This window comes from Monodelphis domestica, chromosome 1 (assembly GCF_027887165.1).
Source record: "Monodelphis domestica isolate mMonDom1 chromosome 1, mMonDom1.pri, whole genome shotgun sequence".
Classification (NCBI taxonomy): domain Eukaryota; kingdom Metazoa; phylum Chordata; class Mammalia; order Didelphimorphia; family Didelphidae; genus Monodelphis; species Monodelphis domestica.
Genome location: NC_077227.1, coordinates 263,303,690 through 263,536,928, shown reverse-complemented (window position 1 = coordinate 263,536,928; position 233,239 = coordinate 263,303,690). Strand labels below are relative to the sequence as shown.

The window sequence follows — 233,239 nt, the reverse complement described above, 5'->3', positions numbered from 1 at the left end:
CAAGTCAAAAGAGTAGTAAGGGCTAGGCAATGGAGGTTCAGTGACTTTCCCAGGGTCACACAGCTATAAAGTGTGTCTGAGGCCATATAGGATCTCCCATTTGTAGGTCTGGCTCTCAATCCATTGAGCCACCCAGCTGCCCCCAGGATCAGATAGTTTTGATAATTACCACTTTATAATACAGTTTAACATCTGGTGCTACTAACATTCCCTCTTTTACATATTTTTCATTAATTCCTTTGTTATTACTCTTTGTTGTTATCATTTTTCTAGTTTAATAAGATAATATATAGTAGTCTAATTGGGATGACAATGAATAAAGGATGTTTGTTGAGGTAGAATTGTCATTTTTTATTATATGGTCTCAGCCCACCAATAATGGATATTTCTCCCATTATTTAAATGACTTTAATTGCATAAAAAGTATTTTATAATTATATTCATATAGTTCCTGGGTTTGTCTTAGCAGGCCTATCCCAGATATTTTATATTTTCTATGATTATTTTAAATAAAATATCTCTTCAGGATTTAGTTGATGATATCTAGAAATACTGAAATACTAATGATTTCTGTGGGCTTATTTATATATTGCAACTTTGCTAAAATTATTGTTTCAGCTAGCTTTTTAGTTGAAGCTCTATGCTTTCCCAGATACACTATTGTATTGTCTTCAAAAAGACAGTTTTATTTCTTCATTGCCCATTCTGATTCCTTTAATTTCTTTTTCTCCTCTTACTGCTTTTGCTAGCATTTTTAGTTCAATATTGAATAACATTGGGAATAATGGGCAACTTTACTTCACTCTTGATATTATTGAAAAGGTTTCTAGCTCATCTCTGTTACAGATGTTTGTTGATTGTTCTAGATAGAAGCTTCTTATCATTTTAAAGGAATATTCATTTATACCTATACTTTCAAGTGTTTTTAGTAGGAATGAATATTGTGAGCAGCTATGTGGCACATTGTATATCATACCAGGCAGGAAATCAGAAAGACCCTGGGTTCAAATGTAGCCACAGAAACTTCCTACCTGTGTGACCTTAGATATATCACTTAATCCTGTTTGCCTAGCCCTTGCCCTTCTGTCTTAGAGTTCTTACTAAAACACAAAGGGTTAAAAAAAATGAATGAGTTGTATTTTGTCAAAAGCTATTGATATAATAATGATTTTTGTTATTTTTGTTGTTGATATAATTAATTATGCTAATAGTTTTCCTCATATTGAACTAGCCCTTCATTCCTAGAATGAATCTTACTTGGCAGCTTAAGAAATGATGAGCAGAATGAGTTCAGAAAAACTTGGGAAGACATATGCAAAGTGAAGTGAGCAGAACCAGGAAAACAATGTATATAGTACCAGAAATATTATACTGTGGTCAACTATGAAGGACTAAACTCTTATCAATCAGCAAGGCAAACTAATAAGATATCCAAAATGCTATGAAAAAATGAAAAATGCTATCCACAACCAAAGAAGGAAATGTTGGAGTCTGATTGCAGATTAAAGCATACCATCTTCTACTTTATTTACTATTGGAATTCATTAGTGTCATATAATTGGGTAAAATAGTTCCTAATGATTTTAAAATTTTTATATTCATTAGTGTTTATTTACTTCTTTCATTTTTAATATTTTTAATACTAATAATTTGGTTTTCTTCTCTCTTTTTAAAAATCATAACCAATGATTTAACTTTTTATTAGTTTTTTTTTCATAAACCCAATTCTCAGTTTAACTTATTAAAGATTGTCTTACCTTCTATTTTATTAATTTCACCTTTAATTTTTAGGATTTCCAATTGGGTGTTTAATTGGGGATTTTTAATTTTATTTTTTGTAGTAACTTTTCAGGTCAGCTTGCTATGGCCCCATGCAGCAGCACAGGGAATAGGATCCACTAGGCATAAGCAGAAAAGAGAAATGCAGAGGTGGGTAGGAGCCAGAAGCTCACTGAAGACTTAATGTTGTCCTTGCCAGTTAATATTTTCTTCATGGATTGTATTTGGACACCCTTGGTCTAGACTACTAAAATAAAAATAATAGGAAAAAAATTAAAATAGTAGGAAACACATGATAAGGAAAATACATGAAGGACTTGGACTTTTTCATTTGTTCTCTCTCTCTCTCCTCTCTCTCTCTCTCTCTCTCTCTCTCCCTCTCTCCCTCTCTTTCTCTCTCTCCATTTCTTTTTCTCTAAGTAGACCTTATATCTCTGAAATGTAATCTTCCTTCATATCATTTATTTATCTGAAGGTTTATGTAATAATGAATTGTTGTTGCAAGCTTTGTTGAGCAGGCAGGCAAAGCTGTCAGTAACTTTACTCCCCACCAAAGCATTACCACTTTTATTTTTGTGGGACAGACTATTCTTCCCTAGGGACATGACTTTCTCTCTAGCCACTCCCTTGACTCTTTCCTCTTTATGGGTGTAGTTTCCTTTTAAATAGGGTTGTGGGTAATATGAGTGTTTAATTGTATTTAGCCCCTCTCAGTTGTTCAAATATATCCTACCTATCTATCTAGGTGTCTTTGTTGTCTATGTTTACATTCCAAAGATGCTATCCTATTCTGATTTTTTGCTCTTCATGAAGTAGGCAGGCCCAGCCTCCTTCTGTCCCCTCTGTTGTCTGGATACAAATGATACTGTCCTGTTATACTCTTGGATGGGGAGGTAGGAATGGGACCCACAGTTTTCTAGAATTCCTGGCTTTTACCCCTATTTCTTTTGTGGCCCAACTAGGGTGCTGCCCTTAGCCCCATCTCTTTCCTTCTTTACCCAGTCATCAACTGAGAGTTGCATGTACTCTATTTGGCTAGGGAGTCACTATTTAAGAAAGCAAGTCAAAAGGTACAGAAGGATATCTCTGAGGTGAAAAGGCTGCTGGAGAGGAAACAGAAAAATCTAGAGAATGAATTGATCTGGGAAAGAAGTACAATGACATTCAAGCCCATGAACATCCTCCTACTTTGACTCATTGTGAGTAAAAACTCCTATAATCTCTTCTAGCTCAGAGCAAATGAGAGCTATGAACCTATGCTCATAAGATCCTTAATCAAATGTGCCATCTAGCTGTCCAATTGGTAACTGTCCTGAAAACATTTTTTAAATTTTATCTATATTTTATTCCAATAGCAAATTTACACATAAGTTTTTCAAAGTTACAGGATTTGTATTGTCTACCTTCTCTTCTTCCTCTGCCCCCCCCCCCCTGCAGTTGGCAAGAAATTCCACTGGGATGTATTATCACTCAAAACTTATTTCCATATTATTGATTTTTGTAAGAGAATAATCTTATAAAACCAAAACCCCACATCATATACCCAAATAAACAAGTGATAAATCATATTTTCTTCTGCCATTTCTACTCCAATGGCTCTTTCTCTGGAGAGGCATAGCATCCTTTTCATAAATTCCTGAGATTGTCCTGGATTGCTGTTAGTAGCAAAGTGTATCACATTTGATCATCCCACAATCCTAAAATCATTTTTGAATGCCTTGCCTTCAGACTATTTTAATGTTAAAATAGACTGGCATCAATTATATTCAGGGAAAATATATGATTCTCCTTTTCCCTTTTGTATATGTGTATGTATAAGTACATATATCTATTGGCTGTTGTTCAGTCATTTTTCAGTCATGCCCAGCTCTTTGTGCTCCCCCACTTGGAGTTTTCTTGACAGTAAAGTTCATTTCCCCAGTCACATAGCTATTAAGTGTCTGTGACAAGATTTGAATTTATGATGATGAATCTTCCTGACTCCAGGTCCAGCACTCTATCTAACCTGGCTGCCCTAGCATAAAGACATATCTCTGTAGATATATTTATATAGACATGTAGTAACATTATGTACTAAAAAGGAGGTTTTTTAATATGATATTCTAAATGGCAAAAAATATAGGCTTATAGCCAAGCATAACTGTCCCTGCAAAGCTGAGTATATTCCCATATGGGGAAAAAAATTGGTCTTTCATTGAACAGAGGACTTTAAAGTGTTTCTGAAGAAAAAAAACAGAGCAGAGTTGGAACTCTGAAATGCAAATACAAAAATTTAGGGAAATCTAGGAAAAAATTTATTCAAACAATTGGAAGACTATGGTGATGTAGTCTTAACATTCTAATGGAGGAGAAGAAATGTGTCCTTTCAAATCCTTAATGGATTTAAGAGTATTGAGGGAGTTAAATGAGAAAAAACAAACAACAGAAGACTAGGGTGGACTGCTTCTACTTTGAAGGTTTTATGAAATGAAAGAGAAGGGAGGCTAAAAGGGATACATTAGTAGAGAAAGGAAAAAGAAATGAAGGTATTATATTTTATAAGGCTTATTAATAATCACTTGAAGTAGAAAGAAAATAAACTAAAAGAAATAGAAGTACAAATCCAATTATCTAACAAAAAGTAAAACCATATGTGTAGATTCTCCTGCCTGGCATAAAGCCAGCTTTCCCAGCTATGATCAGGGGGAAGAGAGTGAGAGGGAGGAGCTACACCAAACTTATATCTTCTTCCCTACATTAGTATATAATGTAGATACATACACAACTGGAATGCTGGGAAAGAGAGTCCCTGGGGAGAGAATTCTAATTACAAATCCCCCCCCCCCCTATTATTCCACTGGGAAATGAGCATGTAGAATTCTCCTAGATTTACATGCCTAGTTTCCCCTAAAGAATCAGTATACATAACCAACTTATATCTCTGAAGATCTTTAACTAGAGCTACATACAATATTGCACTTTCTAAGGGGAAATTACAATAATTTGGGGATAAGAGGGAAATAAAAGAGAGAGAAGAAAACTAATGATTGCTAGGCACATTGACAAAAAACCAATTAAGGGGAAATCCCCTTTGGCATAAGAGTGTACATTCAAAAATAAATGTGTTCAACCCCCCCACAGTTCAATTCACTATATCCCAAAGTTCATTCTTGATCTTTTGATGCATTGTGTGGTTTTTGCAGGTATCTTCATGGCACCTTCTCCAAGCAGTTCACTTTTCTGATTTGGGGAGGTAGCAAGTTTCTTATCCTAAAATTACTCTCAAACAAGAAAAATATTTATAAATCTAGAATTCGATGACAATAATACAATTCCCCCTGAGGATGTCATCATTCCAAAATTTGGCAGGAGAAACCAGAAAAAAAAAACAAACATAAAATCCTCTGACCTGCTGATGAAAACCTTTTTGGGTCTAAAATGTCACCAAGAATCTAGATCATTCTGTTGGAAGGGTAGAGTAAGCTGAAGAGTTACAAATATAAAACTATCCAGGAGCCACTAAGCTACATGGGAAATTCTCCCTATGGGAGCCATCCAGGGGTTGCCAAAGCCACCTAGGAAAACTTTCCCACCTCCCAGATGAGATTATAACCCATCACAAGGTAACCAAGCCCCTTGGAAAACCTTTCTCCTCTGGAGACTCTAATAGCTGTAAAAAGCATGCACTTATATATCCCATCCATTGCAATGTGGAAGCAAGGACTACAATAGTGAAAATTACTTCTGATGTCTCATCCATTATATTTTTATAAATGAGGAGGTAGGGAATATAATAGTGCTATTGCACTTCACTTCAACTACTAAATAGACCCTTACCTCTTGTTACAAATAAGTCAAAGGTAGGCAAATTATCAGGCAGAGGTAGTGGTACTACTAGATATCTGAAAATCACTTCTGAAGACTCATTAAAATAAATTGAGATTTTTAGCTCATCAAATTCTCCAAAGATTGTATACAGGTTGTAACCAGTTTGATGGAATCTATCCATCATCATCTATGTGACAATTAACAAAGGCAAAAAAGAACAAAAGGCCATTAAGGCAACATTTGACCTCAATAGATCTAGTGACAAACCCAGCATGCATAAGGACCTATGGGTTTGCCAAGGAAAAGGGTTTGTCCAAGTTGTTTATGGATTTTTATAATGATATTTTCTCCAATCCAGTCATAGGGGGAGGATACAAATAAACATAATGTAACAATATATAGCTAATGGCCAAAATACAGTAGCTGAATATTATATAATGTAACAGAATATTATAGATTAGATTGATATATGAACTTTAAAAAAATTAAATTTTAAAACAAACAATCGGGAAACACAATATATATGACAGGATGTGAGCAATGAATTCAAGAGTCCTTTTCTCCAATCCTGATAGCTGTGTTATAGAGACTTCTTCACTATTTGGAGGGGAACAAACTGAAACAGTTAACATCAATAAAGCAAATGGAGTCTATAAAGGCTTAAAATTCACCTCCAGATTCTTTAAGGTTCTTCCCCCTCCCAAGTATCATCATCTATCTAGATTCCTTTGATCACACTTCTGAGATTCCCCATACAGGGGTGGATTTCTGCACTGAGCACAGTGTGGATGAACCCCATATTGGATGTGGTGCAGAAACTGGGCATGCTTAGATAGTAAGGGGGGATGAATCTCCCTTCTGAATCCTGAGATTACTCAAGCTAACTTCAAGGACAAGTGCACTCAGGAACAGTAGTAAGAAAAGACATCACAAGTTGAGCTGTGCAAGCTTGGTAATGCTCTCCAGGAACAGCAGCTGTTTGAGATAGGCAGGAAAATGGGCCATACTTTTAAATCTAATTATTAAATTGGTTGAAAATCTACTTCCTGTCTGTAAGTGGCACTACCCTAGTATGTACTGGCAAGGAGTTCGCAAGAGTAACCCCTTTCCCCTCCCCCCTGGGGGTAAAAACACCAGGGAGCCACTTGCTTTAACTGCCATGTGGGCAGGGGACTGCTGCTCCCCTTGATTTCTCTCCCTTACTATGTGGGCAGGGAGTTAAGAGGGTGGAAGCTTGCCCCCCTGGTGAAAGCCCTGAAGAAGCTAATTGTTGCCTAAGAGAAATACCTGGGCTTCCAAGGCAGCAGCAAGCATTCAGAGTGTTAGCAATGTAATGGAAAAGGGGGACTTATATATCTCACCCTCCGTGGAGAAAGTGACTCGCAAGAACCTCCAGCCAGTGTGCTCCAGAAGTGGTGGCAGACTCATAGTGGCAGACTTGCAGCAGCAGGCTCAGCAAGAACCCCCAGCCAGTGTCTGATCAAATGTGGGAGAACAGCAACAGCAGCAGTGAGAAGAAGAGGAGTATCAGGGAGGGTGGCAGAGACTTTTAAAACTAATCTGTCTTTTTGTCTATTAGAAAAATTGCTCTACCAACTTAGAGAGGAGCAAGGCTTCTAAACTCCAGACTTCTGGTTGCCAACAATGTAAAATTTAAATTAATACTCAATAACTCCAAGTATTATATTTTATAAGGTTTATTAATAATCACTTGAAGGAGAAAGAAAGTAAACTAAAAGAAATATAAGTTCAAATCTAATTATCTAATAAAAAGTAAAACCCCATATGTGGATTCTCCTGCCTGGCATAAAGCCAGCTTTCCCTGCTATGATCAGGGGAAAAGAGAGTGAGAGGGAGGAGCTACACAAAACTTATATATTCTCTAGGGAAGATGAAACTTTTGTGTAGTTCCTCCCTCTCTCTCTTCTCCTCTAAACATGGCTGTGGCAGTTGGGTGAATGCCAGGCAGGAGAATTTTACTCAAGTGACTTTTCTTGAGCTTTTACTTTTGTTCTTTTATTTCTCCTTCTTCAAATGATTACTAATAAACTTTATAAAGTATAATACTTGAAGTTATTGGATATCAATTTAAATCTTATAGCTGTAAGAAATAAAGAAAGGGACAATTTCAGGAAATGTTAGAAAGTAAGAACTGATTTAGAATCAAACAAGCAAAACCAGAACAATATACGAGATGATAACATTGTTAAAAAACAAACAACTTTGAAAGATTTCAGAAATTCTGATTAATTCAATGACCAATCATGTCTACAGAGACTTATAATGTTATCCATCTGACAGAGAGGTAATAGCTACAAAGTATTGTAATGTAAGGATTAAAGAAGAACAGGGATGATGGGGGGGTAAGAGGGAAAAGTTTAAGAGGGTGAAGAGATTGTTCTTCCCCTCCCTTTCTTTTGGGGGGAGGTAACCAAGTCTTGTCTCTTTGAAAGAGGGAGTATGTTTCCTCAGAGAGTGGTTCTGGGAGATGGAGGACAAGAGCTAGAAGGGAAAGCCTTGGTAGGATGACACACTGTCCACCTTTAAACCTTCCTTCTTGGAGTATTGGCTCCAAGGCAGAAGAATGGTAAGGGCTAGGCAATGGGGGTCAAGTGACTTGCCCAGGGTCACATAGCTGGGAAATGTCTGAGGCCAGATTTGAACCTAGGACCTTCCATCTCTAGGTCTGGCTCTCAATCCACTGAGCTACCCAGCTGCCCCCGTCCCAGCTATTCTTGAGAGGCAGGATGAACTCTTCTGCCTCTGGATCCCTCAGGGACACCAACTGCCACTTCCCCTCAGGACCTTGAACTACCCCACAGCCCAGGAGAGATGGTTGCTCCTTGGGTCTGATAGTTTGGATCACTGGGATCATGGAATAAGCCCCCTTTTGGGGGAAGAGGTGTGACCCTCCCCAAATCTTTAGTCCCCTTTCCTAGTATTCGAAACTAGCCAGACCTAACTCTAAAGCAGTAATTTATTTGAGTTCAAATAGTGAAGGAGGTAAAAGTATCAGGCAGGGGAAATGGGTGGACAGGACGTTCTATTGACTTGCCCTCTCTGGCAGACTGCCCCCCCCCCAGGTCTTGGGGTTCAAGGTTTTTCAGCCTTGATCCCTCTTCTGGCCAGCTGCTGATTGGTCCCTACTCCTAAGCTAACTAGCTTGAATACTGGAGTCCAGGAACAGGTTAGGGAGAGAGATGGAGAATGAGATCTTTGCAAAGGGGATCTCTGTAGACGACTTCTTCAAGTCCCAGTCTACAATATTCACTGATGGATTTGTGCTGTTGTTGAGAGCTGAGTGAGAGGTATCAAGGGGTTCACAGGGAAACAATTGATCTCCAGAGAAACCCAAGCTTCTTCCTAGCCTGAAACACCTGCCTCTTCTCCCTGGCTCCCAGCTAGAAGTGAGGTGAAGTAAGTGATCAGTTGGAGTTCTCCCTGCTTCAGGTTCCCTCCTGGACCTTCAGTTTTTTTCTTCTTGCACCTCCCCTGCTCTCTCTCTCTGTAGCTGATTGATTACTCCTTGCACAAATTGAATTAACTCTTCTCTTACAGTATAGAGACATATATTTTGGGACATAACAATTGCATAGATTCATTTTGCTTAACTGTACTTATTTGTTCTGAGGATTTCCCCTCTTCTTTTCTCTTAATTTTCACTGGGGTCAAGATTAGATTTAGTGATACCATAAATAAGAAAGGCTATTGTAATACTTTTAAAAATTCACAGAAGGTAAAAAACAATGAGCAGGCTAATTTTTTAAAAATTTGGAAAGAATTACACTGGATAATGAACAATAAAATGAATAGAACTAAGAGAATATCATACACAGATACAGAATTAATATTAAAAGAATGAATTGTGCACATTACTTCCAGAGAGTGAACTGAAATATGGAAACATGAAAGAATTAATTTGTATGAACATGTTTGTCTTCCAGACAATATCTTCTGTGATGTGTAGTGGATGTGGAGGGGCTCAGATACTTGTGGATAAATTCTATTAATAAATAATATTTAAGTTAATTAAATAATATTAATAAAATAAAATCCACAGAAGGGAACAAAATCAGTTTAGAAGTAATTTTAAAACAATGTGTGGGATTATATATATATACATATATATATCATAGCAGCTAGGTGACTCAGTGAATGGAGAGCCAGGCCCAGAGTTCCCAGGTCCTGTTTTCAAATGTGCACTCACACACTTCCTAACTGTGTGACCTAGAGCAAGTTATTTAGTCCTCATTGCTTAGCCCTTACCACTCCTCTGCCTTGGAACCAATACATGATATTGATTCTAAGAAGATCAGGGTTTTAAAAATAAACATATGTATATCATATATGTATATATATATATTAAAGTTCTAGCCCTATGAAATACAGATTCATGGTTTCATATATAATCCTCTTTTTATATTCTGCTCGGCATGAGGGAATGCTCTATTTTTTTGGTGTTTAGAATTTTTAAAAGTAAAGACTCTCAAATCCCCATAGATGGTTTTAGAATAAAAAAAAAACAAAATAAATGATTTTGGAAAAAGTAGAAGTAAGGCTGAAAGAAAAAAAAGGACCTATGCACTAGTGCTAATAAAATTTCACAATGGCCTTAGATGGGAGTGAAGAAATTTAGAAGGATCAGGCTCTATGCAACAGGAAAAGGAAAATATAATATAAAGCTTATTCTAATGTCATTTAAAATTAGTCCTTTTATAACTAAGTAGGTGGTTAGAATACTAAAAATATTTCTCAGGTCCTAATTATACATAGCACCACTTCTAAGGTCAAAGAAGCCTTCATTTCTCCTTTGGATACACTGGAGTCAATAGGTTCCTCTATGAAGCTAGTTGTCTCACTGGATAGAGTACTGGACTTGGAGTCAGGAAGATCTGAGTTAAAATCAAGGCTCATACATTCACTATCTACTTGACTTTGGGCAAGTCATTTAACCTCTGTATGTTTTAATACATTGGAGAAGGAAATGGCAAACCACTCTAGTATCTTTGCCAAGAAAACCCTATGTGTAGTCATTAAGAGACAGATATTATTGAATGATTGAACAATGACAACAAGGTTTTATCCATGGATTGATAACTAATCCCTAAAAATCTTGAAATGATATGATAACCCCAAACTTTGTGACCTTGGATTCCATTTTGAGAGATATAACTTCTAGGAATAAGATGGCAAGAGTCCCATTGAACTTTTGCCTTGATCGGACCATATCATACTCAGTTAAGGATACCAGAGTTTAGGGAAGACATTGATAAGATGGAATATGTCCAGGAGAGCTATTCATATGGTAAAAGATTTTGATGATATGCATCATAGTACATAATATAAATCAGTTGATATAACTGGAGACAGTTAGCTTGAAGAAAAGCTAACTTGTGGGCTCCTGCTATTTAAATATTTGAAGAAAGACATTCCCCAGTAGATAAGTGGTAAAAAGATGTGGGCAAATAGATCTCAAAATAAGAATTACAAATTTAGAATACAAAAATAAAAGAATAGCCCAAATTATTAATAAGAAAAATGTAAATTGAAACAACTTTTAAAGTATTACTTATTTGCTGGCTTTATTTTTGGCTGTAACCTAGTTCCTCTTGCCTCTCAGAATATTATACTCCAAGCCCTCTGATTCTTTAACATGGAAGATCCTAACTTTGTTTCCACATATTTGAATTGTTTCTTTCTGGTTGTTTGAAGTACTTTCTCTTAGCTCTGGGAACCCTGGAGTTTGATTATAATATACCTGAATGTTTTGATTTTGAATTTCTCAAGTGGTGATTGGGTGAATTCTTTCAATTTCTATTTTACTCCCTGGATCCAAGATATTGTAGCAGTTTTCCTCGATAATTTTTGAAATATGATGTCTAGGATCTTTCTTTGATGATAGTTTTCAGGCAGTCCAATAATTCTTAAATTATCTCTTCTCAATTAATTTCCCAGATCAATTGTTTTTCCATTAAATATTTAATTTTTTCCATTTTCTCATTCATTTGATTTGATATTACAATTTCTTAATGTCTCATGAAGTCATTACCTTCTACTTTACCAATTCTAATTTATAAAGAATTGTCTTCTTCAAAACAACTGCTTGATTACATGGGTGGAGAGGATATGATTGGGGATGTAGACTCTAAATGAACATCCTAATGCAAACACCAACAACATGAAAATAGGTTTTGATCAAGGACACATGTAATACCCAGTGGAATTGCATGTCAGCTATGGGAAGAGTGGGAGGAAAGAAGAGAGGGAAAGAATATGATTCTTGTAACCAAGAAATAATGTTCTAAATTGACTAAATAAATAACTTACAATGAAAAAAAAAAGAATTATCTTTTTCAGTGAGATATTGTATCTCTTTTTCCCATTTGGCCAATTCTGTTTTTTAAATAGTTCTTCATTTCAGAAGATTTTTATGATTCCTTTATTTTTTCAAATTATTAAAATTATTTTTAGAGACATTTTCTTTAGCATTTTTTTGTGCCTCTTACCAAGCTGTTGGCTCTTTTTAGAATTTTCTTTTCATTCTCATTACTTTCCCCAATTTTTCTTCTATCACTTATCTCTTATCTTATTCCTTTCTCTTATCTCTTTCTTTAACTCTTACAGGAATTCTTATTGGATTTAGGTGCAATTAGCATTTTTCTTTGAGGTTTTGGCTGTAACTGTTTTCATATTGTTGTCTCCTGAATTTGTGTCTCAGTCTCTTCTGCCACTGCAGTAGCTTTTTATGGTCAAATTCTTTTTTTGTTATTGTTTGTTCATTTCTCTAGCCTATTTCTTCACTTTGAACTTCATCTTAAAGTTGGACTCTGCTCACTTTGGTTTGGTCTCAAGCTTCATACTTTTTTGTACTGCTTATTTCAGAGCTATTTGGGGGGCGGGGCGGATCTACAAATAGTTGGTGCTTCTAAAGTGATGTGATTCTGGGAGAGGTATAGTCACTTCTCTCCTGGTCTGTGCTCTAGTCTTTATCCAGTAAACCTCAAGCAGGAGAACTCCTCTTTTCCTTGGAACCATAAGGTCCCCTGCTCCCTTGTAACTAATCACTAGTGCTCCTCTCTGCCAGGCAAATGCAACCCTGAACTGCATTTGGGCAATAGAGTTGCTAATCAGCGCCAGCTGTGTCCAGTGCTATCAAAGGATCCTTTGTAATTTCTTTCTGATCAGCTGCACAAACTTCTTTTTGTCCCTAGGCTGAAAGCTCACAAGCTGCTGCTGCTCTGACTGTTATTGCTGCCACTGCATGTGTGGACTTCAGACAGATTTCTACTCTGATGTCATAAACTTCTTACACTGACCACCTAAAAGTTTTCTTAGGCTCAAAAAATGTCTCATCCCAACCTTTTGTTGAGAATGCCTCTCCAGAATTGGATTTGATGTATTTTAAAGTTGCTTAGAGGGTAATAGAGCATTTGACTGGGTTACTGCCTCTGCTCTAGGCTCTGTCCCCTCACAATTAATTTTATTTTTTAAAATTTGTGTTAAAAGAACCCCATATATTCTGTCTTATAAACAATACCATGTGTTGGTTCCAAGACAGAAGAGTGATAAGGGCTAGGCAACTGGGGTTAAGCCCAGGGTTACACAGCTAGGAAGTGTCTGAGGTCAAATTTGAACCCAAGGCCCGGCTCTTTATCCACTAGCCACCTAGCTGATCCACAATTTACTTTTTTTAAAAAATTTTATTTAGTCAATTCACAATTGACTTTTAACAAAGGTGTTTACTGATGCATGGTAAAAAATAGTAGCTATAAAACATTTTCCTCATAAACCTTGAATGCATTCAACTATAATGTATATAGCATCTTTGAAAACAGAGGACTCAAATTTAGGTTACGTTTGTGGACATACATACATATAAGATACAAATGTGTCAAAGGTACATGTGTTATCTCATACTGCAGGACTTTTAAGTCCTTTCTCTATTTTTAGATTTCTCATATAGCTACTTTCAGGAATAGAATCTCAGTTGAGCACATTACTCAACTGAGTTCTCAGGTTTTCCTTTTCTCTACAGATAGCTCTTTTCATTGTCATTCTTGCTCCCTCTATGAGTAGATCAATTAGTCATTCAACTAAAAAATTAGAAAAAAAATAATTTGAAAATCCCCAATTAAACACAAAATTGAAAATACTGAAGATCAGTGGAGAGAGCAATACAATATAAAAAAAATCTTTGAACTAATACAAGAGTAGGAACTCATTTTATGAAAAAAAACCCAATAAAATAAATAACTGATTAATTTGGAAGAAGAAATTCAAATTGCCAATATAAAAAATGAAAAGGATGAATTCACAATAATGAAGTGGAATTAAAGCAGTTATTAGGAGCTTTTTACCCAGTTCTATGCCAAAAAGTCTAGCAATCCAAGTGAAATGGATGAATATTTGCAAAAATATAAATTGCCCAGATTAAGAGAAGAGGAAATAGAATACTTAAATAATCCTATCATAAAAAGAAAATTGAGCAAGCCATTAATGAGCTCCATAAGAAACTATCATAAAGCAGTAATTATTAAAACAATCTGGTACTGGCTAAGAAATAGAGGTATGGATCAATGGCATAAATTAGATATACAGTATACAGTACTATGACCATAGTGATCTAGCATTTGATAAAGACTCACTATTTTACAAAAATTGCTGCAAAAACTGGAAAGCAGTTTGGCAGAAAATATGTACAGACCAACAACCATCTAACAAGATATGGTCAAAACAGATATATGAATTTCGATATAAAAGGTACAAGCAAATTAGGGAAGCATGGAAAATTTTACTCATCAGATTTACAGATAAGGAAAGAATTTATGACCAAACAAAAGATAGCATTATAGAATTTAAAAAGGATAATTTTGATTATGTTAAATTACAAAGTTTTTATAGGATCAAAACCAATATAAACAAGATTAGAAGGAAATTCAGAAGCTAAGGGGAGATTTTTATATCAAGTTTCTCGAAAAGAGACCTCATTTCTCAAATATATAGAAAACTGAGTCAAATATATAAGAATTAAAGTAGTTCTTTAATTGGTAATTGATCAAAATATATCAATAGGCAGTTTTCAGAAGAAACTGAAATGATCTATAGTCATGAAAAATTTACATCACTATTGATTAGAAAAATGCAAATTAAAACAACTCTGAGGTACCACCTCACACCTCGTATATTGACTAAAAAGTAATAAATGTTGGAGGGAATGTGGCAAAATTGAGACATTAATGCATTGCTGTTGGAGTTGTGAATTGTTCCATACATTTTGCTGGGCAATTTGGAACTATGCCCAAAGGGCTTTAAAAGAATGCCTTCACTTTGACCCAGCCATACCACTGATGGATTTATACCCCAAAGAGATAATAAGGAAAAAGACTTATACTTATAGCCACGCTCTTTGTGGTAGCAAAAAATTGGGAAATGAGGGGATGCCCTTTGATTGGGGAATGGCTGAACAAATTGTGGTATATGCTGGTGATGAAATACTCATTGTGCTCAAAGGAATGATGAACTGGAGGAATTCCATGTGAACTGGAATGACCTCCAGAAATTGATGCAGAGTGAAATGAGCAGAATCAGGAGAACATTATATGCAGAGATTGATACACTGTAACACAATTGAAGGTAATGGACTTCTCTACTAGCAGCAATGCTGTGATCAAGGACAATTATGAGAGACTTATGAGAAAGAACACTATCCACATCCAGAGGAAGAACTGTGGGAGTAGAAACACAGAAGAAAAACAACTGCTTGATCACATGGGTTGATGGGGATATGATTGGGGATGTACACTCTAAATGATCACTCTAGTACAAATATTAATAATATGAAAATAAGTCTTGATTAATGACACATGTAAAACCCAGTGGAATTGCTCATTGGCTATAGGGAGTAGTGGGAGGAGGGGAGGGAAAGAACATGAATCATGTTAACCATGGAAAAATATTCTAAATTAATTAATTTAATAAAAATCTTCAATTGGAAAAAGAAATCCAACGGCTCTGAGATACCACCTTGCATCTATCAGACTGGCTAAATGTTGGAGGGGATGTGGAAAAATTTAGGACATTAATGTACTGGTGGTAGAGTCATGAACTGATCCAGCCATTCTGGACAGCAATTTGGAACTTTGTCCAAAGGGTTATTAAATTGTGCATATCCTTTGACCCAGCAATACTACTATGAGGTTTGTATCCCAAAGAGATTTTTTTTAAAAAAAGGATCTGAATGTACAAAAATATTTATAGCAACCTTTTTTTGTAGTGTCAAAGTATTAAAAATATCAATGGTTTATCCATCACTTGGATTATAGCTGAACAGTGTATTTTGGGCTATAAGAAGCAAAAAGCAGGATGCTTTCAGAAGAAAAAAAAAAGGAAGCCTTATGTGAATTAAATCAAAGTGAAGTGAGCAGAACCAGGAGAATACTGTACATAGTAACGACAATATTATAAGATGATCCACTATGAATGAATTAGCTACACACAGTAATACAATGATCCAAAGCAATTCTGAAGGACTTATGATGAAAATGCTACCCTTTAGAGAAATGACTAATGGAGTCTGAATGCATATGGAAGCATTCTTTTTTACCTTATTTTCTTATTTTTTTCAATCTGTGCTTTCTTTTGCAACATGATTAATATGGAAATGTGTTTTGCATTACTGCACATGTATGATCTACATCAAACTGCTTGCCTTCTCAAGGAAGGGGGAGGGAAGAAGGGAGAGAATTTGGAACTGAAAATTTTTTTAAATGAAAGTTAATTTTTTTTTACAATTGAGAAAAAGAGAAAAGAGAAAAATCAAGTTAGCTAACTATTTTATTAGGTTTTTTTCCTCCTAGTTTTGTTGTTGATGATCCTTTGTTTTCAAAAAGGACCAATGACATTATGAAGTGATATGTTGACTTGAGTGTGAATCAAATTTAAGTGAGGTAGAGTTCTACAAAGTCATCACCCTCACTCTCCCTTCCAGGGTCATCCAAATTTAGTGGCAAGACAAAAGTCAGGACAATTGGTGATGGTCTGAGATGCAGTGGATGATTTTAGCATCTTTGATGTCTGACCAAACTCTAAGTAGTCCATAGTGCCTGATTCAGTTGCCTTCAAATTGTTTTTCATTTACCTCTTCTTCCAGGGAAATCTTCATATGCTTGGGGTAGACATCCCTTTAACTCACCAATAATTGTGAGGTCTTTCAGTTACCCTCAACCTGATTTAGCCTTTCTGTTGAGATGGTTTTACCAGGAAGTGACTCCTTGAAGGCACAGGTGAGGTGCAAGGTGGATGCCAAAGGTGAAAAAGGGCTCAGTAAGTTCTCACACCAAAGGTACTTTGAATACTCCATATATCCTTTCCTCCTAGGTTATTTATCAATTAAATTTTTTTACATATCTCATTATCGATCTTGTTTAATTTTTAGAACTTTTACTTCATCATTTAGTTATTTCTTTTAAATTGTATATTCAATTCATTGATTCCTTTCTTTTGTTGACAAAAACATATGTATATATGTGTTTGTATAAGTTTTCTCCTGAAAACCACTTAAACTACAACTCAGAACCCCCTTTATCCTTAAGTTGTCTCTTAATTGTAATTTTCCTTGGTAAAACAATTCTATTGATTCTATACTTTGTTCTTTAGAATTGTTTTTTTTATTTCCAATTATTTTTTTCTTCGTTAAGATCCTTTTTCCAAGTTCTGACTGAGTTGATCTCATGCATTTATGATTGTTAGTTGGGTCTTTCTCTACATGTCTTCTTGTACTTTTTCTTCTCTTTCACAAAATGGTAGAAAGCAGCTGGGTGGCTCAGTAGATTAAGAGCCAAACTGAGAGACAGGAGGTCCTTGAGAGACAGGAGGTCCTTGGTTCAAAGCTGATCTCAGATATTTCCTAACTGTGTGATCCTGGGAAAGTCACTTAATTCCCATTTTCTGGCCTTTACTATTTTTCTGCCTTGAAGTCAATACACAGTATTTATTCTAAGGTGGAAGATAAGTGTTTTTTTAAAAAATGGCAGAGGAAATGGTGTTTGTTAGATGTTTCTTATAAGTGAAATAGCTTATTTTTTCTCTGCTGCAGTTTTTCTCTTATTCCACCCTTGATTCCAGGTTTTTATTTCCTTCCTTTCCTTTTAAATCTCCCCTCTCATTTACACCTCCAATATATAAATTACCTTACTGTACCTATCCTGTCCTTCCTCTTATATATCTATCCTCCCATACCCTGATCATCTCCTATTTCTTTCTGAGTTTAATGTATTTCTATAAAGGCAACTCTATGCCTATATATAATTGTACTAAATCTTCCCTTATGTAGTTCATTTTTTTACTTCTATTCCCTTAAAATTTTTTTTCACATTATTTTATTTTTCCATGGTTACATGACTCATGTTCTCTTCCTCCTCTATTCCTTCTCCCCTCCTGGATCTGACAAGCAATTCCACTGGTTTATATATGTCTTATTACTCAAAACCTATTTCCATATTATTTGTATTTATAACAATCTTTTTTTTTAGTCAATTTAAAATATTTTTCCTTGGTTACAAGAGTCATGTTCTTTCCCTTCCCTCCTCCCAACCCCTTCCATAGCCAAGGAGCAATTCCACTGGGTTTCACATGTGTCATTGATCAAGACCTATTTCCCTATTATTAATATTTGCACTGATCATTTAGAGTCTACATCCCCAATCATATCCCCATCAACCCATGTGATCAAGCAGTTGTTTTTCTTCTGTCAAGTATATTGTTTCTGTATATTGTCTGTATATTGTTTCTACTCCCACAGTTCTTTCTCTGGATGTGGATAGTGTTCTTTCTCATAAGTCTCTCATAATTGTCCTGGATCATTGCATTGCTGCTAGTAGAGAAGTTATAGGTACTTTTATATACTTCTCTTTGCTCCTGAATTTCCATTTCCAAATACCTGCACAGTTCTGGTATTTTCTTCAAGAATGCTTGAAAATCCCCTCTTCTGAGCAGCTAGGTGGCTCAGTGGATTAAGAGCCAGACCTAAAAATGGAAAGTCTTGGGTACAATTCTGACCTCAGACACTTCCTAGTGGTGTGACTCTGGGTAAGTTATTTAACTAAAATTGCCTAGCCCGTACCACCTTAGAACCAATAAACAGTACTGGGAAGATAAGGGTTAAAAAAATCCTCTATTCCATTAAAGATTCCTTTTCTTCCTAATAGGATTGTGCTTATTTTTGTTGTTTAGGTTATCTTTGGTGGCAAAACATTCTCTCTTGCCTTTTGGAAAAGCATATACTAAGCTCACTTCTCCTATAGAAGCAGCTGCTATGTGTTATCCTAATTGTAGTTGCTTAATATTTGAACTTCTTTCTCACTGTATAAGAGTATTTTTTTTAATCTGAAGCTCTGGATTTGGGCTATGATGTTCCTTGGAATTTTCATTTTAGTTTATTTTTTTCTTCTGGAGGTAATCAGTAGATTCTTTCCATCTTTACTTTGTGCAATGGTTCTAAGCGTCCTGAATAGTTTTTATTTATAAATTCTAGAAATATGGTATCCAGATTTTCTTTTCTTATCATAATTTTCAGTCTGAAAACTCTTAAGATTGTCTTTTTTGTCTTGTTTTACATGTAACTTTTTAATATATTTCTTTTATTTTCTTCATTTTTATGATTACCATATTCCTGAATGATTCTCTTTCTGGTCCATTTTAATTTTCAGGGCTTCCAGTTCTTGAGTGAAGTTTTCTATCACCTGTCTATTATAAAATGTTACATTTTATTACCATTCTTATTCTCCCTAGTTTTCCATTCTGTGTATCCTCTCATTTCCTCCAAATACTCCTGTATTTTATATGGCATTTTTTTCTCAGAAATTTCACTTGAAGTTGTAGTGAGGTCACTATCTTCCTTGAAATTACTTTCTGGGCAAATCTCAGTCCAAGATATAGAGTGATGGTGAGCATGGAGGCATCAGAAAGCATATAAAGCCTTAAAGGATATTTCCCCATCTAGGCCCTATACTGGGGGGAGAGGAAGAGTGAATGGAAAATAAGGAAGAGGGCCTTGCAGCCTTCAGAGCAGTCATCTGGTCTCCTGGTTAAATTTAACTTTTTTTTTAAAATTTAAAAAACCCTTACCTTCCCTTGGAGTCAATACTGTGTATTGGCTTCAAGGCAGAAGAGTGGTAAGGGCTAGGCAATGGGGGTCAAGTGACTTGCCCAGGGTCAAGCTGGGAAGTGTCTGAGGCCAGATTTGAACCTAGGACCTCCCATCTCTAGGGCTGGCTCTCAATCCACTGAGCTACCCAGCTGCCCCCTAAATTTAACATTTTTAATGACAAAAAATAAACTTTGTAAGTGGACAGAAAAAAAGGCCTTCAGATATAAAGGAAAGAAAATTCAAATAATCTGAGAGTATTCTACATTCATTAGAAATCACAAAAGTGGGGACAGCTAGGTGGCCCAATAGTTTGAGAGCCAAGGCTAGATATTTCCTAGCTAGCCTCAGATATTTCCTAGCTGTGTGACCTAGGCAAGTCACTTAAACTCCATTGCCTAGCATTTATCACTCTTCTGCCTTGGAATCAATATACAGTATTGATTCTAAGATGGTAGGTAAGGTTTAAAAAAAAAAGAAAAAAATCACAAGAAGAAATGGAATTATATATTCTGAAAAGCAAAAGAGATTAAGTTGTAATTCTAAATGGCATAACCTGGAACCTGCTTAATGTTTTCTATATTTGAAGAATTAGTTTGAGAAGGTAGCCCAGTGCATTAGAAAAAATATTGGATTAGGATTCAGGGGACTTGGGTTTAAGTACATGTTCGGTCACTTACTACCTTTGTGACATTGGGCTGTTCTTAACCTTTATGGCTTTCATTTTCTTCATCTGAAAAATGGAGTTGGATGTAATGGCTACTAAGGATGCTTCCATTTTTAAATCAATTATCCTTTGATCCTCTATATCATGGCTCTGTATCTTGTTGCTTCTCAGTTCTGCATTCTACTTGCCCTCAGAATTTGGAGTTATTCTGCGACTGATCCAAGAATTACTTTGGTCAAAAAACAATGCTGCTTAGTCTTCAACTGGATCCAGTTCCCCAATTTTCATGGTTTCCTATAGGGAATTCATGATTCCAAAAATATTCCAAAGCACTAGGTCTCTGTGAAGATGCAGGCCTTTCCTCTTCGGTTCTATGTCCTTAATTCTCTAGCTTCTTACCACTTGAATTTAGCTGTATAGTATGTTTTTAAAGATCAAGCCTGTGGGTATTATAGAATATGTGTATGAACTAGCTGATAGTCAATTAACTTTCAATAGTATTGTTGCATGCCAACAATACTATTGGTAGGAATAGCAATAAACTCCTAGGGATGAGGTAAATTCATAATTTCCCAAAGGGTTAACATAAAAAAATTGTTAAGAAGATATTAGAGGGACTTCCTCATTCTTCTTGGGCTAAACCCTCACAACTAATGTAGGTAAGAATTTGGTGCATTAAGCAAGTTTCTGGTGGTGCACTGGATTAAAGTGGGTAACATAAATAACAGAAGTTAGCACAAATAACATTGATATATATATATATATATATATCTTTATATCATACCTGCTTCTGGATCACTACCTTCTTGTGGCAGAGGGGCTTGTGTAGCTCGTTGAAACTATGAGTCATGCCTTATAGGGTTACCCAAGATATCCAGGTCATATTACAGAATTCTAACAAAAGGTGATCCTTAAGAAGGAAATGGCAAGACTTCCGGTTAAGATGGCGGCTTAGAGAAAGCTAAAGCTCAGATCTCCGGAAAACCCTTCCCAACCGATCTCAAACCAAAAGCTCCTAAGGCGCCGAAATTCAAAACGATCAACAGCACAGACCCTGGGAAGCCTCCTCCTGGACCTGGACCCGGTTCAAAAGGTACGGCTCCCCTAAAAAGCCAGAACCCGAGATCACTCGGACCTCAGGGGTAGGAGCGCAGAGTCCAAGGCTCCCGGAAGCCGCAGCCCAGCCGGGCTCAGAGAGCAGAGTCCTCCGAACCACAACCCTCAGGGCGTTCTACCCGAGTCCCGGTGAAAGTTACTGCCTGGGGCTTCCGCTGCAGAGAGCTGGTCGAAACAACAGCAACCCTCAGGGCGGGCAAAACAGCCTCACGGGCTGGATCCTGCTATCCAAGTCTCAGTGAAAGTCCTTGCCCTCAGAGCTTGGGTTAGCTGCAGCCCATCCCCCCGCAGGCCGACGAAACAGCCTCACGGCCAGCGATTCTGAAGGCAACTTCCGGAGAGCCAGCCGGGGGGAGAGTGTGGCCTCGTGGTCCGACCCTTCCATTCCAGTTCCAGTGAGGCATATTCAGTTTAACCCAGGGAAAGCTCATAGAAGGGACAATCTGCCCCGGACTAAAGCCTCTGATCACCAGACAGAGATAAGAAAAGCTAATCCTCCACATTCAGAGATGGCAGCAAACTCCACAGAAGCACAGAAGCCCCAAAATACCAAGAAAAATAAGAAGAAAGGGGCGACTTTGGACACATTCTATGGAGCCAAAATACAACATACAGAGCAGATAGAAGATATACAAGAAAATTCTCCAAAATCTTCCAAAGGAAATAGAAACTCTCCACAAACCCATGAAGAATTTGAATCAGAAATGACCAAAAAGATGGAAGCCCTCTGGGAGGAAAAGTGGGAAATAATGCAAAAGAAATTCACGCATCTACAAAACCAGTTTGACCAAACTGTAAAAGAAAACCAGGCTTTAAAGCAAGAACTAATAAAGCAAAGCCAAAACACCAAGAAATTAGAAGAGAACATAAAATATCTCACCGACAAGGTGATAGATCTGGAAAATAGAGGGAGAAGAGAAAATTTAAGAATAATTGGACTCCCAGAAAAGCCAGAAATAAACACCAAACTGGACATGGTGATACAAGATATAATCAAAGAAAATTGCCCAGAGATTCTAGAACAAGGGGGCAATACAGCCACTGACAGAGCTCACAGAACACCTTCTACACTAAACCCCCAAAAGACAACTCCCAGGAATGTAATTGCCAAATTCCAAAGCTATCAAACAAAAGAAAAAATCCTACAGGAAGCCAGAAAAAGATAATTTAAATACAAAGGAATACCAATCAGGGTCACACAAGACCTTGCAAGTTCTACTCTGAATGATCGTAAGGCATGGAACATGATCTTCAGAAAGGCAAGAGAGCTGGGTCTCCAACCAAGAATCAGCTACCTAGCAAAACTGACTATATACTTCCAAGGGAAAGTATGGGCATTCAACAAAATAGAAGACTTCCAACTTTTTGCAAAGAAAAGACCAGAGCTCTGTGGAAAGTTTGATACCGAAAATCAAAGAGCAAGGAATACCTGAAAAGGTAAATATTAAGGAAAGGGGAAAAATGTTATCTTCTTCTTTTACTCAAACTCTCTTCTATAAGGACTACATTTATATCAATCTATGTATACTAACATGTGGGGAAAATGTAATGTATAAATAGGGGGTAAAGAAAGACAAAATAGAATAATGGTTCTCACACAAAGATTCACATGGGAAGGGGAGGGGAAGAAAACTCCTATAAGAAGGAGAGGAAGAGAAGGGGGGGGGGGTTACTTAAACCTCAATCTCAGGGAAATCAACTCTGAGAGGGAAAAACATCCAGATCCATTGGGATCTTGCATTCTATCTTACCCAACAAGGGTAAGGAGAAGGGAAAACCGAGGGGGGGAGGGGGAGAGGGAGAACAAAAAGGGAGGGAAAGAGAGGGGGGAGGGGGAGAGGGAGAACAAAAAGGGAGGGAAAGAGAGGGGGGAGGGGGAGGGAAGAAAAAGGGAGGGACTAAAAAGGGGAACATCAAGGGAGGGGACAAGGGGACTGATTCAAAGTAAATCACTGGACTAAAAGGTAGAGCCAAAGAAGAAAAGGTTAGAATTAGGGAAGGCAATCAAAATGCCAGGGAGTCCACAAATGACAATCATAACTTTGAACGTGAATGGGATGAACTCACCCATAAAACGTAGACGAATAGCAGAATGGATTAGAATCCAAAACCCTACCATATGTTGTCTTCAAGAAACACACATGAGGCGGGTTGACACCCACAAGGTCAGAATTAAAGGATGGAGTAAGACCTTCTGGGCCTCAACTGATAGAAAGAAGGCAGGAGTGGTAATCATGATATCTGATAAAGCCAATGCAAAAATAGACCTGATCAAAAGGGATAGGGAAGGTAATTATATTTTGTTAAAAGGGACTCTAGACAATGAGGAAATATCATTAATCAACATGTATGCACCAAATAATATAGCACCCAAATTTCTAATGGAGAAACTAGGAGAATTGAAGGAAGAAATAGACAATAAAACCATACTAGTGGGAGACTTAAACCAACCATTATCAAATTTAGATAAATCAAATCAAAAAATAAATAAGAAAGAGGTAAAAGAAGTGAATGAAATCTTAGAAAAATTAGAATTAATAGACATATGGAGAAAAATAAATAGGGATAAAAAGGAATACACCTTCTTCTCAGCACCACATGGCACATTCACAAAAATTGACCATACATTAGGTCACAGAAACATAGCACACAAATGCAAAAAAGCAGAAATAATGAATGCAGCCTTCTCAGATCACAAGGCAATAAAAATAATGATTAGTAATGGTACATGGAAAACCAAATCTAAAACCAATTGGAAATTAAACAATATGATACTCCAAAATCATAGAAACAATTAATAATTTCATCGAGGAAAATGACAATGGCGAAACATCCTTTCAAACCTTTTGGGATGCAGCCAAAGCGGTAATCAGAGGCAAATTCATATCCCTGAAAGCTTATATTAACAAACAAGGGAGAGCAGAGATCAATCAATTGGAAATGCAATTGAAAAAACTCGAAAGCGATCAAATTAAAAACCCCCAGCAGAAAACCAAATTAGAAATCCTAAAAATTAAGGGAGAAATTAATAAAATCGAAAGTGATAGAACTATTGATTTAATAAATAAGACAAGAAGCTGGTACTTTGAAAAAACAAACAAAATAGACATAGTACTGGTCAATCTAATTAAAAAAAGGAAGGAAGAAAAGCAAATTCACAGCATTAAAGATGAAAAGGGGGACAGCACCTCCAATGAGGAGGAAATTAAGGCAATCATTAGAAATTACTTTGCCCAATTATATGGCAATAAATACACCAATTTAGGAGAAATGGATGAATATATACAAAAATACAAACTGCCTAGACTAACAGAAGAGGAAATAGAATTCTTAAATAATCCCATATCAGAAATTGAAATCCATCAAGCCATCAAAGAACTTCCTAAGAAAAAATCCCCAGGGCCTGATGGATTCACCTGTGAATTCTATCAAACATTCAGAGAACAGTTAATCCCAATACTATACAAACTATTTGACATAATAAGCAAAGAGGGAGTTCTACCAAACTCCTTTTACGACACAAACATGGTACTGATTCCAAAACCAGGCAGGTCAAAAACAGAGAAAGAAAACTATAGGCCAATCTCCCTAATGAATATAGATGCAAAAATCTTCAATAGGATACTAGCAAAAAGACTCCAGCAAGTGATCAGAAGGATCATTCACCATGATCAAGTAGGATTCATACTAGGGATGCAGGGCTGGTTCAACATTAGGAAAACCATCCACATAATTGACCACATCAACAAGCAAACTAGCAAGAACCACATGATTATCTCAATAGATGCAGAAAAAGCCTTTGATAAAATACAACACCCATTCCTATTAAAAACACTAGAAAGCATAGGAATAGAAGGGTCATTCCTAAAAATAATAAACAGTATATATCTAAAACCAACAGCTAATATATTCTGCAATGGGGATAAACTAGATGCATTCCCAATAAGATCAGGAGTGAAACAAGGATGCCCATTATCACCTCTACTATTTGACATTGTACTAGAAACACTAGCAGTAGCAATTAGAGAAGATAAAGGAATTGAAGGCATCGAAATAGGCAAGGAGGAGACTAAGTTATCACTCTTTGTGGATGACATGATGGTCTACTTAAAGAATCCTAGAGATTCAACCAAAAAGCTAATTGAAATAATCAACAACTTTAGCAAAGTTGCAGGATACAAAATAAACCCACATAAATCATCAGCTTTTCTATATATCTCCAACACAGCTCAGCAGCAAGAACTAGAAAGAGAAATCCCATTCAAAATCACCTTAGACAAAATAAAATACCTAGGAATCTATCTCCCAAGACAAACACAGGAACTATATGAACACAACTACAAAACACTCGCCACACAACTAAAACTAGACTTGAACAAATGGAAAAACATTAACTGCTCATGGATAGGACGAGCCAATATAATAAAAATGACCATCCTACCCAAACTTATTTATCTATTTAGTGCCATACCCATTGAACTACCAAAATACTTCTTCACTGATTTAGAAAAAACCATAACAAAGTTCATTTGGAAGAACAAAAGATCAAGGATATCCAGGGAAATAATGAAAAAAAAAACACATATGATGGGGGCCTTGCAGTCCCTGACCTAAAACTATATTACAAAGCAGCAGTCATCAAAACAATTTGGTACTGGCTAAGAAACAGAAAGGAAGATCAGTGGAATAGACTGGGGGAAAGCGACCTCAGCAAGACAGTATACGATAAACCCAAAGATCCCAGGTCTTGGGACAAAAATCCACTATTCGATAAAAACTGCTGGGAAAATTGGAAGACAGTGTGGGAGAGACTAGGAATAGATCAACACCTCACACCCTACACCAAGATAAATTCAAAATGGGTGAGTGACTTAAACATAAAGAAGGAAACCATAAGTAAATTGGGTAAACACAGAATAGTATACATGTCAGACCTTTGGGAGGGGAAAGGCTTTAAAACCAAGCAAGATATAGAAAGAATCACAAAATGTAAAATAAATAATTTTGACTACATCAAACTAAAAAGCTTTTGTACAAACAAAACCAATATAACTAAAATCAGAAGGGAAACAACAAATTGGGAAAAAATCTTCATAGAAACCTCTGACAAAGGTTTAATTACTCATATTTATAATGAGCTAAATCAATTGTACAAAAAATCAAGCCATTCTCCAATTGATAAATGGGCAAGGGACATGGATAGGCAGTTCTCAGATAAAGAAATCAAAACTATCAACAAGCACATGAAGAAGTGTTCTACATCTCTTATAATCAGAGAGATGCAAATCAAAACAACTCTGAGGTATCACCTCACACCTAGCAGATTGGCTAACATAACAGCAAAGGAAAGTAATGAATGCTGGAGGGGATGTGGCAATGTAGGGACATTAATTCATTGCTGGTGGAGTTGTGAATTGATCCAACCATTCTGGAGGGCAATTTGGAACTATGCCCAAAGGGCGACAAAAGAATATCTACCCTTTGACCCAGCCATAGCACTGCTGGGTCTGTACCCCAAAGAGATAATGGACACAAAGACTTGTACAAAAATATTCATAGCTGCGCTCTTTGTGGTGGCCCAAAACTGGAAAACGAGGGGATGCCCATCAATTGGGGAATGGCTGAACAAACTGTGGTATATGTTGGTGATGGAATACTATTGTGCTCAAAGGAATAATAAAGTGGAGAAGTTCCATGGAGACTGGAACAACCTCCAGGAAGTGATGCAGAGCGAGAGGAGCAGAACCAGGAGAACATTGTACACAGAGACTAATACACTGTGGTATAATCGAACGTAATGGACTTCTCCATTAGTGGCGGTGTAATGTCCCTGAACAACTTGCAGGGATCCAGGAGAAAAAAACACCATTCATAAGCAAAGGATAAACTATGGGAGTGGAAACACCGAGAAAAAGCAACTGCCTGAATACAGAGGTTGAGGGGACATGACAGAGGATAGACTCTAAATGAACACTCTAATGCAAATACTATCAACAAAGCAATGGGTTCAAATCAAGAAAACATCTAATGCCCAGTGGACTTACGCGTCGGCTATGGGGGGTGGGGGGGAGGAAAAGAAAATGATCTATGTCTTTAACGAATAATGCTTGGAAATGATCAAATAAAATATATTAAAAAAAAAAGAAAAGAAAAAAAGAAGGAAATGGCAAACCATACCAATGATATTTGCCAAGAAAATCCCACGGCATTCCTAAATGATAAAAACTAAGACATCAGAAGCTGAGCCCCTCATGTCAGATGGGTCCAAAATGCTATTGGAGAACAATAAGTGATAACCAGAAGTAGCTCCAGTAGTAATGAAGGGCCTGGGGCCAGAGCCAAAAGGAAACTCAGCTGTGGATGCAACTGGTGATGAAAGTAAAATCCAGTGGTTTAAAGATCAATATTGCATAGGAACCTGAAATGTAAGATCTATGAACCAAGTAAGCTGGATGTGGTCAAATCAGAGATGGAAACTGTAAACATCAATATTCCGAATGTCAGCAAACTTGAATGAGACTGGCCTAATTGAATTCAGATGATCACTACATATATTACTGTGGCCAAGAATCCCTTAGAAGAAATGGAATAGCCTTGAAAGTCAATAAAAGGGTAAGAAGAGCATTACTGGAGTATAATCTCAAAAATCACAAAATGATATCTGAATCCAAGAAAAACATTTATCATAAGAACACGTCTATGCTCAAACCCCTGATGCTGAACAGTCCAAGATGATCAGTTTTATGTGACCTAAAATATCTTCTTGAAATAACACCCCAAAAAGATGTCATATTCATCAGAGGGGGTTGGAATACTAAAGTTGGAAATCAAAAGATAAATGGTATAACAGGAAAGTTTGGTCTTGGAGTATAAAATGAAGTAAAGTAGAAACATAGTTTTGTCAAGAACCAAAAGGCAACTCTACATATGTATATCACCAGATGGTCAATATAGAAATCAGATTGCTTATATACTTTGCAGCCAAAGGTGGAGAAGCTCTATACAGTTAGTTAAAATAAGACCTAGAGGTGACTAACTCATATCATGAACTTTTTATTGCAAAATTTAGACTAAAATTGAAGAAAGTAAGGAAAACTGGGGGTAGCTGGGTGGCTCAGTGGATTGAGATCCAGGTCTAGAGATGGGAAGTTCTAGGTTCAAATCTGGCCTCAGACACTTCCTAGCTGTATGACCCTGGGCAAGTCACTTAACCCCTATTGTCTAGCCTTTACCGCTCTTTTACCTTGGAACCAATACACGGTATTGATTCTAAGATGGAAGGTAAGGGCTTTAAAAATAAATAAATAAACATCATTTATTATTTAGATAAATATTTTAATATAACTAGTTTCCTTTTTATTTTTTTTTACAATTTTAATTTTAATTTTATTTTGTCAATTGAGAATATTATTCTTTGGTTACAAGAATCATAATCTTTCCTTCCCTCCCCTCTCCCCACCCTTCCATAGCCGACACACAATTTCACTGGGTATTACATGTGTCCTTGATCAAAACTTGTTTCGACGTTGTTGGTGTTCGCATTAGGATGTCCATTTAGAGTCTAAATCCCCAATCATATCCCCATCAAACCATGTGATCAAGCAGTTGTTTTTCTTCTGTGTTCCTACTTCCACAGTTCTTTCTCTGGATGTGAATAATATTCTTTCTCATAAGTTCCTCAGAATTGTCCTGGATCATTGTATTGCTGCTAGTAGAGAAGTCCATTACATTCGATTGTGCCACAGTCTCTGTGTACAATGTTCTCCTGATTCTGCTCCTTTCACTCTGCATCACTTCCTGGAGGTTGTTCCAGTTCACATAGAATTCCTCCAGTTTGTTATTCCTTTCAGCACAATAGTATTCCATCACCAACAGATACCACAATTTGTTCAGCCATTCCTCAATCAAAGGGCATCCCCTCATTTTCCAATTTTTTGCCACCACAAAGAGTGTGGCTATAAATATTTTTGTACAAGTCTTTTTCCTTATTATCTCTTTGGGGTACAAACCCAGCAGTGGTACGGTTGGATCAAAGGGCAGACAGTCTTTTAAAGCCCTTTGGACATAGTTCCAAATTGCCTTCCAGAATGTATGGATCAATTCACAACTCCACCAGCAATGCATTAATGCCCCAATTTTGCCACATCCCCTCCAGCATTCATTACTTTCCTTTGCTGTCATGTTAGCCAATCTACTAGGTGTTTTGATTTGCATTTCCCTAATTATAAGAGATTTAGAACACTTTTTCATGTGCTTGTTGATAGTTTTGGTTTCTTTATCTGAAAATTGCCTATTCATGTCCCTTGCCCATTTATCAATTGGGGAATGGCTTGCTTAAAATTTTTTTTCAAAGAAAAAGAAAAGAAAAAAAAGCAAAATGTCTGTCTAATGAGACTTTCTTTATAAATAGCTAAAGAAAGTAGGAAAGGGAAAGGAGAAAGGAAAGATATACCCAACTGAATGTAGAATTATAGAGAATAGCAAATAGAGATAAAGTTTTCTTTAATGAGTAACATAAAGAAATAGTTTTTCTTAAATAGTCAATACAAATAAATAAAATAAAACAATAGAATGGGAAAGACAAGAGATATCTTCAAGAAAATCAGAGATACCAAGAGAAAGTTTCATTCAAAAATGGGTATGATAAAAGACAAAAAATGTTAGCAATTTAACACAAGTAAAAGAGAGTAAGATGGCAAGAATATTCAGAGGAACTATACAGGAAAGATTTTACTATCACTAATAACTATGATGGCAACTGATTTAGAGGCAGACATCTTAGAGAATAAAGTCAAATGGGCCTTAGAAAGCATTGCTAATAATAAGGCTAGTAGAGGTGATGGGCTTCCAACTGAGGTAGTTAAAATCCTAAAAGATGATGCTACACAAATAAAGTCAGATCTAAATAAATGAAAAGACATTAATTGCTCATGGATAGGCCAAGATAATATAGTAAAAATGACAATTCTACCTAAATTATTTACTTCTTCAGTGCTGTACCAATCAAACTACTCAACAATTATTTCATAGATAAGCAAAACCAGGAGAACATTATACACAGTAACTGAGTCATTGTGGAATGATCAAATATAATTGACCCTGCTACTAAAAGCAATGCAAGGATCCAGGAAAATTCTGAGGGACTTATGAGAAAGAATGCTATCCACATCTACAGAAAGAACTGTGGTAGTAGTAGTAGTAGTAGTAGTAGAAACCCAAAAACATATGATTTATCACTTGTTTACATGAGTGTATGATTTGGGGTTTTGGTTTTAAAAGATTACTCTATTACAAAAATGAATAATATGGAAATAAATTTTGACTGATAATATATGTATAACCCAGTAGAATTGCTTGTCAACTCCAGGAGGAGGGAGGGAAAAGGGAAGGGAGATAACAAGAATCATATAACCATGGAAAATTTTTAAAAATTAAATTAAATTTAAAAAATATTAAGCTCAAAATTATTTCAAAGAACTATAAAAAATAATAAGATTCCTACAGAAGAACAAAAGGCCAAGAATATCAAGGGAATTAATGGGGAAAAAAGGAAGGTGGTTTAACTGCACTAGATTTCAAATTGTATTATAAAATAGCAAACATCAAAAAAAATATGGTATTGACTAAAAATATAGTATTGGATCAATGGAATATATTACGTACTCAACATACATAGTAAATAACCATAAAAGCATAGTATATGACAAACCCAGAGATATAAGCTTTTGGAAGAAAAATCCATGATTCAAAGATTGCTGGGAATATTGGAAAACAAATGTCACAGAAACTAGGGACAGATCAACACCCCATGTCATATACTAAGTTAGAGTCAATACGGATACATGATTTAGAAATAAAGGGTGATACCATAAATTGGAGGAGCACAGAATAACCTGTCAGATCTATGGAAAAGGGAAGAATTTATATCCAAACAAGACTCAGAGAATATTATGGGATGTAAAATAGATAACTGGCTACATTAAATTAGAAATGTTTTGCATGAACAAAATCAATGCAACAGAGATTAGAAGGGAAACAAGAAATTTTTGGGGAAAATTTATAGCAAACATCTGACAAAGGCCCTATTTCTCAAATATATAGAGAACTGAGACAAATTTATATGACTACAAAGCATTCTCCAGTTGACAAATAGTCAAAGAGTATGAACAGGTAATTCTCAGATGAAATTAAAACTATCTTTAGTCATAAGAAAAATACTCCAAATCACTATTATTTAGAGAAATAGAAATTAAAATAATTCTAAGGTATCACCAACACCTATCAGATTGGCTAATATGACAAAAAAAAGGATAAAAATAAATGTTGGAGGGGATATGGAATAACTGGGACACTAAAATCCTGTTGGTAGAGCTGTGAACTGATCCAGTCATTCTGGAGAGCAATTTGGAACTGTGTCCAAAGGGCCACAAACTGTGCAAACCCAGCAATACTACTACCAGGTCTATCTCCCAAAGAGATAAAAAAAATAGGAGGAAAGGATGTACTTACAAAAAATATTTAAAGCAGTTCTTTTTGAGGTAGTAAAACATTGGAAACATTTTCTGCATGAAATTTTTTTCTAGTGTAAGTGATATGTCTTCTTTCACAATATGTTCAACATGGAAATATGCATTATGTATGTCAGAGAACATGAATTGCAAAATGTCACAAAAAATATAAAAAATTGTATCAACATGTAATCTGGAAAAAAATTTTTTCAGATGATGCTGGTAAATGTCTGCTCTTAACATACTGACAAATTTGGAATACCAGTAGCTGCCACTGTTTACATTTCAATTCTAAAGAAGAACAGTGCTAAAGAATGTTCTAATTACCAAACAAATGCACTCACTTCAAGTGCCAGCAAGGTTATGTTTAAGATTCTACAAGATAGGCTTCAGCAATAAGTGAACCTAGAATTACTTGAAGAATAGGCTGGTTTTAGAAGAAGCAGAAGAATTGGAGATGGACTTGCCAACATTTGCTGAATTATGGAAAAAGCAAAGGAGTTCCAGAAAAACATTTGTTTCAGCTTCATTGAATATACTCATGCCTTTGACTTGAATCACAGCAAAAATGTAAAAAGTTCTCAAAAAGATGAAAGCACCAGATCATCTTGTCTCCCCAGGGAACCTATATGCAGGCCAAGAAGCAACAGTTCAAGATTGGAAAAGGAGTAAGTCAAAGCTATATAATGTCACCTTATTTATTTAACTTATATGCAGAGTACCTTATGTGAAACGTCAGGTTGGATGAATCAAAAGTTGAAATTAAGATTGCCAGTAGTATCAACAATCTTGGATGTGCAGATAATATGCTACCCTGATGTCAGAAAGTGATGAGAGCAAAAGAACAGAGAATAAAAGCTGGCTTGAAGCTTGTCATTAAAAAAAAAATCTTGGCAACTGGTCCCATCACTTCTTGGCAAGGAGAAGGAGAAAAAAATGGAAGCAATGTCAGATTTTATCTCTTAGCCTCAAAGATCACTGCAAACAGTGACTGCAGTCATGAAATTAAAAGACTCTTGCTCTTCGAAAAAAAAGCTATGGCAAATCTGGATAGCATACTAAAAAGTAGAGCTGTTACCTTGCCAACAAAGATCCATATAGTCAAAGCTATAGATTTTCCAGTAGCGACATTTGGCTGAGAGAATTGGACCATAAGGAAAGCTGGACACTGCAAAACCAATGCTTTAGAATTGTGGTGCTAGAGAAGACTTCTGAGAATACCTTAGACAGCAAAGAGATCACATCAACCAATACTTTGAGAAATTAATTTCGATATTTACTTGAAGGCCAAAGCTGAAGCTTAAATACTTTGGCCACATAATGAAAAGACAAAACTCATTTGAAAAGATCCCGATGTTGGGAAAGATAGAAAGCAAAAGGAGAAGGGGATACCAGAGGATGAGATGGAACGATAGCATCATGGAAACACTGACCATGAATTTGAACAGACTTAAAGAGAGTGGAAGATAGAAGAGACTGGTATCCTATGGTCCTTGGGGTTACAAAGCATCAGAGTCCTACTGGACTGAACAACAAAATGACAACTGGCTCAACAACACAACTTTTAACATAAAAAATAATTTTAAAATATCTTGATTAAAATTATATAGAGCCTAAACCACACCTTCACTATTATCAGAGGTTAAAATTTTACTTAGGGTCACATATCTAGTAAATGTCTGAGACTAGATTTGAACTTGTCTTCCTGATTCTGTGCCACTAGCTGCCAGGATATACATCACTTTAGGAAGCCTGCAATGGATGGCCAAGGAATCTGGAAAAACCCAGGAACCTGGATTCCTGTGCCTTAACCTATGTGTAGCAGGGACCATTCCAATTCCTCTGCGTGGTAAGGTGGCGCCTCTGGGGGGGGTTATCGTTAAGACTCCCAGGGAATCAACCTAATTGATAGAACGGGGAAGAGAACCCTGACTAGCGACCTAGAGGGATTTAATGTCTTCAAAGACTAGAGGTGATCCTCTAGACTCCACCCTCTGCTTAAGACCCCGCCCCATTCTCCGGAGGACCCACCCACTCCAGAACGTTTTGTCATTCTGTCTCTATAGCCCCGCCCCTTCGCGTCCCCAGGACAAATCCCGAAAAGTCTTTCCGCCCAGCCCCGGCCCAGTCGGGGCTGCGCGGTTACGTCATCTAGGCGCTTGCGCAACAGCCCCGCCCTGGGGGCGGAGGGCGGGGGAGGGGGAGAGCTCAGGCCGAATTCCCCTCCGTAATAACAAGCGACGCGGTCCGCGGCCGTGGCTCAGTGGCTCCTCCGGCTAGTGCTGGCGGAGCCGAGGCTGCAGGAGCGGCCGCCGCGGAGGCTGCCATGGAGGTCGTAGCGGCGCCAAGCGCTCAGCAGCAGGGAGGCCGCGGTAGCCGGCGGTGTTAGTCGATGAGGAGCCGGCGGAGGCGGCGGGGGCGGCGGCGGCCAGGGCTCTCCATGCGCAAGCGGCGGCGGCGGCGGGGGCGGCACTGGCAGTTTCTGCTCCCCGAGGAGGTAGGCAGAGGCATCCTGGGGTAGGGGGAAGACCCCTCCCGCCCGCCAGCTCCCTCTTCGTACTGAACGGCCCTCCCCTATTATTTTCCACTTTTCTTGTGGGGCTGGAGTCACCTTCCGCGGCTGCCTAGGGCAGAGAGACTTAGCCTCTGCCCCGGTCACCCCTTCTTTCCACGTCCCCTCCCCCATCCTAAGGTGCTTCCTCCTATCTCTACTCGTCCCGTCCTGTGGAGCCGGGCTGCTACAGAGGCGTGGGGTTGGGGGTGGGGTGGGGACGATGATTCCGAGCCCCGGATGGACTGAAGTGGAGTGAGAGGGTGGACGTCGGTGGGGGTGGGGTGGGGCGGGGAGGAGATAGATGGTATCCTCCCCGCTGCCCTGCAATAACCCCCAAAGCCAGAAGCCATTTCTGGGGGAAGACACGCCCTGTTGTGGGGTGCGGCTCAGCTCCAAGGACAGGGACCTAGGGTTTGAGAATTGGGAGCAACAGGAGGCCTTCTGGAGTCCTCTGTTCTTCTGGCACCTAATGCATTGGGGTAGGAACGGGCTCTCTTTGGGGGTGACTGACCATGAGAGAATCGAGATTTACCCTAGTCGGGAGTAGAATGAGAAAGGACTATCTAGGGAGGTTAACTACCGAGTGGCCAGCTGGCCATATGTCATTTCATATACTTCAACCAAAATGCCACTATCCCAATAGCATTCCTAATGGTGTGGCGAAAGTACCATTTTTGCATCCGACTTATCTAGTTTTTACCGGCTTTGTTGTACTTTTTTGGTAAATAGTTACAGTGGAGCTTAAATGCTAAAATTAGATTAACACCCGGACTTGATAGCATCCCTTTAAATTATTCTTCCTTCAAAGACAAACTAAAAAAGTTTTTGCCTTCATATACAACGCTGATATATTTAACTTGACAAGAACACAAGTCTTGCTTTAGCATTCTGTTGTTTTGTTCATGGGATGGGATTGTGATTGGACGATGCTATTCAGAAGGGTAACAAAAAAAATGAGTGTCAGGGGTTAAGCTACTTTCCTAATATAGTATTAAGGAATCTGAGACTGGTCTACGCTCTAAATCCTTTAATACTGTAGCACAAATAAAAAGCTTTAAAATAAAAGTTGCTCTCAATCTTAAAATATATATGGACACTTGATTTTTTAAAAAGTTGTTGCTAAGTAATAGACTAAGTTTGAGTCATAGCAGGCACTAGATTTGCCACACCCACTTATCCTTAAGTGGTTGGATGCTGTTTGACAAAAAACTAATTAATATTAAAGCTCAAAATGTTGACTGATTGAAAGAAGCATATTCTTTGCAATTCAAATATATGGTTTTGAATAAGTATATGGTCTTGAATACTTAAAAGTTCCAAAGTGTCATGCTCCATGTCAAATATTGTACTGAACCATCATGCTTAGTCAAAGTTGTTAAACCTATTCATTTTACTGAAATGCAAAAAATACATCTGCATAATACCTATTATAACAGGTTTTAACAGTACTGGGGGTTTTCAGTTTGTAAACTGAGTATATGCTAACAAACTACATGATTATTTTGACGAAATTCTCATTTGTCATTTATACAAATGCATTTGGAGGAACTAAGATGGTGTGCTATTTTAAAATAACACATTATTTTAGCTGGATGGAAGGACCAATCCAATCACAGAATTCGAAATGGAAAAAATATTAGTTGCTAACTAGTCCTACCCAAGCTTGAAAAAAAGAATCTTCTCTATTATATTCTGACAAGTGACTGTCTTGTATAAAGATCTACAAGGAAAAAGAATCCATTATCTGCCACAGCAGCCTTTTGTCTTTTGATACAGCTCCATCTGTCAGGAAGTTTTTGCCTTTCATCTAGCCAATATTTGTCTTTTTGCACCATCCACCCATTGCTCCTACTTTATATGTTCAAGTAAAACAAATATGGAACCTCCCCCATCTGACAGCCCTTAAATTGTCCCTCCCTATCTTTGCTATACTGTAATCAGCTTTACTTTAGAGAGCCCATTGATAAATTTTCAGTGTGATCTTTTAAACCCTAGAAATGGGCAAACTACAAATCAAGACTTGATTTTACTATTTTGTTGATTAGCTAGACTTAAGAATGTGATAGAAAAAATGATAAAAATGCATATTAAATTTAAGTTTCCAGAAAGCTGGTTGTTAATTTCCTCACTCTATTATATTTTCCAAATTAAACATTCCTAGTTCTTTCAAGTAATCCTCCTTCCATAAACTCAGAGCCCTTCACCTTTTTTGTTTCTCTTTACCCCTTCACTCCCTAGTCTTTTCAACAGTCAATATTCTACAGAAACTGTGATACCCAGAGCTAAGTAAATATGGCATGGTAGGATCTGGGTTCAAGTCAAACTCAAATAGAATTCCTAGGGGCTACATATTGATTTAGAAAACCACATATTAACATTATACTGTTTTTTTATTTTGTTAAACATTTCCCAATCTGAGTAATATGAGTTCTGTGTATTGGATTTGGAGAGTTTTGGCCCCACCCACCCCCAGTTTGACACTTTTGATGGTATTCTGATCTAGTAGTTTAGTAATTAACCCTTTTGAGTACAGCCTGGCAGAAAGAATAGGGGCCTGGATCTGTGACCTTATTATTGCTTAGGGCACTCCCCGGGAGGAACTTCATTTGGCAGGTCCCTCTCACCTCAACCACTACCAGTGTAGAGTTCTCTGGAGCACGGAAAGATTAATGATCTACTCAGGTTCAAACAGCTTTATGTGTGTCAGAGGTGGAAATTTGAACCCAAGTCCTTCCTGGCTCTGAGACTAACTCCACTGGGCCATAGCATTACCTTTAAAAAGTATATTTTATTGATTTTTGTCACAATCTTTTCTTTATAGAGAAAACATCAACTTTCCCTCTCTTTTATACTGGACTCTGCCTTGTAACAGAAAAACAATGAGCAAAAAGACCCACTAGAGTAATTGACAATGTATATAACATATGTTCCCTTAGTAGATTGCTACCTCTCTGCTATGATTTTTCTTCTCTGGTATTATCACTTGTTTTTCTTTAGTAATCTAATGTGCTAGTCACTGTGTAGTTCTTTTGGATCTTCTTATTTTACTCTGCATTAGTTTATACAGATCCTTCTAGCTTTCTCTGAATTTCTGATTTGTCAATTTCTTACTACACAATAATAGTCTATTATTCATGTACTCTAGTTTTTTTCAGCCATTCGTGATGCTTAGACACATATTGGTTCAATTTCCTTGCTATCACAAAAAAGTACTTGTGAATATTTTTATTTCTACTGGACCTTTGTTTTTATTTTTCACTTCCTCAGGGTATATTTATTCCCAATTATGGGATCACCTGTTCAAAGAGTATGGATAATTTTTGAATAATTTCAAATCAATGTCCTGAAAGGTTGAACTAATTCACTACTTTATCAACTGGGTATTTTAGTGAGTTTATCTTATTTGTCAACATAGACAAGTATTGTTTTTTGTCAGTTTGACTGATTTTATAGAGTATGTGGTGGAACCTCAGAATTGTTTTAAGCTGAATTTCTCTTAACTGTTAATGATTTGGAGCATATGTTCAAACATTTTGATAATTATTTTTTTTCTATACCCTTTGAATACTTCTCTATTCAGGAATGGCTCTTGGTGTTAAATATTCATGTCTGGAGGCCTCAGTAGCCAAGTAGAATGGCTAATCATTTCTTAAAAAGACAAAACAAATATAGCTAATAGGGAATGGACTTGAGAGAGATAGTGAGGGAATATTCCTTCCTGGCCTTGATAAATACAGGCCACCTTGTCCACCTGTCTCCATTACATACATACACAGAGATATATGTATATGTATCACCAAATATTTATGTTTCTTAGATATCTTTGATATGAGGTTTTTATCAATGTTATTTGGTATGCATCTACTCCACCTTAAACCTCTAGTTTTATTTGTGTAAAATTAAAAAAAAAATTTATGCAGTTAAAATTGTTTGCTTTGTCTTTCATATTCTCCTCTAGCCTTTTTTTGATTAAGAATTCTTTCTTTTAGGTTCAATGGATAGAGAACCAGTTCTGGAGAGGGGGGTCCTCAGTTCACATCTGGCCATAGATATTTCCTAGCTGAGTGACCCTGGGCAAGTTACTTAACTCCAATTGCCTAGCCCTTACTGCTCTTATGCCTTGGAAGATAGGGGTTTAAAAAAAATAATTCTCTTTACCCAAAATAGTGAGAAGTATTTTATTATATTCTTATGTCAATTCATTTGTTTTTATTATTTTTTTAAGTTTACTTATTTCTAAGATATTTTTCCATCGTTACATGATTCATGTTCTCTCCCACCCCTTTACTCTCATCCCTCCCGGAGCTGAAAAGCAATTTCACTGGGTTATATATGTATTATCACAACCTATTTCCATATTGTTCATTTTTGTAATTGAGTAATTTTTTAAAAACCTAAATTCCAAATCATATCCCCACATATACAAATGATAAATCATATTTTTTTTCCTGCATTTCTATTCCAACAGTTCTTTCTCTTTGCATATGCTTTTTGAGCATTTTGTGTTGTTTGGTATAAAATTTTGTTTTGAAGCTAATTTCTGTCAGACTGCTTTAAATTTCTAAGCATTTTCTAAGACATGGCTTGTTCTTGATGAAGCCATGCTGGCCATTTGTGAACACCATTTGCTTTTCTAGATGTTCTCTAGTCATCCTATTCTAGATTTTTTTCCAGAAACTAAAGTCAAGCTCACTAACCTAGTTTGCAGACCTCATTCTCTGTCCTTTTTTGAAAATGGAGACATTTTTGTAATTTTTCAGTCCTGCAGTATCTCTTCTACCTCTACACACCATTTCGGTTTTGAAGCAACTGCTTTGATATTGACATTTTGTAGATGATGTATGATTATCCATTATTGTATATTGTCCATATTAGTGTGTGTGTATACAATTTTTTTTCTCTTTTTGAGAAAAAAAAATTTGGGTCAACTAGGTACATTGGAGTTGGAGGGGGACCTGGATTCAGTTCTGGACTTAGATATTTCTGAATTGTGTGACCCTGGGCAAATCACTTAACCCTAATTGACTAGCTCTTGCAGCTCTTCTCTCTTAGAATTGTCAGAACTAAGTCAGAAGGTAAGAGTTTTAGAGAAGAAAAGAAAAGATTAGCTTTTCTTCTTGGGTGCAGGGGCTTCCAGGAGAATTTCAGAAAATTGAAGTACCTAATTTGTTTCTGGAGCTTATTATATATTTTCTCATTCTGTTCATACTGCTAACCATATGCCAGGGATACAAATACAAAAAAAAAAAAAGACAATCCCTGCCCTCAAAGAAGGGGAAGACACTAGTGAGTCCCAAAGCTGATGAGATTTTACAAGATATGGAAGCATGTGACGTTTTCGTGGAATGGAAAGATGAGAACAGCTTGTTCCAACAGCCATGAAGGCAGCTGAAGAAGGCTCTGTGGGTTGTTTAGAGCTTGGTCAGACATTGAAGATGCCATGGTCATCCACTGCATTCTAACCCATCGTCACTTGTCCTGACTTTTGTCTTGCCACTGGACTTGGATGTCTCTGGAAGAGAGTGAGGCTGATGACTTTGAGCAACTCTGCTTCACTTAAATTCAATTCTGGAACAAGTTTAGATATCACCCAATGATGTCATTGGTCCTCTTTGAAATAAAGAATGAACATGTTCGTCCCTTTGTACTTAAAGAGGAATAATGACATCTTGTTATTGGGATCGAGGCACAGTGTGTCCAAGACACTGACTATCAGTCCAGTATGAGCTTAGAAAAACTATAGGGCACAAATAGTCAGTTTAAACATTTGGGATAGAGGTATCTCTAGATTTGTAAGTCTCATGTTTCTTTTGTGCTACTTTGATTCTGCTTTGCTCCTGGAGCACAGCTTCTTCTTTGATTTGGGCATGCCATACATTCTCTGCAGAAGAGTTTGAATTCTTGGCAGTTCTGCTCCAGAGAAGAACTCATCTTGCCTGGTAATTTTCAGAATCTTTCTAAGTCAATTGGAGAAGTCCCTGAGTAGTGAGTAGTAAGGGGATGTCTGAGCTGAGTTCTCTCCCTAAATGGTGGTTTGGAGTTCATAGCCCCACCCTCCAATCTGAGAATCAGATGGTAGTGATGGAGGCAGAAGTAGCAGAGAAGTGATGAGATCTTAGAGGATTATATATTCTGATGGTGATCATTTTTGTCTGATAGTCCATTGATATGTGACCAAAATACTCTCCACCATTCTTACCCACTGTGGTTCTTGGATTTCCTCACATGAGTATATCTTTTTTAATATATAATAAAATGGAAAGATAGAAAGATGTGTTTAAAGAAAGCTCAGTAAGAGTGCAAATATAAGGAAAGTATCCTGAAGGCACATGAGAATGAAAATTAAGGATAAATGAAAGGGGGGGAAAAAAACTAAAAATTTTTTATAGCATACTCTATCAACAATTACAGAAGATCCACCACATTTGAACTCTTTAACATCACTTTCCTTGCTATGCTATGGCTAATACCTAGTAAGCACTTTATTTCAATAAAACAACATTAGGTGCTTTAAATTAAATGCATAGTAATTGTTTTTATTGAAATAAAGTTGCTGAGAGTAGTTCTACTAGACCATCGCTATACATAAAGGAATCTGTTCTGGAGATGACAGTTTTGAAGCCATTAAGGGATTATCAAAATATCCCCAAAAAAGGATATCAGAGACTTGGGGAACAAATCTCACATCTTATTATTACCCCTCAATCTCCAACAAAACTTTTCTAAGACTAATCTGTATTCATGTCCTTGAAGGTTTAAGGGATTTGCAAATGTGATCTTCCATAGAATAATAATGATAGGACACCTTATACTTATTACATTAAAGTTTGCAGAGCATTTTATATTGTCATGGAGGCAGTTTAGAAGCCCATTGGATAGAGCACTTGGACCTGGATTAGGGGCAACTTTGTGGTGGAATGGATTAGGTGCTGGGCTGAAGTCATGAAAAGTCATCTTCTTGAGTTCAAATCTAGTCTCAAACACTTCCTAGCTATGTGACCCTGGGCAAGTCACTTGATCTTGTTTGCCTCCATCTGAAAAATGAGCTGGAGAAGGAAATGGCAAACCATTGCAGTTTCTTTGCCAAGAAAACCCTAACTGGGGTCACAGAGAGCCAAACATGATTGAATTTACTTCACCACCACCACCACTACTCCTTTAGAGCCTTCATACTTTTTCTCAGTAGAGATGAAGTCATTGGCTTCTTTACTTTAGAGGTAAGGACTGGACCTTTGATGTCTTTCATAGAGAGAACTCTTAAGGATAAGAAACTATCAGATTAGGTCTGTAGAGCTGCCTAGAGCACTTAGAGGGTAGCAGCTTGACTAGGATTATACAAGCCAGCAAGGGTTAAAGCAGAACAGGAAACCAGGCCCTATCAGTTCAGAAGGCAGCTCTCTCTCATCCTGCGGTCATAGTCTCTTCTGATTCATCTTCCTCATTAGCCATACTTCATAAATTGGCATATAAAGATTTTACTTCATAGGTTTTTTGTTTGTTTTACTGTTTCCTTCCTTGAATTTCATCTCCTGTGAACTGCTAGGGACCTCAACATCTTCTCCCTAGATTATAACTTGTAAGCAGTGGACTTGGAATCAGAGGACCTAGATTTAAAATCAATCAGAGAAGGTATATGACTTTGGAGAAGTCACTTAATCGTTCTGTGTCTCACTTTTCTCATCTGTAAAATGAGAGTGGAGTATTTCTGAACCAGAAGACTTTGGAAGGCCCTTTCCAGCTTCTAAATCTGATGATGGCACTAAGTAGTGTGTTAATTGCTATGATAATATTAAGAGCTACTTTTTTTGCTAACCAATTTCCTTTTTTATTTTTGACTCTAGGCAAATTCCTTCTCATCAGTGCTGGATAGGGGCACTTCACTTATGGCAAGGAATTTTTTTATTTCTGTCTTAAACTATGGCCCAGAAATCCAAATCTTGTTCTTCGACACCATCTCTTAATTAGCTCTTCACCTGAGCCCTGCTTCCTAATATAGTCTCAAGAGGGCCTCATTTAAACAAATTTTCCTTTTTTCATTTCTGTTTTTGTCACCTGCTTTGTGCCATTTAGATTCTTTGTTTGACAGACCGTGTGTTCGTTAAAGGCCCTATGTAACTATATTTCAGTCAAATTACATGGTTACCATAGCTCTCAGGAAGGATTTATACCAGAGGGAAGCTGGTCAGTCAGTTTTCTTTTTAAAAGTCTTTAAAAGTTTAGGGGGCAAATTGAGAGCCAGGCCTAGAGATGGGAGGTCCTAGGTTCAAATCTGGCCTCAGACACTTCCCAGCTGTGTGACCCTGGGCAAGTCACTTAACCAACCCCCATTGCTTAGCCCTTACCACTCTTCTGCCTTGAAGCCAATACACAGTATTGACTCCAAGGGAAGGTAAGGGTTTAAAAAAAAAAGTTTAATGTGTTTTTGCTTTCACTTATCAATTGGCAGGTAAATATTTATTAAGCATCTGTTATGTGCCAGGTGCTCTGGTAGGTGCTAGGGATCCAAAAACAAAGAAACAGTTCCTTCCCTTGAGGAACTTCTATTTTATAGGGGGAAACATGTAAACATATGGAATAAATATAAGGTTACTATCAATGGAAAGACAGTGTCTTGGGAGATGAGGAAGGGATTCATGCAGGAGGAAGTTTTTTGTTTTTTTTTTAGCATTGAACTGGCCTAGAACATTGTTCTTGTTGTTTATTTGAAAATTTTTATTTAGTTAATTAGAATATTTTTCCATGGTTACATGATTCATGTTCTTTCCCTTCCCTCCTCCCAACCCCTCCCATACCCAACCAGCAGGTCAGAAGGTAGTTTTATATTTGTTCCTTGAAAGAACCTAGGGATTTTAAAAGGCAGAGATGAGAAGGTAATACACTTCAGACTTGGCAGACAGCCAGTGCAAAGGCATATGGGTGGTGGGAAGATGGAGTGTGACATGACAATGAGAAAGTGTGGTTTGGCTGAATAGTTTATGAAGGAGTTGTTTAATAAGATTGGAGCCAGTTTGTGAAGGACTAGAAATGCTAAACAGAGGAGTTTGCATTTGATCTTAAAGGCAATGGAAATTTATTGACGGGAATGACATGGTTAGATTTGTACTTTAGGAAAATCACTTTAGTAGTTTATTCAAGGAGAGGGGAAGAGATTTGAAGCCATGAAAGCCCAGAGGAAGCTTTTGGCAGTAGTCCAAGTGAGTTGTTGAGGTCCTGAACTAGGACTGGTAAACTAGTCACTTCTTGCTTTCCTCCATTGCCATCATAGAAGTTTTCCCTTGTAACAAAAAAGTATATACTCCAAGCAATACAAACCAATATATTAACCATCTCAGAAGGTATATCTCATTCTACATCTCGTCTCCCACTTTTCTACTGAGAGATGGTGCCATCAGTTCTTATCAGCCTCTTCTGATCAAGGCATTGATTAGACAGATCTACAGTCTTTGAATGTTTTTTCCTTACATAACCTTATTACTTCCTTAGTAATTATTAAAATTTTCTCTTTGTTCTGTTTATTTCACTGTGAATTAGTTCATTACAAATCTTAAGTTTCTCTAAATTCTTTTTTTTTTTAAACCCTTAACCTTCCATCTTAGAATCAATTGATTCCAAGGCAGGAGAGTGGTAAGGCCTAGACAGTGGAGATTAAGTGACTTGTCCAGAGTCATACAGCTGGGAAGTGTCTGAGGCCAGATTTGCTAAATTCTTAATATTTGTCATTTCTTGTTGTGACAACAATATTCCATTATATTCACATAGCAGTTCGTTCACCCTGTTCCTGGTTGATGTGCAATCATTGTTTTTTAGTTCTTTGTGTCCACAAAAAGTACTCGTATGAATACATTTGTGTGTATGGGGCTTTTCCTTTTGCCTGAAAATAGGCTTCATTTCTCATTACATGCTAGAAGAGAGTAGGCTTGTAAAACTGGACAGTCACCCAGAGTTTTCTGAATCAGATTTCTATAGACATGGCATTACTGTTTTCAGAAATAAAGATTCTTGGATCATCTAGCATAACTAAAAGTTCTCCAAGGACTAAGCACTTTCCAGAGCTTCATGGAAATTATTTTTGAATTATTCTCTTCTATTAATTACCATGATTGAGTGATTACTCACATATTCCTCACCTTGTTTTCTAAAACTGAATGGATATAAATTTTAATTACAGTGGAATCCTATTATATAATAAGATACATTATTACATATTTTTAATATAATGCAGGTAAAACATTCTTCAAAACACTACATATATTAAGAGGCTACCATCAGAGTTGCTGCTTTAAATATTTTTATAGATTTAGTAGAGTCCACAAAATAGATTCTATACTTTATTATCCAGATTTCAATATGTCAATTCTTTAAAACAAATTAACTAGATAATACCAGGAACGAGTCATTTAACTTGCTTTATATTTTAAAAATCTCGCTGACATCCTTAGATATTTTTCATTTAGAATCACAAGAGTAGTTCTAACTCAATTTTATTACTTTTATATTATGAATTTTGTTTTTTAATTTTAGGATGAAGACATTGTTTGAAGAGATCAAAGCATCAATTAAAAATAACTATAACCAAGACCGTTCATTTTGGAGGCCTGTCCTTCCCTGGGGAGGGGTTTTTACCATCAAAGCTGGCCGCAAAGCAGTGTCCTGTACACCACTCTATGTTGAAATAAACTTGAAAAATACCTGCACTATAGATGGATTCTTGATGTTACTATATGTCATTCTTCATGAAAATGAAAATTTTCCCAGAGAACTCTCTCTTCACTTAGGCAGAGAGTTTGTAGACTGTTTTCTTTACTTAATGGACTCATACAGTTTTACAACTGTGAAACTACTCTGGATTTGGGACAAGATGGAAAAACAGCAATACAAATCTGAAGTTCATAAAGCTTCATTAATTATTGATTTGTTTGGAAATGAACATGATAATTTTACAAAGAATCTGGAAAACCTTATGTCCACCATTCAAGAGAGTTATTGTTCAAACTGGAGATGTCCAACCCGAGTGCAGGAAGATCAGCAGCGAACAATTAACATAAAGTAAGTAGCTGAAAATAATGTTAGAGGAGGTGCCAGAATCCAGCTGAATATGTAGGAGAAAGGGCCCATCTATGGGATAGTAAGGGAAAGAAGGGAACAAGCCTCAAGAGGAAGAGGGCTGGACCAGGAAAAGAAAATCATGGCTATAAGGAAAGGAACAAGGATACACTATGTATGTGTGCATGTACACCAGCACTTGGCATAGTGCCTAGGACATAGTAGGCACCTAAATGTTTCTTGGCTGACACCAGAAAGGGAACTTGGATCTCATTTCAAAAAAACAGCAAAATACTTCCATTTGGAGAAATAAGTCATAATCCATGATTTTGTCAGACTTGAGTTCACATTTCTTATATGTAGTTGTTTTGTGCTCATGAAGAATTAGCATTTATTTGATAGTACTTGTTAGATTTGGATCTGATACTTTCACTTATTGTTTTTTCCTTCTGTAACTGTGTGTGGGTACCTTCCTCAAGACAGTTAGTTGGCACAGTGAATGGCATGCTGGGCCTGAAGTCAGGAAGACCTGTGTTCAAATCCAGCCTTAGACACTGTGTGATCCTGGGCAAATCACTTAACCTGTTTACCTCAATTTCCTCAACTGTAGAAAAAGAGACAACTGGAGAAGGAAATGGCAAGCCACTCCAGTATCTTTGCCAAGAAAATCTCACAGGGGTCACAAAGGGTTGGACCTGACTAAATGACTCTACAACAAACCTTTCCCCTTCTCTTCCAGGTTCTTTACTTATCCATAATTTATTTATTGCTTCCTTGAGCTCTCAGTAAATATGCATAATTTGAGAAGTTTTATTATAGGTGCATTCACTATCTTTTGGGGCAGTACTGTTTTTAAGGTATTCAGTTTGTTTTTATAAACAAAACATAAAATATAAATGACCCCAGAAGTAGGCATACTTTGACTAAGACTTCTTTATTCATTGGGAATAAAATATCTTTCTTTACTCATCTACATACATTGTTTTGGTTTATATAAAAAAAGATGGTCAGCTGATTTTATCATCCCCATCTGAGGCTTCTAAAAAACTGAGATGACATTTCTTTGTCCAAAAAGTTAAATGTAACCTTTCTCTAGAATATTTTTCACTGAACTGTTAAATGTTTTCTTCTTTTGTAAGCCAGCCCTTATACAGTTTATTATTGCCTATTAAAGTTTGTATTTTAAAAATATAATGAAATATTATCCATTGTTGTATATGGCCATGACTATTTTATTGTATAAGACATTTGATTTAGATATGTACTAGAAAATGCTAATATTTAGGTTTCATGGTGCTTTTTATTTCCAAAGCATGTACCCTTATTGTCTGCATAACTCCTAAAGGTATTAATGTACTAATTTATGTAGTCCATTTTTACAGAAAAAGAAAATTCAGGCATAGACAAGTTAAGTGACTTGCCTAAGATATCATGTCTAGTTAATGGAAATCTTCTGCGTCCTAGTCACCAATTCTATAAACATTAGACTAGACCAAATTGCTTCTTTCAAACCCTTTTAAAAATTCATTTTAAAGTTCCTTTAGCAACAACATTTTAGAATCAAGAGTACCATTTTTTATAGCATTGAGTTTTCTAGAAAAGTTAAGAGAAATGTTGAGGGCATTATCCTATTTGAATATTTAAAGAATTATCCTAAAATGCAATAAGAACTGCTTTATACTTCTAAACACAAAATTATATACATTTCATAATTTTTCAGTCCTCCCCAAGAAATACCACATGGAAACTTGATTCGATTGGCTGTGGATGAATTATTTTGTTCCAAGATAGAATTATGTGAAGAGCAAGGGTGAGTATTTTTTCAACTGTTTAAAGGCAATTTATTACTATGCTATAGTATAAACTATACATATGTTAAAAATATATACTATATATGCCCTATATTATATATACTATAGAGAGACATGTGAACACATGTTTTTTTTTATGTTCTTTTAAATTACATATATTACTTTGCTAGTATTATTAGATGCCAGTGTATAGTGTAATTACAGCTAATAATGTGACCATAATACCATTTTTCTCCATTAATGAGTAGGTACCTTGGTTAAGCAAAACCCAACCAATGAGGACCCCCAATTAACTGGATGTTTTTCTGCACTCCAAATTTAGGAAAAAAGAGGTAAATGACTCAAAAAAAAAAAAGATTTGGTTAAAAAAAATTTCTGGCTATATCCTGGAACCAGTACACTCATTAATCTAGACTCCTACATTTCAGAATAATAACACTGAGATGTTCTGATTGATCTTGATGTTTAGAATGATAACCCTGAAAAAGTACAAGATCTTTAATAATCAAAGAATGGTTAGATTTATGTTTTGTATATTCTCTTTACTATGTCAAGAAAATTAGCCTTTTTTATTTTAGAAAAAAATTTGAATGATAAACTTTGAAGCAGAAAATGTTTTCTGGTTCATTTAGATTATTCATAAAATAATAAGAGCAGCATATCATGTCTAAAGCATATTAGGATTGAAATCTTACTGTGTGATTTCTTTAGAGTTTTCTAATTCAGATGCAGTAAAAATTTTATAAAGCCTAATACTGCTTAGAAAAAATAGCTTTTCATGTTAATGGATACAATACTTGCAAGATGAAGCAAGTAATAAGAAAATTTATCCATATTACTTACCTCTTTGTATACTCAAACAGATCCAGTAAGAGGAAAATGTATTTCCAAATTCTGAAGCTTTAATAATCTCCTTGAGGGCAGTATTGTTTGGCTTTTGTTTTTATCTCTTGAGCACAGTACCTGGGACATAGTTTGTACTTAATAAATGCTCTTTGGTTGATGCAAAATTAATAAAAACTTTAAAATAGTGGTATTATCTTTAACAAATGCCATTTATTTAGTGTTTTACAGTTTTGAAAGCACTGTACATTTGGTAATATTATTTGACCTTTACAACAGATAAATACTACAAGTATTATCACTCTTTTGCAGATGAGAAACTGAGGCTCGAAAGGTTAAGTGACTTGTTCATGATTACAATGCTACTAAGTATAAGAGGTAGGGTTCAAATCCAAGCCTTTCCTGACAGCAAATTCAGTATTCTTACTGCTCTGTCATGATGTCTCCTTATTAGTTACTCTAGAGACTTCAGCATTCTGTACATGAGTAGAAACTGCTGGGGGAAAAATATGAGCAAAAACATGTACTCCGTTATATGAAGTTAGGCTTTTGGAAGATTAAAGTTATAACAGAACAACTCCAGAAGTGCTGGAAAGATTGTGTGCTGAGTGAAGTAATGATTGCTTCTTTTTCATTTTAGCTGTGGTGGGCTAAGAGAATTTTCCCAGCGAGTTTTCTGCCACGGAGCACCCCCTTTTGTTGTCTTAAATATGCAGCACTGGAAATCTGAAGATCTGGCATATGTACCATATTACTTGGATTTATCTGATCACAAGTAGGTGCTGTTTTTTAAATAAAACAATTGAAAATAGGATTTCAGTTCAGTTTTACCTATTTATTCATGATTTTGAATAGGCCCAAGGAAGGGGATTGTGGTTTGAAGAGTCATTACTGAATTGCCTTTTTTTATTCAGAATGAGTTTTTAGATTACTAAAAGTAAGTGTAGCTTTATTTTTTTCACTTCAGTGATATAGTTAGGTGCTTTGATATCTTTGATATCATTATTGTGGTTACCTTACTATGCTGATCACAACTTGTATCTTGTCATTCTGTGTGGTTCTTGTACATGTTTCTGTACATTTTCCTTGAAGGAAGCTAAATACTTTTGATTTTTAGAAACATTTTGATGATTCTGAGAAAGTATATCAGACTATCATTCATTCTCTTGCTCTTAATACATCTTTTAAAATTCATTTTAGAAATTTTAAATATTTGGCCACATCTCACTACATAAACCTCATAAATTAGTCAGGTGAACATCTGTTTCAGGGAAGCAAGCAATCAAAATATAGTTTTCTGATCTGTAGGATATGAATTTAATGTTGAATTAATTTAATCTTTCTAATAAAAAGGCAGTTAAAACAATTGTAAACCTGTATTTTATAATTTATTTTCATTTTTCAGGTATTTGTTGGAAGGTGCCACATTATTTAACAAAGAGGAACATCATTATTCTGCAGCTTTCCAGATTGATGGCTATTGGATGCACTATGATGGCCTCAGAAATGTGAATTTAATTTTGTTAAATAAACCACCAGAGTTTCTCCTCTTGTCATCGTTGGTTTATATTCGAGCAACAGAAAAATAAATATAGACTGATGCTAAATTAAATTGTGTTCCCTCCTGCCCCTCCCCTCCAAATTAAGGGCTCTTATTTTCTGTATACTTGGTATCCAAGAAAATTGTTGAACTATAGTAGTTTCAGAGTTGTATTATCCAATGCTAATCCCCCAGGTAAATGTTTTATATAGAGAAAAAAACTATGCAAAATGTTTGTAATTCTTTTTATATTTCCTAATTTTATTTTTATACAAACATATTTTATGTTGAAATAAAAATATCTTGTAGACTTCAAATTTTGTATTCATATGTACATCAGATCTGTTGAAATTAATGTACCTTTATTCCCCAAAAAATTGCATTTTCAATTAGATGCTTTTTTCTTTCTTTGGAATTCAAATGAAAATCATTAAATCCTGAATCCACATTTTGAGAAAAGCCAGGTTAAAAACCTTAAATAAAAAGTTTAGAAAACCTCGATAGTATAAAATTGACCTGAGTTGGGAAAAGGGCATCTTCACATTTTTGCTTCACACCCCATTCCACCTACAACCCAGGGTACATTATGCAATCAGCTAGATTTCACTTGGATGTGTAACTTGTCAATGTCTTTTAAGTATTTTTGTTGTTTTTTTTTCCTGACCTAGGAATACCCATTTTTAAATATTTTATAAATATGTGTATCCATATCTGACTCATGCAAGGGCTTTAATTGTTTTCCCAACATTGCTGAGGGAATTTTGTACTAGCTGATCAAGTATTATAGTCCTTGCGAATTTGAAGTGTTAATTCCTAGGCAAGTGTTTCTTAATGAATATATAATCATCCTAAAGATGTCATTTCAAAATAGTAGAAATTATATTTTGCAGGAGTCACAACTGTTACTCTATTAAAGATTAAAGTAGGCAAATTTATTTCTCATGCTAGTGAGTATGTAAACAATGTGTTATTTTGTTGTAAATGACTAAAAGGAAAATTTGTCTTTGGAAATTTTTTATTTTTGACGTAAATCGAAATATTATTCATCAGAGACAAAAATATACATATACTTTGGATGTTTTATGTGTCCTTGCCCAGTGAACTAATAGCTTAACAGTTTGGTTTTTGGATGCCACTACAACATGTATTTACATTTATCAGAATGTTGTGCTCATTAAAGCCCCCAAGAACTTTCTCATCTATTCAGTTGAAGAGAAGAAAAATAAACATCTTGAGGAAGTATTGTCTCAAAAATACGTATTTATTTTATTGTCTATACTTAAGTATTCTACCTTAATGATTTTATAGGAACCATAGAGACTAAATTCATTTTAATGTTGAGACGAGCAAACTATTTTTTGAGAATTAAATTCACCCCACATGCTATACATACAGTTAGCTTCCATATATTAACATATTAAATGAAATCTCAAATTGTCATTGTGGTTCAATTGATACTTCAGAACACACCTGCCTTGAAGCAATGCCAACAGGAAAACACTTTGTTAGACAAAAAGTTATAAGTATTTGTTTAGTGTTTGCCTATGGTATTTTTTAAAGGATATGATTTATGGATGAACTTTACTGAACAAAAGCAAGGTGCACTTGGTATTTGCTCTGGGTTAAAAAAGAATAACTCACATTTATATAGTGCTATAATAAGGTAATGACAAAAGTATAGAGATAATACATAAATTGAATCTTTACTAAAATTTTGCTTAACATACAAATTTTACTCGATACCTGCACCTTATTTAAAGTAAGTACTTGATGCTAGTTGTTACAAAATGGTGACTTACCTACCTCACAGGGTTGTTGTGAGGATGAAGATAATGTCTGTAAAGATCTTGACCACCCTGAAAAGGTGCTAATAAAAAAAAAGCTGATTCCCCCCCCCCCCTTTCATCCATGAGTATGCCTTCTAATTTGTTTCCTACTTATGTATTTTTTTTTCAGATCATTTCTACAGTTTAAAGAGTAGTTGCATATCAAGGGCTGAATTAACATGATAGAAGACATTACAGTGATGAAAATTATGAAATACTTAAATTGGATAGTCAACAAACATTTATTGAGCTTCTACTATTTACTGGGCACTGGGGCTACAAAACCAAAAATGCATTGGTCTTACTCTTTGACCCCCAAAGTGGAGGAAGGATGATTAGGAAAGGACTCCTGCAGGATAGCTTTTAAGCTTAGCTCTGAAATATTCCCATAGGGATTATAAGAGGCAAAAGAAGATGGAGTGCTGTTTGTCCTTTTTCAAAGGACCAGAACAACCTGAACAAAAATACGGCGATAGGGGATGGAGTGCTATAATATTGGGAATAATTTATCAAGGCCAGTTGGCTGAACAGAAAAATGTAGACTTTGTAGAAAATGTAGAAAAATGTAAATTTGTATGAGGCTGGAAAGGTGGGTTTGAGACAGTGTGCGAAGCATTTTAAATACTAAATAAGGGTTTGGTTTTGATCCTAGTTGTAATAAGGAGTTAAGACCATTGTCTTAGGAGCATTCCTGCCTTGTAGTTTGGTTTCTGCTATTCTCGCCACTGATGTTCAGCTCTCCATGTCCCAACCTCAATGGTAATGGATGAAATCAATTCCACTTCCTCTCCTTTTACATCTCATCCCTTCATTTTCAAGCTAAGTTACTACTAAGTTACTACTGACCATTGTCAAACGTGATTATATTTTCTTAAGTCATCTTTTCTGACCTCGCTGCAACTTTTGGCACTGTTGACAAGTTTTTCCACCTGGATCCTTTTTCTGCCTTGTGTTTTTCATGACAATTCCCTCATCTGGGTATCCCTTAACCCTCTGAGAGCTCCTCAGTTCCTCTTGCTGTATTGTATCAACATCTATGTCCCACCCCTTGACCACATGTCATCCAGGACCCTTGTCCTAGACTCTTCTCTTTTTGTTCCATGTACTTTATTGGGTTAGGCTACTCTCTTTTTGCAGATGACTTACTTAAAAACATGTTGAAAATGGAACTTGCGGGTCTTCATGAACCCTCTCCATAATTTCCCTATTTCTGTTGAAGGCATGCTCAACCTTCTAGTCATCTTGGGTTCACAACTTTCAAGTAATCTTGACCTCTTCATTCTCAACATCCTGAAGCAGCAGCCAAATCCTATACATTCTACATCCACATCTCTTACATGCACACCCTTCTCTTCTTCACTCACAGATGACTGTCTTACTTTAGACCCTTATTACTTTTTGCATGAACTTTTCAGTAGTCTCCAAATTGTTCTTTAGTCTCTCACCTCTTCAACCCACCTACCACATGACTTCTGAGTTGACATTTCTAAAGCTCAAATAGATTAATCCTGCTCAAGGGGCTTCATTGGCTCCCATTTCTTCAAGGATAAAATCTAAATCTTCCATTTTTTATTTATTTACAACCTGGCTATAGCTTACCTTTCTAGGTTTAATGCACATCTCTTTCCTGTACATATGCTATATCCTAACCAAACTGGCTGATTTACCTTTTTCCATAAACATTCCAACTCATTTCTTTGTCCCCTCTATGTCTGGAGTACTCCACCTTGCCCCCATTTCTGCCTTTTAGATTCCTTAGCTCCCTTCAAAGCTCATATGGTACCTATATGAAGCCTGTCCTACCTCCCCTCCATACAGCTGCTAGCATCCTTCCTCCTAGAAATGACTTTTTACATATTTAATTTTTGCTTATTTGCATTCAAGTTATTTCCCTTTAATAAAGACAGTCAGATCTTCAAAGCCAGGAACTGCCTTTTTGTCTTCATAGCCCCATTGCCTGCCAGAATGCCTGGCACACAAATGCTCAAGTAAATTATTACACAAACAGTAAACTATGAAGAGGGAAAAATGTTTGGTGTTATAACTGACATTTTAAAACCATCTAATACTTACAAATTACATATTATTATGCTTCATGGTGATTAGACACATCTAGTGAATTTCTAATTATTTCTAATTGTCCCCAAGACCATTTCTGAAATCTGGAACACACCACCTCCCAAAGGGCAAAATTTCATCTGGTGAAACTTCCCCAACTGCAGGAATGGAACCAAAGATGTTTTTGCCATGGTTGTCCCAAGCAGAAATTTAGGATAATGGTAACCTAGAATCTTTATTTTTAAATAATTTTCTTTTCAATCAGCAACAAAATGTTTTCTCCCTCCCTCCCAAATTAAGCAAAACAAATTTCTATACTGGATGTGTTTTTTCTTTTTTTGAAGGCTCATTTAGTATTCTAAGTCTTTTATGTTGATCAGGAATTGAGTGGCATGTTTCATCATTTAGTCCTCTGGAACTGTGGTTGGTCAATGATCATAATTCCTAAGTCTTTCAAATTTGTTTTTCTTTACCACATTGTTGCCATTTTATGAATTATTCTCCTGGTTCTGTTCATTTCACTCTGTTATCAGTTAATACAAGACTACTAGATTTCTCTGAAACCATCTCATTAAAACACAATAATATTCCAATCTATTTATAAGTCATAACTTTCCCAATTTCCCATTTGGGCATTTACTCAATGTTTTCCAATTCATTGTGCCTCAAGAAACACAACACATTTTTTAGACCTTAATTTTATTTAGGACTTAGTATTTAAATGATGGAAAAACAAAAATTCTTTCCTTAATCTACTTCCTAATTCTCCCTTCTCCCCTTTCCCTATTGAGTAAAATATAATCCTGTGTCCAACTCTATGTGCATTTTTCCTGCCTTTCATCAGTTCAGATGAAAGTAATGTTCAAGTGTCAGTCACTCTCTATCGCTTCCTTCTACTTTATAAAGATGTCGATTTACACACCCTGCTTATGAGAAAAATTTCTATAAACCTCTTTTCTAAGTCATCAAGAAATAACAGAACCACCACTCCTAAGCATTCTGTCTAGACTCCCTCTATGGCCCTGATGAGGGTTCAGAAGAGACACATAATATATTATCTCCCTATATTATGTAAGCAGTTTATACTTGCTTAGGCCCTTATAATTCTTTAGTTGTTTAACTTTTAATATTTCATTTGACTCTCATGTTTGTACATCAAAGTTTCTAATGCGGCTCTGATCTTTTCTTCAAGAATACCTGGAAGCCCTCTTTCATTAAAGGTCCATTTTTGTCCAATGAACCATAATACTCAGTTTTGCTGGTGAGTTATCCTTGGTTCCAAGCCTATCCTTTGTCTTTTGGAATGTTATATTCCTGGTTCTCTGCTCCTTTACAGTGGTGCCTGAAAAAGGTGTGTGATATTAGTTGTAGTTGCTTGGATCCTCAATTCTGATTGCTTTGTGTACGTTGTCTCTCTCAGAGGTTCTTGCTTATTTCTGTATCCATAGTACTTGGCACAGTGCCTGGCACACATAACTTAAAATGTTTATCAATTGATTAATTGCAGTATTTTTTACTTTTACTTGGAAGCTCAGTTGACTGATGGATTCTTTCTACTTCTACTTGGTCCTCTGGTTTTCAGTGATCTGGGCAGTTTTAAGTTTTATTGAAATATGATGTCTAGACTTCTTTTTTGGTCATGCCTTTCACTTCAGTTGGTTTAGTGATTCTTAAATTTTCTCTTCTTGATTAGTTTTCCAAGTCAGTTGTTATTGGTATCATACCTTATATTTTCAGTCTTTGGACTTTAATATTTTTTATGTCATGGAGTTCATTCTAATTTTCCAAGTTTGTTCTAGGGCAAGATTTTATACCTCTTATGCTAAATTATAAATTCCCTTTCCACTTCTTCCATAGCTCTTATATCTTTTCCCATTTTTTCCTTCTGAAGTAACATTCAGCATCCTGAGGCTTTTATATCTCTAACAGAAAGTAGGTAGCATTAAGTCCTCTGGAATTGTCGTTGGTCATTAAACAGATTGTAGTTCCCAAGTTTTTCAAAGTTGTTTTTCTTTACCATATTGATACTTTCTAATTCTCATTTAATCCATACAATTTTTCACTCTTTTTTAACTTTTGCTTCACCCTTTCTAGGAATTCTAGTTGAATTTATAGCTAAGTTGTGCTATAGATGTTTTGGAGACATTCTTTTCTTATAGGTTTCTGTCTTGAAGGTCACCTGTTTCCATAATTTTGTGTGTGTGGTGGGATTTTTTGTTTTTTTCTCATTCTTTCAAATGACTTCCTGATGCCAGATTTTGTTAGGGCCAGGCTTTGTTGGTTTCTGGAAGATGTCCAGGCTAATTCTACTGTTTTCTTGAAGTTACTGAGTTCTATGTTATTCTTAGATATCATGGACAGCTCAGTCAAGGACTTAAAAGCTTTTAGTGTTCCAAAAGTGGTCTAATGAGAGGCAAAATATATTCCTTGTTCCCTGGCCTGAGTTGTGCAAGTTCCTGACCTGGGTTTGGGTCTTAGCAACAATAGAATGCTGCTGGACTCAGTCAGTACCTGCCACCTAGGAAATTTCATTTGCTCAGGAACAAAACTGCAAGTTGTTTTGGTCTGGGGTTCCTTTCCTCATTATTCTTCTGCATCTTTTGGCCCAGGACAGAAGCTGGAACTGAGACAGTGCTTCATTGGTGGGATCCAAAGCCATGCAGCTGCCATTTGCTTCTGAAATTGTGCCTCATTCTGGGCATGCCACCTCTAAGCTCAGGACCCTTTTGTCATTCCATCTTGGACCTATGAACCATTACTGGGTAATGAGAGACCCAGCTGTAAGTTGACACCTGTTCTTGTATCCTGAAAAAGTTTAGACCCCTTTCTATTGGATCTGGAGCTACCTCTTGTCTGGGGCATAGCCAATCCTGACTTGGAATGCTCTCTGCAGCAGCATGCTCCTGGCCAGTTCCCAGGGACCACAGACCAGCCTGTCTTTCTATGGCAATCTGGGTTGGAATTTTCAATTTTTCAAATTTCAAAAATTCAAATCAAAATTTTCAATTTGACTTCCTGATCAGGGATTCCGTCTAATGCACTTGGAGTGCGTGTACGTGTGTGTGCACATGCAGGCGTTTCCTACTCTCTTCATGTTGTTCTGCTTCCCTTATACTTAGAAATTTAGCTTATTTCCCAGGCCTCTTAGGCCTCAGAGGCCACCTAGCAACCCCTTCACTTTATTTATGAGGAAGCAGTAAGAGAAGTTAAATGACTTGCTCAAAATCTCATAAGAATAGTATCAGGTGGGATTTGAAACCAGGTCCTGCACCTCTAGAACTACTGTTCCTTTTAGTGTCCTTCCCATCTATTTAAGCATTTTAGGGGGACACTTAGAATGATAACGATAACTTAGAGCAGGAAACTGTTCTGAGGTCTCTAGGAGTTTCTTGAATTTAGTTCAAGTGAATTCAAGTCACCAGATTTCCATATTTGACTAGTAACTTTAAAGCAGGTGTTCTGGAAATCCTTAATAATTAGACAAAATCCCAGGTGCTGAAAGCACAGAGCCCAAGAAAGCTATTAATAGAATATTAATCATCCCGTATGGCCTATCCTTCATCCTTACATGCAAACTTGCCTTGCCTCTAAAGTCAGAATTCCAATGGTGACAAGGAGCATAAAAACTCAGAGCAGGATAAAAAGGAGTGAGCCCAGAACCCAGTGTTAATGACAAAACAACAATGCTATGTGCAGCATCACTCACTCACATTTGCACTTGCCCACTTCTTCATTTACAATATTCTCTATAGCTTGAATCCCCTTCCTCCTATTTGGTTAAACCCTACCCGTCCTACAGACAGGTAGCTCTGTGGATAAAGCATCAGGTTTGGAGACAGGGAAGACTTCATTTTCCTGAGTTAAAATCTGGCCTCACACTTAGCTGTGTGACTCTGGGCAAGTCACTTTAACTGCTTGTCTCAGTTTTGTAAAAGTTCTGTAAAAGATGTCAAAGAAGGAAATGGAAAACCGCTCAAGTATTTTTACCAAGATTTGAAAAAAAAATTTTGGGTTGAAAATGACATGAGAATGAAAAACAACTAAATAATATCCCATCCCTCAAAGAATAGGAATTAAAACCAAAACACAGCTTAAACCCCTTCTTATAGCTTTCCCCAATCTATCTCAGTTGGAATGACCTCTCCCCACCCTGAACTCTTTGAAATTATTGTCTATACTACTTACTGAGGCATTTTCCAACTATTTCATATGATTTATTATTGCTTAATGTATATTTTATCTCCCCAACTGGACTTTAAGCTTTTTCTTTTTATTAAACCCTTACCTTCCGTCTCAGAATCAATACTATGTATTGGTTCTAAGGCAGAAGAGTGGTAAGGGCTAGGCAATGGGGGTGAAGTGACTTTTCCAGGGTCACACAGCTGGGAAATGTCTGAGGCCAAATTTGAACTCAGGACCTTCTATCTCTGGACCTGGTTCTTAATTCACTGAGCAACCCAGTTGCCCCTGAATGTAAGCTTCTTGATGGCAGTAATTATCTTATTATTTTATAGTTCTTATATCAATGAATAGTCCTTTAAAAATATTCCCTAATTGACAATGACTATTAGATAATTTGTACTGTACAGAATCAAAGAACATAGTTAGAGCTGAAAGGAATCATTGAAGATATCTGGTCCAACTCATTCCTTTTTTTAGATAAAAACACTGAGGCTCAAAGATGGTAAAAGGAGTACGTATAGAGTAGAGACAATGTATGAAACCAGGTCTTCTAACTCTAAGCCTGAAGCTTTTCCCACTGTATCATAAGACACTCTTTAAAACTATCCATATAATCTTCAAATCTAGCTTGAAACAATGTGAGGGGTGCCAGGGTCCTTAATATTACCCAGTTGATCCTTTAATTTACAGAAGATTAAATTAACACTCAGAGGATAAATGGCTCACTACCATATCAAGGTAATGATAGAACTGGTTTCGAAACCCAAATTTACCACATGTGCTACAACACAACATCCCAATGCTGACTGTACAAAATAAGCAGTTTAAAAGCTATCTATCTGTTCATTACTTATCAATCGAAGATATGAACATGCTTTTCAGATTTATTTTAGATGTTTTACATTAAAAAGAAATACAACAGAATTATTAGATATCATTAAGACAACAGCACACGCAAAGAACTTTTAAGAACAGTGAACCAAAACCAAAAGAATGTTCATTAGTTCTTTTATAATATAAAGTCATTAGGTGCCACTTTATTATGTAAACCAAAATAAAATAAAACCCTGCTGCTAGAAAGATACACACAGACGTGAAGTACAGAACAAATACATTTAAACAACCTGATCCACAGCCACACCACTCTCCTTAGAACTTAAAGTATTAGTACTCTGCATCTACAAAGTTTCAGGATCCTGTAAAAATTAAAGTCATCTTGGGTTAAATACAGCACAATTTGTAAGGCAAAAATATAGGCATTATCATCCAGTTCTTTAATTTAACTTCACTTGGAAATTTAAGGCAAACTTGGAACTTTTTGCTTAGTGTTTTAAACAATGAATGGAGTTTACAAATGTTAAGCTGACAAAAGTTACAATTAATTACCTACAGTTAAATGTAACATGTAATAAAAAGACATGTTTAACATGATTTTTTTCTCTCTGTAGAGATGTAAACTGGATTTTAATTTGTATCTAAAATCATACCAGTCAGAAATTTGTAAACCTACTGAATCTCCCACTGATTGTAAGGGATACTACATATTAATAATAAATCAGTATGTTTTACATGAAAATCCAATGTATCTTCAGCCATAGAATAACCATACTGACTTAAAGTGCTTTTGCAAAGAAAAAAAATGGAGTGGTTAAGAATTAGAACTGGATGCTAATTTGACATTGACATCTTATTTAAATATCTTAACTTTCAGACAGAAGACAGAATAGAAGTCATAGCAAGCTTATTGAACTTATCTGGTTTTCCTAAAAATGAGCACTTGGGTGAACTAGACAACAACAGCATTTCAAACAAAATAAACATAGTATTATACATACATGTGTTATCTTTTCCCTACCCATATAATCAACATTAGCCACAACCTCATATGCCATAAAAAGTTTTATTGTTTTAATAATAATTATTTTACTTTTCTTTTAGAATTACAATCCAATTCCAAGCAATTCTGTATCCTAAAACATCCATAATTTTGTTAATGACTTTTCATACTTCTAAAATTTAGGCTATGCATTATGTTTATGTTGATACTCTTATCTAATTTGGCAATTAAGCTGCATAATCATTTTAAGATGTTGGAATAAAGAAAAGTCTTAGAATCATTTACTTACCTAAATATTTTTTTTTTTACATTTCATGCCATTTTCTATCAACTGCTAATGCCACTCATGTTATATAACAAATTACATACATTTAAAAGAACTAAGAGCAAGGACAAATTGATGTTTTACTGTCTCTATTAATCATATCTGAGAGGCATTGAACAGTGACTTCCAGGCCTGACCTATAAAACACAATTTGTATTATTCGAAACAACTTAAATCTGACTTGTTTGTTATTCCAAACTGATTTTCAAAATGGGGAAATCCTTTCCTGCTTGTTTTTCTCATTTTAGCTCAACATTTAATTTCAAAACTTTAATCTTTATTGTTTTTGCCCAAACAAGTTTAGGTAAATTGGGCCCTCACTGACTAGCTCTAACATAAGCAAAATAAGGTTTGAAGGACTAAAGATGTTAAATTCAGCCTTTATGAGAACGATATTTTAGGTACAATTCACCATAAGTATATTAAATAATAGATTCCATCTTATACATTTGCAAGCTTATCAGAACAGATCAATAATTTGGATACTCATTAACTACCTGGATTATTTAGCCAGAAGAACTTGTGGAACTATCTGTATTATGCATAGATGCCAAGGATACATAAAATGCTTACAATACTTTGGCAACTTAAAACAGATTTTTAGAGGGCTATTTTCCCATTCCGAGTCAATGCAGAAAATTCATGTGTCTTCAAAGGATATTTTCTAATTGTATTTCCAGAAGATGTTAACCAACAAGTATCTTTCATTTGCTTGCTGAATAATTTCATAAGTTCAAATCAGTTAATTCTTTTGGAAGATGGGGTAGCACATAAATAAAATTATTAAAAAAATAAAGTAGATTGTAAAGATTGGCCTGCACTGCCCAATCTTTTGAATACCCTTATTTGCTAATAAAGGTAAGAAAAAGCAATTAAAGTCATTTAAAAAATCAAGTTCTCTGTAAACATGGTATACTTGATTATTTGTTTAGAAAAGAGAAAGCAAATTGAGCTTTAAGTCAAAACGAAGCTATCTTAAATTGCTTTTTATTCAGTAAAATTTGTGCCCGTCACAATTGGAGTATTCTTCTTTAATTATCAGACAATAAAAGTAATGATAAAGTACTATTATTGCTATATATCATTAGGTCATTCAAATAAACAATGAAGAAAATATCTAGCCTGTCAATTTTATTATTTGTAGCTCCTGTTGTATTCTAACTTAGCCAAGGGAAATATCACTTGCAAGATTTTATAGTTTGTGCAAATAACTGAAACATGATGCTATGTTTTATGATATATATTCATATCCACATCTGGAAGTTTATGGAAGAACAAGGAAACTGGATTACCTAGCTGCAATTAGTTTTTCCAGGAATGCAATATATCATCATATACACACTAAAATTTCACCTATATGTAATGTAATTACAAATGGCTTAACAATTGTTTAGAACATTATGGCACTTAAGAATGTAGTATGTGATGAGTTTTTGAGGTAAAAATATACACTGGCTTCAAGAATAACAAAAAAGGAATGAGAAGATGAAGTAATTAATTTGACAAGGAGAAAGGGACTGGAGTCACTATATTACCAAACTTGGTAACGTAAGTACCAACATCATAATAAATGCAAGTTAATGTGATTCCTTGCTTAAGACCATCAAACATTTAATAAAACATACTTATATAGTACATCCAGTTGCTTATTTCAAAACCTTAAATTTTCTTCTGGCTATATCAAAACAATCTTAACTTAAGCTAAAGAAAAATCAAACTTACTGACGTAAACATATTCAAATTCCAGTTTTCTTCAATAATTTTAAATATTCAGTTTTGTAGGATATGTATGCAGTGTTATATACAAATTAATTATATATAAGCAATTGCCTGTTGCTTTTTACTTGACATAATCTATTTCCATTTTTTAAGGGCAAGGATTATCACAAGAAAAATTGGTTGAATTCAGAAACTATAAAAAACAGAACATAAAACTAAGCTGTGTAGACTTTTAAAAAATAACAAAATGTTGCATGTATTGTTACCGACATTTCTTATAGGCACAAATGAGTCAAGTAAAAAAAAAATACAATTTAATGTCATGCATTACACATACTGAACTACTGTAAGAACATTGGTAATAGCCTTGTCATAGAACCTACAGTTAGCACCATTTTTATATCTCAACACTGAAAAACCAAATATACATTCTTAAAAAATAAAATTATCACAAGTATATGAAAAAATCTATTTGGGGCTGGAGTACTTCTACCTCTTTCAAATACTTACATCAAAGCTGTCTGTGAAATCTGTGAGCTGTTAAGGAAAACCATGAAACAAATAATTTGATTCTCCATCCATGCTCTTCTTGAAGTGACAAAAACAAGATGACCTATACTTGGGTAACAAAATTAATCTAGCATTAATCTGTCCAAATAAAAATGGTATAAAAATTGAATGCAAAAAAATTTTCATGGCCCCAAAATAACATGATGAGAGGCATTTGCCTTGTAAATATATCACTGAATATTCACCAACTAATCCCAGCCCTAAACCCATTTAGCAGGTGGCATAGCCAGCCTAACTATGGTAATTATTTTACAAACCTTAAGTTACTGAAAAAAGGCAGCCCTTGAGTTACTTTGTTTAACAAAAAATGAAGCATTATGTTCCATTCTAACTTGAAGACATATATAACTATTATTAACAAATAGTACATCCCTATAATACTCAAGAACCTCCTATACCATTCCAGGAAACTGCACTGAAGAAGCGAGAAGATTAAAAAAACAAAAACAGGCTCTCCTCATATACATGCCTATTGCAAGCTACCATGTGCCAAGTCAGTCTCAGGAAAAAGTGCTCCAGTGAATTGGCAAGGGGACTTCCCCGCCCCCTTTTATTCTATCAGTTCAGTATGCAATTAAGAGTATTCAAAGCTACTTATCAATTTAAAATATCCAATAAAATTTTAAATAAATCTTCATGCCACTCTCAATAAAAAAAGAAAAGTATGCAGCTTCTGGGTCTTGGAAAACTGGGCATCTTTTCATGCAGTGCAAAATTCACCATCACATTGTGTCTGAGAGTTCACACTTCTCAAAGTGCAGTTAATCCAAAATTACACCGACAGTACATCATACCAGCAGAATCCAGCCATGTGTTTTCAATAGGGTCATATTTCTGTACAGTGTTCAAATAGGATGATCCTGAGTGACCACCAACCACATAAAGATAGTTATCAATTACTGCAGCACCAACTCCTGTGAAAAGTGGGTGAGAAATTAGGGAAATAAGAATAAAATATAAAAAACAGCTATCTTTCAGTTTATAAAAAAGATTTGTTTCCTAAAATTGCTTTAATATTTTCCCTAAAATTGATGCCATAAAAAACATTTGTGGTCAAACTTTAAACATTATATTTCAATTTCATAATTTTAATATTTTATATTACTGAAAATAAATTCTATTGAAAATTTAAAAGTTTATCCTTTATTGATGTAATATTTGGTCATAGAGACCAATTTGGTTCTTCCAAAAAACCTCTAAGTTTATTCTTTTTTTTTTTGGACCAGAACCCTATGGGAAGCAATATTTAAAGTTTACATGAGTATGATTAAAATGTTTGAAGAGGATAACTTATATAAATTACAAAATGTCAGATATGGAAGGAGCTTTAAAATATCATTTTAGTTCAATTACTTCATTCTCTTGAGTACAATGAAAAGGGAAGCCCAAAGAGGTGAAATATTGCCCAAGATCATATATAGTAAGACAAGAATTCAAAACCAGGTTTTCTGATTCCAAGACCAAGGGGCTCTTTCCAATATACCAATCTTGTATATGTGTGTATGTGTAAAATTAACACTTAAATTTCTGATTAGATATCAAAAGAAAATCTTCCATAGTGATGTGCACTGTATATATTTAGTAAACAATACTGATTATTACCTGTCCTGGGCTCCTTCATTGGTCTGCACAAAGTCCACTGATTTTGATGAGGGTCATATCTTTCAATACTTGATAAATGGGAAACACCATTATGTCCACCAACTACAAAAAGGAAGCCTAGCATAACACCAACACCAAAGTTAATTCTTTTATCTGCCATTGATGCAACCATTTCCCAGGAGTCTTTACTTGGATCATAACGTTCCACACTACAGACAAAAAAAAAAGTTTTTAGTTTCTTTATACCATTTGTATCATGCACAAGCATATTACAGGTCTAGATTTTAGAATAGTAATAATGCATAATGTATGCTATTACACGTAAAGGGAAGAAAATGACTTATATGAAATTAATCACACATTCAAAAGATTAGACAAAAACTGAAAATTGAAAAGAAATTAATATGCTGAATACTGAACTTTGACTTCTACCATTAAAACAGCAGAATGGAAACTGATCTAGGTAGTTATGGGCTAAACCTATTTGTAAAAGCAAATACTTGAGATCTAACCACATCGGAGTTCTGATAAAGGACGGAAAGGGCAATATTGTTGAACAATGCTGATGAGTAGCTTTATCCCAAATTCAATAATTAAAATTAGTTCACTCCTTTTGTTTCTAAAGCCAAGGATGACTTAAGCTTGCAATCACCTTATTAGTCTGAGTCAGAGCTAAAGGATACACTGTTTAGAATTAAGACACTAAAAAAGTCCCATTCTAAAAATTAATCTGTAAAATTCAGATGATCTTTAAGCATGTGAGGGTTAAATTGAGGCAAACATTGGGACTCACAAGTTGCTTTATAGAAATATACAAAGAGGTTCTTTTTCCCTACTTTATAAAATATACTATGTTCACTCAGGGAAATTCCTAATCAAGTTACCCAAAGTATGGTGTTGCATACTTAGGGACCAGATTTCCTGCTATTATACTGTACGTTAGATAAACAAGCAACAAAGGGTAGATGCTAAATCTAAAAAAATTCTGCTCCAATGTGGTGGTTTTGAAAATGCTTGCATTATAGATACTTCTCCAAATTCAGAGTCATCAAATAGATCACTCTTCTTTTTTATGCATTTCATAAGTAAAAACAAACTGTTGATAGTTACTGTAAATATAATCTAGAGTGAATATACTTTTTCCATATAATATAGAATCCAGATTAATTTATTATAATGAAAAACTATTCATGTGTATTTTTATTCACTATATGGTCTCTTCTAATCTATACTGTTAAACTCTTAGAGAACAAGTATTGTTTTAAATATTTTCCTTTTATCTCTAACACCTAGCAAAATGCTATTGTGAAGTCCTACTTATTTAGATTCCAGTTCATATATTCCAGCTCACAGCACATTTATAATAAATTAAATGTAAGTCTCCGGTGAACTAGTTTTCTATTACTTTAAAATATGAAAAGAAATCAAATTTTTATCATATATTCCTATAAAATCTATAATCTGAAACTACAGTTTTCTGGGTGCCCATTTTTCAGGTACCTAAATTTAAAAAGCAAATCCACATCAAATTTACTGCCATTTTTCTTCATAATCCACTGACTTTGCAAGATAGACACCCAATGTATTCAAAGAACTCCTGAGTATTGCCATCTACCCTGTAGTTGAAAACCTCTTTTTTATATACATATATAATTTCCCTCAATTACATTGTGAGTATAGACTGTCTTCTTTTTTGTTTGTATACCCAGTGTTTAACATATGAGTATTTAACAAATGCATTTATTCACTCAAAAATAATATTTAAATATCTAAAATAAATAAGTACCTGTTCATATGAGCAGGGCCATAGCCACCAAGGGCATATATCATTCCATCTAACACGGCAGCAGCAAAACAACTTCTAGTTTTAGACATTGGTGCTACAGGTTGCCATTCTTTAACTTTGGGAATATATTTCTCTACAGACTGTAAATAAGACTGCCCATCATAACCACCCAAAGCGTAAAGTTCTCCTGCTAGTACAACTACTCCAAGGGTACTTCGGCTCTCATTCATCCTCTCAAGAGATGTCCAGGTATTTGTATCAGGATCCCAGCATTCAACTGAATTTTCATGTTTTCTGAAATTGATGCCTTGCCTCATATGAGTTGCAATGCCTCCTACAACATATACTTTCTGGTCTAAAACACATATTCCAAATTCATAACGAGGAGTATTAAGGGATGCCAAACCAATCCAGGAGTCATTCTGAGGGAAGAACATCTCAACACTGAAGAAGAAAAAGAAAATATTCATTATGTAAATCAAGAATTTAAATGTTTAAAACTTAGATTCAGGATTCCATGCACGTTATTTCCTGTGTCCCACTTGAATTTATTCTCTTTTCATCCTTGCCTCTTAGAGACCCCATTTTTCTTCAAAGTTTATTTTAATTCCCATCTCCTACATTAAGTATTTCCAGATTTCCCACATAATGCTTCTCCTCACCTCTACAAAAAAATTACTTTGTAATTATTAGATACATATCTCATATATACTTTTATGAGTATGTGTTGTCTCTCCTGAAAGAATGTAAATTTCTTGAGGGCAGGAATTTTCATTTTTGTCTTTTATATTTCCAGCATCTAGCCTTGTGCCTCAAACACAATATAGCTTTGCTTTTCAGTTGATTATGTCATATTATGTGTGCATAATTCAAAGCAGAAAGATGGCAATATAGCAAAGGCTGAATGCATAATCAGTAGAATTACCACAACCAAAGTATCTGAAATTCTGTTTAAGTAAAACAATTTGCCCAAATGTTAGTTAAATGCTAATAAAGTAAAATAGCTAATAATGATACTATGTTAAGAAAGTACTCCAGAAAACAGTTTTGTTTCATGGTGTTATCTCATAATGTAGTTTGCATGTACTTATTAAAAACTGCATATAACATAAAATTCTACAAAGCAGCTTTCAGAAATCTAGAATTTCCTAATTTCTTTTTTAAAGCAAAAAAAAAAAGAAATTAAATACTTTTTGAATAGTTAGTACTTACCTGAAAAGTACCTGGTGTTTCAATTTTATATCAGTTTGAGAAAATTCAATCAATTGATCAGTCAACAAGTGTTTGTCAACTACCTAATATGTGTCAATCATTGTGCTAATGTTAGGGATACAAACTCAAAAGTTAAGTAATCTTCATCCTTAAGATCTTAATATTGTAATGGGGATACACACACACACACACACACACACACACAATGGAGTTAAAGAAGATCCAATGTGACCTAATGGGGGAAGGGGGGGGAGGCACTAGCAGCTCAGAGAGGAGAACCAGAAAAGGCTTTCTGAAGAATATGGCCCTTGAGCTGAGACTTAAAGGAAACAAAGGATTTCAAGAGGCAGGTGCAAGAAAGTACTTTCTAGACGAAAGACACAACCAATGCAAAGGCATGAAGACAATAAATGGAGTATTATGTTTAAAGAACAGCAAATAGGTCAGTATCATTCAAATGAATAGTGCATGGAGGAATAGGAATGTTTAAGAATACTAGAAACGGAGGAAGAAGCAAGGTGGCAAAGAGATCTGATTTTAGTAGTAATAGGAACCCACTGGGGCTTACTGAGTATGGAAGTACCACTGAGATTTTAAAAAAGTAATGTAAAGGCTCAGCTGGATAGCTGCCATTGCCTAGCCCTTATCACTTTTCTGCCTTGAAACCAATACACAGTATTGATTCTAATATGGAAGGTAAGGGTTGAAAAATAAAAAAAAAGTAATGTGTAGAAGATAGCAGTGAGATGGCAACAGAGGATGAATAGTAGTGTCATATGGTAATGGAAAAATAGTGTCAAAAGTGCTAAGTTTAAGAGTAAGTTGATATTAGTAAGAGACGCCAAAGACAACAAAAATGTTTTGTTGGCTTTTTTTTTTTTAAAGCTATAATGGCTGTGGTACAATCGAATGTAATGGACTTCTCCATTAATGGCAATGCAGTGATCCTGAACAACCTGGAGGGATCTATGAGAAAGAACACTATCCACACTCAGAGGAAAAACTGGGAATAGAAACACAGAAGAAAAACACCTGCTTGATCACATGAGTCAGTGGGGATATGATTGGGGATGTAGACCCTAAATGATCATCCTAGTGCAAACATCAACAACATGGAAATAAGTTTTGATCAAGGACACATGTAAAACCCAGTGGAATTGCTATGGGAAGGGATTTGGGGAGGGGAGGTGAAGAATATGATTCTTGTAATCAAGGAAAAATGTTCTAAATTGACTAATTAAATAAAATTTAAAGCTATAATGGGGTGAGGAAGATCAAAGGAGGGGGAGGACCTCTGTGATAGATAAAATAAAAATAAATACAAGAGAGGAGACAGTGCTGCTCAATTTTCATTATGCTCATATGTTTTGTTTAAAGGAGAATAACTTTTAAGTGGGTATAACAAAACAAAAATTGCTAAAAAGGAATTCATTTCCAAGATAAATAAGGAGTTAAGAGCACCTAAATTTCCTTAATACATTCATGTCACCTGGTCAGATACATGGTATTGTTGGATACCAAAACAAATGGCAGAAGTGATTACTGAGCTTCTACTGTCAGTGATATTTGACAAACTCAGGGAACAAAAATGGACAAAATAATTCACACCTCTGATGCTTCAGGGACCCAATGTCTTCTCCCTTCTTGAGGTATCCTCATACTGTTCCTCTTTGTTGGACAGGTGGCTTGGCTAGGCTCCTACTCTGTCAGGATTGGCTTTCTTCTTGACATACTCCTGAGAGCTGTCTCTTACCTCAAATTCTACCTGGATCAGGCTTCTTGCTGTGTGTGGCTCTTGTACTGAGAGCAATCCCTTCTCAAAGGTTGGGTTTTTCTTCCATAGCTATTTCTTTTCTCTCTGTTGAAAGGAGTCATAGTCCTTAGAGCTACTTCTGATCTCCACTGCCTTCTTACAGTTATGTTTTGCTTTTCAAAGGGCCAATAAGGATATGGCTAATCATTCCCAGTCAATAGTCAGTTGCCCTCTAATTTCATCAATTTTGTTTAAAAAAATTTCTTCCTGACCTCAGGTAGCAGAGTACAGACATTATCTCTGCAATTCACTTAAGAACTTAATGCCACATTGTCTGTTACCTACCCTTTATCTCCAATGATTTCATTAAGTAAGTTACACTTCCCTATTACATATAATAAAATTCAGAAGAGAAATGATTTAAAATGAGACCTGTCATGTTAAGTTCTGTTTATAATCTGAATTTATACATTTGATAAATGTTAAGTAAAGGTAGAAAGTTATTTTCCTTACTTCTAGTTATTCTCTAAAAGACAGGATAATTAATATTCATCGGCAGTCATAACTTGTAATTTGTTTGTAAAAATAGAGTAGATTCCAACTGACCTCATCATTCAACCAAAATTGCTCTTTCCCAAGTTACTAATGATTTTAACTGCCAAATCTAATGGCCATTTCTCAATCCTCTTCCTTTGTGACCTATTTGCTACCTAAAACAACATTGATCACCTCTTCTCTTTGATATTTTCTTTTCTCTAGATTCACTGCTATCTTCTGGTTTTCTTCCTACCCATTTGAGTGTTTCTTCTTCATCCTCCTATTTGAGCAACAATCCCTAAGGCTCTGATGATCCATGTTTTTTCTTCTCTATACTACTTCTCTTGGTGATTTCATCATCTTCCATGGATTCAATTATTATTTATATGTAAATGACTCTCACATCTACTTGTCCAACTTGTTATCTTCTCTCCTGACCTTCAGTCTTAGACCCCCAACTGCCCATCAGACAACTAGAACTGCATTTCCTATAGACATCTTTTTTTTTTTTAAACCCTTACCTTCCGTCTTGGAGTCAATACTGTGTATTGGCTCCAAGGCAGAAGAGTGGTAAGGGCTAGGCAATGGGGGTCAAGTGACTTGCCCAGGGTCACACAGCTGGGAAGTGGCTGAAGCCAGATTTGAACCTAGGACCTCCCGTCTCTAGGACTGGTTCTCAATCCACTGTGCTACCCAGCTGCCCCCTCCTATAGACATCTTAAACTCAATGTGTTCAAAATGAACTTGTTCTTTCCCTCCCGATCCCTCCCCTATTCCAACCTTGCCTATTGTTGAAGTACTACCATCCACTCAATCACCCAAGCTCACAGCCTAAGTACCACCTTCCATTCCTTCACCCCCATATCCAATCAGTTGCCAAGTGCTGTCAATTCTACTTTCATAACATCTCTTATATTAGCCACCTTCTCTCCTCTGATCCTGTCATCACCCTAGTCAGGTACTTATCACATCAAGCCTGCAATAGCTGCTGACTGGTCTCTTGGCCAAAATTCTTTCTCTGCCCCAATCTATCCTTCACTCAGCTATCAAATTGAAAAAAACTCCAATGGGTCCTTATTACCTCCAGGATCAAATATAAAAGCTCTGCCTTTTAAAACCCTTCATAACCTAGTCCATTACTATCTTTATAGGCTTCTGTACTAAATGACAGTGAACATTTTGCTGTTCCTCTCAGTAGGCACTCCAATTCCTGACTCTTTTCAGTAGCTGTTTCTTAAGTATGGAACTCTCTTCCTCCACTTTCTTGGCTTCTTTGAAGTCTTGGTTAAAAACCCATTTTCTAAAAGAAGCTTTTGGGAAGAGCTAGGTGGCTCAGAGGATGGAGGGCCTGGGTTCAAATCTGGCCTCAAATACTTCCTAGCAGTGTGACCCTAAGAAAGTCACTTAATCCCAATTGCCATGCTCTTATTGCTCTTCTTGGTCTCCTTTAGTGTGTAGCTTCTGAGATTATCTCCAATTTATCCTGTATATATCTTATTTTTAAGTTGTTTATGTTGTCTCACCAAACCGCTTAAAATCCTCCTGAGAAAAAGGATTGTTTTTTACCTTGTAATAAGATCTGTTACAAATATATATAATCAAGCAAAACAAATTTATACACTGCAATGTCTAACACAATACTATGTCTTGGTTTGCACTCTGAACTTTTCAACTCTCAGGAAATGGGTATCATGTTTCACCAGGAGTCTTTTGGAGTTATGGTTGGTTATTATGCTGATCAGAGTCCCTAATTCTAAATTCCTTATTTATATTATAGTGTTGTCATTGTATAAATTGTTCTTGTTATCATTTCATTCTGTTTCATATTAATTCACATAAGTCTCCCTAGATTTCTCTAAAACCATCCCCTTAATCATTTCTTACAGCAAAATAGTATTCCATCACATTTATTTAACATAACTTATTCAGTCATTACCCAATTCATGGCCACCTCATCCAATTCTTTTTCACCTCAAAATGAGTATATATTTTTATCTTTAGTTTGTTTTGGTTAGTACTAATTCCTCACTTAATCTATCTTTCCACAAATTCCCCCTTCTCCCTTTTCCCTCTGAGCGAAATGTATTTCTGTATCCAACTCTTGTGTTTAATGATCTCTCTTTTGGCTAGTTCAGATGAGAATGAGCTTCTAGTGTAGCTGCTCTTTTCTACCCCACCTCACTGTACAGATGTCTTTCTGCACACTTTGATTATGTGATATAAATCTGTCCCATCCCACCCCTGCCTCCTTAGTGTATTCTTCTTCCCTTTTTTTAAAGATTAACAAGACATAACAAAACTACTCCCAGGCCTTCTAATTAAATTCCTTTAAGATCCCTTCTAAGAAGGTTCAGAGGGGTCACATGTATTTCTTCATATTATATAAGCAGTTAATCTTTATTTAGTCCTTTATCATTGTTTATTGATATTGACTTTTTTATATTTCTCTTAAATCCTTTGAAGTGTTCAGTTTCTATGAAGCTCTGGTCTTTCCATCAGGAATGCATGAGTTTTTTGTTTCATTAGAGATTCATTTTCCCTCCATGAGATTATATTATTTTGCCAGCTAAATTATTCTTGGCCGTCTGGAATATCAAATTATAAGCTTTCTGATCTTTTATAGAATAGGCTGCTAATTCATATGTGATCCTGACTGTGGCTCCTTCATACCTCAATTTTTTCTTTCTGGATGTTCCCAGTCTTTTTTCTTTGATCTTGGAAGCTCTGGATTTTGACTATGTTCCTAAAAGTTTTCATTTTTGGATTTTTTTCAAGAAATGACTGGCACATTCTATTTCCACTTTGACCTCTCATTCTAAGAGATTTATATAGGCTTAAGATTTCTTAAAATATACTATCTAGGCTTTTTTATTTTTTGGTCATGGCATGCAAGTAGTTCAATGACTCAAATCTCTCCTCAATCTGTTTTCCAAGTCATTTGTTATTTCTATGACACATCTTATATTTTCTCCTATTTTTTAGCTTTTGACTTTGTTTTAGTATTACAATTTCATCGAATCAGTTTTTGTTTGATTCATTATAAGTTCTGGAGAATTTGTTGCTTGGAGGAAATTCTGTATCTCTTATGCCAAACTTTTTTTCTTTCTGATCTTTCTTCCATAGGTCTCATTTATAATCTTTTGATCTTTCCTTACAAGGAAGTTTATTTCATCATAATCCATACTGTATTTTAGCAATGGAACAGGATTTTATTCATCATAACATCATTTCTTTTCTAATCCCTTTCTCTATCACACTTTGGTTTATCAAGAAAAACAATTCTAACTTTTTAAAAAAACTCTTGCTTCTCTTTCAAAATTCTAATTGAATTTGTGTCTATGCTATATTTTCCTTGAAGGCTTTGCTCATAGATGTTTAGGAGTAATTCTCTTTTTCTAGCTTTGTGTCTTAAGTTCTTCCATCACCACAACAGCTTTTAATTGTGGAATTCTTTTGTGTTTGCTTGTTCTCCTGGTCCATTTACTGATTTTGGACTTTGTATGAGGAATGAGAGAATCTTATTGCTGCATTCTTAGAGTACTAGCTATTGTGTTATGCCAGGATCAAAGGAACAGCTCAGCTTGATCTGTTAGCTTTCAGTGATCCCAAAGTGCTTTACTTCAGGGCAAACAAAGTATGTTCACTGCCCGTGATCAGAGTTGTGTAAGTTACTTCCGGGTAATCATGGCTGCAATCTAGACGCTTCCTCTCCCCGGCACCGAACGAAATAGACTACATCAAAGGAGCATAAAATCACCTTTGGAGGAACAGAAGGACTCCCCAGTACCCCACAGAGGCAAAGGTACGTGGGGCATGAACATTTCCACACTAAAATAAGAAGGAAAAGCTTGCACAGAAAAGTGAACTAGAGCCGCCCTTCCCCCACCCCACCTCCCCCACTAAACCAGAGTGAGCTACCTGAGCGCTCACCGGGACAGCGAGTGAGTGGGGAACGTCTCTGTCTGGGGGGGGCACTCCAGGGTCCTTGGGATCTGGGGACTGCCAGGATAAGGCGTCTTAGGACGGTTTCACTGGAGAATTCAGCGACAGCGGAGCTGTACTTGGGGCGGGCTGCGCTGAACATCTCCGCGGAGCTGAGCACCAGGGGCGGATCGCTGATTATCTGGGTGGAGCTGAACACCTGGGCAGTGTGGCTGTGATCAGGGACCCAGCGCTCTAAGAAACCTCGGAGGCTGGGAAGAACTAGTCTGAAGCAACCTAAATTCACAGAAAAACCACCCATATAACCCAGATCCCAGACCAAAAAGGAAAGGGGAATAAAACCACCAAAGGGATGGCTCACACGGCCCAAAATCAAGCCTCCAAGAAGAAAGGGAAAAAAGTGACTATTGAAAACTTTTATGGTGGAAGTACCCAAGGAAAAGAGGAGAATGAGGAGGAAATCCAAAAAAATTCAGAACACGCCTCCCAAAATGGAAACTATCAACAAGCTCTGGAAGATCTCAAACTGGAACTTATCCAAAAGATGGAAACCTGGAAAGAAAAATGGGAGAAAGAGATCAGCTGTCTGACAGATAAGAATGCTCAATTGGAAAAAGAACTTGAAGCATCCAATAGAAGGGCAGACAAGGCTGAAAAGCAAAACCAGTCCCTAACGACCAGAATTAAGCTCCTCGAAGAAAGCGAGATGATAAAACAGCAAGAATCAATAAAGCAAACCCAAAAAATTAATGAATTAGAAGAAAACATAAAATATCTCACTGAGAAGGTCACTGACCTGGAAAACAGAGGGAGACGAGAAAATCTACGAATTATCCGTCTCCCAGAAAAACCAGAGGTAAACAACAAACTCGATATTATTCTACAGGAGATTATAAAAGAAAATTGCCCTCACGTTCTGGAGCAAGGGGGCAAAATAGAAATAGAAAGGATTCATAGAACACCTTCTATACTAAATCCCCAAAAGACAACCCCTAGGAATGTAATTGCCAAATTCAAGAGCTTCCAAGTAAAGGAGAAAATCCTACAAGAAGCCAAGAAGAAGAGCTTCAGATATAAGGGGGCTCCCATAAGGATCACACACGACTTAGCGGCTAACACACTAAGAGACCGCAAAGCATGGAACATGATATTTAGAAAGGCAAGAGAGCTGGGTCTCCAACCAAGAATCAACTACCCAGCAAAACTGACTATATACTTCCAGGGGAAAGTATGGGCATTCAACAAAATAGAAGATTTCCAAGCATTTGCTAAGAAAAGACCAGAGCTCTGTGGAAAGTTCGATATCCAAGCACAGAAAGCAAGAGAAACATGAAAAGGTAAATATTAAAGAAAGGGAAAAGGAGATAAATCTTATCTTTTTCTTTAAGTCAAACTCTCTTCTATAAGGACTACATTTACATCAAATTATATATATTAATATGTGGGGAAAATGTTTTGTGTAACTCTCATAAATTGTATCATCTTAAGAGTAGTTAGAAGAAACATGCATAGGGAAAGATTGGGGCATTAAGAAGATTTGGGGAAAGTTGGGGCAAAGAAAGGAAAAGGGAGGGGGGAACCGCGATAATACTAAGATTAACTTCAAGAAATAGGGGGGGAATCAATAGAATAATCTTTCCCATATAAAGATACACATGGGAAGGGGAGGGGAAGAACTCTCATATGAGAAGGAGAGGAAGAGAGCGTGAAGTGGAATTACTTAAACCTTACTCTCAGTGAAATCAAATCTGAGAGGGAAGAACATCTAGATCCAGTGGGATCCTGAATTCTATCTTATCCATTAGGGCAAGAAAGAAAGGAAAACCAAGGAGGGGGAGGAGGGAGGGAGTACAAAAAGGGAGGGAAGGAGAGGGGGGAGGGGAAGGGAGCATAAACAGGGAGGGGCTAGAAAGGGAAGCATCTCAAGGGAGGGGACTAGGGGGACTGACCCAAAGTAAATCACTGGTTCAAAAGGAGAAAGCTAAAGAAGAAAGGTCAGAACTAGGGGAAGATAACAAAATGCCAGCGAATCCACAAATAACAATCATAACTTTGAATGTGAATGGGATGAACTCACCCATAAAACGTAGACAAATAGCAGATTGGATTAGAAACCAAAACCCTACCATATGTTGTCTTCAAGAAACACATATGAGGCGGGTTGACACTCACAAGGTTAGAATTAAAGGTTGGAGTAAGACCTTTTGGGCCTCAACCGATAGAAAGAAGGCAGGAGTTGCAATCATGATATCTGACAAAGCCAAAGTACAAATAGACCTGATCAAAAGGGATAGGGAAGGTAAATATATTCTGCTAAAAGGGAGTATAGACAATGAGGAAATATCACTAATCAGAGTTGTGTAAGTTCCTGACCTGGTTTGGGTCTGACAGGATAGCTGCTGGATTCAATCACTATTTGCCAGCTGGTAAGTTCTGCTGGCTTGGAGTTAGGGGAACTGCTTTGGTCTGAGATTCCTTTCTCCCTGAATCTGAAATATATTGCTGTTCCAATTTCAGTACACAGCTCAGGGAACCCTATTGCTCCCTACTGAGAAACACCACCCTTGCTTGGTCCAGGGCCCCTCAACCTGCCCTGGATTGGTGACCTAGGTCTTGGTAGTGGATAACCCTGAACTATTTCTGTAAAGTGCTTTGGTATGGGTATAGAACCCCTGCTTATCCCTCTGTACTATTCTGCCTCAGGCACTGAAGTGCCCGGCTCCTAACCAGATCCCAACCCAGGATCCACAAATCTATCCGTCTTGTCACTCTATGCCAACTTGGGATGGAAAAATGACTCACTATAACTTTTTCTTGGATTTTACCATCTGGTTTTCATCTGGAGCATTTTCTATTGTTTGGAAGAGTTTTTAGAGGCAATTCACTGTCTGTATTGCTTCCTGCTATTCTACCATCTTGGTTCTAACTTCCCCTATGCTCCATCTCTTGTCCCAATTTACTTTTGAACACATAGCACCAACAATTAAATATTCCCTTCTCTCACCAAATTCCAGGTGCTTAGAGATTTAAGAGAGGAGCATAAGCAATTTGTGGGCTGATCTTTAAAACTGGCAATTCTAAAGAAATAAGAATTTATAGTGGAATAAAAAGGTCAACTAAACATCAACTGCAGTCCATGTTAGGGGAATATTTATATACCCTGCTTATCCCAGACTTGTGACTACACTTTAGCATAATCACTAGAATTACAAAATTTAAGGTAATGTCATTAACTGTCCCATCTAATTCTAAAGAAGTAATATGCCATGAGATGGCTCAGGAGAACTAGTCAAAGAAGTTGATGCAGAGAGATCATGAACTGTCAGCGGTCTCGAAGGACCTCATACTGACCAATCCCCGTGTGAGAGTGCTTGTAACTCCCTAATATTTTCTACTTCAGGGAGTTCAGAGTCCAAGATTTTGTCTTTTGTATTTGTACAGGGGTTTTTGCATGGTGGTGGTGGTAGCAGTGGAGAAGAGGGTATACAAGAAGTCTAGGGCAACTTATTCTGTTTTATCAATCAATGTAGGAACAAGCTGAGGCACAACGTGCTTCTCAGGTTAAAAAAGGAACCAGACTGTGAACTAAATTGCTTCAGGGTCTGATAACTAATGGATGACTGAATTTGCTAGGCTTCCATTTTTCTGCATTATTAGAAAAGGCAGTGTTAAGTCAGAAAGGCAAATAAGAAGAGAAAGAATATGAAAAGTAGAGAATAGAGGAAAATCTAAGAAAGGGAAAGAAAGGACGAAAATGAAAATGGAGAGGACAAAGAATAAAATTAATAAGATGTAAATTGAAAAATTATCTAACTCTAAATGAACATCCTAATGTAAACACCAACAACATGGATAGGTTTTGATAAAGGACACATGTAATACCCAGTGAAATTGCGTGTCAGCTATGGGAAGGGTGGGGGGAGGGGAGGGAGGGAAATAATATAATTCTTGTAACCAAGGAATAATGTTCTAAATTGACTAAGTAAATTAAATAAAAAAAATAAAGTTATTTCCACTTTTAAAAAAAGAAAATTTATAAAAGAATAAGGGAAAAACATAGCATTTGTGAACATAGTTCTAACATTTTAAAAAAATTCTTACCATCTGTCTTAGAATTAATACTAAGTATGGGTTCCAAGCCAAAAAAAGCATTAAGGGCTAGGTAATTGAAGTTAAATGACTTGCCCAGAGTCACTAAGCTAAGAAGTGTATGAGGTCATATTTGAACCCAAGACCTCTCATCTTCAGGTCTGGCTCTCAATCTAATGAGCTACCTAGTTGCCCCTTGTTCATTCATTGATTCTTTTTTTTTCTTCCAATTTTTAAACCTTTACTTTCTATCTTAGATTTTTTATTGTGTATTGGTTCCAAGGCAAAAAAGAGTGGTTAAGAAGTAGTCAACTGGGGTTAAGTTATTTGATTAGGGTCACACAGCTAGGAAGTCACATTTGAACCCAGGATCCTCATCTCCAGGCCTGGTTCTCTATCTAATGAGCCACCTCACTGCTCCCATTTCAACATATTTTAGACATTCTGTTTATTTTTATTTAGAAAAAAATTAGAAGGGAAAAGACCTAGATTTTAAACACTAACACCTGGAAAAAATCTTAGTTACAAAACTAAGTTGTCTTGTTTTTGTTTTAAATATATGTATAATTACACAAAAGAAAGTATAGGAAAAACCCTTATATTTTTCTTTCAGCTTACCTTTCCAAACAAGCAAATAGTCCAGCTTTCCCTCCCACTGCACAAAGCACTTTTGGGGCACAACGAGGTCGTGTCGTGAGGACAGTCTGATGGGAAAGTCTATGTTCAGGCATGAAATGGTATTTGAGAGCTTCATTCAATAAATGTTTACATGTATGATCATCACGAATAAGATGATTTGCTTCATATAACCTAGTAAGAAACTTAACGCTCAGCAATGGCAATCTAACACAATGAAGCAGCTGGGCTAGGTACTTTTGACGTTCTTGAACATCGTACTTGATCCAAGATTCTAGCGCATAAAAAACAGTCTCTTCAGTAACAACATTAAGGCAATCATTGGAAATAATTTCGTCTAGATCTGCATGTGAGAGCTCAAAAAACTCTTCAGTTTGACAAACATCTTCAAAGTTCTGGCAAATATATTTATTGGCTGCCAAATAGAGGTCATGACAGCCATATGTCTCTGCGAAACGTGAAATCCCAATGCAATTTCCAGGATCAAGTTGACTTTCAAGAAACGCACAACATTCTTTCAGCACAAGTTTTATTTGGAGTAGATTTGCTGCTGGTAAAAGTGACTCTACTGTGTCCTGGGAAATAAACACAGTTCCTGTATAGGCATACTCCACTATGGCCTGCAGGGCAGCTTCATCAATACACTGAAACTCAACTTCATTATTCTCTTTCTCAGAAAGGTTTCCAGTAAACATGGCTTTGAAATAAGGGCTGATGCTGGCAAGCACCACTTTATGAGCATGAATCTTAACATCACCAACTCGAAGAATAATGTCACAGAGCTCATGATGTTGACGAAGAAGATTCAGACCCTGCAGAAGCTGTTCAGAATGTAAGAGGGTTAAATTAGCAAGCATGTAGGTTGGGGGCGTCTGGTCCATCTGTAAAAACAGAAAATATGAACAGTTTTATTTTTCAAAAGAAATTTTGTAAATGATCCTCTTTTTAACAATATAAAGAAAATTACTATTATCTTTTTACAAACACAAGCTTTTAATTTCAAGTACTACAACAAAATATTTTATTTTAGAGTTGGAGTTTTTTTAGTTCAAGAACATCTAGTCTGGCTATCATATTTTAAAGAAAATTAAGGTCCAGGAGTTTAGGTGATTTGTCCAAGTTGTCTAGAAGAGAAACTAAGACTAGTTAGACCTTTTTCTACTGCATGGCTCTTTTGAGCCTCACTGAGTTTTCCTGAGGAGTGTCAGAAGTTAGCTTATGTTCTGTTCCTAAGTCAGCAGTCAGACAAATAAAATATCAATAGAATAAGTGTTTTCTAACCAAATCAAACAAAACAAAAAAAAATCCACTACTGAAAATTTAATCCCCATATGAAAATTACTTAAATCTAAGCCCATAGAAAGTCAAGATATAGGATAAAGAATGAATAAATACTCAATTTGGAATGTCTTTAGCTTCCCAGGGACTTATAAAGCCATTTCCAGGTCATCTGGTATTCTATTCCTCAAAAAGACTTTCCTCTCTGCTCCTTTTGTATCTTTATCTGGCATAAGGCCTTGTACATAAGGTTTCTGAATGTTCACCTAGTTCCATGTAGGAGACATTTGCATAAATAGGTCTCCCCACAAAGAACTGAATCTATATCTCTTCTTACACCCAACACTACAGCTTCTTTGGAAAATATTCTTTATAATTTTAAAGACTCATCTGGCCTAGATATATGAACATTATCAATATAGTGATAAACTCTTGATTCTCTTTGCATTTGAAACATAGCTTGTCAAAGGAACACAAAAGAAGTATGCCTAGGCATATCTCAATAATGCAAAATTAAAAAGTACTTTATGCTTGGCAACTGATTAACTAATCTGACAGAACTTTTTCAATGTTGACTTAAATACAAGTAAATATTCTAATTTTCATAACTGGGAAGAAGTTGGAGACTGCTAACTATTGGTTCATGAATTTGATTTAAACTTCTGGAAAAATTCTGGAATGTATTATTTAAGGGAAGACCAGGACTAACTTCAACCAGGAAGTATAGGTTAAGTAAGAACAGATTATTGAATTTTTTTTTAAAAAGATAACTAGATATAATAGTACTCCCTAAAATCCCATGATGATGCCTTATTGTGATGAGGAGCTGACCCTACATATATGCCCCCTTCAGAAACACCTAGAATTAAACCTTCTCTTTTAAATAAGAAAAACAGATAAGCAAAATCAAGAAATAGTGACCAAATCTGATACGCTTATGATGAAATATCTGCCCTGTAGGCTTTTCCCTCTGCCGGGAAGACTAGTTATTATTATTATATAATTATATTACATATATAATATAATTATATATTATATAAACAAGACTAGTTATTATTATTATTATTATTCAGATTTTGCCCTCCTTTTAATATTCTTTTCATTTACTTTATTATAATCATTGCATATATATTTTTGGGGAAATCTATTTAACTCTACATTGGTTATACAGATCTTTCATTTTCTCTAAATTCTTCATATTTGTCATTTCGTGGATCAGATAGGATCATGAAACTTCAATGATAGAAGAAATTTCTGGTGAAGAAACTTCTATCAAATGCAGTGATGCTCCTAATTTACAAACTATGTTTTTTCTTTTTAAAAAACCCTTACCTTCTGTCTTAATATTAGTTCTAAAACAGAAGAGTGACAGGGGGTAGGTAATTATGGTTAAGTCACTTGCCCAGGATCACAGAGCAAGGAAGTGTCTGAGGCCATATTTGAATCCAGGTCCTACTTTCTCCAGGATCCTGGCTAGATAGTGAGGCTCTTTCCACTGTGCTACCTACCCGCTTCACTAGCTATAAGTTGTTACCGAGAGAGTTATTTGGGACACTAGGAAGACCAGTGATTTGCCAAAAATCACTCAGATAGTATATGCCAATGGTTGGTCTTGAACTCTTGCTTTTCCAGATTCCAAAGACGATTTTTCTACTGCTTTTCATGTCATTTCTTAACTGTAAAATGATGTTCCATCAAATTCATATGGCAGTTTGTTAAGCCATTTCCTAATCAATAGGGAAGCACTTTGCTTAGAGTTCTTTGCTAACAGAAAAAGTGCAACTATTAATATTTCAGTATATATTGAATCTTTCTGTCTTTCATCTCTGGGGGTACAAGGCAGTAGGATCACAAAATCAAAGCGTGTGGTAAATTTAGTCACCTTTTTCATATAATTTCAAGTTGTTTTTCAGGATTCCTATCTGTCAAAAGTCTGCTAGCAAATGTCATCCCACAGATCTTTCAATATTGACTTATTTTTTACCAATTTGCTGGGTGTCAGTTCTTTTAATTTATATTTTTCTCATTATTTCTGATTTGTAGCAATCCTTCATATGGTTGCTGATAATTCTTTTGACTATTTAGCCACCAAGAATGACACTTGGTTCATAATATATTTGTATCAATTCCCCATAAATATTGATTATCACCATTTTTTTCATTGATAGTTGATTTAAGATGCTCTCCCTACATGTTTCCTTACTGTATCTGCAATGATTTTGTTAATGAAGAAGCTTTAAAATTTATGTAATTGAAATTGTCTATTTTAACTGTTATCACTGTTTATATTCTTTGTTTAGGTAGGAAGAATCCCACTGGCCATAGTTATATACTGCTATTCTTGTCTACATTTTATAAATAATGAACTTTTTATTTAAAATTTGGCATCTATATGTATTACATGCTATAAGATGCTTGGTAATTCTTTGGGGGGGGGCTTTCAATATTTTTTTTCCTGATTACATGTAAAAACAATTATTAACCTTAGTTTTCAAAAAATGAGTTCCAAATTCTTTCCCTCCCTCCCTTCTCCCTGATCCTTGAGATAATAATGATAATTTGAAATATATCACACATGTGCTATCATGCAAACTACATCTCCATATTGAGGAAGAAAGAACCTATTTTTTTTTAAAATGAAGAAAAAATAAAGGAAGAGTCAGGTGGGTTTAGTGGATTTAGAGCTAGCCTAAAGATGGGAGGACCTAGGTTCAAATCTAGCCTCAGATACTTCCTAGCTATGTGACCCTGGGCAAGTCATTTAATCCCAATTACCTAGTCCTTACTATTCTTCTGCCTTGGAACTAATACTTAGTATTGATTCTAAATTGGAAAGTAAGGATTTAAAATAAATAATAAAGTGAAAAACAATATGCTTTGATCTACATTCAGACATCAATTATTTCTCTGGAAATGGAGAACATTTTAAACCATAAGTCCTTCAAAACTGTCTTGCTGCCAAGTCATTCACAATTGATCATCCTCTAATACATGTGTATTATATATATAATATATATGGATATATATATAGAGATAGATAGAGTGAGAGTACACTGTTCTCTTGAGTCTGATAATTTCTCTTTGAATCAGTTCATCATTTAAGTCTTTTCAGGTTTTTCTAAAAGCATATTCTTATTATTTCTTATAGTGTAATAGTATTCCATTACAATAATATACTACAACTTGGTCAGCCATTCTCCAAATGATAAGACATCCCCTCATTTTCCAATTCTTTGTCACCAAAAACAAGCTGCTATAAGTATTTTTTTTCTTTCTCCCTTCTTCCATATTTCTTCACCTTGTAGTTTTATTGCTGGATCAAAGTTAGCCATGAATTTTTAAAAAATTCTTACCTTCTATCTTAGAATAAATACTAAGTATTGGTTTCAAGGCAGAAGAGCAGTAAGGGCTAAGAAATTAGGTTTTAAGTGACTTGCCCAGGACCACCCAGCCAAAAAATGTCCAAAGCCACATTTGAACCCAGGACATCCTGTTTCCAGGCCTGGCTCTTTATCCACTCAGCCATCTAGCTGTTCCCCTATGCAGTTTTAAATTAAATGTTTTCACTATTTTTCTATTAAAAAGTACTTATTTCCTCTTACTCTCCCAATTGAACAAAACTAAATAAAACCATATAAATGAACTCGTATACTGACCATGTCCAAAGACGTATATCCCATTTTGCAACCTGAATCCATTACCTCTCTAGCAAAAAGTGAGTATGCTTAACTTAGGTTCACTAGAATCTTGGTTTATCACTTCACTGATCACAGTTCTAAAATACGTTAAAACTAATGCTGTTACTGGGGGCAGCTGGGTGGCTCAGTGGATTGAGAGCCAGGCCAAGAGACGGGAGGTTCTGGGTTCAAATCTGATCTCAGACACTTCCCAGCTGTGTGACCCTGGGCAAGTCACTTGACCCCCCCCTAGAGTTTAGGGACTTGGGGGGGGGGTAGATAGTTACAAACTGCTTTCCTAAACTGTTGGACCAATTCACAATTAAAATACTGGATTGGATGTCACTCACTCCATCAACTCCCATTATTTTTTGTGTCTTCTTTGCCAATTTGATAGGTGAGAAGTGGAATTGCATTTCTCAAATTATTAGACCTGGGTGTTTTTTTACATGGTTGTTCATATTCTTTGATCATTAGCTATTGTGGAATAGCTGTTGTTATAAATTTGAATCAGTTCCTTATATACCTTTTATATAAGGTCTTTAGGAGACACCTAGCTAATTAACTGTTTTCTTTCTAATTTATAGCTGCATTAGTTTGGTTTATGTAAAAACTGTTTAGTTTTTATGTAACAAGATTTTTGTCTATTTTGCCTTCTATGATATTCTCTGGCTCTGGTTTGGTCATGAATGCTTCCCCTGTCCATAGATTAGAACTAGGTAATTTCTTTCTTATTCTTCCACTTTGTTAATGATGTGACTTTTTGTATTCAAGACATTTGTGTAGGTCTAAAGGGGTCCCCAAACTTTTTACACAGGGGACCAGTTCATTGTCCCTCAGACCATTAGAGGGCCAGACTATAAAACAAACTATGAACAAATCTGTTTACTGCTGTCTGGGCTAGCGGAGGCTGCAGCGCTGGCTGTGATGAGCCTGTCACACCTTGCATAGGCCCATCACCTCCACCACTATGCTGGGCAGCAGTATACACAGTGTGGAATCCCCTCCCCCAGATCAAGGCTTACCATGCTGACATCTTCCATTGTGCAGTCACATAATCCTTTGCATGGCGCCTCGTTCTCATTCACTTACTCTCAGAACAAGGTGTCATGCAGAGCGACGCTGCATTTTGTGGCACCTCCACATACAGTGCTCCTCTCACTGACCACCAATGAAAGAGGTGCCCCTTCTGGAAGTGCAGTGGGGGCTGGGAAAATGACCTCGGGGGCCACATTGGCCTGGTGGAGGTGAGGGTGGGGTGTAGTTTGGGGACCCCTGGTCAAAACCTAATTCTGCCAGATTGCTTTCCAGTTTCCCCAATGATTTTTGTGCAGTGTTAAGCCATACCCCAGTAGATGGGGGGGTCTTTAGGTTTACTGGACACTATTAATTTGTTTGCATGTGTATGTTGTATATTGTTTTAAGGAAGAGAGTAACCCTCTTTTTGCAACTCTGCAGGGACATGAGACTACCAGGGAGAGAATTCTAGAATGGGAAAGTAAGGGAGAGACAGTTAACTGAGGCTTAGGGGCCTTTTTCTGGTTTTGACCTGGAAAGACAGGCTGCTTTTTCTTAGTGGCTGATACTACCCTGAATTCTCTATCCTGTTTTGTTGTCTGGCTGCCTTACTGCTTTGCCACTCTGCTGCCCTGGTTTTATCTACTGCAGTTCTTGGGTGATCCTGAACCATCTGGCATCTGATTGTGAGACCAGGACTGGGTCCTTTTGGATCTAGGACCTCCCTGAGCCCTATCAGGCTTATACAGACTCTTTCCTTAAAACAAGCTAAGGGGGGGAAGGGGAGGTGTTAGTTGTAATTTAGTCAAGATTAGGCAGTTAGGGAGTATTAGAGTAGGGGAAAATCACTCTGAGGAAATCTTTGTGAAGAGATATTAGATCCTGGGTTATTAGTTAGACAAATTAGGGATAGGTAGTCCCATACCCTTTTACCTTATTCTTTTATTAAAGCTACTTCTCATTTTATTTGAGTGGTCTGTGTGTGTCATCTTGGAGACAGGCTCTACCTGGCTGGATTTGTTGGTCTTCCCAAACCTGTTAATCTTCTTATACTGGCCCAAACCTATCCATCTGGTCCCATCCCTAAATCACTCTCTTAACAATACCAGTCTAGCTAAGTACAGAGAGGCTACTCAATTTCCAACTTGGTAATAAAGGCTTTTGAACAAAGTAAGCCATGAAATAAAGAAAAATACAAACTGACCTCAGTCCAATGTAGCTCCCTTCTGGTCCTGTAGAGATGCTAGCATAACATCAGAAAAGGGAGGAGAAGGTGTTAAGAATCAGAATTTTTAGATAGTCAATAAACATTAACTTAAACTGTTGGTAATCTAAACATGAGACTCTTGACCAGTTATCAACAATTATCAATACTGGATGAATTAAAACATAACAATATTGACATTCTCACTATAAATGAAACTAGAAGATAAAGGAAGTATGATTCATAGATTTCCTAGGAGAAATAAAGAAGTTGGTTTTATTGTGCTTAGAAAGGTAACAACAAATACAGAATATTTATACATCTCACATTGAAATGAACATTGTGAAGTTAATTGTAGCTTTTGCACCAACATCTATTTTTAAAAATTAAATTTTCTACAATTACATGTAAAAACAGTTTCTAACATTTTTCTAAGAATATTGAGTGCTGAATTCCCCCTCAACCTGCCCCCTTAGATGGTAAGCAATTTTATAGATTTTACATGTGCAATCATGTAAAACATTTTCCATATTAATCTTTTTGTGGAAGGAAACTTTAATAGAAAAAAAATTAAGAAAATGAAAAGTTTGGTCTGAATTCAGATTCTATCAGTTCTTTTTCTCTGGAAGTAAAATGGCATTTTTTTTTTGTCATGAGTATTCTGGGATAGTTTTAGATCACTATATTGCTGAGAATAGTGAAGTTATTCAGTTGTTGTTGATCTTACAGTATTCCTGTCACTGAATCATTGCAATGTTCTCCTGGTTCTGATCATTCCAGTTCATGTAAATCTTTCCAGGTTTTTCTGAGCTCTTCCTGCTTGTCATTTCCTTATAGCAAAATAGTATTCTATTACAATTGTATACTATAACTTATTCAATAATTCCCCAATTGATGAGTATCCCCTCATTTTCCAATCCTTTGTTCCTAGAAAAAAAGTTACTTTAAATATTTTTGTACATATAGGTTGTTCTTTTCCTTTTTTAAATCTTTGGGATACAAACCTAGTGATAGTATTGCTGGGTCACAGGATATGTACTATTTTATAGCCCTTTGGGCTTTGGTGCAAATTGTTCCCTAGAATGATCGAATCAGTTCACAACTCTCCCAACAGTGCATTCATGTCTCAATTTTTCCACACCCTCTCAAGTTTTGTCACTTTCCTTTTCTATCATAATATAGGTATCAGGTGGTACCTCAGAGTTGTTTTAGTTTGCATTTCTCTAATAGTGATTTAGAGCATTTTTTTTGGCATGACTAAAGAAAGCTTTAATTACTTTGAGAACTGCCTGTTCACATCCTTTGCCCATTTATCAGTTGGGGAATGACTTGTATTCTTATATATTCAACTCATTTCTCTTATGTATTTGAGAAATGAGGCCTTTATTAGAGAGATTCGTACAAAAATTTTTTTGCACCCATTACAATTGCTGTGTATTACTCTCCATCTGATTTCTCCTTATTTATTTATTTTTTCTATTGGCCCCACCTCCCTTCTTTTATCCCCTTCACCTCCTATTCAGTTATCTCAATGGGATTTACCCTGAGAAGAGCTGGGACAGCCTGAAGACTGATCTCTCTTGTGTCTGCCAACCTAAAGACTACAATCTTTTCTAAAAGATAGCTTAGGAGAGCAGAAATAAGTTTCCATCATTAGATAAAGAACGGTCAGACAAACCTCAGCTTTAGCCAACGCCTGAAAGAGTTGAACTGTTTGATCAACAATTCCAGCTAGGAATCCCCATAACCCTCTCTCCCAACCTTAACCTTGTTATTCATTTATTAAATCATCATTCTTCAGAGCAAAGCAGTCAGACCTATTAAGAGGATAAAAGAGGATTAGTGGGTGAAGGGTTATTCAAAGGGAGAGTTCTCATTGGCCCAGGTCAAGCCAAATCCTGGCCTGGATATCATTGCTCTCTTTCTGGCAGGGATTTGACCAAAAGGGACACCAAGGAGGGTTAGGTAAAGCAAAATTCCCTGACCATGTCAATTCTTCACTCCTTTCCTTTCCTGGTAATTCTTCTGCATCCCTCTTGCCTCCATTCTACTCAACCAGGGACAGAGGGTAGTCATTTGCTTTCTGTATAGAAGGGAAGGATACCTCTGAGGGTCAGCTCACCAAACTGACCAGTCTGACCAGTCATTTATATCAACATCCTAGGGGTTTTCAGCCTTTTTTACATTTCTTTTCCCAATTTTTCTTATACATTTTATTTTTAAAATTCTTTTTTTAGTACTTCCATTAATTATTTGTGAGCTTGAAAGAAATACCTATTTTTCTTGGAGGCTTTGGATGTAGCAATAGTGACCTTGTCTTCTTCTGAGTTTGTGTTTTGGTCTTCCCTGTCACCAAAATATCTCTCTATATTGCTTTTTGTTTGCTAATTTTCCAGTCTTTTCTTTTTCTTTTAATTTTAAACACTGTTAAAAAATTGGATTCTATAAATGTGGTAAAGGGCACACTGTTTCAAGCTTCAGGTTCTTTGTCCCATTGCCTTCAGAGCTAACTCTAGGGATCTATCTACTTTCATTTCTTCCAAGGTGGTAAGGAGAAGTATGTTGAATACTCTCCCATCCTGTGCTCTGGTCTATAAATTACCATAAGTACTCTTTTGCCCCTTGGAACTAGGACCAGAGTCTCTTACTCCCCTAAGGCCCCAAGTATTAGTGTGTGGTAGTGCTCCACCTCATCCTGAAACCTTGCCCCAGGACTGTTACCTTGATCTGTCCTAAGGACAAATACAACAAGAGTCTTGTACCCAAACCCAACTGTAGCATTCCAAGCATATTCACATCTATGAAATATAAATGATCATACGATTACTGTATCTTCAGGCACAATGCTATACCAATGATATTCGTGGGTGGTCCCTTGAACTGGCCATGGGGCCTGTTGCCTAGGACAAACTCATTAACATGCTCGGAGTCAATTCCCCCGGGATATCAGGGTTTGAAATCCACACACCCAGAGGTGTTACCTCTACCTTACCGACCAATCTTATTTGTCAATGCTTTATGATGTGATCACTACGTGCTTGGGAGTACCACCCAGACCAGATAGGAATAAAAACAAAGGCAACCTTATGATAGACCTCTTGAACTTCCTTTCCCCTGTCGTGGAGCTGAGCTGAGCTGAGCTGAGCTCTGCTCTGCTCCTGATCCTCTTGCTCCTTCTCTCTCTATCTGAATCTCTTTCTCCCCAGAGGCTCCAGCCCTTTTTGGCCACCCTAATCTCCTTCTTCCATTGATCCTCATATTTTCCAACCAAGGAGAAAATCATAGGGGTTTGCCTGCCCTATCCAATCACTAACTTGTCTGTGTCTGTCATTCTTCACCCTGGTTCCACGATTCCCTACCTCTCCTCGGGTCCCTACCACAAAGGACAACCCCCTCTTGTAGACCCCGCTTATCAGGGCTCTACACCAACAAAGGTACCCCTCTAATAATCTTCTGAACAGTTGTCTGATCCCCCCTTAGAATCTGGCTGAGAGGTCCAAAAGCCTTTGCTATTGCTTCAGCTGCTCTCAGGGCCAGTTATTGAGGTGGGGCGGGCCTTGGTATACTACTTTGAGCTCCACCTTTGTATTTCACCTCCACTCTCATGTACTAGATCCCTCATGCTGGCCTTCTAAGTTTGTTCTGGACTGAAAAATTACTTCACTCCATCATTTTTATGGGTTATATGCCACTCTAGAACTCATTCAGAGGTATTATATCATAGTTCTTTAGAGGGTAATTTGGTGAGTACCAGATGGGTCCATATACTTTCTCCATCAGCTTGGTTTTGCTCTCCCCACCAGCAACTACTGAAGATGAGGAGGTAAAAAATCTTTATAAAGAACTCAAACTCCAAATTAAATCTTTATATACGTAAACATAGAGCAACTTCAATGCAAAAAAAATGGGATGTGGAAGATGGTAGGGAAAATATTGGAAAACAAAACTCAGGAGTAAGTCATACATTTGGGAACTACTAACAACCTCTACCTAAATCCCTTGACATTGCCCAGGTACTATTGGAACACATAGACTGTGTATTGGTTATTCTTCTCCATGCTAGTCCTACATTTCTGGTTATATAATTTAGAAAGCTCTCACTTATAGTTATACCACTATAAAAGTAACTAAAGGAGAATGCTATACATATACATTAACTAAATTTAGCAAAAGAATCTACCTTGATAAAAAAGACCGATAAGAGCTAAATGACAACATAATTAGGTAGAATCAGCTTGGAGGGTAGTCTCCTATGGTCTCCAAAATATGCCATCGATCACCTTATTGCTATTTAACATTTTTATCAAACACTTAGATGAAGCTATAGAAATCATCTTTAACAAATGTGTAGATAATAGGAAGCTGGCAAGTGTGAAGATTAAATTACAACCCTTGTCTGTTCTTAGATTTAACCCCCATAAGTGTAAACATGGTATTTAAAAGTTAAGTATGAAGTTCTGCCCATTTAGATCTAATCACCAAAGTGCAAATATCCCACTTAATCATGAAGTGGGAGGCCTGTGACCCATGTGTGCAACAGTGGGCAATGAATCAGAATTGATTAACTGCCTTCTGGGCAGTCCTAGAACAGGACTTCAACTGTGACTGGTAGACGTACAATTAGGGGAAGACACAGGAAGTGATGCAAGAGAAAATATCTTTAAAAGGAGCTGTTGTTGCCTGTGAGAATTCAAATCTTCATGCTTTCGAGTTGAGGCTGGTGAAGAGGGGCAGAAGGATCTCCTGACTGGACTGACCCATGATGAGTGAAAAGCTGACTCTTAACTGCTGAATTTTTCTGAGGAGACTTCCCCAGGTCCTGGGCTACAAGGGCCGAGGCCTATCTTGTTGAGGACTAAACTCCCCTGCCTGGTTTTTGAGCCAGGGGTCGAAGCAAATTACTTAGTGTTGTAAACCTTAAAAATTTCTCTGACTTATGAATGTTGGAAATTTCCCCATTGGGGAATCTTCTACTTAAAAAAATTCCCTAGCAGATAGTGAGAATTCTACTTGAATGTGAAAACTCCTTGCCTTGGGAATATCCCTACTCCACCCTACTTAAGACTGGTTTAGAACAGAGAACGCCTTGCTGAACAATGAGAGTGCTTTGACCCATGCTTATGGAAAGGATGGGAAGTTCTTTGAGTCATGCCTGTTTTTGGAATTGATGCAATGGGATGCTAGGTACCCATATAGGTGGGGAAACTTGTAAACTACTTAAACCTAAAAGGGTGATAACTTATTCAGAGGTTTTTTCTTAATGAAATTTGTCGACACAGCAGCATTTTTTCTGACTTACTAAAGAGATTAAAACTACTCAGCTGTGAATTCAAAATGGGCGGTCCTTTGGAAACATCTACAGTGATTGGTAGATGTAAGGACTTAGGGGAGGTGACAGAGGAAATTTTGCCATTAAAAATAAGAGCTTGGATCTCATTCAAGGAGCTCGATTTCTGACTCTCATTCTGAAGGAGAGCTCCTTGAGGAACTCCTCTGAGGGGCTCTGTCCCTCTGGGGTAGGAGCTCTGGAGGCTCTTGAGAGAGGCCCTTTGAAACAATCTCTGGCTGGAAGACTCTTTGAGGAAGGACGCTGGCCTGGTGTCACTAGTATCCTTGTTTAGTCAGACCTTGTGGTGAGTGTTAAAAAACTGACTAATTCCTCTTTTAAGACTCAAGTCTAGGCCATATTGGCTTGAGGCCCTTCATACTTATTCCTTTCTTACTCTCTCTCTCTTTCTTTGATTACTCATTGTATTGTTAATTAAAATCTCTATAAAACCCAATTGACTTGGGTATTTGAATAATTGGGAATATTTCCCTGGCGACCACCTTATATTTGATTTTAAACCCAAGACACTGTAGTGAAACATATTTCTGCGGTCAAATTTACTCACCCTCTCTTATATCTATCACAATTTATATCTTCCACTATTTTAATCACTACAGTTTAAGACCTTAACCATTTTAAATCTCATAGTGTTTAGGAGAGATATCTTACCTTATCCTCTCTCTGATTTCTTACTTCACTCTTTCTACATTCTGTAAATAAATTGTAAATAAATCTCTTTGGAATTAATTAAATTTCTGGTGAACAATCTTAAAATATAAAATTCAACCCTTTTAAAATTTAATCCCTTTCCCCCCTTACACAAGGAAATTCAGCACAATGGTTGAAGGTATAAGAATCAAAAAAGATCTCAATAAACTAGGGTACTAAGTCAAAGAAAAGATATAAGATAATGGTAGTATTCTTGTTAATCCAAGTAAAGTTCACATGATAACAGGTTAAGAATGGCCAGGGCTCTTGGTCAACTATCCATATACCCTAATTTTAAAGATCCAGTATTCACATCTAGGTCCTCTGACCCCTATTTTGCATTCTTTTCATAACCCAGTTTTACAAATAAGGTAAAAAATTATTTCACCTATACAGTTTAGGGAAGCATGGATAGACAATGGTTTGTGAAAAGGGGAATACAGCCTTTAGGGGAATACAAACCAAAATGAAGTGGTGATTTAAAAAGTTAATGCTATGCCAGGTACAAATGAATTAGTATCCAAAACGCTGCAGTTATACTATATAGTTTTCTGTACAGTTCTGGGTGCCACATTTTACAAACAGTACCGATAAACTGAAGGTACATCAAAAGATACAACACCAAGATGGTGAGGGGTCTGGAGATCATTCCATAAAGGGATGAACTGAAGGAACTGATATATTTAAGCTAAAAGGCGTGGCTGTATAATCCTAAACAAATCATTTAACCTCTCAAAGCTTTAGTTTCCTTCTCTGGAATATGGGGATGATAACAGTAGCACCTATCTCACAGGAATGTTTTAAGGATCAAATGACATATGTGAAGTGCTCTGCAAATCATTATGTGGAGAAGACTTGAGGAAACAAAAGAGCCATGTTCGAGGATTTGAATGGCTGTCAAGGCAAGTCAAGTCAAGAGGAACTAGATATGATCTTGTCTGGAAATAGAATTACAAATAATGAATGGAGCTAACAGACAAATTTAGGCTAGGAAAATCTAGGAATTAAAATTGTTCAAATGTGAAATGGGTTGCTTCAGGATGAAGGAAATTCTTATGTCTAAAGGTTTTCAAATGCTAGCTGGATGAGGAGAGACTTTCAGTAAGATATATAGACACTTCTTAGAGGCACTCTAAGTGTGAATATGTAACTTTAATCCATAAGATTGGTTAACTGTAATCATATATTACTGGGATATGAATGAATTTCGTTAAAGTACCATCCCAATACATTTTCATTGTACAGTGATGATTCTGGATTTCTTAAGCCAATACCAAAAGAGTAAACATTTAGAATATAATTTCTTCCACCTCTACATCATTTCCTTTGATGATCTCATCAGTAGTCCAATAAATAACTCATACTAGGGGGATTGTAGTTACATTCTAAGGATCATCAATCCTTATCTTATCATCTTGGTTTGAATCAATTTTTCCAATTACTAAACAATGGACTTCATGAAGGATTTACAAGAGGAGTCAAGTTTAATAAAGTTTTAAAAATTGCTAAGAAAAGTTTGAAACTTCAGCCTACCAGCTTTAATTCATTGCAGATCAGATGATGCACTTAAATTAGAAAAAATGAATTTTAGAGATCAAGGAAGAACTATTGTGTTTTTTAGCCTTAAGTATAGAATTCTCTCTTAACTATAGCATATTTTACTTTTGCAAATTCCTTCTCTTCCAACTTCATTGAGAAAAATGAGGCCATCAGGTTCCCTCAACTCCCATCCTTCAACTCTCAAAATTTATCGACCTCACCTCTCACATTCTTCTTTCCTTCTTGCTCAAGGGAAAATGTGTCTCTGGGAAATGGGAAACAATAGTAGATTTAAGAGTTGGAAGAGGAGGCTTAGAATCCTGGCTCTGCCCACCAACTACTTTGGGAAACTACAATCCCTGTGTACTTCAATTTTCTAATCTGAAAAAGAGCTGGTCTAAATGACCTCTAATATCTCTTCCAGTCCTAAATCTCTCATTCTATGAATTTAGTTGCAGGTGCTCAAGCCATTATACCAAAATATACAAACTATCACTGAAGGAAATCTTGTCCTGGTGACTTGTTCAGTGATAATTCCAAAACCAGCCCATGCTTCACCCTGGACATCTTGTCAAACAACTAATGCACTGTGTTAGGATGGAGCAAAGGAGGATTTTGGAATTCCATGGTTGATAGACAGGACTGGACTGGCAGTTGGAAGAGCAAGGGCTGGTGGGACAAGAATGGTGGGCTGGGGCATTCTGAACAGCCCCTGAGGTCTTCTGTCTCAGGACTGAGAGCTGAAAGGTCCAGTTTCTGAGTGACTGAAGGGATCCCTGAAGCTGTTTTCTCTCCAGAAAACCTACTACTGTTTCCTCCACCTACTACAAAGATCACAGACCCTGTGGGAGGTGCTGGCCAGAACTCTTTCTGTACCAGAGCCCAGCCCTCCTGATTCCTCCTTGCCACCTTGAGCTGTTTCAAGATTAGCCCTATAAGATATACTATCATTTAGATTATAAAAGGGGCAGAATTGGAAAATTGGAAATTGGTAAAATTGGTAATTGGAAAAAGGGGCAGAAATGTCCATGGACACTGACATCAGCTCCTTGAACCAACTACTGTGGGGATAACCTTGTCAGGGCTACCTCTACCCACTTCCCCTCAACCCCTTTACCTGATCCTTTTAATAAATCCTTTCGTTAACAGTCAGATCTTTGGTTAGCCTAATTCAATAACAAGAATGGTGTTTAGGTAACTCGGGACAGGCCTCAAAGCTTGAGGTCAGTCCTTCTGTGGTGAGGTCAGACTAAGTCTGCCACATATTTCTTTTGGAAAAGGTAATAAAGAAATCTTCCCCTGGAACTGCTGACAGGGGAGACTGACATCTCATCCCCTCAGCCATTGCTCCAAAAGGAACTCAAGGGATACTGTCTGCTTGATATCTCTAGAGAAGGTGAGAAAGAGAAATAGTTTTTCCCTCAGAGTTTACCTCAAATCCCAGCTCTGAGTTCACCCTAGGGAACGAGGTCCTGCCATTTGCCCTGTCTCAATAGATTTTACCTTGGCCCCTGTTCCCAATTATTTGGTCCTCTCAACTCCCCACTGGTATAACACCTCAACTAGTAAGGCAAAACTAACCATTATTATTATAAGAAAGAATCCTCCTTTTTACAACTGAAATGTACTGACAGTCTCCTCCTGCTTTCTATTTCTTGCTCTGGAAATTATAATCAAATGAAGTTTTTCACTGTTTTTGGAAAGTGTATGTTAATCCATTGCTCTTTTGCTCCACTCAACATCCTTTTGACTTCCTAAACCAAAATCTCCTTTCTGGGACATAGATCCCCTAAATGTGTTATTGCTCTCTATTAGAATGTATGCTTTTTGAGGGCAAGTACATTTTATTTTTATTTTCACGTCCCTAGTTCTTAGCATATAATAAGCATTTAATAAATGTTTTTCTTTCATTTGTTCATTCAGAAAGATCACCATGCCCTTGAAACTAAAGTTCAATGAAAATGTAAATACTGTACTATAAATTACATCAAATCAAAATCCATAAAACTAGGAACTTTCATTATCTATCCCAATAAAATTGAAAGCAACTCCACTATTTTACTGACTTATACAAAAGTGGGTTGCCTTTCAGTCAATAAATCAACAAGCATTTCTCAAGTATCTACTGTGTGCCAAGGCATTATAAAAGGCACCAGGAATACAAATACAAGAATGAAACAATTCCTATTCTAAAGAAGTGTGAATTCTAAAAGGGCAAATAAGCAATTTTAGAAGTATACATAAGGGGGCAGCCAGGCCTAGAGATGGGAGGTCTTGGATTTATTCAAATCTGACTACAAATTCCTTGCTATGTGACCTTGGGCAAAACTCTTAACCCCCACTTATCACTTATTACTCATCACTTATCAGCCCTTATCACTCTTCTGACTTGGAACCAATATACTCTATTGATTCTAAGACAGAAGGTTTAAAAAAAAGGAGAAATATCTATAGAAACAGATGAATTTACAATTGAATTCTAATAAATATCTAAAGAATAAATTAATTACAATCTATCTAAAAGTATTTGGAAAAACAGACAAAGGAGGAACCTTACCAATAAAATGGTTAAATTGGAATTTTGACTAAATAAGAGAGTTTTAAAAAGTGGTCCACAATTATTATCCCTTAAGTCAGGAAAACTATTAGCAGTTTTTAGCAATTTTAATTGGAATATTAGTAAAAAGAGGGAAATATGGAAGGGAAAGCCTAAGCCTACCCTAAATGCGAATCCAGCGATATGAAGCTTGTTTGCCGATGGAGTTCCAATCTCCACTTGGAAATCATAGTCACTCACCAGCAAGGTCCCAATGCAGAAAAACCCTTGTGAACTAAGTTCACCAAGGCAACAGTGAACCCAACAAGAAAGTCCCCAACTCCAAGAGGCTCCAAAGCTGAAAGTTGAAGACACGAAGCTGAAAATGCCAGTCAAAAGGCCCAAAGTTCCAAGTCGAAGTCAAAGTCCAAAAGCCTCAAGGAGCTGTCCTCCAAAGAAATCCAAAGGAGAAGATCCAAGGAGCAGAGACTTAGACTCCAAAGGAGAAGACTCAAAGAAGTCCCTTGGACAGGAAGTTCAAGACTTTTTAAAGTCCTTTTCCCACATCACTTCCTGTCCCTTCCCCACTTTACTAGAATCAATTTGCAGTCTTTCAATTTGCCTAGCACTGCTGGGGGGAAGAGGGAGGGAAGGGCCTCTCAAGCTGTCACCCACTCTAGCAAGTGACTTGTGAACTCTCATTCTTAGTGACTGGTAAAGTATTAAGTAGGGGTACTCAAGTTTTTGATGACTGATTAACTTAAAAGTTGCTGACTGATACACAAAAAGAGTTTGATTCACTCTTCACCCTGAATTCCTTTAATGACACAAATATGGTCATGATACCTAAACTAGGAAATGCAAAAAGAAAGAAAACTATAAACTAATTTCTCTAATTTATATTGATATAAAAATTTAAAATAAAATAGTAGCAAAGAGAGATTTATATCAGGTATAGATGGCTGGTTCAAAATTAAGAAAACTATCAGTATAATTGACCGTGTCAATAACACCCCCCCCAATCATATGATTATCTGACTAGATTCAGAAAAAGTTTTTGACAAAATACAACACTCATTCCTATTTTTAAACACACACACACACACACACACACACACACACACACACACACACACACACACACACACGCGCGCGCGCGCGCATTGGAATAAATGAACTTTCCTTAAAATAATGAGTACTAGTTATCTAAAATCACCATGAAGGATAAGCTAGAAGCCTTTCAAATACAAACAAGGGTGAAACAAATATACCCACTATCACTTCTATTATTCAATATCATACCAGAAATGCTAGCTATAACAATAAAAGAAAAAGAAACTGGAGGAATTGAATAGGCAATGAAGAAACAAAATTATCATTCTTCACATATAATGGTATACTTCATATATATATTTCATATACTTCAATCCTAGAGAATCTGCTAAAAAAGTAGCTGAACAAAGTTGGAGGATATAAGCTCTGAAAGCATCACCACTTAAACCATTCCATTAGCATTTTTATATATACCAACAAAATCCATTAGGAAGAAACAGAGAACGTCCATTTAAAATAACTGCAGGCACATATATTGGGATTTTGCCTGCCAAGAGAAACCCAGGAACTATAAGAACACAATTATAAAACATTTTTCACACAAATAAAGTCAGACAACTGGAGCCGGTAACAATAATGTAGTCACTGATCAATAGTGATAGACATGGCTACTCTAATCAATATGATGATCCAAGACAATTCCAAAGGAAAATGTTATCCACCACCAGAGTGAGAACTGATGAGCTCAGAAAGCAAATTGAAGTATAATTTTGACACTTGTTTTATTTTTCTTACTTTTTATTTTATTTATTTATTTTTAAAAGCCCTTACCTTCCGTCTTGGAGTCAATACCATGTATTGGCTCCAAGGCAGAAGAGTGGTAAGGGCTAGGCAATGGGGGTCAAGTGACTTGCCCAGGGTCACACAGCTGGGAAGTGGCTGAGGCCAGATTTGAACCTAGGACCTCCCGTCTCTAGACCTGACCCTCAATCCACTGAGCCACCCAGCTGCCTCCTCTTACTTTTTATTTTGCAAAATGGCTAACACTGAAATATGCTTTGCATGATTTCACATACATAACTCATATCATATTGCTTGCCTTCTCAGAAGGTGGGGGAAGGGGACGGTGGAACGAGAATTTGGAACTCAAAATTTAAAAAGAAAATGTTAAAAATTAAAAAATTGTTTGCTCATGGATAGGCTACATCAATATAATAAAAATGACAATTCAACCAAAATTAATTTATTTATTCAGTGTCATAGCAACCAAACTACCAAAAATTATTTTATAGAGCTAGGAAAAAACAATAACAAAGTTAATCTGAAGAACAAAAGGTCAAGAATATCAAGGAAACCAATGGGGGCGGGGGATGTGAAGGAAGGCGGTTTAGCAATCTCAAAACTATATGATAAAGTGGTAATCATCAAAACAACCTGGTAGTAGCTAAGAAACAGAGTGGTGGATCAGCTGAATACATTAGGTACATAATGCACAGTAGGTAATGACCAAAGTATACTAGTGTTTGAAAACCCCAAAGATCTAAGCTTTGGGGGCAAGAACTTGATATTTGACAAAAATTGCTGGGAAATCCTGAAAGTAGTTTGGTAGGAATTAAATATAGACTAGTATCTCATACCATATACTGTGACAAGGAAATCACTTTAAAAGACTGATATATATTAATTTAAGGTCACCAAGGAATTCAGCTATGTAATTCCTAAATGAAAACTCAAGTCAGCAGTCAACCTTTTATGGAGTTTAATTACAAACAGGATGAAGAAAGGTATTAGAGATAGAGAGAGGGAGAGAGGAAGGGGAGAGAAGGGAATAGGGCTTAAATACCCCATTCTGTTTAGGCTGGGAAAAAAGGCCCAAGTCCTTAGATAGCTGGGGCAAAGAAAGGAGATCAGTCCCTATTACTCACGTGACCAAAATGGAGAAACAGTCTCAGGGGCCTCCACCTCCAGCTTCCTTCAGAGCCAATCTCTCAAAGCACCACCTCTCCAACCAACCTCCACCCCCCCAACCCCCCCAGTCCTCAGACCCCTCTCTCTTTCAGGAAACGATCCAAGTTCCCTCCCCTCAGTTCTCACATCTACCAATCACCGTCCATGTCTTCCCTGTGCCAATGGTGGCTCTAGCTTAACCCAGGACCGCCCAGAGGTCTGTGGCTTTGCACATGTCTGTTGAAGGTCATATTCTCAAATAATTAAATCTTGATCCTTTGCTGCAGCCCTTCCTAAATTCTGTTAGGACTGAGTGGGGTGGAAATTGTATTTTCCAAGACCTGGTTCTGTCATTCCAAGTATCTCTATTGTATCAATTCTAAAATCAATCATGACTCAAAGAACTTCCTGTTCTATGCTTAAGCATAGGTCAAAGCCCTTTCCATTGTTCAGCAAAAGGTTTCTGTCCTAAAGTAATCTTAAGAAGGGAGGAGGAGGAACCTCCCATGCCAATGGGGTTCACATTCCAATAGTTCCCACTATCAATAGGAAATTTTTCAAGTATGAAATTTCCAACATTTATAAGTCTAAGAAATTTTAAGGTTTACAATCCCCCCTGATGATCATTGGGAGACTAGTCTCCCCATTGATCATTTAACATAATCATTTTGTAGTTCTAAATTCACTTCTAACTAAAGAGATACACAATATTCAATTTTCTAAGAGAAATTAGAATAGTGAGAGAGGAAATAGAAAAGAAAAGAAAGCAAAACCAATGTTTGCTAGGCGCATTGACAGAAAGCCAAATTAGGGGCAGTCCCTTTTGGCATAAATGTGTACAGTTACAATAAATGTTCAATCAAAAGTTCAGTCCAATCAATCACATCCAAAGTTCATTCTTGATCTTCTTGATGAAGTGTAGGTTTTCGGCATCTTTCTGCAACAGTTCATTCTCTGGATATAAAAGTTTCAAGCTTCTTTCTTGAAGATCTTTTCTCAAACAGAATCAAAATCTTTGAATTTTTTATAACAGTAAAATCTTAAACAAAATTCTTGGATTTTTATAAAAATACAATCTCAAACAACAAAAAATTCAAAAATAAAAAAAAATTCTTAGATTTTAAATTAAAATACAATCCCCCCTGAAGTAAGTATTTAAAAAAATATCAAGTTTAGCTCAGAATGCAATGTTCAGTTATGGGGGTGTATGTGTCAATTATCAAAAGAATAGAAAAATAATCAAAAACATAAGAAAAATTCAAAATAGGCCTTGTATAGGTCTAGTTTAAAGTAATTTCTATCCCACAAGTATGTAGGACAGGATGCAGTAATATTTCACTTAGCCATTTGTAGCCAAGACTACAGGAAGTTGCCATAATATAAGAAGAAAAGAATTAGAATTCTATTTTGATGGGGAAATGTCATTCCCTCGTCTGATTTTTTTTTTCATTCTCAGGGATATAGGGAGCCAGCATGATAGTCAAGCTTTGTACTTGTTTGAGTACTTCGTAAAGAGTGTAGATACAAGGAAGTCCTACGACTTAAACATAAGTTAAGCGTCGCAACCTCGAGTCTCACTTTAATATTTCTTGTGTGCTCTATTGGCACTATTCAGGTTTAGTCTGTGCTCCTTGTTTTTATCCCTTTTCCTGGAATCAGACACAAACATTAATCACAGTCCTATAATATTTTATCAATAAATGGCAGGTTCCCATAGTTTAAAGCTTTTAGGCATATATTGATATTATAGCAAGAGTATATATATTAACTTGTATTACTGCAGGAAAAAATAATATTAATATTAATTATGTGTACTTTCAGTACAAAAAATGAGAAAAAAATCAAATATTCTGATAAAAAAATAAAAGAAAAGAAATAATAAAAATAAGGAAAAAAATCAGTAATTCAATATATTCTTGAAAAAACAGCATCCATTTGTCTATGGATTATTATCTCCAATTCATATGATAAGATAGAGTCACAATTCATATGATAGGATACAGTCAATCAGTCTCAGCAGAAGATGCTTTCTTCACATGTGAGCAGTGAATCCAAGAGTCCCTTTCTCCAATCTTTATAGATGTTGGAGTAGTTAATAATATTTGGAATGGTCCTTCCCATGAAGGTTGAGTTGCTCCAGTTCGCTTGAAATTCTTGATATAAACTTTATCTCCTGGGTTTAGGTCATGCAGAGAAAAGTCTAATGGTCCGGCTTGTACTGCAGCTCCGGATTCATGAAATTCACGTAGTTTGTGCTGTAACTCCTGTATATAGGAAGCAATAGTAATATCTCCCCCTAATAGCGATGTATAAGCTGGGGAGAAAGGCTTAGCCTGTATAGGCGGATGTCCAAAAAGCATCTCAAATGGTGAAATATGTAAGTCTCCTCTAGGCCTGCTTCTAAGATAAAATAGGGCCAGAGGGAGAATTTCAGGCCATTTTAAGTGGGTCTCAGTGCATAATTTGCCAATCATAGTCTTAAGTTCTTTATTCATCCTCTCCACTTGGCCTGAGCTCTGGGGGTGATATGGAACATGGAATTTTGGAGTTATCCCCAAGCAAGAATATATTTGGTTTAAGACAGAATCGGTAAAATGACTCCCTCTATCGGAGTCAATACGTGCTGGTAGGCCAAAACGAGGAATAATTTCTTTTAAAAGTATCTTTGCAACAAAATCTGCTGTGGCTCGGGTTGTAGGAAATGCTTCCGGCCATCTGGTTAGTTGATCTACAATTACTAGACAAAATTTATAACGTCCAGCCTTTGGCATCGTTATGAAATCTATCTGTAGATGTTCAAAAGGTGTGTAAGCCAGAGGATGTCCCCCAAAGGCTTTTCCACGATATGCATGTTGGTTATATGCCTGGCAGACAGGGCAGGCTGAACATACTTTAGAGGCTATAGTAGTTATACCAAGGGCTATCCATACTCTCTTGACAGAGTCCACGATGCCCTGGGTGCCAAAATGACCATTTTTATGAATAGATTGGCAAATTTGGTTATAGAAACTTCTAGGGAGCAGGGGTTTTCCTTCAGATGACACCCATACTCCATTAATTTGTTTTGCTTTAAATTTTTGTTTCCATTTTTCCACTTCCTTTTCATTATAGGAAAGTGATAAATTTAAATTATCAGTGGTTGTTAATGTTAAAATTAATCCAGGTCCTTCTATGGTTGCTAGTTTTGCAGCGGCATCTGCTCGGTCATTTCCTCTAGAGACAGGGTCAGAGCCACCTGTATGGGCAGAGCAATGAACTACAGCTAGGGCTTTAGGCAGTTTGAGAGCAGAAAGAACTTCATTAATAATTTCTGCATTAGCTATAGATTTTCCAGCTGAGGTTAAAAATCCTCTCTGGAGCCATAGCATCCCAACTGAGTGACAAATGCCAAAAGCATATCTAGAATCCGTATAAATTGTTGCCTTTTTATCCTTGGCAATTATACAAGCTTGTTTTAGAGCTATGAGTTCTGCTCCTTGAGCTCTAATGTTAGAAGGTAGTGAAGCTGACCATTCAGTGGCAAATTCTGAGACTACGGCAGCTCCAGTGTAACGTATGCCATCCCTCATAAAAGAGGAACCATCGGTAAATAAAATCAGATCTGCATTGTCTAAGGGAGTGTCCAAGAGATTATCTCGAGGCTTTTCTGCCATGGACACTAATGTTTCACAGATGTGGTCAAAATGGACACATAATTTAGTCATAGAGAGTTATATCATAGGAAAGTATTATTTTATCTGTCAGATCTATGGATAAGGGAAGAATTAGTGATTAAACAAGAGATAAAGAACATTACAATATATAAAGTGGTTAATTTCACAATATTAAGCGTAAAGGTTTTGCACACAAAAAAATCAGTTTAGCAAGAAACTGGGAAAAAATTTACAGCAAGCTTCTCTATCAAAGGTCTGATTTCTCAAATATATAGAGAACTGAGTCAAATTTATAAGAATCCAAGTCATTCCCTAACTGAAAAAGGTCAAAGAATACTAACAGGAAGTTTTCAAAAGAAATCAAAGCTATCTATGGTCATATAAACAAATGTTCTAAATCACTACTGATTAGAGAAATACACATTAAAACAATTTTAAGGGACAATCTCATAGCTATCAAATTGGTTCATATGACAGAATAGGAAAATGACAAATGTCGGAGAGGATATGCAAAAATGGGGGCACGAAGCACTGTTGTTGGAACTGTGAAGTGATCCAACCATTCTGGAGAACAATTTGGAAATATGCCTAAAAAACAAAAAAAACTTGGCATACCCTTTGACCCAGCAATACCATTGCTTTGTAACCCAAAGAGATCAAAGAAAAGAGGAAAGGACCAATATGCACAAAAATATTTATAACATCTCTTTTTGTGGTGGTAAAGAATTGGAAATTGAGGAGGTGTCCACTAATTGGGGAAGAGCTTGAATAGGCCTTGGTATATAATTCTGTTGGAACTGCACTACAATAAATGACAAGCAGAATGCTTTCAGAAACACCTGGACTTACATGAACTGATGAAAAGCAAAGTGAGCAGAACCAGGAAAACACTGTACACAGTAACAGCAATACTGTAAGATGATCAACTGAATAACCTGGCTATTCTCCTCAAAACAATAATCTAAGGACTTATGATAAAAAGAGTTATCCACTTCCAGAGAAAGAACTGATGGAGCCTGAATGCAGGTCAAGGCATGCTTTTTAAAACTTTATTTTTCTTGCTTTTTTTCTCTTTTCTTTTGTAATATAGCTAAAAGGAAGATATGTTTTGCATGACCGCATATGTATAATATCAAATTGCTTGTCTTCTCAAAGGAGAATTTTGAACTCAAAATTTAACAAAATGAATGTTAAAAGTTTTTACATATAATTGAGAAAATAAACATTTTAAAAAGCATACATAAAGTAAAGAGAATAAGTACAAAGTAGTAAATTACAAAGCAATTTGAGAGAAAAAGTACTAATAGTTGGGGAAATTAGGAAAGACTTCCTCTATGGTACGTAGCTTGTAGGTGGGCTGAACTTACATGCTCAGAAGTCTGTGGGCTTCTATCCAAAGGCATTGCCCTTCATATATTTCACTCTTTTGGGAGAATTCCCTAGGTTATTAGGCAAGAGGATCTGATATTAGAGGTAGAAAGCATATCCCAGATCAGAAATTTAAATATATTTCATAGGTTCTCACATATGCTCATTCAACCATTAACTTTTTTAAAAAATTTATTCAATTAGTTAATTTAGAATATTTTTCCATGGTTCATGGTTCAAGATTCATGTTCTTTCCCTCCCCTCCCACCAATCCCCTCCTGTGGCTGATGCACAATTCCACTGGGTTTTACATTGATCAAGATCTATTTCCATATTATTGATATTTGAACTGTGCATTTGAACGGTGATGTAGATTTTTCCTTTCTTTAGCATTAACTTTTGATACACTGGGAAGGGGGGATACAATTAGAACCTTGCTCTAACATAGTATTATGGACTCAGAAGGAAATTGTCTCCCCCTAACTCTAGTTTTTCATAGAGCCGTAACAGGTTATCTTTATAAGGAAAAGTTCTATTTCCTAAAATAAAAACTATAAAATCATTAGGTCATATTTTAATTCCTTTAACTAAAATTGTTGGGAGGAATGAAGCAGAAATAGGATTTTTTTCCCTTAGCATTCAAGTTTTGTTGCACTGTAAACTAAATTAGAACAAAATAAACATCAATTAATATAAAGAAAGAAATACTACATATTTCAGATGTAAAACACAACAAAAATTCAAGAAATCTATGGGAACAGGTGACATGAATAAATGAAGTTCAGAGGATGGGGGAAAAATCATTTTATCCATTTGTTTAAATATCATTCCCATCATATCTTTTTCCAAAGTTCTAGGCAATCTACTAAGTTGATGGATTCCAAGATTAGTTTCTCTCCCTACCTGCTTTTTTGGGAGATCCTAGCAACATTCTGAGGCCCAAGAGGAGATGCAAAGAGTATAGATGATATTATGACTATTATAATTAATGATGATAATGAAAACTAATATTCACACAGTGCTTACTGTGTACCAGGCATTGTACTAAAGCACACTTTGTAATTAACTCACTTTATCCTCATAGCAACCCTGAGAGGTAGGTACTATTATTATCCTCATTTTTAATGGATAAGGAAAATGAGACAAAAAGAGGTTAAGTGATTTGATCAGGATCATATAGCTAGTGTTTGAGTTCAGATTTGTAATAGGTGCTCCTGATTCTAGTCATAGTATTCCATCTACTATGCTACCCAGCTACCCCCATGCCTAACATATGCACAGTGGTTTTAACTTTCCAAATAATTTTCACATATCTGAATTCATACTGTCCTTGTAATAACCACATATGATAAGATATTCATCATTTCAAACCTTTATGGTTTGTTGTATTTAAATAGCATATTTCTTTGGAACATGATCATGATATATCTGTAAAAGTTATACATTGTATAGAAGAAAACCTCTCTAGAACCAAGGGAGGTTTTTCAGGAGCAGATGGTTGTCACCCATAATATTAGGACTTAAAAATTAGAAGAGAAAATTGGCGAAAATAAATAAAAACAATTTATAATTAAGTTTTGGTGGAACTGCAGGGGAAAAAGGTGCACTCCACCATTGTTGAGGGCAAAGTAAGACACCTATTTGGGAATCAAAAGACCTAGTTTTAAATTCTAGCTTTGCTACCTCCTATTTGTGGGACTGAATTAACTTCTCTGACCTGTTTCCTCCGTAAAATGAAAAGCTTAAATTTCATGGTCTCTTAAGTTTCTTTCCAGTTCTAAATCTGGAATCTTATGATTACATGCCATTTCTAGAAAGAAGTCTGGTAATAACATGGTAAGAAGCAAAATTCTTTGACTCTGACATTTCACTATAGAAAATGTAACATCATCAAGAAGTAATTGAAAATAAGGTTTATAGCTGCATAAGCTCAATTCCTTATCTGAGTAACAGGGAACCTTGAATAAGATACCACTATAGCAAGTACACTTTCAAAAAACCACAAGGACATGAGGCAAACTTTTAGAATGTAAACACAGGAAGAAGGGAATGTTATAACATCCTTGAAATGTTTCCACTGTTGATGAATACTTTCCCCACTTAACAAGAAATACACGCCCCCCCCCAAGTTCCTACCTCTGCCATGTATAAGAGGAACAGAGCTCAGCAATGTTTCTCTTGATTTACCAAATAACGTCTTTTCTGGTAACATGATTGGTCTAGATCTGGTTCTGACAACACTATATAATAGTAAAAATTGAAAAGAATCTGAATGTCCAGCAGTTGAGGGAACAGATAAACAAATTGTGGCAAATGAAAAAAATGCCAAAAAACATTAGAATTACAAATATTAGGGATAACGAACTATGGAAAGAACTGAAAAAATAACTATGTTCTCATACATGTGAATCTACAATCATAGGAATTGGAGTAAGGATTTGGATAAATTAGTAATAAATGAGGTTTACAGTGTCAACATGGAATTTAGAAGTCCCCAAACTTGCAGCCTAGAAAGATTTAATGAACCCCAGTTTACTTAGATTAAAGATGAAAGCCTCAGGTTTGACCTGGTCATAGGAGTTCCTCCTAGAGGGAAAATCCCCCAATTTAACAGGTCTCAGACTAAGGTAGTTTAGGCGGGAATAGCTAATCCCATCAAAAGTTAAATTTCTCTTTAGTCTCACTGGTTTCTCCCCTTAGGCCAAAGTCCTTTACCTAAATGGCCCAGCTCAAGGCTGGGTCTTTCCCTTTTGTGTCCATTGTAAAGAATCAGTCCCTCCTGTCTGGGGCTCCTCATTTTCCCTAGTTACCATAGTAAAGTCAATCAACTATTCCCGTCCTCAGTCCCCAAGTTCCCCAGGAAAGGTATTTAAACTTGCCCACTTTAATAGCTCCTAGGAATTGTCCAATCAAGCGCAGTTGGCTTTCCCAGGGGTCAGGGACCGAGAGCATCCAGAGTTCAATCCTTGGGGCTCTGCATAGGCATGTGCTCAGTGTAGAGGCCTAACTCAGCCCGGTGCCTCTTTCCTTAATTAAACAGTGGGTTTTCTGTGTTATTTTCTCAGTTTAACAACTTGTATATTGAAGAATTTTTCTTTGTAAATGTTTGCAATTTTTTCACTGCAAATTTTATAGGAAAAAATATGTATACCCCCCAAACATCCCTAATTTATTTTAACATATTCATTCATGAATTTATCTGAATATAATTTATTCTATTTTCTCTTTGCACTATTACCTCTGTCTATGAATTAGTTACCTGCTCTATAATGTACCACCTATTTGTCTAAAAACTCTAATAATTTTTAAAAACACCTTTCAATTCTGGTATTAACTTAAACATCATATATTAAGCATTTACTATGCACATAGCACTGTGCTATGCACTGGAGGACGATAAAATTTTTTATCCCATTTGTGCCCTCCATGATTTTTCAATATTTTAATTCTATAATCTCTTCCAGAGTTGAAAAAACCCAATATGTGTTTAAAATACGCATTTTCAATGTCTAGTTACAATTGTGAGCCAAATTATTATATGAAACATCAATTTTTTTTAAATTCTGTCTTCACTTCCAAATTCTCACCCTCCAATCCATTCCTCCAGTCACCCAGTGAGAAAGTAAAGAAATATGAGAGCCATTATGTCATGCAAGCATAAATATTTTAAAAAATTAAAACTTTCTTAAAATAAAAACAAACTGTCTTTCTTCAGTTACTAACTAGAATACCATTAAGAAAGGGCAATTCCAAGAACTTCAGATATATTAATAATACTGTAGTGTTCAACAGTGCTCTAAAAAAAGGCGTTAAAAATTCATTCTGTGCTTGAAACAAAACTATTTTATGTTGTGTAGCCTAAGCGATCAATTATATTGACAGTAACAAACACCAAACCTGATTCCATGATACCATGGATAACCAAGTTATCTGAATTAAAGATTTTGAAATTTCAAATAACACTACAGAAATGCCACTTTCCCCCAAAGGATTGTCCCAAAATAGAATCTGTATTGTTTCTAAAGCAGAGAGGTATTGTTCCTTCGGAAATTCATCTCCCACATTCCTGGGGATTCTACACTCCATCCATCAATTCGGGCCCAGAGCCCTCTAATTGTGACCACTTCAAAGTCTAAGTGTGAAAACTGCCTCCTCCCCACCTCTTAAAAACAAAATAACTATTCGCGGTTCAGATCTCCCTGAAAAATACTGAAGAATGGCATCTCCCAACCTTCCTCAAATCCTCAGGGCAGAGTTCTCTCAGGGCCATAGTGCCAAGAACTTCCCCTGCTAAGTAACACATCTGCAGTCAGTCTCTTGGCGACCAAAAGAGGAGCTATGGAGATTCTGGAGGAAGAGAAGGATGAAGGGAGGGGGTCCCCCCCACATCTGGAATGAAAAAGGACTTGATCTGAGGATGAGGGAAGGTGGCAGGTGAGATGAGGGAAAAAGAACATATTTCCAGTGGAGTCATTTTCCTTTATTTTAATTAAAAATTAGCAGAGAGGAGATGGAGAAGGGAGTCAAACATTTCTTGAGCCAATCCTGGGACTTGGGAGGGAAAAACAACAACAACCCTAACCCGCTTACCCCCTGGGCCCGAGGACATAAAGGATGCTAGGGAGAAAGATATTTTTCGATAGGTTAGTTCGCTCCCAGGGCCCGTGGACCCAGTCGGAGGTTGGCAACCGATGCCCGCCCCCCTTGCTTCGGGGTCCGGTCCCCGAGCGGCCCTGCACGCCCCCCCCACCATTCCCACTTCTCTTCTGTTCCTCGCCTCCCCCCCCCCCCCCCCCTCTCCTAGGATCAAACCTCTCTGCGCGGGCACTGGCCAGAGCAAGAACGGTTTCGGGAGAGCCATCAGAAAATACCTGCGTCCCAAGGATTGTGCCGGCAGCGACTGAAGCAGGAGGGACCAGAAAAAAAGACACTGGGGCGGGAGCCTCACTGGCCTCCAGTCAAACCCCGACGAACACATACAAGTAGGGCGGAGAACTTCCGGCCGAAGCCCCGCCGCCCCGAGATCGAGCAGCATCACTTCCGCCTATGCCCTGGCCTTCATCCATTTCTCTTTCCCTCCCCTAGCAATCATTTGCGGCTGCTTTCTCCTGGCCTCTTTCAAACGATTTCAGCTGGGGTAGGTTGTTAAACGCGTCTTGAAGACTACATGCCCCAGAATTCTCACCTCCCCTTGAAAGGTTTCATTCCGGGTCAAGAGATCGCGCGCTGGCTGGTCACCATGGAAGCGGTCGGTTTGGTCACGTGGTGCCCCTGGTTACGCCCGGTGCCAGCAGCTGGGTCTGGGGCCCGCGGCGGGGGCCATTTTGTTGAGGTCGGCCTCCTGTAGTCGGGGGCGGCTTGGGAACGCTCCGTTCCTGTGGGGCCGTGGCGCCAGCGGCAGAGGAAGAGGAGGAGGAGGAGGAGGAGGAGGAAGGGGAGAAGGGGGAGAACAGGAGAAGGAGGGAATCACTCCAGGCCCCGGCTTCGGTGGCTGCTTTTCCCCTTCCACTGCTCGGGAGTCTGGAGAAGAAAAGGAAGGGAAGGGCTCTGCCGGGCCCCTAGGAGACTGCGATGGTTCCCCACTGCCGCAGCTTCTTGACGCCCCTCCATGGCGTCCGCGCCCTTCGTGCTTCTCCCGTTCCAGGCTCCGTTCCTAGCACCCAGTGCCTATGGGCCCCGGAGCAGCTGCTGCCCTTCTACTCCCGAGACTGATGAAAACCGACGTCGGCGGACGATGAGAGAGGAGAAAAGCTTCTGCTGCCGCGGTGCCGCCGGCGACCATGGCTCCTTTCCCCCGGCCCCCCTAGCCCTGTCCACTACCACGCTCTTGCTCCCCGCGGAGGAGGCCATCACGAGTGGCTGGTCCAGGGCTGGAGGAAACTTTCCAGGAGGAGAGGAAGAGGAGACCCGGCTCCTGCAGCTCCTCCGCACAGCTCCGGAGCCGTCCGAGGCCTTCCAGGCTTTGCAAGCTGCCCTGCCCCGTAGGGGCGGGCGCCTTGGTTTCCCGAGGCGGAAAGAAGCGCTCTATCGGGCCCTGGGCCGGGTGCTGGTGGAGGGGGGCCTGGAGGAGAAGCGACTTTGCTTGCAACTTCTCTCCGACGTACTGCGGGGTCAGGGGGAGGCGGGCCAGCTGGAAGAGGCCTTCAGCCTGGCTTTGTTGCCGCAGCTCGTAGTCTCCCTACGAGAAGAAAACCCGGCCTTGAGGAAGGATGCACTGCAAATCCTGCACCAGTGTTTGAGGCGAAGCCCCATGCAAGTGCTTCAGGCGCTCATACATCGAGGCTTGGAGAGCACTGATGCTCGGCTCCGGGCTTCCACTGCTCTACTACTCCCTATTTTGCTCACTCCCCAGGATCTGTTGTTCGGCTTAGATCTCACTGAGATAACTCTATCGCTGGCCCGAAAGCTTGGGGAGCAGGAGGAAGAAGAAGAGGGCGAGATAGCATTTACTGCACTGCAGCAAATAGGGGAGCGCCTGGGCCAAGATCGGTTTCAGTCTTACATCTCTCGCCTGCCCTCTGCCCTAAGGAGACACTACAATCGTCGTATAGAGTCCCAGTTTGGCAGTCAGGTCCCTCATTATTTGGAACTTGAGACCTCGGAGTTTCCTGAAGATCGCCTCCCCAGTCCAGCAACACCTTCCAGCAGCCACCTCAAGTTTGGTGTTATTCCCCAGGAACTGCATTCTAGGTTGCTAGATCAGGAGGACTATAAGAGCCGGACTCAAGCTGTGGAGGAACTCAAGCAGGTGCTGGGAAAGTTTAGCCCTGTCTCTACTCCTCACTCTAGTCTTGTAGGTTTCATTAGCTTATTGTATAACTTGTTAGATGATTCTAACTTCAAAGTGGTCCATGGCACACTTCAGGTACTGCACCTGTTGGTGACCCGCCTTGGGGAGCAGGTACAGCAATTCTTGGGACCAATCATTACCGCCACAGTCAAAGTGCTAGCAGACAACAAGTTGGTGATCAAGCAAGAATACATGAAAATTTTTCTTAAGCTGATGAAGGAAGTAGGACCTCAGCAGGTCTTGTGTTTATTGCTGGAGCATCTCAAACATAAGCATTCCAGAGTGAGAGAGGAAGTGGTGAATATCAGCATTTGCTCCTTGCTTACCTATCCAAGTGAGGATTTTGATTTGCCCAAACTGGCTTTTGGCCTTGCCCCAGCTCTAGTGGATAGTAAACGTAGGGTAAGACAAGCTGCTCTGGAGGCCTTTGCTGTATTGGCATCTTCAATGGGCTCAGGTAAAACCAGTGTCCTTTTCAGAGCTGTGGATGCTGTCGAACTTCAAGATAATGGAGATGGAGTGATGAATGCTGTGCAAGCCAGATTAGCTAGGAAAACTCTTCCAAGGCTAACAGAACAGGGATTTGTGGAATACGCAATACTCATGCCATCTTCTGCCCAGGGCAGATCAACCCACTTGCCTCATGGAGCTGATACAGACTGGCTTCTGGCAGGTAACAGAACTCAGAGTGCACACTGTCATTGTGGTGACCATTCAAGGGATAGTATGCAGATGTATGGATCTTATAGTCCATCTGCTGATCAGACTATCTGTACTCGAAGGGTATTAAGTGCAGGAAAAGGAAAAAATAAATTACCATGGGAAAATGACCAACCTGGAGGCATGGGAGAAAATCCGACGTCCTGTTCAAAGGAAATAGAGCAGGTATGCATTTTCTCTAATTAGCAATGGGTTGGGACAGTGGAGGTTTTAATTTTTTAATTAATTTTAAGGAAAGATAGGTATTTTTATATGTCAGGTAGTCCATTGGAGGTAACTTATTTCAAAAAAGATTTGTACTAATCATTTATAAGTGTCCTTTCTCGATGGAACAAATTACACAGATCTATATGATGGATTTGATTCAGAGGCCACATGATATACTGGAAGGAGCATCAGATTAAGAATCAGGACTTTCTGATTCTAGTCCTGACTCTTGGCTCTGCCCCTACATTGATTGTCTGTTAGGACTTGCTTGGGCAAGTCACTTAACCTCCCTAGGGAGGATCAAATGAGATGCTTTGTATGTAATGGCTTAGTTATTGGCAAACACTATACAAATGTGACTGACTTAAACATAAGTAATCATGAATAATTTATTAATAGCTAGCATTTACATAGCTTTTTAAGGTTTGCAAAACACTTTACAATACTATCTTATTTGATTCTCATAATTTTGATACCCATTTTACAGGGGAAGAAGACAAGTTAAATGACTTGCTTTGGGTCACAAAAAAAAACCAAACCATCAGACTAAATTTGAACTTAGGTCTTCTTTGAGTCCAGTCCTAGAATTTTATCCATTGCATCATCTAGCATTAAGCCCTTACTGTGTATCAATGTGCTAGGCTAAGTTTATTGGACATACAATAGCAAAAATGAATCAGTCTTTCCCTTAAGGATCTTACGGTGTAATGCCACATACCTGTGAGTGACTTGAGTGTGTGTCCATAGTGCAGACAAGGAAATCTTGGATTGGAAGATACTAGCAGCCATGGGAACCAGAAAATGCTTCCTCTAAGAGGTGATACTTGAGTTTTGAAGGAAACCAGGGAGCAAAGGTTAGAAAGGAGCACATTCCAGGTATGGGAGATAAACACTGCAAAAACCTGGACCTGGGAGATGAAGACAGTGCATCACATTATGCATGAGAAAAGCTGTAGGCCAATTTGGTTGTAGTATAGAGTATGGGGAGTAATGTGTAAGTCTTAAATCTAGTGAGGTGGTAGGGATAGGCTGGTAAAGAGCTTTTTATTCCAGATAGATCTTAGAAGTAAAGGAGAGGACTGTATTAAGTGATTTCTTAATTTAAATTTCAGATTTTCTGAATCCCGTTCACTGAAATGATTTGTAGTCAGTACTTTCTTAATAAGATTTTGAAGGTAAAAAAACTAAATCCAAAATGAGTTGAAATAAACTTTGTAATTGTATATCATGGGTAGGATTCCAGATATATCAAACCAGTTCATGCAGATACTTGTCACAGTGAAAATGTGTAAGAGTTGTTGGTATTTAAAGCCTTTATCTTGGTTTAATTTTATCTGTAGTAGCAATTAAACCTGCAGTCCTTCTGACATGAGGCAGCAAGGTACAGTGGAGAGGTCACTTAGTCAGGAAACCTAGACTGTGGCATCTTGAAGACTCAGACTTTCCTTCTCCCTTCATTCTCAGCATATGACTTTTTGCCTACTTACTGAAAAGATTCTCCCTAACTCCTCTTACTTCCCATTCCAGTTACATCCTTACAATCTCAAAAGGAAGAAGTGTAATTCAGCCTTAGCTAGAGCTCATTCCCTCTCCCTCTACCCTCAGACCTATCTTTACTTTTCTTCACCATGATTTTACACATCTTTCATTTATGCATCTTCAAGTATGCCTCCATTGAGTCTTTTTTCCCCCCAACTTAAAAACCTGCCCTGGGGCGACTATGTGGTTCAATGGAATGTGAGCCTGGAGATTCTAGCTTCAATTCTGGTCCAGACATTTCCTAGAGGTGTGACCCAGGGCAAGTCACTTAACCCCTATTACCTAGCCCTTACCTCTCTTCTGCCTTGAAACTAATACACAGTATTAATTCTAAGATGGAAGGTAAGGGTTTAAACATGCCAGGATCTCCACTCTCCAAAAACAATTGTCTTTTTATCATTCCATTCTCAAGCTATCATACTCTATTCTCTCCTTCACTTTCAAACTGATAGAATAGTTTTCATCAGTTATTTCTGCGGCAGACTCATTTGCTAACTTCTTTTAATTGGGTTTCCCTCCCTGCTATTCTACTAAAACAATTCCCAAATCTCTTCCCTATTATCGAATCACTCTACTTTTTTCTGTGCAAGTTTACCCCCCTTGACCTTCTGTAACCTGAAAACTGCACTAAATAAAAGTGTATTGTTTTTTCTCTTACTAATAAATTTCTAAAATTTAAAGACATAATGGTTATAAATTAACTTACATACTTTTAGTTAACCAGCATCAGAATTGACACATAGAACTTTAAAGTTTGTAAAGCACTTTTACATCAGTTCTCATTTGATCCTCAAAACTATGCCATAAGGCAGTTATGGCAAACATATGGCACACAGCACTCTCGGTGGGCACTCAGCTGCCCTCCCTCCCATCTCCCCACTCTAGAGTTCTTTACTAGAAAGGCAGAGGACTGGGGCAGAGCTACTCCCTTCTCCCTTTCCATTGTGCCTGATAACATTTTTTCACATCATCCACCCTTCCACCCAGCAGCCCAATAGAAGTACTTTCTCTCTCCCCAGTGGGGCAAAGGGGTGGAGCAGGGCATGCCACCTCTGAGGGAGGCATTTGGTCTGGGGAGTGGGATGGGCACCACCACTAAAAATGTTGCCATCAGGGCCATAAGGCAAGTGCTTCAAGTACTTAGCCATTCCTTGCATTCATTGCTGAAAACCTCTACATCATTTGATTTTTCTTTCCTACCCATTTATAGCTTGATCAGAGACATCTGCACTCAGTTTGTCTGAAAATGCATTCTTTTAAAATTTCTTTATTATCATTGCCCTTAATAAAAGTTAGCATTTTTAAAGTCATAGGTTTCAGATCTTTTCTGTATTGAAAAATTGAAAACATTTAAATGATTAAATTCCCTTCAAGTATTTGATGATAATTTACCATGATTTGAAAACTTAACTACATAGGAAACTACTATAGTATTATGCCCCAGGTCAGTGATGGGGAACCTTTTAAGATGGAGTACCGAGGCCCTGCCCCAACCCCCAGACTGAGTGACATGGCCCTCCCCCCCATCAAGTCTTGGGTACACCCTGCCCCCCACCCTAAGAGGGAGAAAGCACTCCCATTAGGCTGCTGGGCAGAGGGGTGGGTGAAGTGAAGCATGTCTTCAGTGTGTAGAGACTGGGAGGAGAGAGCCCCAGGCCCTTTGTTCCCCTCCAGCTCTGCTGCCTGTGAGCTGCCCACCTCAACCCCCCCCCCCCCCCTCCATTTGGGCTGCTGGATGGAGGGGTGGGGGATGTGAGGAATGTCAAGCACTGTAGAGAGGGGGAGGGGAGCAGCTCTGCCTTTCTAATAGTTAACTCTGTTGGGGGAGATGGTATGTGTGCCCACAGAGAGTGTTCTGCATGCCCTGATCTAAGTTAAATGATATAAAGTTCAATTTAGCTTTTGTGTGCTAAAAGGTTCCCTTTTAGCAAGATAAAGCTCAAATTAAATTCTCTCCACTTATTTCTTAAAACTGGAAAAGTAACATATGCTTTCTAATGTACCCTTAATTAGCTTAGTTAAGGTATTTTGTAATTTTTCAATCTATTTAGACATTTTAAATTTAGTACAATATCTGATTTTACAAAGTTGATACCCTGGGAGAAGATAACAATGGAATTTCAGAGATTTTGTGACTGTTTTTAGATTGTTTAGAAATTACACGACCAGTTTATTTCTCATTGTTCCTAAAATTTGAAATCTGCAAATGGAGATTGTTAGAAATTTGTGAGTCACCTGTATTATCATTATCATTGGAACAGAAATTTATTTGTTGCCTTGAGGTTTGTAAAATGCTTACTTAGGATACATTATTTCATTTGATCTTTAGGTAATCCTCTGAAAGTACTATATTGATACTTGCTTATCATCATTATCTTTTCTGTCATTTTTAATCATCCTGAGAACAACACAGATTTAAAAGTTTGTACCTTTTAGTGAGAGTAAAACAAAGTCTTTCTTTTTGAGCAAATTTGAAAAGTTATGGTTCTAAAATTGTAGTTTCTAGCATAAACTTATTAGGGTAAGCTTTATATTCCTTTCATTAAATAGCCATCTTTGTTTTAAAGATTTTAGTTGTTAGCGAATACTCGCCTTCAAAATCAAGTTTTAGATTGTGCTTTGGAATCTTTGCTATTCCCAGGAAAAAACTCAAAAAAGTAGAGGAGGTAAGAATATTAGACTTGGATTCAGAAGGCTTAGATTGAGATTCTGATTCCAGTGGTTAATGGCTCCATGATCAGTGACCAGTCATTGTTAACACTTGAACCTTTTTCTTCCATGGTAAAATGGGATAACAATATTTGTGATTCCTAGCACACAGGAGTTATTGAATCTTAAAGCACCTAGATGTAGCTTGCTTTGTATATTTTGTATATATTGTACAATCCTGTGTATTTTTTAACATATATATTGTACTATTTTGTCATTGTTTTGTGTGTGGCTTGCTGATAGAATTTAGTAGATTTTGTCCATCTCAAATACTCCATTCAGATTAGAACTGTCCTTGTAAAATTGTAAATGTAAAAAATGTAAAATTAAGTATATGTGTGTGTAGGATTAATACCTACTAAAATTGATTTCCAAGATAAATTAGTGATAAAATAAATTAGAAAAACTAAAGGATTGCATCATTCAATAAGCATTGTGTGCCTACTGTGTGCCAGGCATTGTGCTAAGCATTGGAGATAGAAAAAGATGCAAAAGACAGTCCCTTCTCTCAAGGAGCTTATAATTTAATGGGGAAAACAACAAGCAAACTAATATATACAAAGCAAGCTACATCTAGGATAAATAGGAAATAGAAGGTGGAAAGCACTGGAATTGAGCAATTGTAGAAAGCCTTCTGGAGAAGGTAGGATTTTAGTTGATATTTAAAGGTAGACAGGGAGGCCATCGAGTCATAGTGAAGGAGAGGGTTTTAGGCAGAGAGAATACCGGAAGTCAAGAGATAGAGTATTTTTTGTGGAGTGGCTCTTACTGGAGAGTAAGGTGTAAGAATACTGTAAAGATAGAATGTGGTTAGTTTATGAAGGGCTTTGAATGCTATACGGAGCATTTTGTATTTGATCCTGGAGGCAATAGGGAATCATTAGAGTTTATTATATAGTAGGGGGAAGAGGTGACATGATAGGAACTGTGCTTTAGGAAAATCATTTTATAAGCTAAATGTCCAGGTTAGAATAGAATGAGGAAGGAGGCATACTTACCAGCAGGCTATTGCAGTATTCCAGATATAAGGTGATAGGGCTTAGTACAGTGGTGGCAGTGTCAGAGGAGAGATGTTGCAAAGGTGAAATCAACAGGCTTTGGTAACAGCCTGGATATGAGAGGTGAGAGATAATAATGAGTCCATAATGATTTTAAGGTTGTGAGTCTGAGGGACTGGAAGGAGGTAAGATTTTAGGGGAAGAGAAGTTCAGTTTTGGACATAACTGAGTTTAGATGTCTACTGGACATGTAGTTCAAGATGTCTGAAAGGAGGTTGGCAGAGAGATGAGCAAGAAAGGTAGATTTGAGAATCATCAGCAGAGATAGTAATTAAATCCATGGAAGGTATTGAGATCACTAACTGAAGTAATTTAGAGAGGGAGAAGACAACCCAGGACAGAACTCTGAAGCCCACTTCCGATTAGAGAGCATAATCTGGGAAAGGATCCAGCAAAGGAGATAGAGAAGGAGTAAACAGATAGATAGATGGGACAAGAACCATGAGGGAATAGTGTCCCCAAAACCTCAAGAGAGTATTGAGGAGGAAGTGATCTACAGTGTCAAAGGCTTCAGAGAGGTCAAGGAGAATGGTCATTTGGATTTGGCAACTAAGATTAGCAATTTTGGAGAAAGCAGTTTCAATGAAATATTAATATCAGAAGCCAGATTTTAAAGGATTGGAAGAGTAGGAGAAGAGAAAGTTGAGTTTCCTGTTGTACATTGTCTTTTCAAGGAGTTTAAAAAGATCAGAAGAGATTTGGGATGATTGCAGAGATGGAAGAGACATGGGCATGTTTGTAGATAGGAGGGAATGAACCAGGAGAGAGAGAGGGAGAGGGAGAGGGAGAGGGAGGGAGGGAGAGACAGAGAGAGAGAGAGAGAGAGAGAGAGAGAGAGAGAGAGAGAGAGAGAGAGAGAGAGAGAGAGAGAGAAGAGAAAGAGAGAGAGAGAGAGAGAGAGAGAGAGAGAGAGAGAGAGAGAGAGAGAGAGAGACAGAGAGAGAGAGAGACAGAGAGTCAGAGAGTCAGAGAGAGAGATTGAGATTAAAAATAAGACAAATTGGGAGAGGTAGGCAGTTCATTGCATAGAGAGCCAGGGCTACAGATGGGAGGTCCTGGTTTCAAATCTGGCCTCAGACACTTCTTAGCTGTGTGACCCTGAGCAAGGTTTAAAAAAAGAAAAGTGAACAAGTGAGGATAGGAAGAAGGGCAGTCTGTTGGATGTGATTTGAGGTAACATGAAGTAAAAGGGTTAGCTTTGGTTAGGAATAAGGCCACTTCACGTCATGAGACAAAAATGAAGTAGGGGATAAATGGCAGAAGGCATCCGATTGATAAATGAGGGAGAGGGAACTCACAGCAAATGGCCTCGATTTTCACAGGGCGGCAAGGTTCTCTAATGAGAGTGTTGAATGAGAGGGAGCTTTGTAAGGTTGAGTGGGGGGAGATGAAAAGATTTGGAAGAATCTCTGTGGAGATAATAAGAGTTGATAAGAGACTTATCACTGCTTGATAGCAGTGTGGGTCCATCTGAGATTGTATAACAAATTTATGGGGGACCCAGTCAGAATCCTTACGTGATTTTTTTTTCATTGTTCAGCAGTAGGTGTGTAGGAGGGAGGTGGGTGTGATTCAAGGCTGAGACTTGACATGGGGTAAGTGGAAATATGATAAGGGGATTGGGGATTCAAGAAAGGAGAACTATATAGATTTGAATTGGTTCACCAAGGTCTCAAGATGGGGAAAAAAAGGAGAGAGTAACTATTTCAGGGGAGATGTCCTGGGAGAGGATTGCAGTATTAAGGGATTGGAGGGTATAGTGTGGAAGAAGGGTTTTGTATGGGAAAGCTGAGGGAGAAATGAAGATTATAGTCTAAGGGGATTTCCAAATTCTTGAACATAGGAGTGGTACATTTGTGGGCAATAACAAGACCAGCTACTTACAGATACTGGCAATTGCCCCCTAAATGAGTGATTTTTGTCATAAACTAATTCTCACACCAGAGGAAGAACAAATTAGAATACTAGCAGCTCCACAAATAGCTACCAAAAATTTCCTCTCCACAATACTACACATAATTACAGATTGGATAGTAGAACCTAGGATGTTTTTTCACAAGCTGTCTGGACAAACAGAAGTGTTATGGTTATCAATTCCAACAGCCAAGTCAACCCCTAGAGCTCTCTAGAGAGATGTCACACAAAAAGGACACTGCCCTAGTTGAAGTACTAGCATTACTAGATGCCGAACTTCCCTCAACATACGTGTTCCTCAAATTGTATAGGACCCTTAGCACCCATAGCACACCTACTTGTCAGCACCCCCTCAGAGCTGGTCATAAGCTTTCCCTAAAAATGTTTCATCGTTGATACACATTAGAAATGTTCATTTTCTGGTTTTTAGGGGTCTTAGGATAGTATTTGGTTAAATGAAGGCACCAGCATAGACTTGTTGGCTCCTTTTTACCTCTTCTTAGGACATAGAAATCAGTTTTCAGTAGAAACAGAGTGCTACAAAAAATTACTTCACTTGAACTAAGATGGGCATTAGCACAAATCTGAAAAGAGAAATCTTTCCCACAGTTGAGAAGTATAAGGCATACATGGTGAGACTGCAGTAAATTGCATAGATTAACAAAAAATGGACAGAGTATCACTAAGGAGTTTTATTTTGTCTCCAACTAGCTTTTTCCATTATCAAGGGAAACTTGCTCTTTAGAGGAAAAATAAGAGAGCCCTTTCTTTAGAGTTTAGAATATCACTTTAATATTTTTCTAGTAAGTAGCATCCATTCATTAGGATAGCATTTGTCAACTTAAAAGTCCTAACAAATAATAAACATACCCTCATATTTATTATGGAGTTCTAGAACTACTGAGACCAAACATTATGGAATGCATTGTTTCCAGAACAACAGAAGTAATGTATAATCAACTTTGGAAAGGTAAGTTGGAGGCAGATTTGGAAGAGCTATAAATACTAAATACAAATTTACATTTGATCTTAATGCAATTGTGGGCCATGGAAGCTTCTTGAGCAGAGAAATAGCATGGAGAGTATGGGAATGGAAGAGAATGAGGAGTCAAGTATGGATACAAGTACAAACCTGAGTAAAATGTGGGGAAATTCTCTTAGCACAAATGCCAGTAAGAGAAACAAAGTCTCCAAGCCAAAAAGAAATCAGTTTATTGAAAGAGGACTGGTCTCACAATTAAAGCCTGGCCAAGACCAGAGACACTTAGGAGATGGCCTTTTTTATACACAAAAATCTGATTATCCAGTGTCAGATCAAGACAGATATGGGATATAGCTAGAATCAGAATAGTATGAATATACAGCTTCTGGATGGACATGACTTAAGTGATGATGCAGATGCTATGTAAGCTGGAAAGTACAGAATTATCACTTATGGGTGGTACTCAATATCTGTTCTTAGGCCTGTCCTTTACAATTCTTGGAAAATAAGGGGATAGGGTCTGATATACAAACAGTTCTTATGGATGTTAGGAACAAGTCACCTAAGCTGGGAGCAAATCTAGGTCAGTACACCTTTAGGGCTAAATATCCCTTGTCTGACTATCTATCTATGTCATTGTACCTCCTGTGATTAATCATTCATCCCATCAGGATGTGGTGGGTTTGGTAGGAACATTTGGATTACAGGCCTAAGGTCTAAGTGCCTGCCATCAAGATTTAATACCAAGCTGTATTTTTCTTACCTTATGCTTCTAAATCATTTCAGGTTAACTATATTACTTGACTATTAATTCAAAACTAATGATTATATTATAAAAATAATCATAAAGGCTAATACTATTATAATCATAAAAGGGGGAAGAGATTTTCACATTCACAAAATGCAAGGGGCAGTGATACTCTCAATAGATACAGAAAAGTTAGGAAGAGAGATAGGCATGGAAAGAATAGTCAGTAAATTTTAAGTGCTCATAATATGCCCTGAGACTACAGTGACAAAATAGTCTCTGCTTTTAAGTAGGTTCCATTAAACTTGAAAATGGGGATGGAGGGCAAACATTTCAACATAACACAAGATTCACAAATAAGTAAATAAACTTTTGAGAAAGGTTTATAGTTACTGGGGGCATCTTGAAAGGTCTATGTAAGAGGTGACACCTGAGCTATGCATTTAAGGAAATTCTGTTTTTATAAAGAGTGCTAAAGATATTTTAGTAGGGAATTACATGGCCATATCTGTGTTTTATGAATAAGTTGGTTTGACAACTGTATGGAAGATAAATTATAGAAGGGACAGAGTGGAGGTGGGAAAAATCATAAAATTATCTAGGTGAGAGTTGAAAATAGAATTAAGGTTGTGTAAATGAAGATAAGGAGACAGATAAAAGATGTGGAGGTAAAATTGACCATACAGATTTGATAAACAGATTAAGGAAGAGGGAAGATTCAAGGATGATTAGGAACCTCTGTGATTAGAAGCATGATAGTGCCACCACAAAAATGGGGATTTGGGAAAGAAAGAAAAGTCCTGTTTCTGGATATATTGAATTTGAGATAACTGTGGGACTTAGAGGTAATATTTAGCATACATTTATTTAATAATACAGTAGTCAAGTTCAGAGAAGACATTAGGGCATATAGATTGGAGAGTTATCTGCATAAACATTATTAAACCCCAGTACCTGAACAAGAAACCTTACTAAAATGTACCCTTTCTAGTGACCTTAGTGAGAGGAAAACCTGCTCTCTCTCCCAAGGCAGACTATTTCATTTTGCTTGCTGTCTTGTGAGATCAGTAGCTTCTACTTGCCCAATTCTAGTCTTTAAAGACTGGTTTTCAGCTTATGGTCTTTTGATTTTCTTTTCGATTTGGTCTATTCTGCTTTTCATGGCTTTCAGCAGGTCAATTCTGGTCTCCAATTTGCTTATTACTTCATGTGATTTCTGGGCTTCTTTTTCCAAGTGGGAGATTCTGTCTCTTAAACTGTTAATTTCTTTTTTAATTACTTGCATTTCTATTTTCCACTTTTCTACCTATTTTTCTTCTATCTTTCTTACTTGGTTCTCCAATTCCATTTTGAGTTCCTTGAGAGTTTGTGACCAATTTCCTTTTTTATTTTTATTTTTTGGAAAAATTTGGATGTATTTGATTGTTTGTCTCTCTCTGCTGTTGCCCCTGAACTTTGCTCCTTTTTTCCATAGAAGTTACCCAGGGTCAAAGGCTTTCTCTGTTTATTTCTTTTGGTACTTGTGGATTGCTATTCCTTCACATTGGTAGCCATTGCTCCAATGCTCCAAATGTGCCTGTGCTTATTTTTCTCTCTGTATTACCTTGGGTTCTCAGCCAGAAGTCTGAGTGAGGTGGGCAGGCAGTTCTTGGTGGAGTGGGCTTTAAAGAGTCTTGCCCTGAGGCTATTTTTCCAGTCTCCTTTGATTTCTGCCACTGATAGCCTGGATCTGCCCTATTTAGGCACTCTGTGCTTCTCAGCCTCAGGTCCCAAGTCTTGCTGCCAAGGGCCTATGCTGCTCTCGGGTAAGTCTGTGGTGCCCTCAGCCAGTACCCGAGAATTTAGAGATTACCCAGGCCTTTGCTCTGACTCTGGCACAGTAGGTAGCATGGGGAAGGGTGATCAGTTCATGCTTTAATAGGTCTAGTTTTACCCCCTTATAGCATGGAAATACCCCAAAACTGCCTACCTACAAGACTGTGTCCTGTGGCTGAGCCCCCTTCACTTGTCTTATTTTGATTTTTGTCCTTTTGTGACACTTTGTATTGGTCGTTTATGAGGAGAGTTGGTCCTTCCTTCTACCCTGCCACCATCTTAGCTTGGAAGTAGACTATTTCATTTTGGATAGTTCTAGGATTATACTTAGGGAGCTGTATTCTTTGATATTTTTTCCCCAATTAGATGTAAAAACAATTTAACATTAAAAAAATATATTAGTTCCAAATATCTCCCTCTTACCCTTTTCCCATCCCTGAGACAGTATTTGATCTGATATAGATTTTACATGTGTAGTCACATACAATATTTTTCCATATTAGTCATTTTGTGAAAGAGATCTCAAACCAAAAAAATAAAATTTAGTATGTTTTGATCTATATTCAGATTCCATCTTTCAGATTTTTTTCTGTGAAGACAGATAGTATTTTTCAACATGCCTCTCTCAGATTGTCTTGGATCACTAAGTCATTGAATGATGAGGACATTCATAGCTGTTCATCAAAAAATTTTTTGCTGTCACTGTATAGTGATTGTCTCCTTCTGCTCACTTCATTTCACAGTAGCTCATGTATGACTTTACAGATTTTTTGGAAATCATCCTGCTCATCATTTTTATAGCAAGTAATATTCCATCACAATCATATACTACAACTTGTTTAGCCATTCCCCAAATGATAACCTCTCAACTTCCAAATTCTTTGTTACCACAAAAAGAGCCATAATAAATATTTTTTAACAAATAGGTCCTTTTCCTTTTTATTTTTTCTTTTTGGAATGTAATTCTAGTAACAGTATTGCAGGATCAAAGAAAGACCCTTTAGGCATAGTTTTAGAGCCCGTTAGGCATAGTTCCAAATTGGGAAGTTGTATTCTTTACCAAGTATTGGCATGAAATTGCAGATGTGAATGATAACACCATAAAAGCAAATACAAAAGTAATAAAACTTTTTATAATACTTTGCAATAGCTAGCCTATATGCTGGTCAACTAGAAGTTACTTCAGAGACCATCTATCTAATCTTGCATTTTCATGTTATAGGAGAAAATGGCAACTCCAGAGAATAGTAATAAAAATTAACAATTGAAGAACATTTTCAGATATGTCTTAAATATATTATCCAGGGTCATATGAATATTACAAACAATAAATGCTATGTGATTTCAGAGGGAGGTATAAGGCAATATGACAGAATAAATACCAGACTAATAGTGAAGATGTAGCAGTCCACGCCTAGCTATGGGCAAGGGGAACAGTGGGTATGTGCAGATTGCCTTAAAAGAGCATGCTCAGTCTTGAGCATGCTCAGTATTGCACATGGCTGGGAAGGCCTCTGACCCTTGACCCCAGCTTCTCCCAGGTTCGGCGGGAAAACAGGTTTCTTTGTTCTCACCTGGTTAAGAGAAACCACACCTATGCCTTGTCATTAACCAATGAGAATCATCCCTATGTACTGTGTATATTTGCATATCAAAAACTATATTTAGCCCAGCAGGCTCCGCCTTCTCTCTCTTCTCCTCTTTCAGGCTAGCTGATGGCTGTCCTTGCAGGAGCTTGGCCAGCTCCATCTTTAATCTTTCTCTATTCATCTCTCTGACCTGTGTGGTATTAAATATGGATCTCTGGACTGGTAAAAGCCTACGGAATGGTCCTTTGATCAGAGCTTGGCTGTGGCTCATTGATAATTAATAAAGACTCATTCTGACCACCTCATATCTCTAATTGAACTCCGTCATCCCCCTCGTGGTATCCAAAACTTCTATCCTGTCTCTATCTTCCTACCTTGTGGCTTCTCTCCCCTCTGAGAGAGCCACACAAGAGATCTGGCTTCTATTTCTACCTGCAACCAATATTCCAATATGGAACTTATGGGGCACTGGTGGCTATAGAAGAATATTTTAATCTGGTAAGGAATGGTAGTGTTGGTTTGATTAATCTTGTAGGAAGAGAATAGGGAATTGGTTGGAAAGAAATGGATGAAAAGTAGGAAAATGTCAGGAAAATAGCTGAAATGAATTTTAAGGTCCCTTCCTGCCCTCAAATTCTTTAACTCTCATCATCTAGATCTGAGGCAATTAGTAATAATCTTTTTTTTTTTAAGTGGAAAGTCTGGGGACACTTACATATATGGCAAATTCTTATCAGTTAGGAGCATAAGGTCTCAGAGCCAGAGCTGGGGTGCCAAATTTAAGGCCAGGGATGGCAGTACAGCAGAAATACAAGATGATAGTTGCAGTAATTTCCAAAGTCCTTTCTGGCCACATTCTAAGGTACTATATATACTATATATGCTTGTGGCATTTAGGGATAATCCAATAAAGGAAATTGGTTCCTGAAATCTGGACCTCAAAGGAAAGATAGAACATAAAGGCAGAGGAATGGGAAGGGCATTCCAGGGTAAGGAGAATAGTATGAACAAAGGCACAAATGTACATAACATGCCATTGTTACCCATTTTGACCAGAGAATACTTTAGAGGAATTATAGGTGAGATAGTGTTGGAAAAGTTGATAGAAACAAGATTGTAGAGCAGGGGTCCCCAAACTACAGCCCGTGGGCCACATGCGGCCCCCTGAAGCCATGTATCTGTCCCTCACCACACTTCCGGAAGGGGCACCTCTTTCATTGATGGTCAGTAAGAGGAGCACTGTATGTGGTGGCGCCACAAAGCGTGGTCTCACATATAGTACTACTTCCAATGACACAATCCTTTGTGAGGTGCCTTAGAATGAAGCACTACGTAAAGGATTATGTGGTTGCACAATGGAAGATGTTGGCATGATGAGTGGTGATCTGGGGGAGGGGATTCTGCACTGTGTATACTTCTGCCCATTTAGGATTAGGGTTTGAGTTTTCTAGTCCCGCCCTCCAATGGTCTGAGGGACAGTGAACTGGCCCCCCCTGTGTAAAAAGCTTGGGGACCCCTTTGTAGAGATAATTGCACTGTCAGGTATGGGAGCTAGAAGGCAATCACTGTAGTCAGTGAGGAACCATTAAAGATTTTTGAAGTGGGAAGAGGCCAGGATGGTGCAAACCAATGTGAAAAATAGACTCGAATACAGGACTACAATCCCCATGAGCCTTTGCTCCACTTCCCCAGAAGGCCTTGTAATCTCACCTGGGCCGAGATCGAGAAGGTATTTAAGCTCATTCAAAGGCTTTTGAGGGGCTTTTTTGGACTTCCATTTTGGAGCAGAGGCGGCTCTTCCATGATGTGAGGTTATTTTGTCTAGGCCTCTGGCCTAGGCACATGTTTCTTACTTGTATATTCTTAATCTTTAGCCTTTAATAAACCTCAAAAAAAATAATACTCCTTGCAGAGAGAAACTAATTTCTACCTGCCTCAGTCTCCCCCTCTCCCCGTATTCCTAAATTTTAATCTTTACACCAATGAATTAGCCTCTGAAACTACTGCTCCAACTTGTACTCATAAGTTGAGATTCTTAGGGGTTGGGGAATGTCTACCTCCTGGTTCAAAGTACTCAGAGTATGTGAACTTGTAAATTTTTTTGCCCTAACCAGTCTGCTTACCTTTAATTAACCAGTAGACAAAATTGTCTCAAAGCAAAGCCATTTACTAAGATGGCCTCAAAAGAGTATTAACAAAATGTTCCCCATAAATCTTTGATTCACTCTTCCACAACTTTGCAAAGTATTAGTGGGAAGAACATACACACACTATGCTAGTAGAGGGGCACAAATGTAAGTAACACAGATTGCAATAAGCAATTTGCACCTCCTGTACTATAGAGATTCAATAACATTTTTCTTCTCATGATATCCTTATCCTCTCCTCTTGGATGCACCATCTCTACTAGATGAATCTCTTAATTGTACTACTTAGGCTTTTTCCTTTCCACAACTTAACTCCCAATATGCACTGAAATTTTTTCAACATTCACGGGCATCATACTCCTTATACTCATCTCCTACTCTCATTCCCTAGCCTAGTGATGGTGAACCTTTTAGAGATTAAGTGCTGGGCCCCTTCCCCCCCCATCAAGTGCCGGGCACTCCACCCACCCCCACCCCCCGTGGGCTTCTGGACAGCTGGGTGAAGTGAGGAATGTGCTCTGCAGGTTTAGAGAGGGGGAGAGGAATGGCCTGAGTACTCTGCCTCCTGTGGGCTGCCCACCTTACCCCCATCTGCACTCCCATTGGACTGCTGGGCAGAGGGGCAGGAGATGTGAAAAAATGTTGTCAGGTACAGTGGAAAGAGAGAAGGGAGCAGCTTGCTCCTCCTGAGTCTGGTGAGGGTTGGCCATGTGCCCACAGAGAATGCTCTGCATGTCATCTTTGGAACCTGTGCCATAGGTTTGCCATCAGTGCCCTAGACCAACTCCCTGCCAGTGATGGTGGAAAGAGAGAAATCCAATTGGTCTTTGTCCTCACTTTCCCAGACAAGAAATGAGAAGTAATTAAGTACTGGGTTCTTATTCCATAGCTAGCTATCTTTACTGCTGTAGGGATTAAATTTATGATTGGACTTAATATAACAGAATGTGGTCACCAATTAAAAAATAATTAATACAGCTCAAGTCAAAATGACTCTTTAGCAGCTTTATTTACAAAAAAAAAGAGGAAGAGTGAAAGTAGAGAAATGTGAAAGAGGGTAGAGTAAAATATCTAACCTAACACACTGAATATTTGCCCTGGCTCCTGGCTCAAACCAGGCAGGGCTAATTAGCCCTCAACTAGAGGGCCTAGTGGTGAATACCCTTGCAACCTCCTCCAATATGGAGAGGCCTCTCAGGTAACTAATCTCTCTAGAAGTTAGGAAAGGAGTCAGCTTTTCACTCACCCAAGCAATGACTCCAAAAGGAAAAGATCGAAGAACAATCTTACCAGAGTCCCTGGTCTCCCATGCTCCAGATTCAGCCTGAAGACTTCCTGAAAGGAAGTGTCAGCCTCTTTCTTAAGGTCACTTCTTGTGCCTTCCTCTACTTTATGGGGACCAATTGCAGTCTTTAAATTTGCTTAGCTCTGCCCAGGGGGCAGTCAGTCCTTTAGTAAGTGGTTTGTGGGACTTCCTAAGTAAAAAGGAGAGCATTAACTCCATCTTCACTACCAAAGTTAATGTTCCTTAGAAATTATCTCTTGTCTTTAGTGCTCCTTAGAGAATATTTTCCTCTTCTAAAGGGCCACCAGGGGTATGGCTTCAACTCTACATTGTCCTCTTCTCTTGAATTCCTATATCCCTAGTTACATTACCTATCAATCCTCAGCCTTGAATCACTCCCACCATGTCACCTTTGCTCATGGGCTACTGAACAAAGATGGAGAAAATCATACAACTGATTTGAGTCTGCTACAAATTTATGTTTTATAACCTTATCTGAGGTCCCCATTCTTGCTAGGTAATCTTTCTACACCTCCCTTGATAAATCACTCTCCTATTCTCAATAGGGGCTCCTCAAAACCTTGTCATCCCTCCTCAGGTCTCTTATGGCTCCCTTGTCCCTACTTTTTCAGCTGAAAAAATACCATTACTATGTCTGTATCCCAAAGAAATTTTTTTAAAAAGCAAGAAAGGACATCTGTTTAAAAATTTTTTTGAGTTACAAATTCTCTTCCTTCCTCCTACCTTTACTTTTATCCCATTACCCCTTCCTAATGCAGTAAGCAATCTGATATAGATTTTACATGTGCAATCATGTAAAATTTTTCATATTAGTCATTTTGTGGAAAAGATCCTAAATTAAAATTAAAGAGAAAAGTGAAACACAGTATGTTTTGTTCTACATTCACATTCATGCAGTTCTTTCTCTGAAGACAGATGACATTTTTCATCATGCCTCCCTGGGATTGTCTTGGATCACTGTATTGCTGAGAATAACTAGGTCATTCACAGTTGTTCATCAAAAAATATTGCTGTTGTCTTGTACAATGTTCCTCTTGTTCTGCTCACTTCACTTTGTATCAGTTCATTTAAGTTGTTCTAGGTTTTTCTGAAATCATCCTGCTTATCATTTCTTATACTACAATAGTATTGCATCATAATCATATACTACAATTTGTTTAGCCATTCCCCAGTTAATGGACAACCCCTCAATTTCCAATTCTTTGCTTCCACAAAAAAAAAAAATCTGCAATAACTTTTTTTGTAAATAGGTCCTTTCCCTCTTTTTGGGACTCAGCAATATTGCTGAGTCAAAGGGTATGCCCAGTTTTATTGTCTTTTAGGCATAGTTTCAAATTTCCTCTCCAGCATGGTTGTCAGATCACAATTCCTCCAGCAGTTATTTCCAATTTTCCCATATCCCCTCCAACATTTATCATTTCCCTTTTCTTGTCCTGGCTATCTGTCTACTCTTCTGCTACTTTGCTGTATTGTCTTCCAGATCGCACTCTCTTAATTAGAAGTGGCCTTCAGGGTTCTGTCCTGGGTTGTCTTCTCCCTCTATCCTATTTCACTTGGTGATCTCAATACTTTCCATGTATTTAACTACCATCTCCACTGATGATTCTCAAATCTACCTTATGTTAAATTTATGGTTGTACTGAATAATATTTTAGTTGGTCACCAGGGATTTAATTACTAAATCCCAAATGAATTACTAAAGAAAGTCAGAATGGATTTTATGGTAGTTTATTTTACAATAAAGAGGGAAGATATTAAGGAAGAGAGAAAGAGAAGAAAAGGAGAGAGATAGCTGCTCTGGTCTAGTCTTGAGCCAGGCAGGAGTTCAGAGGTCCCAGCCAAGGGAAAGGAGTCTCAAGATGATGGGCCTCTCCAGAGGCTGATGCCTCCAGAAAGACCAAAGGAAAGGGAGTGCCTTTATACTCACCATGTGTCAGTTCAATCAGCAGATTCTTTATCAGGCTCTTCTTCAACCTCAACTCCAGTAGAATTACTAGTAGCCTCTAGCAGAAGTCTTAACAGAACTGCTTCTCACAGGAGGTTCTTCCAAGTGTGTGCTCCCAGAAGAATTCACAGAAGCACTCAGTTCAGGCCCTTTTTTTAAAGGGCCTCTTTAAAGGCCTTTTTTCTTATGTCACTTCCCTTAATCTTTATGTCTACTAATCACAGCCAACACTCTGCTCTAGGACCTCCCACTCAATGTGTGAAATGGATGTTTACACCTTTTGTGGTTAAATACAAAATGGGTAGATCTCCATACTCAACTTTAAGTATGGCATTTACACTTTGGGGATTAAATATAAAAATAGCCTGGGTATTACAGTTTAATCTTCATAATCAAGGAAGAGCTAAGTACCTTCATTGTTACAATCAAGGGAGAGACAAATCCAATCTTCACACTTTCCTTCACCAGTCTCTGCCAACCTCAAATCTCCCATCTCTGCAATTGCCTTTCAGACATCTTGAACTACATGTAGATACCTAAACTTAATTATATCCAAAACTGAACTTTTCTTCCCCTAAAATCTTACCCCCTCCCATGTGCCCTATTCCTCCCAGTCCCTCAGATTCACAACCTTAAAGATATAGACTTATCACTATCCTTCACCTCTCATATCCAACTTTGCAACAATATCTCTTGAATATGTCTCCTCTCCCCTGACACTGCCACTATACTATATTATAAGCCCTTATCACCTCATACCTGGATTATTGCAATAGCCTGTTGGTGGTGCTACCTGCTTCCAGTTTCTCTCCATTCTCTTCTATCCTGTATCCATCTAGTAGATTTTCCTAAAGCATAGGTCCAATTGTTACCTTCTTTCCCTACTCAATAAACTCCAGTGGTTCTTTACTGCCTCTAGGATCAAATGCAAAATGTTCTATATAGCATTCAAAGCTCCTCATAACCTTGCCCCTTTCTACATTTCTTTTCTTATATCTTACTCTCCAGTATGTACTCTTTGTCCAGTAAAACTTGCCTCCTTGGTATTCCAAGAACATGATACTCCACATTTCAACTCCTGGTTTTTCTTTGGTATTCCTCATGCTTAGAATGTTCTCCTTCCTTAGATCTTACAACTGACCTCATGGGCTTCCTTTAAGACCCAGCCAAAATCCCACCTTCTACAGGAAGCCTTCCCAAATCCCTCTTAATTTTACTGCCTCTATTACTCCCATTTATCCTGCATATAAGTTTTTTGGTATAGATTAGTAGTTTGCATGTTGTTTTCCCCAGTAGTATGTAAGCTTCTTGAGGGCAGGGTCTTTTGCCCCTTTTTTGTATCTCCAGAACTTCACATAGTACCCTGGACATCCTAAGTGTTTAATAAATGTTTATTGATTAATTTGTTGATCCCTTGACTCATTAATGGCCAACTACTCTCTAATTCCATCAGTTTTGATTTGATAACTTCACACCTCACTTAGGATAACAGTTTAGATTCATCTTTGTACATTTAAGATGTACATTTAAGACTATAACATGCTTAGGTTTTTCATCTTTAAAAATCTGGTCAAAGCATTATTTAATTGGTATTGCTGGGGGCAGCTGGGTAGCTCAGTGGATTGAGAGCCAGGCCTAGAGATGGGAGGTCCTAGGTTCAAATCTGGCCTCAGACACTTCCCAGCTGTGTGACCCTGGGCAAGTCACTTGACCCCCATTGCCTAGCCCTTACCACTCTTCTGCCTTGGAGCCAATACACAGTATTGACTCCAAGACGGAAAGTAAGGGTTTTAATTTTTTTAAAAAAATTGGTATTGCTACAGTGCTGAGAATTTCAAATAGAGGTTTATTAGAGCCAGGTCATACTTGAGGGCCAATTGATATGGTTTGTAAACAGTTATATTTCAAAAATGGACAAACACTTTAAACTGGCACTTGATTTATTGTTTTGTTGATTTTTAGACTTAAGGAAGTGACAGAAGTAAGGCTAATAATACAGATAAAACTTTAAAATGTCACTTTTTTTTCCACATTTCTTTACTAGCAAAAATCCCTTATTACAAACCACAAACTTTAGGTGCATTTTTACTTGGATGGTCTAATAATAGTTGAAAAGCCCATTTTCTTTCTTTTAAAAAAATTCTTACCTTCTGTCTTAGAAAAGCTCTAAGTCTTAGTTGCAGGGCAGAAGGAGTGGTACAGGTTAGATAATTGGTGTTAAATGATTTACCCATGGTCATACTGCCAGGAAGTGTAGGTGAGGCCAGATTTTAACTCTGTTGCTTTCAGTTCCAGGCCTGGCACTACATCCACTGAGCTACTTAGCTGCCCCAAGACTATTATATTTCTTAAAAACCTTTAGTAGAAACTACTACAGATGGTGATGAAACAATGGCTTCCTAAAAGTTGCATTAATATTTTTGCTGTTAGCAGAATTTTAATGTTTGCAAATTGTTTACACATTTTATTATATGCTTGAAGCTACAAGAACAAAAACTCACATATCATGTATGAGAAATTGAAAAATAAATTACATTGAAGTAATTCTAGAAGTATAAGCTTTTAATAAGTATGCACAGTAATTGTAAAGATTATTCTGTTCTTGACTTGCAAAGTCTTCAAGAATTTACTATAAATTATTAACCATTTAATTTTTATGTAAAGCAGGCATCTTGACTTCACCTTCTAATTATTCTTCTGTTGATCTGATCTAAAGGTCATCAATGGTTTTCTTGATGTGACTGCTTAGTGTCATCAGTCTGACCAATTATCTAGTATAGCATCATCGGAAACTTGCCTAAATCTGTTAGAGATGCATCTAACCCACATTGGATTATTAAACTACAAAAGAAGATGAATGAATGCTATGGATATAGAGTACTTATATTTTAGCAAAAAGTTTTAATAAAGTATATCATACTTTAAAAAAAAATAAACCCTTACCTTCTCTCTTGGAATTAAAACTAAGTATTGGTTCCAAGGCAGAAGAGTGGTAAGGGCTAGGTAATTGTGGTTAAGAGAATTTTTTAAAAAATGATGTAATCTTGCATTTCCATTAAGAGAGGCATAACGTCCAGGAAACCAGAGTTCCCTAGTATAGTGATGGTGAAGCTTTTAGAACCTTTTAGTAGAGACCATGTTTCATGCCCCACAGACTGCTTGCAGTGCCTTCCCTCCCCACCCACTTATCCCAGAAAGGGGAGGTAGAAGGGGGGAGGAGTGGCCTGGGTGCTGAACTCAGGGAGTAAGTGCAGAGGGACTGGGAGGCTCCATGAAGAAGGGGAAGGAAACCAGCTCTGCCTGAATCCCTCTGCTTTTCTAGTAACTAACTCTGCCTGGTACAGTGCAGGTGTTCACAGAGAGGTCTCTGTGTGCCATCTTTGGCATGTGTACTATAGGTTTGCTATCACAGCCCTAGTATATGCTTGCCTTTATCTTACCTCCTCTGCAGTACTCTGTTCTGAGCACCACAGTTTTAAGAAGGGTGTCAATAAGTCAGAAAATATCCAAAGGAGATCAAAACCAAAGTTTCATGAATCCTAAGTCATATGAAGATACTGAAAAAAAAAATCTGATTCTTATAATAACCTGGAGAGAGAAGGCCAAGTCATTATAGCTTTGTTCACATTTTCAAAAGACGTTGGAATTGGGGGCATCTAGGTAGTTCAGTGGATTGAGAGCCAGGCCTAGATACAAGAGGTCCTATATTCAAATGTGGCCTCAGACACTTCTTAGCTGTGTGACCCTGGGCAAGTTACTTAACCCCCATTGCCTTGCCTTTACTGCTCTTCTGCCTTAGAACCAATACACAGAACTGATTCTAAGATGGAAGGTAAAGGTTAAAAAAAAAAAAGGTCCTGGAATTCAGAAGACTCTAGAGGAGGGATTAGAATTGTTCTTTTTGGCCCCAGTGGGCTGAACCATACACAATAGGTAGAAGTTATAAAGAGACCAGTTTCAGCTTGAAGTTAAGAGCAAAAAATTCTAACTATTAGAGCAATTCAGAAGTAAAATGAGTTTTCCACTGGTAGTGGACTCCTTTTCCTAGAAGATCTTTAGTGGAAGATAGTTTGGATAACCATTTGTTAAGTATGTTCTAATGGGGTTTCCCTTTTCTGGATTGGTTGGGCTGGGTGGTTGATGAGTTACCTTCCTACTCTCAATTCTGTGAATCTCTGAAGCATATAGGGGGCATAAAAGAGACTACAACAAACATTGGGTGGCAAATTACATGAAAGGTGATCAAAGATGCTATTGAAGACATGTATAGCTATAAAGAATGTGTTAATAGCCCATGTGTCACATTGGTATTGTATAAGATAGCAGAGTAAGAGAAGGCAATACAGCCTGGCTCTCAACCATATTTCCTCCAGAGATTTAGAAAACTGACTCAAATGAATTCTTATCCCTAAAACTAAGAAAAGAGACATGACCCGTTTTTCCAGCCCAGGACTCAGTAGAGAGATAGAGAAATCTTCAAATGCTGGGAGTGTTTAGCCAGGAGCACACATGGCAGGGAGTATTCCATCTACAAGGACCTGAAAGAGGACCAAATTAGACAACAGGATAGAAAGATTCCAGAGGATCCTTGAACTAGCATAGGTTACAGGTATTAAACTGGAAAAAACACAGAACTTTTAAATAGTCAGAAAAACCACTCTTTATGGATAGGAGTTCAGCTCTGTGTTCCTAGGAGTACCACTATGCTAGATGACTGCTCAGAGTGAAAAAAGAATTTTGGGGACCTATATACTATTTGGGGAAATCCAGGGACTGGGAAAGATGAATGATTTACATTACCGTAGCTACAAGGAAATGGGAGTGTTCAAATTTTACTGACTGGATACTATGAAGCTTGGGAAAGGAGCCATAGCCGGAGGCTAGGGTATAAGGGAATGTGGGCTATTTAAAATGGATACTAAAATGGCTATCCCTACACAGGTGTGGGTCTTCTTGGGAAAGAATTTCTGATCCTAAGGGAGAGACTCCTGAGATAAAAGTATATTTTAGCATTTGATTAAAATCTGTTAACTCTACCTAGCTAAGTCCATTAAATATCTTAAGGTCTATTGTTGTCTGAAACTATTAGTCTGAGATTCCCTTCTGGGTGGATTCTCCAGGGAATTGGGACCAACTTGGATCTCCAGCTTACAAGCTAACCCTGAAACTTGGGGTTCATCAGATCTTACTAGGCTACAAGTTTGAGGGTTTCTAGATTCCTTGTTGACACAGGACATGCCTGGTGCCATCTGGTAGGTCTGTGGCCTACTACTCAGTTCTGGGTCACAGGTCTGGGTGGAGAGGATCACTCACAAGCATAGACCCTAAATCTTTACTGAATAAATTCTGGAAGTACACTGTAAATGTCTACTTCTGATCTCAGGAGCTGAGCAAGGTCAGAGTTCCAACCTACAGCCCAGTGTTGAAATCAGCAATGCACCAACCAAAGCACAAAGGGAAGCCTGTAGTTAATTTGCTATTAGCCTGCAGAACTTTGTACAGACCAGCGTATCTGCGAAAATGTGGGTTTAAAGACTGTGAATTGCCAAAACTGTAAAGATGATTTTTAGTGTCTTGATTTAAATCACAAATAAGTGGTCGCCATGGGAATAATTCCCAAATATGAAAATACCCAAGTCACCTGGGTTTTATGGAGATTTTAATTAATACAAATGAAGGAATTAAGGAAAGGGAGAGAGAGAGAGAGTAGAGAGTAAATGGTATGAAGGGTCTAAGCCTGAGCCTTAAGAGAGACTAGTCAGTCTTTAATCACTTACCACAAGATCTGTCCCAGAGCAAAACTCCAGTCCTTCACTGAAATCCTCAACTCCTGAACTGAGTTCAGAGACCCAGCTCTTCTAACTAACTCCACACTCCAACTACGTTCAGAGAGCCAACTCCTTTAAAGAGAAATTTCTCTTTATGCCACCTCCCCTAAATTTTCACATCTACCAATCATAGTAGATGTTTTCCCCAGGACTGACCATTCTTAGTTTACATCTTCTTTTGTTATCACCTTCTCTGATTAGATTATATCTTCTGAGTATTTCATATCTCTTTGCTAAACTTGCCCTTTGTAAGTTGCTTGACCTTTTAGTGATTAATTTAACCTTTATAGGTACTTAGCATCCTTTTGTATCTAAAAATAGACCTAGCTTAAGGTTCTAGCTTTACTATAAGGTATGAGTTAAGTACCTTCATTGTTCAATCAGTAGTTTACAACTTTATCTTTCCCTAAAGTTTACCTAAGTATGGGTGGAGTAATGTAAAGTTCCCAAGATATTCCTGATTCTTGTTAGACCAAGTATCTCCATTGTTACAATAAGGAAATAGCTTAACCAAATCTTCTAAGGTATAGTCTGAGCAATTTTAAGATTCACACCAGTAATAGCTGAGTCCAGAAGTTTGCTGAAACTCCCAACTAGAGATAAAGTGAGAAACCCAGACCTGGGTCAGGAACTTGCAGGGCTCAGGCAAAGAGGTAGAAAAAAAAAGTAGGCAGACTTTGTGCCAGATCACATCACTTTGGGAGCACTAAAAGTTTACAAATTCCCAAAGTGAACTGGGAAACTGCTGGATGTAAGATAACAATAGTTCAACCCAGACATCCCTCTTTCCCCACAGGTATGCCCAGCATTAGCATTAAAAAGAGCTAAAAAATGTTAAAACAACAAACTTGAGTGCTATAGAGGACAAAAGCTAAAGAAAGATTTGAAAAGAGAATTAACAGCTTGGAAGAGGAGGGTCAAAACTTTACCGTTGAAAATAACTCCTTGAAAATTAGAATTGGATAAATTGAAACTAATGACTTCATAAGACACCCAGAAATAAAAACAAAGTCAAAACTGAAAAAAAAAAGAAATGTGAAGTATCTCATAGGGAAACTGACTTGTAAAAACAGATCAAGGAGAAATATTTTAAGAATCATTGGATTACCTTGTTAAACTGGAAAAACACAGATCTTTTAAATAGTAAGAAAGACCACTTTTAATTAAGGAGAGTTCAGCTATGACAGCTCCAAAGATCCATTAAAATTGGGAAGCTTAAATACCTTTCCAGGGGAACCTGGGGACTGAGGATGAGAGGGATAGTTGATTGGCCTTTCAAGGGTAACAAAGGAAAATGAGAAATCCCAGACAGGAACTACTGTGAGGGGCTATGGACAAAAAAGGGAAAGATCCAGCCTAGGGCAAAGGACTTTGGGCTATGGGGAGAAACCCTTTGGGATGAAAGAAATCTAGCACCTGATGGGATTAACCCGCCCCACCTAAACTACTTTAAGAACTACAAATTTGGGGGCTTCTAGATTCAACTTGACAGTTGTATAATGTCAGTAGAATAATGGGAAGGTCCACCTCTGGCATTTTGTGGTGAATTTAAGGATAGACATGTATGAAATTCACATAGGATGGGTTTATTAGAGAGCTCCAAAACAAACATTTAGGGTGCATGTCAGACTATGCCTGTTATTCTCATCAGTCACAAACTAGAAGATATTATATTTATTAGAAGGCTTTGGGCATATAGACTCTAAATGATCATCCTAGTGCAAACATCAACAACATGGAAATAGGTTCTGATCAAGGACACATGTACAACCCAGTGGAATTGTGCCAGAATATGATTCTTGTAACCAAGGAATAATGTTCTAAATTGCCTAAATAAAATTTTCCCAAAAAAAAAAAGAAGAACGCTATGGGCATTTCCATTTTAGCAATCTTGTTGAACAGATTCAGATCCAGAATACTATTCTGCACACCTCCCCCCATCCCTTCTTTTTGACTAATTTGGAATAAGATCCCCAATCTTCTGACTTTCAGACCAAGGCTCCTTCCAATATAGTACATTGCCTCGAGTTTCAAGATATTTAGTGGGGCTGAATTTAAATATTGTATGGGGGTGGGGGGAGTGAAGGGGGACTGTGGCTGTTAAGAATACCAAGAAGTATTGAGACAAATCCTATGTTGCTGGAATCTCTTCAAATATGTGTATATATGTAGACATATATGTATGCATATATAGTTTTATGTTTTTATATATATATTAAGTAATTGAATCATAGATCTAGAGCTGGAGGAGACTTCAGAGGCCATCTAGTCCAACTCTAGTCTTAACTAACCATTGTACCAAGGAAGAAACTGGGCCAAGAAGGTCTTAACTTGCTCAAGGTAATTAACACAAGCAATAAACGTCAAAGATGGAATTTGAATCTAGGTCCTCTGAATTGAACCACAGTTCTTTTTTAGTGTTGTGGTACTTAGTACACACTGTTGTCTGAGCTGGACCTACTTTAGTATTCCAACCCCTTTAGTGTCAGGATCAGTTTTCCCTTTTCTTGACATTCACATTCTCCATTGCAGCCAGGTAAGGATTTACCATCTCCCTACATGGCCTATTTACACCCTTCTGTAGGCCCTGGGCTCATCATACTCTGGATTTGACTGCTGCCTTAGGAAGAACTATGTAAGAAGCTTACTAACAAGGCAAGGAAACTTTATGTCATGCTATTTTGTGAACACTAATAAGGAATAAATGTTAATGATTTTTACTTTTTTAATTATATTTGTCTGTTTCTTTTTGTTTTATAAATACCAATTAATATTTAAATTAAAAGATATTTTGGGGGGTTCAGTGGATTGAGAGCCAGGCCTAGAGACAGACAGCATGTCCTAGATTCAAGTCTGGCCTCAGCCACTTCTAATTATGTGACCCTGGGCAAGTCACTTAACCCCCATTACCTAGCCATGACCCCTCCTTCTGCCTTGGAACCAATGCACATGGTATTGATTCTAATAAGGAAGGTAAGGGTTTAAATAATAAATAAAAATATTTGTACCTTGTAAAAAAGTAAATACTTTCAAATTTAAGTGGATCATTTTGAAACTTAACTTTGAGTAAGCTCGCTTGCACCCTGTAAAAGATGTAAGGGTTTTAGTAGTTCATTTCAATATGGAAAGTTTTAAAGAACGCTTCTGAGCAGGTGATAAGAAACCATGAACTTATCCCCCACCTCTCTTGGGCTGGTGAATGTTTTCCCAACCCATTTATTTGATTGGACCAACAGTTTAAAAACAAACCAAAAGACTATTGAACACTGAACCCCAGAACTATTTGGTAATTCTTGGGAAAATAGTCATTGGTTATGACCATTGGGGATTATTTGGGAAATGCTGGCTAATCAACACACATTGATTTATGGTTCTTTTCCTTCCAATATTCCCATCAACAGTCCCTTATTAAGAGGGTCTTGAGATTATATCAGCAAGAGTTTTTGAAAGGAAAAGGTAAGCCTAAAACGCACTTCCTTGCTGAAACAATCTTGCTTTCTAGGCCTTTTGCTTGGGAAATGGTAAGGCAGAGAACACCTTAGAGAACAGAATTGGCATATCCTTGCCAAAGATTGTAATTGCAACTGGAAGAGGGAAAGGTTCATTAAGCTAGGTAGAATTAGAGAGGCTGCAAACCATGCAGAGGAGTCTGGCTAGGGCTCTAGTGGCTGACAAGTACTAAAAGAATGTTGAGACAATTCCTGTGTTGCTGGAACCAAGTCAATAATTCTCTTTCTACTTTTTTCTCCTTTGGCTTCCACCAGGAAAAGCTCTTTTTTTTTCCCCATCAGAAAGACCCTTTCTTATTTTAAGCATTTATTGTCTTTATAAATTGTGTTAACCATAGGCATTTGATGGTTTGGGTAAATTTATTGGGAAGGTAGTGAGGGGCTGTCTTTCACTCCAAGCTAAAAAAGTTTTTTTGTTCTTTTTATTTTTCAAACAATTATGTATCCTTTTGACACATCTTTACAAAGCAGAGAGAGTTTATAAAAAAGAAAGTTATTTAAGCAAGTAGAGTGAGGAGGGCAAATAAGAATTCTTTAACAACATTTTTATTACATCATTCCACCACTGCTCCAGGAATTAATGTGGATAGCATTTTAAAATCAGAATGAACCTTAATGATAATCTAGTCCAAAATACTTCCTTTAAAGACCAGAAAACCAAGTCCCATAGATTAAAATGATTTGTACAGTCACTCAGCTAGTTAATGGTACAGCCAAGTAACACCCTTCCTGCTTCTCTTAAAGAGTGAAATATTTAAGAGGAATTAATATTTAATTTAATATAAAAATAGTTTCCAACATTTTTCAAAGACTATTGAGTTTAGAATTCTCCCTCCCCACTCCAACCGGCTGCCACTTAAGAGGATAAGCAATCTCATATCAATTTTACATGTACAATCATGTGCTGGCTCATTTTAAAGAAGCAACTTTTTCCTTCTGGTAGTACTCATGCCATAGGTTATCGCCTCAAATCTGACTTTATTAATTTTCTATACTTTCTACTTCATTCTGTTTTAATATAAGTCCATCTCTACCACCTCTATTCTTCAAAATAGCATTAATTGAAATACTGTTCCTCTTTTTCATTTTCTGATGCTAGTCTCAGAATTAGATTTTGTGACTAAGAGACAGCTGAACATATTAACTGCCATGACCATTCTTGAACCCTGACAGTCATATTTTAATTTATTTTACTTAATTGTATTTGTTGTTAAGGAGGAATGGGTACAAAATGAGAGGTGGAGTGGGGAGTGATACTTCAGGAAATAACTTGTAAAAAATGAAAGCATTAAAACAATTTGGAAAAACAACAATAAGGCAAGTTAACATTTTCAAGCTTTTTAGAATTAGATATAATCTCCGGTCAACTCATACACAAAAGGAATTCTAGTATAAAATACTCCTCAATAGTCATTCAACCTCTGCTTGAAGATCTCAAGAACAGGACAAACTATTGGCCTTGCAGGCCGAGAGCAGGCCGATTTTCTTTGGGAATGAGGTAAAGGGAGAGACATAGATTTATTCTTTATCTATATTTGGCCTTTTGAGAAAAGTAGGAACAAATAATGGGGTGAGGTGATCTCAGATTTGAGGAAATGTATGTGCCTGCTTTTTTTGTTTAAAATGCAGGCAAATTTATTAGATTATTCTTATTAATAAAGGGAAATAAGGTCTTTTCTCTCGATGACTCCATATAACCCCCACTTGAAGTTTTAAAAACTTCATTAAATTATGTTTATCTCAGTTCTTCAAATGTACAGCCAACATTTCATAACTAGAGTTGAGGAAACTACTAGATGGTTTCATAGGGTTGCCAGACTTGTGAAGCAGAGTGCTCTAGTATATATCTATACATTTGGAGATTTATAGGACTAGGAAAAAGATTAAAAGAACAATGACTATAAAGATTAACACCAGGATGAGATTCTGGATTGACTAGAATGAGTTTGTGGAATCATGAGACAGATACTTAAATAAGAGAATTATGGACATAGGGTCAAACTCATTTCTTCAGTTTCTTCATGGTATTTGGAGGGAAGAAGGCCTTGAATAGTATGGAAGTCCATCTCTGTAAGTTTGTATTGATAAATGTAGATACAACCAGAAGTAGGTTGGCAGTCTTGACCCTGAGGAGAAAGTTGAATATCTTCAGCTACTCTGTCATCAATAATGGACTCTCAGTCTCAAGTGCCTATAGAGAGTTGATAATACTATGGCAGTGATTTCCACAGATGGAACAGCCTTTTCAAACTTGGTACCAAAGTTTGATACCAGTATACCCAGAAACCAATGGAAAATGATGGAGGAATATTTATTGGTTGTGCTAATATAATAAAAATAACAATACCCAATTTAATTTACATTTTAAATGCTATACCAATCAAGTTACCAAGAGGATACATAAACAACTTGATATATTTAGGAAAAGCAAAAGATCTAGGATACCAAAAGAAATGATGAAAAGAGGTAGGGACAAAGGGATAATAGCACTTCAAGACCACAGACTATATTATGAAGCAACAGTTATCAAAATTGGTCTAGTATTGGCTAAAAAAGAGAGAAAGAATGCTGGTGGAGTTGTGAATTGATCCAACCATTCTTCTGGAGGGCAATTTGGAATTATGCCCAAAGAAATTTAAAAGAATATCTACCCTTTGACCCAGCCATACCACTGTTCGGTTTGTACCCCAAAGAGATCAAAAGGGAAAAGACTTGTATAAAAATATTTACAGCCACACTCTTTGTGGTGACAAAAAAATTGAAAAATGAAGGGGTGTCCATTGTGTTGAGCAATAGAAGTCCACTGCCCCAATATTAACAATTTGGTTAAATAAAGTCAAAAGAGCCAAATTTTTCCAAGTCGAGGCAAAAAGCTAGAATTTATTGGAAGAGGGCCAAGTCCTCCAATAAAAGCGTTCTCTTGCATGTGTTACATAGACAGACCGCAGCAAGAGAAGACAACCAGAGGAGGAGGCCTGGTTTATATACACAGATTATAGCAAATGAATAATTTCCGTACAAGGCTGACATATCACAAGATGTAGCATCACGCAAACCTTTTTTAGAAACTGTTGCCCAACTACAAAGCTGATTGGTCAATTTGTCTAGCAATGCCCACATTAATCTAAAGGTCGAGTTACAAGATAATATCATAATATTCTTATTGGGTGTGCAATGACCATTAATTCAGAATCAGATGGCTATTTCCAAATAGGGAGAGGTGCAAGATGTTTATCACAAGTTTGGTCATGAAACTTAGAATGCCAGCATCTTATGATTGAGGGGGGAAGTACAAGCTTAGGGAGGGGTTGAAAATCCCCTTAGAAGCAGTTTTTATGCTTGGGTAAGTAATCCTTATAAACTCTATATTCCTACAAACTTTTATTCTCCTAAAAGCTTATCCTATAAAATCTATTCTTAATCTGATTCTATAAAACCTATAAATCATGAACTCTACTGATTGTATCATAATGAGTGTCATACTAATCACTCTAGATTCACACTATTGATTATCTCTAACTTATCACTATCACTAAAATCCAATCAAGTATAAGGGGGTAGGGATCTATCTTCATTCAGGACAATTGATTTGGGGAATGGCTGAATAAATTGTGGTATCTGGTGGTGATGGAATATTATTGTGCTGAAAGGAATGATAAACTGGAGGAATTCCATGTGAACTGGAAAGACCTCCAGGAATTAATGCAGAGCAAAAGGAGCAGAACCAGTAGAATATTGTACACAGAGACTGGTATATTATGGCAGAATCGAATGTAATAGACTTTTCTATTAGCATCAATTCAATGATCCAGGACAATCCAAAGGAATTTAGGAGAAAGAACTGTGGGAACAAGAAACACAGAAGAAAAACATATGATTGATAGTGTAGCACAATATGGATACGATTAGGGTTTTAATGTTAAGAGACAATGATACATATATAACCCAGTGGAACTGCTTGTCAGCTGGGGGGGGGGGTGATCATGAATCATGTAACCATGGAAAAATATTCTAAATTTTAAAAAATTTAGAGAAACAAATAGACTAGACAAGAAAGGAGTAGAAATAGTGTAACTCAATAACTAAGGGAACTATGAACCAGAAAACTTAACTTACTTAGGAAAGAAAATATTTCATAAAAATTGCTTGGAAAACAGTCTAGCAGAAACTTAGCTTTCACCAATACTTCACATGATATTCTACAATGCTTTTTAAATAACTATATGACTTATATTCAAGATCATACTTTTACAAAATTAGAAGAAAAGCAGATAATATAACTTTGAACAGAAGATATATTCTTAACCACAAGAGATAGTTGCAATTATAAAAGATCAAATAGATAACTACCATTATATGAAACTGAAAAAATTTCTTCACAGATGGAATTAATGCACCTAGAATAAGAAGGAAATCATTTTGGAGAAAAACAAAACAATTTTATATCACATTTTGTTCATAAGAGTTTGGCATCTAACATTTATAAAAAATACAAACATACATTCATAATTAAATAGACTATATATAATTATAATAAACATAAATTTGTTGTTCTATCATTTTCAGTTGTGTCTGACTCTTTACAGTAGTGGTATATCATTTCCTTATCCAGCTCATTTTACAAATGAGGAAACTGAGGCAAACAGGGTTCAGTGACTTGCTTAGGGTCATATAACTAGTAAGTGGTCTGAGGTCAAATTTGAACTCAGGTCTTCCTAACTTCAGGCTCAGCACTCCATCTACTTTGCTATATAGCTGCCCTAAATACATACATACTCTATACCTCTGTGTGTGTGTGTGTGTGTAAAACCATAAGACTTTCTCTAATAGATAGGTGGTCAAAAGATATAAACAGTTCTCAAAAGAAGAATTGTAAACTATTTGCCACCATGTGAAAATATAAATGATTCATAAGAGAAATGAAAATCAAAACTCTCCTCAGAATTAACCTTACCTTGTAGATTGGCAAAGATAAAAAGTAGGAATAGTAAATATTGGCGGGATTGTGGGAAATTACATTGTTGGTGGAGCTGTAAGTCAGTTAATTCCACATTGTTGGTGAAGCTATAAATCAGTACAATCATTTGGAAAGTAGTTTTGAATTATGCAGATAAAGTGGCTAAAATGTCGTACTCTTTGAGCCAAGGCTTCTCTTACGTGGTTTATATACCAGTGAGGTTTGTTAATAAGAAATCCTCATAGACACTAAAATATTTATAACAGCACTTTTCCTGAGAGCAAAGAATTATAAATAAAGTAGATGCCCATCAATTGGAGAATGGCTAAACAAATTGTGATAGGTTTATACGTATCCTTTGTAATTAAGGACAACTGTCACAGAAACAATGAAAAATCTACTTGAACTGATGAATAGTAAAATAAACAGTCAAGAAAGCAATATGTACAATAACTACAACATTGTAAATGGAACCAGTTGCTCCCCAAAAAAAGGAATATTTGCAAAAATTACAAAGCACAAGAATGACTTGAAAAAGATGTGAGAAAATACACCCCACCTCTGAAGAGACAGATGGTCCACAGGTATTTTTCTTTGCACATTTTTTGTTTTATGCTGATTTTTTCCTCTTTTTTAAAATATCCTTTAAAATACTACTTGCTATGTTAGGTGGCCCTTTGGAAAGGGAGATACGGAGGGAAACTATGGTCATATAAGAGAACTCTTCATATTGAAAATTCAATTTTATTTTCAGTTCTAAGTTTCTCTCTCTCCCTTTCACCCACCCATTAAGAAGTCAAATTCCTGTATTAGTCTAACCACCTACAAGAAATAAAAAGTCAAGAAAATATTTTCAAATCTGTGTGCTCTTTATCAATTCTCTGTCTGGAGTGGTAGATAGCACGTTTCATCATGTGTAGTCTTTTTTTAATGTCTGATTCTTCATGACCCTTTTTGGGATTTTCTTGGCAAACATATTGGAGTGGTTTGCCATTTCCTTCTTGAGCTCTTTTCATAAGAAGAGGAAACTGAAGTGAACAAGGTTAAATGACTTTCCCAGGATCACCCACCTAATAAGTATTGGAGATTTTAACTTGGGAAGATGAGTCTTCCTGACTAGCTATTACACTATCTAGCTCTCCCTGAAAGAATAGTTGTCTTTTAAACAGAAATAGTGGAATTTGAAATGTTTGGAGAGAAAGGTAAGAGTTCACTTTTGAACATTCTGAGATATATCCAGGACTTCCACTTTGAAATATCCATAGGCAATTCCTTAATTTCTTCTCTAATATGTTTGTTATGTGAACTTACATATCCAGGCCCCATTGCCATTTGGAGTTTATTCTATTGTATGATATGAGATCTTACTCTAAAACTAATTTGTGCTAGATTGCTTTCTACTTTTCCCAGTAAATTTGGAGAGATGATGAATATTTTTACCCTAGTAGTTCATCCTTACTTTTCATCAGTACCATAATATATGTTCATTTGTTTCTCTAGTCTATGTGCTTAATCTTATTCACAGATCAACTTTTCTGTGTCTAACCAGTACTAAATAGTTTTGATGATTATTGCTTTGTGGTATGGCTTGTGATCTAGTGCTGCTAGATCACCTTCCATTATTTCCCTTGATAGACTTAATCTCTTTCTCTTTTTTTCTTGATCTACAAAGTAATCCTTGGAATTCTGTATGGAACTAAATAAGAAAATAATTTAGTTAGTGTTGTTAACATTGACACTACCATGACATTTAATATCACTCCCATTATTTAAGTTGCCTTTATCCCTCTTACACATGTTATATAAATATGTGGTTGAAATGTTGAATGTTGTTGAAAACATTGAAATTTGCAGTTTGTTTTTCTTTTTTTAGTCAGTGTAGTTAATGCTTAATCTGTTTTGTGGATTTGCTGTTGGTGGTGTTGGTTTTGTTTTTCCAAAAACCAACACTTAGTTTTATTTTTCACTTAAGTGGATTTTTTGCTTTTAATGTTGTTGATTTCTTTTTTAATTTTAGAATTTCTATTTTGTTATTTATTTAGTTTTTAAAATATTATGGTTTTTTCCTTATTTTACCTGTGAAATTTATTGATCTGTTCTTTTTCTTATTGATGAAAGTATTAAGAGGTAGACATTTTCACCAGGGGATTGCTTTGGCCAAGTCCTCAAAATTGGTAGGTTAACTCACTGACCTCTCATTGATGTCATTATTTGAAATTTTCTGTTGTTTTTATGCTTTGTTCTTTTATTCACCAATTCTTTAGAACTAAAGGGAAATACTGCATATTAAAAAATGAAAAGGGTGGAGGAGATGTTACTGGCCATTGGCATGATGAAATCCTGTAGCAGGGATGGGAAATGAACATAAAAAGTGAGAGTTTCAGAACTGATTTAATCTTGCAAATTGATGAATTTCTAGAGATCTTGAAATTCAGGAGAGTGGTTGAATGGAAAAATAATGAATTCTCTGGGTGTGTTCTTCAAACTGAGGATCTTGCCAGAGTTTCCAGATATCCATTTCTCACCCTCTCCAACCAGAGGGACAGAGCAGAGCTGTTGAGAGGGTATTCAGAGTTGGTGTCTTCTTGTAGAATGATGGATTTCAGGAGATGATGATGTCCAGGAAAGTAGCCAGAGGGAAAATAGTGAAGTTTTGGACTGAATCCTACCCCCTACTATTATAGCTGTGTGATCTTGGACAAGTACTTCTCTCTAACCCTCCGTTTCCTATAGCACTTAACTCCCAAGGTTATTTTCAGATCAATTGAGGTAATGCATCTAGTATTTATTAAACTTGAAATGCTATATAAATGCTAGCTATCATTTACCATGTTATATCATGTTATAGTTAAGCTAAAGCTACCTTTACCTAACTTATTCTTCTGTTCTTTATAGTTCTCTGCATATGATTTCATCCCAGCTCCAAAATTAAGGTCCTCTCAAGGAATACCAGTCAGTGATGATTTATGTTTTAGCAGAAAAAGAGTGTCAAGGAATTTATTTCAGAATAGCTTGGATTTTAACCCAGAGCCGACTCATGTATATTCTGGTAAGTAACAATTGCAGATAGGGAGCATGCTTAAATAAGTGAAAGACTATTTTGTATTCTGAAATTGATTAATTCAATAAACATTTCTTTATATAACCTAAATATAAAAGGTTATGTCACACAAAATTTAGAAAGCATAAGTTATCTTTCATAACTGAGATAGAAGGAAATTAAATAAAATAAATCATAAAAGACACATTTAAGTATTTTATCTACCATATTTTTCCCCCTCAAACAAGATGAGTGCAGCTAAAATAAGAACAGCTCCTATTGATATAAAAGTTCAAAATCCACACAGAAAATAGACACATACATTAAGAAAAAGAGCGATTCTCTAGCATCTAAAATTATATTAGGAAAGTCACAAAATTTGATATCTTTTGACTCAATAATCCTCATTCTGAGAATATGCTACAGGGAAGTGAAAAATGGGAAGAAAGACCCTATAAATGCAACAGAACTCATAACAATAATTGTAGCACATATCTTAAAACAAAGGGGGTGCCCATCAGTTGTGATTGGTTGAACAAACTGTGGCTTACAAATGTAATCAAATATTATTTTGTACTGAGAAATAAGTATTTAATCCAATTTTTTTTAAAAGAGTTAAGCACTTATTGAGTAGTAGAAAGTGGGCATAAAAGGATAAAATCAAATATTTTCTGACTTCGGTAAAGGCTAGGAAGTTTTAGCAATACAAGATACTTGGTAACTATTTTAAAGAAGATATTTTCAAATAGGAGGTAAGATTGAAAGCCATATTGAAATAAGTAGAGAAGTGGAAAAGAAATGGAGGAAATGAGTATAGACAGTATTATCTAGAGTTTTACTTTGGGAGTAGGGAAAGATATTGGATGATAACTTGAAGGGATGGTAGGGCCAAGTGAAGGTTTTGTCAGAGGAAATAGGAGGGAATATGGGATTCAGACTACTCAGTTAGTAAAGGGACTGATCTTAAGGAGCTGAAGAGCCACCTGTCCATCAAAAACTGAAACAATGGTGGAGAGAATGAGAAATGATATTGATGGTGTTTGAGATGTAGAACTAGAGAACAAAGGAAGTTGATAATTGTTGACTACTTTCCCCAAGAAATTATGAAGCATGGTCATCCTCTGCTGAGATTCGTAGGAGGCTTTAGAAAAGGGAAAGTTCATAACATATCCTATGGATAAGATGATGATGAATCAGTCAATGCAAAATAAAAGAATTACTCTGCAGTAGTGAAGAATCCAGTTCAGGCTGTAACAGATTTGTAGCCAATCTCATCTGCTTCTATATGTGCTTTCTTTCAAGGTTGTAGTTTTGGCAGATTATAAGCAATCAAAGGGCAAGGGGAGGAGGCAGCTGGGTACCTCAGTGGATTGAGAGTCAGGCCTAGGGATGGGAGATCCTAGGTTCAAATCTGGCCTCAGACACTTCCCAGCTGTGTGACCCTGGGCAAGTCACTTGACCCCCATTGTCTAGCCCTTACCATTCTTCTGCCTTAGAGCAATACACAGTATTGACTCCAAGATGGAAGGTAAGGGTTTTATTTAAAAAGGGGGGGGGGGCAGGGGAAGAGGATTTGATGGTGAAGAATATTGTCATTGAACTGATTAATTACGTGCTTATGATGTAGCTTTGCTGCTTACTATACATGTGTGACTGTAGGAAAGTAACAGTCTTTAAAATGAAGGGAGGGAAAATAAAATAAGACATTGGCATCAAATTGCCAAAAATTATAATTATTAGGAGTCTGTGGGGAAACAGACATACCAGGGATAGAGGATATAATGCCAGGACTAAAGTCAGGAGGATCTTGATTCAAATGTGACCTCAAACACTTTCTAGCTATATGATCCTAGACAAGTCACTTGACTCCAGTTATCTTACCCTTGCCATTCTAAGACAGAAGATAAGAGTTTTGGAGGAAAAACAAAAACAAAAAACAGACACACTAATGCACTATTGATAGAGCTGTGAATTGATCCAACAATTCCGTAAAGCATTTTGGAAATATAATGGATACAGTGATTCCTCCATAACTTCAGAGACTGAAGATGAAACATGTTATCCACTGCTACAAAGAAACAATAGATTTAGGATGCAGAATAAGACACACAAACATATATATAGTAAATGAAAAAAAATTAGTTTGCTTCACTATGCATATTTCTTTTTTTCTTTTTTCTTTTTAAATTTTAAACATTATTTTATTTAGTCATTTCCAAACATTATTCACTGGAAACAAAGATCATTTTCTTTTCCTCCCTGCCCCCCCTCCCACCACCTTTCCCTCTCCCATAGCCAATGCACGATTCCACTGGTTATCACATGTGTTCTTGACTCGAACCCATTTCCCTTTTGTTGGTATTTGCATTAGAGTGTTCATTTAGAGTCTCTCCTCAGTCATATCCCCTCAACCCCTGTAGTCAAGCAGTTGCTTTTCATCAGTGTTTTTACTCCCACAGTTTATCCTCTGCTTGGGGATAGTATTTTTTAGATCCCTGCAGATTGTTCAGGAACATTGCATTGACCCTAATGGAGAAGTCCATTACCTTCGATTGTACCACAGTGTATCAGTCTCTGTGTACAGTGTTTTCCTGGTTCTGCTCCTCTCACTCTGCATCACTTCCTGGAGGTTGTTCCAGTCTCCATGGAATTCCTCCACTTTATTATTCCTTTTAGCACAATAGTATTCCATCACCAACATATACCACAATTTGTTCAGCCATTCCCCAATTGATGGGCATCCCCTCGTTTTCCAATTTTTGGCCACCACAAAGAGTGCAGCTATGAATATTCTTGTACAAGTCTTTTTCCTTATTATCTCTTTGGGGTATGAACCCAGCAGTGCTATGGCTGGGTCAAAGGGCAGACAGTCTTTTATTGCTCTTTGGGCATAGTTCCAAATTGCCCTCCAGAATGGTTGGATCAATTCACAACTCCACCAGCAATGCATTAATGTCCTCACTTTGCCACATCCCCTCCAGCATTCATTACTTTCCATAGCTGTTATGTTAGCTAATCTGCTAGGTGTGAGGTGATACCTCAGAGTTGTTTTGATTTGCATCTGTCTGATTATAAGAGATGTAGAACACTTTTTCATGTGCTTAATAGTTTTGATTTCTTTGGCTGAAAACTGCCTGTTCATGTCCCTTGCCCATTTATCAATTGGAGAATGGCTTGATTTTTTGTGCAATTGCTTTCGCTCTTTATAAATTTGAGTAATTAGACCTTCATCAGAGGTTTTTGTTATGAAGATTGTTTCCCAATTTGTTGTTTTCCTTCTGATTTTGGTTACATTGCTTTTGTTTGTACAAAAACTTTTTAATTTGATGTATTCCAGATTATTTATTTTGCATTTTGTAACTCTTTCTAAGTCTTGCTTGGTTTTGAAGTCTTTCCCTTCCCAAAGGTCTGACATGTATGCTATTCTGTGTTCGCCTAATTTTCTTATAGTTTCTTTATGTTCAAGTCATTCACCCATTTTGTATGTATCTTGGTGTAGGGTGTGAGGTGTTGATCTAAGCCTAATCTTTCCCACACTGTCCTCCAATTTTCCCAGCAGTTTTTATGAAATAGTGGATTTTTGTCCCAAAAGCTGGGATCTTTGGGTTTGTCATATACTGTCTTGCTGAGGTCGCTTGCCCCCAGTCTATTCCACTGATCCTCCTTTCTGTCTCTTAGCCAGTACCAGATTGTTTTGGTGACCGCTGCTTTATAATATAGTCTGAGATCTGGGACTGCAAGGCCCCCTTCCTTTGTATTTTTTTCCCATTATTTCCCTGGATATCCTTGATCTTTTGTTCTTCCAAATGAACTTTGTTATGGTTTTTTCTAAATCAGTAAAAAAAAATTTTTGGAAGTTCCAATGGGTATGGCATGCCATGGGTATGGCACTAAATAGATAGATGAGTTTGGGTAGGATGGTCATTTTTATTATATTGGCTCGTCCTACCCATGAGCAGTTAATGTTTTTCCAATTGTTCAAGTCTAGTTTTAGTTGTGTGGAAAGTGTTTTGTAGTTGTGTTCATATAGTTCTTGTGTTTGTCTCGGGAGATAGATTCCCAAGTATTTTATTTTGTCTAAGGTAATTTTGAATGGGATTTCTCTTTCTAGTTCTTGCTGCTGAGCTGTGTTGGAATTATATAGAAATGCTGATGACTTATGTGGGTTTATTTTGTATCCTGCAACTTTGCTAAAGTTGTTGATTATTTCGATTAACTTTTTGGTTGAATCTCTAGGATTCTTTAAGTAGACCATCATATCATCTGCAAAGAGTGATAATTTGGTCTCCTCCTTGCCTATTTTAATGCCTTCAATTTCTTTTTCTTCTCTAATTGCTACTGCTAGTGTTTCTAATACAATGTCAAATAATAGAGGTGATAATGGGCATCCTTGTTTCACTCCTGATCTTAATGGGAATGAATTTAGTTTATCCCCATTGCAGATGATATTAGTTGATGGTTTTAGATATATACTGTTTATTATTTTTAGGAACAACCCTTCTATTCCTATGCTTTCTAGTGTTCTCAATAGGAATGGGTGTTGTATTTTATCAAAGGCTTTTTCTGCGTCTATTGAGATAATCATGTGATTCTTGTTGGTTTGTTTGTTGATGTGGTCAATTATGTGGATGGTTTTCCTAATATTGAACCAGCCCTGCATCCCTGGTATAAATCCTACTTGATCATGGTGGATGACCCTTCTGATCACTTGCTGGAGTCTTTTTGCTAGTATCCTATATAAGATTTTTGCATCTATATTCATTAGGGAGATGGGCCTATAGTTTTCTTTCTCTGTTTTTGGCCTGCCTGGCTTTGGAATTAGTACCATGTTTGTGTCATAAAAGGAGTTTGGTAGAACTCCCTCTTTGCTTATTATGTCAAATAGTTTGTATAGTATTGGAGAACAGCTGTTCTTTGAATGTTTGATAGAATTCACTGGTGAATACATCAGGCCCTGGGGATTTTTTCTTAGGAAGTTCTTTGATGGCCTGACTATGCCTATTTCTTAAAAGGAATTTATTTTTCTTTCTTAGTTTTTCTTGCTAGTACCTTCCCCTACTGATTATTTCCAGTTTATCCTGAATACATCTTGTTTGTACATAGTTGTTTACACATTGTCTATCCCATGGGAATGTGAGCCCCTTGAGAGTAGGAATTGGCTTGCCTTTGTATTCTTAGTGCATAGTACAGTGCCTGGCACATAGTAGGTGTTTAATAAATGTTTAGTAATTGACTAAATTTTCTTTCTTTTTTAGTAGGTGGGAAGGGGGAGGCAGAAAAAATCGATTTCTCTTAAATAGATTTTTTAAAAATTAAGAAATAGGAAGATGTCATATATGAGAGATCACTATTTTAGTTTTCCTTAACTGTTTTTCTTTATCACAAAGAATCTCTCACAGAGTAGAAGTAATCTCTAAATGTTTATAATGTAAAAACATAATATATCATAAAAATTTAGGAGGAAAAAGCCAAATGAGAGAGTATAAAGGGATGACTAGTGGAGAGAGCCTGTGTGTTTCATCTGTACCCATGTAACATTTAGAGGTAGGAAACAAACAACAGTAGATTAGTTATGTCTCTTGTGTAGGATTTACAGAACATTGGCAAGTATTGTATAAGAGAAGCAAATGTGAATGGGTTGTGATTTACATCCAAATGGACCTTCTCTCTGTTTCTCATACATATCTCCATTTCTTTGCTCTAACCATGTATAGAGTGTATTCTTTCCTCACTTTTGCCATATTGAATCCTTTAATTTCTTCATGATGCAGCTCAAGCACCCCCTTCTATCTATCCAAATCAGAGAAATACAATGTGATAATTAAAAATTCTGAGGCTGGGTTCCAGGTAAGAAAATCAATTTATTGATCATGCTAGCCAATAAAACCAATAAATTAATTGGTTGGTGATGTCTTTGTTATCAAAGACAAAATTAGCCTCATGTCACTAAATATAATTTTGGAAGCTCATTATTCTTTTCTGTAGAAATTCCAAAACATCTATAATTAATAAATAGCTAATGAAAAAGTAGCCCAGCATTCTCTCCACCCCTCCATAATTCCTTGATTAATGGTGAAAAAAACATATGCTGGGTCCTAGGATTCCAGTGTCAAAAGGAGTCCATACCCAGTTAAGAGTGACATTGTGAATTCATTCCAGTGTAGGACTCAAGGACTCTGTCCTGCTGCCTGCAGATACCCTTGTCCTAAACTCAATCTCACTTTTCAATCACCCTAAAATACAAGATGCTCTAGGGTAGAGGGATGTGAAAAGCATTCTTTGAGTATGTTATGAACAAGGGAATAAGGAAAGAGGTTTGAAGAATAAACCTGAGCCTTCATTGAAATAAACTTCTCACCAATAATACTTTTCCTTGTGTTTTATGTCTTATATTTTATATATACAGTCCATCTTCAGTGCTACCTTTGTCTTTGTGCCATTTTTTGGGATTCCCCATTAAGAACTTGGCTCCCCATTTCCTCAGCCTTCATGTATTCTCATGATAACACTTGCTTTTTTTCTGTTCCCAATATACCCGACCATTGGTTCTCTTTCAAGTTAATATTTTTCCCCAGAGGATAATCTTTTATTGTCCCTCCATTGTTACTCCTTTAATATCTTTCTTTTGAACAAATGTTACCAATTTTTTTTGTCAAACTCTAGTTGTGATAAACTTTCTACTAAGCCTCAGTAGAAATTTTTATATGCCTCATGTGATAAATTTATTTTAATAGCTTAGGCCAGTGGTGGTGAACCTATGACATGGGTGCCAAAAAAGGCACACAGAGCCCCCTCTGTGGGCACACCTGCAGTCACCCACCAGAGTTCATTACTAGAAAGCCAGAGGAATTTAGGGCAGAGCTATTCCCTTCCCCCTCTCCACTGGCACCTGAAGACATTCACCCCCTCACCCCCCCCTATCTCTCCAGCAGTCAGTGAGAGCATTTCCTCCCTCCCCTCTCTGGGGTAGTGTAGGGGCATGGCACTCAGTCTCTGGGCAGAGCCCAGCTCTCCTCTCTAAAGGGTTTGTATTCACTGGCTTAGGCCATATTTTTCTCTTTTTTCCTGTGGTTCCCAAGAACCTTTTCTTAATATTATATGGTCTACCTGTTCCCTTTAGTATCTAGTTTAAAGTCACTAGGCCCTTTTCTCCCTTCATCTTCCTTTTCAGTTTGAAGATTCTTCATTAAATCAGCTGGGATTTGGGCAAATGCATTCTTCTCTTTTCATTAGATATAATTCATTCCAAGCCAAAAGATGTTTTTCTTGTATGTTGAGCCATCATCCAGAAATTTAAATCACATTCTCTTATCTTCTTTAACTTATAAGAAGTTCTGCACACCCTTCTCCCCCACCCCTCCACCAATGCTCTAAAAAAAAAAAATCTAGAAAGTACAACAGACTAAATCCTGACAAGAAAATCCAAAAAAAAAAAATCACAGTAAATAATTTTTCCAGTCCAAGTCAGATAGGAGGAGATACATAGAAAGTAAGTGCAGACATTGAGGATGGGGACTAATATGAAATAGTCCATAGGCAAAGTAAACCAGGGCTCAGTTAGAGGGTATGAACCAGAACAAGAAGGGGTCCTAGACCCATATTGGGATACTCTATCCGGGTGCACTACAATGGAGAGAGGTGTGAAATGATAGTTTTATAGTAAGATCATCAATTCCAGATCATAAATCCAGAATGGACTAATGAGGGGACTGAACGCTTCTTCTACTCATTCCCACCTCTCAGCAGAGAGAGGATTAGGTTCAGAAGCAAGCAACAGTGTGCCTCAGACCTCAGGAGCAGAATACACTATCACTTCCAGCCTCCAGCTCAGTTATAAGCCTTCTGAGGAATATTGAGGGCAGAAATTCCAGACGAAAGGAGAACCTGCAATTTTAGCACTTAAGCATCAGAACTTTAAAAATAATTTTCTTTTTAAAGCAGCAGCACTTTCCAGCTGGCCGAGTCTAATAGCAGTCTACTGTTGCTCAGGCCCAAACCCAGGTCAGGAACTTGTAGAACTTAGTTGGGAGTATGAAAGTGAGAGGACAATGATCAAACTTTGCCCTAGTTCAGACCATTTTGGGAGTGCTAGAGATTTTCTAGTTTCTGAAATCCCTGATCTTGTCCCTGAGGTCCTGGAAACTAGAGCTTTCCCTGAAATGCTGGAAAAACACAATATTCATTACTTCAGGAAAGCAACAACTTCCCAGACCTTCCCTCCAGAAGTGCCAGAGCTCAACCCTAACATCAAGTCCAAAGTCAGGAAATATCTAGAAAAATAAGCAAACAAAAATCCCACCATAAAAAGCTATTATGATAATTAGGATGCTTAAAACACAAACCTAGAAGAGAATGACTCCAAAATATCTATATGCAAACCCTCACAGGAAAAACATAACTTGGGCACAAATTCAAATAGAATTCCTGAAAGAAACATGAGATGTTTTTTTGTCAATGTAATAGTGCTAGATGAAACAATTGGTAAAGAAGTAAGACCTATGGAAGAAAGAATTGAAAAGGAAATTAATAGCTTGACACAAGATGTTCAAAACCATATCCAAGCATTAAACTTTGAAAATTAGAACAAAACAAATAGAAGCCAATGACTTCATGAGATGAAAAATCTTAAAACAAAGTCTGAAAAAAAAAGAAAATGGAAAATATTTTGATGCAAAAACAACTAACCTGGAACACAGTGGGAGGTGAGAGAGAGAAGGTCAGAGACAAAGTTTTAAGAATAATTAGACTACCCAAAAGACATGACCAAAAAAAACGATGTAGACATTCCATTTCAAGAGAAACTACCTAGATCTCTTAAAACTAGAAGGCAAAATGGAAATAGAAGAAATCAACTTGTCCTCTCCTGAAAGAAAACCCAAAATGAAAGTACCCAAAAACATTACAGCCAGTATTCAGGTAAAAAAAAAAAAGTATATATTTGAATTCTATTCATTTTTCCCATCAAATTGTCTCATCTAAAGACCTAACCTTCATTTAGTAATTAGAATTTTAACATCCTCATTGTTATTCATTTTTACTGCTCTGATTGCCAGAATGTTAAAGATGCTTTGTAGGTTTCTTCTGAGAGTACCATTCATTTTCTTGTGAATCACCAGAATTGAGTAACCATTCTCAGGTTTGTTGCAAAATGTTCTCTATTACAATCTTAATGTATGCCAGTATACTTCCCAGTTGATTACTGTCAAATGACTTAAACTATACCCTTCAGCCAACTGTTGCTTGTTGTTGTTTCTTTTTTCTAGATTCAATAACTGTTGATAACTTTGGATCTCTTTATCCTTTCACAAAGTTAGGGAAGCTTTTTCTTTTTCAGAAGATCCAGGTCCAACCTTGGATATATTGCAGAGTTCCAACTACCACCCAAGTTATTTTTGTCTGTTTTTGTCAAGGTTTCTATTTTCCACTTGATCTTACTCATTTTATTGCTTTGGATTTCCCTCTATTAGTCTCTTTTTCAGAAACTTTTAGTCTTAGAGATCTCAGAAGTCATCTAGGCCATCTCCTTCTTTTGTATAAATAAGGAAATGAAGATCCAGAGAGATTAGGTCACTTGCCTAAATTCCACAGGCATAGAGCCAGAGGTACATATCCAAAACTCTTACTATATAATGCTGCCTCTTGTTCTTTACATCCAGCCAGGAAACATTTCATCCTCCTAGCTAAGATAAAGAAATGCAAAATTACCTTATTCTATATCAAAGCCACAAATTTATAATTGCCGATATATAATTATTATCTTAATCTGTGGCAGAAATAAATTTAATACAATCTCTGTAGGTCAGTGAAGCTGTTCTCTCAGCCTCTAAAACTACTGAAATTGTGGTTCCCCTGATTTCTGCTTGCCATGTCATGTATTTTTTTTTAAACCTACATCTTCCACCTTAGAATTAATGTTAAGTATTGTCTCCAAGGCAGAGAGCATAAGGGCTTACGTCCTTTGGGTTAAGTGACTTGCCCATGGCTTCACAGCTAGGAAGTATCTGAAGCCAGATTTGAACCCATGATTTCCTGGATCTCTAGCTTGGTTCTCTATTGACTGAGCCATCTAGCTATCCTACAATACCATGTACTTAATACTGAGTGTTCTTGAATTACTCTTTTTTAGAGTATTCTGTTCATTATGTCACCTTGCCTCTAATGCTTATAAGAGAAGCTTAAAAAATGCTCCAGTGATGTAGGTATTTTATGAAGCTTATATGGTGAAAGATGAAAGATAGAAGAACCTCTTGGGTTAACTGTGGACTGTAATAGTGAGAGCTGCTTGGTGAGTGGAAATTGGAAGAACCAGGAAAAGCTACGTGTACCTAGACTTTCCTTTCGTGTGTGTATGTGTCTGTGTCTGTGTCTCTGTGTCTCTGTCTCTTTGGATGCATGTTCTTATCTGGATACTGCCTCAGATGCCTCCAATAATCATACCTTTTTTCCAAATACCTTCTTCCTTTTTCATCTGCCCGAGTTATGCACATCAATTCCCCACTATATACATGACTACATACTCTAACAACTTATTTAGGAAACAAAGTATGTTTCAAAAACATAATTTACATGTTTTTTTTTCCCTTCTTCAAAAGGTACTGCTGTGTCTCATCAAACAAACATTTCAGGAAAATGTGGACAATTAGACTTTTCACAGATGAGTGTGAAAAGTGGCAGTGTGGATTCTGATTTGCAATTTTTAGGAGCAAATAATAATCGTCAAGATAAAGGTATAAATACTTATTTGTTTTATATTCTGTATTACTGGAAGTATATTCAAGGATTACTTTTAGTTTACATATGATACATAGCCACAGAATCATAATATAAATAAAAGAAGCTTATTACATCAATAGAACTCTGAATTATTTTTAGAAATATGTTTACTTTCTTTTGTACTTGGAACTAGATACTTTTCTTAGGGGCAGTGATCTAAATGTGATATTGTTTTTTGTTTGAAATAGGTTCTATTTTAAATTATATTTCATCAAACAATCACAATACTGTTCAAGAAAAAGTGTTATAGTAGTACTTTTCCCAGATAGTCTTAACTTTTTAGTTAGTCAGTGCTTCATAACCCAGAAGTTAAACCCATCCCTCAATAAACACCTCTTTCCAATTTGTGCTATTCTGTTAGGTGAAACATGATGTATAGCCAGGTACAGTGGCAAATACCTGTAATCCCTGCTTCTAGGGAGACTAAAACCAGTAAATTGTTTGAACTTGGGAGTTCTGAGCTATAATAGGGCATAAACTGATCCAGAGTAGGGTCACCACCAGCCTGCCTTAAGAAGGATAAACTGGACTAGGCTGGAAGTAGAGCAGACAACACCTTCTGAATGAATCACCAATTGTATCAGACCTTTGAGTATCTGCTACATCTCTTGAGACCGTCTCAACAACAGCAAAAGAAAAAGTAAGTTTATGGATTATTGCCATTAGTAGTTTCAGCCCAGGTTTTGCTTTATTTGCAACATCTTGAAACACTTTAATTTCATTTATATAGTAGGATTGAAATTTCATGATTTATTTTAAGTCTTGGGGGATATGATTTAAAAATTTTGCTTATAAAAAAGTAATGCTCACTTGAAATAGATTTGATATGTTTATTCTGTGGCATATTGTCATGTTAACTTTTCCTTAAAGAGACACTATAACTATAGCTTTTATCCACATTAATCATAATTAAACAGTGCCTTGGGGTCAGCTCGGTAGCTCAGTGGATTAAGAGCAAGGCCTAGAAATGGGAGGTCCTAGGTTTAAATCTGGCCTCAGACATTTCCTAGCTGTGTGACCCTAGGCAAGTCACTTGACCCCCATTGCCTAGCCCTTACCACTCTTCTGGCAGAAGAGTGGTAAGGGCTAGGCAATACACAGTATTGGTTCCAAGACAGAAGGTAAGGGTGTAAAAAAAAAAAATTAAACCATGCCATCTTACTTGTTTAACTGCCAAATCCACCAAAATTGTGCCACAAGATATCTCTGATGATCTATATCTCTAACTACTAGGAAGGGAGAAGAACAGACCTGTTCCTGCTTAAGGATATCCCAGGGAAATTGACTTTATTTGGAGATCAGCCCAGATATTTGTAATTGACCCTGAGGAGTCCCATGTAGTTATTGGTTATCTAGGTCCTGATCACAACTCTCAGTGGGGCTTTGAAACTGCCATTCTTCAAAGATACTGTTGGCAAAAACTAGCCTTCCAAAGAGAAAGAGATAAATTGGAGAAATATTGGATCTACACAACTAAAAGTTTTAAGACAGTTCCAGGGTCTCTGAAAAGGTTCTTAGGGTATGCTTAACCAAAATGATTTTAGCTGTGACAAATGTATAGTCAGTTGCCAGGCATGCTTTTGAAGTCTTTTCAGCTTGGTAAGACCTTTCAAGGCTTGCACTCTGTAAACATAATCTTAGTTTGCCCCAGGTATTCAATGAGTCATTGAAAGAAGACAAAAGTGATAATTATAGAGAGATTATTAAAAAATTATAAAGGGGGAAGAATATATGTTTGAGTTAGCTAAGTATATGTAAATAACATTTTTTTCCTCTTACACAGTGTGTGCAAGCCTAAATTTTGGCAGTAAGACTCAACAAACTTTTGGTAGTCCTACAGAACATACTTTGTCATATCCTGGTCCCAGTACAAGCCAAGGAACTCTCATCCTTCCATCCTATCCACTCTCATCACCTCGAACCAGTCCAAAGCATTCATCCCCTCTTAATGGATCTCCAAAGAAGTCTCAAGATAGTTCTGTTAACTTCTCAAATTCCTGGCCTCTTAAGAGCTTTGAAGGGCTATCAAAGCCAACTCCACAGAAAAAGTTATTCAGTCAAAAATCAGTGGATGCTTCAGGTAAAAATTATGAAAAAAAAAATAATACTCCATGTATTGTCAACTTTGAATTGTCTTAGTATTCTAGGAAAAAGAAAACCTAATCAACATATTAATACTATAATATACAACTCACACAGACTCCAATCTTAGTTGTCATCTTAAAGTATTTATACTAATTTTTTTGAGGGGACCTTTTTATTTGTTGTATAAAATTTTATTTACAATTATTTGTAGAGCATCATCTTAAATAGCATATCAGTTGAATAGTCAAAATCATGAAAGCATTTTTAATGATCATTGTCAGCTCAATTATATCATTTTTTTAATATCCCACCCAATATCTTGAACAGTTTAATTTGCCAATTAACTCAAAAGCATTCCTCTAGAATGTTTTCCAATGTTCATTTTGAACAGAAATGTATTCCCTCTCATCAAGCATACCCTGTTCATGAGTAATATTCATGTTTCTGTCAACAAGCAGAAAATTACTTTTGGTTTTAATTTTGTTAAGGAAAATACATCATTCACTTTTGTTCTTTTGATAAGAAAAAAAGTGATTTTTGTTAAACTATTATATTCCCTATTCTTGTACAATGTAATTCTCTTATGTTATTCAATAAATTGATGAAATATCTTTTACAGGAGAAATTTCACAAGAAAAACCTTCTCCAATACAACTTAAGCCTGCATTGGTGAGATCACCATCTTCCAGAAGAGGTCTAAATGGAACAAAACCAGTTCCACCAATTCCTCGGGGTATAAGCCTATTGCCTGATAAAGCAGATTTTATCATTGTGGAACATGAAAAAAAAGATAACATTTGGAGGAATGAAAAAGACAATCTTGCAATTGACCTTTCTGAATTAAATGTCAGAGATAAAGAATCAGATCAGGAAGAGGTTAGACCTAAATATCACTTTTAAAAAATCTATTCTTTTCTTTATTAATTTAGTTATTATAAATTGTTTTGGAATAATAACAATCCACTATTTTTTTTACCATAAATTGATTTATAGATAAAATAGCAAAAATTAATATAATCCTTTGACTTTGAATCAAGGTCATAGCTCCATAGATGCCACATTTATATTTAATTAATATCTCAAGTTACCTAAAAGAAAATATTTTGGCATTGATTTCTTAGCATTTTAAAATAAAAATACATTGCTATATATAATTGAGTGAAATTAATTCTACTCCATTTTATTTTATTATTATTTTTTAAACCCTTACTTTCTGCTTTAGAATCAATACTATGTATTGGTTCCAAGGCAGAAGAGTGGTAAGGGCTAGGCAGTGGGGAGTCAAGTGACTTACTTAGGGTCACACAGCTAGGAAGTGTCTGAGTGAGGTCAAATTCAAACCTAGGACCTCCCGTCTCTAGGCCTGGCTCTCAATCCACTTCTTGCTCCATTTTAAAATACAAAATTTAAAGAGTGTAGAAAGCTAATTCATAAAGCATTAGTATTAAAAATAAATAAAGCAATTAGTTCAGCATATAGATTCTTAGGAAAAACCCTTGTGCCATGTTTCCCTAATTTGGATGTGGCAAGAGGTGATAATATCTGCTGGTAACAGTCATAAAGGTAAAGAACCTTACTGTATATGATGTTTGTCCTTTTTTTTCATAAATTTTATTTCATTTGGCATGAAATTTCTAACACAGAAGCATCCTAAAAATTGAATGAAAAAAAAAGTCAAATAATGGAATCTCATAGTTTTTGAACCAATTGACTATGTTTTAGCCCTAATAAAAAACTACTCTCATTCTTTACTAGTCTTTTCATATATTTAATCATTAAGATGCATTTTATTTCCTTTGGTGCAAATGGAATTTGGAAAGAACTGTATTTTTTGACCGGGGCTATATTCATAGTTATAAAATGAAAGAACATTTAATAAAGTCACCAATTCCAATAGTACTTCTGCTTATATTGGAGCAAATTATTAGTTTTTAGTATGATCTTCCAGCTTTTTAAGTGTTTACTGAAACCAATCTCCTAGATGTAAAATGCAAAACTTTGTGAAATCCAAACAATCCAGGTCGATTCACCAAAGATTTTTAAAAAGTATTTGTTGTATGCAAGGCACTATGCTTAGTGCTAGGGATACAAGGATAATAATGACATGGTTCTTTCTAAGTATAATTCTTTAATTTGCCCAAGGTTCTGTCCTGAAATATTTATTTGCTAGGGTTTTTCAATTGTCAAATGATCAAAGTTTAGGTTAATGATAGCTTTTTCAGGTAACACGGCATATTGGATAGAAACCTTTGATACTCTGGGTGACTCTGAACAACTCACTTAGCTTCTCAGTGCTCTAAAAAACACCATAAGTTGCAAAAGAAATACCATTCTGATTTGATATATTTGTGTTATTATAGAGGTTTTTACTTTTCATTATTTCTTACAGAGGCATATTAGTACAACAACCTGATCCTATACAAATATTGGCCTCTGCTTAATTCGCTGTGAGAAATTAAAGAGTTTAACTTCCCTTTTCTTTGACTTTCTGCAAATGCCTTCAGATCTTTAATTGTAAAGCTTTCTGCAAATTGCTTTATTTTCATGTTAACTCCTACTCCTGATCTTCTTCCAGAAATACTTAGTACTTAATTGCTCAATAGAAGAGAGGCTGTAAAAATGAATCCCTATGGCTAATAATGTTGTGGTTTGGATAAGATTACCATCTCTTCCAGTAGCATCATGAAATCATATTAACAAACCTCACTGAAAAGTTATTCACCACAGTGACTCCCAAATTACTCCTCTATAATAGCCTTTATATAGTATTAACTGCTCCCTATGCTCCATCCTTTTACCTAACATAATGTTTTCATAGAACAAATTAATGACTTAGGGCATGGCTATTAGGGAAAAAAAACTTGAATCAACCTATAAATTTAATTCTTTTCAACATTTTTTAGATGCAGAGCTCTCTTAGGTCTCTTCGTAATAGTGCAGCTAAGAAAAGGGCAAAGCTGAGTGGCAGTACTTCTGACCTTGAAAGCCCTGATTCTGCAATTAAACTTGACTTAAATATGGACACCCCATCCCGATCATCATCTCCAAACATCAGCTCATACAGTGAAAGTGGAGTTTACAGCCAAGAGTCCTTGACTTCTTCTCTGTCAACTACTCCCCAGGGAAAGAGAATAATGTGTGTTTTGCACCCTTTTTTACAAGTATATGTTAATACTTATTCTATGCAATGTTGTTATTGTATCAGGCTTTAGAATTAATATTTATAAGTTTCTCTTATGTTTTTGCTTTCTTAGGCTTTATCTTCCTTTTCCTATACTACTATAAATGTATGTGCCTGTAAATTACTAATACTAATGATTCTTTTTCAGCTTGTCCAGCTTACTTACAGTCTTTTTGAGGCACAAATTCATACTTCTTAGACTGCAGCTTAGATGCCACCACTTAGTTGGGACCTCAGTCTTCCAAAATGGTTCTATAATATAGTTCTCTAAAGAATATCCGTACAGCAAGAATTAATTTAAATATAACTGAAATCACAGTCACATGGCTATCCCCACAGCCACAGACAGAATATTATTATTCATGTAGTTCATGGTGACCTTTTATTCTTCCAATATAGCTATTAAAACTGTAGCAACTCAAGTTCTAAGCTTGGTTTTTGAGCCTGACAACCAAATCCAGCATTTTTCCTACTGTTCCATGAGAGGATGTTACTCTGAAAATACATGCTACATAGATTTGGAATCTGTCATTTTGTGTAGACAATATTTTTTTATCAGATAGTAGAGAGTAGTATTTTATTGTTTCGAGAAAATTTTAAGTTCTACCTTGTTTAAAAATGTCTTTAAATTTAAGACTGCCAAAGAAATTGGGGGACTTAGTAATAGGTGTAAAAACTGAATTATTAACTATTAACCAATTGATAAATGGTAAAAGGACATGAATAAGCAATTTTCAGAGGAAGAAATCAAAGTTTACAATAGTTATATTAAAAGGTGCTCTCAATCATCACTAATAATAATTAGAGAAATGCAAATTAAAATAAATCTGAGGCGCCACTTTACACTCATCAGATTCACTAATGAAAACAAATAAAAATAATATATTGGTAGAGTTATAGGAATACAGGTTAAACTGATGGTTTATCTGTGAGCTGATCTAGCCATTCTAGAAAGCAATTTGAAATTATGTTCCAAATGTATTAAGCAAATTTACAGTTTGACCTTAAAATGTTACTACTAGGTTTGTACTCCCCAAGACATCAAAAAAAGAGGAACAGGACCCATATGTACAAAAACTTTAATAGCAACTCTTAGTGGTGGCAAAGAAAGTCATCAGTTGGTGAGTAGCTGAATAAGTTATGATATATGAGTGTCATAGAATTCAACTATGGCATAAGAAATGATGAAGGAGAAGGTTTTGGAAAAACTTAGACTCATGAATATTGGAAAGTGAAGTGAACAGAATCAGAAAAACACTATGCAGTAATAGCAATATTATGAAAATAATCAATTTTTAAGCCTTAATAATTCTGATCAATACAATTACCAAACTTAATTCCAAAGGACACATAATTAAATATTCTATCTCTCTTCAAAGAGAGTTGGTAGATTCAGAATACAGATTAAAACATATTTTTTCTCTTTAATATATCTATAATGAGGAAATTTTTCTTATATGATGTATATTTTTTTTAGTCCAAATTCTCTTCTTTCCTCCCTCCTTCACTACTTGTAATCCCTCTCCCCTCCATGAGGCGGTAAGCAATCTGATAAAAAGTTGACATGTGCAATCACACATAACTTCCATAGTAGTCATTTCGTGGAAAAGATCTCAAAGAAAGAAAAGAAGAGGAAAGAAAATGAAATATAGTTAATGTTTTAGTCTACATTCAGATTCCATCAATTCTTTTTTGTAGGACAGAACGCATTTTTCATCATGCCTCTCTGAGATTGTCCTAGATCATTGCATTCCTAAAAATAACTAGGTCATTGACAGTTGTCCATCAAAAAATGTTGCTGCCACTGTGTACAATGTTCTCATTCTGCTTACTTCACTTTGCATCAATTCATGTAAGTCTTTCCAAATTTTTCTGAAATTATCCTGCTCATCATTTCTTATAGCACAATAGTATTACATCACAATCATATGCAATAATTTGTTCAGCTATTCCCCAATTGATGGAAGATACCTCAATTTCCAATTCTTTCTAAGCAGTTTTAAAAAAGTTTTCTTATTAAGGCAATAAATACTCCAGCCCAGATGAGTTTTGTTGTTATCATTGTCCATTAAAATCTGCTTCATATCATCAACTTGTCAGATATTTGTATGAGACTAATGTGTACTGGTTAAAGGTAGTTTTCTTAAGTTCCTAATTAATACTACGTGATTTTCTTACTTGATGACAAAATACATGTCTTTCTGATGGCAGAAAAGAAAGCTTAAAAAAAAATCTAAAGTTATTCCAAGTCTTTGTCTAAGGAAGAAAGCTTGTTATATAATTCATATTCCTTGCTGATCCTTATATTTATAATGAAATTAATTCCCAATTACTCAAACTAGTGCATAGAAGAGATACAGGTAAGTACAGTAGATAATTGGCAATCTTTATTTCTGTAATGTGCTAATTTGGATCTAGTGTTAACGGCTCTTTCTGTAATAGCTATTCAGAGGGAATTAGAACCCTTTAGTAAGTCACACACAGAGTACATATATTCATATATACTTTTAAATAAATTAATTTGAATAGAATTGGTAGACTTAATAGAGAACAGACAATGTTGATACACTAAATATTTTCCACATATTTAATATTCTTATTTAATAACTTTGTATTACTTTAGGGCAGACATCTTTCCTACATTTGGATCTAAACCTATATCAACAAGACTCTCCTCTGCAAAAAATAAGAATCCTCATGTAGTGGAACAGAGCTCCACTTCAGGTATTTAGTGTCTATATTATAAACAAATAGAATAGCATGAAGCTATGAATTTTTCATTAGAGGAAAAGGTGAAATTTTGCATAGCTGGTGATACTGAGTGTATTTCATATCCAAGATTTCTTTGAGCAAGTATTTTGTCTTAGAACTCTTTACTTTAAATTAATAATTTTTTTAAAGTAAATTAATTGTAAAACACTATCCATCTCCAGATTGAAGAAAGGATGGACTCAGAGTATAGACTGAAGTGTATTTTCTTCTCCCTTCCTCTTTTCCTTTCTTCTTTCCTTCCCTTTCTCCTTCTTCATTATTTTCTTCCTACTTTCTTTCACATATTTGTAGTGGACTTTGTTTTCTTGCCCTCTACATGGTTATGGGAGGGAGAGAATTTGGAAGTGAAATTAAATAAAATTGCATTAATTTTTTAAGTTAACTAGTTTCATTTACCAAAAATAAGAAATGGAAATTTACCTTAGAAAACTGAGATAACAGAGTGTATGGACTGTGCAGTTTTCCATTTTGCTCTGTAGATATTCAGCTTTCAGAAGAAGGGATATATCATTATTCGATAATTTACTTTAGAAAAGTGAATTCCAAATTCATCATGCCCTTGTCTAATATCTTATTAATATGTTTCATATCTTGTTGAAAAAAATCAATATTTTCCGCTGAAGATTCCCTCTTCTTTCCTCCTTTTCTCCTAAAACTGGCTTCCCTCACTCTCTGACATCATCTATCAGGATTTCTTCCTTTATTCCAGTCTCCATTGAAGAAGTAAGCTTTCTCCTCATAAATCAACATTTCTGCATGCATTTGATCCCATCCTCACCTATCTTCTCCAGCAGATTGCTTCCACTGTCATCCCTACCTACTCTCTTTAGTCTTCAGTACTTCTTTTTGTTTGCTCCATCTTTGCTTGCCTACAAATACTCCCAGGGCCCCTTCATGCTCTAAAAATCCTCACTAGAATCTATCATCTCTTCTAATTAGCATTAGTTATCTCTCTTTAGTTTGGATTAAGATTCAAACATTAAAATTTCACAAATTAAAACTGTAATTTCACTATAACAAGTGACAATAATTCTTTTTATTTTATTTTCATAATAAATTTCCACATAAGTTTTCCAAAGTTATAGGATTCATGTTTTCTTCCTCCCCTTTCGTCTCTTCCTCCTCCTGGAGCTGACAAGCAATTCCACTGGGTTATACATGTATTATCACTCAAAACCTATTTCTATGTTATTCGTTTTTGTAAGAGAATAATCTTTTTTTTTTGTTACAATACTCACTTTATTTCCCTCCCTCTCCTCCACCCACCCTTCCCACAGCCAATGTGCAATTTCATTGGGTATTACTTGTGTCCTTGATCAGAACCTATTTCCATGTTGTTGTTTGCACTAGGATGTTTATTTAGAGTCTACATCCCCAACCATATCCCTTCAACCCATATATTCAAGCAGTTGTTTTTCTTTGGTGTTTTTACTCCCACAGTGCTTCCTCTGAATGTGGATAGTGGTTTTTCTCATAAATTCCTCCAAGTTGTTCAGGATCACTGCATTGCCACAAATGGAGAAGTCCATTACATTAGATTGTATCAGTCTCTGTGTACAATGTTTTCCTGGTTCTGCTCCTCTCACTCTGCACCAATTCCTGGAGGTTGTTCCAGTACCCATGGAATTCCTCCACTTTATTATTCCATTGAGCATAATAGTATTGCATCACCAACATATGCCACAATTTGTTCAGCCATTCACCAGTTGAAGGGCATCCCCTCATTTTCCAATTTTTTGCCACCACAAAGAGTGCAGCTATGAATATTCTTATACATGCCTTTTTCCTTATTATCTCTTTGGAGTACAAACCCAGTAGTGCTATGGCTGGATCAAAGGGTAGACATTCTTTTGTCGCCCTTTGGGCATAGTTCCAAATTGCCCTCCAGAATGGTTGGATCAATTCACAACCCCACCAGCAATGCATTAATGTCCCAACTTTGCCACACACCTTTCAGTATTCATTACTTTCCTTTGTGGTCATGTTAGCCAATCTCCTGGGTATGAGATGATACCTCAGAGTTGTTTTGATTTGCATTTCTCTGATTATTAGAGATTTAGAGCACTTTTTCATGTGCTTATTAATAGTTTTGATTTCTTTAACTGAAAATTGCCTATTCATGTCCCTTGCCCATTTGGAGAATGGCTTGATTTTTTTGTACAATTGATTTAGTTCTGTATAAATTTGTGTAATTAGACCTTTGTCAGATGTTTTTGTAATGGAGATTGTTTCCCAATTTGTTGCTTCCCTTCTAATTTTGGATGCATTAGTTTTGTTTGTACAAAAACTTTTTAATTTGATCTAATCAAAATTATTGATTTTACATTTTGTGATTTTTTTTCCTAGCTCTTGCTTGGTTTTAAAGTCTTTCCTTTCCTAAAGATCTGACAAGTATACTATTCTGTGTTCACCTAATCTGCTTATGGTTTCCTTCTTTATATTCAGGTCATTCACTCATTCTGAGTTTATCTTGGTGTAGAGTATGAGATGTTGATCCAAACCTAACCTCTCCCATACTGTCTTTCAATTTTCCCAGCAGTTTTTATCAAATAGTGGATTTTGGTCCCCAAAACTGGGGTCTTTGGGCTTATCATAGACTGTCTTGCTGAGGTCATTTACCCCTAGTCTATTCCACTGATCCTCCTTTCTGTCTCTTCGCCATTACCAAATTGTTTCGATGACCACTGCTTTATAGTATAGTTTGAAATCTGGGGCTGCAAGGTAATGATGAGACATCCTTTCAAAACCTATGGGATGCAGTCAAAGCAGTACTCAGGGGGAAATTTATATACTTGAGTTCATATATTAGCAAATTTGGGAGAGCTGAGGTCAATGAATTGGGCATGCAAATTAAAACACTAGAAAGTGAACAAATTAAAAATCCTCAGATGAAGACTAAATTAGAGATCCTAAAAAATCAAAGTAGAAATTAATAAAATTGAAAGTCAAAGAACTATTGATTTAATAAATAAGACTAGAGGCTGGTACTTTGAAAAAACAAATAAAATAGACAAAGTACTGGTCAATCTAATTAAAAAAGGAAAGAAGAAAACCAAATTGACAGTATCCAAGATGAAAAGGGAAACCTTACCTCTAATGAAGAGGAAATTAAGGCAATCATTAAAAACTATTATGCCCAATTATATGGCAACAAATATGACAATCTAGGTGATATGGATGATTACTTACAAAAATATAAATTTCCTAGACTAACAGAGGAAGAAAAATAGATTAAACAACCCCATAGCAGAAAAAGAAATTGAACAAGCCATCAAAGAACTTTCTAAGAAAAAATCCCCAGGTCCAGATGGATTCACAAATGAATTCTATCAAACATTCAAAAAACAACTAACCCCAATATTATACAAACTGTTTGACAGAATAAGCAAAGGAGTTCTACCAAATTCATTTTACAACACAAAGATGGTACTGATCCCAAAACCAGGCAGGTCAAAGAGAAAGAAAGCTATAGACCAATCTCCCTAATGAATATAGATGCAAAAATCTTAAATAGGATACTAGCAAAAAAACTCCAACAAGTGATCAAAAGAGTTATTCACTATGACCAGGTAGGATTCATATCAGGAATGCAAGGATGGTTCAATATTAAGAAAACTATCCACATAATTGACCATATTAACAAGCAAACTGACAAAAATCACATCATTATCTCACTAGATGCAGAAAAAGCCTTTGATAAAATACAACACCCATTCCTATTGAAAACTCTAGAAAGTATAGAAATAGAAGGGTCTTTCCTAAAAATAATAAACAGTATATATCTAAAACCATCTCATCTGCAATGGGGATAAACTAGAAGCCTTCCCAATAAGATCAGGGGTGAAACAAGGATGCCCATTTATCACCTCTATTATTTAACATTGTACTAGAATCACTAGCAGTAGCAATTAGAGAAGAAAAAGAAATTGAAGGTATTAAAATTGGCAGTGAGGTGACCAAGCTATCACTCTTTGCGGATGATATGATGATCTACTTAAAGAATCCTAGAGAATCAAAAGTCCTCAATGAACTCAAGTCAGCAGTCAACCTTTTATGGAGTTTAATTACAAACAGGAGGAAGAAAGGTATGAGAGAGCTCTCTCTCTCTCTCTCTCGCTCTCTCTCTCTCTCTCGCTCTCGCTCTCGCTCTCGCTCTCGCTCTCGCTCTCTCTCTCTCATATAGCTGAGGAAAAGAAAAGAGATCAATCCCTATCACTCACGTGACCAAAATGGAGAAACAGTCTCAGGGACCTCCACCTCCAGCTTCCTTCAGAGCAAGCTTCTCAGAGCAAAACCTCTCCAACCTCCTCCCTAGTCCTCAGACCCCACTATCTTTAAGGAAACCATTCAAGTTCCCTCCCCTCAGTTCTCACATCTACCAATCACTGTCCATGTCTTCCCTGTGCCAATGGTGGCTCTAGCTTAACCCAGGACCGCCCAGAGGTCTGTGGTTTTGCACATGTCTGTTGAAGGTCATATTCTCAAATAATTAAATCTTGATCCTTTGCTGCAGCCCTTCCTAAATCCTATTACCCTGAGTAGGGTGGAGATTGGAAGTTCCAAGACCTGGTTCTGTCATTCCAAGTATCTCTATTGTATCAATTCTAAAATCAATCATGACTCAAAGAACTTCCTGTTCTATGCTTAAGCATAGGTCAAAGCCCTTTCCATTGTTCAGCAAAAGGTTTCTGTCCTAAAGAAATCTTAAGTAGGGAGGAGAATGACCCTCCCATGCCAAGGGAGTTCACATTCCAATAGAGTTCTTACTATCAGTAGGAAATTTTTCAAGTATGAAATTTCCCAATGGTGAAATTTCCAACATTTATAAGTCTAAGAAATTTTAAGGTTTACATCACATAGGTCTTTCTAGCTCTTTGCTGAAAGTATCCTGTTCATCATTCCTTACAGCACTGTAGTATTCCATTACCATCATATACCACAATTTGCTCATCCATTCCCCAATTGAGAGACATTCCTTTAATTTCCACAAAAAGCGCAGCTATAAATATTTTTTACATACAGGTCCTTTCTCATCTTTTTTTTCCCCCCCTTTGGTATATAGACCTAGTAGTAGTATTGCTGGATCAAAAGATATGCATTCTTTTAAAGCCCTTTGGGCATAATTCCAAATTGCCTTCCAGAATGAATTAGTGAAGCAACCCTTTTCTATCTCCAACAGATGGCCCCCTCATCTCTTAGCTATGATCTCTCCCTGTTTACTGCTCCTTTCCTGCTACCTACAAACACACCCATGTCTCTGTCATTCTCAAAAATCCTTCCCTCATTCTCTGCTATCATCCTATATCTCTTTTCTCCTTTGTGACTAAGCTCCTTGAGAAGTCCATCTACAATAGATGCCTCCATTTCTTCTCTTACTCTCTTCTTAACTCTATAGTTCGGTTTCTAAACTCATCTTTCAACTGAACTTGATTTCTCCAAACTTACCATTGATCTCCAAATCGCCAAATCCAGTAACTGCTTCTCAGTTCTCATTCTTCTTTACCTCTTTTCAGCCTTTCACTCTGTTGATCACCTTCTTTTCCTTGAAAATCTCACTCTCCTCAATCTCATGCCCACTAACTGAGGGTGTCCCACATGTCTCTGTCTTAAGTCTTTTACTCTTTTTCCTCTACTTAATGACCTCATAAGCTTCCATGGATAATTATCTCTTTCTCAGGATTGTCACATCTATTTATTCTGCCCTAATTTCTCTGTTGCCCTTCAGTCTCACATCTTCAAGTGCCTGTCAAATATCTCAAACTAGATATCTGATAGATTTATTATACTCAGCATGTTCAAACCTGAACTTATATTTTGTCCCATAAGCTCTACCTTGTCTAGACTCCCAATTATTGTTAAGGGGAACACCATTGCCTCCCAGTCCTCCACACTGACACGTGTTGTGTTTAACTCCTTGCTGTATGCCATATTCTGCAATCTGCTGCCAGGGCTTTTTGATTTCTTAGTTGCAACATCTCTCCTGTATGTCCCTTCTCTCCTCTGCCACTGCCACCACTCTAGTGCAGGCCTTCATAACCTCATCCCTGGATTTTTGTCACAATCTGCTGGTGAGTCTTGTCTGCCTCAGATTTCTTCCCACTCCAGTCATTCTTCTATTTATCTACCCAAGTGATTTTTCTAAATACAGGTCCAACATTGTGTGCTCCCATCCCACTCCCCTGGGTCAGTAAACTCAAGTGGTTCCCTGGCTCCCTATCACTTTGACTATCAAATATAAAATGCTCTGTTCAGCCAAAACTATTTATAACCAATCTCATTCTTTTACTTCCCTGTGCTGTCCCATCCCAACATCCCCTCCCCAGTCTTTTTATATATAATTCCTTACCACAAACTTTTTTGTTGTTTTTTTTCCCCACAGATTATGTTGGTGCAATTTTCATAATTGTTTTTACCATTTTTTAGTCCATGTTTTCTCCCTCTCTCCCATTCCTATCCCACTCCCCCCAAGAAGGCAGGTAATATGATGTAGATTGTACATTTATTATCATACAATACATTTTTCCATATTCATTATGTTGATAAAGAAGACATATCATTTATACTAGAGAAAATTTTATGGAGGAAATAAGGTGAAGAATGTCGTGCTTCAATCTGCAGTGGATAGCCATCATGAGTTCCTTGAAGTTGTTCTGGATCCTTGCATTGCTGATAATAGTTAAATCATTCATCGTTGATCATTGTATTTTGTTGCTATTACTGTGTACAATGCTCTCCTGATTCTGCTTACCTCACTTTGCATCACTTCATATAAGTCTTTATATAGGGTCTTTTTTGATCATCATGTTTGTCATTTCCTATGCCTCAATAGTATTTCATTACAGTCAGTCTGAGATCATAAACACTATCTCTGCTTTTTTTAACTTTGGCTGAAGTATAGTAGATTTTGTTCCACCTCTTTACCTTTATTCTATATATGACCCTCCTTTAAATGTGTTTCATGTAAACAGCATATTGTGGGATTCTGGCTTTTAATCCATTCTGTTATCCTTCTTTCCACATACTCTGATTCAGTGACACAAGTGTCTTTTCAATTCCACAAATGAGACACTGTCTCTCAGCTCCTGGAATTTTCTGTTTCCCAGTTCTAGAGTTCTCTCCTTTCTAGATTCCCTGGCTTCCTTCAAGTCTGTTTAACAGGAATCTTTCTAACCTTTCTAAAATCTAATAATATCTTCTCTCAGTTATTTTCTATTGACCTTGTATATAGCATATTTGTTTTTTCATCTCCCCTATTTGTGAGCTCCTTGGACCAGGCAGATACTTATTTTTGCCTCTTTTTGTATCCCTAGTGTTTAGCACAGTTCCTGGCACATTGTAGGCACCTAATAAATACATATCCACTGACTGGTTCAGAGCAGAATAAGGTTCATGTATTGTTCTTTTTCCCCCTCATCCCTTCCATGTTTATTTATACTTTTCTCACAATTCTTCATTACAAAAAATAGTTAAGTTCTCTACCCCTTCCGCCTTTCTTTTATAGTCTATTTCTTTTCTCTTTCCCTTTCCTTTCCTCTATGAAAACCATCAAAACAGGAAAAAAAAATCCACAAGCATTCTGTTTCCCTTATATAAATTATACCTCTTTGACTGTTGAAAAAATTAGGGACACTTGTTTCTTCTTTTATTTTAATGTAAGCATTTCATCATTCTATACTCCCAGTTTTCAAACATTTTTAGCTTTCTAGATTCCTCTGATTTCAAAATTTCTGTTCACCTTTTTACCATTTCTCTGTTCAAATACGGTACTTGATATTGCTCTGTAAGATTATTTGCACTTATTCTTAGTAAATTATTCTTGGTGGTAAGCTGTATATATTTTGACTTGCCTTACTCCAAAATCTTTTTATAATTCTACCTGCCAGGTCTTGCATGAAGCCTATAATTCCTTAATACTTTCATTCCTAGATACTTGCAATATTTTGTTTTGACTTGTAAGCTATGAATTTTAGTTCTGATATTCCTGGGAGTTTTCATTTTGAGATTTCTTTCAAGAGGATGTTAGATTATAATTTTGGTTTTTCTCTGGTTCTAATAAATCTGGGCAGTTTTCAGTTTTGATTTATTGAAAAATGGCATCTAGGTTTGTCATTTTTATTTTTTAGTTATGGTTTTCAGGTAGTCCCATGATTCTTCAATTATCTCTCCATTTCCTGTTTTCCAGGTCATTTTACCTTCCCCCTCCCCTCCAATATTGGTATCAGAAGGGGAGCTTAAACCTGAGTCTTGTTTCCTAACTCTGGGACCAGTTCTCTCTATCAACTGTACTCACTACCTCCTACTTGGTCCAGGTTCTCTGGATTACAAGCACACTGTTGTTTCTATTTCATTACTCTGCTACTCTTTTCATTATTCCAGTTCTAACTTATAAAACCATATATCAGGTTATTAGACCTTCTATAAATTTATGTCTGATGTAATGTTTATAAAGAGTTTACATTCTACTTCATAGTATTAACTACTATTTATATAGTGCTTTAATGTTGTTTGCAAAGTGCTTTACAAATATTATCTCAATTTTTCCTCACAACAACCCTGGGTGGTTTGTACTATTATTATTCCCATTTTATAGTTATGGAAACTGAAGCATACAGAGGTTAAGTGTCTCATCCACAGTCATATTAGTAAGTATCAGAGTACAAGGGGGCAGATATGACATTTACAGAACAAATATGATGAATAAGAGTATGATAAAATCAGAAGAGATATCCTAGGAACTCTAGGAAAATTTGAGAAGGACCAATTTAAAACTTGATAGCATATCACAAATTATCATCATCATTATTGTTATAAGAAACTTTACTAAAATGAGGACAGTGTATTTCCTTGACTATTAAATGGATTAGAACTTTTAAAGGTCCTAGTCAGGTTTTTAAATTTAACCAAATGATTGAATTCATGCCAGCAACACAAATAATAATATTGGCAGTTTCTAGACAGGACATAAGATATATTAAAGTATTATTAGAATCTTTTTTATAATATTTGCTAAAGTAATATTCTGTGGTTGTATTCCACTTCCATAAGAGGGTGTGTGTGTGTGTGTGTGTGTGTGTGTGTGCGCGTGTGCGTGTGCGTGTGCATTTGCGTGTGTGCCCATACATTATGAGGAGCACGGAAAGAATAGAAATTTTGAACTATAATATGATCACAGTGTGAAAAGTCTGCCTTTTAATGAATTTCAGAATTGGAAGGGGAGTGGTTTAAATTTATGTCCCTGTCATAATTTTTATAAATAAAAAATAAAGAGATTATATTTTAAGAGCTAAAAATATTTTCATTTATTGTTTAGCTCACAGATTTCTTGAAATTGCTTTTCTTTTTGCCACATATGCTATTACATTTTCTCATATTGTTATTATGGAAATTACTGATTGATCAGAATTTTATTTTTAGAAACCCTTACCTTCCATCTTGGAGTCAATACTGTGTATTGGATCCAAAGCAGAAGAGTGGTAAGGGCTAGGCAATGGGGGTCAAGTGACTTGCCCTGGGTCACACAGCTGGGAAGTGTCTGAGGCCAGATTTCAACCGAGGACCTCCTGTCTCTAGGTCTGGCTCTCAATCCACTGAGCCACCCAGCTGCCCCCTTGATCAGAATTTTTTTAATGATTATTGTCATGTCTAATTTTATGTGCCTCTCCTTTAAAAAGAATTGAAGAAGCTAAGTTTGTGAATGAAGTAGGTTTGTTCAAATTATACTGAATCACCTTCATCTTTAAATACATTTGACATACATTTTATTTCACAGGAATTACATCAAACGTGAGCATAATTGGCCAACGTCTGAGTTATGGTTATGGTTGTGGTGATTTTGAAGATGACAAGTTGCAAGATGCTTCACCTAGTGCTTTTAAAATGCAAAATAAAGAACACCTGAAGCATTATAAACATACAAAAGGTTTGTGGACTTCCCTACAGGCTTATAGAAATGAATTATTAAGTATTATGTTTACCCAATAGAATTTTCTCATTAGTACCCCACAAAATACAAATACTTTTAAAGTTATTTTACTATTAAAACTGGTAGAAACAAGTTAAGGAAATGTTGTGGATAAATATTTAAAGCCTTAAGCATTTAACAATTCCTAGCACCTTATAAAGAGTTTATATCCCTTTTCAACTATTCTATTCAAACCTTCAGAAAGTCTTGCTGTTTATATTTACACCCCTTAGAATTGGAGGTGGGAGATTTAGGGAGGAAGAAAATTTTCAAAGGTACAAACTCTGGAGGTAATGCTGTCATTTTCAGCTATCTAGTGTTCAAATTTATAAAAACCTTTCTTCGAGGGAGTAAGGAATTTTTATGTAATCATACAGTATGCTATTTTATAAACTGAAAATTTCAGCAAATCTAGTGAAAACAAAGTAAAATTTTGTGCTTGGAATAGAAACATATCCCATTAATTTAATTGTATAAGAAGTAAAAACATGGATCCTAGTGAATATTTATGTGGAATGGTTCCTTACCAGAACATCTGTTGTGTCGATTATTTCTACAATACATAAGAAACTAAAGAAATAGGGGGAAGGAATTGGGAATACTTATGTCTCAGTAAAGGAATTCAGCTTATGGTATATTAGAGTAATTGCCCTATTTAGTCATAATAGCAGCCAGTTGTCCTTATATGTTGTATAAAGTGATTTTTTTTACCATATTTACTCATATATTTTCTCTGCTTGATTATTTCTTCCCCACACTTTGAGTTTGAGAAGACTTAAAAAAAAATGTTTATATACCTACACTTAGTGTTCTTTTTCTTCACTGAAATAAGGATTTTTCTTTCCAATAAAAGCATTACTATTAAAAATAGGTTTTATTTTTGATGAAACAGAAAAAGATTCATTCCTTAGTAACTGTCTTGTGCCTTTTCTTGCTTCTTTTTTTCCCTCCCTTCCTCTCCTAGGCCCAGATTTCAGAGGCAGTTGACCTACCAATGCACTTCTGACTCTGGAAAGATGTAGGTAGTTTATAGATCAAAGTTGTTACCCCAAACTTTAAAAAGAAAGGAAATTACAAATGTAAATATCAATTCTCTATCATTAGCAAACCATTTTCCTATGTTTTCTACTCAGGAAAGCTTGCTTACTGTAATACTTAATTTAGGAATGAAAGATTAATAAAGAAACCATTAGAGGCAGAACCCGCTTTTCGCTGCCTCAAATTTCACCTACCAACATATCCAGCAGTGCCTAAAAAGCTCCTTTATTTCACTTTTTACAGCCTTGATCTGCTCTTTTATCAGTTTGTCTTTGATTGACCAGTCATTTTCAGCTGCTCCTCCCTCAGTTTCTCATTGACCCTGTAAACTCAGCATTCAATATCAAGGCAAAGCCACCACCTAGTGGTGGACAAGGGTAGTTCCAGACTACACAGTGCATATGAAAAAAATAATCCATTTTTCGCCATTCTGCTTTCTGATGTGGTTTCCAGGAGTGCATTGCAGCAAAAAGCGGGGATTGCCTGTAGATTTAGATTCCAGTTAACTTTGCTACTGATTGCTGTGTAACTCTGGGTGAGTCACTATTTTTGAGTAAAAGTGGGGGGAGTGGGCCCTAGGGTAAATCATATACTATATTCTATGGGCTTTTTCCTTTTTACATCTTATTAGCCCTATCACCCCTCTCCCCTCCATATTTTTTCATACCAGTGAAATAAAGTTAAAATTAATATCACGGGCAGCTTAAAAAAAATCCAGTCACAAATAGTTATTTCAGCCTGTATGTATGTGTATATATTTATAATAACAATATGCATATATGTATATGCATATATTTTTAAAAAATAAGCCTAAGCATATATATTTTCATAGGATCATCTGGTCCTCTGTCTATCTCCCTAAGCTTACCTTTTGCCACATTGAAATTTTGCCCCAATTTGCTCTTTCTTTGAGATCAAGTTAATTAAGGTTGCTAATAGACCAGGCCTGAGATGTTCTTTTCCTTGAAATCCATTTATAAAGTGAAAGTATTAGGGGAAAGGGGAGGAAATTGTGAGTAAATATGGCACATTTGTATGAAGTTTGTTTTGGACTTTTTTCTTCATAGTCTACTTAATGATTAATAGTTTCTGTTCTTGCAGGAGAATAAATAGATATAAAAAAGTAGTATGCAAATTCTAATTCAGTAAAAAATATTCAATGGTTCATGCTCTTTCAGTGGCTGTTATTTTTTTCCTTAATGTAAGTTGTCAGATGTTAATTATAACCTTTGATTAGTTCTGTGTATTTTCCAAGTTTTAATCCTGTGTTGGTTTATATTTCCCATTGTGCAACTTTTGGGACTATCTCCTTTTGCTATCACTTCACATGCACTAAAAATACAAATTTTTATACTTACCAAAGTCAATAAACAAATATCAAAGAGAATCTATTGCAATAAATGCTACATACCAAAGCCAAATAGTAATGATTTTCAGGTTGCATAGTATTTCTCTCCATTAGTGTAGATAATCTGGAGGTAAGCCTCACCAGGCTCAATCAACTTTCATTCAATTAATCATTTGGAAGAGGAATAAATAAACTGGTTGTTTGACCAAATTGGCCATAAGCAGTTGTTTCATTCAAACTATAATCAAGCTGTTAGCAAATATAGACATAATGTTTTTCATTTTCCATTTCTAGTCTTTTTCAAACATTTTAAAAACATAAAGCACTTGTTATTGAAATGTAGATGATAATCATTCTAATAGTGTGATTTACATAGTACTTTGAGATTTGTAAAGTGCTTGTTAATTCTTTTTATATTTGAATGTATGAAAAAATATATTTTAAAGGCTGTTACATTATAAATAATTGAAGTGAAAAACAATTAGAAAAATTTTATTCTCTTTTTAAACCTATTTTTTTAGGACTTACAGGGTCAACAAATTTACAGCAAATTTCCAATTTTGACTTCACTTCAACAAATGCCTTATCAGAAGACTCAGTAGTAGTTGTTGGAAAAGGTATTAAGATTTCAAAATTATTTAGCCTTGTATATAGTCTTCACACATAGGAAAGCTTATCTATTTGAAATAAAAAGGGAGAATTTTGTTTAATTCAGGTGTTTATTCAGTAGAAATTTTGAAGATAATCTTTTAAATTGAAATTACTTAGAAATGAATGAGTACTTATTTATATTCACTAATAATTCAAAGATGAATTCACATAAAGTGGTTTCTCCTCTCCCCCCCCCCATCTTGTGTAAGCATATTAGTGAATGACTTAGTAATTACAGTGTATAGTAATACATTCATTATAGCCAAGACCTTTAAATGCCTTGTACTATATACATATATAGTATTTTTTTTACAATAGGTTTTATGAAATCTAGAATTAGGATGGCAATTTTTGCTTGTTCATTATATGATAAGCTTAAATTGATGGTTTCTACTTACATAGAAAACAAAAAAGAATTTAACTCTTAGTTTCGTGTTAAAGGGAAAAGAATTCTAAATGATATTTATAGAGTTTATAATTTTTTCAACTGTAAAAATACATATTAATGCCATTTCATTTGATGTCATTCTCCTGCTTATAATTAATTCTCTTTGATGGCTCTGTATTGCCTTTAGGACAGAGATTAGACCTACATTAAAGGTCTTTATCAATTTACTCCAGTCATCCTTTATAGCTTTTTCTCTTGTTCTTTTACATTTATCTTTTGCTCCAGTGAACTAATCTACCCACAGTTCTCTGTATTCCCTCCCAACATGTCTTGTTCCCTTCCCCATAATGTTTGTTTGTTTTCTATTCTGATCTCTTCTCAGTCCTACCTATCTTGAAAGATCAAATCTTTCCTGTTTTTGATTTGATTTGATTTTTATTTATTTATTTTTTTAGTAGAACCCTTCCCTTCCCTCTTGGAATCAATACTGTCTATTGGTTCCAAGGCAGAAGAGTGGTAAGGGCTAGGCAATGGGGGTTAAGTGACTTGCCCAGGATCACATAGCTAGGAAGTATCTGAGGTCAGATTTGAACCTAGGACCTCCCCTCTCTAAGCATAGTTCTCAATCCACTGAGCTACCCAGCTGCCCCCTGTGTTTGATTTTAGAATCAACTTAGTTCAATCTTGTCTCTGAATTTGCAGCACTTATCTGTAATATTCATTTAACAATAAATCCATTGTTTTCTAATATCTCTTATACTATTGTATCATGCTATTATTTAGCTTTCTGTATTAAAATTTATCTCCCCAACTAAATTATAAGCCTCTTCAAGGCAGACTCTATCTTTGTATATTTCTCACAGTACCTTGTGCACAGACATTCAATAAATATTTGCTGGTTGATTGATTTCAGGTGTTTTTGGAATTTCAAGTTCAGTTCCAGTTACAAGCAACCAATCAGTGATACCTTCTGTGGAAAATGGGGATACATTCTCTATTAAACCAAGTATTGAACCACCATCAGGGATTTATGGAAGAGCAGTTCAACAGAACAATCTACCATATCTGGATGTTGAGAATGAAAAAGATGTAAGGCTGTATTTTTTTTTTAAGTATGAAATCTGGGTGCTTGTATTCTTTAGATGTTAAACTTTTGACTGTGCTCTGATTAAAGTAACAGTCTCCTACTGAATTTGAAATGTACTGATCATAAATAGTCCATGGTTTTCCTTCCTATCAAATACAGCCATGTTTCTACTACTAAAGCAGTTTTTCCAAGAAGTACTAGAAGAGTATCAAACTAGTGACATAGTGAAAATCAATTATGTAATAGAAGAATTAAGAAATCTTTATAGCAGTGAATTTTATCCTTGCTAGGACTTTCATAAATTCATAAAATGAAATTATTTTAACTTCTACTACATATAAGTTTCCAAATATTTTAAACAAGAATAAAAACACTCAAACCCACCCCCACCCCCCCGTTGGTTTTACGTGGCTATGTGAGTAACTTCAGACTTTTAATTTTTAGCACTTGTTAAGAAACAGAAATAACTAAGTTCTAACAAGTCAAAAAAGTTTCTTATGTCTTTAAAATTAGTTTTTCTTGCTATCATTCCATTTTATGTGTATATTTTTTCTGCTTTCTTCATTTTCTTTGTTTCATCATTTTATATGAATTCTCATTTTTAAAAATTATATTCTTATGGAATAATAATATTGTAATACACACAAAAAATTAAATTTTTTTAATGAAGTCAAGGAGGCCCACAAAGGCCTGAGGGCCATTTTATATTTTTCATCATATCATAGCTTGCTGCTTTATATTTTTCATTATATTATTAGTTACTGTGTTGTATAACTAGCCTGTTGGTCATAAATCTCCAAACTTAGGGAGACTGATCTTTTGAAAACAATTATATATATATGGTAGTTCCAAACCTTCCAAAGACTTTCTAGCCTAAGAGAATTTGCTAGAGTTTGCTGTCTGTTGTCATTTGCTATCTGTTTCAGGAACCTAGGGTCACCAACGTTACAGAATTATTTATTAGACTAGAATTATTCATAGGTTCTATATAGCCTCTCCCAAATTGTTGGGAACTCAGATTGGTTTCCTTTTTTTTTCTTTATATTGCTGTTCCCAGAAATGTTTTTTGCAAATAAGTTTTTAAACTGCCTATCAACATCAACAATTCCCATAGACTATCAATCTAGTAGGACTGCTGGGTATTTTAACTCTCAATGCCATATCACTTTAAAAAAAGAGTAAGGTTTTTTTCCACATCTTTGTTATCAATATGGCATGCCACTTTTTCTATACTTGGGTACCAACATTGAAATTTTATTATTTTTATCCTACCTACATGGCCATTAATTGTCTCTTTGGTATAGAATTGACTTTGTTATAGATGTGGATAGGTATTATGCAGGGTATCTAGGATATATGTTTTATTTTTTAGTAATTACTTAAATTACTTATCTGTCTTCAAATGTTTCAATTCTTGATACAGATTAAAGCTTCTATTTCAAAATCCACTTATGACAAGATGAGACAGAAGAGAAAAGAAGAAAAAGAAATAAGTCATAAAGAACTTTTCGAAGTCAAAGATCATGAAAAAAAGGAGCATAATCCCAGAGAACGAATTAAGCATACTGAAGCTGAGAAAATGGCAATGGAAAGTTAGTTCAATTAAAGTTATGGATTGGGGATGAGGGCTACAGTTGTGGTATGTTCATGCTATTTTTACACTAGCTGATATAATATTCTTTTCTTCAGTATTTGACATGATCAATGTCATAATGTTACATCAGTCAGTACTAGAAAAATATTTTCATTGGACACAATAGTCTTTATAGAACAAATATTAAAATCCCATATTAAAAAGAAAATAAATTGCTGGGTTGAGTATAAAACATTTATTTTAAAAAATGGGTTGAAAGCTAGGTCTTGAGATAGTAGTTCAGCTGTGGCCTCAGACAAGAAGCGTGACCCTCTGCAAGACACTTAACCTTCATTGCCTAGCCCTTACCATTCTTCTGCTTTGAAACCAACACCCATTATTGTTTCTAAGATGGAAGGTAAGGGTTAAAAAAAAAAGTTTAAATACTTCATTTAAATTCCTAGTTTTTATTTTTTCTTCTCTTCTAGATTTGAGTATTTTTGGAGATGAAGTGGTAATATCAGGTTTATCTTTAGAAAATATTGCCTTCAGCCCTTCATCAAAAGGAGTTTCCTGTTTTAAAAGATCCCCATCTTTACTTTTTTCAGAGTCAGGTAAATTTGTTGTCTATAATTTTTTTTTTTAATGTTAAAAAGATACTGATTATACTGACAAGACTCTTTTGTGCAGACTATAGTGGAAGAAGCACTGAAAGTCAGATCTTTGCTCTGGTCCTGATTCTGACCAGCCTTATATACATCACTGACTGTCATTAGCCATAGGATTAACAGTTTCCTCATTTGTAAAAGGATAATACGATTCCTAAATTCACTTCTTGCATTAAGATTTCATGATTTTCTTTACTTCAAGACCCAACTAAATTCCCTCTATTGATTATCTCCAATTTATCCCATATATAATGTTTGTGCATAGTTGTTTTCAAGTTGTCACTAGATTGTGACCTCCTTGAGAACAGGCACTGCCTTTTGCTTTTCTTTGTAGCCTCACAGGGCTTAGTGTAGTCCCTGGTAGATATTTAATAAATGCTTACTGATTGACTAATTTTATTAGACATAGTTATGGAATAGATCTCACTATCCCATTTTATAGCAAAAGCGAAGGGAGGTTAACTAATTTGTGGTTACAAGTAGAAGTTAATCATTGCAGAACCAAGAGCCGAATGCCAGACTCCAGATTACCAGTATCATTTTTTAATGCATTGGAAATGAAGGGATGCTATGTGAGAAAAGCAGAACCAGAAGTACAAAGTTCACAATTACAACACTACTAAAGGGGCAGGTAGGTGGCTCAGTGGATTAAGAGCCATTTCCTAGCTGTGTGACCCTGGGTGAGTCACTTACCACCCCCCACCACCCCCTTACCTTGCCTTTACCACTCTTCTGCCTAAAACCAGTACTTCACATTAATTCTAAGACAGAAGGTAAAGGTTTAAGGGGAAAAAAGTAAAAATTGATATGTATTACTCATAATTACACTATTAAACACTTTTTTAGGAAAGTACTATGTCAATAAACATTGGATATGTGTTGGGAAACGTCTGACATCAAAACATTGTGTCAAATATTTTTAAATGTAACTATTCGAGAGGGTTGAAATTTGGAGGTAAATGAGAATAAGACTGCCTGTTCATGTCCCTTGACTATTTGTCAATTGGGGAATGGCTTGATTTTTTTGTACAATCAACTTAGCTCCTTATGAATTTGAGAAATGAGACCTTTGTCAGAGGTTTGTGTTATAAAATTTTTTTTACCAATTTGTTCCTTCCCTTCTAATTTTGGTTGTATTGGTTTTGTTTGTACAGGAACTTTTTAATTTAATATAATCAAAATTATTCATTTTACATTTTGTAGTGTTCTCTATGTCCTGCTTGGTCTTAAATTCCTTCCTTTCCCATAGATCTGACAGGTATAGTATTCTATGTTCAACTAATTTATTTATGATTTCCCTCTTTATATTTAAGTCATTTAGCCACTCTGAGTTAATCTTGGTATAGGGTGTAAGATATTGATCTAAACCTAATTTCTTCTCTAATGTTTTTCAGTTCTCCCAACAGTTTTTATCAAATAGTGGATTCTTGTCCCAAAAGCTGGGATCTTTGGGTTCATCAAACACTATCTTGATCTTTTGTTCTTCTAGATGAACTTTGTAATAATTTTTTTTCTAATTCTATGAATAAGTGTTTTGGTAGTTTGATAAGTATAGCACTAAATAAGTAAATTAATTTAGGTAGGGTTGTCATTTTTATTATATTAGCTTGTCCTACCCATGAGCAACTAATGCTTTTCCAGTTGTTTAGATGTTTTATGTTTGTGAAGAATGTTTTGTGGTTATGTTCTTGTCTAGAGTGATTTTAAATGGAGTTTCTCCTAAAAGCTGTTTGCTAAATGTTTTGTTGTTCTTAAACCAGAATCACTAAACACTATAACTCTTATTTTAGATTTTCGTGTTTGGAACATACATAGAAAATTGTATTTACTACTTCTAAAGCTTTTTCAGTGTTGTCTTGAGTCATCAAAGAAAGATTGAATTATATTCATATTATTTTAATGTGAAGTATATTTCATTATCTAATGAAATTATTCAGTGCATCATGGTGTTAGGATAGGAAGATAATTCTGGGTTCTTTATAAAATCAGAACATAAGTTTTGGTGGTAGGTCTAATCAAGAAAAGAATGTTTAATTATAAGCCTCATAATGCATGGATAGTATACCTGTCCAAGATGAAACCAGAGCACTAGTTATTGGCATCACATTTTTTAGTCACATAAACTTAAAGACTTAAGGGATGGAGTTATTTTAGTTTGTTTGTGAAGGTAGTAATGGTTAATTCTACAAATTCTTGAAATAGAAATAAAATTTTAGTCTGATTTTTGTTAAACATTAAGAATCATACATAGTAATTCTCTAAATCAAAATATTTGATTATTTCTCATTTCCACATATGCCATATATAACATTATTCTAATTCCAGTAGATTATCCTAACATATAATCAGATTAAATAATACAAATAATCAGATTAAAGATGCTTTTGTTGTTTTTATATGTCTTTTCTGATTAGACTGAAAGCTGTTTATAAACTAGAACTTTCTTATACTTCTTTCTGTCCTCAATAGGTTCTATTCCAAGGTTTTTCAAATTAAGTTAACTAGTGAATTATTTTTGATATTGAACATTCTTAGATTTTGGATCATTAAAATTGCCATCAATATCAAATACGTATTTTAGTTTAATCTTATTATATAGAGATACAGAAAGACTTAATTGAGACAGTGAATTATTAAATTATTTAAATGGATTTTAAGTTTAGACATGATCTTTATTTCTAAAATTCTTCTTTCTACATATTTACCAGTTCTTAGACTGCTTCTTACAGAAAAAAAACTAACACCTGAAAAAAATTACATATATGGCAGCATATGAAATGTCATGTTTATTCATAATTATTTTCTAAATAATTTAAACATAAGAAATGAAGGTTTAAATTATTTTTATCCTACAGAAACAATTGGCACATTGAATAAAATGCCAAGTCTAGAATCAAAAAGAATTGGATTCATTCAAACTTAGCCATTCTAGTTGTGGAAACCTAGGCAAGTCATTTAACACTCTGTCTGCCTTTGTTTCCTCATCTGCAAAATAAGATAAGAATAGCACCTGGTTCCCAGGGTCATATTGAGGATCAAATGAGGTAATAATTATAAAGTGCTTAGTATAGTGCCTTGCATATAGTATGTACTATTTGTAAAGCACATAGTAAGTATAGGTGTTGGCTTTCATTATTATTAACTTAATTATTTAATTTTGTTTAAAATTAATGTTAATAAATTTGACTTTCTGTGACTCTATTATTTTTTTTAGATGATTTAGATGAACTTGGCATAATGGCCTGTGATTATTTAATATGGTTTACCTTCATAGGTGAAGTGTCTCCAGGGGCCAGAGCACAATACAAAGATAGAATCTCATCTGTAACACATAGTCCAGAAATAATGGATCCATCAGAACTACGGCCTTTTTCCAAACCAGAAGTAGCACTTACTGAAGCCCTACGGCTTTTAGCTGATGATGATTGGTAAGTATACAGGGACTACAACTTACAAATCCACTGTGTTCCAAAAGTTCATTTGTAATTCTTTTGCTTTTAATTTAATACATCTAATAGGAAAAAAAAATTGTGAATGGTATTTAGGTACCCAGGCCAGCCACAAGTTTATCCAACTTTTGGTATAGCTTAAACATAATGCAGATAATCTAAGAATACTAATATTATTCATGTATTTTGAGAGTAGAGCTCTCAATACTATAGTATACCTAAGTGTTGTAGATAAAAGACTTTTTTAAACTCATTTGGGAACCTAACCCCTTATAGCATTATTCTTATAGAAAAATGCATCCTGCCCCCCAAAATAGAAATGATAATACAGGGAAAGCACATAGTCTGCTGTTTGTAGTGGAGAATAACAGGGATTAGTCGTGTGTGCCACATATATGCCACACATGTGCATGTGTGCACATACACATGCACCACAACTGGCACTTTGCCTGATCGAGCCCACCGAGTATATGAACGGAGGTGAAATATTGGCAGTGGGAATGTTACAGACAGTCGGGTGGCCAAGTGGATAAAATGCTGGCTCCATAGTCAGAAAGACCTAATTTCCATCCATCCTCAGATAATAATTGTCTGTGTGACCTTTGGACTAGTCACTCAAAACTGTACCTCAATTTCTTCATCTGTAAAATGGGACTAATAATAGCATCCATCTCCCAGAACTGCTATGACGATCAAATAAAATATTTATAAAATGGCTTTTAAACCAATAAGGGCTACATAAATGCCAGCTGCTGCCATTGTTAGTAACTACTGGGGACTGGATAAATTCTGTAGTGTTTTCGTTTGGGAAATCAAATGAGGAAGTACCCTTTATTGGAATAGATTGTTAGCAATTCTACAACTTCTCATCTTAAAGAATTGCCTGGAGCACTTAGAAATTAATTAATTGCCCATTGTGTTTAGAAGGCTGAGTCCAGGTCTTCTTGACTCTCAGTTCCTGGCTCTGTCCAAAACGTACGTGTGTGTGTGTGTGTGTGTGTGTGTGTGTGTGTGTGTGTGTGTGTGTCTGTTTTTTGTTTGTTTGTTTTTAACCTTGCCTTCTCTCTTAGAATTAGTTCTAAGTATCAGCTCCAAGGCAGAAGAACAGTAAAGGCTAGGCAATTGAGGTTAAGTGCTTGCCCAGGTCACATATCTAGGAAGTGTCTAGGGCCAGATTTGAACCCAGAATCTCCCATCTTCAGGCCTGCCTCTCAGTCCACTGAGCCACCTCACTGCCATTTTTAATAATGCATAAGTAACATAAAATTTAAAAAGAACCTTAAAGAACCAGAGTATAAAATGACAGTAGGGAAATGTATGATAGGAAAAGGTGGGCTGGACATGTAGTGAAGGCAGAGCATCAAAAATTAATGTGCTAATGTACTCCACTGGTACCTTTGTAATGGAGGACATACTCTGTGAGGACATATTCCAGCATATTGATTAGACCCTCTGTGGTGCCTTTTTTAAGGGACCTGGTCGAGAACCTCCCAACATGGACACAGGCAAGGATTGGTTATAATTTGAATCATTATTCTTGCTTAATTATAAAAGAAGATAATTTTTGCACCACTCGATAATTATTTTTAGAACCATCATCACTCACACACCCACCTCCCCTTTTTAAATGATTACTTCATCCTATCCAAATCCTAATTTCTTTCCTGTATGGATCTCTGGGTTGCTCTCTCTCTCCTCCCAGATAAGTTTGGTCCCCAGCTCAGTTATTTCTCACCCCAACTTCTGCCTCTTAGCTGCCTAGTTTCTCAGCTTCTCTGGCTCACAGCAGCATGCTGACAAATGTTTAAATCACTGGCTCTCCAGGGAAATACATCTTCTTACAATACATTTTAAAATTTTAATCTTCTTTGTTAACATTTTTTCCATCACTTTCTTAAGTCTATACAGTGGGTTTGAATTATGACCCGACGTGCTGTGGCTACAGCATACTCTGAGCACATCTGCCTCTTCTGTTCACCTCACACACACCCCAAGCACCCATAGGTGTAAAACACACAGACAGGGAGATGGAGAGAGTGTTGGCTCTGGAGTCAGGACAACCCAAGTTCCAATCTGGTCTCAAACACTTACTACTTCAGTGACCCAAGTCTTCTGACTTAACCTCTCTTAGGCTGAGTTTTCCTCATCTGTAAAATGTAGATAATAAAAGCACCAACTTGCAAGGGTTGTCTTGAGGATCAAATGAGATAATATGTAAAACACTTCCCCAAACTTACAATGCTATATAAATGTTAGATGATGACAGTGACGATGATGATGATAATGATAACAATAACAGTTGAATTTGCTGTGGGTACAGGAATTTCAAATTGAAATATACCTTCAGATTTTCTAAGTTAGCACCCACCTAAAAGTAATATATGGAATGGTTTTTTTCCTTAGATGGTATTATTAGGAAAGGAGAGTACACAATTAATAGTATATCTTTTTGTAAGGATTTAAATACCTGGGGAATTGAGGACAGCTGCCTCAATGACTTCCTGCCCTCTGAGGTCATCATGAAAAGTTTCACATGTGAAAATTTTATTTAGTCAATAATAGACTATGTATAGACAATAGTCTGTATAGACTATACTATGTGTAAGGTGCCATGAGCCTAAGAAGGATTATTCTTTAAAAATATTAAGGTCAGTAAACTTGAACTTTCTATTATCCTATAAAATTTGACCTCCATTAACTTGTATTTATTTTTCCCTCTCCTCCAAAAGGAATGCTTACATATGGTAGAACAAGAATATGATTCCATTAAGGGAAAAATAAACCCAGCTTGTGGTTCGTGGCATTCCATTGTTACCAACACTAAAATTTTAAGGTTCCTTTTTGATCATAAAAGCAAATTAAATTTAGGCAGACACTTCATTTCAGATTTCTAATCCAATATAGTCACAGGAAAGAGGTAGTGAATTCTCTTTACAAGTCTAATAAAGTATTTCATAGATATATCATGCTTTTACCACTGGTTTATTTTTCCATAGGGAAAAAAAAATTGAAGGACTGAATTTTATACGATGTTTATCTGCTTTCCACTCTGATGTATTGACTATAAAGTTGCATGAAACAAGTTTTGCTGTTGTTCAAGAGGTAATCCTAAAAATATATATTTGGGTAGAGAATAAATATGTAAATTTAACCTTTTTAAAAGTTAGCACATTTTTAAAGTAGTGATGAATGCAGTCTCTGCCTATTTTGGTCATTTCTACTGAATAAAGGAATAGAAAAGCATTTATTAAGTGTTTCCTATGTGCTTGGCAGAATGCCACGTTTTAGAGAAACATATAAGTAAGCAGGACAGTCTGCTCTGAAGAAAATTATAACTTAATAGGGAAAGACAGCACAATATGGAGTGGTGGCAAGGGAGGAATGTTTTGGTACCACTGATTTTGTTATCATTTAAAGAGCCAGAATCAGAAATAAAAAGGCAAGAATTATCTGTACATTGCATGGAAATAGCAGAATGGATCTGGGCTGGATATAATTCATGTTCTCCAATAAGAAGCCCAGACTCATGGGGAGTATTAGAGATGGAGATCGAGGCATAGGAATATTTCATGGTGAATCGGGGTCTACTCTGGATGTGGTAAACTCTCACCATTTGTAACTCTAGCTTCCTAGAAAGCAGGGATTCCCAAGCCTAGACAAGAAGGTGAAAATATGTTACTGATACATTTTGAAATATGGCTATTTAATGGTGAGATTATTTAATGTTGATAAAAGTAGATTTTTATTTTTTGTGATTTACCTTTTAAATTATTACCAAATAGTAGTCTTATTTAAGATTTTAAATTTTTTAGGTGAAGAATTTACGCTCTGGAGTTTCTCGTGCTGCTGTGGTCTGTTTAGGTGATCTCTTTACTCACCTGAAAAAGAATATGGATCAAGAAATAGATAATACAGTAAAAGTCCTGTTGCATAAAGCTGGTGAATCAAACACATTTATAAGAGAAGATGTAGACAAAGCATTGAAGGCTATGGTTAATAATGTAACTCCAGCACGTGCAATTAATTCTCTAATAAATGGAGGACAAAGGTAATATTCATAAATAATTGAAACAAGTTTAGCTAAAATGGAATTTCATATTGTCCCAGCCTATATAAAAAGAGAACGAATTTATGTATTATTTACACAGAGGTTTAGAAGGAAACATATCATTTTCAATAAATTTAATAAACATTTTATTAAGTACCTGCTATGTACCAGGCACTAATTATAAATATCTTTTTTTTCCTATGTTGAGTGTGTGGCTGATCCAAATTATTAATGCTTGTCCAAATTATTAATGCTTGATTCTAGTCCTTTAGACTAGAAGGATTGGAGTAAAAAGTTAAGAGCAATTTAGTGGTTTATCCTAAGGACTCTTAACTCTGGTAAATAGTTAATCTCATGAATTAGTTTTATTTTACTATTATTTCCTTGCAGCCATTTACACATTGCCGTAAGAAGATGTACAGCCCAGCACTTATCTGATGTGGTGGAGCAAATGGAACCAGAACGGATTTTGTCAGGAACAAAAGACCTGGCTGACCGGATATTGCCTGCTGCTGCTAAGTTTGCACAGGACAGTTCACAAGAAACTAGGTGAGCTGGTTCTCATAAAATGAGTTTACTCTAATAGCACATGGGATTGGGAAGAATATTTTGACATGAATAGGAAACTGACTTAAAAGTAAGACACAAAGGGTAGGGACAAATGGGCATTTCTCTGAAAGGAGAAGTGCCCACAGTGGGGTCCCTTGGGATTGGTGCTGGGACTGATCTTGTTTAACATTTTTATGAATGATCTGGAAGAAGGAGTGCACAGTGAATTCTCCAAATTTACAGATGACACTACGCACTTCTTGGTAGTGAAATGCCAAGTCACAGGGATGAACTTCAGGAAAACGACACGAGGCTGTGTGAGTGGGCAGAAAAGTGGCAGATGAACTTCATTGTGGGCAAGTGTAAGGTAATGCATCTAGGGAAACATAATCCAAATTGTACTTGTAGAATAATGAGCAGCAAGTGATCAATTACAATCCAGGAAAGGATTTAAGGGTCATTGAGCAATATTCATTGAAGATATAGGCCCTGTTTGCCACTGCAGTGAAAAGGCCATCAAAATGCTAAACATCATCAGAAGGAACATGGGGAGAAATGGAAAATGTTATTTTACCAATGTTTAGAACCATAATGTATTTGGGAATACTATATGCATTTTTTAATTCTCCCTCAAGAGAAATAAGACATATGTAAAGAATGTTCAAAGAAGGTTATCACTGATTAAAAATGAAAAGATTGCTATGTAGAAATAGATTTTTTAGAAGTAAGATTTCTCTGTCTAGAAAGATAACGGTTGAAAAGGAATATGATCAAAACATGTAAAACCATAATTGATAAGTTGTTTCAAACTAATCCAGTGAAGAATAAGACAGAAGAACTAAAAGAAAGCCTTTAAAACATCAAAGGTGTATATTTTAGACATAGAAGTGCTATTTCACACAGCAGTGAGTAAATCTTTGGAACTTATTTCTAAAGTGATACAGAGAATAAAATTGAAGGAAAGATTCAGATAAATTCATGAATGATAGAACCATGTTATATTATTATGGGAGCTAAAATTCTTCTGCAGTACTCTCCTTAACTTTCCCTTAATGGCAGTCATTGAGTCTAACATTTTATAGTATTTTTTATTTATCTTTACAATTTTAAAATTATTGCATAGTAAAAATTAAATATTCAAGATTGAATATTTTTCATGTAATGTGTCCCTCATCACCTGCCTATTGGTCTTTCTAAACCACAGGATCTTTCTGTCCCATATCCTTGGGCCCTATTGTGATTCTTAGATCCCCTGGATCAATGTAGGGAATTAAGTAAGTTCTAGAGCTGTCTCAAGAAACTTGTAACTGCTTAGGAATGGTGATCTAGGTCCTGAGCTATATTCTGATCATAGAGATATTGTAATAGAGGGATAAATAGATTTGTTTAGATTTTATGAGACCTCAGTGCCCATTCTTTTCTTGATCTCTTCCTCCCCCCAAATTATATATCCATATCTGGAAGTGAAGACAAAAGAGGATGACCTATTGGAACTCATTTCAGGGACACCCTAGCACTTTTGCAGAAAAGGCAGCTAGCTATCTACTTACAGAAGCTAAAGGTTACCATTTAGTACTTTCCCTTTACTTCCCCTTGCTAATCTAAACTTTTATTGGTTCAACTATGGCATTTGAAATTTACACTATAAAAATAATTTAAAAAAAAATACATTTCTAGAAGATTGGTATAAAAATTCATGTATTTTACCTTGTAGAAGAGAAGTACTTACATTAACACATTAATATAGACTTTACCTAGTTAATTTTATCACTGGGAAGCAGAGAACAGGTTCCAGAGAGATAGGGCCACACAGGAAAGGTAAGTTTTCAGGGGGGGATATAGATTGAGAAAGAAAAGATCAGACTATAGGATTCCTATTTAAAATGTCAAGCTCTGTTGAGGTATTCAAGTCAGAAGCTTTAGATAGGTAGTTGGCAATCAGATTATCAGGCATTGAAGCAAATGTCAAAGATATACTTGTCTTGCTTCATAGTTTTGCCTAAGGGACTCAGTGTTGGAAAGCAGATTTCGGTACTCAAAAGATTGAACAAAATAGTAGTTGTCTCTTTAATCTGTTTGAGTTGATAACTTCAGGTAGGATTTTATGCACAAGTTGAATTAATGAAAATTGCAATTAGTTATACAAGTTCTTAAAGCAACTTTTAAGTCTAAATGATAGAAATATTTCTTACATGTTTGCAGGTATTATGGTCGAAAGATGCTTTTTCTCATGATGTCCAATCCTAACTTTGACAAAATGCTCGAAAAGCATGTCCCATGTAAAGATTTGCTTTATATTAAAGAATCTGTTAAAAACTTGCGCCAAAAGGTATGTGAAAAAGACTGAATTAACGGACAATATAGATATCAAGAATGAGAAATCACCTTTGGTGATTTAGAGCAGAAAGTATTATTTTCTATTTCTCTTTCCGTACTGTTAACTACTTTGGGGCAAATGTTCTTTCAGCAGCAGAACTCCTGATATAGAATTTTCTTTGAAACTTAGTAACAACTTTCATTATCATTGAGGGGATCTATTACTAATTACCTCAGGAAGCATGCTAAAGAGGGTATTAGTTGATGAAAGTTCTAAAAAAAATACACCCAAAACACACACTTAGACCTATTAAACAGCAGAAGCTATTCAAAGGTAAAATAACTTATCTTTGGAAATAGTGGTTTTCCTAACATTGGAGATCTTAAAATTTGGATGGCGGTGTATAGGTTAAGTTTTAGAAAGATATTCTTGGCTATACGTTGGACTAGATGGTTTCTGTGGTCCTTTCTAGTTCTGAGACTCTTAACACTTAAAAATCTATGGTAGACAGAGGATAGAAATGAGGATATGAATCAAACCTAAGATTTCATTGATGTAGGGAACTCTTAGATAAGGAAACCCCACTCTACAATGCAATTCTGCACCTTCTCTGAAACTGTAGCCTCGGAGAGCTTCATAGAGGAGTGAGAGAATAGAGATCATGCAGCTAGCATGTATTAGTAGAAGGACTTGAAACCAGGTCTTCTGCTGCCAAGCAACCTTTCCATCTACTCTACCACACTAGTCATAGAGTCCTAGAATTTTTGAGCTGAAGGATTTACATGTCATCTTCTTCACCACTCCCCTATTCCTTTATTTATTAAACTTGAAGATTCCAATATTTTTATCTCTTCCCACACACTAAAATCCTTTTAAAAAAAGAAGCTTTCAGGCTGGCAGCTAGGTGGCTCAGTGAATTGAGAGCCAGGCCTAGAAACAGGAGGCCAGTTCAAATCTGGATTCAGACACTTCCTAGCTGTGTGGCCCTGGGCAAATCTCAAGGCTCTTCTGCTTTGGAACCAATACATAGTATTGATTATAAGATGGAAGGAAAGAATTTTTTTTAAGAAAGAAAGAAATGAAGCATTTATATTTATGGATTTATTCCAAGTCTTATCAAGAAAAGCATGCTATGCATATGTATATATAAACATGGATGTGTTTAATGTCATTTGCCTACTGCCTGTGTTGCTTTGGGAAAGTCGCTTACCTTCTCTACCTTCCTAATCTATAAAATGAAGAAGCTGAATTATATGATTTTTAAACCCCCTTCCAGCTCTAAATTGGTAATCTTGTGATTTAATTATTACAGCAAATTGAAAGTATAGACATTTTTATTTGAAAGGATGTTGTCATGTTTTGTTTAGTTGTATGGGTGAATAAATATGAAATTTATAGATAGGATTTTTTTTAATTTCTTTTAAAATAGAACATTTGTTCTTGTCAGCTGTTAACATTAGCTGCTATGGCCATAACATCTGACAGGAACAAGACATCTTAGAATCTTAGAAATCAACTCGGCTACTGGGTGATTATCTCCTAGAAATGATGCCTTAAACAAAATTACTCTTATGAAAAAATTCATTAGCTGTTTTTAATTTGTGATATTTATACCAGTTCTACATATTTTAATTATCTATTCTAAAACTTTCTTTTCCTTTAGGGTTTAGGAGAGATACCCCTAGATACTCCATCAGCTAAAGGAAGACGTTCTCATGCTGGCAGTGTTGGAAGTACAAGGTCATCCTCTGTTTCTAGAGATGTTTTCAATTCAGCTGAAAGGCAGGATCATTTGATTTATCATATAATGTAAAAGTATAAGTAAAACACAAAGGGTGAGGTAATAAGGTAGTTGTATATTTATAACATGCTTATTGTTGCCAAGCAAGCCTTGGTTAAGTTTTTAAAACAAATACACTGGTAGTATTTTGTTGTCTATTTATATAGAGCTTGAAGCTTAATATAGAAAGTCTAAATTGTACCTTTTAGAAAATATTGTGTTCTTTTTTATTATTGTAAAATTATATTGTTGAACAGTAGTTCCAAGTCAACATGAAAAAGCATGTTTTGTGATGTAGTCCATTATTTGCATAACTGTTTATGTTTTTATGAGACCCACTAGAGAAGTGTTCAAAAAATTAACTGCAGAAAAGAGGGGAAGATAGTTTTATGAATGTACCCTTTAAGTTCTACAAATGACCTATTTAAGTTTAAATAATATCACACAATATATCATTAAATAATATCTTACTTCATTATCTCCTTGTGTTGTGGGGGTAATTCTGGATTCTTGATGGATATACCAGCAGCATACAAGATCAGATAAGTTCATCATACTGGAAGGACTGGAAATGAGCTAGACCTGATTTCCAAGAGCCAACCTAACTAAATACAAAGAAGCCATCACCAGCAGGCTAGCCACTTAGTTAAGAATTCTTTGACCATCACAACCCATGAAACAGAAATACAAATCAGTTCTTCCTGCTTCTATAGTAAAAGTTACAGAAAGTTGCATGGTTTTTAGATCATCTACAAATATTAATTTAGCTAGTAATACTATCAATATGGGAGATTTGTCCAGTGACAACAGAGAATTTATTAATGGAGGAACAAAATCTCATCAATCTTAACATTTTTCACATAAGTAAAATCAATGAAAGGAAAAAATTGCAAGCAATTAAAAAGATAATTTCTTGGAGAAGCAAATAAAGGAGTTTGTCGAGTTCATTGACCAAAGGTAACAATTAACAATTAATGGGACATTTGTTCATCTAGTATTGAAGTCTTTGTTACATATTTTCAAAAAGACCACCATGAAAATAATTAAAACTTCTATGCCTCTATTCAGAGGACAATACAAATAGAGGAATTCAGTGAAGAACTTTTTAAAGACCCTCACAATAAACTGTAAACATTCATTTAGCTCTTCATATGTGACAGACACTTGCTAGAAGGTGGAAAAACTTATATTCAATTAAAGGAAATATGTATGCAAATATAAAATATATACAAAGCTGAAAAATGCATCCATTTGTAACTAGAAAAGTGAAGAAATACATTACCATACAGGAAAAATTTCACATACCCAGGAAATGAATGCTTTTGTTTTTAAAATCCCTACCTTCTGTCTAAGAATCAATACAAAGTATTGGTTCCAAGGCAGATGAGTAGTAAGGGCTAGGCAATGGGGATCAAGTGACTTCCCCAGGGTCACACAGCTAGGAAGTTCCTGAAATCAGATTTGAACCCAGGACCATCTGCTCTCCACTCCCATCCACTGAGGCACCTAGCTGCCCCTGGAATTGATTTCTTTGTTGGGCCAGTAACCACTGAATCACAGGAGGTACTTGGAGTAGGCTAGACAGAATGGCAGTTGAGAAAGGGGTCGTATTTGGGGCTTGTTCTAATTACCAAGGATGCCTGTAGATTTTGGAAAGGTGAGAATTTTGTGTTAGTGGATCATATAGAACACTGTGGGAGAAGAAATACAGTCTGAGGGGGCAGCTGGGTAGCTCAGTGGATTGAGAGCTAGGCCTAGAGATGGGAGGTCCTAGGTTCAAATCTGGCCTCAACACACTTCCTAGCTGTGTGACCCTGGGCAAGTCACTTGACCCCCATTGCCTAGCCCTTACCACTCTTCTGCCTTGGAGCCAATACACAGTATTGACTCCAAGACGGAAGGTAAGGGTTTTAAAAAAAAAGAAAAGAAAAAAAAGACAGTCTGACATCCTTCAAACAGGGATCCTCAAATCCTTTCAGAGGAGATTCATATATACACACACATATATATATACACAAGAACTAGAATAATTATCTTTTAAAAGAGGCATTTTTATTTTTGTAGTGATTTGATATCCAAACTGCTCATTTACTAATTCAGGTTGCTTACCAAAGGGAAATAGTTCTAAATACAGTTGTAGAAAAAAAAAATATTCATTGCCACTAACTTTTTATAGAGCACAATTATTTATAAAAGGTATATAAACATTTGTGTAGGCATATTTCAATACTTTAACCACTTATGATTTCATCATTATGGGCGCTCCCTCTAAGTCAACTTAAATTTAAACCAACATATACTCTAATACTTGATTATTCAATGCAAAAGAAGGAATAGGCATGGATAGTAATTTACTTTAAAACATGATTCATGAGTATGGAGTGAAAGGGATCAAGATTTATAAATAGCATAGGAGCCATACCCATTTAATAATGATGACAGTTTTTTGAGGAAAAAAATCATAAATCACAGAGATGACATACTGAATATCACCAAAAAAAATGAAATTTTTTGTATTTTGACAGAAAATAATTATATAGTTAGACTGCTGCCATAACAAAGATCAGAATTAATAAAAATCAAAAGTAATAATATGCATTATACAAATTATTGATGCAAAAAATGTTATAGATAAAGGGGGGGAAGGGAAGAAGCATTTATATAGTACCTACTACATATATTTTGCTAAGTGCTTTATATATATTATCTTAACCCTGTGATATGGATGCTGTTATAATCCCCACTTTATAGTTGAGGAACCTGAGGCAACAGGTTTAAATGATTTGAATAGGGTCACATAGCTAGTAAGTATTTGAACTTAGATCTTCCTGACTTCAGGTCCATTGCTCTCTCTATAGCACTATCTACCTGCCTCATGATGAAAGGATATAAGTAATGATTATACTTTGATTCACAAGTTAAACCTATGAAATCAATTGCCATAATCAGGTCTAAGAAGTACCCCTCAAATTACCTTAGTAAATACTTCAGTCACTTTCTAAGCAGAGATATATGCTTCAGTGATAGAATTTAGAATAGAAGTTCATTTGTAAAATCTTAACAGGAAGGAGTAATGGAAAATTTTGAGGATTATTTCTCAAAAAGAAATAATGGAATGTAGTCATTATCAAGAGGCCAAACTAGGTAAAATCATCTTGAGACCATGTCAGAATGAAGCTAATAAAAGGACAGCAAATGGAACAAAGTTGGGAAAATTCTATAAAGGATTTTACACCAAAAGCGTTTAATCACAGACAGTGAAACCTCTTCATCTGGACTTTTTAAGCATCACATCCTTGATGTACTTCTGAGGAGAGAGAATTGGCCCCAGAGAGGACAGCTGAGGACAGCAGCTGAACCAGATTAGGGTATATAAAGAGGAGCTACATGCTAGAGGCAAAATAATTGTGAGAATATTGAGGATTAATTCATAAATTATCTGAAGGAGGGGACCAGAAGCTTTTACAAAGACAGTAAATATCCCAGACTTCATTGCTATCCCAAAAAAGGCAACCTAAGGAATATGGAGAAATAGTAACCAGTTATCATTACCTATTTATATAAACATTTTTATGAGAACAATCATTCAGCAAGTATTTTAAGTGCCTATTGTGTGTACCAAGCACTGGGAATGCCAAGAAGAAGGGCAAAAGACACTCTAACTTGAAAGAATCCATAGTCTTAAGACAGCATGGAATCAACTATGTAAACACAGGCTATATACCATATCAACTGGAAATACTAATAGAAGGAAGGAATTAGAATTAAGGATTAGGAAAAATTTCAGCTGAGACTTGAAGGAAACTAGTAGGCAAAGAAGTCATTCCATTGGTTCTGGAGTTCATCTAGAAGGCTCTACAATTTTCTGGTACTTTATACAATTAGTATAGTATAATCCATAAATCAGTGCATGTGGAGACTTTTACCATCTGTAGCAGAAATTCTTAATTGTAGGTCTGTGGATCTTTTAAGGGGCTCATGGATACATTTCAGCACATTCATGAAATTAAATGAGAAAAAATTATGCATTTATTTTCATTAATAAATAATCAAGGGGGCATCTGGGTAGCTCAGGGGATTGAGAACCAGGCCTAGAGACGGGAGGTCCTAGGTTCAAATCTGGCCTCAGCCACTTCCTAGCTATGTGACCCTGGGCAAGTCACTTGACCCCCATTGCCTAGCCCTTACCACTCTTCTGCCTTGGAGCCAATACACAGTATTGACTCCAACAGGAAGGTAAGGGTTTAAAATAAATAAATATACAAATGAATAAACAAATAAATAAATAATCGAGATTTAACATTTCCTACATTATTCTACAAATAAAGAACCCCTGCTCTATAGGGAGTCATTTAATCACTTCTTTTGGGATTCTGCTGCTAGATTATATACCCTAAGGAAATCATTGCTAAAAAGAAAGGCTCCATATGCCCTTAAATATTTAGAGCAGCAAAGAACTGGAAACAAAACAAATGCCCACTGATGGAAGGACAGCTAAACAATATGTGGTACATGAATGCTATGAAATGATGTGTGGAAAAGAGACAAGAAAATAAGATGAATACTGACATGTGTGAATTGATGCCAAGTAAAGTACAGCCAAGAAAAACAACATAAATGACTACAGTGTAAATGGGGGGGGGGGGGCAGCATAAAATAATCTAAAATGAATATTGTAAAATTGCAAAAAAGCAGCTTAACCACAAAGAGATATACCCTATTCTTTTGCAGAGGTGGTGAGTCCACAGGTATAGAACATTACATTTAATGTGAAATTATTTTAATAATTTTATTTTTCACAGAATTTTTTTCTTTGTCTTTTGTCTTTAAACAAGTTCATTATAATGATATCTCTAAGTAGGGCAGAGAATAAGGATACAGAAACAAATTTAGATAATCACTTTCTCGTTGGAAATAAGCTATGCTCAATTGATATATTCATAGTTTAGAGAAAGTAGAAGCAATTCACTACTTTTGCAGCTATGACAATCTTTGCCACCACTTACCTCCAATTTAAAAGAATTTTTTTGCCTAAGTCATCAGTGCTTGGAGGATCATTTTAAGGGTTACTTATGCCTCTTTAGTCATGCTGTGGAAAATAATATACCACTAAAAGCTTTGGCCAAGATAGATAATAATGTTTTTGAAAAGATTCCTCAAAATTTAATATTGTCTTATGGAGTCTACCTTCTATCATTTACAAGAATTTGTAAGTTTTAATAAACTAAAGAGGCCTCAGAAAAAAATTTGCCCAGAAATGAAGGGAACAAACAATAGTTTTGAGAATCATGAAAATATAAATTTTTATAACATATATATATGTAAACTATGGCAGGTGACTTTCAGGAAATTAAGTATGCTAAACATGTTTTTCTTCTTTTCCATTAGGGACATTATAGATATACGTGAAATAAGAAAAACAGTTCCCCGAAGTACTTTAGAAAGTGCTGAATATATTAAGGTCATAACAGGTTTATTAAATGCAAAAGACTTCAGAGATCGAATTAATGGGATCAAACAGCTTTTATCAGACACTGAAAACAATCAAGACCTTGTTATTGGAAATATCGTAAAGGTAAATAGTATGCAAAAAAACTATTTGCAGCAGATAAGCTTCACTTGCTCTCTTGTGTAAATGAATAAATTAATTAATATAAAATATGTAACCTGAAAATTTTTATCTCATTTAATTTTGTTTTGAGAATACAAATTGGAGCTAATGAGAAGCATAAGACTTAGAAAGCAAACCTAATTTAAAAAGGAGTAAAATATTAAAATGAACTTAAACTGTCAATAGTAAAAATAGTAATATGGGGAGAGGCCAAATTTGTTCAGATAAACTCTTTACTTGTGGTTTTAAAATTATTTTGTAAATGACCTTTGTGGATTTTATTATGTGGATTTTACTTGATTTATCATAAACCCCAAAACTACCCTTGCCCAAAACTTTCCTGCAAATAATCTCCTAGAATAGGTAAGTTTAGCATAGAATAGCAATAGAGTAATTGAGGGAAGTTTTATTATTTTGGGAGGTATAGTTAGAAATTAGATTTATAACAGGTACATATAAGTGACCTTGGGAAGGTCACAACATAAAAAGGGGATGAATGTGGAAAGGAAAACTGAGACTGAGGAACCATTTTAATTTTTTTGTTGTGTTTTTAAATTTTTTTATTTAATTAGATGATTTAGAATAATTTTCCATGGTTAAAAGATTCATGTTCCTTCCCTCCCCTCCCACCACCCCCTCCCATATCTGATGCACAGTTCCCCTGGGTTTAACATGTGTCATTGATCAAGACCCATTTCCTTCTTGTTAATATTTGCACTAGGGTGATCTTTTAGAGTCCACTTTCCCAGTCATAGCCCCACAGACCCATGTGATCAAGCGGTTGTTTTTCTTCTGTGTTTCTTTTCCCACAGTTCTTCCTCTGTATGTGGATAGCATTCTTTCTCATAAGTCCCTCAGAATAGTTCTGGATCATTGCATTGCTACTAGTAGAGAAGTCCATTACATTTGATTTTATCACAGTGTATCAGTCTCTTTGTACAATTTTCTCCTGGTTCTGCTTGAGGAACCATTTTTAGAATGTTGGCAGGAGGGAGAGTGGAGTTGGAGGAGCAGAAAGGGCTTGTGAGCCCTTGACCTTGTGAACTCATGAGAGACAGGAGCTAGACCAGAGCTCAAGACCCCAACCTGTGGTGCCAGAGCTTTGCCTCCATTTCCTCTTGCCTGAAGAAAGAAGATACCTGACATCTTTAGATCATCAATTAAAGAAAGCAAAAGGAATAACTGCTGCTGCTGAAGGGTGCTGATCCCTTGAACCTTACCAGAATCACCTCAAAGATTTGTCCCATCCCAATACCTTCCCAAGAAGGACACTAGTGACCTGTTTGGAGTAGGATAGTGAAGTGATTGGAGAGGAAGGAGGAAAAGAGACACTGAAGTCTGAGCCATTTGGCTTGGCTGAAGAAGGAAGTGACAACCTGTAGGATTTCCTTTTCCTACTGACCTATCTCCCCCTCAACCTCCCTTGTTACTTGAACTATTAAACCACTCTCATTCTGAAGAATCTCGCAGTCAGATCTAAATCATAACAGTTTAGGAGAAAGAGAGGGAGTTGGGGTAGGCTGACCATTTAGCCTTGGCTAAACAACAAAAGAGCAAACAGGGACGTTCAGCCTGCCTGACAAGTAGGGCTTCTAGGGGCTCGGGCACCAGCCTAGGCCTGAGGACAAGTGACCTCCATAATCCCTCAGAAGCCTACTTATTGAGACATAGCCCCTATTCATCCTTGCCACAACATCAGCTCAGGGGTACCTCTCTTGTGTGTTTGAAGTGTGAGGGAAAGGGAGAATTATACAGACCATCTTTTAGCCCCAGTGGTTTTCTCCTCTACCACACCAGCCCTTCTATCCCTTCACCTCCTCCATTCCCTGCTACAACCCATCCATCTTCCCTTTTATAATCATATTAGTTTACAAGGCATATTTGAATTTAAATTATATGGTCTTGTGACATTGTCAGACTATTATGCAAATTTGTGTTGTAGGTAAAAATTTGTGATGCCAAAATTGAGATATTATTTTTGTGCTTTTATTTGAAATCAGTTTGGCTCATCTTAAAGTAATAAAGTAATTTAACATTTAAGTTGATACATGATCTCATCAATGTACAGTCCTTCCAATAGGGAAGACCTTACCTCCTGAGAATAGATTTCTTATTCTATTTTGTGACTAGAATTGATATTTTAATGAATTATAATACTGGAATTTGGAATGATTTCTAAAGCTTTTTTCTGTTGCATAAAGTGCTCAAAAAGACAGCTTTTGAATGCAAGTCTTTAATTAATATCTATACAATATCTTGATTAAGAACTTATTACTAGGCAGCACATTAGATAGAGCACTGGACCTGGAATCAGAAAGAAGAGGTCAAATCTGGTTTCAGACACTTCTCAGCTTTGTGACCCTGAGCAAATCACTTAATCCTATTTGCCTTGGTTCCTCATCTGTAAAATGAACTGGAGAAGGAAACAGCAAACCACTCCAGTATCTTTACCAAGAAAACTCCAAAGGCAGTAACAGAGTTGGACACAACTGAAATGACTGAACACCAACCACAAACCTAAAAAACATTTTTTAGAGTTTTAGCATTAACAATAAGATATTTCCTCCCCTCTCATTAAATATCATCAACTCTTTTATTTTCAGATCTTTGATGCTTTTAAATCTCGTCTACATGACTCAAATAGTAAAGTAAATCTAATAGCTCTGGAAACCATGCATAAAATGATTCCTTTGCTCCGAGATAACTTATCACCTGTAATCAACATGCTCATTCCAGCAATAGTGGATAACAACCTCAATTCCAAGAATCCAGGAATTTACGCTGCAGCCACAAATGTTATTCATGCTCTGAGTCAGCATATTGGTAAGAACATTTCACTTTAAAGCTAAAAGACATTTGTACTTCAGAAAATGTCCCTACTCTTTTATTTCTATTTCTCTAAGCACATTCATTTAGTAAAGAACTTCTTAGGGGGCAGCTGAGTGGCTCAGTGGATAGAGAGCCAGGCCTAGAGACTGGAGATCCTAAGTTCAACTCTGACATCAGACACTTCCCAGCTGTGTGACCCTGGGCAAGTCATTTAACCCCCATTACCTAGCCCTTACTGCTCTTCTGTCTTGGAACCAATGCACAGTATTGAGTCTAAAATGGAAGGTATGGGTTTAAAAAAAGTTTTTTTAAAAAGCCTTAGTAATTATTTGATTTTGTGTAAACTTAAAATGTATCTGCATTCTAGAAATAAATTTTTCTTCCTTTTAATGAAAAATGAACTTCATTACTTTATTTAATCTCTTATCTACTTTTATTTAGATAATTACCTACTTCTACAGCCTTTCTGTACAAAAGCACAGTTTTTAAATGGAAAAGCAAAACAAGATATGACTGAAAAGCTTGCTGGTAAGTATGTTAGTTGAATTTTCTGATAATATGAGTTTTAAGCTGCATATAAATTGGTAATAAATTGATATTAAGAAACCTACTATTTTCATTTTGTTTTAAAGTTAAAACAAGTTCTTCTGTGTGCCCCCATAAGACTTTTTAGAACTTTAGAAAGCATTTTTAATGCTTTTTGTCTTCCTAACATTATGCTTTTTAATAAGGAGGAAGAAATATGAAGCCTTTAAAAGAAATTATCAATAAGAAAGAGAATATGCTCACTCAGTATTTTTCTCATTTTGGCCAGTGATTTAGAATGTGCCTATTTCTTTGAAATGGAATACAGTTTTCATTTGGAAAGGATAAATCTCAGAGTAAAGTTAGTATATGGTTCCTTCTTTTCTATTCTTCCTAAAAGTTAAATGTACTATGCCTGATATTATAGTATTGTTACAGATGTTAATGGAGTTAAGTTTACACAGTATTTTATTTTCATTCTTTAATTTTATTACACTCTTAAAAATATGTACTTTTCTGTGCTTGTTTTTTATTTAAATGATTGTGTTTTAGACATTTTTAGTTAAAAGGAACCAAATTAACAACATATATTCATTCACATACTATATTATTGCATTTCAGATCTTGTTATGGATCTATATCAAAGGAAACCTCATGCTATAGAACAGAAGGTGTTGGCTGTCCTCTGGCACCTGTTAGGCAACATGACAAATAGTGGCTCACTACCTGGAGCTGGAGGAAATATCCGAACAGCCACAGCTAAATTATCAAAAGCACTTTTTGTACAGATGGGTCAAAGTCTCCTAAATCAGGCTGCATCTCAGCCACCACAGATTAAAAAAAATTTAGAAGAATTGCTTGATATGACGACTTAAAATGAATTATGTATATTATTCCGTTAATGTGTAATGCAGGAAGATCGGCTAAAAATATCTGTTTATATGAAGACAGATGGAACCTTTTTAAAATTAAATTTTCACAGTACCTACACTTTTCAAGTAGAAACTATCTAGAATGGCAGCTTTTGATAGCCTGTAAAGCACAACTCTGTCTCATTACTAGCATGATCAAACCCATAAAACACATGAAACAATCAGTACAACACTCACAAATTCTATTTGAGAACACATGGAATGAATCGATCTTAAACATTTATAAGGAAAGTCCTGCTCATTTGCACTCCTCTGTAGAAACTGCAGTATGTTGCCCTGTATGTACAATTAGATTTGTAATTAAAAATATACTTTTTATTATGTAATCATGTTCTGATATGTCTCATTACTTAGCCTTATTTTACAAAAATGGAAAAAAAGTCATTGAAGTATATGTACCACAAAGAGGGATTTATTTGTTATTTGTAAAAAACATGTATTTCTTAAATCATTCCATCAATATGATTGTGCAGTATTAGCTTGCTTTTGCTGATATGTTGTTGTAATATATTTGCTTAACTATTGGGCATTATCATCTATGTAATTGTAAGATTTAAATGACTTATAATAAAGCATGATGACAAATTTATAGGAAAAATATTTTCAAATATTTAAAAGTACACGTTTATTTATGAAAAAAAAAACGTGTTGAATATACCTTGTATGAAAACATTAAATTTTCCTCTCTGCCCAAACATTTATAAAGGTATTATTATATCTCTGCCCAGTTGTATAATCTTCAACAATAGCGCCAGGTCTTCTATAGATTTTCTTAAGGTTATCCAGCTACAAGTACTGTACTACATTTTAAAAAGGAAAAAGGAATGTTATAAAATAAAGGGATTTATTTCTGTAGATGTGTGAGGTGTTGTTTTTCCCCAAAAAATGTAAAAATAATTAAACGTTCACCTTGAAGTTAATAACTTTTTTTGTTTGTTTCCAGTGTTGAAAGTAAAGAACAGAAACCTCCAAGTCCCAAAAATATTCAGGACTAAAATATATATATATATATGTGCATATATATATATACATTTAATAGTAATATAAATATACTATCCATGTATTGATGGAAAACTATTAATACAAAAAGTAATACTAAAAAAATTTTTTTAGTCAGATTACAGTTAAAAAGGTTATACTGCCTATGGAAGAGTGGGTGACTTAGCATCTAAAAAGTTGGTCTTTTTCTCAAGAGAAAATTCTTAATTATTCCTACATAAATATGGGAGACACCACTTTGGATTGGTTGCAATGAAAACTCAGCATCTCTTTCTGAGTAGCTAGATGTTATAGTTCTAGAGCAATGAGAGCACCTAATTAGGTCCTTATATATTATAGTATTTGACATATTTATTGTTGGCATAGTTGTTTAAACTCTTACCTTCTATTGGAGTCAATACTGTGTATTGGTTCCAAGGCATAAGAGTGGTAAGGGCTAGGCAATGGGGGTCAAGTGACTTGCCCAGGTCACATAGTTAGGAAGTGTCTGAGGCCAGATTTGAACCTAGGACCTCCCATCTCTAGGCCTGACTCTTGATCCACTGAGCCACCCAGCTGCCCCCTACTTGGCATAGTTTTTGTCCTATAACAGATCTGCTAAGGCAAGTTTAGGCCAGTCAAATTAATTCTCAGTAGTCTATGGTCCTGGCCAGTCAAGTCAGGAATTTAGAAAGGCAGTAAGGGGATATGTATGAGTATAGGGATAGATAGGGAAGAGTATGAATTTCATCCATTAAACATAATTTAATATTTAAAAATAATTGGTAGTTTATCTTAATTTTTTCATGTACCCTGTGTTTATTTTAGGTTTATTTCTTGACTTTTTAGTTTTGTAAATGCTTAGTTCACCAGTCATCCCATTTTCTATTTTGTTGATGTATGTTTGTAGGGAAAGAATTTTTCCTCCAAGGACTGTTTTAGCTACATTCCAGAATAGATAAACGTGGGGTGAGGGAGCTGTAAAAATAAGGAACAAAACTAAAAAACTGGTTCTTTGGTAAGACTAATAAAATTGATAAACCTTTAGCTAATCTGATTAAAAAGAGGGCAGAAAATCAAATCAACAAAATAGTAAATGAATTAAGTGAAATTACAACAATGTAATAAAAATTATCAACTTGATATACAATTATATGTTAACAAAACTGATAGCACAAAAGAAATAGATTACCTTCAAAAATAAAAAATACCTAAACTAGCAAAAGACTAATTAGAGATCTTAAGGTATCCAGTGTCAATAAGAAATGGACATTGTTTTAGGGGAATTACAAAAGGGGGGGGGAGACTAATAGATTCACTGGAAACTTCAATTAAACTTTAAGGAATAATTAGTAATAATACTATCCAAATTATTCTCAAAAATTGATGAAGCATCCCACTAGATTTGTTTTTATGAGACAAATATAGTCCTGATACTTAAACCAAGGAAAGATAAAGGACAAAAAGAAATATAGACCAGTATCATTAATACATATTAGTTCAAAACTTAAATATTTTCAAACAAACTACAGTAATTCATCCAAGAAATCATTCACTATGACCAAGTTGGATTTATGGCAAGTATACCAGGATGATTCCTTTACACTACTAAATAAAATAATAAAATCCATTTTGAAAAATAAATGATCTAGACTATCAAGGTAAATAATGAAAAGAGATAGGAGCAAAGGGGAAATAGTGCTCTCAGATCTCAAGCCACATTATAAATCAGTAGTCTCAAAGTGATCTAGTTTTGATTTTAAAAGTTGTAGGGGGCAGTAGGATGGCTTAGTGAATTGAGTCAGGCACAAAGATAGGAGGTCCTGGGTTCAAATCTAACCCTCAGATACTTCCTTGTTGTGTGCCCTTGGGCAAGTCACTTAACCCCCATTGTCTAGCACTTATACTCTTCTGCCTTAGAACCAATACCCAGTATTGATTCTAAAACAGAAGGTAAGGGTTTAAACAAGGGAGAATCAAACAATGGAATTTGATAAACTAGTGTTTGGTAAATAATACATAATGACTTAAAAAAAAGAACTGATTAAAAACTGATGGGGGAACTAGGAAGCTGTCAGACAGAAATTAAGCTTAGACTAACACCTTACACCATACTCCATAACATCCTAAATGGATAAATGGTCTTAATATTTATTTTTTTTAAGGCTACCATCATATACCTTTCTCAGCTTGAGTAGATGTATTATTAACCAAACAAAAGATAGACAATTGCAAAAGAAAAAATAACATTACATGATCCTGAAAAACTTCCACACAAAATTAAGGTACTTGGGATAAGAAGGGAAGCTGTTGAATGTAGGAAAAAATTCTTCATATCAAGATATCCAAGACATATAACCAAAAACCATTTCCCCAATAGCTTGCCAAAGGATATTAATAATTCTTCAAGAATTGGGAGCTATTATCAACCATGTGAAAGAATGTTTCAAATCACTAATAGATAAGAGATACACTAATCAAAGTAGCTGAGGTTTTACGTCACACTCAGCAAATGGTAAAAATGGCAAAAGATGATGGTCATTGTTGGAAAGGTCTGACAAAAGTTTATTAAGTGCATACTGTGTCCGACTCTGCTAAGCACATGAGATACAAAGAAAGATAAAAAGCAGTCCCTTCTCTGTCTATAGGAAATACAATATCCAAATAGCCATATGAAAATCTAGATACAAGATAAATGGGGAGTAATCAAGTAAGGGAGAGCACTGGAAATAAGCGGGACCAGGAAAGACTTCCTGTTGAAGGTGGGATTTTTTCCAGAATGAAAGGGAAGTCAGGAGGCAGAGATGAGAAGAGAGCCCATTCCAGCCATGGGGGGACAGTAAGTGAAAATGCCAGGGGTCAGGAGATGGAATGTCTTGTTAGAGGAACAGAAAGGAGGCCAGTATCACCGGACCGAAGAATGCATAACGTTTAAGAAAACTAGAACATTAGAAGGGATTTTATTTTTTATCTTGGAGATGTTAAGGAGCCTGTGGAGTTTTTTGAGAAGGTAGATTATATGACATGATCAGACTTCTGTTTCAGGAAAATCTCTTTGACCCCTCAATGAAGGATGAACTGGAGTTAGGAGAGACTTTAAAGTTTATTTTTATTTTTTTAAACCCTTACCTTCTGCCTTAGAATCAATACTGGGTATTGGTTCCAATACAGAAGAGCAGTGGTAAGTGCTAGGCAATGGGGGTTAAGTAACGTGCCCAGGATAACACAGGAAGTGTGAGGTCAGGTTTGAACCCAAGACCTTCCCATCTCTAGGCCTGGCTCTCCTTCTGCTAAGCTGCCCATCTGCCCCCAATGAGGAGAGTCTTGACAGGGAAACCAATTGTAGTTATCTAGGCATTGTTGGTAACACTATGAACCAGCACAACCATTTTGTAAAATAATTTGAATTATGTAAAAAAAGTGAATAAAAAATCCACTTCATTACTATACTCCAAAGAGGCTATTGATAGTCCCCATAAACAACAAAAAAATACTTCCTGATGGCAAAGACTTGAAACTAAAGTAGATAGTCATTAAGTGGCAAGTGGCTAAATCTTGAGTACATGAATATAATGGAATATATTACTCTGCTGTAAAAAATTATAAATGTGAGAAATACAGAGAAACATGGAATGACCTACATGAACTGATACAGAGAGAAGTAGCAAAGCCAGATTATATATATGTATGATGACTACAATGCAAATGGAAAGAATAACCAAAAAAGTTAAAGGTAAATATTGCAAAATTATAAGGAACAAGCATGACTCAAAGGAAAAGATAAAAGACATTCCCACGTCACCCTTTTGCAGAGTTCAGAGGTCCACAAGTATTACACATAATCAAATTATATCAAATTATTTTGAACTATTGATTGGTTGCACTGATTTAAATGAAAAGATGATACTGAAGAAAACATGTAGAGTTTAATTAAATTAATTGAACCCCCAAGTTATAAACAAGTAACTAAAAATAAAAAATGGGAATTGGCCAACAGAATTAGCATTACCACAGATTAGAATGATTTCATCCAGAACTTGAACCAGTAAAATTAATTGCTACAACAAAGAGCAAAAGAACTCAATGCTTGAATCAGCAAACATTTGACTGCCAAACACATAGCTACTGGAGGCAACACCCACTTAAAATATGACAAGCAATTATGAGTAATATTGTCTCAAAAAGCAGGGAGAAGCAGAAGACCAGTTTTAAGAATATGGGGGAAAATAACCAATTAAGCAAAATCATCTCAAAGACTTTAAAGAATATAAACAGAGTGACTTCGAACAGAAGAAAAATGAGAAAGATTTGCAAAAGCCATTTTAACAAACTTTTCTTCCTAAAGAATTCTAAAACAAGCACACCTGGACCCTAGAATCATAGTCCTCAAGGTGCTTAATGGAGTTGGAAGGGGCCCTTTAGATTAAGAATGAGAAAAATATCTAGATGTATATTGGAATATAACAAGAGAAGATGTGCTGACTATAATAGTGAGATCATTGAAAGGTTGATATATGGCTTATCATGTGGGGAAAATTTAATGCTAAAAAGAAAATAAGGAAGAGAAAATAAAGGATGGAGAAGAGAGAAGGAAGTTAGGAGGAAGAAAAAGAAAAGGAAATAAACAGAAAAAAAGAAAACATGAAACAAGCTATGTGTTTACTTTCCTAGAATACCACCCTTTCTTTCAGCAATGATCTTTTTTTTTTTGCTTTTACAACATGAAGCTTTTTATCCATCAAAGGGCACATGAAAGAGATAGGTAAAATTTATATACATATATAAAAATACATAAACTGTAGTAATAAAGACCACAAGGGGGAAATCCGATTGGTAGGTGTAAATGCCAAGATGTTCCTAAAGAAATTATGTAAAGGAGTTAGTCTTTTTTTTACATATTCTCTGAAGTAGGGACTATAAAATTCTAAGGCATACAACACTACAAGTCAACCAAGAAAAGAATTGAACGACAAAATTATTTTTAAAATTAATAGTCTTAGGAGTTCATTTAAACATGGCAACTTTTTCCTTATCTCATGTTGCTCTGCTAGTCAATGATTAAGTAGAAATACAAGTTGGGTAGACTTTAGTGCTGATCTTATCACCTTAATAAAATGTTGTTATCCATTACCCCCAAGATGATTTTAACCATGTCTATTGTATAAAAACAAATCTTGATAGCTAGGAACAAATGAAATTTAGAATTATTTCTACTCTGTCCATTTCTTATCAAACTACAGTCATCTTAGACATTTTAAACTCAACCAAGTCATAATAAATGGAATGGTTATACTTTATACAATAGTGTGTTTTTAGTTACATTAGACAAAATTTTGTTTTCCAGTCATCTTCAAGAACAAGGAAAAATCTAAGGCAAGTAGGTAGAGATGGGAAGTCTTGGGTTCAAATTTGACCTAAGACATTTCTTAACTTTGGCCCTGGATAAATCACTTTAATTCCCAATGGCCTAGCTCTTTCTACTCTTCTACCTTGGAACCAAAACACAGTATTGATTCTAAGATTCTAAGGTAAGAGTTAAAAAAAATAGGGGAAAATATTCAGATGCAATAGTTTGTATTACACCTTGTCTTATGTTTTGAAAATTCCAAAAAAGCTTTGACTAATTTCATTTGGAGATAAGTATATTATAACCTTGCTATTAAAGTCCTGGTTGGGGTTACAATTTTCTATAAGTACACTAATAGTAAAAAAATGTCAGTACAGAAAAAAGCACAGTACAATAATGTTCAACAAACACAAAGTACTAGGGTAAGGACTTATTGTTTTTTAAAATTGCTGAGATAACTGGAAAAAGGAGCAATTAGCTGGCACAGTAAATAAAATGCTGACCTGGAGTCGGGAAGATCTGAGTTCAAATATAGCCTCAGACACTTACTCTGTGACTAGGCAAATCATGTAACTGTTTTAGCCTCAGTTTCCTCATCTATAAAATCAGCTAGAAAAGGAAATGGCAAAATACTAGTATCTTTGCTAAGAAAATCCCCCTAAAAAAGGTCACAAAGAGTCAGACACAAATGAAAATTACTTATCAAGAAAAACTAGAAAAATCTTGCAGAAATTAGATTTAGAATATCTCACAACATGTACCATACAATAAATTTCAAATTAATATATAACCTTGATATAAAAGTTTATATAAATTAGGGAAGAAATATGGAGACAACTCTCCCAAGGAAAGAAAGAGGCTTTGCTTACTTCATTGCATAAATTCATATTAATCCCATTAACCAAATGGGATGGAGAGAATTAAAGAGTGCAAATGAACAAATGTGATTCTATAAAATTGAAAGTTCTTGTACCCAAAAAAGGGAATGTGGCTAGAATTAGAATAAATGGGTCAAAGACCTGATTTCAAATGCTTTCTAGGAAACTTTTTTAGCTAAGTGACCTTAGGTCACTTAACCTCAACCTCAGTTTTCTGATCTGTGAAAATGAGGCTAATAATAACATAACACCTACCTTATAGGGTAAGGTGAATTACAGGGAAATGCCACAGAGAGGAAGGTACTTCCAATATGAGTTCAGGAGTACAGCGGACTTCCAGGGGGAAAACATTTTTGTGACATTAGAAGAAGCCTGTAAAGTTAGGAGTGCAATTTGGAGAATGACTTCCTTGATTTATTTCCATGGAGAATACACAAAAGGGTATTCCTATGCCAAAGTTGAATCTTCCTGAATTGAGCTTCTTTTTGCAAAGGCAAAGTTGCCCTGCTTTACAAGTAGGAGTTGCCCCAATTCTGGGAGATGCAGCCTCCCTTTATCTACTTTCTCCAGTGTTTCCCTTCTCTCTTAGGTACCACAATGCAGCATCCATTCAAACTATAAGTTAGAATGATTAAAAAAAACAAAACTTTTAAAAATGCTTTAAAAAAAAACAGCATTGAACAATAAAATAAATAAATGAGGTATTGTAGTGGATGGATTGAAGAATATATCAATAGAGTGTTTTGTTTTGTTTTTTTAAACCCTTACCTTTAAATCCTTACCTACATAGTATTGGCTCCAAGACAGAAGAGTGGTAAAGGCTAGGTAATGGGGGTCAAGTGACTTGCCCAGGGTCACACAGCTGGGAAGTGTCTGAGCCTAGATTTGAACCTGGGACTTCCCATTTCTATTCTTTGCTCTCAATGAATTAAATAGTCAAAATCACTCTTCAATCAAGGGAAAAAGCCGTTCAATGCAATAGTAGGCCTTGACACAGAGCTGCAAGCCACACACAACTGCAGAGTATGAGGATTGAATTCTGGCCACTCTGGTCAATGCTAAATTGGACATTTCCAAAGAGCCATTAAAATTGATGAATTTAAATGCCTTTCTAGATGAAACCTTAGGGTTTAGTATGAGAGGGACAGTTGATTGGCTTTTCAATGGTAAGAAAGGAAAAGGAGGAGTTCCAGACAGGAATAACAGTGAGAGACTGATGCTTCACAATAGACACAAAAAGAGAAAGACCCAGCCCAGGGGTGTACCACCTTGCTAAAGGATTTTAGCCTAGGGGGAGAAACCATTGGGACAAAAGAGATACTGATGGGATTAGCTGCTCCCTCCCAAACCACCAGGATGTCTATTGTTAGCCTGAGACCAGTGAAGTAGGACCTTCCATCAGGGAGAAACTCTCCGGTGACTAGGTCAAAACCTGGGATTTCTACATCCAAACTAAATAAACTGGGGATTGCCAAATTCCCCCAAGCTACAAGTTTAGGGGCTTCTAGATTCCATGTTGACACCCCAAAAGGTTTATAAAATCCTTGTGTTCTATTATTCTTTAGAGAATCATCTAGTGGCGGAATCCTCTCAGAGACACTGTCCCCAGAGCCCCCTGGGTTTGGCATTGGGTGATTTTTAAGTTTGACTTTGTGTGGCCTCAGAATATTAAGAACTTGTCTTTTTCCTGATTAAAGATTTGGTTTTGCTGACTACTTTAGTGATTCTGTGTGTTTCTAGGTTGACACTGGGATGTGGCCGATGAACGTGCTATACTTTCTTGGAGCTACAGGTGAGTATATAAACAGACATACTAACAGACTAACAGATACCTTTACCTCTCACTCGAACTATTGCTCTAGTCTCCTAATTGCTTTTCTAATCTTTTGTTTTACACTCATCTCCCCTTTGACTAGCTACTAAATTGGTAATTTTAAAGCACAAATCTGGCCATGTTACCACCCTCAACAAAAGTTTCAGTGGTTTTCTATTGGTTCTAAGTTAAAATAAAAACTCCTGTTTTCACTATCTAGTTCCAACCTTTCTTTCCAGCCAATTTTCACATTATTCCTCCCTCATGCACTCAACTTCCAGTTAAATCAAACTGACCTTCTTGCAGTTCCCTCCATATACAATGCCATGTTCCCTTTCCATGCCTTTGCAGAAGCTGACCATTATATCTGGAATTCTCTCCCTCCCTTGTGCAACCTCAATCACTCCTTAAGGCTTAGCTCAAGTGCTACTTTCTACAAGAGGAATTCTTCACCTTTTTTGTGTGTCCTGGATCCCTTTGGTAGTCTGGTAAAAGCTATAGACCCCTTCTCAGCATGTTTTTTAAAGCATAAAATCAAATGCAAAAGATTATGAGGAAAATAATATTCAAATCTATATGAAAACACAGTCATCATCATTAAATTTAATGAATTAAAATAAAAATAAGATCAAGAACTCTCAAGTAAATGACTCCTGTTGTATAAAAAGCCTTTAATAGCTGTCTCAGTTTTTAGTTCCCCAACCTTTCCTCCATCCGTTACTCTATATTTATTTTGTAGATATTGTGGAAATTTAATACTAACCCAATCCTTTTTTTTTTTTACTCCCCAAGATAACCTTTGGATTTTAAAGTAAAAAAAAAAATTAATCTTAATATTGAAGCTATAATATGCTTCTTCCTCCCTTGCTTAATTAGGTTAGAGACTTTTAGGGTCTGGGTTTTCGCCCACCACCACGGAAGACCAATAGACAATGCAATTAAGCAAGAGGGCCGTTTATTGATCTGGAGCGCACCAGGGGAGCTCCAAGAGAGTTCCAATTTCCCTCCTGAAGGCTGGGACTTAAATACCCTCCAGCATGTATGGCCCCCCCAGTCCCTATCTGTTACATACCATTGTTGGAACGTTGCCGGCATGTATGGCTCCCCTCAGCCTTTATCTGTTACATACTATTCTTGGAACCTTGACATTTTTATGTCACTGAGGTCTGCTTGGCCTCTAAGTTCTTGTCTGGTACCCACTGCTGCTGGGATCTTGGCATATTTATGGTTCTGAACTTCCAAGGCCAGGCCGTTTCCTGCTCAGGCCTCCCTCATTTCCCACTTTTTTTTCTCTTAGGGGGCAGAGGGAAGGCCTGCCCGCTGGGGCAGCTCGTAGCCCTCAGCCCGGGGCTCGATGGTGGCTAGGGGCTGATACTGTTGTTGGAGGGCCAACACCTGGATGGCATCCAGCCGGTCTTTCACCAACCGAACGAGGCGGTTAAAGATGCAGGGGCCAAATGTTAAGAGTAGGGTTAAGATTATAAGGGGTCCTATGAGGGACGTGACTAGGGTAGTGAGCCTGGGAGAAGAGCTGAAAAGGCGGGCGGACCAGGGGCTGGCAGTTTCTCTCTCCTTCTGCCCGGCTTCTAGACCTTCCCGTAGCTTGCTCGGGGAATCTCTGATAATCCCCGAATGGCTAACATAGAAGCAGCATTCTTCACCCAAGGCTGCACAGAGGCCTCCCTCCTTAAGGAAGAGGAGGTCCGGGCCTCGTCAATTTTGAAGGACCACCTCGGCTAAGGAGGCATGGGACTTCTCAAGGAAGTTAATAGAGGATTCCAGCCTAGCTATACCCTCATCGACTGCCTTACGGAGGTGTTGGTACCCCTGAGCCTGCGTGGTGAGGGCGGCGATGCCCACCCCCACCCCTGTTGCTGCTAAGAGGGTGGCTACGGTGATGGCGATAGTAACAGGCTCTCGCCTCCATCGCCCAGACCATATGTGGTCCCATGTTTGAAGGAGGTTCTGCTCAGCATAGTAAGTCACTCGGGGTACTATTGTGACGGGGGTACAGAACTCGCAGTGGGCAGTGAGGGAGTTAGGGGAGACACAGGGCTGTAGGCCAGAACGGGAACATAGCCAGTGCACTCCTAGGGGTGGGATAAGGTATTTCCCGGTTGAGGGATACTCCATAGTTGAGCAAAGGCAGGGGTCCGGGTGACTGAAGTTTCCGGCTACACAGTTGCCCCGCCCGATCACTGCAGAGAGGGTTAAGCCATGGTCGGGGTTTCCAGGGCCCGTCTCGCTCCTGCACTGCGGTGGGTTTTCTTCCTGTGAGATGTCACAGGAGGCATTCAGGCCGAAGGCCTCGTAATAGGGTGGGGATGCGACTAGGCAAAGCCAGCAGTGCTCAGTGAGGTCAGGTGAGGAATGGTTGAGGGCCGAAAAGGAGGCTTGTAGTAGGGTAAAAAGGGGGTTGCCACGTACTGGGTGATGAAGGGGAACTTCGGTGGCAGGGGTGGGGTACAGAGTCCATGAGGTGGTGGTCTCTTGTGGGGAGGGAGAATTGCTGGTCTCATGCAGGAGGGGAGGGGCTTGGGGGTCTTGGCCGAACTGGGGTTAAATACAAGATTGGGTCCCACTGGGTATGAGGGGAGGGCTAGGGGCTCTTTTTTGATCAGGATAAGCCCCCCTGGGTCAGTTCCCGATACATACGCTCTAACACCCCAGGTCCTCCCTAGGAGCCAGCCCTGGTCTTGGGGATTTAGGATGGTTATATTCAGGAACCAGCAGTTCCCTGGCATTGCTACTACGCCACCGCCCATTCCACTGGACCAAGGAATCACCCCACGAGGATTACATCCCGGAGGGGACCAGGTTAGAAGTAACGAGGAATCAGGGGCCGGGACCCTCCATGCAGTAGCTGCAGTTTCACACCCCCAGTAAGTACAGTAAAATTGGTTGGGAGAGTTACAATAGGATCGACCCGGGTTTGAGGCTGGGCATACATAATAATCAAAAAGAACAAAAGACCTAATGCCTGGGCTGTCTCAGTTAATGGAAGTGAGAGCTTGGCAGGGTGTAAAGAGGAAGCTTAGAGAATCAGGAGTCGTGATGGAGGCAATAGTCTTTGAGGTTTCCCAGCTGAGGAGGGACCATTTCCATGGCTGGTGGGAGAACCCTGCCTGTAGAATAGAGAGAAGACAAGTGAGAGAAAAGGAGGGCAAAGGGAGGGTCATGCTGTCCAGTGAAGTTGTGCCAAGGAAATCACTTTAAAAGACTGATATATATTAATTTAAGGTCGCCAAGGAATTCAGCTATGTAATTCCTAAACGAAAACTCAAGTCAGTAGTCAACCTTTTATGGAGTTTAATTACAAACAGGAGGAAGAAAGGTATTAGAGATAGAGAGAGAGAGGGAGAGAGAAAGGCGAGAGAAGGGAATAGGGCTTAAATACCCCTTCTGTTTAGGCTGGGCCAAAAGGCCCAAGCCCTTAGATAGCTGAGGCAAAGAAAAGAGATCAGTCCCTATCACTCACATGACCAAAATGGAGAAACAGTCTCAGGGGCCTCCACCTCCAGCTTCCTTCAGAGCAAGCTTCTCAGAGCACCACCTCTCAGAGCAAAAACCTCTCCAATCAACCCCCTCTAGTCCTCAGACCCTGCTATCTTTAAGGAAACCATCCAAGTTCCCTCCCCTCAGTTCTCACATCTACCAATCACTGTCCATGTCTTCCCTGTGCCAATGGTGGCTCTAGCTTAACCCAGGACCGCCCAGAGGTCTGTGGCTTTGCACATGTCTGTTGAAGGTCATATTCTCAAATAATTAAATCTTGATCCTTTGCTACAGCCCTTCCTAAATCCTGTTACCCTGAGTAGGGTGGAGATTGGAATAATTAAATTTTGATCTATGCTGCAGCCCTTTCCATTGTTCAGCAAAAGGTTTCTGTCCTAAAGTAATCTTAAGAAGGGAGGAGGAACCTCCCTTGCCAATGGGGTTCACATTCCAATGGTGAAATTTCCAACATTCACAAGTCTAAGAAATTTTAAGGTTTACAAAGTTTAAGCTTCAGAGGAGTGTTGGGATGGGATGTGGCTGTCGAGACTTCGGTGGCCTCTGGTGCGTCTGTGGTGGCTCTGGTGGGTCTGCGGCTCTCACGTGGGAGTGGTGGATCCAGGGGCTGATTCCTTCGACCTTAAGAGCTGAAGGGGTAACAAAGAGGGTTACATAGGGTCCCTTCCACCGTGGCTGAAGGCTGGCCTTGTGGTGCCGCTTAACCCAGACCCAATCCCCAGGTCTAAAAGGATGAGGGTCATGGGGAGCGGTTTGGAACTGTGCCTGGAGCCTCAGCCAGAGGTCCAACTGGATCTGAGAGAGGGAGAGAACAAAGTCCGGCAATGAGGGGCTACGGGGGGTTGCATTTGGGAAAGAGGAGAAGACAGGGGGATTGAACCATAAAGGATCTCATAAGGGGTGAGGGAGAGGGGCCCAGGGGTATTGCAGGCCTGAAAAAGGGCTAGGGGAAGGAGCATCACCCAGTTCTGACCAGTCTCCAAAGAGAGTTTAGTGAGAATCTCTTTTAGGGTCCGATTCAATCTTTCCACCTGCCCTGAACTCTGGGGGTTATACTCACAGTGTAATTTCCATTTGACCCTGAGACCCCCTGCCAGCGCCTGTAAGGTCATGGCCACAAATGCAGGGCCATTGTCTGAGCCTAGAGAGGAGGGTACCCCGAACCGGGGGATTATTTCTTCCAGCAAGATTTTAGTTTCAGGCCACCCTATGAAGGTGTCTACAAGAACTAAGAGATACCGGAATCCAAATTTGCCAGATCGTACTTCGGTGAAATCGAGTTCCCAATGTTCACAGGGTCGGGTGCCGCGGAGGCGGGTTCCAGGGTGCGAGTTCAGGTTCTCCGGCCGGGTCAGCTGGCAGGCGATGCACTTGTCGATTAATTCTGTCAGGAAGGACCAAGAGCCTTGAAAGTGATTCTGTCCTTTCTGGAGCAGTTCATAGAGCTTATTGGCACTCATGTGTGTGAGATGGTGGAGGTGGGTGGTCAAAAGTTGACCAGCAATTCTAGGTAAAAGCAAGTTACCAGCAGGGTCCTGGAAGAAAGACCCAACTGGCCGTCCTTCCTTCCCTTTTATCCATTGGCGGTCACTGTCTGAATATTGTGGAGGGTCCGGTGGGGGGTTCGGGATGAGAGATGGGGGGCCTGGTGGCTGTGGGTTGGCCTGGATGGGCAGCACTAGGGTATGGGCCCAATCTCGTGTTGCAGCTGCCTTAGCCGCCTCGTCTGCCCAGCGGTTTCCCATGGCGGGAAGAGACGAGCCACTTTGGTCTCCAGGGGTGTGGACAATGGCAACTGCACGGGGCTCCCAGACGGCTGCGAGGAGATCTTGGATGTCCTCGAGGTGGGCCACCAACTTCCCAGCCGAAGTGACAAACCCCCTTTCCCGGTATATCGGTGCAGTCACATGCAGGGTCACGAAGGCATAGCGACTGTCAGTGTGTATAGTGACTCGCTTGTCCTTTGCCGCCCGCAAGGCTGCTGCCAAGCAGTCAGTTCAGCTTTCTGTGCTGACGTCCCCTCGGGGAGGGAAGCATCCCAGATGATCTGGCCAGTATGATCTACTACCACGGCTGCGGCTCTCCTACCTTGAGGGGACATGAAACTGCTGCCATCGGTGAAGAAGGGGAGGTCCGGATTGGCCAGAGGGATGTCCTTAAGGTCAGGGCGTGTAGATATCGATTCCATGAGGATCTCTTGGCAGGAGTGCGTCTTGGTGTCGTCATCCCCAGTGGGGAGAAGCGTGGCGGGGTTAAGGGTGAATACTACCCGGAAGGACAGCCGAGCCTCATTCAGGAGGAGCGATTGGTAGTGGGTCAGCCGAGCATGGGACAGCTAGAGTGCCGGAGGCTGGCGGAGGATGCTCTCAATGGCATGTGAAGTGGCAATGAGAAGTGGCTGGCCATGTGTAAGTTTGTCAGCATCCTTGACCAAGAGGGCCACTGCTGCGATGATGCAGAGACGGGAAGGACATCCTGTCGAGACAGGGTCGAGCCTTTTGGAAAGGTAGGCCACCAGTCAGTCCCAGGGTCCCAGTTTCTGAGTGAGGACCCCTATCGCTACCCCCTGACATTTGTCAATGAACAGCTGGTAAGGTTTCTCTAGGTCAGGTAGGGCTAGGGTTGGTTGGATCAATTCACAACTCTACCAGCAATGAATTAGTGTCCTTACTTTGCCACATCCCCTCCAGCATTCATTACTTTCCATAGCTGTCATGTTAGCCAATCTGCTAGGTGTGAGGTGATACCTCAGAGTTGTTTTGATTTGCATCTCTCTGATTATAAGAGATGTGGAGCACTTTTTCATGTGCTTATCAATAGTTTTGATTTCTTTGGCTGAGAGCTGCCTGTTCATGTCCCTTGCCCATTTATCAATTGGAGAATGGCTTGATTTTTTGTACAATTGATTTAGCTCTTTGTAAATTTGAGTAATTAAACCTTTGTCAGAGGTTTTAATGAAGATTGCTTCCCAATTTATTGCTTTCCTTCTGATTTTAATTACATTGGTTTTGTTTGTACAAAACCTTTTTAATTTGATGTATTCCAAATTATTTATTTTGCATTTTGTGACTCTTTCTAAGTCTTGCTTGGTTTTAAAATCTTTCCCTTCCCAAAGGTCTGACATGTATATTATTCTGTATTCGCCTAATTTTCTTATAGTTTCCTTCTTTATGTTCAAGTCATTCACCCATTTTGAATTTATCTTGGTGTAGGGTATGAGGCTGACCACATGGGAGTCTAAAGAATCCTCTCAATAAACTTTTGAAATTCCTTGCCTTTTTACTATACTGTCTCACACTTAGTCCCTTCTTTTAACAAAAAACTTGGCTTAAAGACACAGCTGCTAGAACACGTGAGTATAAAAAACTTTTTCTCTCTTCTTTCTCCTTAAGCTAAATTGGAATCAGCAGTTTTTCTTTTTCTTCCCTTTAATCTTAAGGGACAGCTGGGTAGCTCAGCGGATTGAGAGCCAGCCCTAGAGACAGAAGGTCCTGGGTTCAAATCGGACCTCAGATACTTCCCAGCCGTGTGACTCTGATAGACAGAAAACAGCTGTTTTAAATCTCAGCAACAGGACTCTAAACTCCTGGCTGGAAGAGCTGTTTCTAAATATCCTTTCCCTTAAGGAACAACTTCCTGGATTTAAAAAAAAAAAACAACCTTGTGGAAAGTTTGTGGCTTTGCCCTGCTCCCCACGTGTTTTGTGAAATTACAAAATATATATATAAAAATGAGTACTACATTCTTTGACAATTATATGGCAGCTGAAGAAGTAGGGGCATTGAGGAATGCAGGATACCTCCAAATTTTTATATTAATAGATACTGTCATTTTTGTACTCCTCAATACTATATTTAGAGATGAAAAAATAAAAAAATTGAGGATAAAATAAAAAAATGAGGATAAAATAAAACAAAGTGAGGATAAAATAGAAAATATTGAGGATAAAATAGAAAATGTTGAGGATAAAATAGAAAAAAATGAGGATAAAATAGAAAATATTGAGGATAAAATAGAAAAAATTGAGGATAAAATAGAAAAAATTGAGGATAAAATAGGAAATATTGAGAATAAAATAGGAAATATTGAGGATAAAATGGGAAATATGGAGGATAAAATAGGAAAAATTGAGGATAAAATGCAAGCCCAATTAGAAGATCTAAAAAGTTTCTTACAGGATCAATTGGCAAACAACCACTCTACCAGAAACAGACCTGTTTCTGAACCTTTGAATGAGGAAATTTCCTTCCCTGAAATAGAGATGGAAAACACCTTCCCTATAGCCCAGTTAACAGACTGCTTCTCTCGTGTAGTGCAAATCTTGTCTGAATTTAATCCCCAAAACCCTTCCCCTGCAATCCCAGCTTCTCATGTTCCTTCTCCTACAGAAAACCAAATTCCAATGCAAGGGAGATCTTGTCCTCCTAGAGAAACCTGTCCTTGTCAAACTGACCCACAGGTGCAAAATTCAACTAGAGGCCTGTTTCCTCTAAGAGAAGTACCTTAAATAGGACGGAATGGGGATGTGGTGACTTTAAGACATAGGATACCGTTTACTCCCCAAGAAATAAATGAATTTACACGAAATATCCCCACATATGAACAAGATCCTTTTCTAGTAACAAAAAAGATGGGAGACATATTTTTTCAGTATAATCCGTCTTACAAGGATGTTGAGAACTTACTACGGGCTTTTTTAAGTGAACGTGAAAAAAATAAAATAATTGCCCATGTCAACAAAACCCGGGGGCGTAATGCAGCACATTGGCCATCTCAGGATCCCAAATGGGACTATAACAATCCTGAGGATTATCTACAACTATACCGTTGTAGAGAGGCCATCCTCACGGCCATGAAGGAATGTGCAGATAGTACAGATAAGTGGATGGAACTGGAAAAAATTAAGCAAAAGGAAGACGAAACACCCTCCAGATTTATGGATAGAATTATCGAGTTTGGGGACAGATACTTAGATTGGGACTTAACTAAAGAGAGTAGTTTAAGACAAGTTAGAAGAATCTTTGTAAACAATTCTTGCAAAGCAATTAAGAATTATTTTAGAACACAATGCCCAAGATGGTCAGATATGGACCTTGAAGAATTGCAAAAAACAGCTATATATGTTTTAAAGGGAAACAAGGAAAAGGAGGAAGAAAATAATGATGACATAGAGGAAATAAAGAAAAAAATGAGATATTTAATAGATAGGATGACTAAATTAGAAAGTGGGCATGATAATGAACCAACGACAATTGCCCCTCTCCAGAAATCCAATTATCAATCCATTACTTGCCACTTCTGTGGGAAGAAGGGCCACAATATGATGGAATGTAGAACCTTTCTTAAGATGTTTGGAAGGAATACACAGTTTAATAATAGTTTTAGAAATAATAACTATAGAAATTATGATAATGGTTATAGAAACCAGAATTCTAGAAATTATAATAATGACTATGGAAATAACTATAATGAATATAGAAATAAGAACTTTAGAAACCAGAATTATAGAAATAGGAATTGGGAAATTAATGACAATGTTCCAATTAAAGAAAATTATAATGATAATGAACAACAACAATGTATGAGAAATGGAGCCCGTCCAAAAAATACTCGAGGTGCTAATGATCCTCAGAGAGGTGCCCTTCAGGAGGGTGCCCAGGGAACTTCCCAGTATAATAAAGATGATTCTTCTTAGATTGTATTGATTTTGTTGATATTAATTAAACTTTTTCAGTTTTTTTTCTCCTCTCCAAATAGTAGGAAAGATGAATAAAGAACTTAAAACTATGATTGGCAAATTATGCACTGAGACCCATTTATAATGGCCTGAAATTCTCCCTCTGGCCCTATTTTATCTTAGAAGCAGGCCTAGAGGAGACTTACATATTTCACCATTTGAGATGCTTTTTGGACATTCGCCTATACAGGCTAAGCCTTTCTCCCCGGCTTATACATCGCTATTAGGGGGAGATATTACTATTGCTTCCTATATACAGGAGTTACAGCACAAACTACGTGAACTTCATGAATCCGGAGCTGCAGTACAAGCTGGACCATTAGACTTTTCTCTGCATGACCTGAACCCAGGAGATAAAGTTTATATCAAGAATTTCAAGCGAACTGGAGCAACTCAACCTTCATGGGAAGGACCATTCCAAATATTATTAACTACTCCAACATCTATAAAGATTGGAGAAAGGGACTCTTGGATTCACTGCTCACATGTGAAGAAAGCATCTTCTGCTGAAACTGATTGATTCTATCCTATCATATGAATTGTGACTCTATCTTATCATAAGAATTGGAGATAATAATCCATAGACAAATGGATGTTTTTTTCTCAAAAATATATTGAATTACTGATTTTTTTCTTATTTTTTCTTATTTCTTTTCTTTTCTTTTTTGATCAAAATATTTGATTTTTTTCTCATTTTTTGTACTGAAAGTACACATAATTAATATTAATATTATTTTTCCCTGCAGTAATACAAGTTAATATATATACTCTTGCTATAATATCAATATATGCCTAAAAGCTTTAAACTATGGGAACCTGCCATTTATTGATAAAATATTATAGGACTGTGATTAATGTTTGTGTCTGATTCCAGGAAATGGGATAAAAACAAGGAGCACAGACTAAACCTGAATAGTGCCAATAGAGCACACAAGAAATATTAAAGTGAGACTCGAGGTTGCGACGCTTAACTTATGTTTAAGTCGTAGGACTTCCTTGTATCTACACTCTTTTCGAAGTACTCAAACAAGTACAAAGCTTGACTATCATGCTGGCTCCCTATATCCCTGAGGAAAAAATCAGACAAGGGAATGGCATTTCCCCATCAAAATAGAATTCTAATTCTTTTCTTCTTACATTATGGCAACTTCCTATAGTCTTGGCTACACATGGCTAAGTGAAATATTACTGCATTCTGTCCTACATACTTGTGGGATAGAAATTACTTTAAACTGGACCTATACAAGGTCTATTTTGAATTTTTCTTATGTTTTTGATTATTTTTCTATTCTTTTGATAATTGACACATACACCCCCATAACTAAACATTGCATTCTGAGCTAAACTTGATATTTTTTTTTAAATACTTACTTCAGGGGGGATTGTATTTTAATTTAAAATCTAAGAATTTTTGAATTTTTTTTGTTTGAGATTGTATTTTTATAAAAATCCAAGAATTTTGTTTAAGATTTTACTTTTATAAAAAAAAAAATTCAAAGATTTTGATTTTGTTCGAGAAAAGATCTTCAAGAAAGAAGCTTGAAACTTTTATATCCAGAGAATGAACTGTTGCAGAAAGATGCCGAAACCCTACACTTCATCAAGAAGATCAAGAATGAACTTTGGATGTGATTTATTGGACTGAACTTTTGATTGAACATTTATTGTAACATTTATGCCAAAAGGGACTGCCCCTAATTTGGCTTTCTGTCAATGCGCCTAGCAAAACATTGGTTTTGCTTTCTTTTCTTTTCTATTTCCTCTCTCACTATTCTAATTTCTCTTAGAAAATTGAATATTGTGTATATCTTTAGTTAGAAGTGAATTTAGAACTACAAAATGATTATGTTAAATGATCAATGGGGAGACTAGTCTCCCAATGATCATCAGGGGGGATTGTAAACCTCAAAATTTCTTAGACTTATAAATGTTGGAAATTTCACCATTGGGAAATTTCATACTTGAAAAATTTCCTATTGATAGTGGGTCTTGACTATTGGAATGTGAACCCCATTGGCATGGGAGGATCCTCCTCTTCCCTTCTTAAGATTACTTTAGGATAGAAACCTTTTGCTGAACAATGGAAAGGACTTTGACCTATGCTTAAGCATAGAAAAGGAATTTCTTTGAGTCATGATTGATTTAAAATTGATACAATGGAGATACTTGGAATCAATCTCCACCCTATTCAGTCCTAACAGGATTGAGTAAGGGCTGCAGCCTAGATCAAAATTTAATTATTCCAATCTCTACCCTACTCAGGTTAACAGGATTTAGAAAGGGCTGTAGCAAAGGATCAAAGATTTAATTATTTGAAAATATGACCTTCAACAGACATGTGCAAAGCCAGACCTCTGGGCGATCCTGGGTTAAGCTAGAGCCACCATTGGCACAGGGAAATTGATGGACACGTGATTGGTAAATGTGAGGACTGAGGGGAGGGAACTTGGATGGTTTCCTTAAGGATAGGGGGGTCTGAAGAGTGGAGGGGGTGGTGGAGAAGTTGGTCGGTGTGGTTGGTGTGGGCTCTGAGAAGCTTGCTCTGAAGGAAGCTGAAGGTGGGGGCTCTGAGACTGTTTCTCCATTTTGGTCACGTGAGTAATAGGGACTGATCTCCTTTCATTGCCCCAGCTATCTAAGGGCTTGGGCCTTTTGGCCCAGCCTAAACAGAAGGGGTATTTAAGCCCTATTCCCTTCTCTCCCTTTTCTCTCTCTCTATCTCTAATTACTTCCTCCTATTGTAATTAAACTCCATAAAAGATTGACTGCTGGCTTAAGTTTTCATTTAGGAATTACATAGCTGAATTCCTTGGCGACCTTAAATTAATATATATCAGTCTTTTAAAGTGATTTCCTTTTCACATTATCTAAACCTAATCTTTCCCACACTGTCCTCCAGTTTTCCCAGCAGTTTTTATGAAATAGTGTATTTTTGTCCCAAAAGCTGGGTTCCCTGGGTTTGTCGTATACTGTCCTGCTGAGGTCACTTACCCCGAGTATATTACACTGATCCTCCTTTCTGTTTCTTAGCCAGTACCAAATTGTTTTGATAACCGCTGCTTTATAATATAGTCTGACATCTGGCACTGCAAGGCCCCCTTCCTTTGTATTTTTTTTTCATTGTTTCCCTGGATATCCTTGATCCTTTGTTCTTTCAAATGAACTTTGTTATGGTTTTTTCTAAATCAGTAAAAAAAATTTTTGGAAGTTCAATGGTATGGCACTAAATAGATAAATGAATTTGGGTAGGATGGTCATTTTTATTATATTGGCTCGTCCTACCCATGTGCAGCTGGGTTTTAATGGAGATTTTTAATTAATACAAATAAGGAATTAATGAAAGAGAGAGTAAGAAGAAACAATGAGAAAAGGGCTAGGCCAGCACAGGCCAGCCTAGGCCAGCCTAGGCCCAAGCCCTAAGAGAAAGATCAGTCAGTCTTTAATCTACTTACCACAAGATTTGTCCCAAGCAAGATTCTAGTGTTCAGAGAGACCCACCAGTTCAGCTCCTGAGCTCCACTTCAGCTTCCAAGGCTGAATTTTTCCTCAACTCTCCTGAACTGGTTCAGACAGCTCCTTTTAAAGAGAATTTTCTCCTATGTCACCTCCCCTAAATTCTCACATCTACCAATCTCAGTAGACATTTTCCAAAGGACAGACCATTCTTAATTCACACCTGAGTAGACTAAACTTTTGAGTAATTCACACCTGAGTAGACTAAAACCTCACACCTCTTTTGTTAAGACTTGTCCCTTACAAGTTTGCCTGACCTTCATAGGTACTTAGCACCTACCTAAAAATAGACTTATTCCCAGCTGTGTGACCCTGGGCAAGTCACTTGACCCCCATTGCCTAGCCCTTACCACTCTTCTGCCTTGGAGCCAATACACAGTATTGACTCCAAGATGGAAGGTAAGGGTTTAAAAAAAAATAAAAATAAAAATAGACTTAGATTAAGGCTTTTGCTTCAGTATAAGTATAAGTTAAATACTTTTTCATTGTTCAGTAAAGAGTTTACAACTTTATCTTCCCCTAAAGTATACTTAAGTATGGGTGGAGTAGAGTTCTCACATTCCTGACTAAGTCCCTTCATGTTTTAAAATGGGGAATGGTCTTAACCAAGTATTCTGAAATAGGATCTGAGAATTTTTAAGATTCACAGTACCCAGAGACGACAGTATCCCACGGATTCCAGGAATTCCTGTACCTGTTGGGGCGATGAGGGGGTGGGGATGGAGAGGATGGCCTGGGTCATGGCTGGGGTGAGCCAGTGGAGACCATCGTACAGGCGATAGCCAAGGAAGGTGACCACTCAGAGGGCTACGTGTGCTTTCTTGGCACTGACACAATAGCCGGCAGCCTTGAGGCAGAGCAAGAGATCCCTTGTAGCCTCCTTGCAGGATTCCTCTGTGGGAGAGGCGATCAGCAAATCGAATACATAATGTAAGAGAGTCACGGTAGGGTGGAGTCAGCGAAAAGGTTTCAAGTCCTCCGCCAATGCGTTGCTAAACAAACTTGGGCTGAGTTTCAACCCTTGGGGTAACTGACTCCATGGGAGTTGAATGGTTGAGTGGGTTTCAGGGGAAATCCACTCAAAGGTTAAGATGGGCTGACTAACAGTGGCCACTGGAAGGGTGAAGAAAGCATCTTTTAGGTCCAAAGTAGTATACCAGATCAAGGAAGGGTGTAGATTGCTCAGGAGAGTATATGGATTTGGGACAGTGGGGTGGCCATCCTCAACACGCTTATTAAATTCACGCAAGTCCTGAATGGACCTATAATCCCCTGTGCCTGGTTTAAGGACAGGGAGGACTGGGGTGTTCCATGGGGATTTGCAAGGCATGAGAATCCCGGAGGCTAGAAGGTACTTAATGTGAGGTTGGATGCTGTCTCTGGCCTCGGCTGCCATCGGGTATTGTTTAACCCGTATGGGGGTGGCCCCACTCTTGAGGGGGATGATAATGGGTGGTTGATTTATGGCCAACCCAACTCCAGAAAGTTCGGCCCAGACCATAGGAATGGAGTCCACCCATGACTGCACATGGCGGGGGGAATGTCCGGAGGGGCTGGGTCGGAATATAGAAGGTGTTCATCCTGGAGGACTAGAGTCAGGACCATGAGGGGGACCCCTGAGTGATCTGTAAGGGACACGGTCCCGTGGGAAAAGTGGATATGAGCTCCAATCTTGTGGAGGAGGTCCCACCCAATAAGGGGAGCAGGGCTCTCAGGAATGACGAGGAAGGAGTGGGAAGCTTGATGGGCTCCTAGGTTGACAGTCCGTGCTGTGGTCCAGGGTTATCGGCTGGACCCCGTCACCCCTTGGACCAAGGAGGTTTTGGAACTGGTCTTCTCCAAAGGTGACCAGAGGACTGAGTGTTCAGCTCCAGTATCCACAAGCATGGGAAGGGTAAGATATGTAAGATATAGCAGTCCACACCTAGCTATGGTCAAGGGAAACAGTTAGAATGTACAGAGGGGCTTAGAAGAGAGCATGCTTAGTCTTGCGCATGGCTAGTAAAGCCTCTGACCCTTGATCCCAGCTTCCCCCAGGTTAGGTGCAAAATCAGGTTTCTTTGTGTTCACCTGGCTAAGAAAAACCACACCTATACCTTGTTGTACTTTACAATTACCCAATGGCAATACACTATGTAATTCATCAATATGTATTGGGTACATTTGCATGTCAAAGACATTAAAAGCAGCCACAGCAGTCACCTCCCTCTTTTGGATCTTACCTCTCACCTATGTCTGTCTTTGCTGGAGCTTGGCCTCTGGCCAAGCTCCATCTTTAATTCCTTTCCTTCTCTATCTCTCTCACCTGGGACCTGGCCTTCGGCCAGGCACTTTTCTTTTCCAATGCTAATACCTAGCTCTTTCTAATTCATTCCATTGCCTGCAGCCTATTGTCTCAGCCATAAGGTTTGTGTTTGGCAACTGGCTTAATGAACCTAGGCCAATTCTCTCAGCTAAGTTCTCTATCATGTCTCTGACCTGTGTGGTATTAATTTTGGATTACTGGATGGTTCATGCCTTTGTGTGGTCCAGAGATTGGAGTTCTGCTGTGGCTCCATTGTAATCAATACGGCCTGGTTTCTGACTCATTTCTGCCATCTCCTACCTGGCTCTGTCACGTCCCCCACGGAATCCAATCTACTATCCTTTCTCTCTCTCTCTCCTTGAGGCATTCGCAGAGACTGCCTCATAAGCCATTACCCAGGACTCAGAGAGGGGACCTGAGGCCTGTCCCCTTCAGTCGTCCTCAGCAAGGGCAATAATGTTCCTATTGGGTCATCCCCAATCTGCATTGGAGGGGCTATGCCAGTGCCTTGGGGTAGGGGGACCCTGCCAACCTTGCCTCATCCCTCGTGTTTTATGGGGGCAGTGACACTGCCAGTGGCCACTTTTCCCACAGAGGAAACAGGGGCTTCGTGTGAGCCGCTCATGTGGTTTCCTACCTGGGGGAGGGGCCTGGGTTAAGGCTGCCATGAGGACCCGGGTTGTCTGTTGTTGGGTCCGCATCAATTGCTTCCTAATTTTCTCTTCCCTAGACTGGAGGTCCTGTAACTGCTTGAGTTCTCGGTCTTCGGCCTCTTTCTGTCTCTGATCCTGTCTAGCAATGTCCTCCTGTCTTAGTTGGTCAGTTCGCTCCTCAGGGGTTTCATGGGAGTTAAAAACTTTCTCTGCTACCTTAAGTAATTCAGTTAGTGATTGGGCTGTAAATGCATCAGCCCTCTGCATTCCTGCATTCCTGCAAATATCAGGGACTGACTGATTGACAAAAGCAAGAAGAACAGCAGTCTGGATATTGGGCGCTGTTGGGTCTACCAGGGAATACATGCGGAAAGCTTCCTGCAGCCCCTCAAGAAATGTGGGCCTGGGAGCTTGGCGTAGAATGACCTGTACAAACCGCAAGCACGTATCATCCACTAAGCTGTATGCTCATCGAGAGTCTTCCTCTCCCTCATACACTTGTGGTCACCACGCACACACACACTCTCACACCCCACTTGACTCACATGAAGGTCCGGTCCAAGGCCGTGCCTCTGGCCCTTCTGTCAAGGGGTTCCGAGGTGGGGACACAGACGAGCCCCCAAATGTTAGGGTCTGGGTTTTCGACCACCACCGCAGAAGACCAATAGACAATGCAATTAAGCAAGAGGGCCGTTTATTGATCTGGAGCGCACCAGGGGAGCTCCAAGAGAGTTCTGATTTTCCTCCTGAATTCTGGGTCTTATATACTTTCCGGCATGTATGGCCCCCCAGTCCCTATCTGTTACATACCCCTGTTGGAATGTTGCCGGCATGTATGGCTCCCCTCAGCCCTTATCTGTTACATACTATTCTTGGAACCTTGACGTTTTTATGTTACTGGGGTCTGCTTGGCCTCTAAGTTCTTATCTGGTACCTATTGCTGCTGGGATCTTGGCATATTTATGGTTCTGAACTTCCAAGGCCAGGCTGTTTCCTGCTAAGGCCTCCCTCAAGACAAGCTTTTTGTAAGATAAGAGTAGCAGAGGAAAAGAATATTAACTTGGGGGAGGGGGGGACATTCTAAATATCTTGTGAGGTCAGAAAACTAGTTGGTTGTCTTGGTAGTGAGTGCTCCAATCAAAGAGCCTGGGGAAAGGGATGTCATGAAGAGCATAAATTGGAGTACTGGGAGTAGAAAGTGGAATTTCTTTCTTTGGAATCTCTGACTGTTTAGGTATTCTTTCTAGCTTGGGCCTGTTCTCTTGGAGAGGAGGGAGGAAAAGGAACTGAGAGAGTTACTAGCCACACATGGCTGGTGCCTTCTCTTTCTCTCACCCCTTTTTAATTATTTAATAAATAATTATACATTAATATGTAGTCTCCAGAGAATTTTAGCCATAACAATATCTTCTATTATTTCTTGGTTAACTGGTGAGTCAATAAGCATTTTTATGTGTCTTATGCAATGTGATAAGTGCTAGGGATACAAAAAAATGTGTGGGGTGGAAATTGACGGGACCTTGGAAATTTCAAAGTTCACCCTATTTTACCACTTAAAAAATATGAATGTGGAAATCAATCATTTAAAATATAAGGCTTGAGGGGGCGGGGCACAGTCTGGTCATGGAAGAAAATGTATGGCACTGCCTCAAATTGTCAACCTAAGACAGAAGCCCAATAATTCACAGAAAAATCCCCTTGATGTAATGAAGTCTCCTGGAAGGGATTATAACTTTTTTACAATAGTTGGAGACAGTGTTGAATAGCTTTACAATGACTTTACAATGAACACATTGAAGCTAATTAACATCTTCAAAAAATGTTGAGAATAGCTTCACATTGGTTGCATCCAAAAAAATCAGTATTTTAAAGAAATGACCAGGAAGTTAATAAGGGAAACACAGAATGGAGCAGCTCTAGACTCGATTATCTAGGATGGGTTGATTCCATTCCATGGAATGAGCCATTCTAGGCTGATTCCAGCCATTGTATTGTGGGGTGCAGATGTGTACCCCTGGGGTTTTGGAAGGATACCTTTTTTTTTTAAACCCTTACCTTCCCTTGGAGTCAATACCGTGTATTGGCTCCAAGGCAGAAGAGTGGTAAGGGCTAGGCAATGGGGGTCAAGTGACTTGCCCAGTGTCACACAGCTGGGAAGTGTCTGAGGCCAGATTTGAACCTAGGACCTCCCATCTCTAGTCCTGGCTCTCAATCCACTGAGCTACCCAGCTGCCCCCCTGGAAGGATACCTTTTGCAAGAATGCAAGACTCCAAATTTAACTTAAAAGTAAAGTGAGATTTATTAGTAATGTTGAATTTTTGGCAAGCAAGACAGCATGAGTGGAGCAACCTTGGAGGTTGCTCCCTGAATGTCTCAGTTCTGGGGTTTTTATATTCAATGAGTACTTGAGTCTGGGGCATAGAGTTGGGGAGGAGTTTTCCCTGAAGGCATGGGGGTGGTTCTCATGATTTGGACCTTTGGGACAATCAAAGGAGGATAATCCTCCCAGGGTCAGATGTTTTGGGTTGGGAGTCAGAGAGGTTAAGGGAGCAAAGGAATTTCCCTGATAATAGTTTGCCTGATTTTCTGGGGGTACAAATGCCCATGACAATTGGATAATCCAAATACAAAGATTCAATAGGAGAGTCTTCAAAAATAAAAGGATACTCAAGATCGGGTATTTAACATTTGGACTAGAGCAGGTGTCCCCAAACTTTTTACACAGGGGGCCAGTTCACTGTCCCTCAGACTGTTGGAGGGCCAGACTATAAAAAAAGCTATGAACAAATCTGTATACCGCTATCTGGGATAGCAACAGACTACATCAATTCTGGGGTTTTGTACTCTTTACAACAGTGGAGACATGACTCTATGCCATGGCATAGGCATCAGGCATTCAGTAGGGGGTTTGGTCATTTGACCAGGTTTGCCTAGAGACATAGGGAGTGACCCTCATAGTTTAGAGGACAGTTGGATGTCTGAGATACAACTTGATGATATCAAGCTATGGTTAGAGTCCAAGCATGGGGTCAAGATTTGAGTCCAAATGTGTTCTTTTTGTCCATCTAAAGGATGATCAAAGGAGGATAATTCTTTCAGGGTCTTATGGGCGTTATTAGATGTTTTGAGTTAGGAGTCACAATGATAGAAAGAGCAAAGGAATTTCCCTGCTTACAGTTTGCCTTAAACACTTTCTGTAAATTTTGGGGGTACAATCCCATGCCAAAATGAATAGTCATAACAATTTATAAAATGACAGCAACAATGTTGCTTTTTAAAAAGTCAGTTGTTTTTAACTGTGACACATTTAAGAATTATTAGTGGTTAACTATTGTCAACATGGAATCTAGGAATCCCAAACTTGTGGCCTAGTGGGATCTGATGAACCCCAAGTGTCAGGACTAGGTTATAGGTTCAAGACCCCAAAGCTAATCCTTGTTCCCTTTTCCCATGGGAATCTATCCTGAAGGGAATCCTAGGCTAGCAGTTTCAGACTATGGGAGACCCTCAGGGGAATGACAATCCTAGTTGAGTGGGATTAAGCATATGCTAAGGACGCTCTTTGTTTTAGGTAGTCTCCCCTATTGTATCAGACCCCTTCCCCAGAAGATCTGCACTTTGCTAGTAGCCCCTTCTCTTACACCCTAGCCTCTAGCTATGATTCCTTTCTTAGGCTTGATTGTATCCCTGTCTTGGGTAGCTTGTGCACTCGGATTTCCTTTGTTCTTATAGCAATGTTTATCATCTTTCCCTGCTCCTAGTTTTCCCTCCAACCTCCAATGGTATATAGGTTCCCCAAATTCTTTTGTTCCTTGGAGTGGTCCTCTAGTGTGGTGGCACTCCCAGGGGGCAGTGTCCAGAGGGGCCAGAGTTCAATCATCGCCCTCTGCTAATGGTGTGTGGCACGCAGTTCTGTGTAGCTTTGTTTCGAGGCCTATTATTGCACAGAACCCCTTTTTCCTTGATCTAAGGAGTGATTTTGATTATTTAATAGTTCTGTGTTTTTTCCCTCTCAACAGGTGTTTCTTGCTCTTAGGTAGTTGGGTGGAGCTGGATAAAGGGTTGGTACTATAAAGTACTATTTCCCTAAAAAGCGAAAATCCAGTCATATCAAGGAAAGCATTTGCCCCCTTGGAAGTGGTATGGTTATCTTGGCATGACCAGCATAACCACTAAAAGGCTGGATAAAATACTGCTGAGTATTTCCCTAAAAGGTACAAATCCTGCTATCACACCATAATTATTTTTCACTTTAGAAAGTAGCATCATGGTGTTAACTTGGAAATAATACAGAACTATTAAATAGTCAGAAAAAACCAAGTCTTTAATCAGGATAGGGATAAGTCCAATTTGGCCCTTTACTCAGAGTTTGGGGCCACAACCTTTACAGGGTGCAAACCTTGGACTCTGGGGATGTTATCCCTAGGGAGTGCCACAAGGCTAGATGACTCAGAGGAACAAAAGAATTTGGGGAACCTATATACCATTTGGGGAGAAGAAAATGGGAGTGTTCAAACTACATTGACAGGTTACAATCAAGCTTGGCAAAGGAATCCTAGCTAGAGGTTAGGGTGTAAGAGAAGGGGCTGCTTACAATGGATACTAAAGGATGGTTCCTGCTCAGGTGTGGATCTTCTTGGGAAAGGTTCTAATACATAGGGGAGACTACCTAAAACAAAGAGGGTCCTTAGCACATGCTTATCTCACCCAACCAGGATTGTCATTTCCCTGAGGGTCTCCCACTCAGTCTGAAACTGCTAACTTGGGATTTCCTTCAGGGTAGATTCCCATGGGAAAAGGGAATAAGTACAAGCTTTGGGGTCTTGAACCTATAACCTAGTCCTGACACTTGGGGTTCATCAGATCCCACTAGGCCACAAGTTTGGGATTCCTAGATTCCATGTAGACAATGGCATAATGATTCTCTAGAACTGGACTA

General features: G+C 36.9%; 3 protein-coding genes and 1 non-coding gene across 17 annotated transcripts; 2 read left to right on the top strand and 2 right to left on the bottom strand.

Annotated features, from left to right (window-relative positions):
* The first annotated feature begins 34,379 nt into the window (after positions 1 to 34,379).
* Positions 34,380 to 51,716, top strand: C1H14orf28 (chromosome 1 C14orf28 homolog). The gene is made up of 5 exons (XM_001368846.3): positions 34,380 to 34,517; positions 45,096 to 45,620; positions 47,338 to 47,427; positions 48,912 to 49,046; positions 49,677 to 51,716. Exons 2-5 carry the CDS (start codon positions 45,097 to 45,099, stop codon positions 49,858 to 49,860), a joined length of 933 nt encoding a protein of 310 aa, XP_001368883.1. The 5' UTR covers positions 34,380 to 34,517; position 45,096; the 3' UTR covers positions 49,861 to 51,716.
* A 7,027-nt stretch (positions 51,717 to 58,743) lies between these two features.
* On the bottom strand, positions 58,744 to 108,204 carry KLHL28 (kelch like family member 28). Of its 6 annotated transcripts, none has more exons than XM_007472930.3 (7): positions 108,066 to 108,204; positions 91,060 to 91,100; positions 85,062 to 85,100; positions 77,868 to 78,766; positions 65,717 to 66,160; positions 63,931 to 64,139; positions 58,744 to 63,242 (listed from the first exon to the last, which is right to left on the bottom strand). In XM_007472930.3, the coding sequence occupies exons 4-7, from the start codon at positions 78,764 to 78,766 to the stop codon at positions 63,079 to 63,081; spliced, it is 1,716 nt and encodes a 571-aa protein (XP_007472992.1). In that variant the 5' UTR covers positions 85,062 to 85,100; positions 91,060 to 91,100; positions 108,066 to 108,204; the 3' UTR covers positions 58,744 to 63,078. The 6 variants fall into 6 exon arrangements, with proteins under 6 accessions (XP_007472992.1, XP_007472989.1, XP_007472990.1 ...); XM_007472927.3 differs by lacking the exon at positions 91,060 to 91,100 and adding an exon at positions 103,194 to 103,265 and having other exon boundaries at positions 108,066 to 108,185; XM_007472928.3 differs by lacking the exon at positions 91,060 to 91,100 and adding an exon at positions 103,194 to 103,265 and having other exon boundaries at positions 108,007 to 108,127.
* On the bottom strand, positions 72,378 to 72,443 carry LOC130456764 (small nucleolar RNA SNORD98). Its single transcript, XR_008915806.1, has one exon. It is a non-coding gene; the product is annotated as a small nucleolar RNA SNORD98 (small nucleolar RNA).
* TOGARAM1 (TOG array regulator of axonemal microtubules 1) lies at positions 108,190 to 204,417 on the top strand. Of its 9 annotated transcripts, none has more exons than XM_016424134.2 (22): positions 108,190 to 110,869; positions 145,853 to 146,006; positions 156,590 to 156,724; positions 158,554 to 158,850; positions 159,475 to 159,731; positions 161,759 to 161,991; positions 164,660 to 164,760; positions 174,578 to 174,727; positions 177,677 to 177,772; positions 179,108 to 179,283; positions 180,705 to 180,873; positions 181,343 to 181,468; positions 184,797 to 184,950; positions 187,968 to 188,073; positions 188,784 to 189,019; positions 189,410 to 189,568; positions 191,771 to 191,897; positions 193,549 to 193,625; positions 199,054 to 199,240; positions 201,880 to 202,099; positions 202,547 to 202,633; positions 203,252 to 204,417. In XM_016424134.2, the coding sequence occupies exons 1-22, from the start codon at positions 108,803 to 108,805 to the stop codon at positions 203,503 to 203,505; spliced, it is 5,568 nt and encodes a 1,855-aa protein (XP_016279620.1). In that variant the 5' UTR covers positions 108,190 to 108,802; the 3' UTR covers positions 203,506 to 204,417. The 9 variants fall into 9 exon arrangements, 8 of the variants coding, with proteins under 8 accessions (XP_016279620.1, XP_016279619.1, XP_056666749.1 ...); XM_016424133.2 differs by having other exon boundaries at positions 193,549 to 193,667; XM_056810771.1 differs by lacking the exon at positions 177,677 to 177,772.
* Positions 204,418 to 233,239: the final 28,822 nt, after the last annotated feature.

Coding starts and splice junctions, on each gene's coding strand:
- C1H14orf28 (XM_001368846.3), top strand. CDS start 45,097: ATGAAGACATTGTTTGAAGAGATCAAAGCATCAATTAAAAATAACTAT. Junction 45,621..47,337: donor CAGCGAACAATTAACATAAA/GTAAGTAGCTGA, acceptor ATAATTTTTCAG/TCCTCCCCAAGAAATACCAC. Junction 47,428..48,911: donor GAATTATGTGAAGAGCAAGG/GTGAGTATTTTT, acceptor TTTTCATTTTAG/CTGTGGTGGGCTAAGAGAAT.
- TOGARAM1 (XM_016424133.2), top strand. CDS start 108,803: ATGGCGTCCGCGCCCTTCGTGCTTCTCCCGTTCCAGGCTCCGTTCCTA. Junction 146,007..156,589: donor GCCGACTCATGTATATTCTG/GTAAGTAACAAT, acceptor CTTCTTCAAAAG/GTACTGCTGTGTCTCATCAA. Junction 164,761..174,577: donor GGAACAGAGCTCCACTTCAG/GTATTTAGTGTC, acceptor TTTATTTCACAG/GAATTACATCAAACGTGAGC.
- KLHL28 (XM_007472927.3), bottom strand. CDS start 103,229: ATGCCTTTGGATAGAAGCCCACAGACTTCTGAGCAT. Junction 78,767..85,061: donor GGGAGCTACATTGGACTGAG/GTCAGTTTGTAT, acceptor CTGTTTTTACAG/ATGGACCAGACGCCCCCAAC. Junction 64,140..65,716: donor GGCCCTGCTCATATGAACAG/GTACTTATTTAT, acceptor TTTTGTCTGTAG/TGTGGAACGTTATGATCCAA.